The sequence below is a fragment of the Mchenga conophoros genome, linkage group LG4, assembly GCF_057382185.1.
Source record: "Mchenga conophoros isolate Kocher_MC1m ecotype Shallow Benthic linkage group LG4, M_conophoros_male_GT1.1, whole genome shotgun sequence".
Classification (NCBI taxonomy): domain Eukaryota; kingdom Metazoa; phylum Chordata; class Actinopteri; order Cichliformes; family Cichlidae; genus Mchenga; species Mchenga conophoros.
Window position 1 is genome coordinate 27,255,520 of NC_140529.1, and position 218,585 is coordinate 27,474,104.

A 218,585-nucleotide genomic window follows, 5' to 3' on the forward strand; every position below is an offset into this window, starting at 1 on the left:
TGCCTTGCTTAAGGACAGCTGTAGTGAGAATTGAGGCTGTTTAGAAAACAAATAAACAAATACCTGTTTTTTTTTATGTTGTTGCTGTTTGTTTATTTTAGTTAGGAGGGGCTAAAAACTGTCCATTGTATCACAAGAACTTGGGAGGCTGTGTGCAGTTTCGTCAGTCCCGTCATTCCCTGTTATTTATTTCACTGCTCTCTGTGATATATTCAGAGGCTATTCGGAGCAGTAAGAAGATGATGTCAATACTCTGTCTCGCACACTTGACAGCCGAGCAAATTCAATTGGACTGACTCCGCCTTGCTCATGCGGGACTTGTCCACAGGCTTTTCATACTACCGCGTGCCTATCTGATGCACGCCTGGTGCTCTCTGACGAAGTCTCCCCGTTCTCCTCCAGTCACTCAACCTCATCACCAGTGAGGAGCATTCTGACGCACAGGACCAACGGCAAACAGGACTCTTCCCGGGAGTGTGTGCCCACGGAGCAACATGTTCCCAGCGTGGAGACGGGGAAACCGCACCGGGAGCTCGACGGTACCACTGCGGACCATGACTACAGCTGGACGGACTGAACCGGTCGGACAGGTGTGGGTGTCCTGCTGGGTTCTGCTGCTGACGACTTGTGTCCTCGGCGCCAAGGCGCAAGGTAAGACGCGCAAGTCAGTGGTTTTTATTCACACCGGACTGCTGCTGTTAATAAAAGCAAAGAAGCGCGCAGGAAAGTCTGTGGGAGATGTAGGTATGTGACTAATGTCAGTCAAACAAAAACTGTGGCAAAACTGTGTGCGTTTTCAGTTGAAAAAGTCACATTTGTTACAGGACAACCACACTTCAATTCGTCACTCGTTAAATTAATTGCTTCAGACAACGCGTAAACTGTCGGGGTTTCTTCTCCACAACGTACCCCCACTGTGACCACGGGGCCACTCGACTGCTCCAAACGCTCAAGGAGAACCGCCTGGCTTCTCAAAAAGAAAAAGAAAGAATAAAAAAGTCGCTAATATTTAGAGTGTAATGTAGATATGTTTTGTCTTTGTGTCATAATAGCTGAAAAACACCAGGTGTCTGACTTAATATTCATGTCATAACGTGTTGTATTCCATGCTATAACTGCTTTACAATGTATTATTTATAAGATTAAGCCTCATAAAATCAATCGGTCCTGAAAACCTCAGAACATTTCACCGTTGCTGAAGCTTGATCTTCCCCATCCGCCTATAGGTAGTTCAGCAGATGCTGTTATTAACGTGCATGAATATGGCTTTGGGACAGTAATGCAAGGCCTTTGTTTGAAGGCTGTGCTGCTGTGCTGTGCCTCTTTTGGTCCTTTGTAGTCTCCCACTTAGAGAGTGTGTGAAAGTAACGGGCTTGACGCAAAATGAATCCATTACAAAATATGTGGTGTTCATTTCTTCCTTGCACAGTTAAAGATGTAAGGAGGCAGGGAGACTATATCTGCACTAATTAAACAATTACTGTGAACTGGTATGACTTCTCACTTTACATCTGTTCGTGGATGTCCTCTCGGCCAGTGAGAAGATAATGAGATCTATAGTAAAAACTAAATAAAGACAGAAAATCAGAGAGAGCATTTCCACCTTGCTTTCTAATTTCACAAATGGAAAAGCCAGTTATCACAAGAACGGAAGATAAGTTTCTAAATAATAAAATGTACTTTGTGGGCTCACTTGACTTTGAATTTCATTAGTAATCTGAGTATATTTGTATTGAATCGTGTTTAACCTTACTGTTGGAATTCAAACACAGGATCTTTTTTTGGACAGCAGGTCTCGCAGAAAGATTAATGTTTGACATACAGAGCCGTGAAGAATTTACTTCTATAGATCCCAAAGGATGAAGAAAGTCTTGTTTTGGAAGTTAGTTCATATGAGAAGTGGCTCTCCTATGCGCGCACCATCTTATAATCACAATGCTCAGTGAATCAAAGTGCTAAAAGCAGCATAATCCCTTTGCTTGTTTGTCTTTGAACAGGTCGCATTGCTCTAAAGTGCTTCCAACCTTATCTGAAAAGAGTCTCAGGCGTCTCTTATTATGCAGAGCACAGTTCCTCTAACAGTTATTAGCATCCTTTTCTCAAACTAACATGCCTGGAGTCTGTGAGGATCTGTTGAGCGCTTCTAGGCTACTTGACAGGGCCATACCTTTTCTCCCCAAATGGACCTTTTTCTCATCTTTGCTGTTGGTATTCTGGCACCTTGAATGTTCCCGGGTGTGCATTAGCATTGGTGAGAGATTCACTCTTCAGTCTGCCTACTCTTTCAATTGAGAAGGGCCTCCTCTATTGCGCACAATTGCTGCTTTTGGTTCTTTAGTGAAGATGCAGTCGCAGTCTTTGCAGGGGGTCATCTCAGCATCCAGAGAGGTCTTGTTTTTCTGAAGCTGGAAGCAGATCTCCTCCTCATGGGGAATCCTTGTTTGCAAATGAGTGGCAGTGCAACAGTGCCTCTGGATAAAGTTAGACATGCTGTAGTCATTCCCTGAGAGGGGAGAACCTCTGAGGATGTCATAAATTAGGTGACATAGATGCACGTGCTTTTCCCCAGGGAGCCATAGGTGGTGTGAACTTGTTTTTCAGCAAGTTCCTAGCAAGGCTCCAGCTGTGTTATAAAAGCTGGTTGCTTCAGTGCACAAGAGGATACATGATAGATCCATGGGGGAACCTTTCTACAGGCTGCTCTCAGCAAGCCATTTTAAGACTCATTTAGAGCCCCTCATCAAAATACCAAGTAAATTGATGTGAGTTTTTGTCTTCCCCTCTGTATCTCCTCATTTTCTCCTCAAAGCCCCTGCTGCTGAAATCTTTCTTGCAAGTGATTGTGTTTTTTATGTGCATCTTGTCGTGCATTTGTAAAAGTGTGTGTGTGCGTGTGTATGCTTAGTGGTGCTCATGTTCCTGTCTATTGAGCTTTAATCTAGATAGCAGCATTGACATTCTGCCAACCGGCAGCTGCTATAATTTTCTGGACGTACGTTATTATGCAGCTTGACAGCTGTCAGCCATTTCCAAATCTTTAAATCTTATAATAATCCACCATGCTTACAAAAAAGCGTTTGTTTAAAACACTCTGAATCCTTGTGTGATTAAAACTCCCTGCTCTAATGCGGGCACCAGATCATAATTCATCTACATCAGTGACACACAACTACGCATGCATGCATGCAAAGTGCATCCACAGAAAGATACAAAAATCAATATGTACAAGATTACACAACTCCATCAAGAGAAATATAATACAGTTTTAATGGAATCAAAGTCATCTTCCCACAAAGACGGATGACAGACCTGTTCGTCTGCACCCACACATACAACCCTCCATCACAAATAATAGAAAGCTCAATCTGTTTCGCATGTAGCTCCATAACAGTAGACCTGCATAGTCCCATTGTTTCGACATTGGCCTCTGGCATCTGATTTTGTGATATGACAATAGATCATGAGATCTATCGGTGACAAAATCACAGCATATTCCAAAACCTGAAGCTCTTTGGATTGTGTTGGGAGTCCTATATGTGGCTTGGTGATTTGGGAGTGCTGTAACTTCTCAGCTGCCATTGCATAATTGCACGGTGTACATATTTATGACATATGTATCTCCCTGTTTGGTGAAATGCAGTTAATTAAACATGTTGACTGCTCCTGAGAGCTAACAGCTGCTGAAATTTGGACTAAATGCTTGTTTACTTCTCAATTTGGCTCATGCCAGGAGAGACCTGCTAGTGGCTTGCACAGCCTCAGGTGAAATGTGGCGGCAGCCTTACGACTTCCAAATCAAACAGCTGCCTTTTTTTTCTTGCCTTCATCTCTGTTTTTTTGTTGGTTTTTTTTGGGTGGGGGTGCTTTTTGTTTCTGTTGCCACAGGAGGCTTTATCCTCCAAGATAGAACATATCACAGCTTAACGGGGGGGGGGGGGGGGGGGGGGGGGGGGGGGGGGAATGAAATGGTGCTTTCGAATGACTGAATGAAAAAGACAGACTTTTTTCCTTCTAAATTAAGGGTAATATTTTCCCCCAAAAAAGAAAAAAAGGAAATACAAATGCCTCAAATGGGTTTAAGTGTGACAAATGATTACAATCAAGTTTATTGTTGAAGAACAATGGGGCTGTTGTGCTGTCAACGCTTTTTAGCTTCAGGAAGCCTTTAATTGGCTCAGTCGAGCAGCAAAACTGTGTTTATAGTTCATAAAGGAAATGTAATCAAATTAACTTGTACTGCAGGGTTTTGGCATTCGCCCCTTGCCCAGTAATTGCCATTTGCCCAAAGGGCTATGGAAATGGCTATTTGCATGCAGGAAATAGTCTTATCTCCTTCCATGTGTGTGCTATGCTGATGTCTGCCTATCAGCATAGCAGAAATCAATACTTTCTATGAAGAATGAAGGTTTTTGGGTTTTTTTGCTTTTTTTTGCTTTGTGAATGTTTGGGACTTAGTGTGAGCCTGAGAATACAAGATGTGGAAGAACCTGTGGGATCTTCACTCAACAAAATTGTGTTATCCAGATTGATTCGTTACCCACAGAGAGTCCTTCTTGTCTTACTGAGTCAAAAATACAGTTTGGGCAAGGTATAGGGTACTCAAATTAAATTTTTCAATAATAACGGCATTGATCTGGAGGCAAGCTCTTCTTTTGGGGCCCATTTTAATCACATAGCTGAGAGTAGTTTCACTTCCATGTCTCCTTGTTTACAAATGAGACTTGGAGGGTGGAGTGCTGCAGGGGAAAACAGGCAAATTCTTCACATATTAATTCTCCTGGCTAAACGTCTAATCAATTTGACACAAGGCTGAAAGGCACCTCAACTATCAACAACAACAACAAAAAATGTCTCAAAAAAGGCCCTGAGCTGGGACGTAAGCTCAAAGAGGATGTGACCTTGAATGCTAAAGGGAGGGGAATGTGAAGGGGCACTTTTTGGTTAATTTGTGTAATATCATTTTGAAAAGGCAGCAGGATGTTGTGCATGCGTCTTCATCAAAGTATTATTGTAAGGAGCCATATGAAAGCCTTTAAAATTGTGTCAATACTTTTGTCCAGGGAAAAGAGAGATTGTACTTACCGACTATTCTTGGACCATACATCTGCCTTCAAGCCCCCAAGCTGTTCCATGTAAACATTTAAACAACACAAAGGCAACTCAAGGAAAACCATGGTGAGAAACAATGCTTTTTACAGCATAATGTGCTCACTGAATCTCTGCTCTCATCCAGCGTGCCCCTCCTGGGGACTGGTGAGTGTATTCTTGTGTTGTGAATAAAATGGCAAAAGAGACAAAGACATAGAGAAATGGAGGAAAAAAACTGTGGCGAGGCGGGGGTGGCGGGTACATTTTTTTCCTCCTGTCCTCATAAAAACAACTGGCGGTACAAGTATCTATTTTCTGTGTCCGTTCACATGAACGACTTCACATCTTGACATTCTGCTCCATTCTTGTCCTGACTTCAAACCAAGCCAATAACGGCGCTACTACCAGCTGTGAGTCCCTGCAGTAAGTGATGACATGAATAGGCACGCCGATATTGCTGTTAAACTTGGTACAGACACCCAGAGTCTGCTGAACAACAAGCTCCTCAACATATGAAGCTAAAGAGGTCCGAAAGAGTGTGTATATTCCTGTCTTTGCTTCCAGTGCATTTTTTTGTTTCCAATGAAAGCTGTGTTTTTCAGGTGATATAGGCACCTTTCCTTTTATTCTTCTTGCTTCGACCATGTATGAATGCAGGGTCAGTTGGTAGCTTTTAAGATTAGGCTTAAAACGTTTTTGTTTTTGATAAAGCGTATCCTCCCTAAGTTACACTACAGTAGGTCTAGATTATTGGGGGATTCCCATGATGCATTGAGTGTTTCTTTTTCACTCACCTTTTCCCACTCTCTGTGTTTATACACCACTTTGCATTTAATCATTAGTTATTATTAATCTCTGGCTCTTTTCCGGAGGGGCAAATGGCTTCCCCTCCCTGAGTCTGACTCTGCTGGAGGTTTTTCCTGTTAAAAGGGAGTTTTTCTTTCCCACTGTCGACAAGGAGTTGGGGGGTGTCATTTGATTGTTGGAATTTTCTTTGTATTATTGTAGGGTCTTTACTTTGCAATATGAAGTGCTTTGAGGCAGCTGCTTTTGTGACTTGGGGCTATATAAATAAAAGTGAATTGAACTGGTTGGGCAGACTAGTCCAAGGCAAGGTTTTGTCTGTAAAGAAGGAGTCTCAGTGTTCCCCAATCGCAGGGCTGAGTTTGCTGCTCTGCTTCGCAGCAGTCTTACCAGACCCACTGGTGGGCTGAGAAAATGTATCTTCATGCCTTGTGCTCATTATTGATTAGGGCCAGAGCTGCTCCTCATTCGCCATTGTCCCGTTCTTTGACACATGGGATTTCACTTTGTGGCTGATTTTTCTTTTTTCTTACACCTGCCATTTTGCACTTCTCCAAGATAGTAGGGAGCTCAACATCAGGTCCTCCCCCCTCCCCCCCCCTCTCATGTCATGGCTTGACAGTACTCCACCTTCACTAAAAAACAAATGGTGTGCTAGAGAGTATCTCTCTTGCATCAGGGGTATCATTGCAGATGTTAAAGCATGGAACAGCCAAAGGCATCAACTGAGATAAATCTACAGAAACTCATACCTACCATCACATCCAGCAGAGCTTTTGTGTTTGCTGATAAGGAATTCTGAGCTGGTAGGCATGGCAGAGTGGAGCAGGTTGTCATTGTAGTATGACGGCACTTTAATGTACATATATCTTTGATCGGCGTCCTTGCCTGTGACATCAGCAGAGTGTCTCATAAGAAGTGTGATGGTGACAGGCACTGACAGTGGTACTGCTGGCTTCTTCTCTATGGCTTGTGTCACATCTGGATTCTCTTTTCTTGGCCCCTCAGTACAAGCCACAAAAGCGCTTCAGGTGCAAGACTAAAAGCATAAGAAGGGGTTCAACTTCAGATGAAAGCTGAGACAAATGCTGTTTACTCCTTTTAAGGAAGGTTGCATGTAGGTAGATATAGTCACACCTAAAATACAAACTTCAACGTGATCAAGTCCTGGATAAATATGTTTTTTCTGCCATTTTTCCTGAATGTATTAAGTGATATTGTGTTTGACCATGTCCTTGATCATTGCTTTTTCATTTATCTGCCAAGGCAAGCAATGCCTGGTAAAACCTTACAGTACTTAATCAAAATACACACAATGAACAAAGCCTCCGGAAAAAAAGGTGGCCTGAGAGTTTGACTGTGTGAATGATACAAATTATGCAAGTGTACCGTACATACAAAATCAATACAGTCTGGCAGCTCCTATTGAAATTGGCAAATTGAGAAACTTGTGGTATTCATTCTTTTACATGCTTACAGGATTAATGGGCGCAGAGCCATGGAGAGCCAGTGTTTGACAATGAAGCATGAATCTGCCAATACGCAAATCGAGTTGGCCATGTGTTTCTGCCTGGAATGATTTAGGATCAGTTTGGGAGAGCTCCTCAGAGGTTAAGTGGGAAGTCTGTGGTGCACTGCACCTCTAAAAGCAACCAATACTGACAAGGATGAAAGAGATCCTGCGTAGATACATTTGCCTATTTATTTTAATTTCAAAGGCAGCTTGAAAGAGGAATCCAATAAAGTGTCTTTATTGCTTTAATGCATGTTAGCAGATGCACAAGCATGCACACGGCAAAAGTGTGCAAGTATGCTAATAACCAAACACATTTCCTTATTCAAACACATGCATTGACACAAATACATGTAGATTGTTTCATTATCGCTAAATAGAGCTTTCTCAAAAGACCAGTATTTGAATGCTACTTTCGGCACAACTAATGAAAGTGGGGCACAGCCATGGTGTCTCGTGTGAATAGACAAAATCAGAATCAGCTTTTTCAGTGTGAGGCGTCATGTTCTGATGGTCCTCTGTGCAAAATACTTTCCAATTTAACCTGTCTCATTGCCATGTCGCAGTCACTGCCAGCTGCAGTGAGGTGGAGGAGAGAGAGGAACAGAGAGAGAAATGAATATTACTAAGGATGTTGATGCTGGGTGGGGTATTGATGGAGGAAAGAAAGGAGAGCGCTGCATCAGTGGGGCAGAGATTGCTGTGGTGTACAGTAGCACAAATCCTAAATTCTGTGCAGATCCGACGGTAGCTAGGAAACAGCTGACAGTAAAATGGGGGGATCAAAGGGATTAGTGTGCCCAGTTTGAGCCCAAACAGTAACCCTTCCACTTCTCCTACTGCCAGCCTTTTTATACATTTACTGTTGTATTTCAGCACTTTACTCGGCTGATTAGACACAACCAATTTCTGGTTATCCCCCATGAGTCTAATTTTTTAATTTGGAATCACCCTTTTACACACTCTTTAGGTTTTGCGTACTCTCACAGACAGCTAATATTTATGAAAAGGTCACGGTTTCAATTTTAGATGAGGAGCAGGCTGAATGGACTCTTGCACACGCATGCACATGCACATCCGTAGACATAAACACACAAACAGAAAGAGGCTACACTAAAATACAAATGCCTACACGCAAGTAATCCAGACAAAACAAAGACATTGCATCTGAAGGAAAAGGATGCACATGTCAGACGCAATCAGTGCTGCCTTTTGTGATCTGAGTGAGATTTCCTGTCACTGGGGCTTGAGACGCAGCCTGTTTAATTCTGCAGGGGACTACCATATCCCAGATGCCTCGGTCACTGTCTCCTCTTGTCTCAAAGCCAGAGTGAAGTAGCTAAACAAATGGGCCCCAGTGTGCCCTATTGGGGACATGCACTGTACTGCACCAGCAGGTCTTCTGACAAAATTGGACGTCTGTCTCTACACTGGAGACTCTGCAACCTCTTGTATGCACTATGGGCTGAGACAGAGCTTCACTCAAGAGAGTAAAGCCAAATCAGATTTGCATCACATACGACACATATGATAGCTCAAAACTGATTTGTGATGCCCGAATTAACCGAAAGCATTACTGCAGCAACAAAAGAAGGGCTGGCTATTGTTGTCCCTCTTAGTGAGTAGATTGTACACGTGGAGGCCTCGGGCTACATTTCCACATCACTGTCCCCAAATCTTTTGTCAAACTGCTGGTCAAGCTGTTTGAATTTGTAAGTGGTGGTGGGGTGGGTGTGCTTTCAAAGAATAACTTCCTCATTCGGTGAAAAAAATGTTTGAGCACATATTTTATTGTAACAATACTGGACATGCTCCTTGCCTGTGGCACCTACAAAAATGGGGAAGTCAGCTGGATTGTATCAGTTAAATGAAGTTGCTCTGGCCAACATGGAATTCAGTAAGTAGTCTTGATTTCCATTTCTGTGATCACTCAAGGGGTTGTCATTATTAGATTACAGTGAGCAAATTGTGAGAAGAAATGACCAGTCAAAAATGTGTTCTCTTAGTCTTTGTTACACCAATCTCCAGATGCTTTAGAATGAATATGCTTGCTCTGTTAGGGGAGGAAAGCTGCAACTTAATTGTCAAGCAAAGAAACAGAAAGGAACAAAGGTATTGTAACAATAGGTTTGCATGATACATGAGTACAGGATGTAGAGCTGCTAGAACCGTATCCATCACTGTTGCACAGCAAGTACCTTTCTGCTTTTATGTTCCTTTGTGGGCTTTGCTCTTGATGTTCCAATTTTATTACTGAATGTTGCTTTATTACTGTGTATGTTAAAGTGGACCTAGTCTTGGCCTTACTGCATTAGTGAGAAATAGGGAAAAAGGAAAAAAAAGACATGATAAGGGAAACTACAGAGGGAACATTTACCCTACCAGCCTTCTTGCAAACAGACTGCAGAGCTGACATATGCAAACTCAAAGGGTGGCGGTGTTTAAAAGCTTTAATCACACCACTGCTCAGAGCCCAATGTGGCGTTCCTCGCTGCATCATTGAAAGCCTGTTTTATTTATGTTGTCCAGAGTGAAGTACAGTGGAGTAATGGGGGGTGTGGGGGGATGGGTGTGGGGGGGGGGGGTGCATTGTGCTGTTGATTTAAAGCAAGGTGGAGCAGAAACAATGGCCATGAAAAAAACATGGCAAGGCTGTGAGAAGCAGCCCACTTCCATCACTTAGGAATGCACAGTGCCCATAATGGTGCAAGAAAAAAATGCATGGGCGGCATACAGAAGAGCATCCGCAAATGAGTCTTCATGTAAACTTTATTTTATTTCAAAAAGTACAGTCGTGTCGGTCTAACCGGGAGAGCCGATTTTCCCAGCTAGTGCAGCGAAGGATCATGCGCTCATCATGTGCCCTATGTGGCGCATACAAGCCAATCAAGCCAAAGTGTGGAGTCTTTGAGCAAGCGTTTGAAGTTTTGTGCGAGCCTAATGCCTAATTGCTCTCATTAGCAGCCAGCGTTCACACAGTTATTCTGCACAATTAACCGGCTGCCACAAAGATGTCATGACGCAGAATATTGCGGTGGGTCAAGGGGAAAAAAAGGCTGTAATTAATTCTCACTTAAATTAATGATTTCATATTTCAAAGGCTTTTACAATAGCATTTTTTGGTGTGATTCCCTGAGGGAAAACCACTGAGTGGTTTTTTTTTTGTGTCATCTGGAAGTGAGGAAGTGTGCATAGGTGATGGAAATCAGTAGCCATTGTTGTTTGACAGTAGGCACCTTTGCAGTGATTGCCTGTGTTATTAATTTGTGCGATGAGAGGAGGCAGGCTCCTCCAGCCTCTGATGGTTACGCACCGCATAGAACTGCTGCTATGAATGACACTCAGGACTAATGAATATGAATACATTTATAAAAATAGGCACAGGCTCCCCTCTCATTGCAGATTGGGAGTGACAGTCACATTGGCTGGGCATGGTTGATGAGAGAGGGAACCGGTGCCCCTGGAGATGGAAGATGTTGCAGGGATCAGACAAACAGCCACACACACACACACACACACAGGTGAATGCCCCGGCATGATCATACTTAAAAAGGCTCCAACATTTAAGAAAGACACGCTTGTCATTTCATTGTTATTTCACGATAGTGTTTACTCACTGGATGCAAACAAACCCATGTATCAAGCATCTCTCTACCTCGCTGTTATATCACTGAAATTATAATTATCACAGCATCCATCATAGCTTATGCCTCCATTTGTGCACGATGTCACTGCACAAAAGATCGGTTAATATTATGTGTGAAATATTGAGCAGTTGGGAGGCTTGAAAGAGGATTTCTTTTACTTTTGAAAATCCACAGGTGTTGCATTGTTAGCTTGTGATTTATGCTGCACAAACAACACATTTACATTGCCTGTCAACCAACTTATAGATTATATCCTGTGGAAACAAAGTGCAGCAATTTATTGTCATTACTGCACGATTCATTTCTTTGAGATTGACTTTGGGGACATGAAGATATGTTAATTTATCTCTCTGTGGTTTGGCATTTAAGCACAGTCATTACCGTACATGCCCATTAATAATGAACCACTGTTAACTCAACATGAGCGTTCATATTGCATCCAGTATATAAAGCAAGGAGAAAGGCTTTCAGTTCTGCACTTGGCTTTTTTGCTGCAGCTGCTTGAAGCAGATTTTTTTTTAATTCTCAGTATGAAATGTATTTTATTTTTCTTTTCATCACTATCAAAAGCTCTGTCTGTCAGTCTTCCCATCCTAAACACATAAGAGAAACTGAATAGTGTGTGCTTCCCTTTACACAGATGAGAGGTATGACAAACAAGGATATGCAAATGCTTTCATCTGTTTCACTTGGTTGGCAACTATTTTAATTGATTAATTGAAGATGTTTATTTGATTGGTTGCGGCTTAATAATTCAAGATGTTATCTGTCAAGCTGTTCAATTTAGATGCAACAGCGTGACTGTTTCCCCCTCATCAATAAGAGTTAATGTCCTTATTTTTTTCCATTTTTGAAGCACAGGCAGAACCGATTCCTCAAAGATTTGTGAAGGACTTTGATTGAGATAAGTAGGATATTCATTGCCATTGACAGACGTAACCTTGGTGAGTGTTCTTTGGCAAGCACTTGAGGAGCATGGCAGGCTTTCAGTGTCGGACACTGGGCATGACTGACACCATGGTGCTAACCTTGGGCCAGGTTCCTGTAGAGAAGTGGTTCAGTATTTAAGGCCCAGAAAAAACTCATTGAGCAACTGACTTAACTGGGTTAGACTGCACCAATGGATGCAAGCCATCAAGTTGAACTAATTAACAGCCAAAACAACCTTGGGAGCTGCAAACAACAGTGTAATTGCAGCATTTGCTCACCCTTCTACATTCATTCCCCAAATATTTTCTGCTGTATGTTTTAGGTGTTGTGCTACTCAGTTCATTCCTTTTTGCTCTTGAGCAACAGTTACTTCTTTCTGTTTCTCTCTCATCAGCTGAAATAAGGTTAGAAGTTCTTTTTCATCACATTCTTTCTGCTGAAAATTGGAGGATCATAACAGAAAGAAGAAAAAAAACAATATCTGTTGTCCCAGAAAAAAAACCACACACATTGGTTTGCAGGGTTGTAAAGAGAGCGAAGAAAAGAGCAGATGCAAAACCAATCTTAGAGAAATGCTCATCACTTAGGATGCCTACAACGACTCTGCTTATTGGGGCGACTCACTTATTTACTTGTTATTTCTATGTCGGCATGTCTGTGTTGATGGTACTGCCCTAGAAAGTGAATGTTTGTGCTTCTGAAACATGTTCACATAAATCAAAAACAGCAAAAAAGGAATTACTCAAAAGGGAGACTCATCAAATTCTGTCAGATTTGAACTCTCATACCACTGAGCCCCAGGGATTCTGTTTGATTTCCTCTCGATTCAGCAATGCTGCGATTTTCTTCTGAGGGTAGTTTGGCGTGAGCTGCTACTGGGGGTCAGGGGCCAATTCAGCCTTATTGAATAATAAATAAATAGAAATGTGTTCCGGTCGTAGCTGATCCCTGTTGTTTCTTCTCCTCTCGCTTCCCTGGGCGGATAGACAGCAGCTGGAGCCTTGTATTCTCTGTAATGGCCTGTATATATGCAGGGTTTCATATTTCAATCACCAGCACGGCAGTAGAAATTGGTGCTTTAGGATGAAGTTGAAATTGGAAAGTGGCTATCGTGTCTGCATGAGGAAACACATTTGAATCCCAGTGGAGAAGGTGCTTGGCAGCTGCATCTGGAACACAAGCGGACAAGTTCTTAGCATGGGGAGTTTAAGGTGGAGCCACAAGTGCTTCGGTTCCTCGCAAGCCATAGAAAAATAATTTTTCAGTGGAGATTGCTTCAGGGACACGTGATTTGAGGAAGTCTTTCATAATAGCATCATAATCAGTGATTCATCATTCAAAATGTTATTAAGCCATAAGTGATGTATTAGATTCTGATGATGTAGATGTACAATCACACCGTTAAATGCTACAGAGCTGTCTGTTCATGGCAATAAGATACATGTATTAATTTGTGCTTTAAATTTATTGGCTATAAAGTCATGTATGGAATGCTATGTGCATTCAAGAGATTTTAGTAGTTGTGCTGTGGCACCATCTGAAGAGATTTACCTTTTGCTGTCACTTATTTCTGTTCCTCACACACTCTCCTCTCTGCTACATTAACTGAATATTCATTATGTGGCTAATAGTGGAGCCTTTGAAGAGGAATGATCATATTTAATTTTCTCGCCTGAGAAGGAACAAGTCAGTGAGGAGAGAGCGTAGGAGAAGAGTGTATGGGAAAGATAAAGGCGAGGGAGAAGGAGAATTAGATCAAGCGATGAATGGAGCAGCACTGGGGCATTGAGTTTGGGACATATGGAGGGAGGTGAGATGAGTCTACAGATTACAATATGATTATGTCACTCTACCTGCCTGCATTAAATTGACCTACACCTGCATCTCATAACTTTCCTAACTCTTAATGCAAGTAGAGTGTATCAGGGTGCATTATTCTCTCACCTACAAGAGTCCCCTTGGAAGAAGGGGATCTTTCTCCTTTACTTTTTTTCTTTTACTCTTTGCAAGAGACGGATCAGATTATGAGAGGGGGGAAAAAAACCTCAACCAGTGGCCGCAGTGGTATTTCTTCGCTCCAGCAGCTTCGGTCCCCGGCTGTGTTTATCGCTTTATCGATTACCATCACAAGGCAGTAATTTGCCAGGACTTGCAGGGACATGATTAAAGATCTGCTAGCGATGCATGGTGGCTCAAGTTGGTGCCAGGGTGTCATGTTGATGAACACATGCTGACATACATACACGCGTACACACACACACACACACACACACACTACTACATTGGTAAGCAGAGAGTACTTGAAGGAGGAGGTGTAGGGTGCATTGCTGTCATAGACATCAATGGCTTTAAATCTCCTGAGCTAACCTTTTAATGCTCTCAGATCCTTATGGCTGGCTGGATAATTGATTGTGTTTGGTCTAATGGGATTAAGAGGCAGTAGTGGCCTTGGGCTGGACATAGTGGCAGTGATGGCAGCGTTGGTAGTGGATTGGAAGATGCTAGATAGGGGCATATAAAGTGAATGAAGTGTGGATGGAATTGAGGGAGCGATATCCTTCGAAGAGTGAGCATGTGAGGAAGAGAGGGAGACAGAAAGAGAGTGAGACAAAGAGGGGCAGGATGGAGACAGAAAAGCATCACTTTTGAAAAGGATTGAGAGAACAGAGAATAAAAAAACAGGGTGTATAGATAGCTGCAGGTTTGCTTCTCAGTCATCCCTAATTAGCTGTACGAGAAAACCAGGGAGCTGATGGTATCCCCAAGTGAAAAGCTTGTTAGCGTAAGAGATGCTATCTGCTGGCTATTGGTTTTGGCTGTGTTTTGCTCACTGGGTGACTCACTGGGTCTACGCTGTTCAGCAAGATGAAAGCAATGGGAAAATAAGAGCCAAGGTGGTGAGACCCATCCCCCTCTTATCACCTGGGACAAAGCCTGTCCCATCCTAACATATCAACAGCACTGTGCTTTCGCTTCATCCTTTACACCAGAGCTTGTTGGAGTGTGTCAGTTTGCTAGCCCCCTCTTTCTACTCTGAATTATTTTTAACTTTCCTTCACACTTGGGATGAGATAAAAGCACAAGTTTGTGTGGGAGAGTAGTCAGGGATGAGGCTGCAGTTAGTAAATTTTTGCTGGAGTTCTCCCTGACTTGTCGCTCAGTATATTGCAGCTGTTGTACTGTGTGTGGCCATATCATGAGCGCACATTAAGCAGCACGAAGCTGTCATCAGTGGGTTCATTTTTTCTTAAATACCTACCCTGTCTCTAGTACAAAACACGTGCGTCACCTCTTTCAAACTATGGCACATATACGTCAAGGCAGAACCTCACAGTAAAAAGGTTAACGGGGTCTGCCATTGCTGGATTGTTGGATCTATTCATAAGTCCAGCCAGCCAGACCATGCAACAGATCCAGGTTTTGTCTCCAGTGAATAGAGAGGCCGCTGCAGCCCACCGGCCCTTTATAGTGGGCCAGATTTCCACTTGGGCTCGGAATATGCCAGGTCAGGATAAATGTTGCCATTTTTACCAGCTTCCTCTGGCACGAGTAGTAATGCTGAAATGTGTCATTGTGTGCACGTGTCTATGTGTATGTCGGTGACAGTACAAGTGTTAGTTAATGAGAGGCAAACAGAGAGTGGAGAGCACAGCAGAGAACAAAGGGAGGGTATGAGAAAAGACAGATGATAAATCTGGTGTGCATAGAGTAGGCTGTATGTGTCTGCTCATGTTCTGGTAGGAATAAGAGAGATTATGAGTAACTGCACAGCACATGAAAAATCACCCTGCATGTTTGTGAGTTAGAGAAAATGTGTCACTCTGACCTGGCTCTGTGCTTATTCTTGTCAAGGAGACGACAGGTGATGGGTTGCTATGGTTACCCTGAGTAGGGGTAGGGTTGGAATGAGTGTTTTTTTGTGCGATGCCCTCACAATTTCACGGTAAGAACTTTTTTTTACGCCTCACATGTTCTAGTTTTGTTTAGGTGATAAGGTGATATTGTAGCGCCATATGGGTGCAGCAGGTGTTACTAGTAGGTGTGTGCCAGTCTGTGCACATAGTGGGTGTTAGAAAGAGCTATCAGTCAGACCCTTTCTCACTCCATAGAGACTTCCCAGAGAGCTGTGTTGCCCCTACAAGGGCCAGATGCTGCCTTGGTGAGCTCTGCTGCCCTCTTTCCTCTCTTCCCTCATTCCGCAGCCTGTTTCCCCCACAGCTCTAAATCTCTTTAATTCCATCATCTGTTGCCCATTGAGGGCAGCAATTTAGTCTTTACGCAGCATTTTAGTGTGCTATTAAAAAATCTGTGAGGTTGGTGGCCAGGCCCTCAAGCAGAGAGGTGGGCAGTCTTCAGTGTGTGTTTCTGCGCTCTAACCTCTGCACTGCTGTCTCCGGGGACACATTTAACCATAAAGATAGTATTGCAACAGCTCAGTCCGGACACATAGAATACATTACATCTCCTGCATCACCACTGCAGCCATGCCATGACTACAGTATGATTGTCTCCACATCATTCATGCATCCCGGTAACCACAGAGGCACGGCAAAAGTAGTTTTCAGGTGTTATTTTTCTTCTCTTTTGCATTTAATTGTCTTACATGTGTGAAAGTTAGTCACTGGACACAGTCTTTGAGCTCTATTATATGACATCTGACCTTAAACAAAATATGGGCAGGAAGGTTATAAGTATTGCTGCATGGATGCTAGTTTTATGCAATTTCCAACAATTCAGTGATTGGAAACGGTCTGTTCAGAGTTAATGACTTCCCTATCTCCCAGATGGAATGCAACACCCACACTCAAAACAATGACAGAACAATAACTTGCAAAATAATTGTCTCACAGTATTACCACTATGAATTGTTTACATCATTACAGCAACAGCACTATTGTCTAACCTGAAACTGCCCAAGCTTAATAAGCTGGCAGTATTGAGTCAGGGGTCTCCAGAGGTCAAATTTCACTGATTTGCTACAACTAATGGGGAGTTGGATGAACTGGTGTTGGTGCTCTGGCAAGCCACTCATCTTCTATGAGGTGAGAGAAAGGCTGTGTCCTTAGCAGACCTGACACTAAGAGTGATTGGCTTCTCTTAATCAGTGGAGTGCCTTGCAGCAGCAGGGAGTCCCTGTCCTTGGCGCACACCTAACCTGCCCCACTGCCCTGCTGCCCAACTCAATTTGTGACTTCCCTTGAGTAAGAGGGTGTTTGCAATTTCTCAGTCAAGTTTAACTACTGGAAGAGACAGCTATAATCCGAAATGCTAAAAATAAATATTTTATAGTGTGGTGGTTAACACGTTACCTGGGCAAGTGAAAGATCGCAGGTTTGATTCCAGCTGGAGATAAAAGTTGTCTTTGGGGTTCTATCAGGAAGGGCTTCCAGTGTAACACTCTATCAAAACCAAGCATGTGAAGCTAAAAGCTGTGGTGAACAGTAGCGTTTTTTTATTCGCTAAGACTTGATGCCATTTAGGCAGTTCATTCCACAAAAAGTCACCATGTGGTATCACAGCAGGTTTTTTTTTTGTTTGTTTTTACAGCACAATAATGCTACAATTAAGGATGCTAAAGATTTTTTTTAAGTCACAAATCCCTATAAAAATAAATGCTGATGGAAAAACAAAATAATAATAATGAAACAGAATAACAGAAATTATTGATAATAAAATAATAATAACAATGATCTCATTCTATGTAATAGTACAATAGTCTTAGACATTTTTCAATATTTCATTGTTTATTTGAGCTTTCCAACATAATTTATGATCACTTATCCTGCTCAAGATGATCCTTTTTGTTGTACTTTTTATTCTATTGCTTCCTTTTCAGTATTTGTTTTTGCTGTAATTTGTTAATAATTTGGTAAATTTGATCATTTATGAAAGTCAAACCAGTCCCAAACTTTCAGTTTGGCTTTCAGTTTGACTTTATTCACAAGCTTTTCCAAGATTTTTCCAGCATCATCAGCAAACAAAGTGAATTTTAACAATTTAAACATGTTATTTCTAAACAATATGCTATAAACAGTTTAGGACCCAGCACTGAAACATGTGGGAATCCACAAGTAGCCCTCAGTATACAATAGTCAAGGTTATTTATTTGTACAAAGTCATATGTATTGTCCGCGTAACTATTTAGCCAAGGATACGTACATTTATTTACATTTTTACTTACACAAATGTTTTATTAGGATTCGAAAACTGGGAAGATAACGATCAATGTTCATGTTGTTTGCTGGAAGCTAATTTCAGTACTAGTGATACCCAAGTTAAATTAAATAAATAAATAAAAACATAAATCGTATGAGACAAACTTCCACACACTAAGAAAATAGATTGAAAAATGTTTCATAAAAAACACCTTTTGTTCATACATACATTCATTTGATTATGTTTGTATGTGAAGTGACAAGTTTGTCCAATATTTAACATGAAAAATAAGTGGCATGCATTTCTGCCTGGAACAAAAAACTATAGATACATTTGCATGATATCATCCTCTTAATTTCTCACACGGTTGTGTAGTGTGACACTGATATACTCCTGCAGCTCCACTTACCAACGCCCCTGCGACCAAATGAAGGATCAGTGTCAAGTGACAAGAGCTAAACAGACCAGGCACTTTTATTGTGCCTCCATTCAGCTTCATTACCATTAAATGTAAACATGAATCATTATTTTACCATTTAAGGAGCATTTTTTTGTTTTGTTTTGTTTTTTTTCAGGAGTCTATGAGGCTGCGCTCCGAGGATAGCTGCAGAATATATTATACCATGTCGTATCTCCACAAATCTAACACACAAAAGATGTTTACTCCTCAGAAAAGCTTCATTCATCTGTTTGATGAGATTATTATCAGTAAATATTTCCTGTCTACTTGTTTACTCTGGTACATCATTGGCAGTACATTGCTCCCATTTGGAAATGTTTTCGACCCAGTATTTCACAGACAAACAATGGTGTTGTTTGCTGGCGAGGCAATGTCAGCACGTGTGATGTCATTGATACCCATTGTAACAAAGGAGACCGCGAAAACATCGATACAGGATTAGCTTCCCCACAATCAGGGATAGCCCAAGGACAGCAGAGATACATAGGCCTCCATAGTGTTTTGGGTTTGCTGACAGCTGTCTGTCCAAATGTCAGCAAGAGCAACAAATCTAATCCAAGGCCACATGGCACCTCAAACATACATCGACAGTGACAGTAAGGGGAGCAACAACATGTCCCCCCTCCCTTTCACTCCTGAAATGCTAGGTCCTGGATTACTCTTGGTGCGGCAGATCCTCTGAAGCCCTCTCACCCACCCAGTCAGCCTCAGAGGTGGATTAGAGTCCTGATAATCTGGCTGTGTGTGGTGACACATGTCAGCCATGGGATGTCTGCTGAGAGCAGTGAGGGTAAGTTAGAAATGGCTGGCTAATCCAGGATATACCACCCTGGAGTTTTTTTTCTCCTGTATTCCCACACCCTGGATGCGCAAAAACACACACGTACACACAGGTACGGAGGCATTTGGGCACACATATGCAGAAATTCCTGTGCTGGGCCTGTGGGCTTTCTTGACATTACCACCCTGACATTACCTCCTCAGCACAAATCCAGCCTGGGATTCCTGTCACATCCTTCCTTGGGCAAGACTCACATTTTCATTACGGCGGAGCCAGTGGCGCTGCACAACCTTTTTCTCCTCTCTTCCTCGTCTCTTCATCACCGTGTCGATCATCTCAGCGCTGTCACTCTACATCTGTCTCTGAACTAAGCTGTCTCAGAGTTAAGATCCAGACACACTTGAGAGACTGAGGCAGACGACTCACCCAGATGCGTCTCTCTTGAACTTGTACTAGTACTTCACTGCTTTCTGCCCCTCGACACTTCCCTAAGTTTTTTCTTTACCCATCTTTTTTTTCTTTTTTTCTTTTTTTTTTTTTTTACTGATCTAATTTGCAATATTTCCACATATTAGATGAAGCCTGTACACGCGGAACAGAGTACACATGGCCAGGGAATTGAGAAGTGCAAATAATTCCCTCATGTGGAAAGGCTGCAATTAACTGGGGATGTCAGCCTTTGTAAAATATAATTGAGTTCAGGACGAAATGAACGTCTCTAATCCGGCCGACAGAGCTCTGTCAATCAGTGTTCTTCGCATCCCCAAAACCAACTGGCATGCTTGTTTATATCTGTCTCTTACTGAGTTTTTGGACACTTACACTCTGGCAGCTGCCTCTCTTTAATGGATGGGTGACTGGGTGACTTTGTGCATGCCCCGTGGGAGCTGGATACTGCACTATAGGGAGACAGTGGACATCTGTTTTCTCTGCTTGGCTAGGAGATAGCATTGTGCACTCAGGCATGGTCTCAAACACCTGAGTGATTGAAGAAACGTTTTCCCCATTATTAAGCATAAATCAACTGATGCTATCATCAGAGGATATATCTATTAGCGTGGCATAGCTTCACATTGGTTCAAACATTCTTGACCATTTTGCTGTCTCTCTAGGCAACGGGCCTTTTTCACTCCTGTAGATACTGCTTGTGAATTGCCTTTCCCATCATCGCAGTCCTCTGTAAGGTATCTTCAAGACACCCTCCTGAAAATGTCAGCCATTTATACTCAAATATTATCTGTCATGGCGAAAAGACCAGCTGACCTTAAAGTGTCTGGATAAATTAGCCTACTTAAGCCCCTTTCAGTCATGCACTCCTTTTTCTGTTAATCTGATGGCATCTGAATATGTTGGCTTCATGTCTGAATGAGCACCCCGGTAACAGCATTCAAGGTAGTTCAAACCTAGTAATATTAATGTATCACACGAGCGAACCACATGCAGTCACAATAATGGATAGATTCAAGGAACATTGTGATTATATTTCTCTTGTGCCTTTTTTGAGTTTTATGTGTTCATCAAAAAATCAAAAAAAAAAAGCTTAATTTTGTTTAGTAAGAGATGTGGGATTATAATTAAAGTGTGTTGAATGATGAAAAATGATGTTCTGCATTTGTCCTGCACGCAAGTCTTGGCACCCGCTTTTTGTCCAGTCTCACGCTTTTGGCAATTCTTTCTTGTGTACTATGGCTTTTTCCATCACTGTTGTGGGTATTTCTAAATAAAGCCTCGAGGAACATTCACAGCACTTTAATGTCACTTTAACACACTAATGAAGCTACCAGTGTAGCTGTTGCATATCTTGCCTTAAAATGGTTCTGACAACAATGCATTTTTTTTTCCATCTTCTGTATCACTTTCCCAACTGCCTCTTTTGTAGCAGCAGCTGCTTCAGGCTCTGATCTGTGGTCTTTTTCTAATCAAACCTCTTACTCAGAGTCAAAGGGTTAGGAACACGTCAGAGTCCAGTGTCACTCAAAACACGTCTGTATCTCTTTGTCGAGCATGTGTGTGTGTGTGTGTGTGTGTGTGTCTCAGAGCTGAGTTTTTGTGTGTCTAATAATTGCCTTTCAAGGGCCTCCTTAGTGATCCCTACAGATTCCCAACAGGCTCCCATGGAAATGGATTAATTACAGGGCATCTGACAAATGGCGGCCCACAGTTGTGGTGGCTTTGTAAACACTCTTGACTAATCAGCTGAAGACAGAGCATGGTCACTCTGGACAACCTCATCAACAGCTTGACACTGTAGTTGCTGCTAAAGGGCCCCAGGCAGAGATTAATTGTGCTGAACTCTCATTGCAGTTCTCTAACTGAGACTGTCATCTCAGCATTGTCGGTGAAAGATGGTTCTTCACCCCAGACACCTGTGAACTCTTTGTGATTGTGAAAAATCTATGTGGTCCTCTTCAAACCCTTTTATCTCTAGGGGTTCTAATCTCTAACAGATTTAGGATTGATTGTGTGCACCCGTTGTTTGACACGCCATGAATTTGCTTTGCTTATTAGAGTTGCTGTGTTAAACTTTAATTTTCTGCTTTGGGTTCGTTCACCATGTGAACGCTCTCGCTCTTTTAGCTTTCTTTGAGTAAGATTTTAGTTGATATTTTTATTCTAGCCCTTTTAAAACTCATGCCAAATGCATAATAATCTTCTTCTCTATGGTACATCCTGCAGTGTGTGTTATTATAAGAAACTAATGTTCACATACGCAACATAAATTGCTCTAAAATCTCTAATAACAAGCAGCCTTTGTGTTTGTTCCTGAAGACTATTCTGATTACTTTACAGTCTGTGATTGCACCTGCTCACTTACCATATGCTGGTTTTGAAACTGTTTACTTATCCAGTGCTTCAAAGTTAAGCAGTCAACTCTGAATATTCATTTAATGTATTCAATCAGCATTTTTTTTTCTTTTTTCTTTTTTCTTTTTTTTGCTCAAATGCAAGAAAATGCCTGAAGCATCTTTTATGAATTTGAAATCATAGAATATAGCAGGAATACAGAGCAGTGCTCTGGTGTACCTGTAAGAACACCTTTGTAAGTGAGAAAATGTGTGACAAATGTGTGTTTGTGGAGGAAAGAGGAAAATGGATGAGACAAGGTTTGGTGGGGTGTGGGCATGCGTGATCCCCTTGACTGGAATCCAGATCCAGAGGCAGAGAGCACTGAGCCCTCAGTCAGCACATCACATAAAAGCAGCAGGCTTTGCAGGATTGCAAACTGAGAGTTTATTTTTTTTCTCATTTGTTTTCCTTCCTCTCAGTGAGGACAGGTTTTCTACCATTGTGAGCACACAAAAGAGTCTGCCATTATCACAGCCATAATCGACCATTACGGTTTCTCTCCCGCTAGAGTGCTCGTTAACTGCAGGACAAAAAGCCTCCAAAACAGACAGCGTGTCCTGGTGCAAACAACGGGGTGGTTCTTCGTGCCAGCTTAAACCAGCAGCTTGTAAATTGAATCCTGTGGCATACAGTCAAGTTTACAGTGTTCAGTGGAGCTTTGCCACTATCAACCAGCCAGCAGAGCCCCAAACTGACCCTCAGGCTCTACAACACCTGGCTCTTCCCTTGTTAATCACAGGCAAGGATCCAATCCAAACACTAATGTCTGTGTACTCATTGCATTACATGTCTAACTTAAACCACGGTTCTACATATTTTAGGCTTCGGAAACAGTTCTTGTGGTTCATGTCTAAAGGTTTGCAGTCCGTGTCGGCTGTGCTGCAATGCGCCTTTTCACGGGTTAGTCTAATTCACTGTGCTTCTCACCGTGTCTGTATCCATTTTCAGGTTTTTGTTCCCTTTGTCAAACCATATTATTGATGCTAATGGGCTTAGATGCCATACACAATCCAGACTGTCACCATCAGGATAAAAATAAAGGCCAGTTGAAGATGGAGAATGTGTTTTCATGTGTGCTTCTGCAGGTGTGTATTTGGAAGCAAACGTCTATCTGTGAGTGTGCGTGCATGCAACTTTACCTAGGCTTCGGGTGGCTCATTTTGAGACCTCACTTGCAACAAATACAGTCACATCAGAAAAATAGTATGCGACAGCAATCACTTTGCATTCTCAGACCTTAACAGATGGAGCGTGCTATACAGTGAAATAATCTCACTGGTGAATAGCACTGGTAAAATCAAGCCACCTTTGTGGGGGGAAGAGCAGAAAAGTAATAGAGAAAACAACATTTGGCACGCTTTGTTCGGAACTGCTGATTATGTTGATGGAATTAAGGTAGAGAGTTAATCTGTTTATTAAAGTAACCGTGCGATCCACTCATATCAAACACATCTTTCCATCACTCACTCTGCTTTCTACTCTTTAGCTGTCTTCCTCTTTAAATGAATTGTGGTCAAATGGGATTATGAGGGACTGGACCACATACGGCCTGTGCTGGTCCCTATCTCTGTTGGGGAATGTAATCCCACCCCCCACCCCCTTCTGCCCTGCCTCATTATCAGATGGCCAGCATTTGTAGCAGTATTATGCCAAATACTGGCACTATCAGCAATACAGCGAGGGGAACCTGGTACTTCATAAAGGGTTTTTTCAGTTAACTGTCTCCTTTCTCTTTTTTTAGCTCCCTCAAATTGTGGCTGACCGAGATGTTTGATATACTATATTTGGTGGACAGAAAGGACTTGCAAGGAGATTACAGTGAGGGAAGCAGAACAACAACAATGTACGGATTACAGGCAGGATTTGTGTGAGGAACACATGATATCCTCTCTCATCCCTTTATCAGATTGGCCGTGATGGAGTGGCAGTCGTGGCTGCATGGGACCAGGGAAGAGTAGGTTTGAATTCATTTGGACAGCGCTAGGATAAGGACAGAGAGTGATGAGTGAGGCTTGGTATTTAGTAGAATATCATCTCACAGTCAAATGAGATGACTGCCTGCAAAGTCTAACCTCAAAAGCAATGTTAGAATAATCTTTTTTTATAAAGCGAGAATAAATTGCTTGTTGATCGGATAACCGCAGCAATTTATCTAATCTCACGTTACTGTGTTTTAGAACAAGCAAAGTGACTTTATGGGGGGGAGACAGTCCAGTCTTCAGAGTAATTGGTCATGTATAGCAAAGAAATGATTCAGGTGACATGTTCAAGCACACGGTATCAAATGCGCCCAGTCCTGAAAGCACAAAACACAGGAAACTCTTGTCTCCAGCGATTTGGTGAAACCCACTGTGAGTAATATAAGTATGTACATAAAAGCTCAGACTGAAAAAATGCCACAAAAGCAAACAGAAATATCATCTAAAAGGCATTGGATTTTTTAATATCAATCACATGTTTGTTGAATGTCTGACAATTCTCAACAAAGAGCATATTAGGATTTGAAGGAATTCATAATTGAATGGCCGGAAAATTCATTATATTCCAACCATGAAGCTGTATGCAAGTAAAGGCTAGTCAACAACATGCCCTTTTTCCAGCTGGCAATACTCACCAAGGGAGAATGAACAGATTTTGTAGAGCCCAGCTTTGACAGCATCCACCCATCACTAGTCAAGCTGACACACCTTCTCTCAGTGCTGTCCTCCCACACCTTTCTCTCCACTCCTTCCAGTTGTCTCATCTACATAGGGCCTTGCAATGCATGCAATTACTGTAAAGACACAACTTGCTAAGGTCGACTTTCTGCAGTATACTTCTGCTACAATGCAGAGAGGAGGATTCGGGAAAGTGATAGACAAATTAAAATGCATCGAAATGAAATACTGAGAAACAGAGAAGAGTGGAACTAAGACAGACAAAGAGTTTAGGAAAAATAGACTAAGCTGAATAGGAAAGGAATTAAAAAAAAGAAAACAGTCCTAACAAGAGGATGCCATGACAATTATAGGTAACAGAGCCCCTTACGTCAAAGTGGAACCCTATTTCTGGGAGCTGTCTATTCTCCTGAATATAAGACTGTAAATACCTTGTTTCTATCTTTCCCAGACGTCATTGTGACCACCAGTGTCACAATGAAAACCCTGATGAGGAGCACATGCAATTGCTCTCTCTTAATAAAATCTCACAGTTCCCATTACACTCCAGCACAATGGGCCTCTCGCCTGGCCGCTGATTGAGTTCCTGCTTTCTGGGAGCTATAATAGCAGCCGAGACATTCCCCCCCCCCCAACCCGTTTTACCCCACGTCCATGCTCCGTTTTCACCAGTCTTCATGGAGTTCTCTCTCATGCGAGGGTTTTACGTTTTAACACAAGTGAGATTTTATTCCTCAGTGATCACATCCTTCTTTTTCCCTCCCTGCCTATCTTCTCTTCCCCCTTCATGCATTATCTCTTCTCACAGTGTGGAAAATAAAAATTAAAAGCAAGCTGATTTCTTTGGTTCATTTTGATGTAATTGATAAGTGGCTACTTGTAGAGTGTAACCTGGCTTATTGAGGTGAGTCACACCTTTATCAGGACAGCCTTAGCAGCCGCAGGGACACTCTGTCAAGGAACACTTGATGATTATGAGAGATTTTGAGGAGGTTTGCTAGAAGAGTCACGAGGTGGAATGGATTCTTTTGCTGGGGAAAAGGACAAAATAATTCTCAGAAGTAGGGTAGGTTGTGGGAAAGGGGATTTATTCAGCCTAATTGCACTCCTCTCTCTTGCAGTACTTTCGTCCTTAGCATTGAAGGAGAATTAAGCCAAAATTAGAAACAGTTTGCATGTACCAGTGGATGCTGACACTTTTCTCTGATTTCATTTTGATTTTCATTGCTGGAATGACTGCTCAGTTCCAGTGGTTAAAAACAATAAAACTTCAGCAGCAAGTACAAACTTTCACAGCTAATTAATAGCAAGTCTCGCAAAGACGGTGTCAAATATTAAGATGGCTTTGCCTAATGAAAGCAGAACTGTAAATGAGATGTAGTTTTATTTAAAATTATTTAGTCCATGCTGAACAGACTGTGACCTTATCTGACCTTTGCAACTTTTTAATGAGTGGTTTTGTTGTTGAAATGCAAAAGTGCTGGGAACAGTCTTGGTAATCACAAATTAAAGGATGAGCGTGAAACTCAGATTTATTAAAGTCTACTGACTCACATTGACTTTGAGGGCCTTCACAGCACAGCCCACATCCACTTTCTAGTGGATCAAAAAAGGTAATTTTCTTTTCCTTCTTGACTTATAATCAAAAGATGACATGAGCATATGCATAGCAGAATTATGCATGCGGAGACATACTTCCACACATTATGACCTGGTATATAAATAGAGACACATCAGTAAATGGACAAACACACACAAACACACACAGGTGGTAGGTAACCCATTAGAGACCTTTTGATGAGCTGTTTTCAAGCTGTAAGCCAGGTAAACCAAGGCACCCCCTGCAGTTTTGTGATCCTAGGAAAGGTCAGCAGCTGGTGGCTTCACTCCTATTTACAACAGCCTTACTATGTATGTATATATATATATATATATATATATATATATATATATATATATATATATATATATATATATATATATATATATACACCTTCAGGGTCATACGTCACATGAAAACCAAAATAATTCCAAACGCCAGATCTGAATGAGGGTGGGGGAGGTTCAATTTGCCATGTTACAAGGAGACCTTAACTTCTGTCTCGCTGGCTTGCCCTGCGCTCTTCCTTCTGACGATGCTGTCTGTGTTGAGCGCTCAGTGGATCTGTGCTCGACAGTGCAGCCTAGGCGGAGTAGTCGAACGCAGATTCACTGAGCGCTCAACACAGACAGCATCGTCAGAAGGAAAGCTGATAAAATAAATTACAAATTTTGTATTGTTTGATACATATGCGTACCGAACCGAAAGCACTGTATCGAACGGTTCAATATCGATATTGCACCCCTAATGTATGTATATATATATATATATATATATATATATATATATATATATACACATACATACCTATGCAGAATGGTTAGCAGATTTTTTTTAGAAACTGCATTTTTATAGACGGTATGATTTCTTGAAACCCCCTTTTTCCTCCAGACAGTTTTACAGATTTCTAAACTTGGATCAATACTGAAAGCAATAGAGGAAAGTTTATTTCTGGTACTGTCCAGTCTACTATATAGCCGAAGCAGTTTCATGTAGGTCAGAGCTTTCTTTGCAGCAGGCTTTGTTTCTCTCTGATACTCCCTGACTTGGCATCAGCTGCTTATGTCATATTAATTTCATATGGACTAGTAGATGGGCAATCTTTGATGTACTTTATATTGATTTTGCGTGTGTATCTGTGTGCCTGTGTGTATTACTTACATTTGATTCAGCTGACTGACTTGTCTATGTCTGAGGGGACTGATACCATGAAGATAAGGGTGTCAGATCAGTGGGCCGCCATGCTTTATTTCCCCCTCGACAAATTTACCAAAGTTTTCACGTCTCATCTTCACACCGTGGTGACAGCCCGACAGGAGGGGTCCAGCCAGACGCATGACAACGATAGGCAGCTCACGCTGACAATAATGCCACCGTTGCTCACGCTGAAGAGAGCCCGTCCCCTTTCATTCCATTGAGAAGGAATGCAGAGAGGGAGAGGGGGAAAGAAATTGAGTATTGGGAAAGAAGGGGGAGACAGACTGGCATCCAGTCAAGGCAAAAGACAGTTTTTTGATCTCCAGACGGTCTGCCACCACTATGGTAATCCTTCAGCAACACCCTTCTTCGGCTGTCAGATTGAAAAACACATGCGTGGATTATATAAACCAGGCTTGTGCACACATAGTCGACTTGTATATATGATAACACTTTTAGTAATAGATAAACAAGTACCAATGGAAATTAATTAATTATTATAATAATCAAATCTAAACACTGCACAACAAAAAAACAGGCATTGTTAATGATGACCAACTAAGCTTGGAGGTCTTTTAATTTTTATGAAGGTTGGAGATTTTAATTTGCTTTGAACACTGAGCTGGTTCTAGTAGGAGCAGTCAATGCACTGTTCTCCCGGGATGTCACTTAATGCTGTTTTGTTAGACGCCACCTGCATCTCTTTGGTACCTTGATGCATCAGCCGCTGCAATATTAGACACCAAGAGATTATGTTTATGATTGTGATCATGTTTTATAGACCTCTGCTGTTGGTTTATCAACCAGGACTGGATGTCCACTTTGGATTCTTCTGTTTTGCACTTTGTCTCTTTTTTTATGCTTTGTTTCACCAGCAGATTTATTTCCTTTTCACTTAGTTTCACTGACTGTTTAAGTTTGGGCCATAGAAAGTATTCGGTTTAGGTATTTAAAAGTAATGGGTTCTTTTTTAGGGAGTTTACGGGACTCCTTCGTCACTAAAAACTAGGATTTGCTTAGAAAAAGACTGATCGCTGTTACAATGCGCTTCTTTATAATAGTAACCCTGCACAATGAAAAATGACACATTGGGAGTGACAGACCATAACCCAGTAGCCATAACCCAGTGCATCGGGCAACATAACAAAAGGACACCGTGTGTTTAACTGAGACACGCCAGCTGCTTTGACAAAAGGTCATTGTTTTCCCCAGGAAGAAGAATGAGCAGGAGATTTGTTGTGTCTAAAATCACCTCATTTGCACATATGTACATGGAAGTGTTTGATGTCAGCAAAATACTCCTCAAATGTCTTCAAATGTCAATGTGGTTACTATTTCAGCACAGCTGCTTGTTTGCACCTAAAATCATTAGACATTTGCTTTTTGCCTTGTGCGATATGTGCAGAAAATATGTCAAACTCACTCCACTGGAAACCTGTCAAAAAATCATGACTGATTTATGTTATATGCACTATACTGAGACACATGCACACATTCATCGCGTTCAAATGCGGGTGTGTGGTTCGTCCAGATTAATGCTATTGCGTTCTTTTTTTGTTTTATATTGCGACGTTTTAATCCTGTTTCAAAAGTGAGTTTAAATCTATGACTCTGGTGCGTATCACAATAACTCACAATTTTTTCAAAATTTAAACTTTAATTAAAACTGGAAATTAAATCTATTTCCAGCCTTCTGTAATACTTGAATTTGTTTTCAGAGTTTGAAATACATCCTGTGAAGTCTAGCTTACATTTATGGAATGTATTAGGCACGTTTGTATAAAAAAGGACCCAGTGAGTAAGCAATGAAAGGAATGACATATTACACTTTAATTAAATACAAGTATATAGAAAAAAGTAGTGAAAAACCTGCATTTTTTTCTGATGAGTGCGGATAGGAATAGACAGAATAGCATAGCAAAGCAGAACCTGCTACTCAGTATATAAACATGACACTGTTTGGCTGATATGCATTAGAGTATATCAGAGTGGATTAGAGGAATGTGGAGGCAGGTTGGTGAGAAGAGATCACCTAGATTGAAAAGGGATTTCTAACACTTCTAAATGAGATATGGGCATGCATTGAGAGATAAGAAGCTGCATATGAAAATGGGTCAATTGTTCTGCAGGTTTAGATTGTGATTAAGAAGATTACATTCCTCCAGTGAGTAACAATAGCAAAGTCAGACAGCAGCCCAGTTGTTAGCCACTCTAACAGCCTGGCTGATCCCTATTCTGTCCTTTCACCAGAATTCTGAGTTTCATTTTTATGAGTTATGGGACTTAAAGTCTTAGGTTCTGCTTGTCAGGCAGCAGATTTTCTGCTGAAACAGAACATAACAAAGCATGGTGTAATTTGACTCATTCCCAGACCAGAGGCTGTTTTGATGAAACAGTGCAGGAGTGTGTCTGATCACACCACCTCATCCTCCATTTTTCAGAAAGGAATGATTAGACCAGGGCCACTTAAGCTGAAGTTAGTGGACTGCTATTGATTGATCAAACCTGGCCGTTCAGTCCTGAATAAAAGGGAGGGTTTCTGTCACACCCTAATGAAAGGGAGGCAAGGTTTGCAGCTGCCTTTGATCCTGAAGGGATTAAAACAGTCTTGCTTATACAAGTAGAAAGATCATGCCTGTCTGTTTCTCTGTCTATCTGATGCATTGCTGGGAAAGCTATACAGCTCTCTGCTGTAGAGAAGGCTATGAGGCTGGGTCAAGTCACGGTGGGGTCAAAAGATTGGAATCCCTGTGTGGCCAACTAAAAGACCACCTGCTATTTCCAAGCTTTGATCACTGGCATCATTCCTTATTATTATGACTTGTGTGTCTGCAAACAGTTGTCTTTGTAATGCATCACAAGCCTTTGACTGAAGGCAGGAGATCTGAGGATTTTGACAGTCTGTCTGTTTGCAACAAAGAAAGGAGGTTAGAATCAATAGAATCGTTTTGATATGCTCGACATCTCCTTGGACGGCATTTTGAAGGAAGTCCTGAAAAACACTAATAAACTTGAAGCCACGCTTTTAATAATTAAAGCTGATTTTCTCTGAGAGAAAACATTTTTGAGCGAGCTGGTGAGGTGGAAGGCTTTGATACAGCCTAGAAGCATTCATAAAAGTTTCAGATGTAGAGAAAGTAATTGACATTTCTCACAAGTTGGCAGTCATAACCACATGTGCTTTGCCAAGTGGACCCTCAAGTTTGTGTGGTCAGTGTCTCTCTGCTTTCCTCTCTTACTCAAACAGACTGTGCACACACATACACGCGCTTTCTGTCCGGTGCATTTTCAGTTTGATCTGTTTTATGGATTTCTCTTGCAGCTCAGTTGAAAAATCCGATTAATTGAGCCATGCTGTGAAATATCTATCAGATGAGGATGCAGTCATTTTTCAGAGTGCGAACCATGCAGTATTCATATCTCCTTGACACACACAGTGCAAAATATAAACTGTTGGTAACATTTGATTTATGCACATATCTGCCTGATTTATCTGTACGGTAACTCGCATACACACGGTAAAGCATTCACTTTATGTGATGAAGCATTCAACCAGGTTTTCAAGCCCTGGGGCAGTGGGATGCTTTGTAATATGTACAGTCACATGCTGCTCCACTGTTATCCGTGCACTTGTTGTACAGTATGCCCTTGAGAAGCACTGTTTGTACAGCCTTCCAGCTGCTCTGAGAATGATCCATTTATGTTAAATCTGGCCACCAGAGGGTTTTTGTGTGGCTATTTAATGTACACTCACTTTCCCCACATGCATGTTACCGGAAAGGGAGGTTGGATTTGTTAAACAGATGCTGCTGGCCGCTGGCAGACGCCGTAGCTCCCTGTGAACCTCACTCCTTCTCTCGAGGATTGTTGTGTGCGAGAGAGTAAAAACAGAGTGGCATCAGAGGGAAACAGTCTCTTTATGATCAGTTCATCCTTTGCCTCCAACTACCTGATCGTTAGGCTGAAGATCAGGGAGCTGCATGAGACTTGATAACCGGATGCCTAGCAAAGGAAATCCTGACATTATTGCCTATTTTGTTGAAGTTGCTGAACTCGTCAGTGTATTAGCAGGCATCAATGCATCAATAAATCAGCAATCACCCTGGGGGTTTTGACTTCTATAGATTCCTGCCACCCTGCCACCCTTTTATATACTCCATTTTATTCACTTTTAATGTGCTGGGTTGATGTATTTTATCGAGCTAGTTACTACAGAACATAAAGTAGGGATTACAACCTTGTGCATAAAAAAATCTGCCCCCGGAGAGAAATGGAAGCAATCTGTTTTTAATATACCCTTCTTTCTCATTCTCTGCAGCGTTTCTGCACTTCTGTCACTCAGCCTGCCATCCTTGTTGGCTGTGAATGTATGCAGAAACCGAGCAACATTGTTTTTATATCCCATTATCCAGAGAATTCGCCTGGCCTTCTCACCCCTCCAATACATCCTGCCACCACCCTATAATTTACTTTCTACCTGTTAAGACTTCCGGAAGCAGATGCTGTTATCTTCCTGGCTTTCAACAGCCTGTCACATCCACTACCTGCTTCCTTCTTCAAAAGCTGTCTCCCAATACCTCACTGTGTGCACTCCCCGCGGCTCCCGCTACCTGCTGGGAGTCACACCCGCTGATGTCAAACTTGGACAACTTTGGAGGAATAAAGAAGAACCAACACAAGGGTCAGGATGATGAAAGGAAGAACAGGACCTAGGAGTGGAAGACTGAAGGGCACAGTCATAACTACAGGTGTTATTTCTTTATTTTTGTTTTCCTGTTTTTTATCCAAAGCTGACTTTATTGATTTCTCTAACCTGAAACATAGCCACGGAAGAACCTTCCATCGTTCTATAGATTGGAATTGATTGCCTTGAGGCTCTCTTGTCCTGTAAATATTTGCAAAGCTTTATTGATTCCATTAACAGCTGGCTGCTGTTTGTGACAGTGGTATGGATGGTTGCTGTTGGTGAGACTAAACTAATTGTGGAAGGCCAGTTGGTTTTTTCGCAGTGCATTAACATCTTGTTTCACACGTGTAATGTTGCATATAGCCGGTTTTTGCGGAAAAGTGTGACACAAATGGTCACCTGCTTAATTTGTGAGCTCATTTTTAAAACAAACGATTGGAAGACATACAAGCTTACATTTTCTTTGTGCATATTATTCATCTTAAAAGAATGCCATAGTACGCTAGTTACTATCAGAAAAAATGTATGTTGTTATAAGGCATAAACCTTGGATGTAACCTCTTGTAGCTCAGTCTGTTGTTGATGTGATGGAAAGGAAGTGGGGACCCTCATGAGTTAAGGCAATTGTACTCTCACACCACTAGAAACCTATATGCAGCGCTCATATAGGGGTCCGTGATGAACCATACATATAAACAGTGGGTGTTTCATCCAATCTGAGGAAATGAAGGGCCGGGAGAGTGCTGCTTAAGAGCACAAGGGAGAGCGAAGTGGCCCACGCACTGCTGCTCTGTTAACCCGCATCTACTCAACCCCCACCCCCTGCATATTCTACTGTTGTCTCAGGAACACAAAGACTATTTTCAGGCAGCCAATCCTCAGCAGAGTGGCAAAATACAGTCCTGCATGGCCCTAAAAGCCTTCATGACTTTTTAATTGGTGGCTCAGGGCTCTACGTCCAGCGGTTGGAGAGTGGACCCCACTGCCAGAGCTTCACTTCTGGAAGGGATCAAATCTCCCCCGCTTGAGTCTTAGGCCTGTCAAAGCAGTCAGGCATAGAGGCAGTGGATGGGTGGCATCTGAAGGTGAGAGGGAGGGTGAGAGACAGGGTTGGCAGTGGAAAAGAGCAGTTTGCGGTTGAGAAGGGTGGATGATAGAAAGAAGCCAGGAGCGAATGTTTGTAAAGGAAGAAAGAATTTATGTGAAACTGCTGAGGGAAGGAATAGCCCTGCACCAAAATAGCAATTTCTGAGGTGAGAAAGAGTTTGTTCAGTGGAGTTGTATGAGAAAAGTTATGTGCGTGTGTAAACGTGTGTTTGTGTGTGCATGCTACATCCGACAGGGGCAACAGAACATTTGGAAGTGATGGATTGTTACAGCATACCAAACAGAGTAGGAAAGGTGGGTGGTGGATTTTATTGGAGAGCTGGAAAGGTTTTGTGATGAATAATAGTCATGAGTGAATTGGTCATTGTCAGAACCCTCCAGAGCCTATTGAATCAGCAAGGCTAGGGTTTTACAATGAGCTTCAGCCATGAAGATCGGACTGTTGGGTCGTAATAGATGGAAAGTGAGTTGATGGAGGCAGGAGGTACAATAGATGAGGCTAGCTCTCACTGCTGGAGCGGCATTTGTCTGTGGGGAAATGGGCCCCAGGAGAGACCAGTGAACCTCCCACATGCTGTGCAGAGATCAGAGAGCAATATGGATGTTTGTGATGGGCATCTGAAGGCACATGAACACATGCACACGCATGTGCACACAAAGCAGAGTATGGGTAGCTTGCTCATTGATAATGACTTGTTGACCCGCAGCTAATGATCCCTTTCATCTCAAAGCGGAGCATGATAGGCTTTGATCTGTCTGTCATTAAAGAGCTGTCGACTACTTGCACATCCCTTTAGTCTGATCAGCAATTCAAATATACATTAGCACCTTATAGAAAGATATGTACATACACGCACTGTCACAGCTTCTATACACTTACTGGACACTTTATTAGGTGCACCTTGCTAAAAGTGGGTTGGACCCCCAACACAGCATACCTTTTTCTCTTTTTCACACTATTCTGTATAAACACTTCAGACGGCTGTGTGGGAAAATCCCAGTAGATCAGCAGTTTCTGAACTGCTCAGGCCAGCCCACTAACAGCTATCCGATATTGAAAGTAATTTAAATCACCTTTGTTCCTCATTATGATGCTCGGTCTGAACTTAAACAGGTCATCTTGAACATGTCTACAGTTTTCATGTCCAAATGCGTCCATGTGATTGGCTGAGCAGATATGATCTAAAACTCAAATGAAGGTGAACACTTCTAGTATTACTGCCACATCTCTCTCACACACACACAGACACACATGCAGTGAAGCACAAAAAGTCCTTGAATCCATGCTACTCATTAAAGCACTTCATTTACTCAATATGTTAAAAGAGCAATACTAAATAAAAAAACTGATGATTTATTAATATCCAGAGTTGTAATCCACAGCATTATATGTGTATTAAAGCGCATTACTTACCATGGCATGATAAGTTAAAGTGCTTCTAATAAAATTCTTAAGTCCCTACAGGCATTTCAAAGCAGCAGCAGATCTCTGTGCAGTATCTCCTCAGTGTCTCACTAATGGGACTGATGTAAATATGTTCATTTGCAAATCTTCTCTCCAATTTAGTGCTGCTCATATTGTAGATGAAGATTATCCAGGGATTATGAGGTTTGAAAAATGCACTATTTGATGTGTATTTATGCACGGCTTATAGATGTAGTAATATGGAATTAGGTCCCATCATGAGTGGAAAATATGAATGCAAAAAAAGTGTCACTCCTACCTCCCCCATCTGGCTCCCTGTCAGGTTGTCATTTAACGATATTCATTCCCAAAAGTGGAAATTTAACAGACGTTTATGATGCAAATCACAAGCTATAACTCTGTGTGGTGTGGAGGGCCACATTAAGCCTTCAAATCACTCATGCCTTTGCTTGGGCGCCAGTAACATTATGCCATATCTGCTTGATCGTCTGCACATATTTCAGTGTGCTATTGCAGCCAACAGCAGTCAATCCCTCCACTTTGTAGGTCCTTAGAGGCGGAGAAAGTTCAGAGAATTGCCAACATGATTTTTTTTACACTGGCGTGTTAAGAGCACTGGTGGGAACATTTCAATAACACAGCGTTGAAAAAAAAAAGCTCACTGAATACATTAACCTGATGAAAGATGGTGTTGCTATTTAAATTTATGTAATTTCTAACGATAACCTTCAGGATATACATGACATTGTGTGAAGACTAAAATTGCTGTGGTTGTAATTCCTTTTTGTACATAAAGTGCTACTTGCATATGTATAAGACTGTGCCACAAATAGAGCTAACCTTGGTTTTTACTTTCAGAAATTTAAAACTTCCTAGCACCTTTCCACTCAACATTCCTTTGCATGGGAACTGGATATGTTGCAGTGCAGAGAGTTAAAGGTTTAGGATGGGACAGGCTGGATTCTGGTTCTTAATCTTTGCTGTTTTCCAAAATGGAAGAAAACATCCTTGCCAATATCACTGCAGCACTTGGAGCGATGTTGTGAGTGCGGGTTTAAGTGTATAATTAGAAAAACATCATCAGCCTCATATATTAGATAGCATTGTTGGCACCGGGCTCAAAGCTGTAGTTATGTTGTGAGTGTTATAAAAAAGCTATTGATTAAGGGGTATGGTTTTCCTGTGAGGTAGATTGCAATTTATAGATCAAAATGACACAGTCTTTTCAAGTAGAAATGCTGGCTTGTTGCATTAATCATGAGGAGAAGCGATGACAGGCATTTTTGAAGGAGATGGGTGGTAAGGTACAAAGATATGTGTGTGTGTGTGTAACAAATGCTGTATGTAATCAAATTTAGAGGACAGATATTCCGCTTTCTTACCTTAAATTACCTCAATTAAAATCACACCTTTAATCTTCTTGTGCGGTCTGTAAAAATTAAGCGTTTAATCATTATTCATTATTTTCACTCGCAAGCACGCACACATTTATAGTATTCACATAGGACGTTGTTATGCGCAGCAGTTTTAAGAAGGATTGTTTAAAGGATTGTCAAGAAGAGCGCGAAACAATTAGTATTTCTGACTGCGAATTTTTCCTGCTTTGTTCAAGTTGCACGCTTCCCACTCAGCACCCGTTACTGTATCGGGTAATTGAGATGAGCAATGTGGTGTGAAGTCATGTAAGAACCAGCCAAACGCTACCATTAGCATAATGTCAGTGCGTTCAGATCTTTGTCTGCCTGCTGGCGTAGTGCTGGCTGCCTGTCTTCAGACAGTGCCACAGAGCTGTGTTTCTCCTCTGTGTTCGCTCCTGCTTGAGGTGCGCGTGCACTTCAGAGAAAAGAACCGGCGAAGAGAACTGTGTTGATGTCTCAAAGGTCAGATGAGTGACCTGCATGGAGGCTGGCAGTTTTGAGTGGCCATCTGAAGGAACTCAAAATTGGGGGGGAGGGGTTAGCTGTCACACCACACAGAGAAGTACTTGGTGGTCTACAGCAGCTTGGATGTTGGAAGAAAATAATGGTCGTGGGCCTCTCTTTAATGTGTTCTGGGCAGGGAGTGATGTGACAAGCTCCGTTCTGTCAGCTCTTACATTCCAGAGGTCTCAATTAGGAACAGGGGCTCTGTGCTCCCACAGACTGCCTAGTAGGAGCACAGGGCACCCCGTGGGAGCATCTGGTACACGTCAGACTTACCAAAATTAGAAAACATGAAAACAAGCATGTATTCCACCTTACATACACTCTCTGGCTCTTCTAATATAATATCTGTGACTCTTTCCCGTCAAAGACCCGTTATTGCTCACAAGTAATCGAGTCTGTTTGACCTATCGTAAGTGTGAGAAACTCCTAGTCCCTGAGTGGATTATGCATTCACACCAAAGAAGGTGTTTGTTCTCTGCAAAACAGGTAAATAAAGCATTGCCAACACTGATTGCTGTTCACTCCTAGGCTCAGCGGAAGGAAGGGAGACAGACAGGCAGGCCGTGTAAATGTAATGAAGGGAGATAATAATTCTTTTTTTCTGTCAGCTGCTCTCTGCCATTAACATTTACTGCCAGCCCCTGCCGTTCACTGCTTGGCGCCCATGCACTCTGCCACACTGATAAGAATCACAATCACCAGCTATTCCACGCGCATATATTATAATGGCAGGCACCGTGATACCTTGCACTTAGCAAAACACTATTAGCATGCCAGTTGCATCGCTCCCATTCAGAGGTTCAAAGGGTTTGGTTGGGGAGAAAAGCACGGATGGGACATGGCAGTTTGAGTCCACGCATTTAGCCTCATAAAAATTCTGGTGTCTTTATCTTAAAGACACACTGTCACAAGCGCGCGAGGTTGAAAATGTGAGCACACATTTTTATGCACAGGGACACACCTGTACACACGGGAGCGTGAGGGACAGAGGCGAACAAGTACCACACAGGTTTTCAGATTGTTAAGAGAGTGAGTCCAAAAGCGTACAAGTTTATCTGTATGTTAATGATGAGGGGAACTGGCCCAGATTTGTTTAACGCATCAAGCAATTAAATCAAGACTTGTCTAATAGCTGCATCTTTGCTGAGCTGCCCACGGGTCCCAAGATGGACAGGCAAGGCAGCATTGCAGGTGGATCTGATTATCTCTGTCTCAGTGCGTGTGAAATAATGTTTCCCCCACCATACCATCTACTAATTAGGATCTAATTATCCAGCCTAGTGTAAACAATCACAGCAGATGGCATTATGCACAGTATTAACTCTAATGACCCGGGGCCCTGTAGAATTCACATTTCAACGCACTTGCTTATTTTATTTATTTATTCCATTAGCCTACTTTCTTTTTTTCAATTCACTTAGGCCTGTTTTCAACCTTCTCATTCCCCGAGAAAAGACTACCCCTCTTCCTGTTCCCAATGATGCTCTTACAGTCCTTTTTTTTCTTCTTGTATTTGCTCCTTGTTTCACTTACTGGCATTTATCTATTTCTCTGGGTTTATTTTTGAAAAATATCAATTAGATCTCACAAAGATCAAGTAAAAATGTGTACCTATTTCTGCCACCTACAACCACCTGCCTTCTCTCTAGTGGGTAGGAAAAAAAAGGGAAAGTCATAACGATACGTGTATGTGATCTTGCGCACAAAGGCTCACTTCTTCCCCCAAACTGTAGAGGCTGTCTGTCACAGCTGGGAAATAATACTGTGATGTCAGTCACACTACACCAGGTGGGACGTCTGGATCATTTCCCATTGCACTGAACCCAAAAGAGTTCTCCAAACCTCACTTCCTTAAGACCAAAACAGTTTCATACATTTTGTCCTTTGAAAGGAAGAAATTGCCTTGTGTCTAGCGTACATTTCTATGATACATTGATTTGTTGGATGCAAGGCTATGTTCACAGCTCACTGCTGCAGTGCATAAATCTTGTTTGAGTGCCACAAAGTCAGGGAGGATTCCCAGCTTTATCTTGTACAGCGCTATGACTATCCCTTCATGATTAAAGACACAACTTTCTTAAATCTAGCTACAGTTGTTCATCTGCGGTTTCCTCTACTGCTCATCGGACAAGGTTGAGCTGACTAGAGACTCAATGCTGCAGAGGGTGTGTAATGGTGGTTGTGGGTGTGCGAGGTCTCATTAATTGATGCCGGGCCTTGTGCCTATGCTCCTCTGCGTGCCGTGTTCTCTGCCAGGAGCTGGACTTGCTAATTAGGCTCCTGGATATCACAGACATGTCCCTCGGTACGCCATACAATATACTGCTAGTGACTCAGTAACACTGGTAAGGAAAGTGAGAGAGAGTGGGACTAAAGGATAGAGGATACAGAGTGAGGAGGGGTGCAAAGAGACATAAAAAGATGGAGAGACATCTTGGCAGAGAGCTCAGAAGGAAGGGACATGGAGAGTAAGAGTGTGTGAGAGATGACAACTGATGAGAGGCCAGGGAAAGAAAGTAGGAAAACGACTGTACTGGGAGAGATCAAGGCTGCCGAGACGGAGAGATAGTCACAACATGCAGAAAGGAAACTGTTATTGTGGGGAAAGGGGGGAGAAAAAAAAGAAAAGAAACTTAAGATGGGAAGAGAAAAAAGGAGGAGGAAATCAAAAAGAGGAAGATAGTTTGAGACAGGCAGAGCATAGCAGAGAGGTAGAGGAAAGCACTCAGCGGAGCAGTGAGGCAAACAGGGAAGAATTCCAAACAGAAAGGGTGTGTGCGTTTGAGTGTGTGTGTGACTGTGAATTTGTCCATGCTGCCGGCTGGAGTGTGTGTCCAGATAATTCAATCTGCTGCCCATTGACTGGGCTCCCGCTCCGTCTTCACTCCTAATTAAATCTCCATTTGTTGGCTGGATGCTACTGCTTCTAATTGTGTTGCTCTAGCCTCCTGTAGACACACAGGCACACCTCAACACACACACACACACACGGGCCCTGCAGTGGGTAGGATCCCAGACACGTCACCGCGCTACATTACACCTCAATTAATCACATCAATTACACATCAATTAACCCATGGCAATCCACTAAACACAGCTGGGATGCAGGCAGCATTTCATCTGTAGCAACCTGAGGACTCTTTCTGCAACATCAAAGCAGGCGCTGCATCAAAAAGAAAAAAAAATTCAAAAATTCAGATCAACTTAACATGAAAAATCCATAGTCCCTTTTCATTTCCTCCTCCAAGCAGAGAGCATAATTATAGGAGTATATGAGCTTTAAATAGCATGTCACGGGTTCTATATTTCCACAGCATAAGATCTCATAGGGGGCTTGTTCATTCTGGATTGCAAACAAAAGAGCATAAGCAGGAGTTGTGGGTGGACATCAACCTATCAAATACCACATACAGATGTTGAACTATGGGCCATTTCCCTAAATGAAGGCTCTTCATCTCGTCTTCCTGTTTCAGGTCTGGCGTGCTTGCTTGACTTCTACTGTAATGGGTCACTTCACCTTGGTGCCTTGTGTTGGAGGACACACTCCTCAATCTTTTCATTGCTCTCCTCCCTACTATCACTTTCCTCATCTCATCATTTCTTTACACCAATTCTCAATGTGTCTTTGACATTATCATTAAGCACTGTGTTTCTTTTTACCATCTGTTTCAATGCCGCTCTCGCTTCCTTCTCTCTGTATTCTCCCACTCAATCGCTTGCTTAATTCTTCCTTTAGTGTCGGTCTGCTTTATGACTCGACTAGGTGATAGAGTGTAAATCGACAAGGTACCTGCTGTCACGGTGACGCAACCTCACCTTCAGAACCAACCATGTTCCGAAGGGCAGGTGGGCGGGGTGGTGGTGATGGTGGGGGTGGGACGCTGAGGGGTATATACACTTTTTAGTGTGCGCTTATGTGACTTCTAAAGAGCTCTGTATCCTCACTCCAGCATTCTTATCTCAACTCGTGAAGCACCATGTTAAGACGATCTATTATACATGTGTGTCAGTGTTCTTCTGTATGTGCGAATTCATAAGGGAAGAGCTTCATCAGCTTTCAAAATGCTTTTAACCCCTCTCCATCAACCCCGCAACCCACACCCTTACACCATCCCATTACTAGGCCAAGGTCATAGCCATGACAGTTGCATAACCCCCATCAGAGGGTAACCATGGCCCATTTCGTATCTTAAGGTCCAATTCAAGAGCCTAAATGACAGCTCTAAATTTTCCAGTATGACATGATGCACCATGGGTGGACTGAAGGTGGGAAGTTATACACACATATACAGTATGAGTGCATTTGTGTTGAGCTTCCAAGATAGAGTGAGAAATGAATACAAATGGACCTTCAAAGGAAACAGGCACCGCTAACCACTATAGCTAAATATCAGAGATGCATTTGAGCCAAGTGCCAGCTAGGATGCTGTTACGTCGGCTCAAATGCAGGTGGCTGAGGATTAAACAGAGGTCAGAAGAGCTCCCTGCTGCTGGTGTGGAGCTGGGGTAAGAAGGTTAGGCAAAAAAAAAAGCTAGAGAATGAATATAAGACAAAAGCTGAATGTGAACACCGTTTGTGTGATTGCATGCCAGCATGGTGCAATGGGGAGCACAATGGCCTTTGGTTTATAAAGCTACCCCAGTGCCTGTGGTCTTTGTCTCACTGCCATTAAAATTCTGTGTATGCAGCGGGGGACCCGGCTGGAGCCATGCCACCATTCAACCTCAGCTGTCAGGTTAGAATAAGGTGTTTTTATATCTGTGGTGAATGGGCTGTGGTGGTGCAGACTGACTGTTAGGGGCAGCTGCTCTGCACAGCAGCCACATTATAAAAGCCCTCCTGGTCCTTCCATGCCAGTTTTCGGTCATCCATAGACCTGCTTGCTTCAGTTAGCTTTTACCTCTGGTCATAGTGGTGTAAGAATTGTTCCTCTATAAGGAATTTCCCCTAGCTTTCCATCTAGACATGAAACCTGCAGGTAACAATGTTGTGCACCTGCCAAACACTGCACTATCACTTCATGCTTCATAGGAAGGGAACTGTTCTCTGGTTAATTCCAGTCTCTGGAAGAAAAGAACTTTTCAGCTTCCTTAAACACTTATATTCTGCGATCCTCTGGAACAGGTTTGCATAAAGGACACTGACTTGTTTTCCATAGCGTCTCATCAGCCATGACCAACACGATGCTGCCCCCATTATTCTTCACTGTTGGGATGGTATCAAGGAGGTAATGAGCCTAGCCGGTAATGTGTCTGGTGTCCTCAGAATGTAACGTTAGGAACTGAGGCTAAAAAAGTTCTGGTTTTATCTGACCAGAGAATCTTGTTTATCACGTCCTGAGACTCCCTTAGGTAATCTTTTGCAACATCAAAGCTTGCTGTTATGTTTTTCAACAAGAAGAGACTTCATCTGTCTCCTCACACTACCATAAAAAAAACCAAAACCCCAAAATCAGTGCAGTGTTGTTTCTCCCACCTTCACACTGGACCTAAGAAGTAGATGTTGGGGTTCTTTGTCACCTCTCCTCCGAGGTTTCTTCCTTGATTACTCAGTTTAGCTTGGCCAAGTTCTGGGAAATATCATATATTCTACTGATGTCTTATGTTTAGGTCTTTTGAAGGCCACTCCTGGAATTTTTCACTGAAGCACAGAGAATCAAGCAAAAAAAATGAGAGATTGAAGTTAAATTTTATGCACATGCCAAACCCAAACCTAATTCACATCCTTTGTCATAGCAAGGGGTCTATAATGGTTTCCTGTGCTTTTTCTTTTAATGTTTTAAGAACGCTTTTAAAGTTCTCGTTGTCTTTCTGGGTGATTTGTGTGGAGTGATAAAAAAACAGATTGGGCATGAAGAAATTTTAGCATTGAGCTATAAGAAAGCTGAACACTTTCTGAATGCAGTGGATATAATATGTGTGTGCAAGTTAGGGCTGCCACAAACGATTATTTTGATAGTCGACTAGTCAGCGATTACTTTTGCGATTAGTCGACTAATCAGATCATCATCCATTGAACATACAGCATACAGCTTATTGCACCAGCAGCATCTGCTCTTATATAACTATCATTAGCTTTCAGCTTTAAGTGTTTAAGGTATGTGCTAACTAAAAATAAAGACAAGATGATAGTTTATTAAATTTTAATGACATTTGCAGAGAGTTTCGGTGGAGTTTAATAAACTCCTTGCTATCTAAAATATAACAGGACACCGGAGTAAATTCTCCAGCATCTCACACTTCTGATGATCAGCTGTCTGCTTGACGTTTATTCAGCTGTGTAAAAACTATAACTTTAATCTCATCCAAACCGATTTACTCAGGAACAAATAAAACACTGAAAAAAGCCAAACAACATTTTGAAGTTATCTAAGTGACTCATATATCATGTTTAACCTGAGTAGCAAAAGACGGCGGTGGGTTTGAAAACGATCTGCCGGGAGTCCGTGTTCTCACGGCTCTAGTTAGCCTAGCCCCCGGCTAGCTATCGAGCTAGTGGGTAACAGATGTCTCAGAAAACGTCGGAGCGCTTTTGAAAATATGTGGTGTCTTGATAAACTGAGCAGATATTTGAGGTTTACACAGCTACATTCTCGCCTGAAAATATGTTAAACGTTTATTTTGTGACCCAGAAAGAATAATAAGAGTAATATTAAAACTAACCAGCTGCCGCCATTGTTGGAAACTAAGCAGGGCCGCGATGGGCCGCGCTATGAATTCTGGGACACAGTTTCTTCTTCTTCGGGGTTTAACGGCAGCTGGCATCCTTGGACATGCAGTGCTGCCATCTTCTGTTTCAGTCCATTATTACACTCTTAAATCCTACTACTGATTCCTGCGTCTTTTGTGATCTTACAAAACTTCAAACGACGCGTCGACTATTAAATTAGTCGTCGACGATTTTGATAGTCGACGTAATCGTGACTAGTCGACTAATCGTGGCAGCCCTAGTGCAAGTCTATTATACTGTAGAATTTGCTCCACAAGGCCACAGTGGTTTAAAAAGAGATGACCCCTAAGAGAAATATTACCTGTGACACCAGAGTGTTGTAAGATATAATACACAGGTGCGGTACACTGACCCCCAAATCTTAAAGCTCTATTGTGCCTATCAAATGTGAAAACAAACAGAAAACCCGCACTCGCTGCTAAGTATTCTTTTTAGTATTCATTGCTGGGCAAGACGAACCTATTTAGACTGATGATGAGAAGTAGATCATGCTGATATGTCAAAGCCAAAGCACATTTGTCTTGCTAAACAATAAAAATTAAGAAGAATACTTTTCATTGAGTCCTGACATGTGCACACTCTGTATTGACAGAACTTTGTGCTCCTGTAAGAGCATGCGTGTCAATTTTCGCATGCAAAGAAAAAGTTATCCTAACTTTGACTTATGCAATGACAGTGCATCTATTCACACTTGTGTATTTTTCTGCCATGAAAATGTAATCCTGCCATTGACACCACACATGCAGAGCCTACCACTGACACCAACATGGATCAGCAGCGTGTGTCCTCAGTGTTTCACTGTGAAGTTCAGAAAGCACAGTGAGGGAGAGAGAAATCCGCATCCGACAAGAGGTTCTCCACTGGAAACTCATTAGATCCCAGAGGCCAGTCTTCGGAGGAGCTGACCTTGTCTTCTGTCAGCATTAAGAACTGTTGGCGGTCACAGGTCATTTAAGTTCTTACAGAGTCTCAAAAAGAAGATCACTTCAGCTGGGTCTTGTGTGGATAGCAATCATTTCTTGGGGTACGCAGCAGAAATTCTGCACACTTATGTCATGCAAGACTTATTTCCTGTTCGTGCTGGCTTTGGTCCTGAAAATATACACTTTGCTCTAGATGTGAAATTGGTCACAAGTGCCACAGATAACCACTGTTCGGGGAGTCATTATTAGAGCTTGTGTGAATGTGTCATATGAGGCAGAAAAAATGTGAATGCATGAATGGTGCTGAAACAGGTAACTGCGGTGGTGATTACAGGGCACTCAATTCCGCAGTCCACAATTTCACAACAGTAAGTTGGTATTATGTATTGCCCCAGACGATCGATGTGTGAGTTTAGGTTTTTTCATGTGCATGTCTCTAATGGTGGCTTTTTGATAGAGCCATACCGCTAAGTGCACATAGCCACCAAAACCCCAAACCAGCTGGAAGTGGTTGGGTGTGTGTTTATTCAGCCATAAGTGTATGTTTTGGGATTTTCTGTGTGTGTATGTGCAGATATGTGTGTGTGTGTCAAGTACAAATGCATTTACTAGAGGACAGAATTATAGCAAAGCCACCACTCAGCAGCTAGTGTCTGGGGAAAAATAGGGACGGCTTCTCCATTTGGGCTCAGACAAAGATCAGTTTGAAGTGGCTGTTGGGTTTAACAGTGTTTGTTTTTGAAAAGTTCATGTAAGGGTGGTAGAAAGAATGGATTACCCAGGTAGTTTTATCAAAAAAAGAAGAAAAAAAATTGCAAGTTTTGATCTTTTTGTATGATAGAAAATGGACTAAGCTGCAGCTAAGCATAGTGTGTGATTTGTGGCAAGCATGATTGCCGACGTGAAACACAAAGGTGCATAGTCGTTCTTTTATTTTCTGTTTCAATCAGGTCCAATTTGCTGTATCCCCTTCTCTGCCCAGCGAAGGCTGCCCTCACGTTCACCCAGTTCCGCCACACCATCCTCTGCATTTACTGCCATAAATCTTGGCTGTGAACTTGCATATGGGTGCGGAGAGCAAGGGTGGCTCCAGTAATCAGCCATGAGAGTGACTCACCTAGTAGACACAGTACCAGGCATGCTCCAGGCCACAGCGGCATACTGCAGCTATTAATACAGACTTTAATTAGCCCGCCACAAACACTGGCACAATCAGCTCAGTGTCGCCCATGGCTCGTGAGGCAGACAGATCAATAGGTCTGATCATGCCTTTTTCATCAGCTCAAATGAAAGCACTTTGTCTCCAAGCTCAGCCCTGGACCTTGCATATCACCTTAAAGTCTTTTTGTGGCTGTACTGGCTGTGTGCAGTGTTGCGGATGAGGCCTGTATAATCTGGTTGCATTAGGGAACTATAAAGATAAATGAAGGGAGGCACAGAGTATAACTCATCCTGTCACAGAAAGGATTTTAAGACGGGGAAACTTTGTGTTTTCTAAAGCAGCCCCTATCACCCCTACCCCCCAACGCTTCCTAATTTCTCACTCTCTCCACCTCTAGCATGCTTGTTTTTCGCAGTATTTTTCTCCATCTGCTTTTGGCCTATTCCTCTTCCCCCTTCCCTCCATCTCCCTCTTCTTGCCTGTCTCCCTCCCCATCCTCTTTTACTGATGTAGAGGTATGGAAGTGTTCATTTACACTTCTTCTGCTGCACAAATTGCTCTTCTACCTCTATGCCAGCACATTTCAATTTGAAATAAAGGAGTAAGCTGCTTTCGCGGTAACAACTTATTCCGTGTGCTTTTTGGCAAGCTTTTCTGTTGACCTTCAAGTTCCCAATCAGTGCAGAAGAAAAATGGAAATAGCTTGTTCTGAGTCCTCTTTTTTTCCCTGTGAATTGCTCAAATTGTGTTGTGTCTCCTCGCAGAGGTTACTGAATCACTGCCATTTTTACTACCCTCACTCAGCTGCTTCGCTTTTTCCTTCTTTTTCTTCCTTTTTACTCATCTTTTCCTTTATGTTTTGTATGACTCAGTTTTCCTTCTTCTTCTTCTTCTCTTTCTTTTTCTAATAGATGATGTCCCACCTTATTTTAAGATGGAGCCTCCTCAAACCCAGGTTCACCTGGAGGGAAATCGCTTAGTACTTACTTGCATGGCTGAGGGCAGCTGGCCCCTGGAATTCAAATGGATCTACAATGGTACTGAGCTTACACGTTTCTCCTTGGAATACAGGTGAGGAATGCAACCTTGCTTGCCTGCAATAATTCTTTTTTTCCCTTATCTTAACCCTAAGTATCTTACTACATGAGGACATTTTAGAGGCATTTAATTGTAACTAATAGCACAATTGCTCATTTTTATTCATATTCCAAACTCATTTCTATGGATTTATTCAGGACTGATTTGGCTGCATATCTCCCTTGAAACATAGCATCTTGTGTTCAAGGGATTATCAAATTTATTCCGATTTGTATCTCACACTGCATTCAACATTCCGAGATGGTGTGTGCAGATAAATATTCTTTACTCTCCCCTCTCTTGCGGTTTGCTGAAACTATCACTGCCGTAATAAAATCAGACAATGCAAATTCTTTTTTATCAGCTTATATGGTGTGGATGGGCCACTTTGATCTGTGAGCTGTAGTATGCTTTTTCACTTATTTTGGAGATGTTCTGGACACCTCGTATTACATATTTCAGCCTCTAAACACAATGTTGAATTATTGGAACAACTCAGCGTGGTAAAAGAAGTGTTCACCCTGCGCTAACAAGTCCTCTGTGCATGTGTGCGTGTGTGCCCACTTCTACATGTACAGTATGCTTGTGTAGCATTATGCCTGCATGCGAGTTAACAGGTGACAGATGCAGTCCACAGTGGAAGTCACTTTCGATCCAATTTTAGCACAGTTTCCTAGACTCCACTCACAGTCATACCAAAACCCTAGACATGGACAGACACGCTAAGGTGGTAGTGTCTGATTGCTATCGCTGCCCCCCTCCCCACCATCCCTTCGCTGCCTGTTATACCTACCTTCTTTCACACATCCTCTCTCTCCCCTTCATCTTTTTCTTCTCTCCTTGTCTTTCCTAAGCATTTGGCTGCGCTCTCACGTGGCTTAGTCTCTGGGTCTGCCTTGCAGGCCAGCCCTCTGCTTGTTATTCTTCACCAGCCCTGATCAAAGAGGAGAACTGGAATCCATTTAATCAGACCCCCCACCCCCCCTTACCCCCCGAATTGCAGTGCAGGGGGGAACATGGCTGGGGTGGAAGCTACACTCCTAAGTGGCTGTAGCAAACGGGAGTAACTGCTTAGGTTATTTTGCTAGTATTTCACATGCACCATCTAACATGAATGCACATCAAGGGGGAGAGACGGAGCTGTGGATGGCCAGAACATGCGCTTGGTGCTTGTTTGATTCATCAGGCTGAAGATGGAGGAATCGCGTTTTGTGAGTCCTGCCAGTCAGGACCTGCGCTCTACATTAAAATTTCATTCTTCCTTCTCTGGTTTACTGTCCACTGTCCAGGATTACATCAGCAGCAAATAACACTTCAAAGATGCGCTGTTATTTTCCTTTTTTTAGACCATTTATGTCTTATTACAAAGAGGAATGTCATTAAGGCACCGTTTCAGGTGCCCACTGAAACATGTCAATTAATTTAGCATCTTGAGTGTGGGTGATAATAGCAGCAAGATGACAAATGTTGCTGTCTGTCATGCTGATGATGACTAATTGCAGTTGTGTTGCGTGTGCCCATTAGGTACCTGATCCCCTCGCTGGACCGATCGCACGCTGGCCATTACCGCTGTATTGTGAGAAACCGAGTTGGTGCTATAATGCAGTGCAGCACTGAAGTGCAGGTTGCCTGTGAGTAAAGGATTCTTTCTATACATCCTCCATTCTGGCAGATTAAGGGCAAGACACTGTTTTTGTGAAAAGCTCGTCATGCACACTATGTGGATGAGTCACTTTGTTTTAAGGCGCTTAGCTTTTGAAAAAGGTACATAACATTAATGCTAATAATGGCAATTGTTTATTTCCATCCTTTTTGCTGGCAGGCATTTTCAGCATTTTCTGTTCTAGTATCTTTTCTCTGTCTCCCTCTTGTTAACTCACTTTTTATGTCTCCTAGATATGGGGGGTTTTGTGGAAGGTGAGAGGTCTCAAACTGTGTCCCAGGGCGAGGGTGCTCTAATCCGTGCACCACGTATACACAGTTTCCCCAGGCCCCAGATTACCTGGTTCAGAGATGGGCGTAAGATTCCCTCCAGCAGTCGCATGTAAGCCTCCATTCACCCCAATTTGATTGCTTTAGTTTAGACAAAGCATTTATGCATCTTACTTGTGTTTTTCTGTGCCTGTCTCAGAAAGTTCTCTCATATATGAGCTGTAGATGAATGCAGAGCTGTTGAAATAGAATATCTTTCACTTCAGAGAACTCTAAGAGGTTCAATACTGCTCACAGATTTTTTTTTTCCAATCCCCCCACACACCATGAGTGAAGTTGAGCAGAATAGTTGATGAACAGATGTTGGCACAGGCCTTGTGTTCATCATTGAATCGCCTCTCAGTGATAAAGCGGGTTATTATATTGGCCCTATTGACTTTGCAGGCAGAATGATTGAAGGGTAGAGATAGAGCAGGCAGCAGAGGAACCAATTAGACAAAATTGGACAAAAGGCCTCAATTGATGATAGGTTTGACTGACAGCACTCACCCCTGGTTAGATTTCTGTCTTGAAGGGTCTATGTGTGTGTGTGTGTGTGTGTATGTGTGTGTTTGCATATCTTGCAGACATTTGTTATGTTTATGTATTTCAAACAGTTTTTAAATGATGATTTCATTTATTAAGGGGGAAAAGGCTATCCAAACATAACTGAAAAAGTATTTCCCCCCCTTGTTAAATCAATAATTCACTAACCACAAGCAGGCCTGATTACTGCCAGACCTACTAAATCAAGTAAAAGCTGTTTGACAAAGTGAAGTAGGTTAAAAGATCTCAAAAAACCACCATGCCACCAGTTCACCAACTGCCATCATTCTGGAAAGGGTTATAAAACCATTTCTAAGGCTTTGGGATTTCAGCAAACCACAGTGATCGCCATTATCCACAATTGGAGAACATTTGTAACAGTGGTCAACCTTCCTAGAAGTGGTAGGCCAACCAAAATTACTGCAAAAGCACATCAACAACTCATCCAGGAGGTCCCAAAAAAAAGACCGAGAACAACATCTAAAGAACTGCAGGCCTCACTCGCCTAATTTAAGGTTAGTGTTTATGATTCCACAGTAGAAAAAACAGTGGACAAAAATGGCATCATTAAGAGTTTCAAGATGAAAACCGTTGCTGACAAACACAAAGGCCCGTCTCACATTTGCAAAAAATGTCTTGATAATTTCCAGTACTTTTAGGAAAATACTCTGTGGACTATCAATACAGAACTATCTGGAAGGTTCGGGTTCTGATATGTCTAGTTTTAAACAAACATCATACCAGCAATCAAACATAGTGGTGGCAGCGTGGTGGTCTGAGGCTGCTTTGCAGCTTTAAGACCTGGACTTTAAGGCCTTTCCCTACTTGATGAAACTATGCATTCTGCTCTTTACCAGAAAATCTTGAAGGAGAACGTCTTAAGCTCTAGCGCACTTGGGTAGTGCAGCAGGACAAGAGGCCCACCTATGAATGTCTACAAAAAACAAAATAAATGTCAATCAAAGTCCAGACTTCAGTCAAATTTCGATGCTTTGGCATGACCTTAAACAGGCTGTTCATGCTTGAAAACCATCCACTGTTGTGGATTTAAAACAATTCTGCAAGGAAGAGTAGGACAAAAATCCTCCTCAGCGATCTCAAAGATTTATTGCCAGTTATCACAAATGCTTGACTGCAGTTCTTGCTGCCACAACCAGTTATTAGGTTCAGAGGACACATTTCACACAGGGACAGTTCCAATTGGAAACACATTTCCAAGTGCCGGTCTGTGTAGTGAATTTTTCTTTATTTATCTGTTTCTGTTTTTTGAATTATGTGGAAATATCCAATATTCCTTAATAAATACTGTGAAATTAATATCTGTTATCCAGAAAAGAGATGTAGGCTGTCTATAATGTCACAGAAAGCACCTCCTTATCTATGATCACCATCATGTCATAGCTGACATGAAGACATTTACCCTGGGCTGCATGTTGTTGGTTAAAGCATAGATTTGGTGAAAGTACTTTCTGAGTCCAGCTGTAAAAGTTGCAGTAGAAGCACTGAGGAATATTGTAAGAAAAATCTCAGTCCTTTCCATGAATGTCCAACCAATCCCAGAGCTAGTTATCGTGTTGTTTAGAGGTGAATCTTATTAGAAGCAAAGCAGTGAAACTTTGCACCGTGACAATGTGAGTCACTGACAGGATACTCTACATTTACCGCTTGTTTGCTCCCTTTGTGTCAGGCCACATTGATATTCACAGGTGTGTGTCTGTGTATCAATGTGCGTTTCTTTAAGTGTCTGTTGAATCTGTAAGAGCCTCAGCTCCTAATTGTCCAGGAGTCTGTCTGTTTATCCTGCACCGATCAGGTGGATGCTGGCAGATACAATGAGCCTAATCTGGCCCCATGCTTGGCGTCAGCTCTCATTTTCACCAAACCATCAGCCTAACCTACATTTAGTCATTCAAGAGGGTGCTGGGCCACAGCAGTGACAGAAAAGATTGGACTTGAAAACTGCACCTTTTACACATTCATGGTTTTTATATGTGTGTGTATTTTCTGAAAATTGTCATAAATACTACAAATGCAATTACTGTGAGAAAAATCCATTTTAAGTGCATAAATAACTACTCGAGCGGTTGTTAGATTTATTGTGAAATAGAGCCAATATTTGATATTTGCCTATATTTCAGTCCAAGAAATATACAAATTTAAAGAAATATACAAATTTAAAAAGTAAAGAAGAGAAACACCCATGACTGATGATGTTGCATAGTTTGTCAATCAGAAGGTATTCTCCCTCTTACGCTCGCTTCCCTCATTCAAAAAATAGGGAACGCCACAAATACAACAACCAGCCAAAATGGGACATCTAAAAATGAGTAATCCACTTGAAACAATAAAAACTCATTATTTTTTAAACTGCATTATCATATCATCTTATTTGAGTCCTTACTAAGCATAGATGTCACAACCAGCAAATGTTAAGGAAATATGTCTGAATCAACGGCTTTTTAACCAAATATCAACATCAGTATTGGTCGTGAGAGCCTAAACCTTACATACTACTTTACTGCTTTTTAACTTTCTTTTCAAATCTCCATCAACCAGGAAGAACTGCATAAAGATGAATCCTGATGTCTCTTGTATACCTCAAATATGTTGAAATCAAAGTTCATTAGTTGCACCAAACTGTCTTAAACTATTAAGAGAAATAGCCAACAGCGTCAATAGCCAGCCAAGCAACTGCTTCCATGGACAAAACTCAGACTGGCCGCAAGTGTGTTTCTGTAGAAACCCTCTGGGATCTATAACAATTAAAATGACAGTGAACCCTTTAATGAAGTACTTTATATATTAAGCAGATAATAAAAAGCAAGACATGTTCTGAGTTATTTCCTAAACACACTGTGTATATTGTAGAGAGAAGTGCTCATAAAATTGTCTCTCTCCGCTTCTTTTCAGTGGTAATTTATGTGATATGTATGCGTATGTGTGTCAGTTTACCCTTCAGATTTATTGACTGTGTGAAACAACTACTCACTGGTTTAATGATTTGAGTGTTTCTGTGTGCTTGTTAATGTGTTTATGTGTGCGAATGTACGGTTTTGAGTTTGTTTGAGGATGAATTTTGCAATGTACAGCAGTTGGCTGAAATGAAATGGACTGGAAATTTCTACCACTCTTTGCACCTTTTAATTGGAAGCCAAATTGGTGGCCTTAATTTGGTGCAGCTGCACACTACCTAAAGGCAGTTTGTAGCTTTCTGAGACTAGGGTGATTGTTGCAGGAATTATTATTCACTAATGCACTGTCCTTAAAACTAATGCGTGTTTTTATTTGCATGGATACTCAGTGCCATCGCCCTGGACAACACGCTCGTCATCCTGTCCACCGTGGCCCCTGACGCAGGACGTTATTATGCCCAGGCAGTTAATGATAAAAACGGGGAGAACAAAACCAGTCAGCCCATCACTCTCACAGTGGAGAGTAAGTACTCACACGTGCGCATACATGTGTACATGCGTATACACAGGAAACAGACTTCTTCGCCCACAGAGTAAAGACACAGCAGGTTGTTTGTGTCAACATGTTGTTGCAGATGAAAATGTAGTTTTGGGTTGTGTTTTTTTTTTTAAATTTGTGTATTTCCTCTTGGCGCATCACTTAGATACACATTTTATTTAACACAGTGGCAACACAACAGGTTGCTCAGCCAAAAACAGTAGAAACAGAGATAGCGCCCTCTACTGACAGGTGCTTTCTTTATTTCCCGATTTCTCTTTCTAAAAAATACATGCTTATCATACTCATTACCTGCAGCATAATAGATGTCCTCTTATTCTCCAAGGCCTACTCCAACCTCTGGCTTCAATAGCGAATTACAATGTTTTAGGTGGAACTCCAGCAGGACCTCTGTGAAAAGGCAGAAAGGCCCCATGGAGTACAACTTTGGTTGAAATCCTCCTAACAAAAAAACCAAAAATGAATTCTGAAAATGACGCTGAGCACACAGGGAATGATTAAGCATACACATGCCTACATCAACACACAAATCAAAGCAGAAGGTCGGCCTCAATTATAAAACCCACATGTGCACAATTTCAAATAAAGTTCGGCATTGGCGGCAGAAGCATGGTTTTAAGTCAAATGATTATGTAGTTTAACTGAACCTGCCGCTTCCTTATCCTCCCACTTACTGTCACCGTTTCTTATCTAAACAAAGTCACACAAATGCTCGCGCCTCTTATTTACTTTCATCTCAACAACATCAGTCTTTCTTCGCCTACCTCGACGACCCAATTAAAGGAGTCACTCAGTGTATTTTTCTAGCTATCTGGACAGAATTCCACATGATAGTATCCACATGATAAAAGTCACCATAGGGTTAACAGTGGGATGTTAACTGTAATATTGAAAATTAAAAACTCTTTGTTCTGCGCACTTTTAATGGCAGCTTCCTTCTCGCGCCAGCATCTGCTCATCATATCTTTAATGCAGCATTTGTAATTCAGTGCTCAACACGCACGGTACAGCAATCCCCGGGGATCAGATATCACTGGATATCACCCAGTCTGACCTTGCAGATAACACCGTTGTAGTTTGCATCTGAAAGCCAATAAGTTTATTTAATTTTACAACTGCATTTGTTCGTTGTAGCAATTCTCTGGATAAAAGACTAAACAATATGCAGTAGAGGGAGCACCATCTTCCTAAGGGAGCATACAAATGAGACAGAGCTGGGTGTAATAGTGAAAGGCGAACTGGAGTCGGATAAAGCTCCATGCACGCAGACATTCAGGCATCCTTTTTAATATTCCTTAGATTGTGAAGTGCTCTGTAGTTGACTTGGATTTACAGTTGTTTTTAGATACAGACAGATGTAAACAGGGTGGCACCCTTAGTAGTGAGAATTTGCTATGCAAGTCACCGCATAAATTTTTGCATTACACACTTGAGGTATCCTCAACACTGGGAGTTCATGAACTGCAATGCATTAATTACCGTGTGCCGAGGAACCAGTCGTGTCTACTGGAAAATTAAATGAGTTCTTTGATAAGTCAAATGGAATCCCACTTTTTGCTGCGTTGTTGGCAAACACGGGCTACATTTCCAGCCAAATATGTGGGGCATTTCACTTAATTAAACAAAACTGTTCAATTTCCGTGTTTACACAGATTTGTAAAACATTTAGTAAAACTCAAATCAAAATTAAAGTGTTAACAGCCACTCTGTGTAAAGGCGAGTACTTCACACAACATGCCAATCATCACATTTTCAGCAGCTTCAGCATGACTCTGTCAAGAGTTCTATTTAATAAATCATTCATAAATTATATGTGATCTTGGTGATTTTCAGCTTTAAATCTTCTTTGTAGAAGATTAATATTAATGCTGTTTGAGTGACTCTTTTCCATCAGTTTCTTTCTTCTCATTTTTCACTTTCACACTTACTTGTCGACTGAAACCTATGCCAATCAAACCTTACGCAAAGTCTTGCTTGTTAATTAGTCGCAAAATTTACACGGATCTGCCAAATTCTGTAATCTCACAGAAGTATAGCCAGTAACTGCAGAACCAAGTAACTACGATTTTTCCTCACTAAGCTCTTGGACAAAGGCAAATCATTGTAGCATGTTTATTTCTTTTTGTGTGGTTTTTTTTTTTTAGCTTTCTAGGGACTAAAAGGCAGCTATTATAGATGGATTGATTGGTCTTCATTATGCTGATTATTAATAATGTCAACAATGTACTCAAAATGATACTTGATACGTTGATGAAAGGATTTAATTAATAATACCAAGCCTTCAGACTGATGCAGTACCACCAATTCTATGTATTTACCAGTTAATCAATAGGTAATTTGTTGCCTAGAAATATAAAAGTAATTTTGAATAAGGTTCAAACGAGCAAAACATTTAACTGCTCATCTCGATCTCTCATCAAATTTCCGAGATGATGACTGCAAAACATTCCTATCTGTTCATTTCCGTCTGTCAAGCGTCCTACAAATGATTTTTGCTTTCTCTTTTGTGTGTGTGTGTGTGTGTGTGTGTGTGTGTGTGTGTGTGTGTGTGTGTGTGTGTGTGTGTGTGTGTGTGTGTGTGTGTGTGTGTGTGTGTTTTTAAATCTCTGTGCCGCCATGAAGAAAATCTTTGGATATTTGGGAATTCTTTGGCGTTAACTTTAATTGTTTATTTTTGAAATGTTTAATTCGTTCTGAAGAAATGTCAGCAGCATGTTAATTTCGTGTTGTTTGTTGTTTCCTTCCATGTTATGTTCTGGAAAGAATTTGAAGATACTTGGATACTGCATTTTAATTTGTTTTATATATATATATATATATATATATATATATATATATATATATATATATATATATATTTTTTTTTTTTTTTTTTTTTTTTTTTTTAGGTATTTATTTGACTGATGATCAGGAAACTATGCAGTAATCACATGGCGAGTAGAGTCAAAGTGGTAATAACTCACAGGTCTATTTTTAGTCAGTGTTTGTAGAGGAAGCATTGCTACAGTACTGTAGAGATTCTACAGGACTGAGCAAGAAAAGGTTGAGATTTATAATCAGGTGCTGCAAAATAACAACAACAATAATAAAAACTTAATTAGAGCCCTTATTAACCTGAGATGGTCTCACACGGACATCCGGAAACAAACTTCAAAGCGATGCATGCACACAGCACACTGTAAATGTCCAATCACTCAGACATATACAAGTTCACAGGCCCATACCCGTACTCCGGGGAGGTGGGGGGAAAATGAGATCAGATTCAGAGAGAGATCACTGATTGAGGGCAGTGAATCGATGGTTGGCTGGAGGCTCTGTGAAACCCGTGAGTGATGGTGCCGCATTTAATCGCCTTTTCTGTTTGTCTCAATTATGTTACATAATGGCTTCTTAACACCTGGGCTAACACCATGCTCAGTAAATGCCGTGTGCACTAGAAAGAGGATCTAAAGTAAAGACAGGGGCGTTAATAGTTGGTTGATAGCATGCTGGCTACTTGGTTGTGATGGTGACAAATTGTCAGTCTCTGTGGAAGGATCTAGTCATGCTCAGTTGGCTATATCAGGCAGAGGCACAGGCTTAATCTGAGACTGGCATGCAATTTAAAGATTTCTTTCACTTTTGTGCGTTTCTGTGTGTGTGATAGATGTGGGAGGACCCGCAGACCCCATTGCCCCCTCCATCATCATCCCCCCAAAGAACACCAGTGTAACAGTCGGGAGAAACGAAGCTATCATGGAGTGTGTTGCCAATGCAAGGTAAATGTTCACAAAGAGACATGCAGATCCTGAGGAGGAGACTGCAAATACACACAGTCAGGCATTCACACATTATCAAAACACCACCACCTTCTCCCACCCCCGCATCTGATATTTTGTGATTTAAATGAATCTTTTGTTTGAACATAATAAAAAGTGTTTTGCACATCTCTCATTTTGTACCTCTCCTCCATTCTTCCCTTTGATTCAGGGCTTCACTCTGTTCTTCCAATCTTGCACAATCCCGGTTCTGAAATCTGACTATTATCTCAAATTCAAAGACTTAATCAGAATGACAGATGTATCCCATTGCTCCCCCAGTGCTCTGTAACCTTGAAACAGAATATAAATCTATATTAAAAACCACGCTCTCGGTCTCTTGCTCTCTTTTTCTCTTTTTCATCTTTTTCTTTTTCAGGCCTCTTGTCAAAATGAGTATCACTTGGAGAAAAGACGGGGCAGTGGTCAATACAGGGATTCGCGATTTTGGCCGTAGATTGGTCATCAGCTTGCCTGCAGTTAGCGATAGTGGCTACTATGAGTGTGAAGCGTCACTTCGGAGCAGCAGTGTCCCCTCCGTCACGGCCGGGGCCTACCTGCATGTTCTTGGTAAACAACGTTACAACATACATTTTGACCCTACAGAAAGCAGCTTAGCCTAAATGATCAGTGCTAATCTTCAAGCTGAGATACTTTTCAGAGTCTCCATTCAAAGTTTATATTTCAGTATTAACGCTAATACTGTTATATAAAGTCGTGTAAATGCGCTATTGCCAGATGACGGTGATGATAAAAAGCACGCATTAGTTTTGTAGCTGTTTTTAAAGGCTATTAGCGAGCAATCACTTTTCTTCTTCGGAACAGAATATCCTCTGTTTGTAAAAGAGCCGCCGAGTCACATCAGCGCAGAAATGGAGAAGGTAGTGGATATCCCCTGTCAGGCTCGAGGTTTGTGGTGTTTTTTTTTCCACTATGCTCCTGCATGTGTGAAAGACTAAAAAAAGCAGTAAAAAAGAAAAGAAAATGGACTACAGGGTCACAGTGACCAGAGACAAAAAATAAGTAAATCCTTTCCTCCCTCTGCAGGCACACCACAGCCAGAGATAGTGTGGTATAAAGATGCAGTGCCCATCAGCCCGGTGAAGATCCCCAGGTACAGGGTGTTGGTAGGAGGCAGTCTACAGATCAACGGTCTCCTGCCAGATGACACAGGGATGTTTCAGTGCTTTGCTCGCAATCTAGCAGGAGAAATCCAGACAAACACCTACCTTGCCGTTACTAGTATGTCCCCCTTGAAATTTCTTTTCAAAGTTATCCACACGTCTGCTGATTCATTCTGTTTGTCTTTCAGCTCCTTCCTCTCTTCTCTTTCCTAATCCTCTCTTGTCCCACTCTCTGTCTTCCCTTTCTACACCCATCTATCTATATATCTCTTTGCAGTGACAGATTTGTCAGCCTTGGATGCTCGGGCAATTATTGCCTATTTTTGAATGAGAGAATGAGCAGGAGAAGCAGAGAGACAGAGGCGCCTTGTCAGATTCTCAGAGCTGTCTCTGAGAATGAGACTTGACAGCTGCCCCTTTTGTCAAGTCCATTAAGCTCTCAGCTGCTACCTGCTTTATTAGGGAGAAAGCTGTTTATGTCTCTCATTATCACCTCTGTCTTACCTGATTTTGCTTGAACCTATGCGTTTTTCTCTGTGTCTGTGCGTGTGTCTCATGTGCCTGACCCCTCCCCATCCAGGTATTGCTCCTAACATAACCGCTGGCCCCTCTGACAGTGCAGTGATTGACAGCATGTCAGTCATCCTACACTGTGAAACCTCGGGAGCCCCGCGGCCAGCCATCACCTGGCAGAAAGGTGCGTGGGCTAACAGCATGAGGTATTGGGGAGATTATTATGCTGCATTTTGACTCGTCAGTTAGACAAGAGCTATGAAAAAGATCCAGAATATATATTTTCTCCAAACAAGCTGTATTTCTTTACTGTTGCTGTGCTGCTTTCCCTTCTGTTTGTTTTCCCTGACATTTCTCCAATACTTTAATCTCTCTTGTTCTTTCCCCACACACCCCCCCCCTTTTTTTGTTCCCCGTCCTTTCTCCCATATCATCGATCACTTCCACCCTTCCCTGCAGGTGAACGTGTCTTGGCCAGTGGATCGGTCCAGCTGCCCAGGTTCACCCTGCTGGAATCGGGCAGCTTACTAATCAGCCCCTCCCACCTGTCTGACGCTGGAACATACACCTGCATGGCCAGTAACTCGAGGGGCATTGACGAGGCTTCAGCTGACCTGTTGGTCTGGGGTAAGCGTAACAGCAACTGGACACCCTCTGTAGAACAGAATAGAAGTTTTTTGGAGCACACCATAAGACTGTGTGATCTAAGCTATTTAAGCTATTCTATTTTAATCTCTCTCTTTATTTTTTACATTGTTCAACACTTGTATAACTTGCTGAAAATGATGAGACCTACTCTAGACCTTTGGAATATGAGAAAAAATAAAAGGAGAAAATGTCTTTTTTGGTATTGTTATTATTAAATACATGACGTGTTAAATTCTAGAAGAATTACATGCTTTTTTTTCTCCTAGAGGTCATTGTCAAGACAGTTGGACTTGCACGTGAACTCATTTTTGTGACTAAATTCACATTACAATACTTTGCCCACTGAAAATAGAATATAATTTATGCTATTTCAGAGAGATATTGAGTGAAAGATGAGACCAATTCCTGTAATCTCTGTTCGGTTCACTGATCAAACAGTCTCTGAATAACAGCCTTTGGGCATTTTCACAGCACGTACCCGCATCACTAAACCGCCACAAGACCAGAGTGTCATCAAAGGGACTAAGGCTGTTATGACCTGTGGTGTAACCCATGATCCCAGTGTCACTGTAAGGTAATTTTTTGGAATATGCTCTCTTTTCTTGTTGGTCTTACTCCTCATTCTTTTTATGTAAGTAAATGTTGTGCAATTAAGTAGCACTTTTCAAAAAGAGCAGTATACATTCACTTACCAGTAACGTGCCCTTAGGATCACCTTGGATTTTAGTTTCTTGCCCAAGGACACTTTGGCTTATGGAGTTGACAGACATCATGTCAACAATGGGAACTGTAGACAACCTGTTCTACTACCTGAGCCAAGGCCATCCCATATTTTTTAATCACTCCCAGCCTTGCGAACAAGCTTGGGCATCAGTGTTGTACTTAATTAGTTTATGAAATCTGCATGAGATCTCATAGTGTTTATCCACCCTTAGAAGACTTCCTATGGGAAGCATTCGAAATGCTTGGAGTCAGATTTAGGAATTAGTCCATTGCCTTCCCTCATTCTTTAGACAGTCTTGAGCATGACAGAGTGTGTGTACAGGCATCTGTCTCAGAGGGAGTGAAATGATGTCTATGGAGCCCAGTGATTAGAGAGCCTGTCACCTGTGGGCCTACGACATTGATCAGATTGCAGGGTAAACAGATGAATATGTAAACAGAGTAATAACTTCAGACAGCGCCTTTAATTAAACGCAACACAGAGGAGATTAGCTGCAGAGCGCGAATAGTCGCTATTAATCACGGGAGCTCCTAATATTTGCATGTCTGCATGCATGTGCGCATGTAATGGGGGGTGTCCATATGTGTGGGTGGGTTAAATAACGAGGAGCGAAATCCGCGGATGATAAGTTGTGACACAGAGAGAGATTTTTCTGATCCAAACACTTTGCTGCCAGCTTTGTTGCGCTTTTCGTTGTTGCTAGCACCTTCTGTGTTTGGCGCATGAACTCATAAAGGGCAAACAAATTTGCTGTAACTGTAAAGTGTTAAAGTTTGCGTATGCGTGTGTCTGTTTTTTCGTGGGTAACATAGTTACGTTGTCACGCACGTGCTTTCAGACATGTGTGGGAGAAGAGCGGCACTGTGATTGACGTGAACACGTCCCCGCGTTTGCGTCTGGATCCTGACGGGACCCTGCACATCTCCCAAACGTGGTCGGGTGACATTGGAACATATACCTGCAGGGTGACCTCGGTGGGTGGCAATGACTCTCGCAGCGCCCACCTCCGAGTCAGGTTTGCATATTTACCCAATGTCTCCCCAGTCTTATCGTGCTGTTTTTAGTTGGTTTTTTTCCTCTGTGTTTTTTTTTTCTTTTACATGCAACCAGGACATGATGGATGGATGTTTCCTCCACTGTTGTGGTTTATCACTGCTCTCCTCTCTAATCCATCAAACCCCTCGAATATTTACAATGCCTCGCTCTCACTCTAACTGTTCAGCTCTGTTATTTTCTGCCTTCTTGTCTGATTCTATTTCTCTTATCACTTGTTCCCTCTCACCCACATTTACACGTACAGGCAGTTACCTCATGCTCCAGAAAACCCAGTAGCAGTTCTGAGTACCACTGAGAAGAGGGCCATCAACCTAACGTGGGCCCAGGCCTTCGATGGCAACAGCCCCCTTATCCGCTACATCCTGGAGGTCTCAGAAAACAGTGAGTTTTTCCACCAAGCACCTCTATCACCTTTAACCATGCACACCTAATGCAAACTCACAAATGTAATAGTTTTATTAGTAATTTCAAAAGTGATATTGCTAGTTTGTTCTCAAAGGGAACACTAATTTGCAATCCCTCCTATTATATTACATTTCAATTGTGTATCTAAAATTGGCAGTTGCACACTCTCATACATTCCTCAATCTGTATAACTCAATTGCCTCACTTGTGCGTTTCCTTACAAATGAACAGGGAGACCAAATTGTTTTGCTGTCCAATACTCTTATCTTCCTTTCACTTGATAAAATCAAAGAAGTGGGAATGTTTTCACCCACTGAGACTAAATTGCTCAACCATTTCTCATCGAAGCTCAGGCTAACTGAGTAGATGACAGCTCATTATAAGGAAAATGAATCTGAGGATGCAGATGGGATCTGGGTTTTGGATAATTGAATTGCAATTTGATATTTAGAGGGACTTTATGCAAAATAAATTATTTGTCTCTTATCAGTAGCTGCACTATTATTACTGAAAAAATGAAACTGTGGTGTGCAGGGATAGTCAGAAATAACAATGAATTTAAATTTAAGTTCGCAAGTGGTGGAGAGAGGTTTTTTTTTTCTCAAGAGTCTTAATGACCTCACAAGGTCATTCATCATTCTCTAGCTACTGCTCACAGCTTTATCTTTATGTGTGTCCTCTCTATCTCAGATGCGCCTTGGACAGTGCTGCTGGCCAACATTGAGCCAGAGTCTACTGGGGTTACTGTTGGTGGCCTCATCCCGGCGCGTTCATACCAGTTCCGCCTGTGTGCCGTAAATGACGTGGGCAGAGGCCAGTTCAGCAAAGAGACTGACCGGTGGGTGCTGCACTTAGCTGTTATGCATCTGCTGAATGTTAAAAATATTGCTCGTAGACTGTGTTTTTTAATGTGTACACTGGCCGCGAGACAAGCGTTGCACTTTGGAGGGCTTTTACTGTTCTGGAACAAGCCGTTCTTCCCCGCTCGTCTTGGCAGTTCAATAGAAAATCCTGTGATTATTTCCTGTAAGTCCACTTTTTGGTCTTCATTCCTCTGGGAGTGAGGGAGAGATGAGCCGGCTTCAGGATGGGCCTTTTCAAGATAAAACTGTGAATGAGCTGAAATTGCGCTTTGTGAAGACTTGATGGGTGCGCTGACCCAGCTTCGTCTCGCTCCCTCCTATTAACTTCCTTTGCCATACTTCATGAGTAAAATACAGAGAGGCTTGAAAGTGGCAGAGCTCAACACAGACTCAAATCTCAAGTGAATTTTCTTGACTAGGAAGAAGAAGCTGTCATAAACATGCAGGCCCACCTCCGCGCACTCTCACACACATTCTTAGCTCATCACTATTCACCTATGCACACTACTGTCTGACCTTGCGCGCATCAACACAACCCATTGGATGTTTTTTTCTAACTGCAGAAAGACCCTCCTCAAACCACACACTTTCGCGGAGCCAAATTCCAGTGTGAATCTGCCCAGACAAGAATGCACCACAGGAGGGTGACTGAGCGTCAGTGAGTGCAGGGCTTTTCTGAGGCACACCTCTTTGATCCTAAACACTCTGCTTTATCTCCTCCAGAGCAGTGCTCCGGTGCACTGGGAAGAAATCAAGATGTCATCTTAAATTGACTTAAGGGAAAAGTCTGCCTGGATCTCTCTTTCTTGTTCTTTTATATCTTTCGCTCACTCGCCCTGTCTCTCCATTGTGCTGCTCCATTTTTTACCAAGGCCTCTTTGATCTTTTTTCATGCCACAGCAAGCTGTCCCTCTGCGGACAGTATTATAGAGAATATGTTTTGGACAAAGACACAGCAACACTTAACCCAACTTTCCTTTATGGTGTTCTGAAAAAAACACAAGAAGCTGTCTTTATTATGTTTTGATGTCTATGATGAAATGGAATAGAAATATGCAGAAACCCAGGATAATTAATGCACGGCTTCACTTTGTCTCTGCTTTTACCTCTCCTTTATTCTTTCTTTTCTCCTTGCTCCTCGCTGCAGACTAACTCTCCCCGAAGAACCTCCCAGCGCCCCCCCTCAGACAGTCATCGCAAGTGGCCGCACAAATCAGTCCATCATGATCCAATGGCAGCCACCCCCTGAGAGTCATCAAAATGGTCCACTCCAGGGCTACATCATCAGGTAAAAAGACCATGACAACCTGCCTGTTTCTCTCTCTCTCTTTTTTTTTATCCAGGGATAGGTGCCTGTCTGGCCCTGTGCCATTCAGATGCGATAATAACTGTTATGCCAGTCCCTTTTCTCCCTTTCCATTTTGCTTCATTCTTGCTCATTGTGTCTGTAGAATAATTGGTGCAAATTAAATACCTTCTTCTACATCCATCTGTTGTCACCTCTCTTTTTGTAGCCATTTTATAACTGCTCTGCATGATTTTTTTTTTCGTACTCTTACTGCTCTCAGTCCCTCGCTATTGGCAAAAAAATGCCAGTAAAATCCTAATATATGTTTATTGTGTTCTGTCTACTCCCCGAAAGCCTTCGGTTGATCCAGAATGCTGGAGCATGAGGACTGACAGGGCTAGAAAGAGAGACCATTTTTCTCCCATTTTAGCTTGTCTTCATGTTGTCCTTGCTAAATCCAGAATCTGATTTAAAAACCTTTTTTCACATATAAAGTCTTGAATAGTCAGGCCCCATCTTATTCTAAAAACTATATCGCCTTGAAAAACCACTTCCCTCTCAGACTGCTGGTTTACTTCATATTCCCTAACACACTTGTGGATATTTAAAAGTAAAATGGGAGAGAGCCTTCATGTTTCAGGCCCCTCTTCTGTGGAACCAGCTCCCAGTTTGGATATAGGAGACATCCTCTCTTTTTTTAAGATTAGACTTAGGACTGGATCAGATGAGCCTGAATGCTTCCAATAAGCCTAGGCTACTGTGGGGTTTCCATTATGGATTCAGTATTTCTTCTTCTTCTCACCTCTTTTCACTTTCTATTTGTTTATATAACACTTTGTGTTTAATTATTAGTTATTAATCTCCTTTTTTCCTCACCCCCAACTAGTCACAGCAGATGGCTGTCCCTCTCTGAGCATGGCTCTGCCAGAGGTTTCTTCCTTTTAAAAGGTTTTTTTTTTTTTCATTTCCACTGTCACCAAGTGCTTGGTCACAGGGTGGTCTGATTTTTTGGGTTTTCTCTCTATTATTGTAAGGTCTTTACAATGTAAAGTGCCTTGAGGCGACTGTTGTTGTGATTTGGTTGCTGTATAAATAAAACTGAACTGAATTGAATGGTCTGTGCGGTCCTTGTCTTTCTGTCTTTCTCTATCCTTCAATTACTCTGCTCTCAGGTACTGTCTGTCTGGGCTTCCAGTTGATTGTCAGATGAAAAACATCACAAACCCAGACCAAACAAGTTTGCTCCTGGAGGACCTCATCATCTGGACCAACTACGAGATTGAGGTGGCAGCGTACAATGGAGCAGGCCGGGGCACCTACAGCCACAAAGTCACTGAGTGGACTCTGCAAGGAGGTGAGAGTAGCAAACAGACAATATTATAGTAAAAGCAGGGCTCAAGTTAATCGTTGTCTGCAGGCATCACGCTGTGGGTTTCAAAGTTTCCCTTTTTACTTAAAATTAAGCTTGAAACGTGAAACTTGACACATTTATCTTTCTTTAATGTCAAATTAAGAGTTATCAATCATGCAATCATGTTTTCATTTTTTTATTTACCACTGAAATGGTGATGTGTACACATTTTAAAGAGTACAGCCACTACATTTTTTATTTCTGTTTCCTATCTTGAATCATAAATCAGCATTCAGCACAGAGCAGCAAAAAGGTCTGTAAAAGGCATGACAAGTCATAAGTAAGTGCTATTTTCCTTTCAACGCTGCTTATTTTTAGTCTTAATAAATGCTGCGATAAACACAGTATACAGCTATGAGCCCATAAGCGTCATCATATACTTCAGCCCAGGCTTTTACTTAACTTTTAGTTTGGGGTTTGAGATTTATCTAGATTCATTAATTTTGTCCTTGCTTATTTTTATCACATATCTCTGTATGGTTATGCATAACACATGCTTACTACCTTTTAAATATATATGTTTTTCTTTGAAAATGTGTCTTTTTTACTGAGTGCCCCATTAAAATGCATGCTGTTGTTCAGACTTTCATAGTTTCATAGTTTCCAGATTTTTGCATTTGTCCTTATTTTTTTTATTTTAGAATGTTTTTGTTTGTTTGTTTGTTGGTTGGCTGGTTGGTTGGTTGGTTTTTATTATAATAATAATATGTTATACAGTAGTGGCAGCAGGAACAGCGCTATGATTAGCACTGTTGCCTCACAACAAGGTCCAAAGAGGGTTGTAGTTTTGAATCGGCAACGTTTCTATGGGTAGTTTGCTTGTTCTCCTCATGTCTGCATAGGTTGTCTCCAGGGACTTAAACTTCCTCCTACAATCCAAAGACATGCAGTTAGTGAGATTAGGTTAACTGATTACAGACATCCCAGTCTCCATAAGTATAACCTTTATTTTGACAGCCCAAAGACTTTGGTTGTTTTTCTCAGCACAGATTTAATTGTTTCTGCATATAAACTATCAAGTGATGATGAGTGTCAGATATGTGACATATCTTTTGATTTTTGCAGAGAGAACCTGTCTCGGTTGGCTTCTTTTCTCATTGTACATGCTGAGTAGTGTAATTAGAACACATATTGTGAACTTTCCCCGGTGTCATACAGCTACATATTTCGACACGCCTACTGATTCCAACACCTTAGGCTTCTTGTTTCCCTGTCTGTTCAAAATCTTCAGAGGATAAAAGTCAAATTAGCAAAATCTGTTTTTGCCTTTGTGGCAGCAGATCTGAAGGGAACAAGCTTTTAGATATTTAGCTTTCGGAAATCTGGCTTCATATTTTTTTCCAACGTGACGTTGTAACACAGTAACATGCTGACTTTTTGTAGATTCCAGCTTTTGTGTTAGCGTGTTGAAAGGTTAATCTGAGTTTTTACTTTAAGATTTAAAGATGTCATCATTGCTGCCAGTCAAGGTCAATCCATAGATGACAGTATGTCTAGAAATCTTCCTTCTATACTTTACCAAATGCCTTCTGATTCAGATGCACTGTGCTGACGTTGAATGTGATTTTAAATTCCTTTAACTTGTATATAAAGCTCTGACAGGCTTAACACATATCTCTGGATGCCTGTCGTGGTAAATCCATTACATGAACAGAGATCTCTGCACCATACTCAATAAATATTCCCTTGAGCATCCATAAGAAAACTGGGAGGGTTCACATTTCATCATATGTTCCATTTCCTGCTAAGAAACAGTTATCCAAGGAAAATTCAGAAGTTATTTTTGACTTCTTTGGATTTTACAGGCGCTCGGGTTTTTGCATTACTAGTCTGTTACACTCTTTTCAAGTCTAAATGTCAGGTAGCGTAAAAGAGAGTGAGAGCAGGCTCTTAGTTTGTTCCTATAGTATGGAAATAAATACACAGAGCTCTTGTGTCTGTCTTAGTTATGATTATAATTGCGCAGCTTCAGCAGCACATGCCTTTTGTTTATTTTAAGAAACACTGCTCTTCGAGTGCTTTCTCATTTCTCCCTCAGTTTCCTCTTTGCATTCTTCCATACATAGCCCTTTGTATAAATATTGTTCATTTGTGTAATGAGCCCTACATGTGTCTTTGAGATGAATACAAGCTGTCTCTTTGAACGCTTTGTTTTGTCTAACGACAAACTTTTATTTTGAAATGAGGGAATCTGTCTGGCACAACTAATCTTAAAACCTTGGAAATTTGTGCACACATTTTGTGTAATGTCTGATCAATTAGCCAGTTAATGATCGATTCCAGCTCAGAATCCGTTGCATCTGCAATTAAACAAATGTGTGGAGAAGCACAACCGTGCTGTGGCGAATTAGCAAAACTATGAAACCTGGAAAGTATAGCATATGTCGCAATTTTATTTCCCTTTTCTCTTCACTTGCAAAAAATGTAAAAATGGTTTCATCATCTGTGTCATTGTTAGTGAACACGAGCAGTGAACATGTTTAGCTGAGCTCTCGTTAATTGGATGTTTCCATCATTCGTGCCATTAAAGACAGAAGAGCAGAAGAGCAGGTTATGCTCTGAATTTCAATACAAGAGAATTAAGAAATGCACAAGGACAGGAGGACCAGTACCGGCCAGTCAGCTTCATTAATGTGCAACTCCCTGACTGTTTTCCGGTGTTACATCAGAGTGGCATGCTCGCTTCAAACAAACTGCTGCAGGGTTCACCTGGAAGCTGCCTGAGGCAACTGCTTTCACACCCGGTGTGATTGGCATGTTCTTACCTCCCCAAATGAGCAAAAATAAAAAATTCCCTGAGCCTGATTCTCACGCTCTAAATGAGGTTGGTCTGAAAGCGCCTCTTGAAGGCTTTTCCTTCCATGTCTCATCACTATTCCCATTTTTCTCTCTTCCTTTGCTTATCTGTCTGCCCCTCTCTCCCTCTACCTTAATCTTTCACTCTGCCTGCACCTCATAATGTTTTTTTTTTTACTTCCTCTGGATCAGTGCCCACTGTGCCACCAGGAAATGTACAAGCCGAGGCTGTCAACTCCACTACTGTGCGCTTTACCTGGACTGCCCCGAGCCCGCAGTTTATCAATGGAATCAACCAGGGATATAAGGTGAGCAGCTCCTTTCTGTAAACTGGTGCACTCTGGTGGTCAAGAAGGGCATTGTTGTTACAGTATACAAGCACTATCAGTCAGATTTTTTTTTAACTCACTTGATAAATCCTAAAAAAATCTTTGGTACCCAAAATGTCCACAATAACATCTCCTGTTATTCAATTTCCAGCTTTTGGCCTGGGAACCAAGTCGGCCCAACGAAGTCGCTGTGGTTACAGTGCGCCCCAACTTTCAGGACAGCGTTCACATTGGCTATATAGCAGGCCTTAAAAGGTTCACAGAATACTACACTTCAGTATTATGCTTCACTACCCCGGGAGACGGTCCCCGCAGTCCGCCTCAGCGGTTACGCACACATGAGGATAGTATGTGTCCCTGTTCAGGAAGTTATGTTGGTATTTAAAGATCATTATGTGCCAGGCTGTTGTCCTACTCATACGCTATTTGTTTTTATTATGTTTTTATAGCCCCTGGTGCAGTGGGACACCTTAGTTTCACTGACATATTGGACACCTCTCTAAAAGTTAGTTGGAAGGAGCCACAAGAGAAAAATGGTATTCTCACAGGTAACCATTAAAGATGACTATATAACATGATTATGTCCCTTTGCGTTGTCCACTGTTTTAAGTCACCAAGACATAAAACTGAAATTACTGCGTAACTGTTTGGTAATTCCCCACCACTTTCAGGTTATCGCATCTCCTGGGAGGAGTTCAACAGGACAAATACCAGAGTAACCCATTATTTGCCCAACCTGACTCAGGAGTACAAGGTTACGGGGCTCACTCCTCTCACTACTTACACCATCCAGGTGGCAGCCATGACCTCCAAGGGCCAAGGCCAGCTCTCTGCTTCCACTATTTCCTCTGGTGTACCCCCAGGTCAGGCCTTTACTGAGTAGTTTAACGATTAGTACTCGGTAGACACTAGAATAGTAATTTTACTGAGCGGATTTCTGTTCAGCAACCTCTAAATTCTATGAACAATTCAATTACTACTATTCAAGTGTTCATTCAATTCTTCACTACAGAGCTACCTGGCCCTCCAACCAATTTAGCCATCTCCAACATCGGCCCCCGCTCTGTCACTCTCCAGTTCAAACCTGGTTATGATGGCAAAACATCCATTTCCCGTTGGCAGGTTGAAGCTCAGGTATGATTTAGTTAGACATTTTAAGATTATTGTATTTATCTTTATTTTCATGCTTAGGTTGAACTGTCATTTTTGTTTCATTTGTTCAGCTGCTGATACCACTCCATTTCCCTATGCATTTTAGATTGGTATAATTGGAGAGAATGAAGAGTGGCTAATGGTTCACCAGCTGGCTAATGAACCTGATGCTAGATCACTGGAGGTTCTGGACCTGAACCCTTATACTTACTACAGGTGAGTGCACACGCATCAAACCACTGCGCACCCTCCACACACAGAAACTGTCTCTCCTGTCTAATGTTAGATTAGGAATTATTTTAGCCTTTAACTCTGCTCATAAAAAGATCCTGTTCCCTTTTGCTACATTGACCGACTTTGTTTTTGGACATCATTAAAGCCCCATTTCATCAGACCTGTAACAGATCAGTTCTAATCCTCTGTATCATGATCAACACCAGTTTATCCACAATGTTATCCACAGTTATCTGGCTTCCTTTGTTGCAGGTTCCGAATGCGTCAGGTAAACATCGTGGGCACAAGTCCTCCAAGTCAGCCGTCCAGAAAGATCCAGACCCTGCAGGCCCCTCCAGACATCGCCCCAGCAAATGTCACCCTGCGCACAGCTAGTGAGACCAGCCTGTGGCTTCGCTGGGTGGTAAGCCACCCTTCATTTCACATTGGTCCCAATTCAGTTAGTCTGAAGTTTATTGAGTTTCATCAGATATTATTAGGTCAGGACTCAATTTTGGATATGTAGATTTTAGCATGTTTTTGCATGCACCATGTAAAGGCTATTTTTAAATTACTTTTTTTTCTTCTGGAAATGTTGGAAAGTATGGTTGGGATAAGACAGAATTGGGAAAATGCCCTTGGGTTGTTAAAATTATTAAGATAAGCTTTGTAAAAATCAGATTTTGGTGAAGGACATAAAAATTCATCCATCCATTTACATTTTACGGTCCCATAAAAATCGTGGGGAAAAAATCACATAATAAAAAGTTTGCAATAAAATGATTACTTTGACAGTTTAAAATAAATAAACCTGTTTTCAAAAGCCTTAGTTTAGAAACCTTTTTTATGTTGTTTTTTTTGCTTCTGCAAATTTGCTGCTCTTCTCTGGATTCTCTTATATGATGAATAAATAAAGGAGATGATATTTACGATGGTTCAGAAAGCCACATGCACTATGTCCTTGGTTATGGCTAATTTCTGTGTCAGCAAGGTTCTCTTTGCGTCACCGCGGTGTCAACTAAGCACCGAGACACAGAGACTCGTGGCATTCCTGCAGCTCCTTAAAAGGATTAAAAAAGGTAGATATACCAGCAAATAGGTGTCAGCTGGGTAATAGGCTCTACAAATTGATGACATAGCTCACTGATCGTGACCTCCTTTCACAAGCTGAGTGTTAAACTGTCGTAAAAATTTTGTGGCTCACTTCATGGCTGTGGCATAGAAGCATCTATGAATCAGGACTGCGCTAATTTAAAAACTACAGCTCCTTATGTTCAGTGCACTTAAGCACTTGCAAACATCAATTGTTTGCAAGTGCTGGTGATAGCTACTATTCTCAAATAATTGATCTATGTTAATCTTATTAGTACTGACAGACAAAGTTAAGTGAAAGTGAAAGTGCACAACTCTGTTGCTTGTGAAGCTTGCACACAAGAATTTCACTCACATGTGCTGTACCAATGTACCTGCACATGTGATGTGACAATAAAAGTGATTTGATTTGATTTGATTGGAAGAATATTGTTGCATTTCAGTAATAATATATTTTTAAAAATCCGAAAAGCTATATTTATGCCCTGCTAAGCAACTACATTTTAATTGCTTTTCAAGACTTGTAGCCTAAATATGAACCTGTAGTTCCTGATTTAAAGTTCTACAGTTTTCTTAAAACATTATCGCATTTTAAAATCTAAGCTAATCCCTGCAATTCAAACGAATTCTTCTTGTTCTGGCAACACTTTGTACCTACTGTCAATTATGATGAAATTTCTATTGATCTTGCTTGAACTGTGGATATAAAAACAGCAACAACAAAAAATCATCTTAGCCTCTTCCAGAGTGGGAGTACAATGGCAATCCAGATCTGGTTGGGTATCGCATCCAGTACGCCAAAGCCGGAACTAAAGGGGGGGTCCTTTCTCACGTCATAATGGACCGCCTAGAGAGGGAGTTCACCATAGAGGACTTGGAAGAATGGACAGAGTATGAGGTCAGAGTTCAGGCCATCAACGGTATTGGCTCTGGACCATGGAGTCAGCCAGTCCACTGCAGGACAAGGGAGTCTGGTGAGAAAATAAATATCCTATGGCAACATAAATCACATAAATGTCATTGAAGTCTTTTAAATGTCCTCCTTTATCTTCTGCTGCAGTCCCCTCCAGCGGCCCCACCAATGTCTCAGCATTCGCCACCACCTCCAGCAGCATATTGGTGCGGTGGGGAGAGGTCCAAGAGACTGACCGCAATGGACTCATCTTGGGCTATAAGGTAACAGCTCTGACTGTTTGTCTGAAATTGAAACAGATTTCAGAGTAAAATTCATATAAATAATGTGCTTCTAAGTGCTAATACTCCTAAAGTCATTATGTAAAATATTCTGCATCTTTCAGGTTGTTTATAAGGAGAAGGACTCAGACACAGCTCCAGATTTCTGGACAGTAGAGGGAAACACCAGTCATAGTGTCCAGCTAACTGGTCTGGGCAAGTATGTGCTCTATGAGATCCAGGTATTAGCCTTCACACGAATCGGAGACGGAAGGTGCAGCTCACCGTCCATTCTAGAGAGGACTTTGGATGATGGTAAATTAACTTTTCCAAGCAACTTTAACCTTTCTGCTGTAGCTGAAGCTCTTCATGTTTCATCTCTAAACAAATGTAATATCAATAATGTTCTTTTTTCAAATGTATACATTTGCTTTTCTTAAATCACTGGATTTCTGTTATGTATGATATTCTTGCCTAATGATTTTTCATTTGCTGTGACAGTACCAGGCCCTCCAGTTGGCATCTTGTTCCCAGAAGTCAGAACCACCTCTGTTAGGCTTATCTGGCAACCTCCTGCACAGCCTAATGGAATTATACTGGGTGAGTTTACAATAAGCAGAACTTCTACTATAGACTTTGATAGCATTGGGAGAGAAAGTCAAGGCTGGTCAAGGCAGTGGAATTTTATTTTTATAACAGCTTTCAATATGTAGGAGTTATAAAGGGCAGTGAATGATATATTAAAGACATTAAGCAAAGGTATAAAAGACATAGAAGGCAATAAAAAGACACAAATTAATGGGATGTAAAATGAGTAAAATATACGAGAAGATGAAAATCAGTTAAAATAAAAAAGACAAATTAAACAGAAAAATAAAAACTTACAGCTCAGCTTCAGTTCTGGAGTGTCCCAAATTAAATTTCATAAAAATGAGGGGGGAAAAAGAGCCTTAAGTCTTAAGCCATGATTAAAAAAAATTTTTATGACCAAGAGTGGAATTTCCCTTCAAATTTCCCCATCTCCTCTGGTTTGATTTTGCACTGGAGCCAATTTTGCACTGGAGCCAGTTCTTCTTGCTTATCCCTTTTTATGCACGACTTTATTTTGATATGAGTTTGTCTTCTTAGCTTATCAGATCACATTCAGAAGAAACTCTTCAAATAGCAATGCTGCCACCGTAGATGTGCTGAGCCCCAGTGCACGACAGTACACAGCAGCAGGACTGAAACCAGAGATGGTTTATGTATTCCGGCTCACTGCTCAAACACGCAAGGGTTGGGGGGAGGCTGCTGAGGCTCTGGTGGTCACAACAGAGAAGAGAGGTTAGTGTAAAATGCTGCAGCTAAAATGTATTATTTAAATGATCCACCTCTAAATATTAAGGCTGAGAGGGACCGTGTGTGTCTGTCTGTGCCCTTTAGCTCGACCCCAGCCCACGAGCCGTCCCACAGTGCCTCAAGAGGAAGTCCAGGCTCGTAGAGTGCTGTTGTCATGGGAACCAGGCAGCGATGGCTTGTCCCCAGTTCGTTACTATACAGTCCAGTACAGAGAGCTTCCAGACAGCAACTGGACTGTTCACTCTGCATCAGTCAGTCATGAAACAAACTCCTATATAGTGGACAGGTAAACATAAAAGTCTGCTTTAATAACTGCATTACCCTTATTATTGTTAGTAGCTCTGTGTGACATATACATGCCTTCTTCTCTCCCTCAAGGTTAAAGCCATTTACTTCTTACCAGTTCCGTGTTAAAGCCACCAATGACATTGGAGACAGTGAATACTGTGAGGAGAGTGAAGCCATCACTACGCTACAGGATGGTAAGAATTTGTGACTAACCCAGCACGCACCACAGAGACATTATCTATTGATTTTTCCATTGAGTTTCTAACTGCAAAAGCATGCCTTTACATTTAAGCTTTGACTTTGAATTATCGCAGTGAATACTTTACGTCAACAGTATGTGTATTTACTGTCGAGCTGTTCGCCACCACACTGTTTGAACGCCGTATCGCTTTCCACAGCTATGCTGAACTGGTAACACAATGTTGTTGGTTTTTTATCTTTTCTAGCTCCAGACAAAGCACCAACAATATTGTCTGTTACACCCCACACCACCACCTCTGTACTGGTCAGATGGCAGGTAGGTTGGTAGCTTGAAAATGCTTTTCCTTTCTTTTATTTTGCAAAGGATAATAGAATAGAAACTAATATTAATTGGCCATCATTAATGTTGGACATTAAGCAGACTTCCTCTCCTCCTAGCCTCCTCCTGAGGACCATATAAATGGAGTCTTGTTGGGGTTCAGAGTCAGGTACAGGGAGCTACACTATGACAGAGTACGCAGCTTCACTGTCCGCACAGTCAACAGTCCCTCAACCAACTGGGCTGATCTTACTGGTGAGTTAGCTACTTTTTGAAAGCTTTTGCCTGTTATTTAAATACCTTCACTTTAGCATCACCGAATGCTGCAGGCGATCCAAAAAATATAAACAGAAATGCGCTCTTTGCCATTTTTCTAAACCCGCTTTTATTCCTCCCTATTTTCCTATTTAAACTCCAGCTCCCTACAGCGTCAGGAACTTGAGTGAATCCTCGCTCACCCAGTATGAACTCGATAGTAAGTCGCGTATCTCTCTTTATGCCCCTCTCTTCCATTACCCTCCATCTGTTTGCATGTCATCTGTGAAAGTTTATTTGCACAAAATATGCCATTTGTATACTAATTTACAGCAAGTGTGCCTTCCATCCTCCCACTCATCTGTAGCCACTAAGGGACCACCGCGGTTTCTTACTGTGTGCAAATGACTTTAATCTCTCCAAGCTTCCCTGTCATTATTTCAGCATGCGTTCTGTCTTTTTAATCACTGACAAATCTTCCACGTCCCCACAAGAACCTCATCTTTTTATCAGTATGCTTCTTAATTCTCACACTCCATTGTTCTGCCACGGGCATCACTGTGACTGTCTCTCACCGGAGTAACTTCTTATTACTCTTTCATCCTAACTGTTCTATTAAAATACTGCTATGGGTTCTCTGCTTGCAGATTTGAGTAAACACAAACGCTATGAGATTCGTCTCAGTGTGTATAATGCAGTGGGGGAGGGTCCTAGCAGTGCACCACAGGAAGTGTTTGTTGGAGAGGCGGGTATGTTTCTTTTCTCTCTGTGCAGCAAGTTTGCAAGACTACTTACCCTTTATCTTTATTCAATTTTTAGCAGTTATATCACATAATAGCTCAATTACTTAAATCCTGCCCTTATCTAGTCCCAACAGCCCCTCCGCAAAATGTGGTGGTCCAGTCCTCAACAGCAACACAGCTGGATGTTACTTGGGACCCACCTCCTCTGGATGCCCAGAATGGAGACATACAGGGCTACAAGGTATCAATAATGTGTATTTATGTCCATGTTTATATTTTTTCATTGAAAACCTTATGAATCCCAAACTCTGTCATTTTCTTTCCAGATCTATTTTTGGGAGTTTCAGCTCCAAAATGAGACAGAGCGCCTGCGTACCCTGTTCCTGCCAGAGCTTGGGGTGAAGCTTAAAAATCTGACAGGATACACCACCTACATGATCAGTGTGGCAGCCTTCAACGCTGCAGGGGATGGGCCCCGCTCCCTGCCCACCAGAGGGCGCACTCAGCAAGCAGGTGAGTCACGCAAAATCCAGACGTGGACAGAATGATTACAGTGATCCTTCAAAAGACCAGAGGGATTTATCTTGCAGCATCGTGCTTTTTGCAGTCTTTGGATCTATATATCTTATTCCTCTTTATCTTTCGTTAATCCCCCCTCCCCCTGTCATCTGCACAACGAGACGGCTCATTATTTAACCACATCGCTCGGTGGATACATGGTTTTCAAAGCTTTTGAAGAGTAGAGCGATACAAAAGGTGTTTTCATATTGACTCATTGTGTTTCTATAGCTTTAAGACAAATAACATAAAAGCTTTCCCTCCTATTCAGCAGGAAACATTCTCACTGAACAGTTTAGTTTTGTCCTGTGAGATGTAGTATTAGAGATCTTTTTGGCACATCCTACTGGACAAGCCATGGGGGAAGCAGCCTAATGACAGCAGGGGAGAAAAGAATACAAAGTGCGGGGGGACATATGTAGATTAGTATTTTTTGGCTACAACTGCACAAAGATGTCTGTGTTTACGAGCTAGTGAAAGTCCCTCCTCTGCGATTTCTGCAGAGAATGGTTTACAGTGTATATTTCTCACGTCTCTCCCACCCCCTTGAAGGCTGTGACATTGGCAAGGGTTACAAAGTGCTGAGAACTTAAAAACACAGGCAGGAATTTTGGCTCCTCACACAACAGGGTACTGGGAAGTGAGCCAACACAAGCTTTTGTGATTTTTATGCAGAATTGTGTCTAAATCCTGACACTTAGCTGGATCTGGGTTGGTTCAGCACTCAAATTTCTCAAAGCTGTTGTTCAAGGTCACAGAATGAATTTTAGTGTCACTTCAGTGTCTTCTTTTGGGTTTGGGGGAATTAGTTGCCTATACTGCTGTGCAGGACTTTGTTTGGTCCTCTTTCACGGTACCCAAATTTTTGAATTACATGCAACATTTAATTTCTGCTGATTATTCTTTTTATTTTTATTTTTTCTGAACTGTCCTAGTATTCAATTTCTGTGTTAATTTGCATAGCTTGTCTTTTATGAATTTGGCAAATGTTCTTCTTGGCTGTAGACACTAAGCACTGCCCATGGATTTCACTGATTTGCTGATCCAAAAACCAAAACTTTTTGTTGCCAGTGTAGCTTTGAAGGAAAAAGCACAAGTAACTAATAAAAAATGTTTTTAAAGAAAACTATTCATATTTACTTCACCGACATCTCTTGGTCAGTACTTTGCAGTGTTGTGACCAAGTCTTCATTGTATACATGGTTTCATCTCACGACTGTTATATTAACATCTCAACTTTTCCCACTTTCTTTGACAAAAGCGCCAAGTGCTCCGAGCTACGTGCACTTCAGCGAGTTGACCACCACTTCGGTCAACGTGTCCTGGGGAGAGCCGAAGCAGGCCAACGGCATCATTGAGGGCTACCGCCTGGTTTATGAGCCCTGCACTCCAGTTGATGGTGAGAAACTCCTGGAACCTAACAACTCTGCCATTGCTTGACATTCCTCAGCTTGCTTTTCTCACGCAGTGATTTACGACCTCAAGCCTCTTAACCATACTCTTTTTTTTGACCTGCGCTGCTTAAGCTTATGCTCTAATTTGTTACAGATGAGTGTAGGCCCTGCAGTAACATATATGGCATGGCTGATAAAAGATGTTGGAGTGTTGTACAGTTTTTACCCTCAGTGAGAGCAACATGGTTAACAGCCAGCTAAATGCAGTTGCCTGAACCAGATTGTCGAGTAATTGGGAGCAGAGGTGGAACGCTGAGCTGCTGTGGTCCTGTGGCTATCTGCTAATCGACCAAGAGTTAAGCTAGATAAAGCAATAAATATATTTTCCTGGTCTCTGACAGTGAGTTTATCTGGTCTTGTGTGTGACTGTATGTCTGCGCTTATGCACAAAGCTTGGCTCTTTGTCGCTTGTAGAAAGCAGTATCTAGAGTCTTAGTGTTTCCTGTACAGACTCCTCTCCTCGCACTCCAGGTGTCAGTAAGATAGTGACAGTAGATGTGAAGGGCAGTGCTCCCCAGTGGATGAAGATCAAAGACCTGGCCGATGGTGTCACATACAACTTTCGCATCCGGGCCAAAACTCTCACTTACGGCCCCGAGGTTGAGGCCAACATCACCACTGGACCCGGAGAAGGTGGGATGCTATAGCTTTTCTTTATTACAGTGTCAGTAATCAAATCCTTTGAGGACTCCCTTGTCATTTTTTATCCACCGTTCTTGTTTTCTCAGGAGCTCCAGGCCCTCCAGGAGAACCCTTTATTTCTCGATATGGCACAGCTCTCACACTGCATTGGACAAGTGGCGATCAAGGCCGTGCACCCATCACGCGATACGTCATAGAGGCCAGACCATCTGGTGGGCCAATTACAAACATACATGTTGTTTGAGTTTTAATCTGTCCACCGTACACTTTAATTTTATTCACAGATTTTCTTATTTTGCCTTTAGATGAAGGATTGTGGGACATTCTCATCAAAGACATTCCCAGAGAAGTGACATCCTACACGCTTAATATGGACATGCTACGAGAAGGGGTCACCTACGACTTTCGAGTAATTGCCGTCAACGACTATGGCTACGGGTCCCCCAGTGCCCCGTCCCCTTCCATATCAGGTCGGTTGTAATATAAAATGAAGACTTACGCAGTGTTGTGCTAAATATCAGATATTAATATCTATTATTTTGGTTTCAGCCCAGAAAGTGTCTCCCTTCTATGAGGAGTGGTGGTTCTTGGTAGTCATTGCTCTTGTGGGACTCATCTTTATCCTCCTCCTTATTTTCATTCTCATCATCCGAGGCCAGAGTAAAAAGTATACCAAAAAAGCAGACTCAGGTATGAAACACACCTTAAACTCTGCTAATATCTCAGGCTCTCTCTCTGTTTGCAACCCAGGCAATCAAGTGGAATTTGTCTTCCTCTTAGACAGGTCTGCTGAGCGCTGCATTTTAATGACTGCAGCATCCAAAGTCTATCTTGTTAAACGGGAGCAAAAAGGCTCACACAGTTAGACAAATGGCCTTGATTTCCCTCCGTTGTTTGGCTGACAGGGGAAAGATGAGGGTTAATGTTATCAGTGAACAGCAGAAATTGGCAGATGAATAAATATTATTGTTCGTATTTTACTGCAGCAAGGATCAATACTGGAATAAATGGCTTGGCAGTGATTTAATGCTCAGGTCATTAGATAGACTGAGAGTAATTATTTAACAACAGCAAAGGTTGCTCCTGTATCACTGTATCAACAAGTCAATTATTTTCTTTAAACGCAAGGGTACGGTACAGGAAGTTAATCATTGTAAGTAGCCGTATTGTTGGTATTATTATTAATACATTATGACTGACACGCAAGAGTCGCATTAAACAGATGGGAGCAATGTTTGGGGGAGAAGTGAAAGTCAGGGCAAGCCTTCCTAATGCCTCCTACTACTGACTTTTTAGCTTAGCCAGTGTTCAGCATGGTGCCAAGGTTATCAGGGTTGGCCAGCTCAGACAAGGACTGTATGTGTGTGAGGACACAAAGATGACCTCTTAGTCCCTCCCAAACATTTCCCAGCTTTCCTAGCTGTGAACCTGTACTGCCAACTGGAGGAGGCTGTTTTATCTGGAATCAGTATTAAACATTGGGCCTGACTAAGTGGTATTTACCTCAGCTTGTCCTGTACTTAAACAGCATTTTGACCTTTAGCAAGGTTTTGCAAATATAAATTAAGGAGAAACCATTAACAGAATGACCGTGCAAGTCTTTTTTTGTGTGTCAAAAATTGTGTTTTCCGAATACAGTGATAAAATAATCCAAGGTATTGAAATGTATTTTAGATTTGATCCATTTATTCCATTCCACAACCCACACAGTGTCATCCTCATACCCCCGTCCAGGCAACCACTCCAACTGCACGTCGCTGCCTCTGACGCACGGAGAGATGGTGCGGCTCGATGAGGGACGCTTCCCAGCCCTGGAGCTGAACAACCGACGCCTCTCTGTGAAGAACTCTTTTTGCCGTAAAAACGGCATCTATACCCGGTCAGTCAGCATCACCGTAAATACCTCCTGTGTGCATTATGACCGACGGTATTCAGCTGGCCACTGCTTTTAAAGCTTGCAAGCAGATATTCCATTTCTCAGATATATTGCTCTGTCAGTTTTGTCACGTTTCCTTTTCAAGTGTTTTTGTATTACTTACAATATATACAAGAATTAGTATTTGTTGTTGTGTGTTCCCCTCTTCCCTTAACAACAGTTCAACAGTTGCGAGTGAAAACAACTGAACCTTGAGGGCACCAGCTGGTGATTTGAGCCTCCTTCATCTCCTCTCATTGACATTCAGTGTTTGAGTGGTGCAAAAATACATATTGGGGGACAGCACAATACTGGCTAATTAACATTCAAAACCTCTTTGTCTGTTCATCAAAGCTTCAGGCAAGGACTGTCATGGATCGCGGGCTGCAGACCCAAATGCAGAGTTCTGAAACAGACTTTGTAAACAAAAAATGTAATTGTTATTCCAGGTAATCCAAAAGACAGCAGGAAATAACATAAAGAGGACTTATGAGACAGAACCGACTATTTATTTTTGGGCATGAGTGCAGAGGTTCTCTTACACGCAGTGCTACGCAGGCTATCACGACGCAGAATAATGTCAGCAGGACTTTGGTAGGCTGTGTCTTTGGTAATGATTATGCAAACATGAGATAAATAGAATTTCCCAAACGCTGCAGCATGATAAGCACGTGTGTAGACATAGGTCAGGGCTGGAGGAATGGTCAGTTGGTTGTGTTTGGGGGATGGTGCTTCAGCGTCTGCTTCTTGTCACAGCACTAAAATAGATGTTGATTTTTTGCACATTAGTGTGCACATTGTGGTGGAATGTGTTAGGGGTGCACTAAAGGGCAGAGGAATCTGTTATTTTCTCCTTGACCAAGGAGGCCAAGGGGATCAAAGAGCCTTGAGTAGCTCCCTCTCTTTGAAGAGCTCCAAACTGGTACCGTACTGTTTGTTAATGATCTGTAGACTAAGGGAGGAAGAGCAGAAGAGCTCCCTGTGGGATATTTGAAAGGGTGAAGGAAAGAAGGATGAATTAGACAGATAAGGCGAGGGGGATAAATACAGTGCTCCTAAATAATTCAAAGCTCAGAATCTATTGCCCCTCCTCCCCTACACTCACATGGCTCCATCCTTTTTATGTCTGGTTCAACCTTGTCTTAATGTAGTTTTTTTTTTTCCACAGTCCACCCCCTCACGGCATCCCCTTTAACCCAGAGGAGATATCCCTTTGTTGTGTCAACCTTTTCATGGCCGTTGTCATGTTGTGTCTTCTAAGCCTGTTCTTGGCATTCCCGGTGATTTAGCGCCTGTGTGTACATATTAACTTTTTTTTTTTGGAGAGGTTGTCAAGGTTGTCTTCTTTATGCCTTAATATTCCACTTGACATCACAGCATTTTATGCTTGTCTATTCTGCCCCCACATACATTTTCCATTTCAGATCATTTAAACATTTACTTTCATGCAGTGTCTAGTTTATGCAATTCGTTAGTCTCTTTTTCTGAAACCAACTGAGCAAACCCTTCTTTTAATGTATTAGCCTGAGATGCATACTGAGCCCACTGATGTAGCGCAGTGATGCGAGGGTAGTGGTCCAGTTTTGGCTTTCAGACCATCCAATTCAATCTCAGCAGACCTTGAACGCAGCAGTAGTCATTACAGCAGAAGGAGAAAAATAATTGTCTGCACAGATGTTTCTCTCTGCTTCACTTCATGGACTTAATGACTGGAGCCGAAAGAAGTTAAGGAGTTCTTTTTTTACTTGACTTGCATTCATACTGTATGAGAACTTCTTAATGCTCACAAAGCTCAAGTCCACGCTTAGTTACCCAGCTTTTCTGCAGGAAGTCTAAAACTCTGATTGAGTCGCTCTGTGTATTAATTCAGCTCTAATCGCCACAGAGTGCTTTCATGATCTTCATGATCTTTTTTCTTTTTTGCATAAATTCTGTTCATGAGGTTGGCACAAGTCCACTGCCAAACTTCCACAAACACTTTGAAAGATTAGAAAAGAATAGCAAAAGTATAAGATCAATTCTAATCTCTGTCCTGCCTAATGTAGTGGCTTCCAGGAATGCACAAATAACCCATGCTGTGCTTGTCTGAATCATTTTTTTTCATAATCAATAAGTCTGTGCTGGATCTATTCATGTTGTTCCCACTGAACACCCTGTGGCTTCTGAAGCTTCATTTTTAGAACTGTTTTGGTGGCTTTCTTTAGTTGTCTCTGTGGTGTCAGTCACAGGATTGACACAGCTTTTTACTCCCGAATGAAAAAAAAAAGTGAGCTTAAGAAAATCAGTTCGGAGAATGCAATTATGATCAAAAGAAACTTCTTTTTTCTTATATAACATTAGCTCTTTATCATCTTCTTGCTTTTATAACTCTCCTTCTTAACTCTCTACTTTTCTTAATGTATTTTATTTCTTTTTTTTAAATTCAGCTCTCCTCCAAGACCAAGTCCTGGAAGTCTGCACTACTCAGATGAGGATGTCAGCACTAAGTATAATGACCTGATCCCAGCAGAAAGCAGCAGTCTGACTGAAAAACCCTCGGAGATATCTGACTCGCAGGTAAGCGCTGACCCAGGCTTACAGTCTATGCCCGACCCTGCGTCTGGAATAAGCAATGAACTTAAATTAAAAAGTCAAATTCAACTGTTTAAATTTCTCACGGAGAAAATCCTCAGGGCAAAGCTGTAACCTTTTTAAAGTTAAAAAAAAAAAACTTCTCTGGTTCAACTTTCTGTTCTTTTGTTACATTTGGCAACTATCCTCTTGATAAACTCAATTCAGCTTGTCACAGTCACCGCTTTGCTAGATGCAGAAGCAAGACAGCTGTCTAATTATGAAGCAGCATTTGTGATGATAAATTAATGACATTCTGCAGCAATATCTGCCTCAAGTGGATCACCTCAAAATTAAATACCCTCTGTTAGCGTCGTGCAGTGATGGCTGACGTTTCTGGATCTTTTAATACTGATTTCTTTCATGGCAGGGGAATACACAGCCGGTTCCCGTGCCTCGCGTGTGCTGAAATATCTTCACAACTAATTAATTTTTGTCAAATAGAAATTGTTAATCTTGGCTTCCATGTCTCAGCTCGCAATATGATGAGTGTGTGCATAGAATAGTTTGGCCCAGTGAGGAGATGGGAGGCTTGAAGTGATGAGGGATGGTACCTACAACTGGCAGAGAAGCCGATTGTAGCAGATTCTGAACATTTGTCTTCCCACACCCGCGCTGTGTCTCCCTGGCCAATTTGTCTGGTACCTGCACAGGCAAAACATTGTTCATCCCAGTTTGAGAAAAAACAGATCTCCCAGGAGACGCAGGCTGGTGTTATTCTTTTCCTCTGCGTAGCCTCCCACTGTTTACCTGACACTTGTGCAAATAAATGGTGCTTCAACATCTGTTGAGCTACAGTGTCTCAATAGAGCAGTAGATGAGCAAGTGCTCATCAGGCACACAAATGTGCCAAATGTGTAATGCTTTCTGTGGGAGGCTTTTACTATTTTTTTATTTTAAACAAATACATGTAGCAGAATAACAAGAGGATTCACTCAGACAAGCTTTTGCCTGATGGTTTTGTGTTACAAGAAAAGGAGATTAATTCTGTAAACATTATCTTTCTCTAATTCTAGGACACACTTGTTTACATGTATCATGTTTGTACTCCATACAGCTATCGGTGAGCTTATACATCTCAAAGATTCTCAATAGAAGTGATTATCTGGCCCATAGAAATGCACATGGATTCATAGATTTCCCATTGTCAATAGATATGTCCTGCTGTGCCGTGACTCAGTAGCTACTGTGTTGTTTGTCAACCAGCTGTACAATACTGGAAATAGAATTAGCCTTGATTTGAGACCATGAAAATGTAGCTGTCATTATACTCTGTAGTAAGCGTCGTAGCACGTGTTCTGCTTACTGTCCTCATTTTTTGCCAAAGTGACTTTGAACTGTTGACTGACAGGGCAGCGACAGCGAATACGAAATGGATCAGAGTCGGCAGAAGACCCACTCCTTTGTTAACCACTACATCAGCGACCCCACCTACTACAACTCCTGGCGGCGACAACAGAAGGGCGTCACTCGTCCACCGGCATACGGCTACTCCCAGCCCGAGCCCCTGGTGGAGCAAGAGTCACGACAACACCCACCACCCGTACCCCCCCTGCCCCCTCTTCCCCCTCTCCTCCCCCAGAGCGCCCAGTCACCACAGCCCCAGTGCCAAGGCCAGGGCACCCTCTTCAGGCCTAAGGGAAGCCGGACTCCCACCCCCTCCCTGCTGTCCTCCGACCCCCCCAGCCAGCACAGCACCCTGTACCGGCCCCCCAGCAGCCTCGGCTGTGCCGCTCAGGCACCTACCGCGGGCTTCTCCTCTTTTGTTTGACACACAGCTCTCCTTCCAATAACAACAGGACCCTGAGGACGAAACTTTGATTTTTGTTGTTGTTGGTTTATTTGTATTTTGCTCCTTTTCTTCTTCTTTTTTTTTATCTTTAGTTCTGTCTTACCGACAGAGTTGTTGCTCAATATTAAGCATTGCAGGCATCTTAAATAGTGCTTTCTCCTCTGTGAAGAGTGTATGTATGATTGTGCTGAGTGTGTATGGTTGGTCAATCTGTGTAATATGTATTTTATGAAAAGACAATCATTTGAAAGTTTTTGTGTTGCTTTAGCAAATTCATTTGAACGATCATCGATGTAAACAAGAGAGAACAGGACCTGAAGTTCTGAAAAAGAAATCCTTGTTTTCAAACCCCTGTATTATTGTTTAACATGAGAGCTTTATTGAAAACAACCACCTTAGAACCATATAGAGTATGGACCACTTGCATTGCTGAGACTGGACAATGGAAAAACTGACTCTTATGGAACAAGCGATGCCTAACAAAGGACAAAATGTTGTGAGAAAATGACTCTGAGTTGGAGAGAGGCACTTGCGGTCACTGTAGCCCTCAGCTGCCTTTAAGTTTCTCACTCTGCCTAATCATTGTTGGAAATGCATTGTGTATTTACTATATGTACTTGTCTCATCTTGTTTACCAGATATTTATATCAAGCAGCTTCAAGCTCAATATTTTCAGAGCATCACTAGTGAAAATGTTATGAATCACATTAAAGCATTGTGGCACCTTTATAGTAGTCTGAGGATGTTGATTGTGTGCTCATGTCAGTAGATATACAAGCAAAGGCAAGCTTTATAATGTGTATTTGTTTGCTTTAATGTTATTCACAGAAAATTACTAAGACCCAAAAGCACAAATCCCCTTGGTTCATTAGATACATACACTTATCGGCCGCTTTAGTAGGTACACTTGTTCAACTTCTCATTGAACTCGATCATCTAATCAGCCAGTCACATGGCAGCAACTCAGTGTATTTAGGCATGTAGATATGATCATGATTAAAGTTCAAAGAAAGCATCAGAATGAGGAAGAGAGGTGACATGTTTAAAATAGAAGGTTCCAATGGTAGGGTCGGGATTTGGTGTAAACAACAATAAATATGGATCTATCCTGCCTCCTGCCTTTGTCTTAGGCGGGTGCAAAATGGTCTGTATTTATATAGCGCTTTACTAGTCCCTAAGGACCCCAAAGCGCTTTACACATCCAGCCATCCACACACTGGTGATGGCAAGCTACATTGTAGCCACAGCCACCCTGGGGCGCACTGACAGAGGCAAGGCTGCCAGACACTGGCGCCACCGGGCCCTCTGACCACCACCAGTAGGCAACGGGTGAAGCGTCTTGCCCAAGGACACAACGACCGAGACTGTCCAAGCCGCGGCTCGAACCGGCAACCTTCCGATTACAAGGCAAACTCCCAACTCTTGAGCCCTGATCGCTCCATGGAATGAGGGGTACTTACTTGGCATATTTTGGGCCATTTTGTACCAATTGATCATTGTTTAAGGGCACAGCCAGGTTTACACACCATATCAGAAAGCTCATCTCAAACTGGTTTCTTGAACGCTACACTGCACTCAAATGACCTCCATAGTCACCAGATCTCAATCCAATACAGCAAATTTGGGATAGGTTAGAGTAGGAGATTCATATAATTGATGTACAGCTTAAAAATCTTCACCATCTGTGAGATGCTGTCAGGTTTGTATGGGCATCCAATGCATGTATTATTAACAAGCATATGAATCATTATATATTAATAGCTGTCAGTGAAAGAAAATAATAACTCATTTTGGTTAGTTTAAAAGAGAATGGAGAGTATCCATATCCACTAAGGGTTTCACAATGCAATAGATTTTACCTATAGCACAAAACCTTTACTTTTCAAAACTACCTCAAATTTTGGGGTGTTTCTTGATGTACTGGGAAGAAAACAGGAAATCAGTCACTTACAAAGATACAAAAGAGTAAATGATAATGTGCGGCAGGAGAAAAAAGTATGATGATGTGTGAAATCCGTCAGAATGGATTGTCACTTTTTTTGTTCATGTTACAAGGTGTGATTGCATTTATATAATTTCTGAATACATGATTCGTGTTACAGCTCATGGTACCATAGGCATATATTATAGTGAGAAATTTTCTAGGACATTTTTGCAAAGCTGTCTCTTTAGAAAAGGTGAATGGATATTGCTGTGCTGGAGTGTGACCTATAGTGTGCACACTAAAGCATTCAGTCTTCAAGGTCTAAAAATGTAATCTGTCCAATTTCCAGTGTGAACATCTCTGTGTACATCATTAAAAAAGAGAAAAAGGCAGAATAGCCATGTTAATGCTAACTCTTTAGAATAAAACATTCTATTTTGTAATGACCTTTTCCTCATAAATCATAATGAAATGGTGGAACACTGATGAAAATAATTACAGGATTTATGATTCTGACATAAAGAGAATTGGCAACAAACTCATTATAAAGGAAATCTAAACCATTTTAAAACCTGTAGAAATTAATTTTGCACAGACAGTCTTAAGTAGAGCATTTTGTATGATCTGGAATGCAAAGTCATTTTTAAGTGACACCTAATCCTACAGTGTACAAATGACCTGAATCTTAAACAAAACCATAATTGGGATGCAAAACAGCATGAGATACTGGGAAGAACTTGAAGAAGAACCTGATCCAGTGCAAGCATGCTGAAAATCTTAGGGATGGTTGGACAGGTAATCCCTTTATTTCAGGCCAGAAAACACTGATCTTAACCAAAGAACAGAAGGCTCAGGCTCAAAGGTTTAGGGGTAAGGTGAAATCAGAAAACATCTTTCCACCATGGATATATTATATATAAATATGTAATTCTTCCGACTTGACTGAGCTCTTCACTCTAAGGAGATCACAGACAAATCTTCTGCTCACACACATTCAAGCCAAAGAGAGTGAGACAGAGACAGAAAGCGAGGCGCTCACGCAGATGGGGACAGAGAGCAGGAAAGAGATAGATCTGCAAATCTGGCACAGTTTTACATTTCAGTGAAACGTCTCCTCATGGGACTGACTTAAACAAAATTTGTCCTATTTCTGACTGTGTTTGTTGGAGTTCATAAGACCGCATTGGCAGCACAGTTAACTTGTCTGGTTGACTGGCGGGGGCCAAGTTATGGTGTGTGATAAAGAGAAAAATGAGAAGTTACAGCTTTCAAACTGTTTTAATGTGGGGGAGAGTTATTGTTAAACCAGAAGTCTTCTAGTTTATTTTATTTCACTCATAGATACAGTACACATAGTGCATTTCCTCTACATACACTTAGCTCAAGCCTCTTCTGCCAGATCAGTTAAAAACCTGAGGAGATGCTCCCCCAACTGTTTTCTTTTCACAACATTTCTCTGCAGTATGCAGAAATTTTTATGCACTAGTTCAATCAAGCAGAACTGCATAAACATTTGCTATTATACTTGCCCTTATATGTAGTGAACAGCTAAATTGATCTCAAACTGGGCAAAGTTATGTATTTTGGGGAGCGGTGACATGGCTAAATGGTCATCTTGCATCCAGTAGCTTCACAGCCACCCTACTCCAGTCTGCTAACACTATAAAGTTTAAATTGAACGTTTGAGAATGAGAGCAAAAAGCCAGATGATTTTAATTAACGTCAAACGACAGAAACGAGAACAACCGAGAATACCTAAAGAATGGGGTGGAGTGCAGCCCAGACAATATTGGATAAAAAATCATTTTCTGATGTTCCATTAGACAAGGATCAAAGATAGGTTAACTGGTGATTCTAAACGCACCGCAGGTGTGGATGTGAGAGTGTTATTATCTGTCTCTCTGCGTTGGCCTTGTGCTGGCAATCTGTCCAATGTGACCCTTTAGCCCAGTATGAGCTGCGATCCTAAGTGCGATAAGAGGTTCAGAAAATGGATAGAAAAAAGGAAATCACCTCCATTATTAAAGAAAATATGATTTTTTCTCCTTTATATCCACCTGGCAGTTGCTTAAAAAAGCTCACTTCATACAACTCCAAATGAAAAGGAAGAGTAGTACAGCATGAAATGTTAATAAAACAGAATGTGATGATTTCTAAATCAGAAAAACCCATAATTTACAGCAGAAAACAGAACTCATATAAAATGTTTTAACTGAGACATATTACTGTTTTATCAATGATATTAGCTTCAAGTAATTAGATTAACTGGCAACAGTTTCACGGAAGTAAAGATGGGCTGAGGTTCAGCAGTTTACCCAATTCAAAACACTTTGAGAAATCACTGTCTTTGAACACAATTCAACGTGTCATCCACAAATGCAGGTTAGAGCTCTGTCACACAAAGAAGAAGCCATATGTGAGCATGATCCAGAAACACCATCTTCTCTGAGCCAAAGCTCGTGTAAATGGACTGAGGCAACGTGGAAAACTGTTCTGTGGTCAGGTAAATTGAAATTTGAAATTATTTTTTGAAAAACATGGACACTGTAACCTCTGGACAAAAGACAAGAATGAACATATGGCTTGTTAGTGGCACTCAATTCAAACCACGGGCTGCTGTTACAAGAAGATGGGATACTATAGAGTGTCTGTCCATGTTCTCAGCCATCCAGGTCACAGTAATGTAAGGAGCTTGGAAAGAAAAACAACTAGACTTCTTTAAGTTACTTGAAGATGTTTCACCTCTTATCTGAGAAGCTTCTTCAGTTTGGGTCACAGGTATGTGGCTCATGTGATGAGGCACATGATCAATAGTGGGTCAGCAACACTCCCACAAGGCTTAAATACCAAGGGAGTTTAAGTTTACTCTCATCATAAAAAGCCATATTCTCTCATCAGCTGGTGGGACAGATCGTCGGAAAAAAGCAAAGGCAGAAATAACTTTCAAATATTTGTAAAGGACGCCAGGACATGCAGTTAAATATGGAACATTGTGGTTTCAGAGAACAGCGTGGAGAGACAGACTTGCGTCACTACATACCTTGTGAAGTACGAAAGCGAATAGTCATGTCATTGGGTAGAATGACTTGTGTCCTTTAGTAATTATCAGCCATTTATGCATACCTTTCTCCTGAGGTAAAACCTGGGGTGCATATTTCTGCTTATTTGCATTACAGAAGGTACTAATGAGTGGACACTGACCGATGTCAGCTCATCAACCACAAGTTCAATACACAAGATCAAAGGGTTTGTTAACTCAATACAGTCTTTGCTGTTGTCAGAGAAAAATGTGTGGACGTGTAATAATTCTGACTAACATCCTTATTGGAACTGTAAAAGAAACGAAGGGCAAAGCTCACCTTTAAGCAGTTTGGCAATGTCACGCCTTCAAATCCCTCTGAAAACACCAGTCCCGTATAAATTTATCTTTGCCAATTTTTACTGATTTATTTAATACTTAAATCTTAAAACATGCAATGCTAGGCACTAAAACGATGACATCATTTCCCCTTTGACAAATGAACAAAGATATTCTCTACTCTTGCTCTCCGAAAATATCTAATAAGGCAAACGCAAATGAGTATTGTATAATACTAGAAAGGATATGAAGAATCATTTTAAAGAATGCACAACACTGCTTATTGATAAATGCTTATTACACCTTGGTATATAATAGCATCAATAAAAGGCTTAATATGTTCCTGGGTCTTTCAAGTACATTTTCTTGGTACATTAATTATTAAGTATTTAAACTGGCTAACCTATTTATATATTTATTATTAAAGATTTAATAAATTATCCTCGAGGTTTCCTTTGTGTCAGTGCGTCAAGGCAGTCTGAGTGGCCCCATGCTGGCACCCTGTGTCTTTAAGGACCCATGTAAAGAGGGCGTGTTCAAGCGCACTACCGCAGCAGGCGTTGTAGTGAGTTCATGCGCTTCAGAGTAGCAGCAGCGTTTGTAAGGATGTTGTGACAGCAGCTGTAATATTTCTCTAAAAAAAACCGCCACACTCACGGGTCCATGATCCGCGTTGTTTGGAGCAGAAAGAACTAATCTGAGCGCCTCACAGCTTGTTTCGTTTGATGAATGCACCCCCATTGTTGGTCTGCTGGGGGCCTAAAAGTGGAGCAGCACCCGGCTTTTATGAATGGGGATGCTCGGTAAGCGTGTGTACTTTAATATTTGTACTTGCACTTAACATAAAACTGATCTTCGGGGTTGTGTGTGCACTTCAAGGACGCGTTTTAAACCGACATTTTATCGGCCCGTTCACCTGCGCGCACGGGGCTGCTCATGCTTCTAGTCCGCTGGCCTATTATTGTTCTCCTGCTATTGACCCACCCAGAATCAGCGCTTTATTGTATATGATCGAATCTCGCTGATCGGCAGTGAGCGCAAGAGTGAATCAAATGCTGCGGAATTAGCGCTTATTTCTTTGTGTGTCTGTTGTCGAAAGAAACGAGCCATTTTGTCCTCTCAGAAACAAATTGAGTTTGTGTTTTTTTGTTTGTTAGTTTATTTGGGGATGTTTTCAGGTTTAAGCGGATACACCATGTTTCCTTTTGTTTTAACCCCTGACTTTACTACAAACGACAACTCCCATAGGCCTGACTTTTAGAACACATGATAAACTTCAAAAATTCTCATAATTAGGCCAGTAACGTGTTTGATGGCTGTGCGTATTGGGGGTCCTTCATATTTTCTTAAAACACTTTGACTTGCTTCTGGGAACTAATTCTAGAGTGAGTGGAAGGTGATAGAAGGGCGTGATTTGGCACATTTCCTCGAAGTTGGAGGTGGCTTTGACTTGATCAGATAAGGCTGGGAAAGAAAGATACGTTATACAGTTTCTGCCTCCTTGGAGTGCACATTCACTTTGTCCAGGTCTTTGTACAGTTTTCCTGGTAAGGCTGGCACTTGATGAGGTCACTGACTGGTAGTGTGAGGTAATGGGCCTCAGGTCAGCGGGCTATCTCTCCATCACCCTGCACTGATAAGAACTTACAGCAATTGTCTGAAGAGGTGATGTTATCAGAGGTCTGTGCTTGTGAGGACGTTACGGTGGCTTTTAGGAAATTTGACCTGCCTTTTTCAAAATGTGCAAGGGCCTTTTATGAGATGTGAGGTTGTCTTGAAGTGGTGTGATGGATTCAGGTTGATGACACTACAAGCATGCAAGCATAGTTGACCAGATTTACATGTTTTAGGCTTTCTTTAGCCTATTTACTTTGTATTTTATACAAAGTGACAGGATTTTAAACCAGCCCGCACAAGCACCACAAGCACAAGTTTCTTCTTCTTCTTCTTTTAAATTACAAAGTTGGTGTCTAATTGCCTGCAGGAGGTGGTTAGTGCCCGAAGGTGAAAGTTATCCTTCCCTCTTGTGTTGTTGGACACTGTGCCAAGCACCCTGTTATTATGCAAGGCACAGTGTAGACAGGATTTGTTGGCTCGTATCCTGGGAAGAGCAACCTGCTAATAAGTTTGTTTACAAGAGCAAGCAAAGTTGCTCACTTTTAATGTGGATATTCCAAAATACATCTGCGGTAATGCTGAAGGGAAACTCAGTTATTTGTGGCTACTGGCTAAATAGTCCTGCACCCATGTTTGCAGTTTGTGTGCTCATTTGAGGCTGTGTGTCCCCTGTCCAGCCCCTTCACATTCCAGGAAATACCAGTATAAACTTTTTTTTTTTGTGTTTTCTTTTCTTTTCCCAGAATTCCTCTGAGGATGGTAGTAGGGAATATCTGGGTTACTTTGGAGAAGAGCCTTGGATTTGAACTTGTCTTTCAACACTTACACAGTAAAGATGTATTTTAGCCAGTTTGGCTTCTGACATATGGCAACTGTCATTAGTTTTCTGCCACTTACCTTTTTATTACCTTGTCCAAATATCAAATACTGAGAGTTTATCATATGACAGTGTGTGAATGCTGTGTCTGTTTGGGGTTTTTTGCCTTTTGTTTGGCTGCATTGTGTTCTTGGCCTATCCTGCATGCTGCTTTGTTGCACTGTATGCTGGGGCCTGTTAGCAAGAGGTAAATGTTTGTTCTGTTTCCTTGTTACTGGATGCACGTATTGCATGGAGTTGATGTCATTGTACCAAAAGACAATGACAGGGACTTCTGTTTAAACTCCAAATGCTTTCAGAGATGTCCTCTTTCACTCTATTTGATTTGTTGTTTAGCATTTGTGTGACATTCATTGTCCATTACAATTGTGCCATAGATACACAAGCATATTTATTTTATTTAAAATAAGAAATAAAAAAAAATAAACCGAGTTCGTCCATGTCCCACCAGCCTGTGCTTTCCTTTGCTTGTCTGACCTCATAGTTATGGCACTGCAGCACTTTCAAACAGGAGTCTCCAAATCCTATTGCTTTTCTGATTTCTAAAATGTTTTCTGGTTTTCTTTCCATCAAGGAGAACAGATTTCTTCCCAAATGGTTCAAAATAGAACCTCATTCATCTTCTGCAGCTCTTAAAACACCAACCACACAGACAGCTGGGCCTGAGGCCAGAGCTGTCAACAGCTGTTGTGACTCAGCTACCTGGTGTTGTAAAGATCCGGTTGTGATCGTTTTCGAAAACGATTAAAGTCACCTGGACCTGACGCTCTCCATGTACTGATACATATTGCATTTGGAGTCTGCTTTTACACACACAATGTCCTACAGGCTTATTAAAACAGGGTGTCGATGGAGATATGAGCTGTTTGTTTGACTAGCTTGTCTGTAACACAGTATTATGAAGAAAAGCCTTGTTTACGTTATGAGTGATCAGGAAGGGCAGGCTGAGAAGATTTCCGGAGGGATGGGAGGGTTTACTGCCTAATTTTCTCCCTGCCCTTCCTGTGGATGTACCCTCCAACACGTGTCTTCATTAAACGGCTCCATCATGTGCAGCTATGTATGTCCAGCCTGTCCTTTTGGGAAGTTCTTGGCTAATTGCTTGTTTTGAAGAGACTGGTTTTCAGTGATGTGTCTCAGTGGTAATTAAGTTATGCTTTTGCAACTGTGTGCATCCACATTTTAAGAATGCTCAAATGTCTTCGTGCATACAGAAGGGGACAGTTGTTAATGACTTAAGACTGGTCGTTGATCTTGCAGATCCAGCTGGAACAGGATGGAAAAAGTTGGAAAGGTATTAGCTTAATGTTAAGTGTCTGTGAAGGTTCTCAGCCTGTCCTTTTGGGATGTTCTTGGCTTAATGTTAAGTGGTTGCCTCTGGCATGCTCACTCGTTGATATTGCCAGCGTGAACCTGCTTTCCGTCAATTCCCTGTAATTATTCCGAGACACTCTAAATGCCTCTAAATGCATGTTGTGCCTCCCACCCTCTGTTTGTATTTAGATAGCATGCCCAGTACACAAATGACGTTGGTGTCCAGCCATATTGGCTCCATTTTCAGTAGCGTAATAGTAACTTTTTATTCTGATCAGAGATGATAGCAGAGCTGGGATGGATAACATTGTTTGTCTATAAAAAGGCATTGTAGATCCATGAAAATAATGTTTATCAGCCTTGTTTAACCCAAAGAATACTTTTCATTCTTGAAGCGCAATGCAGCATTATTGTTTGCCATCCACTGATTGTGCCTGTAATAGAAGCTGTCAGTTTGATCACAGCAGAGGACGGAGAGAAAGAGATGCTGTGTCATGTCTGGAGGCTGTGTTGGCTGTAAATGTAAAAGAGACAAGTCATCCCCTCTTGGGTATCTGAGTTCAGCTGGTGCACGTCGAGCACGCCTGTTTTCTGCCACAAACCCTTTCAGTGACTGCCGAGGTGTCACCTTCTGTCCTGGTCTTCATCACTTTTCTTCCTTCCAGCTGGATGATTTGCTTTACTTGTAAATAGCTCCAACTTGAATAGTCTGCATGGTGAATACAGTGGCATTTTCAATTTTAAAGTGTTGCTTCGTGAATGTTGGTAGAGTTCCACGCTAGCTGCTTTCACCTCTTATGTTGAGAAAACGCCTACTAGCTTTGTCGTAAAATGAACAAATGTGTGTAAATAAGCAAAAACAAAACAGTTGTGCAGGAAACCGGCACACACTGGTGTCTGTCATGCAAACAGACCTAAGCCACAAGTCTGCAACCTAGCTAGCACATTCCCCACATGTCAAATATGAATATTTGTGGTAGAGCGTAACCCACTTCAGGCTAGTTTTAGTGATCATGGATTGTATATTGATCTGTCACCTCACTATATATCCTGATATTTCAAGAAAATTTGTGAGGATATTTATGATGATAAAGAAAAAAAGTATACATATAAATAAAAGATGTTTTCCATCCAATATTTTTCAATGGCACTACTGTCACACTTCCTAATTTTCAATCGAAACAAGGTGCCAGCAATGACAGCATCATTAGCATGCAACAGTCATGACACAGCATAAATTAAATATAAGCTAAACTTCTAAGTAAAAGTATAAAATAGCTGCTTAAAACTTTAGTATAACAAAACCTAAAGTCCATTGACCCAGAGCCTGCATAATATTGTCACATGAAAAAAAAAAAAAAAAAATGAATAGATATTTTCTACCTCTTGCTAAAAGCCCTGCTTTTCCATCATGTTACCGCATAATTTAATCCATCCAAGTAATTTCCATTCATCATTTGCTCTTCCTGTCGTACGGCGCGCAACCAGCGAGTGCTAGCGATGCTTGATTGATTAGTTTGTTTATTTTTGCACATCGCCAGCTACTAGTATCTCCTCCTCCTCCTGTGCCGTCCTAGTCTGTAACTCGTTTGTTGTTTCCACCTTTAGCAGGAAGAGTTTTCTCACATATTTTGCAAAGTGCTGCACTTTGCTGGAGGTTTTTGAGGTCGTTCTCTTTTTAGGTAACAAAATGTCATCGATTTGTAGCTCTTGTTCCCAAACGTGCTTCTCCTTGTTGTGCACATTAGGAAACGTAAACATATGATATTGCACTATATGACACTTTTATTTTATTTTTTACATGTACTGAATGATGTCATGACGAAGGTCTTTATCAATACAAAACAAAAGCTGTAAAACTTGTGAAAATACAATTAAGTCCAAAATCTATGCATTTATTCAGTTTGCAAAGCCTTCCAGTGGGCGGATTGTTGGGCGGATTCTGGCCCGTGAGCTTTGTTCGGTTTACACGATGGTTTATCAAAAGTTCTTGTCAGTTTGTTCTTGCTGCTTCTCTCAAATATTCCCCTCACTGTCTATCTAAGGATAGAAACGGATTTGGTACTCAGCAACATGAATACCAATTCCAAAACCTACAGGCACTTTTATTAGCAGGAAGGCTCTAAAAACCTCTTGTTCTTTGATCCCTACAGAACGGTGTGCCCCACTGGGTGAGGTGTGACACTAACACAGCATATCTCCTAACAGCAGCTTGTGAGGTATTTGTGGTCACAGAAAAAAGAACAAAAAACCCCCCAGAAACAATTTTTTCTTCTGGTCCCTGTGTTATTTTTCATCATTTTCTGGAAAATGGGTTGTCTTGGGGTGTGCGATTTCCTGATTTGACTGCATGTCCATTTGGGGCTGTCGTGCACTGAAGTTTCCCGGAGTGCTTGGTGATGTGCCCAATTGTCCTGTTTTGTTCAGCCATTGGTGTTTTTCTTTAAATATATAAACAAACAAACAAAACATATCAGGGCTTATTTAGTGTGATCGTGTCTGTTCTGAAATGTTTTAGCTTCCGTGCTATATAGGATCTGCATGGTGAAATGGGTGGCAGGGTGTAAACGTACCAAAGATACCCTCTCGGTCAACACGTCTGAAGCTGCAACACCACAAGCGAATGGCACGTCTAGTTGATTGCCCCAAATGGGCGATTTAAGCAACGGCTAAATTTGGCTTTAGCGTAAGAAAAAGGGCTTTATTTGTAATTTCTCATTAGAGCAGTGTGTTTTCTCATTGCTGTATTTATCTCAGAGGGCATCATCAGCTTGATGTCTGTTGTCCCCCGTTTGTTTGATTGAGAGATAATGTGATTTCCACTGTTTGTCCTTTGGCTGCTCCTTCCTAAATGAGATATTCAGGCCCACTAACTGAGCTGCATGGCAGATACCTATCTACTGGAGGCCATTTGTCTGCGTAATTAGTAGAGTATGTGTGTGAGAGTCTGTGCTAGCCTGTTACTGAGCAACTGTGTACCTCTTGGTGGTGTCGCACTTAAACATTTGGGAATAAATTAGGGTTTTCACAAGCAATCAGAATGTTTACAGATTGCTTGATAATTGGAGTATTTTTCAAGCAGAGCAGTTTTCACCCCTTTTTTTTAAATTTCCACACAGATTTAGGGTGCATCATGTGGCTTTTCCTCCCCCTAATGTCAGTTCACCCTCTGGTCATTCGATTGTCCGTCCAGGTCAGTGACTTCAAATGATGTGCACAGAGAGTCTGAACCCCTCCCGTCTTCCAGACAGCAGAATGCACAGAGCACAAAGAAGGCGCATCAATACTTAGTTCCGGAAATGGCCCATAAGTCATGGTTGAGACTCGGTTTATGTGTCTGCAAGTGATCTCTTGTGTTTCGGTATTGATTGGCTTGGTGCGAGAATATTGACAAGAAGTGAGAAGTTATGCTCGTCTAAGGTTTGCTGTAAAAAACTTACTGAATGCGGGTTAATTATCTCAGTGAATTTTGACTCGTAGGTTAAACTCGTAGCTATTTGTCTTTCCCCACTTCCTCCAGTGTGGCATTTGTTTATAGCTGTAAGAAATGACTGCAGGTTTAGTGAGGTTACTGTTTCATTTAGCGCGCTCCTTTTTGACCTCTTTAGTAGAAGTAAAACAGCAGATTTTTTTTTCTTTTCTTTTGTTCTTTTTTTCCTGACTGAGAGATTTCCTTTTTTTTTTTTTTTTTTTTTTCCCCTCCAGGTTTAGAACTACTCCATAGCCTAAATACATCTGGCAAAATGGGTTATAATACCGCTTATAAAAAAGAACAACATGAGATGACTGAAGAAGTGGAGTAGCACTCACAACTGTTTGGAAACATTCCAATGTACTCGTGGTTACTGCAGTATGTGTGCGTGCATGTACTGCTGCTTTTACCGAGCAGCTCACAAACACCACATCAAGGCAGGTCAGTCAACCTCATAATCTATACACATCAGTTTAGACAGCTCTAGCTTTCAAGAAGCTGTACTGTCAAACTGAAAAAATGCAGATGTGCTTCATTTGCTGTTCATCCCCGTTCCTGTCCCGCATTTTAGTGGGCTCTGTTGCAGTTAGATCATGAGTGTTGTGAAAGTTTGTTTATAAAGTCAATCCTCCCCCCTTCACCCCTGGTGCTGCGATCCAGCGGTTCCCACGCTAACTGCTGCCTTCTCAGGCCCTTTTCCACTCTCCATCTATATCTGCCACTCCCCCACCCCCTACTCGTGCGTGCATGCACTTCCGCAAATATGACAAAGCCATAAATATAGAAGGTCTTGGGTTGGATGTAAATGTGGAACTGCAGCAGTTTTTGTTTTTTGTTTTTTCTGGTACGATGTGGTTGGGAGCTGACAATGAGAAGTCTGTCTGGTGGTCTATAGCAAGTTTCTGTATCCATATCCCTGCGATGGGCACCATAGAGCTTTTCAGCTTGATCCTGGCCTAGAGGGTGATATAGAGGAGTGGGAGGGAGGTTTTCACCATCTCCGCTTTTTTGATCCAGTAGTTGTTTTGTTTTTTTCTTTCCTGTGTTTGTGCCACCCAGGAGCAACTATTCAGGAAAGAAAAGGCTGTTATTTTGGCTGGGTGTGAATATTTGGCCTTCCCTGAAACAAATCAGAACAGGCAGCTACAAAAATAAACACATTTCAGCAAAAAGTGACTTTGTTTATGTATCTTGTTGAAATCATTTGGAGTTCATGGAACGTTTTGTCATCACAACTCGGCCTCTGGTTTATCGAGCTTGCTTGCTTTATTTATTTATTTTTTTGTTGTTGTTTTTTTTCTACAGCACCGGAATATTTCTGAGTTTTAATCGATTTCCATTTTGGCCAATAGAAAGTAATAACACAAGGTGAGTGAGCACAGGCTATGGCTGACAGAAGGCCATACGTTGCATTTGAAGCCTGGAGCCGCCCGTAGCCTCTGACAGGAAACGCTGTCGCTTGCACGAGGGAGGGTGTTTCTATGGAAACCGAAGCAGGTGAAGGCATTAACAGGAAGCGGAGAAGAGACTCAGCTGGCAAAGACAGGGGGTGGAGACCGAAGAATGAGGTCAATGCATGCAAAAGCCTGCCACTTTAAACAGCTAAAATCTCTTCCAGCATAAACAGAAGTGACTTAAATATGTTTTAAAGGGCTTTCTTACAAGAAAGCTAAAGTCAAGGTTAAGTGTTCCTCTTCCTGTCTTAGGTTAAGTAAACAAAGAAAACGGCACTATGAGCAAGCTAGAGAGACGCACGCTCAAGCCGGCGAGGTAAACCTTTTCTTCAGACATGCTTATGCACAACCACAGAGATTTTCCATCCACAAGTCAGCTGTGCATGTGTTTTTGATGTCTTTGTGTGGAAACCGCTTGCACTTCACTTTGTGGGCCACCATGAGAGTGCTCTTTTCATGTGTATTTTATATAATTGGACTGATGGTTAATGAGACACCCTGCTCCTGCCCTCCAGTGCATCACCTGAGGAAACAGCGGTGTCTGGCTGGCTGCCTGTGGCGGGGTTTCCTCTGTCTGAGCTCTCAGTAACGTAGAAACACAATTTTGTCAGCTGTCATAAACCTCCGGGGGCTTAAACACCACTGCCTAAGATGGGGAATACATTGTGATTTCTTTGTTGCAATAATCCAGCTCTATAGTTAGATGACAGGGGTATCATTGTTTTTGATGCATGTATAATTGTCCTTTTGTCAGTAGAAGATAGTTTTCGGTCTTGCAGTGAAGTATACTTTGCAAAAAAAAAAGAAATCTGTGGCAGCTCTCAGTTATCTTGCCTTGATTCATGTTGGTCTGTGGTTGGTGTTTTCCTCTAAGTTATAGCGCTGTTTAAGTAAAATCCTGTGGTGGTCTACTTTTTTTTTTTTTTTTGGTTTTTTTCTGCAGCGTATTTTAGAGTTCATCTCACAGAGTTTGCTCGTCATTATAGACTCAATAATTGATAGCTTCAGCTCTTGCAATTAGTGGCAACATTTGGAATTCCTTCATATGTTTTTTTTTTTTTTTTTTCTTAGAATTAAAGGGCTGAATGTTGACTTTCTTGGCAACATAATTTAGAATCTATATGGTCCAGCTAAAGTATAGATTTTTTCTTTTTGCTTTCTGCTGGTTTTGAGTCAAGTTACAATTTATTGTTTGAAATCAATTTGTGTGAGTGGACACACTTTGAAGTTTTTTTTTGTTTTGTTTTTTTGACTAAACAAACAATTTTGATTCGATTATGTCTGTTTCTAACTTATTGTGTGTTTTTCCAGGTTCCCTGGCTGATTGGATTTAAGGACCATCAATATTCATTCCAAGATTTCAAAGAAGGACTTTCCCAAAGATTCAGGTGATCTTTTTGCCACCCAGCTACCTCTTAGTGCACAACAATACCCCTGATCAGCCACCATGCCGATCTTAAAACAGCTAGTGTCGTCCTCCTCCCAGACAAAGCGTCGCTCCCGTATGGACCTGACCAGGGAGATGATCAGTGCTCCCCTGGGTGACTTTCGCCACACCATGCATGTAGGCCGCAGCGGTGATGCTTTTGGTGACACCTCCTTTCTCAGCACACGCTCAGGGGAACCCCCTCCCGAGTCCACATCCTTTCCTCGCTCTCCTCGGCCTGGACTCCTGTCACGCACCTTTAGGAGCAGCAAGCGCTCTCAGTCGGTGAACCGAGTGGACCAACAGAAAGATAGCGCCCTGGTGGTCCCCGGAGGATCACCCACCTATGTAAAAAATGCCATGTCCCTTCCCTTTCTCAATGATGAAGACGGAGGCGACAGCATGGTGGCAAAGAGTTTGTCTTCAAGTCCGCTGAAGCTCCACAGCGACTTGGATGGGAGAGGTGCAGTTGCAGCTACTCGCGCTTTAGAGCTGGAAGAGCAAAGTTTTGGTGAGCTGACTGAGCTCCCAGAGAGCTCAATTCAGTACGGAGGTGGAATGAAGCATGCAGTGTCGGTTATGTCTTTCCACGTTGACCTGGGTCCGTCCATGCTGGGTGAAATCCTGGGTGTGATGGAGAAGGAGGATGATGATCTTGGCTACGAGGAGGGCAAGAGCAGCGAGGGCTGCACCTCGCCACTGCTTGGCGCCCATGGTGAGGAAGAGGTTTATGTAGAGGGTGAAAAAGATGAGGAGCATGTGGAGGCAAATGAAGAAGCAGAAGAGCTGCAGCACCAGGCATCTATGCATCTAGCCAGCTCTGTTGATCTGAGGCAGGAGGACGGAGGGCCTTACACTCCAGAGTACACTCCTGAGATACGCCCCAAACACTTGCAGCACCTAGACAGCTGCTCCATGTCCAGTTCTGGGTCTGCTGCTCTGGATGAGAAACCCAGCAGCCTGATCTTTGCAGGAGATACAGATAGCGCCACCTTCAGTGCCCCACCAGAGGAGGAGAGCAACTTTTCCTCTTTCTTGGAGGATGAAGATGATGAGATTCATGTATGAGAGTCTGGTGGAAGAAAAAAAAATAAGAATAAGCTGTGGAAGTGGTTTATGCGCAACTGGCAAGTCCTTTGACAGTGTGGATTTGCAGTTAAATGGGAAGACGATACTGTAGTCAGGAACTGTGCGAATGGCCCTTTGAAGAAGATGGAGGGTTCCTCCTTTAAAGGGCTACAAAGAAAGAGTGACTGCTCCTTTAGGATGTGCCCAAACTCTGTCTGTCAGAGAGCCTTACCCTCCACTCCCTTTCTGTCAATCTGTGACTCCCTTTTGAACACCGAGGGAACTGACATGGAAGGGAACACACTTTCTGAATATGGAACATTCCAGAAGTAAGCAGGGAGTAGTGGTTAGAAAGGAACTTTTGTAGGAAAAACACTTTCCACAAGTAAAACTCAGTTCAGCCTTTCTCTTTCCCTCTCTCTCCCCTCTCGCTTGATGTGTCACATGTGCTTTTTTCATTCGGTTCGCCTCTTTTCTTCACTCTGGCTGTGGGACGTCATGAGGCCTGAGCTAAACAGAAGGCCTCTGTCACAACAGGATCACTGGTGGGTGTCTTGTCACAATAAAGGGAGCTGTGGTTGTCACTGGTGTGTGAGGCCCTGCACTGAGCCTCTTTCATCTGAAGATATTATAGCAGTACCATAGATCTATCAGATTTCTTTCTCCCTTAGTATAACTTATGTATCTCAGGGTCTTTGTGACACTGTTTAAAGGGTACAATTTCCTGCTGTAAAGCTGGACCTCAAAGCCAACACCAAATTGTCTCCTTCACATAGACTCTGTGAATTGTAGAAAAGGAAGTAGAGCTAACGGAGATGCATTGGGCTGAACTAAATAGAAAGCAAGGTGTTACTACAGCAAACTGGAGGTGTGAGGAGTAGTGTAGCCCACTCTTAGTTGTCTTTTATATCTTTTCTGATGCAGTTTTCCTGATAATCTCCATTAATTAACACAAAGTGACTTTCCTTTAGTCGTGTCAAGTTCGAGTTGAAACCGAATAACCACTTCCTTCCTTTTTTTCGTTACATCCGAGCAACTGCAGCGGTGCAAGTGATCTGTGTAGAAGATTTTCATTACTCAAGGGGACTACCTATATGTGTAAACTATTTTCACCACTACGTACGAGTAGGGCTTTAGTGTATATGTGACGGATGAATTACGTGTACCAGGAGGCACAAGTAAATCAGACACTACTAGTATTTGGTGTTAAATACCTGCTGTTTTCTCTACGTTTGTTAGAAAGAAATCTTTACTGTGTTTGTTATGTCTGGAGAGTGGATTTAAAAAAAAATGAAAAATAAAAATAAACGTGGGGGGGAAGAAAAGAGACAGCCAGCAATGGATGCAAGAGCATTAAGAAAAGATTGCTATTTTTGTGCAAGTTGCATAGTCGTTGCAGCTCGACTGCCTTTCTTGCATCATTAAAAGCCATGGCCAGAAAGTATTGAGGCTTAGTTGGGCTGATTGACTTCACTGCCTTAACTGAAACTGACAGATGTGCCAAATTATGATTTATTTTTTTTTTCTTCTTCTTTTCTCTCTCTTTGCTTTTGGGAGAGTCTGCCACTTACATTTCACTTCCTTCTCTCTACCAGTATTCACTGTGTAAGTTTCAGCATGCAAATTAAGATAAGTGCTATAAGGTGTGATGTCCTGAAACTGAAGAGGTTGCATAACTGGATGTATATCACTCATGCACTACAAAATACACGCAAGTAAATCCAACTGTTAATTGGGTGCGAATGAGAAGTTGTTTGTGTTTTCTGTGTGATATTACACCATATTTTTGTCCCCACTGTATATTTACAGCCTCTTTTCTGTACTGCTCAAAATAACCTATATTTTTCAATAAAAGCTTGAATACTTTCACTGTTTCATATTTGATTGTTTGTTTTTATGTGAGTACATCAAAAAGCAGCGTGTGTTAAGTGCTATCCACTCAGCAGCATTAACAAAGGAATTCCTTGAGTGCCTCGTGTTTCCTGCCATTCACCATCTCTCCAAGCAGAGGAAGGAAGGAAGCAATTCAGACCTTATTGGCCTTAGTTGTACACTTTTCTTAAATATACAATAAAAAAAGAGTTTTGAGTAAAGCAGTGCATGTGGAGGAGAAAAGCATCTTAACTTAAAGGCTTAGTTTAAAAAATGTTTTGGTTAGTTTTTTTTAAAGATCGTGCAGGTGTGAGAGGGGTGAAAGATGGATTCAGGGGGGAAAGTTTATCACCGAGGAGTGCTGCATTGACAAATAGCGAAGACGGGCAATTTCTCTTACCTTGGTGATTGGAGGATGGATGAGCTTTTTACTCACCTGAGACCGGGATCCTGCTCATCATCGCTGACTCAAAGCTGCTCTGTCACTTTTGATTTTAAAGGCAGTGCTTTGGCTTTTCCTGCCCTGGTGAGCCCCCTCGCAGCACGGGCAAAGTCCGGCGCGCTGTTTTGTTAACGCTCGCTGCAGACTGTTCAAGGTCTTATCCTGCATCCCTCTGCATTAAAACTGCATTCAGAAAGCAGCGCTCTGCTTCTCTTTGGTGTCTCATTTCGATTCTACTCTTTCATCTCCACTTCAGGGAATGTTTAATCTCTTTCCACTTAGTTTTTCATAGTCACATTATGCCAGTGTCCAATCTGCCAGAGGGCTAGAAAAAGTCATTATTCTTACACTTGTGGTAAAGCAGCCCATTTATATTGATTGTTGTGGTCAATACAAACCAGTAGTGGTATTGATCCTTCTTTTCTCTGCCTTTATAAAGTCATTCTTCTTCTCTCAGATTGTTAGGATTTTTCTTTGAGAGAGACTAAATCTTCCCTGTGCACCACTTTGGCATTTGATTCTGAAAATCTCAATTTGAATTACTTCATATAACTGGGTTATATAAATGGGTGACAGTAAAGGGAAAATCGCATTGGAATGAAGTTTAGGGGTCACCAAGAACTACCTCAGTGTACCTTGCCACTGATTCCCCAAGACCCTGGAGCTCTACTGGACGTTGACGGATAATCGCTCATTTGACGTTTTCATGATGATGATAGTGACTCTATCTAGAGTCATTTCCAAAAAAGGAGTTGCAGCACACACCATCACATATGTTTAGCATAATTTTGATACTCATTGAGCCAGTAAGTAACTCTTTTATGGCTCGTGGATCAGAGCCTTTTTTTTTAAGCTTAAAATAGACAAATCACATTGGGATATAAATGTTCCATCATAGGTTAAAGGTGGATCTTTTTGAAGAGACCATTCTCTCACAGTGGACAGATGCACCTAAATGATGACAGGTTTAGGTCCGCACAGTATAATGGAGCCCCAGTTTCCCTTACTGTATGGGTCAAGGGCTCAGGTTTTTTTCCTTTAATTTGTTTCCCATCTGTTTTATTATTACGATACAGCTGCCTGCTGTAAGCCGAAAAGCTGTTATTTACTGCCATCTAATGGTTGTTCGAAACTCATGCAAAAATGGGTGTGTCAGGACAAGGGCTGGTTTGACTTTGAGGGTTGTAAATACCTGTGTGGCACTGTAAACCCAAGAACGTATTAGCTGATGTTGCTCTTGTTTTTAAAAATGCATTCAGAAACCAAAGTCCAAAAGGAAAACATTCAAATGAGTTTTCTTGTGGGTAATCTTTTGGACGTGAGCACAATTGTTTGTCCCACACTGGAGACTGCTGATTTGTTCAGGGGGCTCAAGCCACCTCCCTCCCCCATAGAAAATCATTGTAATTTGAGTCTTGCCTTGCAGCTGTTATCCTCTCTCAAGCGCCCATTATGCAGCTTTTCATCTGCTTTGGAGGCTGTCAAATGTCATTTCCCCTTCGCTTTCAACTTTCTTTGAAAGCTGTATTTTCTTACTTGGGCCACCAATGGGAGGCGCTCATTGCCTTTAGGTTTATTAGGTTAGGAGCCTCGGCCTGGACCCACAGCCCTTTTCCGCCAAATTCCATCAGCAGACTTGCAACTCTTCCAGGAGGCTGAAGGCATGCTGAAATCTGGAAAGTATTAAACAACCTGCTGGTGAAGGGGATTGAGGAAGGGAAGGTGGGGGGTGGCTAAAGGAGTAAGAGAGAGGGGAATCAAAAAAAAATGGGGAGGTGGGGGAAAATAGGAACAGAATAAAAAATTGCTCATATACCGTCCTTTGCCTGTCTCTGCTACATTCCCCTCCCCCCAAAAAATCCAGACCACTCCCCAAGAAGCTACATATGCAACATTTTTTTTCATATCTGCAGCAGTATTTTGCAATTCCTTTTTTTTTTTTTTTTAAATGGGTCATAAACAAACAGCCGTTTCTCCAGTATAGCTGTACTGTGGTGTGTGTGTGTGTGTGTGAGAGAGTGTGTGTGGAGATGTTTGCTGGAACACAAGTGGAAGGCTAGTGCCAGGGCTGAAAAGCCCCAACTGTGTGTTTGTGGTTGGTAGCGAGAATGAAAAAAAAAAAACTGGATGCTATCCAGACATCCTTTCCCATGCTTTGATACGAACATCTGTGAGCAAATATATACACAATGTACAGAAGGGTGTGCTAAACTCTGCTGAGAAGATCTGCTTTTAAAAAAATGTATAGAATCGCAATCTTATTTATTATCATAAATACTTTTTTTTTTTTTAAGCTGAGTTGTCCCTTCAGGAGAGCGAGATGGAGCACTAGGGATATTGGCATTAACAGGAGCTGCTAACATAAACACTCCAGTACCCAGTACTGACCTCTTGACCTCTAAAACCTGGCTCTCCACGACCAGCAGCAGGAGACCACACACACGTGCTGGGGGGAGGAGTACAGAGGATGCAAAAAGTCTCTGGTGTTCTTGCTGTAAAGAGCTTCACATGCCTTAACTGAGGACTGTGAAAAATTAAACCATACTCCAGACATCTGTGTGGCTTTCCCGCTCATGGATTTTTGCAGGTTTTTCAGAATGTAGGTATGGCTTCCCCATATGGAAAGGTTATTTGAAAGGAAGCCGCTTCTGTCTCTTTCGTTCTCCTCCTGTTGTTGTGCAATGAGCAGTTTCCGTTATAAATGTGGAGACTTTGTCACAGCCTCCTTGGACTGGGCTCAAATCTTCATGGTAAAAATGTGGTTTTTCCCCTTTAGCCGAACCACGTTTGCTGAAATCACTGTAGACGTAGCTCACTTGTTCACTATGTTTTATAACTGTTATAGCAATCAGTTGACAATCAAATAACTGGAACAATTTAACACAAGGATACGTGGTTAAATTTTTATTCTGCATCCAACATGTAGTACTTAAACTTCAACATGGAGGACTAATTTTTGCCATCAGGATGAAAAAAAAAATATGATTCAACCCTTCATTTTCCATGCTTTGCTTCTGTCTGTGTGGTACTGCCTTCACCCCATCTCATTCTGCTGCAGAGCACAGGTCCTGCAGCCGAGTGTGTCCCCAGGAGGTCTGGCCTAGTCTGCACTCATGCACCCATGACCACAATAGATAGAGCTGGAGGCTCTGCTGATCTCTACACTTATTTCTGCCAGAGGCCGCTTTCCTTCCAATGCCAGTCATCTACAGCTGGTTGAAACTGGAGGAAGGCGAGCACTCTGTATACCTCGGCTCCTGCACTCCTCCGGACACCCACACATTCGGTCTCTGTCAAATGTAAAGCTTTTGCACATAAAGTTTTGGACAGTTATTGGCAAAACAACACACATTTGCAATTCATCAGCTTCTTTAAATGTAAAGTTAATAGATTTAAATATATACATGTATATATACTGGGAACCTACGACTGATAAAACAAGCCTTCAGGTGTTGATCACACAGTGAGACTTGGCGCCATTTCTACTGAGGCACTGTGTCTACACAATGCACCCCTTGTTTGGTAGCGACAGCGTGTCCACAGTGGGGCAAAAACTGACCTGGAAATTGAACACAAAGGGTCACTTCCTGTTGTCCAACTTTAAACTTTGACCTTCCGGCCCTTCTTTTTTCTCCTGACAATATGAGTAATAATTGTCCAGCTTTCACAGCGAGGGCAGAGAGAGCTGAAGGGCCGACAGAGATTGATGCCTGACGCTAATCTGGAAATAAATGGATCCTTTCATGCACCACATTTCATTCATTAAACATCTCTTCTATTCAACAATCTAAAGTTATTTTGAATATTTATTAGCCCGCATAAAGCACATTTATAAGCATCTAAGTAATTCCAGTCCGTCACATCAATCTCTGTACTTCAAAATTAAAGTCTGCATGAGCAGATTTTGATGTTTAATGTTTTTTTTCTCCCTTTTCGGCCAATGAAGTGGAAAAAAAATATGCAGCTCAATAGCTGTGGTATTGCTTCAAAAAATGTTTGATTTCCCAGCTAAGATGAAAGATATTTAAACTAATTCTCATTCACATCACTCGGTCGGATGGATGGGGATGTGTTCAGGCTTCTGTAGTTAGAAAACACAGAGCCCACTGTTCATTTCATACTGCTCTTACTAATATCAGCACTGGCAGGGGCAACCAGACAGACTTTCCATTACAGTCACAGCAATCACCTTCCTGTTTTCATGCGACTTTATACGCAAGCTCTACTTTTGCTTGTGGAAATACTGCCGCAACCTAAAGCCTCATTCGCTTTCCTCAAATCTCAGCAGCATTATAAATCAAGGCGTGCCTGGAGATAGAAAACAACACTAGGGTGAAGAATCCCAGAGCTCCATGTGTAGAGATGATTTTTAAAACACACTGTACTGGGTGTTGGTCCTCCATTTAACAACTTCGTCATCCAGTTTATGCACTACTCCCTTTGGCCATGGTCCCCTCAGGATTGAGCTGGAGAGGAGAGGGGGAAAACTTCAACAGATGCTGGATCTTTTTATCGTCTTACTGGCCAGGATTTAACTCTCCTCCTCCAAGTTCACATGGCCAATCAGAGCTGACAGCCCATAAACAGATGTATTGTGTGTACTAGTGTGTTCTCTGTTGGGTTGGGTTGACTTGAGTTTATTTTATTTTTTTTTATGATTTGATCATTGAATTAGGCTTGGGTTACTTTTTACTTTGGTAAAGCAATTAAAGATGTGACTTTGAATTCAAAACAGGCATCATACTGACTCAGGAAGAGGATGTTATCTGAGTTCAGCATCCCGGAATAATGTGCATCATCTCTTGCACGCATTCAATTCACACATATACAATTTCTGCCTTATGCTGAATTACAGAAGTCACACAAAAACCTTAAGCAGCAGTGGCAAACATCCGCTACGATCCTACGGGCTTTCATGCTATAAATGTAAATGCTGGATAAAAACCACTGTGCAATTATTTGATCTTTTAAACAACCTTAACATTCTCACATCTGTCATGAGACTTTTTTTCTTTATTTTTCTGGGAAGATTTAGCCTTGAAATTTAAATCGGCAGTGTTTATTTTAAACATAAACACTCAGCGTGACGCTTTGCATGTGATGTAGAGGCGTGTCTGGCTCTCAGCTCAAAAGATCCAGCTGAGCATGAGGCCATCTCCTAAAATTCCTGTATCAAACAACTGCCTTCTGGCAGAGTAGCTAGCATGGTAAAGCCTGGTTTAAGCTCCCTCCGCCCTCTCCATCTGTAGCTGTTTACTTTGATTGGCACCGCTCTGCAGTGCTCAAAGGAAGTTGTTCAGGATTCATCTCAAGCGAAACACTGGCTTTCGCACACCGCCATCCCAGGAAAAATCTCGTGTTGACAGCAAACGCATCAATCTTTATGTGAGTGGGACTTGTATATCTCTGTGTATTTAGGAATGGAAGAATGCTTATGTGGGTGTTTGACCGACTTGGTGAGCTATATGGATGAGAGTCATAAAGCGAATCAGAGCAGGGTGGATCAGATAGGGAGGGAATGGATCATTAATCTCTCCCCCACTCCTTTAAAAAAAAAAATATATATATATATATATAAATATATATTTATGTATTCTCTTGGTGCATGATCCAGCTGTGTTGCAGCTTTAGGCCAGCAAGGAAGTGTTGGAGCAGGATACAGGGTGGAGGCAGGGTGAGGTCACACTGTTGTTGGACCTAGGCTGGACGGATGTCTGTGGGGAAAGAGGAGACACTTGGCTCAGTGTTGCAACTGTTTTCGATCGCACTGTTAATTGAACCGTTCATCAGAAATACTCAGACTCTTTCACACAGTACTCCACACAGAGCTGCCATTTTGAACACTATCAAACACTGACCCTCTCTTTCACATGTGGAGCCATGTACACACACATGTGCGTAGTGAAAGTGAGTCACCCACAGAGGCCCAGGCATATTTAGAGACCGCTATGTGAGCGCCTGGCCCTGCATGCTTGGAATGCCTTGGGTGTGACCAGAGTGGCCATGTGTGTTTGCGTGTATGTGTTTGTGTATGTGTAGTAACGTTGCTCCAGCTGCCTGTCGTCTCCAGCTTGTCCCATCGGTTCTCACTTAAGGAGCAGAGCCAGCCAGACAGTGACTCAAGCAGACACACACACGCACACAGAGGATGAATTAGTCAATGGAAAGAGCTGTACACATTGTTTGGAATTTCCTGGTCACCAGAAATTTTGCTTGAAAACGATCCATGGGTCATTTTTAAACTTTCACTGATCTTCTCACATTGAACTTCACTGAAGTTGTATTCATTAATGAAAATGAAGGATATTTAACTGTAATTACTGGAAGTGATCGTGCGAGCGGAACAGTTTTCCAGTTTTCCATGAAGTTTCAAGTTATGCATTGCACAACGGTGATCCTCAGAGGTTGGCTAGCACTGCCTACTCCCTCCTCCCACAACCATGTGTGTAGTTTTTACAGACTTGAGATCTACAAACCTAACCATGACCTCAGAGAATTAAATATTCTCAGTGGAAAACCCCCGTATCCCCAAAGTGGCATTTCGGGCTTGTCAGCTGCATTGTATGTGTAGTTTTTCCATGTGTGAGTGTAAGAAAGAGCAAAAAGAGCGAGAGAAAAAAGAGATTTTGTTTGCAACTTCAAATACAGAACTATTTTCCACGAGCCTGCATCTCTCTGCTGTTGTTTATATAGTGAACATATGTTTGTACTTGTGGTATTTGTACAGCACACAAGTTATTAAAAAGACTGTCTTGCAGGAGCAGAGCTTATTTAACAAGGCTGAAGCTGCATTGTGGGCTCAGTGTAATGGGAGCCCAGGTAATTGTTTTGAAAGGGTAACTTTATAATGGAAAAATATAAAAACAAGCCCTGGCTTCAATTAAGCCTTTCCACCCCATCCCCCACAACCCCGAAAAAGTGAGGAGTTCCGTCCAAGCTGCCATGTATATTTTCTTCTCTGCCGTTCACCATTTGCCTGCTCCGTATAACCAAGTATGGGATTTAATGTAATTTTTCCGGCTGCACATTCGGAACCACAGTTTTGGGGTCATGGAAACTGCCTGAGTTTGCATTTTCAGTCATTCATTTCCATTTTTTATTGAATAAAATAAATGTTTTTTTAAAAATGGAAAGCTGAATCACTTTTCTTCACAGCTCTGCATCATTTTTCTTGACCACACCCTACTTTTAGTCTTTAAAGGGTAAAATTCATTTCTTAGAGGAACTCGAAAGAACAGATGTTTTGAAACTCTCAAATGGGTGTGGGGTGGGGTGGGGCGGGGGGATAAGCTATGGTCTCATCTGGAATGCGTAAAGCACAACAATACATCCCACAGAGTGGGCGGGAACTGTTATGACTTAAATCCTCCCAGAGCAGTATAGGATGATGGTGTAGGCTGTATAGATCAAGATGTTCTTTCTGACTTTCTTCACATATTTGCAAGGCATACAGAGTTCAGGGAGAGGACATTATTTTTCTTTAAAGTAATCTTGTGGTTTCATTAAAACCTCATTAAAGGTTTGGCATATTGTGAATCTGTGTGTTGGCCATCAAAATAGTCCTGGAGAACAACACAGGGGCTATCCTGTGGATAGCCTGTAAGCTTTTCATGTCACATATTAATTCAATATTATGTTATGGTCTAAACTACTCACCACTAGTAAAACTATACTTTCAATTTCCAGCATAGATTGAATTGGTTGTGGAAAAACAGCACTGAAAATATCGATCCTACAGGGAGCCTATGTGGCAGCATAGGCTCAGGGCTGCTTTGAGATTATTGTAAGTTCCCAATACTCACCAAAGTCAAATTCAATATCTTGTACCCTGTTAAGATTTGGTCACAATTTCATTTCTTCCAACTTGTGGCCCCAAAGTAATAATTTTCCCACGCATAAACCAATATAGCAGTTTTATTTGATGTTAGAAAGATACAATAATCAGTAAACGACATAAACGCCTTCTTGATGTACTATTATAAAACAATTTATTATTATTGGCACAATTCACTCAAAGCTACAAATGTGAGCCTTCTGGTTAAAATGATAGGATTTGTCCATCCGGGACTTTAATTCAGAGAAAAATGACTAAAATATGTTTACATAAAATGACAGATGAACTGACCAGCAGACTGAGCGTTATCCTGGTAGCAAGTTCAAAGTGAGGCATATTGGGGTCAGGGAAGAAGTGAAAAAAATGCTAGACTGGCTGTGAGTTTGTTGATGTTTTTAAGTATGTGGATTGTATGTTTGTAGAACATGCTGATGCACTGAGGTGTCTGCCAGAGTTTATCAGGCCATCCTCACCTCCTCATTCACTCAACCACTGAGAGGAGCTGTCAGTGGGTTTGGCGCAGATATTCTATGAGTGGCTGCTCTGGGCTGCCGCCCAGACTGATGCAGACAGATGAACACACACATACACCATCTCCGCTTCAAGCCAGGCTTTACAGCAAGGCCACAGTTTCCTTTGGCCAGGCCACAGTCTCTAGGCTACCCAACACATATGTATGGGTATCACCGCATTCGCTAACATTCGATCAGACAGACTACTCTCTAAACCGAGACTGAACTGAGCACCATGTGCATTGTGGATTCCACTATCAAGTTTGGTTTCATGTTTCAGCAGGCATGACTCATAGCTTAGGCAGTGAATCTGATCTGGAGAGATACCTGTTTAACAGCATGCTGAGGATTGTATTCTTGAATTTTTTTCTTTTTCCTCATTTCTTCCACACAAGTTGATAGCTTGGCCTTTGTTAACTGTCCTATAAAGAGCTCTGCTGTTTTGTGTAAAGAATTCATTAAAAGTCACGGCCAAGAGTAAGGGTGTGTGAAACCTGTCTGATGAACTATGTAAACACATCTTCCTTCAGAAGTAAATGAACTCTAGTTTCTACACTGGTATATCACGGCATTTGACCTCAGAAGCAGTTCTGCGGATAATTCCTACAAAGCTGCAACAAATAGTGAGATAATAGCCAGTTAGATGCAACTTCTTCCAGGAAAACCCGATTTACAAAAGCTTCAAAAGTGCTGGCAGCATTTCAGGAAAGAAAATATTTCCTTCTAAGCACCTTTATTCTCATAAAATCTCAGTTGGCAGCTTGTGAAAGAAATGCTGCAATGTTAGCTGTCAAAGAAGGACAGCTACAGTTTCGAAAAGATAACACAGCAACTGGAATGAGTAAACTTCTGATAGCAAGTACACAGGAATTAGTTTCTTCTCTGAGAGTTGTAGTGGATTCTAGCTACAGATCTGCAGATCTCAGAGCAGTTGGATCATATGATCACGACTGCTTATTGCAACATATTTGATTGTAATTAAAAAAAATAGCAATAGAGCATGTCTGACGCAACTTAAATTCTTATCCACAGATATCAGAGCTGTGAGAACCGAGTAGAAAGGAGAGCAAAGCAATTCAAATTGAATTCTTTCATAGTTTTTATTGCTTCATTCTAAACCCCCGGAGGCCAGTCGCACTCTGATTCCAAGCAACAGTCTGTGTTACAGTCTTGCCTGTTGGGATGTGTGTCCTGATGACATCGACTCCAACAGGAAGCCAGGGGCTAATGATTACCACATGTTTAGGATCACTAGGGTGCCACAATCTGGATTTTGTCATGCCGTATGTCTCTCATTTATTTGGTTGTTGATTCTTGATAGGGAAGGACAGAGCCTTTTCTAAAGGGAAGGAAACAACAGCCCTAATCACTTTTAAACATGGCCTGTTTTATCTGATTTAACACCCGGCCAATGGATCTCTTCAGCTCAGTTATGGGTCTTCCTGGAGTTTTGAAATTTAAAACAAAAGAGACGACAAGGGGTGTGTATTATAGAGCCTGGCCATATTTTCAACGTGCGTATTTAGGATCATTGTCAACATGCATTCTGCTGTTGGTGTCACTGGGTGTCAACACATTACCATGCAAACCTTTAACACAGGTCAACTTGTCGTTCCGTTTCAGCTCTTTCTGTCTATGGGATGTCATTTGATAGTCACTCAGCGGTGTAAAACATAAACAGCGAACACAGGGTAAGACCAGTTCAGCCCTGAGGGTTAAGAAACACAAGAAAGTGTCATGAACATCCTGGAAAACATAAACAGCATCTGTAAGAGGAATGTCACTGTCAGCGGATTCACATAGTATCATATGTTTGGAAATGAATCTCGATTAAAGCAGGCAACAGAACGAGCAGTGAAAATGAACAAAACGTTCTGTGAATAGTGCAGAAAAGCATCCAATGATTTCCAGCTGTGATGAGCCAAAGATGTGATTTTTTTTTCCTTTTTCTTTTCCTCAACGTCCCATACAGTGGGGCAAAAAAGTATTTAGTCAGCCACCGATTGTGCAAGTTCCCCCACTTAAAATGATGACAGAGGTCAGTAATTTGCACCAGAGGTACACTTCAACTGTGAGAGACAGAATGTGAAAAAAAAATCCATGAATTCACATGGTAGGATTTGTAAAGAATTTATTCGTAAATTAGGGTGGAAAATAAGTATTTGGTCACCTCAAACAAGGAAGATCTCTGGCTCTCACAGACCTGTAACGTCTTCTGTAAGAAGCTTTTCTGTCCCCCACTCGTTACCTGTATGAATGGCACCTGTTTGAACTCATCATCTGTATAAAAGACACCTGTCCACAGCCTCAAACAGTCAGACTCCAAACTCCGCCATGGCCAAGACCAAAGAGCTTTCGAAGGACACCTGGAAAAGTATTGTAGACCTGCACCAGACTGGGAAGAGTGAATCTACAATAGGCAAGCAGCTTGGTGTGAAAAAATCAACTGTGAGAGCAATCATCAGAAAATGGAAGACACACAAGACCACTGATAATCTCCCTCGATCTGGGGCTCCACGCAAGATCTCATCCCGTGGGGTCAAAATGATCATGAGAACGGTGAGCAAAGATCCCAGAACCACACGGGGGGACCTGGTGAATGACCTGCAGAGAGCTGGGACCAAAGTAACAAAGGTCACCATCAGTAACACACTAAAACGGCAGGGAATCAAATCCCGCAGTGCCAGACGTGTTCCGCTGCTGAAGCCAGTGCATGTCCAGGCCCGTCTGAAGTTTGCCAGAGAGCACATGGATGATACAGCAGAGGATTGGGAGAATGTCATGTGGTCAGATGAAACCAAAGTAGAACTTTTTGGTATAAACTCAACTCGTCGTGTTTGGAGGAAGAAGAATACTGAGTTGCATCCCAAGAACACCATACCTACTGTGAAGCATGGGGGTGGAAACATCATGCTATGGGGCTGTTTTTCTGCCAAGGGGACAGGACGACTGATCCGTGTTAAGGACAGAATGAATGGGGCCATGTATCGTGAGATTTTGAGCCAAAACCTCCTTCCATCAGTGAGAACTTTGAAGATGAAACGAGGCTGGGTCTTCCAACATGACAATGATCCAAAACACACCGCCCGGGCAACAAAGGAGTGGCTCCGTAAGAAGCATTTGAAAGTCCTGGAGTGGCCTAGCCAGTCTCCAGACCTCAACCCCATAGAAAATCTGTGGCGGGAGTTGAAAGTCCGTGTTGCTCGGCGACAGCCCCAAAACATCACTGCTCTCGAGAAGATCTGCATGGAGGAATGGGCCAAAATACCAGCTACTGTGTGTGCAAACCTGGTAAAGACCTATAGTAAACGTTTGACCTCTGTTATTGCCAACAAAGGTTATGTTACAAAGTATTGAGTTGTATTTTTGTTATTGACCAAATACTTATTTTCCACCCTGATTTACGAATAAATTCTTTACAAATTCTACCATGTGGATTCATGGATTTTTTTTTTTCACATTCTGTCTCTCACAGTTGAAGTGTACCTCTGGTGCAAATTACTGACCTCTGTCATCATTTTAGGTGGGGGAACTTGCACAATCGGTGGCTGACTAAATACTTTTTTGCCCCACTGTAGGTGGAGAGGCTTCCTTCATTCCTTCATATTCCCACATGTAAAATTATTAGCTGTCCCACTAATGTGTCCTCAAGGCAGCCAATTCATGGTCACATCCAAAACCAAACCCTAATCCCCAGTTGTGTCACTGTTCCTTCACTCATATGTTTCCTGTTGGAGATGAAGCAGCCCCAAAAGCCCCTTGGCCACTCCTGCAGGTGGAGACCAGTGCTGTAAAACTGGGTTGGGCTTGAGCTGAGGCTGAGTCATTTTTATCACAAAATAGCAAACTGTTCCAGTTAATCCAGCTCATCACAAGTCTAAACTTGAGTCTCAATATGTCTGCTTTGAGAATATAAGAACGAAAATGAAAGTAACATCATGAAAGAAAACGCAGAATGTGCTCACCTAGCTCTGAGATTAACACTGGATCCAGAAAATGGTAGGTAGGTAGGTAGGTAGGGGAAATTGTTAAATACATGCAGATAAAGATGTCAGCAGCAATGCAAATAAAGTCATTCATACTGGGGATGCTGCATGTTGTGGTGAGGTTACTTTAATCTTGTATTAAAACTAAATACAAACCAAACAGTAGAGTCATTGTGACGCCTTTGTGGTTTGGTTTCAGGTCAGCTGTTTTGCCTGAAGTGAGTAGGTCTCACAAATAAGTGAGGTTTATTTAAGAGAATAAATCTGAGCATGCGCAGTAAATGGCCAAAAACCTTGCAATTTTGACATTTTAAACAGCCATCTAACATATCTCACTTTTAGTGAAAGTCTTAATTAAAAGGGTGTGCCAGTTTTAAACTCAGCTACGGCCGAGCCGCAATAACCTCGCACTGTTGTCGCTGGTTTTGAGCTGCTTCTGCCTGTTTGCTTTGTAATCACTCTCTACAAAAGGACGAGCCTTGTGTTTTGTTTTGGTTCTTTTTTGGGGTGGGGGTGGTGGGGGGTGGGGGGTGATGGCTTTGGGTTTGCTATCAGCCATGTAACAGAGATCACAACTCAACAGGGTTACAGTTGAGTCATCACTGAGCGAACCAAGTAATCAGTCAAAGCGAGCAGCAGTAGCTTTTACAGCATTCCAGAGTATGTGAGGATTTTTTCTTCTTCTGTTGTAGTCCAAGTGTGTGTTTCACACTAAAATATTCATCACTAAAACATCAAACAGCCACATAAAAATTTCATTAGAAAACCAATTTTTGTCCGTTTTTATAAATATGATTAAAAATCCGACAGCTTCATTAATGAAATGTTTATTGCATTCTTATTAGAGGTTATTAAATCAAAAGTAAAGGGTGGGGCACATTAAGGCTCACTGCAATAATGCTTCATTTGCTAAGGAATGCATCACCTATACTGCATTAGGAGATTTCACAACAGCAGCAGCAACAATCTAACTTTATAATTCATGTCCTATTATTGTTTGAAGTTTTCTCTATTTTTAGTCAGATCCAGCGTTATCCTTCCTGCTCTGTATCCTCTTTATAAGTAACAAAACTGCATTGCTTGTGAATTCTCCCTGACCACAGACTAGTGTTACACCAGTGAGATTTGTAAGCTTCTCTCACACCTGCTCCAGCTGCACTGCCAGGTTCATCTTTTCCTCCTGCTTCTCCTGCTGCTGGCAAAGCCTGCCCCCACTGACCACTGCACCAATTACATCTTCATAAACAGTGGCACGTCCATCCAGTGGTCTGGGCGGTTGTCAAAGAGCTGTCTCTTTTTTTTTTCTTTTCTTTTTTGCCTCTCCAGCTCTGCCAGGACACACAGTGCTGCCTCACTGGGCATCCCACAGGGAGGCTGTACAGCAGCCCACAGTTCATCCCTTTGCGTGTTTACAAACACAGACCACAGGAATCCACCTGATGGGCCAAGAACAGCAAGGGAGAGGAAAGAGGGCAGGCACGCGCTGTGTTCTCTGACTGCAGCAGGTGATGACTATCACGTTTGGACTGTGATGGTTTCAAAGCAGCAGTGTGCGCTTGTTCTTTTATCGCTGTTTTCACTGCCATTCTTAATTTGGGTTTACAGCTCTGTCACTGTGAGGAAATGGCACGAGACCGCAGTGTAATGAGCGATACAGAACTCTGACGGGCTTTGATCTGCAATCTTAGTAACCCATCGATGGACCTCGAGTCAAGCCGTTCCATCAGTGTAGCATGACCAAAACACTGCACTGTTTTAATTCCCTTTGGCACTGGACAAACCCCCCTGTTTCTTCATAGACTTGGAGAGACAACACATGAGGCTCAGTTCACACAAACACACACACACACACAGGCATTCTGGGCCCCCAGAGCACCTCGCTGGTTCACGTGCAAACACACACATACACACACGTGTACACGTGTGTTTTATGACGATCAATGAGTTTTGTTTGCAATCAAATGCAACAAAGTCAAGAATCATGACTGTCATTGTACAAATAAGAAAATGAATGAGCACTGTGGATGTAATGAATGACTCATTAGATCATAAACCAACTCTACATAGTTTTATATCAGCAGGTTATGTTAATGTTTTGGAAAGTGTGGAATTCTGTTTGTGTGTCTGTGGAAGTCTTTAGGTTTGCTCAGCAGTGCCACAGGTTATACTACAGTCCTGTAGATTTCACTTTCGTTGATGGGCCTCCACGGGAGGAATGAGAAAGAGAGAGACAGAGGGGGAAAAGAAAGGAGTAGGCCTCTGGTGACGTGCAGGGCCTGCAGGGCGGTGTTCAGGCGGAGAAAGACACAGACTGGGGTGTGTGAGCTACATCTGGAATAGTATCTAGAGAGAGTCGCGAAGCAGAAGCAAGGTGATACTTTCCCAGCTCTTCTCTTCAGCTCGATCCGTTAAACGGAGAAAAAACTCCAACAACTTTTGATTGGCCTTTTTTTTGTAAGTGGGATTAATATATTTGTTTTTTCCATGCTCTTGTTATAGTCAGTGATCTCATTTTTCCCCCATTGAGTTTTACCCTCATACAGCAGGACTCGACCATGGATTTTACTTTTATGACGCAAAACCCGTTAAACCGTTTGAAGCTGTGACTTTGCCTGAGAGTCTCGCTCGTCTCTCCCAGTTTTAAAGTTAGGTGCTTTGTACTTGACATTACCAAACAGGGAAAGTTGTGGCTCGCGCATGGCGGTACTTTTCTGGAATGTTTTTCATAGAGATGGGTTGAGTTTGTTTTCCAGCAGCCTGCTCCCGATTAGTCGACAGACAGCTGATTCATGGTCAGGTTTTTAGCCAACGACTTTTTTTATGCAAACCCGTATTGCTTTCATCAGTTAGTTACGTCGTTTGGATATTTAAATAGATCGAAAGTTCAATACTTTGATTCACTTTGACAAAAATAGATTAATTTGTGCAGCTCGACGTTAAACTCGACATTAATTATTAACTTCGGGAAATAGTCAATGGTCCTCCCTTCTTCGCCCTGTGTTTGAATGTAAGGGAATACTTTCACATTGAGGTAAACATTGCGGTCGATGCATAAGTGAGGTAATGCCGCCCTCTGGCGTGGAGATAGGCTAGTGAACACACCTAGAAGAGAGTTGGTGTAATGGCAAATTCACGTGAAATGTCTTCTCTTTTCTGCAGACCTACTTGAAAAAAAATGCTGCTCATCCTGCTTGGAGTGCTTATCTTGCACGTAATCATTCTCATTCTCCTCATCGTGTCGACAGCTGCCAGTGTAAGTTCTGTGAGACCTTTTGTCAACTTTTAAATTGCGAAAAATACAGAATGGAGCATGAGGATGTGATCTGAATAGACAAGGAGTTGTTTCAGTGATTGATTACTTTGTAATATTGCTACTGGACGTACAGCAGTAACAGGTTAAATGGTTCCGTGTTGTTGTGTTTATCAGGCCTGGTCTGTAGCTGACAACAGTGGCAAAGATCTATGGTACAAATGCTCAACAAACAATGGAGGTTACCATTGCCAACCATCCAGCAATGAAGGTTTGTTCATGTTTATAGAAAAACAAACAAAATGCAGCGTGCTTTGTTACTGAAAAGTGATGCACAAGTTAAATTTCATGCTATTCATCTCTTCTGTCTGCCTCCTAGACTGGATCCAAGCAGTGCAAGCTCTCATGATCCTGTCAGTGCTCTTCTGCTTCTTCTCCCTCATTGCGTTTTTATATCAGCTGTTCAGACTAGTTAAGGGCGGACGCTTCTTCTTCACTGCCATCTTCCAGATCTTAGCAAGTGAGTATGACTTCATCACATGCTGACAGTCACACCCTGAGAAGAAATGGGTGGAGTGGTGAGATCATCTACATTCATGCCAATTTCCTTCAGATTCCCCTCAACTCTCTTCTCATCTTTCCTAGGTGTGTTTGTGATGTGCGGGGCAATCATCTACACTGTGATGCGTCCAGATGATGGCACCCATACAAACTTCGGGTATGCGTATGTGCTGGCTTGGGTGGCTTTCCCTATGTGTCTCATGAGTGGCCTAATTTATATTGTCCTGAGGAAGAAAGAATGAAAGAATCAGGGGAGGAGAAATAAGGAAGGGTAGTTAGGAGGCCCTTTACTACAACAGCGCACTGTGCTTACTACCCACAGACCATAGACTGACATCCCAACAAAAGTGCATGTGTCACCAACACAAAATAATTTGTTTTTGTTGCTGTATTTCAGTATCCATTATTTCTCTGAAAACATCACATCAGGTTTTTTTTTCTTTCAACACCACAGCTGTGTTATCAGTGTGTGTTTGGAAATGCATTGGTGACATATTGATTTTTGATGCATGCTGGCACTTGATTTCAACAAATCCATCATCGGTGATGAGATGAATAACATTGCATTGCTTCAGTACAAAGATGTACATAGTGTCTGTGGTTTTTAGACATATTTATAACATTTTTTCATACATTGTGTACATAATGTTGTCAAGTTAACATTGTCATGCTCAATTATGTGATAGAGTTTGTGTCTTTCACAAGTCATGCAGCTGTGCCAAAGAGATGTCGCTTCAAAAGCCAGAATATCAAGCTTCTTATTTTTTTTAACATTGTTTTTATGTCTTAACTGTCAGATGCTTTGATCCATGTGCCTTACTTAATCTGTTTAATTCTTGAAGGAAGTAAGAAAACCCTCAAAATTGAAAATAAGTGTTAATACTCATGAAGTTTTGTTTCCTGACTTATCATTGTACTTGATATACCAAATAAAAATGTTTTGCATTTTGTAACCTAGTTTTAAAAATGGTGCTTTTTTTCTTTTCTTTTTTTTATTATTATGCTTGAACTGTATAGCCTACTTTGTGTTGCAAGTGTGTCATGTCCTGTGATTAATTTGCTTTTGTACAAACTCGAGTTTGCCTTTTTTTTGGTCAATATTCTAAATAAACCTTTTGAAAATAAATCTGCTTGTCGCTGAAAGGTTTAATCATGTGCACGCTTCACAGAAGTCCGTAGGATGGGCTATCTGCACTCTTTTAGTAGTATAGGGAATACTAGGAAATGGCACTATTGTGTCTTTACACCATATTTTTGTACCTCTTGGTGGCGCTATGACACACAAAACACGTAAATGCCTGCGAATAAGAGTGTTCACCATAGCCACAAACTACCGTGATAAATACTTTCACTATGTAAGCATGGTGCTACATTATATTTACATGGTGTGTGGCAAGAATGGTGCAGATTAAACGATCATGTAAATCAAAGGTTTTGAAAAGTTAGGAGTCTCTCTTGTTCATTCATAGAGTTGGAAGTAAACTCTATGGAGGTAAACTGCTGATCTGCAGTTTTTCATGTAGCTTTCATTTAATTTCCATTGATTGTCAAGTATGGGTGAAATGAGAACAAGCAATTTTATGAATGCAAATAGCTCCACCTGGCTACATTTCGAGGACGTGCTTATCAAATTCTGGAAACTTGGCACCATATGCAGACATTATTTCAGCAAAACAGCATAAATCAAAGATCCCACTAAAACGCGGTTAAGGAAAGAATGTCTCAACAGCATCTCTGAGGATAAACCAAAATAAAAAAAGGGGGAAAATACAAGAAAAATGTAATAGTGCAAAGTGCCTCAGAAAAAGACATTGATCTGTTTAGAATTTGCTTAGACAGTTTCTCCCCAGCATCATTTCTATTTAATGTGACATATTGAAAGCATACTAGTAGATTTACATATGCTATATCTTTTTTTAAAAATTCAATTTGGCTAAGAATAAGTTTAAGATTCTTTTTACTTATTAACATGATTTGACCATGTCAAATGATCAGTTATGATTTTATTTACTTTTGTTTGTTTGGGCAACACATTGCTTTATGATTAGTATTTTATTGTAGTCCTTATGAGCTGATAAGATAACATTACACTCTGATGATACTGAGGCACATAAAACAATTAAACAGCAATATATTTTTTGCTAATGATAAACAATTGTAATAAAGATTTTATTACTGATCAGTGATTCTGTTGTAGATTATTAAATACATACAGAGTTAATCTCATGAATGGATGTATTTTACCCCCAAGCCCACATTTTTTCCCTAAACCTAACCAAATAGCATTGCTTACTACATTAATTTAACGGTCTGAGTGCCATTTATTGATAAGCCAATTATTAACAAATTATGTGATTGATCATCATTTTTATTGCTTTTTTCGTCTTCTTTCACCTGGTTGCTTCAAGGGGTCGCCACACTAACTGCCTGCCTCTGTCTCACCTTGTCTTTACTATCCACTGCATGTCTCCCCTCACTTTTTTATAAATCTTTTCTGTGGTCTTCCTCTGTTCCTGGTGTCTGACAGCTCCATCTTTAGCATCCTTTGTCCGATATAGCCACCATCTCAGCCTTGCCTCTCTAATTTTGTCTCAACATTTGTTTTTAAATTGTATGCTAACACAAAACTAAAGAGTACCAAAGCTTAATGAATCATTTTACCATAAAAACAAGTCTGAAGGAGCAAAAATAAAGGACCCAACAAACAAAGTGTGTTGCAGTCACCACCTAGTGGAGTCATAAGCAGTGGTCAGAACATTTTTCTTTTTCCATGATCATTAATTGTCTGGGTGCTTAACTGCTTTGTGTAAAATAACACAAAAAAGTTGACTGTCTCAAGGGTGGTCAGAATTTTCCCAGGTTTTGTAAGATTGATCAGATTAAAAAAATACCACTACTTCTAAATAAATCTTGACATATTTAATGATTTTTGCTGGTGGAACTCAGTTATTTCATATCAGCGTATGATGCAAAAGTGCACTTAGACATGCATTGTCCATAGTTAGCAATAGAGCTGTGTATGACAGAACCTGTCACAAATGTAACATGGTCAAAAAAAGAGAAAGCTGTCAGCAGACAATGATGCCATGCCACTAGGTGGTGACTGCAACACACTTTTGTTGTCCATTAGGTCATGGGTGTTAAATGTGCAGAGGGTAAAAAGTGTCTCAGTGAACTCATAAATAGCTTCTAGCAGCCATTTCTGCTGTGAGGACACAGTAAGTGTAAATATGTGGAAATTCAAATCTTTTTTTTTCTATTCAAAGTTGTAACATATGGAGCTTTTGTGCTTTTGTAGCTTCACTGTGACATACTGTTGAAATTGCAAGTGTTGAGAGAACTCAGGGTGTTAATTGTCTGCTTTGCAAATGAGCGGTTCAATACACACATTTGGAACATTTTCAGTACATATATTTTCCAACAAATGGCAGACAATGAATTTGGAGGTGTTGGACTACAAAGAGTTTAATGTCCCTGGTGTAGGATAATCCAGATTTATTTTTACGGCTTTCAGAAAATAACAAAGCTGTAGCTGGAAGTTCGTATTTTGTTTTATACATACGGCGTAGGTTATATTACTGGCTTTTCGAATCATGAAGAAGACACTCTGTTTCCTGTTTAAAGCATATGTACTGGGGTAATATGACGCTAATCTTCTCTCGTGCTTGCTCTCAGAAGTTGCCACCGCAGTGTATTGAGACAGGCTCCTGTCTTTGATCTAGAAGAGTCTGTAGATATCTTGCACTTCACATCAGTTTATGGGTGAAAGCTCTAAATTGCATAAAACTACAGTGTGCAGATAGTGTTTATACAAAATGATTGCTGAACTTCCTGACAGCCACTTTCCCCCCGACTAATGTGGTTGATCGTCGCTGTCTATTTGTCTTTTTTTTTTTCCATCAGCATTTACAGGAGAAGTGACACTTTATGTCATGTTACTTCTGACATGAATCACAACATCTCCAGTCTCCAGACGTTTTCAAAGATAACTTCGGTAACCGAGAAAGATAAATGCAAAGCTGCTTTCAAGACATCAATTTGCAGTTATCATGAATTCATTACCCAGCACTATCTCTGCAGACACTTGTATGCACGTGTGCTCCTTCAGTAATAAATGCAGGTCAATTCACAACACACAAAACGTGTCACGTTCAACACACAATGCATGCGTTTTATACCAAGACTTATTATGCTTACAGAATGTGTAAAAACATCTAGACGGAAGATTGAAAACTTCTTCTCAGGTTTTTGGGTTAAAAGAGCTCTTCCAACTTCATCGGGACACAAAAGAGAGCTCAGTTAATGTTACTCTGGTAAAGGTCCCTGGGCATACAGATAACATATTGAGGATGTCAAGAAAACTCTGGAGGCCTATAATGGCCTCACTGCTCCATTTGAAACGTAGTTAACCTTAAGGGTTATTTATCACTGTTAGGGTCACTGGGGGCACTTAGTATTTACTGCAGGACATGGAGGATAGAGGAGAGGGGATTGAGAGGAAGCAACCCTTATCACTATACACTGGGTAATGTGGTTGAGGTATACATACATCAAAATTGTTTAACTGGTTGATAAAGACCAGGATGCTTCACTCTTCACTCTTTTTAGCATTAAACTGTTTAACAGCAGCCAAGGACCTTTACATGTTGGCAGCCAAATGTTTTCTTGGTATCCCAGGAACACATCAGAATAATTTCCCTAAGTCTTTAGTTGGGAATTTCTCTGGAAAGGCAGTAATAGTCGTGAAGCAGAACATACAATGGGCCTCAGCCAGCTGATGGGTCCCCGAATGGGACATGTGTGGACTTCAGAAGAAGCTGCAGCCCGCCTTTCTTCTTTCTCTTTAGATTTTCTGCCATTTTATCCAAAGTATTTGTCCCCCGTAACAAACCCTGGAGCCTTCAGATGTAGTTAAACGATAGAGAAAATGGCCAAACCCTGTTTATTCAAAGCTGATTTCATCACGCCTATAAATCTCTGAGAAATCAAAGCCCATCTTAAACCCGCCCCTCAACTCCCCCATTGTCTTGCTAATTCACATTAGATCGCGGCTGGCTGCCCACTTTGACAGCGGCCCTGACAGTCTGGGCAAAGTTGTAGATGTGGAACCTGAAATTCCCCTTTGGCCCATGACCTCTGACGCTACATCCTGCAACAAGACCCTCAAAATGCACAGCAATCTCCCAGCCATGTCTGTCCTTGGATGCATGAAGATACAATGAATAAAGATGAAAATAATAGTTTTCTGATTTCTTTACACTGTGCATCCAGAAAATATTCACAGGGCTTTAACTGTTCCACATTGTGCCATGTGCCATGTTACAGCCATATTCCAAAATAGATTTCCCCCCTCAAAGTTCTATCAAAGTTCTATATACAATCCCTTTAATGAAAAAGTGAAAGAAGTTTGCTTGAAATTCTGTCAAATTTATTAAAAATAAAAAACAAAAATATAATATGTACACAAGTATTCACTGAGTATTGCTCAATATTTTGCTGGCACAACTTGAGCAGCAATTACCGCCTCAAGTTTTTGTTTTGTTTTGTTTTGTTTGCTTTATGAATATAATGCAACAAGCTAGGCATACCTATTTTGGGATGTTTCTTTCATTCTTCTTTACAAAACCTCTCACGCTCCATCAGGTTGGGTGGAGAGTGTCAGTGCAGAGCCCTTGCTCCAGTCTGAGGTCGAGAGTGTTCTGAAACAAGTTATCATCAAGGATGTCTCTGCAGATTGCTGAATTGACTTCAGTCTCACAGTTCCTGCTGCCAAAAATATTCACAATGCATGATGCTGCCCCGACCTTGCTTGACTGTAGGGATGACATTGGCCAGGTATGGTTAGCATTCAGGCCAAAGAGTTCAATCTTTGTTTCATCAGAACAGAGAATTTTGTTTTCTGTGATATTTTCATAGTTTTCATGGACAAGCGGGCTGTCATGTGTCTTTTGCTGAGGACTGGTTTCTGTCTGGCCACTCTACCGTACATGATTGGTGGGGCGTTACAGAAATGGTTGGACAGTCTTCTTCTTTCCAAAGAGCAATGCTAGAGCTCTGTCAAAGGGAGTGCTGGGTTCTTGGTTACCTCCCTGGCTGAGGCCCTTCTAACCTGATAGCTCAAGGAAGAGTCCTGATACTTCCAAACGTCTTCCATCTACAGATGATGGAGCCCACTGTGTGCATTCAGGCCTTCAGTACTGCAGAGATTTTCTGCACTCTTCCCTCGACCTGTGCCTCAATACCTCCTATCTCAAATTCCTTGGATTTCATGACTTGGTTTATGCTCTGACCTGCATAGTCAGGTATGGGACCTTTATAGGTGTGACCCTTTCCAAATCATATCCTATTAACTTAATTTACTACAAGTGGACTCCAATGCTCTCCATCCAACCTGATGGAACACCAATTTAAGGTGTGCTATACACTGTACGCTGTAATTGCTGCCAAAGGCACTTCAAGTATTAAACAAAGGCTGTGAATACGTACGTATATTATATTTTTGCTTTTTATTTGTATAAATAAATAAATCTAAAAGACACAATTTTTTTTCACTTGATCTGCATGGTGTATTGTGTGTATAATTTTGTAATAAGCCTGTAACATGACAAAATGTAGAAAAAGTGAAGTGCTGTGAATATTTTCCAGATGCACTGTAAAAAGCTCATTGCCACAAATGCTCATGGCTACAAATACTATGTGGATGCACACGCCCACACAAACACTTACAGTGAAGCATACAAACACATCCGTAAAGTACATTAAACATTAACATATTCTATCTAAACTGTGAGCTTGAACACAAAATTGCCCATCATTCAAGCTCTTTATAGGTTTGTTTCCAATAGCAGTCAGCTGTGTGGAAGCAAAAGGGTCGGAGGTACTAAATGCAACACTATAACATCATGAATTTAATAAAAAAATCCATTTTAAGTGCTGTTTTGTATTTAAGCCTCAAAAAATTGTCACAGTGTGCGTTCACCAATCTCAAGTGACATAGAATAGTATTTGATTCAAAACATTGCTTCTGCAACTCGAGACTTAATTAAACCAGCATCTTGTTAATAACTTAGTCCCAGAAGCAAGATTCATAATCATTGAGTAAGAAGAGATGTGATTACATGTGGTGGGGGGAAAAAAATCAATTATCGAATGCTATTTTTATGCACATTGGAATTGTCTCCATAAATAGAATTTGGGGGGGTGATGTTACATTTGGTTCCTATACGTCAAATTTCCCTTCATATTTCTGCGTGTGTGTCCTTCTCTCACAGATACAACTCATACACTTAATTCAGTTTCAAATGTTATATGGCCAGCTACAAAGACCTTGTAATTCAGTGCTGGTGGCTAACAAGGGTTTCTATACTGGTGTGACAAGACTAGTGAGGCAAACATGTCTTCTTTAATTATACGGCAGCAAGTTGGAGAGTGTTTGCTGCTTTCTGGTGTTTCAGGCCTGAGCAGAGATCCTCCAAATTAAAGAGCGGTGTGACAGTGCCGAGATGCATCGCTGTTGGGAAACATGGTACAGCGGTTAGACGGCTGCTGATCCATTTATGTGCTTCAAATGCGCTTCCCACATTTGAGTCGTAGATGAAAATATGTGGATAATTTGAGAGCGCTTGTGAGTGCTTGCACATGTGAAGATAATTACGCACAAAGTGGCACAAAAATTGATTTGAAACCATGATACAGTTGAGACCAAAGAGATTCAAATCTCTTCATACAGAAACAAATGGGTGATCTTCATCATGAAGACAGAATTTGTCACATTTGATCATTTCACCCATGAAATGTTTGGCTGTGACAGTCAGAGGGTGGTTATACACAAAGAAACAAAACCCATAATTGATGCCTACATGTATTTCACTGCTGGTGACCTGTTGTACACCAGTCATTCATTATCAAGCCTTACTGAAGCAAACAATGAATTACACATAACAGTCTTCCGTAGTATTGCCACTTAGGTTATAGTTATTTTCACAACTGACCTTGCACCTTTTGAAAATACCCAAAAGCCACTAATAGACAGACAGACACAGATAGTAAGCATACATAGGTAGATCCAGTTACAACCATTAATCGGTCAGTGGACTAAATAAGCCCATAGATGTGATATCTGCTGGCAGATCAAATGAAGGATGGCGGTCATGGCCTGATCTGGTGGGTCAAACTGAAGTAGCTGTGTTATTTCAACCTCAGTGACCCTGGCCAGTGGCTTAAGCCTTCCCAGCGGATTTGAGAGTGGATGAGGAGTTGAGACCAGAGCAGCTAGAGGTGTTTGGAGTGGGCGTCTTTGTTTGTCTCCCCAATCTGAACGCTTTTCTCTATAGTGACTGATCACCTGAGCCTCAATGTCTGATGAGGTCTCGAGCAAGGAAAGCTTGAATTACACCTTTAGCAAACACTTCACCTCTCAGAGTTCATAGAAGGGTGGATAGCACGGTCGCTTACACCAGATAAAAGCGCCACATACTCAGACCTATTCACTCAGGTGAGTTCAGAGGTTGCTGGTTCCGAAATGATGATGCTCATACAGATAGTAGTAAAATCCCAGTCATAGTCGGCATGCTCTGAATAGAAGTAAGATAATCTCCCTCTTGTTCTTCTGTCACAGGCTGGGTCTCCGACCCAGCACTCTGAGTTTTCTTTGTATTTTTTGATATGTTATTAGTTTGTGTTATTTCCTATTTGCCTTTAGTTTAGGCAGTTATTGTTCCTGGGTTTTCTATGTTTTGGGGTTTTCTATTTATTTCATCACGTATTAGGTCTGTTAAGTTGTGTTGTCATTTCCTGTTTTATTCTGACAATGTCATGTGTTCTTTGTTCATTGTATTTAGCTTTCCTCTCCTGGTCCTGTCATTAGGTTTATGTCTGTCAGCTGTTTTCCCCCATGTGTCGCCACTTCCCCTGATCACCTCATGTCTGTATTTAAGCCTTTTGTTTTCTTCATGCCATTGTCAGTTCGTCTGTTTATTCTCACCAGAGTTACAGTCATAGTCATAGTCTTAGCCTGTTTATTTTCCACCTCGGTCATAGTTATAGTTTTTGGTCTTAGTACCTTTAGTGTTTTGTTTCTTAGTGTTTTGCCAGTTCAGTGTTTTGTTTCTTAGTGTTTTGCCTGTTTGCTTTGGTCTCTTGGTTCATTTCCTGCCGTCATCGCAATAAAGGTTCACTTTTCTGTTAATCATTACTATTCCTCGTCATCATCTGCTTTTGGGTCCTGTTTCCGCACACATCGGCGCACCCCGCCGTGACAGAACGAACTGACCAGTCATGGACCCAGCGGATTCTGCTCTCACCGAGTGTCTGGAGGAGACTGCTCGGATCCAAGCGATCCTCGACCGCTTCTTTACAGCGCCCGATTTGAAGAGCAAGCTGCAGTGTCACCACCTCTCAGCTCACTGGTTTCCATGCCCTCATCACAGTCTCGCCATACTCCTGTCACAGTTCAGCGCGAGGAAGCGCCGCACACCATAGACTTGGACGACGACGAGCGCCAGTCTATATTCTGCGCTCTCTTGGAGGAGGAGCTCCGGTGGAAGCCGTGGCTCATTCCAGAGCACGAGCACTCTTTCCGGGGAACTCGACTGGCTCTCGGGGGACCTCGGAGTTACCAGGGACTTCCACCCATCGCTCCGCCGTCTTCCACTCCTAAGAAAAAGCGGCGTGCGCGCCACCGACGCTCCGTATCACAAACGCAAGTGAGTGATTACATTTTGGCTCCTCATGTTTTCTCTCAGGAAGTTGTTGAAATTGACACTACTTTTCCGGTTAATGAGCCCGGCTATACAGAGACTGTTTGCCCTGGAAAAGCTAGCCATCAGGCTCAGCTAAGCTGCTGTGGGACTGCTATCCAGGCCGGTTTGGAGCCGGAGACGGAGGTACAGCTGGTGCAGCCAATTTCAGTGTCAGCCGGAGGGCCCGAGGAGCCCGTCCGGCCTCACGCCACGTCTGCTGGGGGGCCCGAGGAGCCCTTCCGGCCTCACGCCACGTCTGCTGGGGGGCCCGAGGAGCCCTTCCGGCCTCATGCCACGTCTGCTGGGGGGCCCGAGGAGCCCTTCCGGCCTCATGCCACGTCTGCTGGGGGGCCCGAGGAGCCCTTCCGGCCTCAAGCCACGTCTGCTGGGGGGCCCGAGGAGCCCGTCCAGCACCACGCCACGTCAGCTGGGGGGCCCGAGGAGCCCGTCCAGCACCACGCCACGTCAGCTGGCGGGCCCGAGGAGCCCGTTCAGCCTCATGCTTCGTCAGCTGGAGGGCCTGAGGAGCCCGTCTGGCCACCTTCTGCTTCACCACCTGTGGCTGCCTCACTGTCACCTGGTTCTGCCTCTGCTACGCCAGGACCAGCTCCGGTCTGTGCTTCGCCAGGACCAGCTCCAGCCTGTGCTTCGTCAGCCGCAGCTCCAGCCTGTGCTTCGTCAGCCGCAGCTCCAGCCTGTGCTTCGTCAGCTGCAGCCTCAGGGCCTTCATCCTCGTCTGGCCCGGCCTCGTCAGAGTCTTCAGCCTCGTCTGGCCCAGCCTCGTCAGAGTCTTCGTCCTCGTCTGGTCCGGCCTCGTCAGAGTCTTCAGCCTCGTCTGGCCCGGCCTCGTCAGAGTCTTCAGCCTCGTCTGGTCCGGCCTCGTCTGGTCCGGCCTCGTCTGGTCCGGCCTCGTCAGAGTCTTCAGCCTCGTCGGGTCCGGCCTCTGCCTGTGCTTCTGCTACGCCGGGTCCGGCCTCTGCCTGTGCTTCTTCTACGCCGGGTCCGGCCTCTGCCTGTGCTTCTGCTACGCCTGGTCCGGCCTCTGCCTGTGCTTCTGCTACGCCGGGTCCGGCCTCTGCCTGTGCTTCTGCTACGCCGGGTCCGGCCTCTGCCTGTGCTTCTGCTACGCCTGGTCCGGCCTCTGCCTGTGCTCCTGCTACGCCTGGTCCTGTGCCCTCCAAGCCTCGGCCGGTACGCCTGACACTTGGGCGCCGCCGCCGCCTTCCGCACGGCCGGCCCCCTGAACGGTTCCCACCCCGTCGCCTTCCGCACGGCCGGCCCCCTGAACTGTTTCCACGTCACCGCCGTCGAGGTCGGCCCCCTGAACCGTTTCCGTGTCGCCGCCGTTGCCGTCCGCACGGACGGCCCCCTGATCACATGAACTATGACTTTCTGGACCGTCACCCTCCGGGTCGGCCCCCTGAGGAGTCATGAACTGTTCCCTGCGCTCCTGTGATTTTGATGGACGTTTTGTTTTTGGGTTTTTTTGGCCTTGTTTCTCCGACCCAGCACTCTGAGTTTTCTTTGTATTTTTTGATATGTTATTAGTTTGTGTTATTTCCTATTTGCCTTTAGTTTAGGCAGTTATTGTTCCTGGGTTTTCTATGTTTTGGGGTTTTCTATTTATTTCATCACATATTAGGTCTGTTAAGTTGTGTTGTCATTTCCTGTTTTATTCTGACAATGTCATGTGTTCTTTGTTCATTGTATTTAGCTTTCCTCTCCTGGTCCTGTCATTAGGTTTATGTCTGTCAGCTGTTTTCCCCCATGTGTCGCCACGTCCCCTGATCACCTCATGTCTGTATTTAAGCCTTTTGTTTTCTTCATGCCATTGTCAGTTCGTCTGTTTATTCTCACCAGAGTTACAGTCATAGTCATAGTCTTAGCCTGTTTATTTTCCACCTCGGTCATAGTTATAGTTTTTGGTCTTAGTACCTTTAGTGTTTTGTTTCTTAGTGTTTTGCCAGTTCAGTGTTTTGTTTCTTAGTGTTTTGCCTGTTTGCTTTGGTCTCTTGGTTCATTTCCTGCCGTCATCGCAATAAAGGTTCACTTTTCTGTTAATCATTACTATTCCTCGTCATCATCTGCTTTTGGGTCCTGTTTCCGCACACATCGGCGCACCCCGCCGTGACAGAACGAACTGACCAGTCATGGACCCAGCGGATTCTGCTCTCACCGAGTGTCTGGAGGAGACTGCTCGGATCCAAGCGATCCTCGACCGCTTCTTTACAGCGCCCGATTTGAAGAGCAAGCTGCAGTGTCACCACCTCTCAGCTCACTGGTTTCCATGCCCTCATCACAGTCTCGCCATACTCCTGTCACAGTTCAGCGCGAGGAAGCGCCGCACACCATAGACTTGGACGACGACGAGCGCCAGTCTATATTCTGCGCTCTCTTGGAGGAGGAGCTCCGGTGGAAGCCGTGGCTCATTCCAGAGCACGAGCACTCTTTCCGGGGAACTCGACTGGCTCTCGGGGGACCTCGGAGTTACCAGGGACTTCCACCCATCGCTCCGCCGTCTTCCACTCCTAAGAAAAAGCGGCGTGCGCGCCACCGACGCTCCGTATCACAAACGCAAGTGAGTGATTACATTTTGGCTCCTCATGTTTTCTCTCAGGAAGTTGTTGAAATTGACACTACTTTTCCGGTTAATGAGCCCGGCTATACAGAGACTGTTTGCCCTGGAAAAGCTAGCCATCAGGCTCAGCTAAGCTGCTGTGGGACTGCTATCCAGGCCGGTTTGGAGCCGGAGACGGAGGTACAGCTGGTGCAGCCAATTTCAGTGTCAGCTGGAGGGCCCGGGGAGCCCGTCCGGCCTCATGTTTCATCTGCTGGAGGTTCAGGAGAACCCAGCCAGCTTCATGCTTCATTTGCTGGAGGTTCAGGAGAACCCAGCCAGCTTCATGCTTCATCTGCTGGAGGTTCAGGAGAATCCAGCCAGCCTCATGTTTCGTCTGCTGGAGGTTCAGGAGAACCCAGCCAGCCTCATGTTTAGTTTGCTGGAGGTTCAGGAGAACCCAGCCAGCTTCATGCTTCGTCTGCTGAAGGTTCAGGAGAACCACATCAGCCTCGCCATGTCCGGCCTCAAGCCACGTCTGCTGGGGGGCCCGAGGAGCCCGTCCAGCACCACGCCACGTCAGCTGGGGGGCCCGAGGAGCCCGTCCGGCCTCACGCCACGTCTGCTGGGGGGCCCGAGGAGCCCTTCCGGCCTCAAGCCACGTCTGCTGGGGGGCCCGAGGAGCCCTTCCGGCCTCAAGCCACGTCTGCTGGGGGGCCCGAGGAGCCCGTCCAGCACCACGCCACGTCAGCTGGCGGGCCCGAGGAGCCCGTCTGGCCACCTTCTGCTTCACCACCTGTGGCTGCCTCACTGTCACCTGGTTCTGCCTCTGCTACGCCAGGACCAGCTCCGGTCTGTGCTTCGCCAGGACCAGCTCCAGCCTGTGCTTCGTCAGCCGCAGCTCCAGCCTGTGCTTCGTCAGCTGCAGCCTCAGGGCCTTCATCCTCGCCCGGTCCGGCCTCTGCATCAGCTGCTCCTGCTCCACCTGGTCCGGCTCCGGCTTCAGCCTCAGAGTCTTCGTCCGGCCCGGCCTCAGAGTCTTCGTCCTCGTCCGGCCCGGCCTCAGAGTCTTCGTCCTCGTCCGGCCCGGCCTCAGAGTCTTCGTCCTCGTCCGGCCCGGCCTCAGAGTCTTCGTCCTCGTCCGGCCCGGCCTCGTCAGAGTCTTCGTCCTCGTCCGGCCCGGCCTCGTCAGAGTCTTCAGCCTCGTCTGGTCCGGCCTCGTCAGAGTCTTCAGCCTCGTCTGGTCCGGCCTCGTCAGAGTCTTCAGCCTCGTCAGAGTCTTCGTCCTCGTCTGGCCCGGCCTCGTCAGAGTCTTCAGCCTCGTCTGGTCCGGCCTCGTCAGCGTCTTCAGCCTCGTCAGAGTCTTCGTCCTCGTCTGGCCCGGCCTCGTCAGAGTCTTCAGCCTCGTCTGGTCCGGCCTCGTCAGAGTCTTCAGCCTCGTCTGGTCCGGCCTCGTCAGAGTCTTCAGCCTCGTCGGGTCCGGCCTCTGCCTGTGCTTCTGCTACGCCGGGTCCGGCCTCTGCCTGTGCTTCTGCTACGCCGGGTCCTGTGCCCTCCAAGCCTCGGCCGGTACGCCTGACACTTGGGCGCCGCCGCCGCCTTCCGCACGGCTGGCCCCCTGAACTGTTTCCACGTCACCGCCGTCGAGGTCGGCCCCCTGAACCGTTTCCGTGTCGCCGCCGTTGCCGTCCGCACGGACGGCCCCCTGATCACATGAACTATGACTTTCTGGACCGTCACCCTCCGGGTCGGCCCCCTGAGGAGTCATGAACTGTTCCCTGCGCTCCTGTGATTTTGATGGACGTTTTGTTTTTGGTTTTTTTTTGGCCTTGTTTCGCCGTGACATCTTCAACTTCAAGTTACGTTATGTTTGTGTGAATTCACCTACATTTGTTACAACTGTATTTTTACAAGCTTGGGTCAAGTCTGTTGTTGCTATGCTACAGCTGCAAGTATGTTAATGATCAGGCCTATAAGCTACCAGCTTTGTACACTCTGTTTCAATAGCCTCTGTCTGATGACTGATTATGATTGACTGGTTTAACATTTTTAACATCCACAGTCGTAGAAGGAATTTATCCTTATTTATAAATCCAAGACAAGGATGTATGAGTAAGAAAGCCCAATTAGGGTTGTAAAGAGTGTTGATATGATGGAGACCAGACGATGTAAGCAGCAGAGAGACCAGAAAACCTTTTTAAAGATGTCTGTAAACACGAAGGAACCCCAGTCGTAAGAGATTAGTCTAAATATTGTCATCCCACAGTTAACCCTGCCAGTGAGAATCTTCACATACCTAAACAGTGAGAGAGAGAACCCGAACTGAACCTCTGGTTCAGATGGGGTTAATAGGTTCCCCTAAATGTCTGTGTAGTGCAAATATTGACAGTGACTCCATGTTCTCATGTAATGACCTGCTTCATGGAAGATCTCTCCTCTTTTCTTGTTGCTTGCAGCCGCAGAGCACAAACAGCTGTTCTGTGATTGCTTACTTGGACAATGAGAAAATCCAGGTCTCAGTGTACAAAGAGCCATATCACTAATGATTACCCAGGCTGCCCACAGCTGAAACATAAGCCTAAGCAGTATTCCAGACTCATGCCAGTAGTTCACTCCCAATAGCAAAAGTAAAGATATAATCATTTATCATGCATCATTTGATATGTGTAGTAATATGCCCTCCTATTAAATCCCTTTGAAAGGTAATGAAATTACATCCAGGGAGGGATATTATAAATAATTTCAATAATGCAATCTCAGTTTGACCACAGCCTAATTGGGTAGCAGGTATAAACATGTGAGCAAATGAACAATAAATATAAGATGTGAAATGCTGTTATGTCTCTCAATCAGGCTCACATTTCAGGTAGCAATTAAACCTGTTTATATTTAAGCTTCACTTGTAAATAATTTGGTAAGGGAGTGATGTATTGGCTCACTATCCCTTTCAGATTCCACCACAGGCAGGTAGAGAGAAGTTTATATGTAATATAGCTATATAGATACACACAGCTATTCAATGGTGCATTCACATTAATCCAGAGGAGATGAACCCAAGACATCAGCATCAAACAATCAGGCCTCTCAGTGTTTATTCAGTCTGTTCAGTCAAGTATACTGCAGTGTAGCTAACTGAAAGGCAGGTCTTCCAAAGAAAGGTGGTTCTTTGTTGTTAGCAGCTCATACTGAGCTGTAACAGTATTTGTATATCTGTTGCTTTGTTAATTTTGACAATTTTGAATCCAAAGTCCATCCCAACATGCTGACTACAAGTGACCTGGAGACTGGACCTTGAATACACAGGAGGATAAATATATACAGTGTCTCATGTAATGTTATCTGACGATAATGTAAATCAATTCTATTGAATAAACTGATGTTTTGGTCTTACAGAACATGTTAGAGGCCAGTCTTATGCAGACTGCTAGTCTATGATATTTTCCCTCTTTATCTCGGATAAATGTTGTATGTTTGAAAATTGAGAATGAATATGTTATTAAAATAATCAAAAGTTATTTAGGCTTATAATCCACCCTGGTTCAAGGCTTCCAATAAATGAATAAAAAATGTTCTTTGCCCTGGAGAAGTGTCTTTCTGTTGTCTTTCTTGTATGAAAGCACCAGTTATCTATGATAAGCCTGGTTGAGTGAAATGTCTATGAAAGTGCCCCTGATTTAATTCCTCATTTATGGTGTCAGGCAAACAAAAGTGCCCCAGGCACACACAAGGCTGTGAACCCTTTAAATGTGTTTTGGAAAAGTCTGAACTGATGAGTGAGTTGTGCTTAAGCAAGGAAAAAATTTCCAGCAACACGTTGCTTTCACAAACACAGGGGCACACTTTGCACAGCTGTGATTCACCACTGGCTTAAAGTTAAATCTGCATCGTTGTTTATAAATCCATCAAAGAAAAGGCATAAAAAATTAAATTCTATAAATGAAATCCATAAAGTCAAAAACATGCTAAGCTTGAATGTTCATTCCCTGGATCTCTCACAAAGCCTCGAGTGGTAAAGGCAAACAATGGTGATCATTAGCTGTATCATAAAGAGCATCAGCTAATGATCCCGGTAACCTTTCAGCCTGTATACAGAGGTCCTCTGCTTAGCGGGGGAAGTCAAGCGTGAAAATTTGAGGTGCCTCCATCAAACCAGATTTCCAAAGCTGTGTGGAGAGATGTGTGATTTGTTTTGATGCTGTTACTAAGTATTCATTTAGGAAGCACAAATACAATATGTGTATACTTTCAGTGTGTGCATGGCATTACACAATATCGTAGAAACCTGCGTTATTTCTTCAATAGCAGTGCTATTGAAGCACTATTCAGGTATTGTTTTGGATTTTCTGATGGCTGGACCACAGACAAACCTCTAGCTTTTGAAATTCTTCCCTCTCAGCCTTTACTACACTACGCATCTTGAGCTCTCTGTGGTTGTATGGAAAACTGTCCAGTGGTAAACTTGGTAATTGTTTCTTTCTGAGCTAGTAGCAGAAAATAATTGCTGTCAGAGCCTTGACCTTTTTCGCTAGCTGCATTTGAAGGAAGAATAGTCTGCATACCTTCTATTGATTTATCCAAGAAAAATGCTACCTTTCTGTGCTCTTTGTGCAGTGCAGATGCAGTATGACTCAGCGCCACGTTATATGGCATTAATGTCTTCAATTAACCATCAGTATACAACACCTCCATGCATTTATCCATGCTCTAAATAAAAAAGATTATATAGAAAAGCTCAAAGGGAAAAGAAAAACAAATATGCTAAACTTGCTGTCAGAAAAGGCTCTATTCTAGTAGATATCATATTGTCTTCGACAGAAGTAACAAGTGTTTTTTACAGCTACATTGACACCTCAAGTGTGTTTATGCACTCTAACAAGACTTTTCCGTCTGGGCCTGTCAGCGTGTCAAGAAGCCTTTCGACAGTGCTGAAGTTCACACCATGTTCATTTTGTCAAGTTTATCCCCCACCCTCGACATATGACCAGCAGCAGAGCAAACGTCAACACTAAACCTCTGGATCATAAAACGCAGGATTCATGAGGAGAAGTTCTGGGTTAGCCAGGGGTAAGATGAGGATTTGTTCAATGCAAAGCTGGAGGTGGAGCACAGCACTGCCTTGACATGGAACCCAAAGCTGTACATCATCACAGTGAGCTATTACAAGCACTAGGAGCTTGGCGCATATCAAAGTTCTGATTTTGTTCAAAAGGTGCACGTTGCCATTATTCATGTCACTGTAGCGTGACATGAATAATCGCCACAGTAATGCTACCATTATGTATAAACGTATAAACACTGAACAATTGAGTTTTTTTTAAAAAAAAGGACAAAAAGTAGAACAACATGTTGATGTTATTGATTAGCAGTCATTTCTCTTTCAATATCGATCAGAAAGGTCTCTTAATCCTCAGTGTGTGATACAGTCCTGTGCAAGGAAGGGACTGTATGTCACATGCTCATACCTCTGATCCTATTTCCCACAGGACAGAGGCGTCATATATCTAATCTGGCTGTAAAACGTCACCTCAACTGAGAAAGGAGTTTTGAGCCCTTTGCACTAGTTTGCCTTTTCAATTTTATCTGTATTTGTTTGTACGGTTCCACCGTGACATGCTGAGATGACTATAAATTAAACGACTCATACAACTGCTTATAAATGTTCGTCATAACTTTCTAATTAAAAACAAGCGTGGAGCTGTACAATAACTTGTGAAGTGAACAGAAATACTCCCAAGTCAGCTGCTTCGCTCACGTCTAGTGCTTGCGGCTATTTCCTAGCCAGGCAACCAGATCATAGCAGCCTCATCTTAAGCTTGCGAGAGTTCACAGGTCCCATTCAGACACTGTTAAACTTGAGTCGTGAGTGGAGCTGACTAACCCTGACAACTGTGGCTCACCAAATTCTGTTTGATCAGGGATCAGCCTGCTGAAAACACTGCAAGGCATGATGTCGCAGCATGTCTCTTGTGGGTGATGTGAAATAAGTGTTGACAATTTAAAACATGGTAAATTAGCAAATCGGAAATGTTCTCATCAAGTTTGCACGCCTGGAAGGTGCCAGTTGAGTCCCTTTAGTTCATCCCAATGGTAAGGAATGAGTTCATCAGCCAAAATGATGTGCACATATCTAAAGTTTTTTATTGTCTTGCAAAGAGTTTGACTTACTTTTATGAGGAACATTTCTCTGTGGCCACCTTAAATCTGTTTTTAGCGTTTATAAAGCTTAAAACTGTCCTTATCCATTCTGGAAACAAGTAGCATTTAATGTGGAAACTCCAGTGCGTGTACCCGGGGAAGGACCTCACAATGAAGTAGGAGTGATTTCGTGTCAGGCTTTTAAATATCTGGAATGAATCGTGTCTTATAGTTAAGGTTTTAGGATTGAGATTAAGTAGAGGGTAGAGAGAATTTTAGTGTTGGAAAGTTAGTAAGAAACATGACATTCAATGTTTTTTAGAGCTATTATATCAAAGTATTATAAAGATTTCACAAATAAAATAATTGTAGATAAAAATGTGTCATTAGAAAACAAAGTGCTTTTCATTCTTTTCATTCTTTCTGTCCAAAGAAGCTTCTTTAAAAAAAAAAAAAAAAAAAAGATGAATTGCTTCACACCAGGCTCTTATAATGTAGGTCAGATATCAGGCTTTATTTTAGTTTGTTCGTTATTTGTATGAGGATAAAAGACATGGAGCAGGAGAGAGGAGAAGAGGAGATAGGGTGAAAAGAGAGAAAGCTCTTTGAAAGGAGTAAAGTACTGAACGGTCTGAGCCATAGGCATGCTGTTTCTGGGTGGAAGCGGAGTTCCTGATGAGCTAAAAGCAATTTTTCAAAGTTTGTAGGGCATGAAGCCATCTTTAAAGCTGACAGGTCTTTGATCCTGTGGTTTGCCATGATTCGTTTCTGATTAATGTGGAATTTGGTCCTTCATTCATGCGGATACGTCCCACGCACACACAAACACACAGATGCGCACACGCATACATGTGCACTGATCCTGAATTCGTATTCTGCCTCTACACAGTCACACAGCGCTGACAGACCAAATGTGAGAGACGTCAACATGCAGCCGATTCCAAAAGAAAAAAAAATGCATCCCAGTGCAGTAGGGAACACGACTTGTTTTCCTCTAGTTTCATGTGTTTGAAGACCAAGTAAAGAAAAATTACCACCGAAGGCAAAATTTTAGAGATTAAAATAAAATAAAATAAAGAAATAGGGAAAGAATTTGTTAAATAAGTGATTTGTGACTATCATACTCCTGGGAAGTGTTTTCCATAAGAATTTACTGCAGTGTACAAAATACCTTGCAGTTCAAACCAGGCCACAGTAAACAGAGGAAGTTCCAGGTGAAATGGGGAAACATTATCTTTAATTTTATTTGCTTTTAGAAATAAAATCCATGCCTGCAGGGCAAAGAAAATAAAACTGTCAACACTTTTGTGAGCGCCCTCTGTATCTTTAACTGCAGCAGACAGCTGAACTTCATACCCTCTTTGTCTCAGTTTGAAGGAAGTCGACAAATGTTGTAAGACAGCACTTCTAATCCTGACCTGAAAGTGGCATCCGTCCATTATCCAACTGTTGGTGCTAGCCAGGCTGATGATGGCAAAAACAGAAAACAATACACTCTAAACATCGTAAAGTCAATTTATAGCTATAGCACAATTCATATACAGGTTTGAAAGGCACTAAAGCACCCACACAGAAACACACACACACACATAAACATATAGTTTAAAAATATCATGTCCTTATCCTGACTACTACACTATCATACTGAGGCAAATTCTGCACTGGCAGCTAGCAAAGCGCTCAGTAGAGTTATAATATGCTTTATTATACTCGACCCATCCAGCTGAAGATGAATTGGACCCTAAATATAATCTTCAAGGGGAGCAAAAAGTGCATTACAGTAATCTAATTGTGAGGTGAATACATGGATCACTTTTTGTGAGTCAGGAAACTCTTATGTTTAGATTCTTTTTTTTTTTTAAAGATTACTGAGCCCTGCCATAATAGCAGTGGTGGAGTGCTGTGAGTACAGTTGGACATCAATAAAAACACTCAGGTTTCTGCCTTTGTACTTTTTCGGCATGAGTTTTTTTATTTATTTATTTATTTCTTGGAGTTGGAAAAAGTTTTGAAATATTGAGTGCTTGAGATCATCAGTGCATCTTTCAAGCTTTTCAGGTTGTCTAAGCAAAGTAACACATGCAGCTGTATGTCAGATTGATAGTGGGATTTATTGTGTTTCAGTATGATGGTTCCAAGAAAGCGAAAAGACTGAATAACAGTGGACAAAGGGATGACTCCCATGAAACACCTCAGAAAATGTGGAATTCTTCAGACTTGAAGTTGTTGAGAGATGCAGTTGAAGTCCATCCATCTATCCAGCCTGTTTCAGCTGTCATGGAGTAACAGGCATAGTATAGCCTTTCTTGCGCCACGGTAACAGCACTAATCAGTGCACCACATCTACCTTAGTGCTACACTACTGTGATACCTGCAGTTAAAGGTCGTCCTTTTAAACCCTTTGGAAACATGATCAGTATAACACCTGGAACGTCACATATGCACTGTCACTGACTGAGTGGAAGCTTTCTAAATATATTAAGAACGAGCGAGGAAATTGTCTAAATAATAAAATGCAGCACCAGTTTAGCATCTGTTTAGTGTAATCATTGTTCAAAAGTTGTGAGTCCTTTAACAAGAGCCATTTCAGTGCTTTTTCAGTGTTTCCAGCAGTGACTGAAATAATAATAGGAAGGTGAGCTTCCTCAATCCTGGGTCTGGTGTTACTGATAAGTGAACATGAGCAGATTGTTTGAAATAAAACTGAGAAAAAAAAGTCTAGAAATGTAAATATGGTCTGTGATCTGAAAGGAGAATTATACCACGTTCAGATTTTCCATCTTCAAATCAATCCAGGCAAGCGCTGAATGTACTCAAAGGAAAGATGTTTGCCTATGATGGTGAAGGAAATTAGGTCCTGGCTAAACACGTCAAGGTGTTTTCCTTAAATTTTTCAGCTCCATTCGCCATCATGTAGAGTGAGGGCAATCATGCTGAGGAAAACCTTCTTCTCTTCCCTCTTTTCTTTATGTTTCCGGAGTCTGGCTGTATCACACCACATCGAAAAGCCTCAGCAATTATTCGGTTATTCATCCAAACCTTACTCTCCTCTGTGTTTCTCTTTGATGACTTTCATTAAATCACTATGTGAGACAACGGGCTGAACCCCAAAGGCCAGTTGTTCCATTCTGTGGGTGTGCACCAGCTGGTCCAAGTTATGTTGGGAAACTATTATAGAAGCTCTTCAAATCTGCTTTCTTTTTCCTCCAATGCAGCACAGAGAAGAAATTCTGCTACAGTTTTACAGCCATTGGACTACAACACATCTCTCTTTCAGCCAATGCCTTACAAATGGGGCAAAAGACCTGTCACAGTGTGGATTTAAATGTGTTAATTTCAGCTTTTAGTTGCAGGACAAATCTTTATCTAGGTCATCCATCTTACGTAAAGGATAGAGACGATCTATTTTTCCTGTGTTGTGTTCCTTCACGTGTCACTTCCTATTTAGATTTCGGGTTAGTGAGTGTCTTTGGAGCACATTTACACCAGGCTGCTGTGCAAGTCTTAGAAGGTGAGCCTGCAGACCCATCAAGATTTGTTTAAGTCAAATACCCCCAGCCTGGTATTTCTTTTATTCAGAGATATTACAATCCCATAAGTGATTCATAAACATCTTAGTGCTCAGTATGAATGTTGCAGCTGACAATCAGATGTGTGCGTGGGTTCACACATGTATGGATCGCAAGTGGTCAGTATCCATTATAGACAGAGTATATTTCAGTGTCTGAAGCACTGACTGTTAATATAAGAAGACTACGAATCAGAAGTGCCCAATTTTGGATGAAAGGGTGGCAAACCACCCAAGCGAGGATGCAGCTATAACCTGCATACATGGATTGCCTGACTAATTATAACATATAAATAAATAAAAAAATATGTTATTTACTCAAATTAAAATGCACGTTTCTTGGATAGTTTGTGGCACACAGCAAGCTATATTAATTGTCAGAAATGAGTGTATTAATTAATTCTATATAGTCAACACTACACACACAATTAACAGATTTAGGTTCAGTGACTCAGATTGGTGCAGATCAAGTTTAGCAGGCAACTGGGGAAACCTACCCGTCATTAAAAGCAGCCGGGTAAGATGAAGAGGTGATTTCTTTAAAGAAAGAAAAAGAAAAAAAGCTTCACCACTACCATTTTGTTATAAATGCAAATATTAGACGTAGAGACCGAATTTCTTTTTTCATATCAAGCTGTTGGTCTGCTTATTTCACATGAGAGTTGTGGAGTCTTCCTAGCTTTGTTTTTTATTCATTGAATTTGCCGCTTGATCTGAATATGCGACTTTATTTGTACCCTGTTTCTGCTTGACATGCATTTCTATTTAACCTGGAGTTTGGTATTGTGAAATAATTCATTTGAAAGGACGTGGGAAAAAAAGTTGAATAAACAAAACAAAGGGCCGCTAATGCTGCTGGTTTATGAGAAGAACTAAAGTGTGCTGCATGGTTAAAGTGGGCATATTAAAAGCATCATAAAACAACAATCAGGATTTAAAACAAACAAGCAGAGTAGTCGGATATGTTTGAGAAATATTACATTTAATGGAAACCTTCAACAGAAGGCCAAAAAACATTTCCTAACCTCAAGTACAGAGAGTTTTATGTGAGCTTGCAGGCGACCACCCACTCAATGCTTCTCTCTGTTCGGCTCTTTCTCTCCTGACTTAGCCACCGCTTCAACCTTCTATAGCACACGGAAGAAAGAAAAAAAAATCTAGGTGATGATGATGTGGGTGGGTGAATGGCTCATCTTCGTGACTGCTTAAATACTGACACGCAAGACTGTCTAGCTAATGTCACGTAAAATTTACAGTACAGAGATATTAACCCTGCAACATGAAATTATTAAGTTCACGCCATTAAACACTTTGCATTCCTTTTCAGTAAAGCCTTTCCACCAGCCAGTGACCCATAGCTCAGAGGACTAGGACACGCTCTGTATTAGGAGAGACAAGGCAGACTAATTTAATTATTTCTGCTGTGATACAATTGTTATGATTGTAATGACAATTATGTTCAGAAAAATGCCTGTTTTCTGTGAGTTGGTGCTTTCCATTCCCACATTAGCAAGTCCCAGGAAACCTTAAACAGACAGCAAAGTCTGTTTAAGGTTTCCTGGGACTTGCTGAAATTATTTCAATATTATATATGTGACAAAAGTTCATTTGTAGGTCAGACATTTAGCTTCATCCGTCTACCATTGTAGACTATTTCACAGGCTACATCTCAAGTGGGAGGGGCAGTAAAACCATGGCTGAATACAAAATCTTTAAAGGTGCAAACCCTGACATCAGGAATAATTTGGTCCTAAAAATAAATAACAGGGTTGTTTTTTTTTTTTTTTAGACCATCTACACCACACTAGGAATAGTTTGGTGTTGGAAAACTGGAGTTATGAATGACTCCTCCGCAATTTACATATTTTTTCTCAGTCATGCAGTTGGCTACATTGGACCTGTGTTGAGTAATAAGTAAGGAGAGTAGTTGGTATCAATGTGGCAAATACATGATGCACAGGTCTTGCATCTCCATGAAGGCAATAAGCGACGCACAATCCAAGGCGAGCAGCTGTCTCAGGGGACAGATTCAGCATTAAGGTGTTTGACACCTAGAATGTGCTAATTGCTGCAAAGATGCTGATGTTGTGTAATTCTCCTACGCTTACAATCACAACCATATGAAAAGAAAGAATGGGATCCAGAGGGTACGGGGAAGTTTGGTAGATCTGTTTACAAACAAGTTTGATAGCCACATTTGGCTAATTAATGATTACCATTTGATTGGTAGCAGAAATCTGTGCTCCTCTCATGTTATAGTTTGCATTTTTGCTTGAAGTTGAAGCACCAATGTCTCAAAAGGGCAAATGTGGCAACAGGAAAAAGAAATGAGAGCTTGTCATCTTATTGACAATGACCGACAGCGCTCCCCTGATACCATGGCAACATAAGCAGTTCTGCTCAATAGAACCCATGACGAATCAGGACCTTGATGTTCACTGCTTACCAAGTGAGGACAACAGGGGGAGGGAGATCAAGGGCAGAACTCATTCAGATCAGGAATAGGTCACCAGCTTTATAGAGGCAATGAAATATGATCGCCGGAGTGGATTTCCTCCTCACTGGGAATCAATTAAATGCTCAGTATCATGAATTATGAACATCTAAAAAAGTACATCAAGAAAAGTTATTATACACATGGCGTGGGTGTTGTATATTATTTCTGTAAATACAGAAAATGACCATTTAGTTTGTATTGCCTCATAATGACTATGTTGAGTTTGTGATGTGTTACCCTCTGTTCAAACTGTTGATACTTCTCTCTCACGTTCTTGGATCCACCAGAGGTATAAATGATCAAAAAATATGATCCAACGACTAAAGTATTGTTTTCATTTAATTAGGCATTCAATGTGATCAGAATATGAGAAATAAAAAAACAATCGAGATTTCAGATTCGCAGTGCTTAGCCTGCTTCAGGGACTTACCAAGAAGAAACACATGGCCTGCTGAAAATAAGCACCAAAAACACTTATTGACTGATTGCAATTGTGTGGATGGAAGATTACCAGAGTGCGTTGGAGAGACCGTCTTGGGAAATTCCCTGTTCTATTCCCGAATTACTTTAATTTCTGTTTAATCCCAGGAGCAGGAGTTTAACAAACCAGTTAATTGCTAAATCAGATTAAATCCCTAAAAGCCTTAAAATGATCTCTGTGTGAAGTGCTTCTCAGATGCTCAAGGCAGACATATTATTGTCCCTAGGCAATTTTTATTGTGGCTTCTCTGGTAGAAGCCAACAAGTCTTTAAATCATGAATTCCCACTGCTTATCCTTGTCCAGGACGATACTGAAATATGTTTTGCAATATAACTTTATTGAATATAGTGCCTCATGGACTTGTCTCTGCTGCTGCCAGAAGGAACATTTCTATATTTAAGAGCTCTGTTTTAAAAATTATTCCTATCCATTACACACTTATGTACAGATAAGTACATCCAGCCAATTCTCAGACAATGCCTCTCACTCCAGATTAGCAATAAGATAAATATCCTCCTGCTCTTTCTTCAAATTTCAGACAGACAACAGACCATGCAACAGACAGTCCAGTTTGTAATCCCACTGAGGGTCCTATATATCCCTCTGGGTCCAAATCTTGGATTATGAAGGTGACATTGGTGCATGGAGAGTAGAGCTATACACACCTCATTACAGAGAAAGCAGGATAAGACTGAAAAAACATAGACATGTCTGAGCTGGGCGAGGTCACAGGTGGTGAAGTCTGAACAAGCGAGGGGGGAAAAAGCTCTTTCTTTAAAGACGTGGGGTTGAATTAGATTAGCCAAGCATGCTAAGGGTTGTTCTAGTACATTGCTGTACATTGTATAGTACATTGCCTTTCAGAAAATTTAGGGTACAATTCCAATATCAAAATGGTATTCCAGTCAGGACTGGTTTTGCTGAGATACACTCTCAGAAAAAAGGGTACGGTAAAAGTCCAGAGCCATCCGTGAAGACACAAATGTACCCCCAGGTTTAAATGCTGAACATAAAGGTAACTATGTGTAGATTTTTGAGACTTTTACAAGGTAAACACATTCCCATGCACTAAAAACTGTATCTGCATTATTTCCGTTATATTTAATTAATATAATAATATAATTAATAAACGGTATTGGGAGGATAAAAAAAAAGAGAAATGAGGTTCAATATAGATTTTTAATCTTAGATTTTAAGGTTTTACTCTGTACTGCACCATGGTCAGCACAACAAAGAGGTCCTGGGTTTAAACCTACTTTTGTTTTCACAGGTGCAGATGTCATCGAGAAAAAGGTTTTGCGAATTTTAAATAAATTCATAGTTTCCCTGTACCTAATTATAACGTTCTGTTACATTAAGACATAATCTGTTGTGACACTCTGTTGTACCTCCAAAGGTTTAATGAGGTATTTTATTTTCTGAGAGTGTAGAGTGATAAAGTCATTACAGTGGCATACAACTGGGATTTGGTAGGTCTGGCCTAATGGAGAGTCCAAAGTGGTACCAGGCAGGCGGGCGACTGCAACAAATAGTGCTGGGAGACCACAGAATGAGCATTAACGCTAGAAGTGCCTGCACTGGTTAGAGGGCACTTCTCCCTTCATACCTTTCCTCGAGGGAATCTCTGGTTACAACAAGTGGATTTCACTGACGGTGACGCAACTCCCTGTATTCAGAACATCAGAGTATCTGTTATTGTCCTCTGAGAAGTCTTTTACAATAACGCCACAAAATCTGATCAACGTTAAGCTCATAAGAAAATATCTATTTATAATGATTAGGATGATGATAAAACCTTGGGTATCTTTTAAATAAAACCTAATGGGCTTGCACATTGTGAATTTAGTAATAGCACTGGACACACCCTGCAGCTTGAGCTTTTCACGAGTACCGATAATGACACAAACGACTGACAGCGTTTAAGGGAAAGAGTAAAATATTTTCGGAACAACTGAAAAAATTGTTTTCAGTTGTTCAGTTGTTTGCAGAAGAATTACGTGCAAACAAAAATTTTATGGGGATTAGATGAGAATATTTTCAAGTGCTACAGTTTGAAACAAGCACCTGAAGTACAGCTATGCTAGTGCATGAGGGCTAATTAAAGTCAAATCAATTGCTAAGCTAAAAATGTGATTAAAACGAGGCCCGAGGACTCTTTGCACATCTGTTTCAGCTACTGATGAAGCTAAATATAAGTCAAAGATCGAGAACACTGTCAACATGAACAGCACTGAAAAAGTGTTAGTGAGCTGATTACAGCCACAGCTGTAAGGTTAAAGGACAGGGTTTTAAGTTGTTTGATGTAACTGTTTACTGTTTGAAAATAAATTTCTTAAGAAAAATATCATTTTTACTAACACTAACTATGCTGTTCACTTTCACAGATGTTAAACAAATGAGTTTAAGCTAAAGCAGCTAATAATGGGCTTTTTTTATGTTGCAGTAAACTAATTTGGATGTGAATAGCTCTGCTGCATTTGAACAAATAAGTAATCTGCATTATTATTTTCAGAATAACATGCTGAGAGATGTTTAGCTTTGCCGGATGTTATGAAAAACTGTGTTCACAAGTCTAGATCCTGCCACCGAGGAGATCGCGAGCAGTAGCAACACATCAGAATCTGACAGCAGTGAATGCAGTAATTAGACTTGACCCGACAACTCCGAGGTGTGAGTGTGAGGCACAAATCAGTACTTTAGAGGAGCATCTGCTTCATCGTCAAATATAAACGATCCGTTGAATTTATGTAAATCAAGTTGGTCCAACTCAAAGCTAAAAAAGCCCTTTTGGAAAAGGGATTAGAGCTGGATTAGCTATGTCAGCACATACATGCCAACTCCAAGTCCACTGTCTGAGATTAATGCTTGCCCTTCCTATCGGATTAGGATTAGGGTTTGGACAATGTATAATAAATGATTAAGGGCAAGAGAGGAAGGCAACTGTTTTATTAAGCTCTAAAACAAAGTTCAGATTGTTGCTCTAGAAATTGTTGTGATTTGGGAGCTTGTTTTTTTGTCTTTCACTTTCTCCCAGTTATAAATCATGTCTTAAGATAAAAAAACAACTACAAACAAAATTATGTGATCATATGCTAAACTTTGTGAAAATAATATTCAGAACAAAAATTAAAACATAAAGGGGCAGAGTAAGTTTTTTATAATGACCTTATATCCTGTTTGTAAATGCTGCTTGATGGTGCAAGGATATTTCATCAGATAGTGAAGATGTCAGCAATCCAAATAGTAACTATTCAGTACAACGTGAAACTAAAATGATTACTGCAACATTTACTGATTTATGAATACTTTTCAGTTTCCACTCACCCTGTTTGAACCTTTTGTTAGCAAAAAAAAAGAAAAAAAGAGCAAAATAGAGAGAACACGTCCTGTTAAAATAGAAGATATGATATTAGACTTTAATACTTGGCTAACTTGGTGCAGCGGTGCTGTAGTTATTACTGTCACTTCTCTTTAAACCACCCGGGACTTTTCTGTGCTCAGCTTGCATGTTTTATCATGATCCCTGTATGGATTGTCTCCAGGTGCTCCAGCTGTCTACAAGAGAAGTGAATATGAGCGTAAATAGTTGTCTGACTTGTGGACCTACCAGGGTGTGCCGTGTTGTTTTACCTCATGTCAACTGGAATACACCCCAGTCTCCTCAAGGACCTCTAAAAGAGTAAACAGGTAGCTTACTCCAGTCTATAGAGGCAGCTGTCTCTGTAGATTGAGGCATCCACCAAGTACCTGAATTATTTTTAGTTCAAAGTCAGCCTGGTTTCTCTGTACATGCCTTTTTCTCTCAGTTCCTTCTGTCAGATGTTGTTTCTAAGGCCACTTAAATGCACAATTTAGAATCTCGCAGGTGCAGAACTGAAAGACTCAGCCAACAAGTCAGATGTTGACTGAATTAATCATCTGCAATGATTTCTGCATGTGTATGTTAAACATGTTAATCGACTCCTGCATGATTAACATCTTGGCACAATACGAAGACGTCTCATTGACATCCTAATGAGGGTACAGTTCATCCTACCGCCTCCACCCAAATTACAAATGTCTGTTCATATGTCCTCTAAACCAAACCTTCTGGTGTTGTGTAACACTTTTATTTCCATTCGCTTTTGTTCAGCTTCTCTGATTCTATTCCCCAGTGGAAGCTGCCAAGTTGATATTTGAAGTCACTTAATTCTCATGGATGCCAGGTGTCTATTTTCCTTCATCCTAACCTTCAAACAACATCAGCCTTCCTTACAACAGCCTGTAGGGATGTATGCTAACAGCAATTCCCCAGCTGGGAGCCTAGCAATTACAGCACCCCTCATCTATTCCTTTAATTGCAAAGGGAGCTGCTTCCTGGGCGATCAGACTCCTAGCCTGCCACCAGGGAGACTGGCTTCATCACTGCTGGCAGCCTCAGGTAAATGAGGGTGTTTTGCTGGAGAGTTAAATAAAGGTTGTTTGTTAATAGAGGGAGGTGATTCATACCTCTCTTGAACCTTAGCTCAGCGATTAGTTGTTCTGCTTGATGGATGGGTCACATTGTTTGAGACTAGTTCAAGGACAACACACAATGCCTCAACAGGATATCTAAGTACGATAAAGCATATTAACAGAAGGCTCTAAATATTTTCTGGAATAAAAAGAAATGTGAAAAACAGACTGAATGCTATGCAATCGACAGCAGTATCATCTTTATGAACACTACAACGTGCATGAGGGGGATCGCTCATATATATAAATGGACTCCTGAAGGCTCATCCAGGAACAAAAAAAACAATCCGGTGCATTTCCTAATAAGTCACTTCTGGCCTGATGAGAAACCTGACACTTAATGTGTTTGTGGGGGTCATGGCAACGAAATCCTCTTAGTGGTGGCAGTGGGAAGCCAAGACAGCTAACATGCTAATTAGCCTGTTAGCGCAACAATGTGTAAAATGGTGATTAGACACAAGATTACACTTTTGCCTGCATAAACCTGAAGCATTGATAACCCACGCTGCTACCCAACAAATAAAACACATTTATAGCACTATCCTATTTTTTTTCTAACCATACCGAAAATCCAAGGATGCCAGAGACTGCATTGTTTGACTTTGATAAAACACACTTTCTTTATTTCTTTATTAAAGATGACAAGACTGCACCTTTTAATCAACATCTCATTTAAACCCAACTAATTTCAATGTTTTTAAAGCAAAGCATACAGTGAAATAGTGCCTCTACAACAACAATGTTGTAGCAAATCATTTTAGAATGACCCTGGATGATGTCGGAAGTGCTGAATTGTAGAGGCTGAATAAAACTCAACCACAAATGAAACTTAGATGAGGAATTCTAAAAGGCTATATTGGTTTAGTTTCTTCTGAAAGTAAAGAAAATAAGTCCTCCTTTTCACTCCAGCAGCTGATGTACTGTGGGAAAGGGCATAATTAACACATCCACTATCAGATGCAGTAAGAAGCTGCACAGAGTGATCAATGAGAGCAATTTCAGTACAGATCAATAAATGTGAATGGCTCATATGACTTTTCATATAAATCATTTTCTATAGGCGTTATGAAATCTGGGAGGCAGCTCTTTGGAAAATGGATAAAAACATACAAAACAGATTTGACACGACTCTATTGGAACCCGATCAACATTCTTCTGTAGAGACAAAATAAATAGTGGTTAAGTCAGAATATTGCAGTGGAAATTTATATTCTCATATTAACTTGAATTTGGCTCAAAGGTTGACCATAAACTTGCTACCATTAATGGATCAATGTTTTATTGAGACGCTTGAGAGATCAAGACAATGCCATCACTCAGGTCTAATTGACATGATGAGGAGCTATTACTTTATTGATCTACCTGGCAAGTTGCGCTGGATCAGCTGAGGCCTGTATCGACCTGACTAAGTGGGTCCACAGACCTCTGAGGGTCAGGCAAATGTTAAGGGGATATTACCAGTTTTGTTGTCAGCTGGGTCTGAATTGGGTAAAAAGAAAGAAAAAGAAAGAAAAAGAAAACATAGTGACCCTGATTGTAATACCTGTAAAACTGTGTGCTTTTAGGTCAAAAAAAAGAGAGATTTTGTAGCTCGCGACAAATAAAAACATGAATAAACCTAGTTAGGCAGCTTAGTGAGTTAATATCATAACAATAAATTATCATAAAATAGACTTCTGATCTTTTTACACACCACCAAATACTGTACATAGACTGTAAAACAATAACTCCAGAGTGATATAATTATAACAAAAAGAAATTCCAGATAACCAGCGTGAGCCTGTCATCATTTTTTTTTCTTAGTCCCAACCAAAGTCATGACCAGTCATCTGGTAAAACTTGAAATTAAAGGGTTTATAAAAGTCTCTTAGCCTCTGAACCACCTCTGGGTCAATATTAGGATGGGTCCTGCCTTTGGTTTTACCCAAGCAATGTGGCCTACTGTTCCCCTCAGGTCTCTTAAGGCAGGGGAAGCCTTTTGCTGGGTTAAAGTGGAAATGCTTCTCTGTGACCACCCTCCTCAGCCCAAGAAAGTCCTGGACACGAGCCATCTCACCTGCAGGGTCGGTAATGAGACGCTCTCCGCTAACGAACAGCAGCTGCTCCATGGGAAAGTACTGGAGCCAGCGCTCAAGGTGCTTGGCGTACATGCCAATTTGTACAGCGCTCCATGTGGTGTCAATCAGACCTGCCGAGGTGTTCTTCAGGGTCAGGCTCTCAAAAGAAGGGATGTCTGGCTTCTTGGAGCGGGTCTGAGTGTAGTCTGAGATGGCTCGCGTGACAGGATCCCGGACAACTACAATTAGCTTTGTGTCTTTAGACATGGCGTAGATTCGAGCAGGGACCTCCTTAGTAACGTAGTAGCTGGGGGTCTTTTCCATGGTCAGCTGGCCTTCTGATGACTTAGGCATTAATTCCCTGTAAAGAACAAACACAAAGAATTACATTTGCACTGCAGATGACATATTTTGCAAAAACCTACTCTACCATTTCCGCTGTATACTCTGTTTTCCTTTGTAGAGTTAACAGCTTACAAAAGTGCCAATCAAGGACGATGAGATTAGCGATGACATAATATCACTTCATGGCAGCTTTATAAACACTGTCAAAGAGAAGCTAGTCAGTCATCACCAAGAAGACAGTAGTAGAAATCTTGAGCTGCATTAACAAAGCCTGTGACAGTGCATGACGTGACAAGGGCTGGCAGGTAAAGCAGAAGTCCTATCAATCTTCAGTAAATGTGTGGGGGAAAAAAATACACAGTTCCACATTCCGAGTACAAGCTGTAAAGGAAGACATCCACCCTCGTGTCCCTCTTGTACCTGCATTAAACATCTAATGACCTAAATCATCTCACAATCATCACACTGAAATATTCCTCAGACTCATTACGTTATACTTAAAAATGCTGGTTTAGCTATGAATAGGCAGCTTTATGCACTTTAATGTCATGCACCTTTCTCCTAATATCAGTATTTTTGTGACAAATGTGACAATTTGATGAAGCTTTGCATTCCTTTGGAAATATGCTTGGAACCTGTCTGTTCCCATTACTGCATATTCTTCTTAACCCTGGATGGCTCGGGTTGATCATAATATAGCCTGTTAACTGCAGCCCTCACTGGATAATGGCTCAAGTGAGCCAAGGGGGATTAGGACTAAGCCAAACACGCAGCAGCATTAGAGGCTGGTTGGCTGCCTGTTGGCGAACTGGGTGGTTGGCTTGTCTCTAGAGAGAGGGGGAGAGAGATATGTGGCTATTATGATGAGAATCACTGGTGAGCATTTTAAATCCATGAAAAAACAAACAGTTACACAAAGTTTGGATACAACACCACATATTCCTATACAGCTGAGTGCAAGTAGGGAATGCAATTTTCATGCTGGGATCGAGTCAGGGAGTTGCTGATTCGACTCTTTTCCTCATCTGGTCCTCATCCATCATCAAAAACATGTAAATAAAAACAGAATGCAATGATTTAGAAATTATAGCATTCCAGTTTTACTTTACACAGCATCTCATTTTTTTTTCTTTTTTTAGAAATTGCATTGCATGTTGAACTAACGTTTTGGTGCCCCGCAGCTCTTAATCAGAGTCTGAGATCTCACGCTGATGTGACAAATGACTTGAATCAAGAGCAGTGTGCACATATCTCTTCTTCTGACAAAGAAATGTTAAGCCATGGTATATTGCCTTGCGTTAACAAGCATCCCTTTCAATCAAACCTCATGTGGGTTTGCATTAGTCACAATGTAAATCTTCAGTTGCTACACTGCATGGTAATATTCTTAGGTTTTGATAGTGAACGGCTGATCTAAATCAAACAACAGGAAAGCAGGGAGTCATGTCATGTCATTAAAACAATTACCACAATTTCCAACCATCTGTTGGTTTAACAACAGCTTTCTTCGTGCAATTCTGCATCAGCAAACCAACAGAATATGGCAAGATTTTGCTCTTCACAGCACTGCGAGAAGAGAAGACTTTAGCTACAAACATCACCCAAACGCTACAGTGGGGCAAAAAAGTATTTAGTCAGCCACCGATTGTGCAAGTTCCCCCACTTAAAATGATGACAGAGGTCAGTAATTTGCACCAGAGGTACACTTCAACTGTGAGAGACAGAATGTGAAAAAAAATCCATGAATTCACATGGTAGGATTTGTAAAGAATTTATTCGTAAATTAGGGTGGAAAATAAGTATTTGGTCACCTCAAACAAGGAAAATCTCTGGCTCTCACAGACCTGTAACGTCTTCTGTAAGAAGCTTTTCTGTCCCCCACTCGTTACCTGTATGAATGGCACCTGTTTGAACTCATCATCTGTATAAAAGACACCTGTCCACAGCCTCAAACAGTCAGACTCCAAACTCCGCCATGGCCAAGACCAAAGAGCTTTCGAAGGACACCAGGAAAAGTATTGTAGACCTGCACCAGACTGGGAAGAGTGAATCTACAATAGGCAAGCAGCTTGGTGTGAAAAAATCAACTGTGGGAGCAATCATCAGAAAATGGAAGACATACAAGACCACTGATAATCTCCCTCGATCTGGGGCTCCACGCAAGATCTCATCCCGTGGGGTCAAAATGATCATGAGAACGGTGAGCAAAGATCCCAGAACCACACGGGGGGACCTGGTGAATGACCTGCAGAGAGCTGGGACCAAAGTAACAAAGGTCACCATCAGTAACACACTACAACGGCAGGGAATCAAATCCCGCAGTGCCAGACGTGTTCCGCTGCTGAAGCCAGTGCATGTCCAGGCCCGTCTGAAGTTTGCCAGAGAGCACATGGATGATACAGCAGAGGATTGGGAGAATGTCATGTGGTCAGATGAAACCAAAGTAGAACTTTTTGGTATAAACTCAACTCGTCGTGTTTGGAGGAAGAAGAATACTGAGTTGCATCCCAAGAACACCATACCTACTGTGAAGCATGGGGGTGGAAACATCATGCTATGGGGCTGTTTTTCTGCCAAGGGGACAGGACGACTGATCCGTGTTAAGGACAGAATGAATGGGGCCATGTATCGTGAGATTTTGAGCCAAAACCTCCTTCCATCAGTGAGAACTTTGAAGATGAAACGAGGCTGGGTCTTCCAACATGACAATGATCCAAAACACACCGCCCGGGCAACAAAGGAGTGGCTCCGTAAGAAGCATTTGAAAGTCCTGGAGTGGCCTAGCCAGTCTCCAGACCTCAACCCCATAGAAAATCTGTGGCGGGAGTTGAAAGTCCGTGTTGCTCGGCGACAGCCCCAAAACATCACTGCTCTCGAGAAGATCTGCATGGAGGAATGGGCCAAAATACCAGCTACTGTGTGTGCAAACCTGGTAAAGACCTATAGTAAATGTTTGACCTCTGTTATTGCCAACAAAGGTTATGTTACAAAGTATTGAGTTGTATTTTTATTATTGACCAAATACTTATTTTCCACCCTGATTTACGAATAAATTCTTTACAAATCCTACCATGTGGATTCATGGATTTTTTTTTCACATTCTGTCTCTCACAGTTGAAGTGTACCTCTGGTGCAAATTACTGACCTCTGTCATCATTTTAGGTGGGGGAACTTGCACAATCGGTGGCTGACTAAATACTTTTTTGCCCCACTGTATTAGTGCAATTTATACAGAAGAGGGGTTCTCTTCCTTATACAGTTTCTTCGCCTAATGTCACCTGCTCTTTCTTTTGTCTATAGAAGCTGTGGGTCTTACATATTTATAGTGTTTTTCCTCTCCCTGAGAACCTTAGCTACAGTTGAAGGTGATGGAAAACAACAGAGGAGAGAGATACAAAAAAACTATACTGGAGCCCACTGCAATTATCTTCTCCATCTCTTGAATAAACACAAGTGCAGTGCCGTAGGCCCTTTGTCGAGGCCCGAATAGGCACAAAACCTCACTACCTATCAAACTTTCCACTTAGTCAATGAGAAAAACAACCTGCGTGATGAGGGCATGCATTATTCATCTTAGCACCGATAGAGAACAGGAGAACATCTCCAACTGAACGAGGTCTGAGAGCGAGTTGCCTTAGGGGGGGGCAGATGTAGCAAGCTTTTGCAATTTGTTCTGCTTAATAAACAATGTTGCCTGGAACCAATAGGTTTCAGTGCATCTATCAGTCAGCTATGCAAATGCATTGTCGTTTAGCATTGAGGCACACTGAGCCATAAGGTGCTGACTTTGACCCCTTCATGAATTTTTCATGGTTTTATTTGGCTATACAAAGCTAATAGCCAAATATATAACCATGGTGGCACGGTGTTTAGTTAGAATCCTGGGTTTGATTCCACCAACTGGCTAAGTTTGCACCTGTGGCTGTGTGGGTTTTCTCCAGGTATTCTAGCTTCCTCCCACAGTCCAAAGACAGGAAGTTAGTGGGATTAACTGGTTATTCTAAATTGAATGTGTCTCTACTCTGAGTTGGCTTTTCCAAAGTGTGCCTTGCTTCCTGGCCTATGCAACAGGCATAGTTTCCAGCTTACCTATGACCCTGGTTGTATGTGTGAAACAAAATGGATTGTGTTTTCTGAGTCATGAAGCAAAAAATAAAAAACGCTTATAATTGTCATGTTACAAACTAAATTGCATTTCAGACAAACCTCACTCAGAGCAATAGCAATGGGGAGATAAGGAGAGAGGAAGAGAGTAAATACAAGGATTATATGGAATCAGGTGCATTGTCGGAGGATGGAGACTGCATGCCCCCACCCCTCTGTTCTGACGCCAAAGTTGTCGGCGGGCATTTTTAGATGCAGCGTCTGCATTTTCTTGCCTCAATAGCACAACCTACAGACAGACATTAATCTGGGATTGGTGGGTTGTGTAATGGGCCTCTGTTTTGTCTGCCGGGCAGTCAGGTGTGTCCATTTAACTGGCTGCCGGGGAGACAGGGCTTGTTTCTGGTGCCTTGTTTACATTCATTGCTATCAGGAAGCAGGTTCAAAGGTAGGAATTTACAACATCACTGCATGTAGCTTGGTGCTCAGCTGCTGGGTGATGTCCTCAGTAATGAGTTCAGTAAGGAGCAAGTAAGGTGCAAAAAAACTCCAGGAGGAGGCTTTTTTTTTGTATTCTGCAGTATTCTGCTTGACTGACTCTAATTGGCATCTACATTTCAGCTTTCTTAGATCCTAGTGACAAGGGACAGTGCTTGAAAAAAAACCCTCAACGTTATCTAATGGCATGATGAGTTCTAATCTTACCCTGCAGTTCCAAGAGCAGTTGAGCTTCTGTGGGAAACATCCCTCTCCTCGAAGACAGGATGAGAGGTGTGGTATGCAGCCACTCGGAATAATCAGACTAGTGTACTAACATGCAAGGATTTCTCTAGCCATTGTGCGCCTTCCTTTTAAGTATCAAAAACATCGTCATTACACTTTAAATTTCCTTCTTATGGAGCCACAAATAACAGCTTTTGCATGTCCTTCATTATTACTGTCAGTATATGCAGAACTCAAGGCCACCTGGTTGCCTGGTGGAACCAGGCCTGTTTTAAAGAGAGGAGGAGGAGAAACAGGAGGAACAGCCATTCTGGTTTCTCTCACACAACTGCCAGCCTTCCTTTAACATCTAAGAATTCAGGCAATCCATTCTTTACAGAGCTTTTAATCTAAGTCTTGGTGCTCAAAAATGCAATCCAATAACATTCAGCTAATCGCTTAGCGTGCACTGTTTTTTTGTAATTATGACAACAGCTATAAAAACCTTTGTTGCTATCAGTGCATAGTAAGCCTGTATGAGTTACTCGCTACTTTCTTTACACACAGTAGATGAAAAGAGACAACAGTGTGAGCCATCAAATTTAAGGGGGGTTCACAGGAATGTGTTTGTGTCTGAATCTATGGATCAAAGTTCAGGGGTGAACAGTCCTGCAACAGCAGCCAAGCTGAAGTGAACTAGTAGTCACTCAAATGCAAAAAGCACTGACAAACACTTGCATAGTTGTGGATGTAAAAACTGTGACACAGATATAACAGGGCCAGGAAAAACGAACTAATATGATCAAGCTTTAGTGTGCTGACTGAATAAGCACAAAGTTGTCGAGAGCTTAATAGCATTAATATATCGGAGCCTCGTCAGCTTAGCTTTGTATTGTTTTGAGCAGTAATGGAATAGAAATAGTGTACATTAAAAAGCTTAAATTGTGTTTTAGAGTTATTATAAAATAGAAAAGAAATCCAACATCTATGTTTCTGGCATATGTGATGTTTGGAACAATTAGACTATTCCTCACAGATGCAAGGTGGTTTGAGAGGATCAGAAAACGAAAACAAGACTTCAAAGAAGAAAAACAAAGATGGCTGAGGCAGACTGGTTGTTTCTAAAGTTGCCCTGACTTTCTGTCAGGGAGTCTCTGCAGCAGAGTGAAAGACAGCTTCAGGAAACAACACATTTTCCCTGAAGAAACTACAAAAGAGAGAGATGAGGAAGTCAACAACTCATGGGGATATAATGGAGTGAACTTGTTTTGTTTCAGTGTTTCCAAAGTGCTGTAATAAGTGCTGTGGTTTGACAAATTGCCTCAAGCAAAAGCCCAGGGGGTTGTTGCAGCAAATTAAGCCTCCAATCTCTGGAATAGGGAGAGGATGCGCACATTACTAGTATCGACGATTTATAGGATTTATTCTAGGAATTGCTAGCAAACAAAAAGGTCTTTGTAGGAAATGAAGTTCTTAAAGTGCAAGGTTTCATGGTTTGCTGGGAAAAAAAACCCCCAAAACTTCTTTTCTTGTGAGTGTGCTGACACATTAGTTTAAGCCGAGTGATACCTTCATCGAGAGCTGTCTCACTTACACCAGTTCTCATGTGTCCTTGCAGCTAAAAGTGTTGAGTGCGCAAAAAGATACCAGTGGATTTAAATAAACCCGCTCCTGGGAAATGCAACTTTTCGCACAGAAAATCTGAAAGTCAACTTTCGGGCTAAAAAAGCTTAAGCGTAGTGTTTGAGTCTTTTCTTGGGCGGGTTCCAGTGAATGCTCTTCCTGATGAACTCCTGCTGGGCTTCGTCAAAGGGCACTTTCACCCTTTTGAGCACATTTGCATACAAAGTGAAGGCAGAGAAAACATGTTTCACACTAATTGTCTGCTCTTTTATTGTCAGGGTTAATGCAATCCTCAGGGGTTCTCCAACATCCCTTTTCATGGAGCTCCATCACGCAAAAGTAAGAAAGGACTCACTTTAAATTTACTGCCCTCTATCTGCCGCTGGGCTGCAGTAAGCTCCCCCGGGGCTCCAAGGAGGATTAGGCCCTGTTCTCCGACACCCTCCATGAGTTAGTAAGAAAGCTCTTCATTGTTCTATATTTGGAACCTCAAGAGGAAAAACATGATTACAGCAATTAAGTCACATCTACTGCACAGAGCCCAAAAGACCTTGATCAGAGCGTTGAACAGAAGATAACCTGTCCAAAAAGATATAGAGGAGGAAGTTAGAATTGTGCTAAAAAAGCCATTCCCACGGCTTTTGGAAGTTGCCTCCTGCGCTTTGTTCGAGTAAGCATGTGGTATTGTATGTCTGCTTCGCTTTTTTTGCCTTAGAGTGAAAACATGCTATATTGTGGTTGGCCTCCTGCTGGGCGAGGGCCCCTCCTCTATGTGGGGCTCCAGAGGGATGGACACAACAGACCTCCAACAGAATGGAACACACCAATCACAGCAGATAAATGGTGCGGGCACAACTCAATGCCACCCCAGGAGCTGATAAGCCCACCCAGCAGAACGCACCTCTCCCCAAGCCACTGCTCACCATTAGTCGGGGGGCAATGAAGTGAAAGATATGGGCCAACAAGTCAGTGGATGCCTCTTTCTGGCTTGGTTAGTGTGGACACAGGATTGTCTGATGACTTTTTTTTTCAGCAAAAGCTCAAATGTATTACAGAGTATACTTTTAAAGATCATCCAGCAACAATGCACTCTTCCTTAAAGGCAGCCGGAGGTTTTCTGAGCACCACTAAATGATCATTAAGGGCTGACTAGATGTCACAGGGCTGTGCTGCAAGGGGGTCAATTTGTGGCACAGCGATCTCACTGTGACAACTCAAGCCGAGTTGTTTTAATTAGCTGGATCACCTCTCTGAAAAAAGAAGAAGTCTTCATTACGCATTAAACATTCTCAAGATCAAACTGCTTCTCACAGCCACTAACTGTGTGTTTAGTGTGCATGTGTCACTGTGAACAAGAAGTAAGTATGCCTCACTTATCTGTAAAAGGTTTTTTTCTTGGACTTTTACTTAATGAACATTAAATTCTATCCATCTTTAATGATGGTATTTCCTTTTCTTTAAGCCATCATTCATTCCAGACATGTGTTACTTGTAGATTAAAACAGCATGAAGACTAATAAGTGTTCAAGCGCAGGACGGTTTCATGTTATTTTTGAGTCTACAGTGATGGACAAAAGAATTTCTCCGTAGACTTATCATCCAAAAATGCCCTAAACCTGTCCGGAAATTCTCAAAGGAGCTTAGGCAAGAAGTCCTTTGAACAATGCTTCGCTTCCCCTATTGTAGCTCTATGAAGCCAGCTTTGAAACAGTGTCTACATCCTTTGACATTGCCTGTTAATCCCTGGGCTCAGTCAAATGGACACCTGAAGCAGCAGTATCTCCTATTATCTCTTGTTAACAATGTGGCTGCTCTGATGTAAAGCACTCAGTTCCAATCTACAGTATTTTCTTTTTCCACTAAGAGTAGTGCATTGTTATTGTGCAGCTGAGGTGATAGTAAAGAGCTTGCATACAAGGACAACAGTTGCCATGACAGAGAATACAGTAAAAAATGTTGCCTTATTCAGTGTTTAAGCAACCAAAGATCTGTGATGAGAGCCTCTGATCGACTGAGCTTCTGAAACAAATTACTCCAAATGAATCAACAGAAAGTTGAATCTCACTTCAGGAAGTTAGACGACAGTTTTATGTAACTTGCTGACTCCTAGCTATAAACCAAAGGCTATTACTCTGAACCGCATCCAGAATTCAGGTCAAGTCTAAATGGAAGCTCTGCATTATCATTTTCTCCCTGGTGCCTGCTCTCCTTTTTGGAAAGCCAGCGAAAGTCAAGATCCAAGGATAGATGTAGAAAAATTCCGGGAACTGTCAGTCAGGGTCAAGCAAACACGCACAAAATAACTGTCCTTTGTGTAAATCGACACAACTTGGAAAAGCGGCCAAACAAAACTGCGCAAATGATAACAATTTCCCTTTATTAAAATGTGTCACTTATTCAAGTGCTTAGAGTGCATTAAAGGTTTGACTTCACTGACAGTTGTTAAAACTGTAAAAGTTTGTCATTTATATGCTAAAAGCCTGAACCTGCTCTTCATGCTGGTAGATATAGAGATTATACAGTGCTGCAGATATCTCTATGACAGGAGGAAACAAATAACATCTCACCAGCAGTATTTATTTTGTGGATAAACCCCATGGTTGAGCTTCAGTTAGAGGCAATGAACCTGCATGGTGTTTCCTCCTTTCCACAATGGATATTTTACATTATATATTCCTCCTTCATGATTGGTAATCAGCATGACAAACTGTGAATCTGTTTAACTAGAGCCCATAATACATGACACACTCTACACTACATAATCTCAGTATGAGTGTTTGTATTTATTTATTTATTTAATTCATTATTGTTAATATTCATAAAATAGAAATCGAGTGTTACATGGTTTTCGCTGTGACAAATACACCGCGTAAAATTATTTTTCTTTTTTTTAATGTAATCTCTTGGTTTCTTCTTCTTATCAACTTTCACACATAGCTCGATCATCAGAGCTGATGTTATGAGGCTACCTGTCAAAATGATTTACAGGCGTAACTTTTGGTTAAGTGAGGCTAGACTTTCAGGACATGAAAGGCTTTAGTAGAAATGTAAATATAACTGTGTCTTTAATAAGCCAGGGGAGAAGGTGGTTGTTGGGTTTTATGAAGATTGAAAATATGACGATCAATCACAGCAATGTAAACCTCAATTATTGCGATACATTTGCAGACAACTGGAGATTTATGTCCACATAAGTAGCCCACGTTTCAATGAGCAAACAGCTTTTTGGAAAATGAGGCATGGCGTGTTTTTGTAGCGCTCGTGTGCGTGACTCGTGGGTTTTTAATACTGCACTGTGAGGATGAGTGAGCTAGTCTACCTGTACCACTCCAGTCCTTTATCGTAGTTGCGGTCGAAGAAGTGCGGCTCCGCTCCCACCGCTCGGATGTCCGGATGCAGGCGCAGAAACTCCAGCAGCGCCCGGGTGCCTCCTTTCTTCACTCCGATGATGATTGCCTGGGGCAACTTTTTACTTTCCGACTCATTGAGGGAACCTGACATGGCATTATCATCCAACGCTTTCGCCTCGCCTCTAATTTCATCCCACTCGTCTCCTCTGCTGTCCAACTCGTTCTCGTTATTTAGTAAGTCCCTGGACGCTCCTAAAGAGGACCCCTGGTTGTCAACTTCTGCGTGGTTTTCGCGTCTGTTCACCGATCCGTACGTCAGGTTTGGAACAGTGGAGCAGTAGCCAACACAGCAATATATCATATACACCCAAAGGGACAGCATTATGCAAAATACAAAGAGTTTGTTTTTCACGTGGGATGATGGCACAACATGTAGACTGTGTATAATCGGACTATATTCCATAGGACCGCCGTGACAAAGTTGTATTCCAGTTACTTTGCATTTTGACAAAGCTGCCTCACTCCTCTGCCATAGTTCTGCTCCTGGACAACCGCTGCGCAATTTCCCAAAACATAAATTAGCGTTTAACCAACATGGGAAGTAAAACTGAACTGCATATGCTCATCTAGTTCCACTTTAATACCTGTAAAAATACTTTAATTTAAAATAAAAACAAAAAAACTGAGCGGCAAAAAGCAATTCGAACAGATCACCAGTTGAGCGATATGCGCGTCAGGAACCAGCTTGCCTCCCATCACTGCCTCTGAGCGTCTGAGCGATCACTCTGAGGCACCAAGTTATTTTCAGGCGAGAGCGTCAAGCAGAGAAATTATCACTTCCGATAAGCTTTTCAAAGTAAGCGTTGTCAAGTGGTAAAAGAAATCTATACATACGGTCTACACTCGCATATTCACATTTTATCCATGATTTGTCTTTATTTAATACATTTTTCCTTATATAGATTTTTTGCATACGCTACTTTAATACAACTGCAATCTATAGACAGTGGATCAGATTATAACTTTAAATCTATGGCAGGATATTATCCATAGACAAATAATAATAATGATGATGATAATAAGTAGAAGAAGAAGAAGAAAAACCTATGTACTCACATTACAGCACACACTGATCATAATTTAGGCTGAAATTTACATTCATATGATAATATGTGCCACCCTTTGGTACTTAATGTGATTTGTTCATTTTTATTACTAGAACAACATCGATTCAGGTTGTGCTTAAAAAATATTACACACAATAATATTATTTTTTTAAAAACACACATTTCAAATTTTGGAAGATTTTTGACATTTTCTTTTTCTTTTCCTGTTTTTTCCCCTCCGTGCACATTAGAAGTCGGCCAGAAACCTCTTTTCTCTACCATATCACTTGACTTTTATTTTGAAAGTTCAGGGATTTTTCTTTCAGCCTTGGTCTACTTTGATGCAGGTGAAGCGCTGAATGTAGACTAAGCAAAAAAACAAAACAAAACAAAAAAAAACTCACCAAAACACACACGAACTTCAGCCTGGAGCGGAACTTTAATAAAATCAAAATATGCCTTTTTAAAAATAAATAAATACATAAATAAAAATAATTAGTTATGAAAGAATGAAGTTGAAGTATTTATGATTATAATAACAGAGGAGGTCTCTCTTTGGTGTAAGGCACAATTTAATTTACAGGTGGCTTACTATAGCACAGGGAACCACCAAGGAAAGCAGTAGGTAATTTTTATTTTAACTAAATAGAAATAGATCAAAAATGTGTTTATTTATTTATTTAAAAACAAAGGAATACTAATTACGCTATTATCTCATTTGCACATTTGACCCGTGTGATTTTTAAATACCTACTGATCAAATGGAAGCACGTTACTACATACGTGTTTCTGTCAAGGGAGATCAAGCCATCACAGATTTTATAACTTTATAACTTACTGACACAAACATACATCCAACTAACACATGTGTCAAAGATCAGCTGTTTGTTGACAGCCTCCCACATTTCTGTGCTATAACCGGTTCACGTGAGTCACCTTTAATTGCCTCATAATGATTCCGAACGGCCTTGCTAACGCCACAAAAATGTGAACGTGTAGTTCCACACAAACAAACGGTATCACGAACCATAAAAGTTAATCATTTACCCCTTAAGGCTGTGGGGGTGGGGCCACGGCAATCACGACAACGATGAAGATGCGTGATTGTGAATTTGGAAGCACAAAAGTTTGTTTCAGTGTGTTTGTGTTAGCACCTCCTTCTGGTGCAGGGTCAAAGGCCTCCAGTCCCACTGCACCCCTGAGCTAGCAGAGGATTAGCAAGATTACCCCAGAGCTGCCATGTCAGTCAGAGTTTTGCCAGAGACCACCCTGCCCCCTTCATCTAAGCCCCTTATCTCATCTCTCAGACACTGCTATATATGATATGCGTGTGGTGTGCGGCTAAGTGTGTGTGTGTTTTCTAATCCTAATAGTTGCACTTCCACAGGACACAGGCACAAGATAACCTGTTTGGGAAACTGTGTGCACCAAGGGGTTTGGTTGGAGCTATGCACTTGTGGTTTGCCCTTTCCACTTTGTGTACAGATCATGTTTATCTTTGCTCTGTGTACTTGTACCTCTGAGTGGAAGTTGAACTGTTGAGTTCAAGTATCGAAGCATCAGCAGTAAAGTTAAAGTCCAAAAAGCTTGTTCATTTGACGTGCAAATGAGTAATGCCGTTTTCATGTGGATGTGTCACTGAGACATTTTCCACATTCAGAGCTCACAAAATGGGAAAACTATCTAAGTAAGTATCACAATGAACAAACTACTACACTGCTGTTTTGAAAGAGATACAATGTGTTTATCTAACTTGGCTGAAGCCAAGGTTCTACTGACAAATTCAGTCTGTTTTTGCCAAGTGTAAACACACTGGAACACTCATATGGAGGAGCGTCAGATAAACAGAATAAAAAGGGGAAATATTAGTTTTCTTATGTAATGTTCCCTGTCACAAATTGGCTCAAGGAGAGTGAGAAGCAGGAGTTCACAGATGAAATGTACTTATAAAAAAGTGGAATTTATTAAAACTTTACCAAAACTTCAAAACATCAAATGTCAGTGGATGTGTGTCGTATGTGCTGTTGGAGGTACAAACACACAAGAAGGCCGATGCCAGGTGGATGGCAGAGAGAGGCCAGGGGCACGTTCAAACCTGAACACGATGCACAGTGTTTTGTTTTGTTCCATTTTTTGGGGATGAATGAAATGCTTCCTTGAAAGGATGTGTGGAGTCACCGGTGGGCTTGGAAGCATGTGCGCTCTCATTTGGTGGGTGTGCAAGAAGAGTTGTCCTATCACACAGCAATGCCTACATAAATCACACCACTCTGGTTAAACAAAATAATAATAATGTTTTGAATGCAAACCAGGTGAATCAAAGGGTTGACTTTAATAGGCTGGGAGACCCAGGTGTGCTACTTTAGTTCATGAACCTTTTATATTAGCCTCCAATCTATAAGCTAGGATCATAGGGGCACTGCAGTCCATACCAGATCGAGTATTGTTATTTATGCAGGTGACAAAAGTTTGAATTAGTCCAAAAATTAACAGAAATTTCAGAAGTCATAGAATTTCGCCTTGTGTAATGCAGCCGCTTAAAGTTCACACACAGTAGAAGAATCAGACTTGAGCCACATTTCAAGCCACTGGGAAAAATACTTAGCAACTAATAATGAAAACGCCCACAGATTTAGTATATATCCTGTTTAGTATTTTATTTGATATTAATGTGATCTTAAGAGAGGATCTCTTATGTCCTCTTTTACAAACTCTAGCCACTTTGTTTTATGATGTTTATGTATAAATGAATGTAGGCTGTACGTGTATTTATAAGTGTGAAGGACCCGTGGGAGAAAAGCCAAGACTGAAGCTTGTGCCAAAGAGCCAAAGAAAAAAGGAAAGAAAGATCAGCATTAATATATAATGTATCAAGGCACTAGCTGCTCAAGAACACTCATATGTTTTAATATGATCAATACTACAGCATCTGTATAGATGTGTAGTCAGCTCGCTGGTAATTTGACTGAAAGAGCTATAAAGATAAACTATTATCACATTGATCATTTATTTGCTTGTGATTGAGAAACACTGTAGAGCAGTTATCAAAGAGGGCATAAGCCCTATTGTTAGCTTTTTCTAAGGCCTCCTTTTTGTCTCCGTGCTGGGGGATTGACAAACTTCAAAGTGGTGCACAGTTTTGGGAGGATGAAACCTAGAGTTAGAACAAAAGACACCTGAGGGAGGATACACACAGATGCACACAAATACACACACGCACACGAGCACAGAAGGTGCCCAAGCACGTTTTTTTGTTGTTGTTTTTTTCAGATTTCTATAAAAGTGTGTGTTAATTTGTTCCATCTGTCATCCTTTACAATAAACAATATCCAGCAGACACACACACACGCACTCTGCACTCTGTGTCACTTCACAAGGGCCGATGAAAAGCAAAGTGGACACACTAAAGGGAGCGCTTGACTTGTTCTACACATCCTGGACTGTGTTAACAGACTTCTATTCTGCAGCCTAAACAGATGACATAAACAGCACCCAGCTCATACATGAAAACCAGACAGTCAAATAAAGACCTGTGTCTCAGCACACACTCCTACTCCAATCATGGGATTCAGTGTGTGTGTTAACCACTAAAATGTGTACTCTTGTTATAAACAAATACAACCTTATCTTCCTTTTGTGTATTTGGGTTGCCAGTCTGCAATTATAATGCAATTAAGAAATGCAGAAAGTTCAAATATAGAACCGTTTAACATCGTGACTGTTCGCATTAGTGAAGAGTGCTGTTACTTTACTGCCAGGTAAAAAAAAGAACCCTAAAGCTGAGTCTTATTAAACATCTGCCTGCACAATAGAACTTCAATGGCACTGCTTTATCCTGTGCTCACTTATCACCTTGTCCTGTCAACGTCTTTTCAGAAACCTCTTTTCACCATCCTCGCATTTGTGTGAAGAAAGAGGGAAGCAGGTGGAAATGTAAACCATCTGTGCTCTTGCGTGCGTGTTCACTTGTGCATCCTGTGTGCCGTCTATGGTCATATCTAATGTGTACATATAGACAAATACAAACATAAACATAAACACATGGCATAGCACAAGAGTCTCAGCAACCTGCAGATGTCAGAGATCTGAGCCAATTAGAGGGTAAAGTCGACTGATGGATGATCTCATCCGGCACTCTGTCCTAGAAAAAGCAAATAACAGCGGGGATGACCGAGATCCTACACACGCAAAGCCTTCAATCTAATGGCAGGGTTATTAGGTAAGCTGAGAGGCCGATCAAGACACTTCTCTGACTCCATTAGTCTTCCTTCAAGGTCTTTGACTCTAGCTAAGGCCATTTAAAATGTCTATAAATTCTCTGGAGCCGTGCTAAAGACCATCTTATCTTCTCTTAAGGAAAAGCCACCGTAGCCTGAGCGGATTTCCTCACTTGATCCTGTAGAAAAAGTCTTATCCCATACTGATGTCCTCCTGGACATGGAAACAAAACCTTGTGACAGGTTGGAAAGCTCAGGCAGGCTTAGATGTTCTGGCCTTGCCAAGTCCTGCACAAGCTAAAATTCCCATTATAATTTTAGCTTTTTTAATATTGGTCAGTGTGGCTATAATAACAGCAAAAAGATGCAGATGCATTTATGCTTTTTGCAATTTTTGGAGAGTATATACAGAGTTAGCGGTGTATCTGGATGCAGTCGCTGTCTAATTTCTCCTCTTAGACAAATAAAAAACTAAAACATACATGGTGTATTTGTTCTGACCTCCCTTTCACTCTATAAGGATGCTTCTTGTATTTTGCTGCACATAGACCACAGCCTTTTGTTTCACTGCTTTCTCCCAGTGGCACAAAAGGTAGATTATTCAGTGTAAGAAACAAGTCATCAACAATGAACTCACAAAGAAAAGGGTACTGAGAATATTTGAGTTCCTCTGGCAGCTGTTTCGCATGTATCAAAAAAGGCTGTGAATTCCTGGCATCATCTGTGTTGTTTGATTTTTTTTTTTCTTTAATTTTTATTTTTCGGCAATATCCAGACGGTTACAAGTTCATTATCAAGTTTGCAGTATCTGTTATGATACAGTTTTAGCACCTCACTTTCAGATTTATTTTAAATAATATCAGATACATTTGCTTTCGCCTACCAGCTCGACATATCTTTGCTTCATGTTCATAAAAGTTAGAAATCTAAGCTGAGCTCGGGTTTTAACAGCCACTGAGAAAATGACTGTCATAGCCTGGAAAAGCCCACACAAACTATCCATCAGATAGTGTGTTCCAAAGTCTCTTAATGGTATATAAAGTGTGTTATTGACAGGCCTTTTAAGTGGAACTAAAGAGGTAAATTTCAAAATAGGGCTCACAGCACCTGAGTAAGTGAAAGGCTTGCTGTAGGTTATGATCTCTTACTGTCAGTTTTCTACTTGAGCCACATTAGCTGTGATCACCCATGATTCATCCATCAGACTGAATTCTACCAGTCTTGGTTGGCATTTTCTTTTTAGTTCTTTTTTTAAAACCTTTATTTTCTTGTTTTAATTTTTGTTTTTATTAACACATTTTAAACAAAACCCCAGACAGTTCCAGACAGTAAGGTTCTCATTTGATTATTTTAAACAAGGTGTAGGGACAGCACAGCGGTACAGTGTTTGTCACGTTTACCTTTATGTACGTAAGCATAATATGCTCAATCATTTAATGTCCAAAGTGACTGGAACTGAGGTTAACATTTGCAGCTTCATAGTGTCAAGGCTTAGGACAGCAGCGAAAACAACTTTTCAGCTGTTATGTTATAGTCCGCTCAGTTGCCTGTATTATTTTTCCATCTTCGTGAGCAAAACAGGTTTGATTAAAAACAAAAACACAAATTTTTTGACAGTAATTGATGTTCCAGTGAGGACTGAATCAGGTGACCCTGAGCCATCTCTTAGGTATGCTGGGGGACTTCCCATGAAGCACTTCTTCCCCACTCCCATCTTTTAACTCCCCATGAGTTTATGCAACACTCCAGTATGTCATTACATTTTTGTCATTTTTGCCTCTCTTTCACAGTTTGCGATTTATCCTCTTTTCCTATGTTCTCTCTTTTGTTTGTGTGTGTTGTCTCCGACCTCGCAACCGTAACAGCAGATGGCTGCCCCTCCCTCTTCCTGTTTAAAGGGAGTTCTTCATTTGCACTGTTGCCAGGTGATTGCTAAAGGAGAAAAGTCTGAACTTGGGGGATTTTTTTTAATCTACTATTGTAGGCTTTTACCATATGACCCCCATATAAATACAGGTGAATTGAATTGAAATGTTATATATCAAATGTTTAGATATTTAGAAAAATATATCCATGTCTTCATTTCGTAGTTAATGTCATGGTACAATATTTTGGGTAAGAAGTGTGAGCTTTAATGTCGAACATTAGAAGAAGATTTCTAAACTAGACTTCTAAACAAAAGCTCTTATTTGCAGGAGACTGATACGGCGTATGATAAACTGAATGTTTACTAGTTAACAAGCTGGCTTATCGGCTGACTACCTTTGATATCTGAGTTTAAATAAAATGTAATTTATCTTGTTTAGGAATGCTTTCATTCAGAAATCTTATCATATTTTCACCTGCTGCTTCAGAGTGACTGTACTTGCATAACTTTAAAGAAAACAAAAAGTGACACATGGCAAGGAGAGACTGTGGAATGTACATGGCTCTGAAGTAAATCCCTGAGACATTCATGCTGAGTATATTTGACCCTGATGACTGCTTTATCATAATGTACACAGATAAAAAAAAACTTCAAAAGATAACACGACCTTGCTATTTGACCACTTCCATAAACAGATCCTACCAGCCAGAGAGCACAACTGACTGGTAGCGTTCAAAAGGTTGCAGTGAACGCTCATTGGCAATCGTGGCAACTAGATACCCTCAAGTCTAAGGTTTGCAGTGTCCCTTAGGGAGTATATCCTGGATGGAAATGTAGCCCATTATCTGAGCAGAGAACAGGTGCTTTCAACAAAGAAGCCTGCATCATTACAGTCCTGTGGGAAATTAGGGAAAATATCAAGGTCTAGGAATTTACGATGTGGCCTTTTGAAAGCAAAGCAGATCAGATGCCAGGGTTGTGAGTCAAAGTGGTGAAGCCAGTTATAAATAAAGGAGGAAAAACAAGGGAGGCTTTCTGTAAATTAAACTGGAAGTTCAGAGAGTTTTCTTAACCTGCACATCTCAGGTTTATGCATGCAGACATTATGAGTTATACTCAAAAACTTATGTTGATTCTGCCATTTATGCTCTGTGAAGAATTGTGTTTATTACTGTACTGAATAAACTTTATATGATAATGGAAAATGTGCAATTTTATTCTTTTTTAACTCAACATCCAAATTTTATTGATAAATAATATGTTATACTTGAGTTTTCATTAATCTCTCTAAATCATATGCACTTTTTAAAATTTTACTTCAAAGCACAGATTCCATAAAACTGAACATACTGTCACGCAGCTTCATAAGTCGTTTATTTTATTCCTGTGACTTCATTTTTTTATCTTTATTCTCAGCCAGTGTTTATTTTCCAATAAGGAAACATGGCATGTCAGCAGCGCTCTGAGGTCACAAGAAATTCAGGCTGGGGCCAAGACAAATTTCTCACTGAAGCTCCGTCTGGGTGGAGGTTCTCTAAAGACGCATTATGCTCAGCACCACATGTCCTTCTCTGTGCTTTTGTTTCAACATTCCAGTCATACTTCATCTTTAGATCTTCTTTTATCTCCCTCATCATTTTCTGATTAGGACTTCATATGGATCTCACTTCACATTTGTGGAGCATCTCTAAGAACTACTGTATCCAAAATTTCCTCTTGCAGCCTCATGCCACCCGTGGTGCTGACTAAGTTCTGGTTTCCAACTGCAAGCTCATCAGAGCCTTCATCGAGGGCCTTGGCTCCTGTCAGACTGGACAGGTTCGCTTTGATCTGGGCTAAGATGACAAAGCTGTGTGGCTCCAGGGCTAAGCATTTGCAGTACTAAGCTATACATTTTGGGGGTATTCAAAAACATCTTCCCCTCATAAAATTGATCGGATTTCAAATAATAGCTGTGCAAGAAAATTATACAAGTATGTCGGATTTAACCACTGAAGCAATGTGCATAAGTAAAATAATATCCCACAATCAATGAAAATCAATCACTGTCAAAAATGTTGCTTAAAATATTTTTTTTTAAAATACCCTCTTGGATCCGTCTAGTTTCATAAAGTAAAGTTTAGCGTGCGTGCAATCACTCCATTGAAAACGTAACTCAGACATTCCCAGGGAAAGAATTAAATGCTACTTTTCTCTGAAATGCTGTGATTAGAGATGTACAAAGTAAATATCGAATCTTCCAGTTGAACTTTTTATCCAGTCACGGATGTCTCTGTGGAGAGCCAGCTGAAATGAAGTAAAGCTTGTCTGTGGGCAAGCAGTCAACCCCCTGAGGAAGAGACAAGACAAACATGATAAGAGGCTGTCGGTAAAATTACAGACTTGAGGCAGCCCTTAATGGAGTTCAGCTCAGGGTTGAGAGAAATAAGGTCGGTCTGTCACCTAAGCTCTTCACCAAGGATGATGCTTTCTACATTCCTGAAATCTCAGCAGGACAAAGAGGTTGGTTTTTACATTAGGTTCAGTCTTTTGAAAACAAACCCGGGGAAAAAAGACAAACACGCAACCTTGATTCTGTTCAGCCATATGTCTGCAAAAACATTAATTTTAATAATATACTGATCCCGTCTTAACAGAGCATGAAGGAGTAGTGTGAGGCCAATACAAATACGGCATTAACAATCATGAACTCTCTCAGCGAGGCTAACCGCGCTCATTAGCATTAAATAAACACACCAGTGCCCTACAAATCTGTGCAGTGTATGTATATTTCATTGGGATTTGACAGCCTGTTGAAAATTCAACCTCTTCCAGATTTACTGTACATACTACAGTACGAAGTGTGGACAAACACCAAAAACATCTTTATTATAATATCTTTGTTAGATCGAGGTTTTTGAGCTGTTTTGTCAAACATATACTCCAAACGTCCAACACTTCAGCTCAGCTTCAGGCTCTGCAAAAGAACACGAAATTTGTTTGCTCGCTGTACATTTTACTTTTCCCATGCTTTATGAGCAATCAGCTGTAATATCCCGACTGTAAATCTCTCTATCACTAGTGGCTGCCAGCACAGGGAGGAGTTGGCTTGTCCCTCAGGTTGCTCGCCTTGCATCATAAATCCTGAACCATCTGAGCTCAATCTGTCTTTCAGATCCATAAAATGCCAAGGCTGCCTCAAGGCCTTGGTTTCCGTGTGTTGGTCTCATATCAAAAGTCTTCTGTGTCTGTGTGGGTGAGCGTATGTGAGTGATCTGCTGGGATAAATCTTTGTGTAAACGATGAACCAGCCCCACCTGCAACAATATCCAAGTGTGGCGTTACAGCTGCAGTCTCTCTCATAATAATGAGTAGGAAAATGCTCAAATTCTCTAAAACAGATCACTCTGTTAATGTTAAAATTTTGATTTATGACCTGTTCATATCTAAGCTGATAACAAGCTGCACACATAAACTTCACATGCCCCTCTGAAACTTTTCCTAACCTGCATTTTAAACATCTACTGCACATTTGAACCTGGACTGCTCCTTCACACACAAGTAATAAGAAAATATAATGAGGGAGGGTAACAGTGGCCTCATGTTTCAGTTTACAGGCCTATAATGTGACATCTGCTCCTAAAACACCAGCATCACACAGGTACAGTTGTACAGCAGTACCACCTCACCCATGATTTCCAGTTCAGCTTTATCCATTTCTAGAGGTATACAATCCTGTTTACAACCCTTCATTTCTTTATATTTTGCATAGTTTGCGAAAGCAATATTTCAAACCTTTATTCTTCAACACAGCCTGAGCTGTCTTAGGCAGCTTTCTTGTAATTTCTTTAAGTCGTCTTTAGGATTTGAAGTCCAGGCTTCTTGAAAGACATTCAAAGCTCTTCTCTGGATGTTTGCTGCTTTTTGGTTTGCTCTCTGGAGGAACCAATCCATGACTAACAATGCTCCATTTTGTGTTTTTCTGTCCTGCACCCAGTCACCCTTTCACTGAGACCATTTTTGATAAGGCTTCATTGAACAGTAGACTGATCAAATGAAAGGCCAGATTCATCTCTCAGGTCCTGTGTCAGGCTTTTGCTGGGTTTTTTCTCTCACTTTCCAATGCTGTTCATCTGCTGTGGATAGATTTTTAGGCCTGACACTTCTTCTTTCATCCTCCACTTGTTCAGTATCCTCAATTTTTTAGAGGACACACTGCACAGCATGTGTCCTTAGCTGTTTGCGAATCACCTTGTTGGTACAAAAATACTATTTTCCGCTTGTCAAATTGTTTTATCTTTAGCACTTTTCAAAGATTCAGCTAAAGAATTGGAACAAATTGTGTGTGTGTGTGTGTGTGTGTGTGTGTGTGTGTGTGTGTGTGTGTGTTTTAACAGGCTGCAGATAACAAAGTGCCAAAAGGTGCAGTTTAAAATTGGTTCTTTGTGAATTTGTCTGTTTTGAGTAGACGCAACACTGGTTCATCCCTTCAGCTGAATTATGCTAAAATGACTGATGGGAGCCTAAATGCATTTTTTCATATTTAATAGTGTGTTTGTGTTAATTTCATTTTCTGTATTTCACAAGAACACCATAATGAGTTAAACTGATTTCCTAATTCATTATTCTGAGCAGTATTTAGTGTTCATGTACAACTTAGTTATTTTTCAACAAGGTGGGATAATTATTATAATAAAATGTCATTTATTTGAGAGAGCCTCACAGTTTCCTTTTACCCGTCTGTCTCTCATCACCTCGCATCATTAATCGTTTTGTAAGCATTCAGGGTGAAACATAGCACTGCCACGATGTTCGTAAATAGCTTGGTGTCAAAGTAAAGAGCCTCTGTGAAGTTTAACAAATAGTCTGGTGAGGCTGTTTGTTCGGAAGTGCGGATTTATTTGAGGAGGAGCCGTCAAGAACGTCAAGCTAAGGCTTAATTCATTAGGATTTACAAGTGGCTTGCAGAACTATTACTCAAGACCAGTTTTTAAAAATTGACCAGAACGTTGGACTCTTTGGAAACATAGAAAAATGTTAAAATGAGGGATGACTCAAGACTTTTGCACAGTATTGTATTTAAAAAGTTCCACATATTAACCTCTAAACAGAAAAGACAGACCAACATTTAGTGCATATTCAGGCTCTCTTTCAAGCAAAACCCAGCTTGCATTTCGTGTGCTTGCATGTGTATACATGCAGACTCCAATCACAAATACATTCACAATACACCGCAGCTGCAACTCACCACACCCGAGCACAGTTATTGAGTTGGTATTAAAAAAAGGTTGACCAAGTGTACCATGCCAAAAACTTCCTGTAAAACACATCACTGAGCTTGCCACAGGCAAAGACCTGTCACTCTGGTGAACCACTACCTGTTTAAATGATAAAAGATGGTTTAAGTCCTTTTATATAATATTAGGTTGTTATAACTGGCAATTGGTTATGAAACTTACGTAATGATCAGTTTAGTAAAACAAAACGATAAGAGGGTAATGACTCAACAATTTTACAACTGCCAGGTGGCTTTAAATATTTTCTTTAAGAACAAACTTTCTGTTGTAGCCAAGATTTATTTTTATGTTAACTCACTCCGACAGCGTCCTTTACATCTTTAATTATTGTCGGTCTTCTATGTTTAACTTCTCATTTCGCATTATTTTTGTATCAAAGTGGAAATGCAATTCTCTGGAGAGGTTTTCTGCACAGATGAAAACCTCGAGTGCAACAGTTTTCATTAGCGCGCATGTGACTGTTTATTTCCAACCGAGATGATGAAAATTTGTATGCTTTTAGCTCATTTGCTGCTCTCGGGTTTAATTTTCCTCGATACGGCGCGGGTTCCATGCTAGAAGATCTAGGTGATGTGCTGTGAAAGATAACACCTTCGTAGCTGATATGATAGCGCCATCTTCTTAGTCCGCACCTTACTGTATAAATAGAACCATGTGTTTTTCTGCTAAAGTGTTATCTTCTGCTTTGTCCAGAGCAAAATAAACGAAAAAGTATTTTTATGTTTTCTCATATGTTGCATGTCCAACACACCATCAGTGTTTAACGCTCTGCTTGTTTCTCTCGACTCGAGGCCCACTGGCTAGCAGACCTGCATTTAGTGTGTCTGAAAGGTGTTTGTGATAACCATCATTTTCTGTCATTTGCATGTTAAAACAACCCCTGTAGTTTAGACCCGTAATGCCTTTTCGCCCTCAGATGTCACAGTGTTTTCATTAGGCCTGGCGCTTGGCTTGCTGAGACTCATTATGGCCCAAGGTAACCCTTTAAAGACACACCACAAAGTCAGGCCTCAGCTCTCGGGCTTACCTGAAATGCTGACGTTAATGCCTGTGCAGAACTTTTTGTTTCCACACCCGAGAGGCAAGAACTAAAGTATATTAACTCCAAAGAATGGCCTTTAAAAGTAATTTGACACAGATCTGTATATTGGTTATCAACAGGGTCATAATGATTACCAAATAGGTAAATTCTTCTTGTTTAAAAGGGGGGCCACTGTGTCTATCTCTTGCCTTGCCCACACTTCCTTGATGAATATATTAGTTCTCTTTAATGAAAGACCAAAGGCTTGTAGCACCCCACTCCTCACGCCTGGACTAATTGATGTGGGTAATATGATGCTAACTGTCTGAAGATAAAAACACAAGCGTGACGATCCCACCAATCGTGCCTTTGTTGACTGGGCAGCTTTTAACCTGATCTCGTAACATGCCATTAAAGCTTTCCTAAGGCCCTACCTTTGTTTGTTTTGAACAAAGCAAACACATGCCACCAGTTCATTTCCAGCAAGACCTAACACCTCCACTGGCTGCATGCGAAGGTCCTGTTGCTTTGCAGTAGTGACTATGATACCACGCCTTAGTGAACGAACCACAAGGCACCCGTCTTACCGGGTCACTGTCGAAGTGCAGAGGACACATCAGTAGCAGCAGTGGGTCATCAGGTGGACAGGTCATGACCTGAGAGACGGCTTCATTAGACAAACTGGGAGCCAATTACTCCCCAACTGCCAAGCTAAAGGAGCATTAGAGTGAGAGGAAGAACACTCAGTCATCTCGTTCAGTGGCACGAACAGCAGGAGACCAGATGAAGGGTTCATTTTTTTCTTCCCGTTGTGCCATAATGTGAAATATGCTGCAAAAATACTGTAAACCCAGGAGATCTTTAATAGTTTTCTTTAACATTGAAATGCACCACACAGTTCCCGTGTGGTTTAAGTTTATGTTCACCCTTCCTGTTTCTCTGAAAAAGGGCATACTGTTCATTGTGCAGGGATTACCGGTGAAAGCGTTTCTGAAACAGGCTAAGCGGATGTGAGAAATCATCCACGCTGATTTAGAAGTGTCCAGAGACTCTAGAGCAGTACGTTTTGGGGGTTGGGGGCTCTAGAGTTAAGAAGACCCCTGGAGATACTTTTAGGAATCCTCCCTTCTTTAAGGGGGCAGGGTAGGTGTCTGAACTGGAACTGGCCAGTTCATCTGAGTGCGGACTAATGAAAACAAATGATCTGACAAGGTCAAAAGGTTGAGATCAAGGCTGAAGGTTCCCCCGCCCTTCTCAATTTCCAACATGTGAGATTAATGAGGGCAGAAAACAGCTATTTCTCTGTATCATTTACTCCCCGAGGCCTCTGAACCTTATGGCAGCAGCGTGTACCCCACCTGTTGGCCCATTAAGGCATATGACACTAAGCCAGAGGGCGTCACTCCTAGTCAGAGGTTTTAACTGCTTTGTGCTGTGAACTGACATGCAGGTATATATTTTGTTATGATAGCTCTATCCATAGGCTTCCTATAGCTTAATTTATAAGTATTCGCTTAGCATTAAGAAGAAAAGAAAAACGCAAAATGATGTGTCGTAGGTTGTAGTCACAATTGTTAGCAGTGTTTCCCTTGAATAAAGGTTTGCACAGTGCTTTCAGGCAATAAATAAAAAAGCAGCAATGACACTGTGACTAATAAATATGCATTTTACATTTGCAAGTTTTGGATTTATGTGATAAACTCAGCAGACGAGCATGCACAAAAGACAAGTACAGCTAGTCCAAACATTTGAGCTCACACATCATTTTTGTTTGAATGTGGGAACATACCAGACGTTATGATGCTAACACTGTTATTTCACACTGCAGCTGTGAAAATTTTAAGTGGTTTATAAAGCAAGACTGCTCCCTTCTGGACAGTTACCCTAAAAGCAGCAAAGAGCCCATAACACAGATGCAACAAAGCCTATGCCCTTACTTTTAACTTTCACAAAGGAGACAAATAGAAAGACCCCTTCATAGTTGATATTTTCAGTTCTGCACTCCAACCAGTTATAGGACAGAAAATATATTTCAGAAATATGTGTGTTATTCTTAGTGTCATTAAAAATTACATTATGAGCACAAGAACTTCAGTCAAAGTTTCGTATTTTTCACGTAATAATTAACTTTTCCCCCTTAATATTATAACTTAATACTACATGTGCCATGTAGTTACATTGCACTGGCAAACAAATGACACTAGATGGGGATGTTGTGCAAATGCAACAAAAGGGTGAATTGGCAATGTATTGGCACATAATGGACATTAGATGGGGTTGTGGCCAAGGCTGACTTACAGTAATTGAGCTATTAGTGGAGGTTTGAGTGCACGTTTCCTTATTGAAACTCCTGTAGCAGCTTAATTTGCCATAAGGGTAAAAATAAAAATACAAATGAATAGTAAAATTTTCTCAATCAATCAACCAATCAATCAGTAATTAACTGGGCTTCCCTTCACGCTTTCAGTGGACCAGTATAGGCAACCACTGATATCTACAGAAACACACACACACACACACACACACACACACACACACACACATAAGAAATAAATACAAAAATGCAAAAATGAATACACATTTGATCCGTTTAAGCCTAATAGCTCACAGGAACCGGCAAGAATAGAGTCTTTATTCAAGAGTCAGCCATAGATACACTACATTTCCCACACTGCATTGCTGCGCAGCCGCTACTTGTCACTGCTGTCGCTCCCTGCCTGTGTGTACGCGCGGTGGACTGGTCCAGCATCCCTGCGCAGGCAATGGAGCAAATATAGATGTGCAAAAAATATACATATATCTATCAATTGAAAATATGTAATCGTGGAATACTTCTTCGGCGCTGGCAGCTTGCGATGAGGGAAAGGGGGGGAATGGGAGATTGGAATTTGTGCTGCACCTCTGTGGAGGATGGAGATATGTATTGTGAGAAGTAATGCGGAATATTTCCCCTCGTAGGTGCTAACAGAGAAAATACAAGATGAAGAAGCAATTCAATCGGATGCGACAGCTCGCCAACCAAACGGTGGGAAGGTAAGGAAACCGTTTCCGTGCGCTATTGTCGCGACTGGCCAAGTCAAAGAGAGGAGAACCCCCCTGCATGGCCCCAGAAGGATGCGAATCGGATGAATGCAAACAGACTTTCATTCTTTAATTTGCCCCTTTTTTCCCCTTTTTGCGCTTTTTGCTTATTTACTGAAGTATATTGTATACCTCATGTTCAAAACGCCCTAAGTGTTCTATGCGTAATACCAACTGGAATAGGCTACCGCATAGGCAGCGTGTAGGCGCATTGCCACAGTAGCTCCAACCTGCCCACGGAAATATGTTAAATATAGAAAATCACAGCGACATGGACCATTCAAATAGTGACGACCCAATTTTTATGACAGAGTATCATCGGTGGAGTTTGACAAATATGGCATTGCCAAGTTATGTCGTGATTAAAATAGACTCCTGTCACCGAACCTGTCGATAGGTAAACGTGATGCAGACGGATGCAGTGTGGGCTGCGACGTGAGGGGAAAATGAGAAAAAGGCGCAATGTTTTTATTACGCAGTGATATCAGCTGTGAGGAGGGAAGCACCTCTTAGGCGTGAGTTATCCACTCCGTGAATTCCTGAAGGTCGTGATCACGCCTCCCTGATGCGCTTCTGGAATGATATGTGTCAGTTTAAATGGACGGTTTTCCATTCCACTGAACGTGCTAAAACTAAATTAGGGGTTTCTGAAGACAGATTTCCACCTCTGTCCTCACCGTCCAATCTTTTCATGTTCTTGCTCTGCTTCTGAATGGTTCTGAAATCCGGTGACATTTTACACCGATCCAGTGGGCTTATCAGTCTTCCCCCACCCTCTGTGTTCAGGGAAAGCAGCTTGTCAAGCAGCGCTGGGCCAGAAGGTGTTCTCTGCCCAGCAGGGGGGTGGGAGGGGAGGTGGGGGATTAGGACCAGGAGGTGTGTCTGTCATTATTATTATTATTATTATGCGGAGGGGCACACATTGCAGGCTGTGTTGGTGCTATCATTTTTGTTTTCCCCATAGGTCATACTGCTTTTTCTAGCCTCAGTCTTTTTTATCATCATTTCTTCTAGTGACTCATTAGAGTGTTTGTGTGTGTGGGTGTGATTCTGGATATGTGTGTGGGCAAGCAGGTTGGAGGACTTCAGATGGCCACAGAAGATATGGCACTTTTCCTTTTATGCATGTGTACGTGCACATATACAGCTTATTTAATGCAGATGGTCCAAGTGGTGCTAGTGTAAGTAGAAAATTAGCTCATTTCTGGGGCTGTCTAAGTTGGTCTGTTTGTACCACAGTGATAATGAGGAACATAACTCTCCCCGGACAGCCCTGCTGGGCTCTTAATAATAACAGTGGTCCATAACAAGAACTGCCACTCTCAAACCATAGTCAGAGATTTGATCTTTGGATCAAGAAGTAATGGATCTGACCCTGTGGTGACCTTGAACAGTGTCAAACACTGGCTATGCCAATGGAGATAGATCACTATCTATCTGGAAAAACCAAATCTAGCAACTAATGACCCGATCATGCTGGTTTGACGATCATGTTTTGTTTGTTTTGAGGTTTCTTTCGCTAGAAAAGAGCAGGTGTCTCCATTCAGTAACTATGTCTGTATTTCTCCACCACTTATAATTTGAAGGATTTTAAGAGGTGTATAGAGGTGCTGAAGCATGGTTCATTTGGAGAGCTAAATTTAAACAGCTCTTATTAAGATTAAACCGCGTAACATAAATGTTTCTTGATATTACCACCAATAAAGTAAACACGTATGCTGTATGCATACACTATGTGTGGATCCAGGTGTTCTGCACCTACATGCCTTAGAGTGTTAGTGTCGGACAGTGGGAAAAATGTGTACATATCACAAATGTGCAGATTTATTGGACTTTTACAAGCATTTATACAAGAAACAGTCTTATCATGCCAATGTCATTTTGCTGCTCTTCCTTGCACACTGCTCTTGCAGAAGATATACTATTATATAGTGCATTAAGTAAAATGGACTTGATTTAGCTTTACCCCTGAGCTGTCTTTTAATTCCGCTGGTTTTGTCCTGTGAGTAATGCAGGGCTCCTATAGGAAAGAATAAAGTGCCAAAACAGTGAAAACAGGCTTCATATTAACTGTTCTGCTGACTCAAGCTTTAACCATCCTCAGACTGGAGCAGGGTTTCTCTGTGGGTATGGCCTTTGGTCCCCCTGAAACTCAGTGCTCTCTTTAGATTTGATAATACCAGTGACAGGTCCTGTTACTAAGAATATGTAGAGTTACATTTTATCATTTAGAAACAAGATTTAATAATAAAATTATGCTTTAGTTTATTTATTGTAGGTTTCTTTATTAAGAATAGACTCATAACTCATATCTTTTTAATAACTGTTTTTTACTATATCTGCTCGTCTTTTTGTCTTGTATTGGCATTTGTAATGGCAAGTCTATAATGAAGGTCTTCTTTTAGCTGGGGGTTGGTGTTCAGGTGTGCTGTGTCAGCATCCCTCTGGCTCTCCAAGGCGGCTGCTGCTGCTGCTTCTGCTTCTGCTGCAGCTTGCCTGGGTGAGACCCATGTCATGTGATCACCAGCTTGACCAATTACCTCTGTGGAGCAAAAGGGTGTGCAGCCATGCATACTTTAGTGCTAACAGAAATGTGTTTTGGTACAGCAGGAGAGACCAGTATTATAAATATTATTTTTGGACATTAACCTTTAATTGAGATTTTAGTCTCCGTGAAAACTCTCCTGTACTTTAGTGTTTGCGTTTGTCTAAAAAAAGACATTCTAATTTTTTGGTGTCCTTACAGGAAGCAAGCAAAAGATTATATTGGTTCATCCAGCTCCCACCCTTCATTTCTCTTGACCTATTTCTCTATTCCCAACTCACTGTCCTATGTAGGTCTAGGACAGACTGTTAAAAAGATTCTATGATTCAAGACTGTAAGAATATGATTTCCTGCACAGTAACATTTACATATAGATACAAAAAAAAAACCCAGGACTATCTCATTCCCTAACACACCCACATTCCATCTTTGCACTCTGCTTCTGCCACCTTTGTGGTGTTCGCAAATACCTCTATGATAGATGCATTCTTCTTACTTGTGCCTTCTAGCTCACCAATCCACAATGCAATTATCTGAAAATGGCAGTCATTTGTGGGCTGCTTTCTCTTTCATGCATTGTCTCTTACTCGGTTTCTATCTCTTTTCTGACGCAGTAGGCGAATGAATTATTGTTAAGCACGCAGGTGGCCGATTTACAGATTGTGGATGTGGAAAATGTCCACATTTTTTGAAGGTTTCAGTCCCGTTATATCTGGTGTAACACTAACACAGAATTTCATAAAAAATAACATCATATCAACAGTCAAACATGGTGGTGGTCAAACAGTGTGATGCTCTGGGGCTGCTTTGCTGCTTTAGGAAATGGTCGACTTGATGTAATTGATGGAACCATGAATTCTGCTGTCGACCAGAATATCCTGAAGTTAAATGTCTGGTCATTAGTTCATACCCTGAAGCTCAAGCACACTCGGCTTATGTAGCAGGACAATCTAAAACACACCAGGAAGTCCACATTTGAAAGGTTTTTGAGTGACCTAATCGAAGTTTAGTACTAATATTAGGTTGAGATATAAGCTTAAACAAGCTGTCCACGCTTAAAATCCCTCCAATGTGGCTGAGTTAAAACAATTCTGCAAAGAAGAGTGGGCCATCATTCCTCCACAGTGATGTGAAAGACTCATTGCCAGTTATTAGAAACGCGTGATTGCAGTTCTTGCTGCCAAGAGTGGTGCAACAAGTTATTATGATTAGGGCTCATATTATTGTTTTACACAGGATCAGGTAGGTATGGATAAGTTGTTGTCGTTTTTTCCTTAATAAATGAAATCATCATATAAAACAATGCATTTTGTATTTACTTGAGTTATGTTGGGTTTTTCTACTATTGAAATTTGTTTGATTATCTAAAACATCTAAGTGTGACAAATATGCACAAAATAAATAAGCAATGAAGCAAATACTTTCTCACTGCACTGTATAAAGTAGAGAGAGGAAGGGGCAGAAACAGCATTGAGCACTAATATGTAGCTGACCATATTAACACTGAAAACAAATTACTGTTAGAATAAGAAGTAGGTGTCTGTGCTTGTTTTTAAATTCAGTGCAAGATTAACACATTCACACCTCTTGGTGAGAATGTGTGCCAGGCTCTAAAAGGGCATATGGTCGCTGACAGGTAACTTGTTGCATGAAAATGCAGCGTCCCCCACCTCTCAGCTCTCTGTTCCTCCTCTTAGCCTTGATTCTCTGGGTTGGAACCATAGAAATCTTGGAGCAAGTTGCATTCACAATCTGATTCACTGCTGTTATTGTCTTTTTTGTAATCATTTCTAGCTGAACATGGAACGACATTATGGTGTTATGAATTATTATGAAGCCATCAACAGTCAGAAGTGAATCATTATGTGTGCGCTAGATCATGCGAGAGCCGTTGCTAAATAAGTGTAACCCTCCCATATCCCCATCAGTGCCTTTCAGAGACAGCATACTACAGGGTATGGTAGAGATAAAGAGCCTTTGTCAAGGGGCCATTTTGGCCATCAAAAGAGAGATGATGTAATATCAGAGAGAAGCGCTGTTTCTCCCTCTCCATGTCACTCGTGTTGATTCATTCAAAAGACTAACCTCTTAAAGAGCCCCTGTACTAAAGATCAACTAAAAAACTCGGTACTGATTTTTTATTTTTTTTTTGTTTTTTTTTTAAAGAACAAACAACAAAACTTGCAACATTTTGAAGGAGATTGATTAATCCCATCAGATCCAGATTCTCCTGTGGAGTTTTATTTTCGTTTTGTCCCTATTGACCTGGCTCCTGTACAAGTGATCATGTACACAGCAGGGTGGCAAATAGAAGAACTCACATGATAATAATGGTGTCACAGAAATTCTGCAATATATCACAAGACAATCTTCTCTGATACATAATGAGATCTGTGTAACTGAAGTAATTTGCCCTAAATTGGTAAAAAGAAAAAAAAAGAAAAAAAAAAGAAAAAAAAAGAAATAGGGATTGTGTATTTATTCACTGCGCTTTAATGTCAGTGTGAGCGTGTGTGTGTGTGTGTGTAATGTCATTATTGTTCATTCCAGTAATGTGTCAGTTGAGCTAATTAGAGATCTGATTCGCTTTCCACCACCATCCACCATTTTCCTCTTGTGAATATCTTCTTCTTCATTTAAGTTTCCATTCGCATTACCCTCATTTATCTGAGAGGCCTCCCCCCACAAAAACCCGTAAAATAGCAAGTCAAAATGTCAGGGAAGCTGTTTAACTGTTTAACAGCGACTCAATAACTGGATTGCAAGAGAAAGCAGTAGAATAGCATTGCTGCATCAATATTTTGACGTGACATGTCAAAGTATTAGGGTTGACCCAGGCTGTTGCTCATGATATCATCTCCAACAGGGATGCAGAGAATGAATCACTAAAGGCTAAATTTATGATGATACCACTGTACATAAAGTTCTCTGGTATATAATTCTTAGTACTAAACTGCTATAAATGAACTGGACAAGCTTGGCATTGTTAAAAAGAAAAACGAGACGGGTGACTCCCTTTAAGCATGCTCACTTCCGTCCATTCAAGAATGTCAATAGGCTCAGAACAGGAAGCACTGATCTACTAATAACAACTTCCTGTTTTATTTACCTCTTTTTCCCCTTTGCTTTTTCCCCTTTGCTGTTTAATCATTCTCCAGCTCCTTTTTTTTTGTGCACAGCAAATATAGTCGTTCCTTTGCTTTGGTTGCCTAGAAACGTTCATTTAGTATTAGCTGTTTCATCACATTCGTTTGACTCTGCCAGCGCACATGTTACATTTCCCAGAATGGTGAAGAAATTTATAGCTTTAACAAAAAAGGTGGCAAAAAAAAGGTTTCATTTCTAAGTAAAGGATTGTTTTGACCTTTGCTGCTTTGTCGTAGTTTATTGTTTGCTTGCATTTGAAGTCATTTAGCTGCTGTGTGTGTGTGTGTGTGTGTGTGTGTGTGTGTGTGTGTGTGTGTGTGTGTGTGTGTGTGTGTGTGTGTGTGTGTGTCTTTCGGAAGATGACAAGTGTAAAAACACAGTTAAGCCACATTGTTGCGCGCCTTTTTGTCGAAATTATTCAGCGCACCATGAATAAAGTTATTAGAGATAACTCAGTGCTTGTGTTTCCAGTGAAACATTAGCTACTGAACACTGCAGGCTCTCACTCTCTCTTTCATTCACTCCTTCTCTGGACGCATGTGTGTGTGTATATGTGCATGCCTGTGTGCATGTATGTGCTCACAGTTGCATACCTGACAGAACTGTGACCTAGTTTAGTGGACAACTACAGTAAGTGGGTTTTTCTGTTTTAGTAACCCCGTATCCCATCGCCTGCCCCGCCTCATCGTTTGGGTAGAAACCAACTGGGCCTTTAGATGCACGATGCAGGTCTAGAGAAAACAAAAAGCAATCAGTGGAGAAATATTCACGGAGCATCTCAAGCATAAACACCATTGTGGGTTTTTGTGTGTGTCATTGCTTGTGTGTATGTATATAACTGACTGTGGATCTCATGCCAGCGCTCCAGGGTGTGCAATGCCCCGCTGAGGCCCAGGGCCACCATTCTGCTCCACTACCCTCCCCTAGCAGTACAAGACCTAGCATCCAGTGTAGCTCTTCCAGGCCTCAGAGTAGGGGCCTTTGTTAGCCATGCTAGCAGTGTGAGCAAACCAGATAATGACCTTTTTTTTCCTTTTTGTCCTGCTGAATCTCAGACAAACTGAAAGTCAGCAACAGCCAGCAATTGGCTCGCTACCAATACAATATGTTCTAGACAGCGGCTGCTTCTTTATTCGCATTTTGATTATGTCAGCATGGATTATTTATGCTTTCATAAACCATGCTCAGTGCTGGGGGGCTAACGATGCAGCTGTCCAACATTGACACAGCTTGAGATAAAAATATATAGATGCAAGCTAACATTTTAACTGCAACTTAACAGAAATACAACGAATTATAATCTCTGAAACCTTACAAATATGTCCTAAACAGACCTTACCTAGACTTTTATTCAGGTCAGCTCTTTGCTAATGTTCCTCCCAGATGTAGAAAAAGTTTGTCATTCTGGCAGCTGATCATCTTGCGCAAATATTGTGTCAACTCATTTATCTTCCTCCGCTCTCTGGGATCGTTCATGTTTGCATTGCTCCGATTTGAAGTCCTTTTCACCAGTGTTACATTTTGCATGCAAGACTGTAATAAATGTCTGCAATTTGAACATTACTTCATTAACCTGCATATTTTTAGATGACTGTGCACGTGTTTGTATTGAGTCATCACCAGTTCCAGGTAAAGGAATGCCTGCATAGTGGCAGATGGTTGGCATAAACCTGGCAACGTCTCCCTTTCCCTCCATGAGCATACCACCTGCGAGGTTGCCAACTCTCCCACGTCTTTATTTTCCTCCCAGGTCTCACTTTGCACGATATTTGCTGAGAAGAACATCTCTCCTCACCTCTAAGCTGTCCCTGAAGCTAGACTTACATCAGGTTCGGTAGGGCCAAGAAACTTCAGTACCCCCCAGTTTTCATGCCTCGACAATGCTGCTTTTTCTCTGCATCTTCGCAGCAAGATTATGTGCGATGCTGCTTTCCTAAGAGGAAATGCCACTCTCTGAAAACAAACAAACTCATAGAACAAGACAGCGCTGCCTTTGAAGATAGGCTCCAATCTGTTTGATGTCTAGGTCATAATAGCCACACCGCTTGCGGTCCTTGAGGATGCTAGATGTCTATGATTTAAATTGTTATTGCCTCCTTTTAAACAACAAATCCAGTCAGCTGATCAGCCTGCAATAGACAGTGGCAGTGACAATGCAGAGCAACTACCTACTTTCAGTACATAATACAGTCTTGCATGGGAGGTTGTTTCATAAACCATGGCATTTCAGAGTTTTTTTGTCTGGTGGAGTGTTCAGCAGAACGGTGCCAAACTTTAGTGTGCTGCTTGGGTTATTTTTGTCCTCCCTTTGTCATGTAATCTGCAATCTGCGATCGCAGTTATCCTTATAAATCACGCCAGAAATCTCTTGCTTTGCTATCTTTCTGTCGCTCTCTCTTAGACATGCACACACACATTTCCTGTATTTTGCCTCCTAGCTCATTGAGTAGAGCAGTTTTCCGAGAGGCTGGCTGTGATTAGATCCACTGGTACATGATTTGACCCAGTTCCCATGGCTCCATGCTCACTTTTTTTTTCTCTGAGGCTGGAGATGCTAATGTCTCAATAGTTCAGCTTTCTGTTATTGGTAATGTGTAAACAACTGTGTGTCAACATTAGACACTTTTTAGTCATTTCATACTTTGCCTCTTTTTAGCAACAGTTTTAGAGAGCTGTTATGTTGCCTGTTTGATAACATACATGAAAACAGCATTTTGGTAATATGCTTCTGAATTATTTCCCCTGGCTCGTGACAATTATTGCACAAACCAAGGTCCTTTATATAATTTGCTTTGCCAAGATAAATTCAGATTCATTATTTGCGGTTGGCATGGGCATAGTCTGGGCACAATCACAGGAAGAGGCTGTGTGTACAGGAAGGGAAGTCCCAAGTAACTGTGTTCTGCTGGGGATCTGAAAATGCCTCATTTTAGGAGGTCAGATGGTCTGCCCGATCCCTGTTTCTTGGCAGAAAGCATATGTTAACCTCCACATTAGGTATTCCTTATATATTGCATGCATTAAAGTTTGGTTGGTGTCAGATTCTGTAATAGTTTACCACAAAAAAGAAAATGTACAATAAAATTGTTCTTAGGAGACAAGTGGCTATTCTGTCTTTTCTTATAGGATCATAAACGGCATGTTAAGCTATATGGAAAATGTCCTTGCTGACTAAAGTCATAAAATGAAAGCTGATTGAACTGAGCTGACACCATGTATTTGTAAAATCCAGTGGTTTGCTCTTTTCTGAACTAATGGCTCTTTCACTTCTCCGGATGAGTAGCTTTATCTGCTTCATCTGCTCTGCAGCCCTTTCCTTCAGTCTTTGGCTCAATCCCCATCTGCTGGATTTTTAGTAGGATGTGATGCAGTGGGAATTAACACATTTGAATCGGCGGCTTTAATGTGCTGTTGTTATGCATTGTTGAAGATGATAACTTAAAGAGACACTTGCATTCTTACACAAACTCACCCACTTACACCAAAGAGGCAGGTGTGCATGCGGCCTATAAATTTTGGAGCATTGCCACATTGGTAAATGAGCCTTCTATACCCACAGCATTTTGAGAACGACACGCAAGAATTGTAAAATGTGTTAAATTATTCAAAACTAAACTGGCATGTCATCAAGAACTTAAAAAGGTAGCATGTCTGATGTTATTTCTCCTGTGTGAATCAGAAACTGTGTGATTGTGGCAGCTGTTCTGTGTGTATATGGAAGCACCAAGATGCCGCCTACCCAATGAAGAGCATACCAAAGCTTCGTAATTCTTTGTGCGCATTGTGCAATAATTCCTTTCATTTGTTTTCATCAGAAAACAAAAAATAACATAAAATAATACAAGGAAGAGAGAAGCCGAATACTTTAAACCATGGGTTAGTTTCCCAATGAGAAAGTTTGCTTCTCTTTCTTGAATGCAGTGTTTAATATATGAAATTTAATAAGCTCTGCATAGGAAAGATGATGAATGAACATTTTCCAAGAATTTCTGCTATCTTGCAGTAATGTTTTATTGGTCTAGAATTGATTCCCATATCTTTCCCTACATACTGATAAAATTGCCACATGCAATCATGTTTCTGTGGATTTAAGAATATGAAAGAAAACGTATTAATATATATGTTTGTTTGTTTTTTTATCTTTACAGAGCAGAAAAAACAGAGGTGTTGAGCGAAGACCTTCTACAGGTGAGCTGTAGATGTGTATGGGAGCTGTGATGTCAGATGTGTATATATGTGCACCTGTGAACAGCAGTGAATTATTAGTAGTCTGTAATAAATTGATAATGATTATTAAACATCAAAAATAATGTCCGTCAAAATCACCACATGGTACATTGGGAACAATGTACTTTAATTGCTATATATTCTGTACTTTTTTTAAAGTGCACTTGAGTCACAGTTCTGCCAGCTTTCCAAAGTGTTTTTTATTTGTATTTTTTCTTTGGACATTGGCTGCTTTTTCAATTATTTTCAGTCAAATCCTCAAACATGACCATTTTCAGAGGATTTCTTTTTTTGCTTCTTTGTTTTCCTCCCATCATGCCCAATCGGTCAGGGCTGAGGGCTGCCCTTTTATTATTTTGACACAGAACAGAACAAAAACCAGCCAAAATTCAAAGAAGAGCTCTAAATGTCCTTCAAGAAGCCCAGAGAACTATTCCTGAAGACTAATTGAAGAAATGGCAAGAAAGCTTGCCTTTTTTCAATCCTTTTTTAAAATATCACAGGTTTACTGTCAGTATGTACCGTGAAGAGAGAGCAGGTGCTGATTCATGATGCTGCGTTAGAGCTGACAGTTATGTTGCATCTGTGAGGATACATGTGTGCATGTAAGCACATTCACCTGCTCTGCGTGTGCTTTCCCAGGTGGAGAAACGCCTAGATCTGGTCAAGCAGGTGTCACACAGCACTCACAAAAAACTGAATGCCTGCCTGCAGGGTCAGCAGGGGACTGATATGGAGAAGAGATCTGTAAAGTCACCTTCTGTGAGTACGGGCGTCAGTCCTGCTGGCAACTGTTGAAGTTTACAGAAGTGCGTGTAACATTTTTTCTATGTACCGTCAGAAAAAATTACCGCTTACCATCCTGGCACAATGCATGGAAGAAGGGGCTGCAGTGTTGGGGGAAGACTCTCTCCTGGGGTTAGTGACTACTAATACGCCTGTGCTTAACTCACACACACACAGAGTCATCTTTAATTACAGATTTGGCAGCTGAATTCTTCTCTGTCCTTATTATCCTTGTGTTTAATTGTATTTGATTGCTTATGACTTTGTGCTTGGCTTTTACCAACAGAAAAATGCTGAAGCTCTGTGGGGAGACAGAGGAGAAGCTCGCCCAGGAACTCATTCAGTTTGAGTACCAGATAGAGAGAGATGTGGTGGAGCCTCTTTATATCCTTGCGGAGGTGAGCAGATAGTGTTATTTTAATGTACCAGTTAAAAGTTGCATTTTGGTGTTTTTATTTCCATTGCTATTAGCAGAAACAAAGTATAATGAGTTGACTGTTTTCATATTAACTCCTTGGATTTTTTTTTCAGGTGGACATTCCTAATATCCAGAAACAGAGGAAGCACTTAGCTAAACTTGTCCTGGACATGGACTCAGCACGAACAAGGTGAACAGTGTTCAAACAGTGAGGCTAAAACCTGCTGTGGTTAGTGTATTGCTAAAATAAAAACTTGGAATGTCTAAAGCAGGGGCGACTGCTTCATTTACCCACAGATATCAACAGTCATCCAAGTCATCCAGTCACCCCAGCACTCTGCAGCCCGGTGCCAAGTCTGAGTCCCTAAGAGAGGAGATGGAGGAGACAGCCAATCGGATGGAAATTTGCAGAGTGAGTCAACGATCAGAGCTACGTGTATATCATGCCTTCATCCAGCTACTTTTGCCCTCCTCTTTGATTTATAACACTTGCACATGAATCAGACACAAATAGGCCACAGTCATGGAATGATATTAAAGTTCTATCTATGATGTTAGTGAGATTATTTCCTTAAGACGATTTTTCTTTTTCAGGATCAGTTGTCAGCAGATATGTACAATTTCATGGCCAAAGAAATAGACTATGCAAACTACTTCCAGACGGTAAGTCAAATATGTCATCAAATTGGCAAATTGTTTTGTTTTTTGTCTTTTGGTGTAAGAGTTCATTTACACCAACAACATTAAATATGGGAGCTACACAACTGCTTCATATCATGTAGGTCCCACTCATGTTGTCACTTCTAACCTGTTGGGGTATGGACAGGACATGTGGCATTAAAACTTGATATTTTGGCTCCTTTGTGATCAGGCCTTCTCTGGCATATCCAGATTAGGATTCTAAGAGGCTCGGTTAGGTCAACGCCTTGGTGTCTTTGTTGTGTCAATTAAAACCATGTCCGAGCGGGTTTGTTATTTGGCGGTGAGCATTGCCCTACTGGTTGAAGCCACTGCCTTCAGGGCATGTCATTGCCTGAATTGGTGGGTGTGGTTGGTGCGCAGCGATGAGTACTATGTGTCAGTGAATGAATGAATAAGACGATGAGTGTTGCTGTCTTAACCTGCCGGACATTTTAACGTTGCGGCTGATAAGAATCAGATTTTTTTTGCGTTTAAGCACAAGCTGTAGTAAACACTGAAGATGACTTTAAAATCATAATTGTTTGGTGCATTATCTTATATTTTATTTCCCCCTGCTCTCCTCTGTAGCTGATAGAAACGCAGGCAGAATATCACAGGAAGTCATTAGAGATTCTTCATAGTGTCCTACCCCAGATTAAAGCTCACCAAGGTGAGTCATGCATTGTGTCAAGAGCTATGTGTGTGTTTGTGTTGAGATCTGCTCCATTTCTGTACCCGAAGGAATACCAAGATGATCAGTAAAGAATACACTAATAGGCCTGGCATGTTACATAACAACATAATTAAGGAACAGTTATGCACCTTGATATTTAATTAATGGTTAATTTACAATTGCTAGACAAAAGACATGATGCATAGGGTTGTTTTTATCCACGTGTGATTCTGGGCACTGTTTGGTATTGCAGAGGCGTGGGTGGAGAAGCCGTCGTATGGCAAGTCCCTGGAGGAACACCTGACTATAAGTGGGAGAGAGATTGCCTTCCCCATCGAAGCCTGTGTCACCATGTTGCTAGAGTGCGGCATGCAAGAGGAGGTAGAAGAAACGCTCATATACATGAATCACTTGTCCATAATTAACATTTAATGGAAATATTCAAAATCTGCGTTGTGTTCCTGCTTAGATGTGTTAGATATGATAATTACACATCACGTGTTTCCTGTGTGGGGGCTGTAGGGCCTCTTTAGAGTGGCTCCATCAGCCTCCAAGCTGAAGAAGCTGAAAGCGTCCCTGGACTGTGGAGTTCTTGATGTGCAGGAGTACTCCTCCGATCCACACGCCATCGCAGGTGATCTACGCCCACATAAATGCATTGTTCAAAGCACATTTCCATAACAACAATCCCAACTCTCTGTAATTGTTAGAGGCTAAATTGTAAACAGCCAATTATTTTCACTCCATGATCAAAAGTTCATTTGTAAAAAGCTGAAGTGTTTGCAGTCTTTTTTTGGACATAATGCACTTTGCAAATGTGGTTCTTTGGAAAATGTCTTCCTCTGCGTTATCTTCCCAAGAGCTTTCTCTTCAGATATTGCTGTTCATTTCACAGATTAGCATGAAATCTGTGTTGAGCTGTCTGACTTTGGCAGATGCACTAGCTATGAGGGCCTGCTAGAGGGGAGTAGAGATATGGAGCATGGGCTCGCCAGTAGAGAGAAAACAACCCTCCACTTCTTTCAAAGAGCTGACCAGTTTTTACGCTGTCCTTGTTTTTTTAATCCCACAGGGGCCCTGAAATCATACCTTCGTGAGCTCCCAGATCCACTGATGACCACTGAACTTTATGATGAATGGATTCAAGCCTCCAAGTGAGTTGCTGTACTCTTAAGAGTATTTTCTCAAATTGTGCCATTGGCAGTGATTAAAAATAGAAACCAGTTCAGCGTGTTAGTACAGGGCCCCTAACTGTCAAAAAGAAAAATGATGAAATTTATAAAGAAGTAGAGCAACAGTAAACCGTAATAACTTTATATTTCCTCAGCATTCAAGACATTGACAAGAGACTACAGGCGTTGATGGCAACATGTGAAAAACTCCCCACAGACAACTTAAACAATTTCAGGTCAGTTTCTTTCCCTGATTTTCTGCCCATTGATTTGCAGGATTGCACATGTTTCAGTGTAGCCTTACTATCATAAACAAAACATTAGGAGATCAAAAACCGGGAAAGTATGTAGAAACAAAACTGGACCACATCCAAGTGAAAATCCGGGTGAAATCCTTTCAATCCTACAAATATCTACTCAACTTGTGCCACCTACAGGAAATAATATTAACAGCAGGATCAGCAACTTTAGAAGTACAAGAATCACTGACAAGAAAATTACTGTAATGTCTTTGCAGTACTCGTAGTTGTACCTCCTGCAGGCAATAACTCATGCTGTTTTACAGTCTTATTTACTGCCTGCAGGTGGCACGTCTAATATTGCTGCTATTATTTTTTTTTTACTTTATAATCAGTAAATGGTACAAGCAGACATGTCACATCTAACCAAAAACAGTGGGTTATACTTTTAAAATGCACAGTTAATTTTATCCAATCCTACAGATATTTGATCAAATTCTTAGCCAAGCTGAGTGAGTATCAGGATGCTAACAAGATGACTCCTGGTAACATGGCTATTGTCCTTGGACCAAACTTGCTCTGGACACACAATGAACCGTATGTATTCTTAAAGCAACTAATAATTTTATTCTTTGGATTTAAACCAACGATTGAGTGACTCTGCTATAGCTCACTTGTCTGCTCTATCCAGGAACATGACAGAGATGATGACGACCGTGTCCCTACAGATTGTTGGCATCATCGAGCCAATCATTCAGCATGCTGACTGGTTCTTCCCTGGAGGTGGGGATTACACACTATGTATGTAAAATTGTAACTGCGCTGGGCATCTTATCTGTTTTCTTGTTTAAATTATATCATTGTAAGTAACAATTAGGGGATTTGAGATGATAAAAACATTGCCCAGAACAAAAAAGTGTTTAGCTTTATTCAAATGGACATAGTTTTGCATGTCATAATCATGCAAACATCTCAAAAATCATATGGTTGCATGGCTATTCTCCCCAGCCTGATAATACAAGACAATAATGATACAAACAAACACCATACAGCAATACAGCAAACTGACTAACCCAATAAAAAACATACATAAACATACTTAACAATGGACAAGACACTATGAACCCTTAACAAAGGTAATGCCTGTTTTTTGTCACGCTTCAGAAATAAAAGAACCACTGATGTTTCATATTTCTGTATGTTGAAGGGACTGCAAGAAACTCACTCTGGTGATATTTAAATGTATACATCTTTTTTTTTTTTTCATTTTTGTGGATTTGAACAGCAGCACCTGGTTGGTGTATCAACTACTATTATACATTGATTCACAGCACAGTGCAATGCTGATGTTGCAGCATGTGACTTAAATTGAAGATTAACTGTTATTGATTGGATGTTCTCTGTAGACTTTCATATGCTAAAAAAGCATTAAAATGTCATTTTAGTACTGTATTTGTTGCATAGCTTAATCTTAATTTTATTATAGTTATTTCAGTTCTTCATACTAACTGTGGGTTTTTTTGGAGTAATTGTGTGCACTCAAAACGCACACAATTCTAAACATTACTGTAAGTATAATAGACTACATGCTGATGGTGTGTCTGCTTCTGCCTCAGAGATTGAGTTCAACTTGACAGGCAGCTATGGAAGCCCGATCCACACCAACCACAACTCCAACTACAGCTCTATGCCCTCACCAGACATGGACCAATCCGATCGCAAGCAGCAGCACGATCAGAGCCGACGCCCACTGAGTGTCGCCACTGACAACATGATGCTGGAGTTTTACAAGAAAGATGGGTATGATGCCAAGTGCTCACTTCTGCTACCCACCTCTCACTCTCCTTCAGTCTCTCTCTTTCCACCCACGCCTCTTCTCAGGCAACAGATACTGAATTCTTATATTTGAGGAGAGCAGCGTTTGCACATTAAGATCCTCCGATCTAAAGTTTTCATTCGGATGAGTCAGAAGCCTTCATAAGCAGCACAGAAATCAGTTTCTTGTTAAATATCTTATCTCACCGTAATATATACAGGTGTATCTTTAATTATCAGGATTCATCAAGAGAAGCCTGAAAACTGCCCTCATTTAAATACGTAGGGCTGAATAAGTTTGAATGGCATGGTCTCTATGGCAACAGGTTTCTGATGGAGAGCTGCTAGGTTTTTTTCTTCAAGAGGAAATATTTCTCCAATCCCATCCTCCCACACCCAACTCCTCGTTCACAGTCTGGATTGCACGTCACCTGGCATGACTCATTCACTGAGACGGTGGAATATCACTGGAGAAATTAGAACCAACACCTTGAACAAAACACCCCAATCAAGTGAATACAAAGGATGTAACACTAAAGGCATCAATCTAAATTTGTTTAAGCAACTATTCAATGTGGGGGAGAAGCCTGAGCTTTTCTTAGACTATAAAGGTTTAATTGGAAGAAATAACCCTCTAAATGGCATTCAGCAGATTAGCACATACTGGTTATATGACCTGACTTTCTCTCTGAATCCCTTTACTGTTCCCTCTACTCATCTCCCTGCCATAATCATTGCTTCATATCAAATATTAAACATTTTGTGACCCTTGTCTGCATTACTTATGACCTCATGTCACTTTTGCCTCTCTTCTCCCTTACTAACGCAGCATTAGGAAGATACAAAGGTATTGTATCATTCCTTCTTCCCACGACTTCTTTCCTTACTATCCCCACTTGCCTCACATGAGTTTTGCTGATGTCACACATGAGTCTGTACATGTTTTTGTCTCCAGTATGGGCGTCAGGGTTATGGATACCTCCTGGGTGTCTCGTAAGGGTTCATCCACCCTGGCGCGTAAGGCTTCCTCCACTCCTCCAGGCATGCAAGGCCCCGGCTCCCCTGCAGACACACTCATCCCCGAGCAGCCCGGAGAGCTTGCCATCTCTCCGTCTGCCACACCTCCACTTGGAGAAAGGGTTTGGTAAGTCACCGTGGAGACCCTGGCCCTCGCTTCTCCATGCATCCACCCGTGTTCGTTTTTATTGTCATCACCATCATTACCATCATCTTGCACTGGTTCTTGGCCGTGTTAACCATGCTTCCATTCATATGCAATGCTTCCATCTTTTTTTTGGAGTATCTCCCTCAACATGTTCATGTCGCATTCTGTTCTGAATTTGTTTTCAGACATCACACATTCTTAGAGTTGTCCTTGTGTCCATTTGTCAGGTCACTGTGGGTAAAATTTGCCAAAAAAAAAGCCCATTTCTTTTCAAATCTGAAGGATTTTAGTCCTAATACTGTATAAACAAGTTTTGTTTATCTACGTGACGCAAAGCTTCAACCTGCTAGTTGTTGCGTGCATGCTAATCTATCCAATATCCCATTGTTGTGGCTTGGCTTTCTCAGCTTTGGTCGTGAATTAGTTATTTTTCTGTTGACACGCAGACTGATTTCACAATTTCTTTGGTATCATTATCACAATTAAACACATGAGTAATCACCTCATGGTCACTGGCTCTGCCTATGTGGCAGACAAGAAATATTATGGCTTCTGGCTTGGCTGTCTTTCTCCCCCCCACCCCCATTTCCTGTGGCTCTTTCAGCCTTTGAAAGGGTTTTGTGTCTGTTTCACACTGCCCTGGGCTGACTGCAGGACCTGCGATACAAACAAGTCATATAGGATTAAGGCGGGTAGGGCTTCCATATCCAGCAGTGAGGAGAGTTTCAGTCATCAACTCAACTTGGTATTACTGAAAGCTGCAGACCAGCACTTTGGTTCCAGAGAAGGATCCTCACAGCTCTATGCAGTGTGCAGACACAAGGTGATCACAGAGGGAGTCCTACACACTGTATCATTTTTTCTTTCACAATGAAACTTAATTTTCTTTGCTATTTCTTTGTGCTTGTCTTTGTATTTGCAATAAGCTGACTGTGTACCCACTGCCCACCGCAAGATGCAGCACTTTTTTTTTGCCAACTGGTTTCGGCTTCGAACTGACTAACACACTAACACACCTTAATCATCCAAACAGCTTATCCTATATCGCTCCAGTGCGTTTCCCTGTTCAGTCAATAGAGCTGTTTCTTTTGTGCTGTCTATTCTCTTAATATCTACAGCTCAGACAACGTGTCGCTCAATCGGCCGGACACCTCTCATGCCCACCCGCCCCCAGGGGAGGACCGTCCACCCCCCCCTTACCCCACTTCTATGTGCCACACTGCCCCCCACCACTTCTATCCCAAACCCCCGCCCTGCGCTCGCCCTGTGGCACCAGGTCCAGAGTCCCAGCCGCCTGGCTCACCCCCACCCCCAATGCGCTGGTCTGGCTTCACTCCCCCTGTTCCTCCCCCTTCCTCCTCTTCTTCCTCCTCCTCCTCGTCACTTGACATCAATTCGAACCCCAAACCTAGCTGTCTTCACTTCCCCAAACACAGCCCGCCTGGTGACATGTCGCATGCCCCCCCACAAGACACTAATGCTTTGCCCCTCTACGTCAAAACCCCCTTGGTACTAACCCGTCATGACCAGAGCCTTGGCAACCCCCCTAGCCTCCCTTCATCCGTGCCCCCGCCCCCGCCGTGGGCTGCCTGCCCCTGTGCCAGAGAGAGAGGACCCCCCAGGCTGACTAGGTAAATACAACACACGCCTGGCCACTATGGATGCATCACAGAGTGGCAGCTGTATTTCTCCTTTAGCTCGCTGGCTCATATTTTTTCTTTTTTTCTTTTTTTATTACCTCTCCCATCAAATTGCATAGCTGAGATTCTGTAACACACAGGTTGTCTCAGGATGCCTGTCAGCTGGGTTGCCTAGCAACCAAGGATGTTACTGGCTTATATAGCGCTCAGTTTGTTGCTGTTATTGAGTAGATGATAAATACACAAGGAATGGCTTCGAACTAGAATAGAAATGTATTTATTGTCAAGTCTGCTGCAGTTTTTCTACTAACCAGCACACAGTACATGAAAAACCTCTTCGTTTTTTTTGAAGAATTTTAAGGATTTATGAGATTAGCAAAATGGGAACCCTAACAGTGCAGTACCTCCAGCTGGACCCAAAGTGCTGAGTTTTACAGTTTTGCCTCTGATAGTTTCTTGAGTCAGAAGTCTTTGGTGCTACTACCAAACAGGACGGTGTGAATCATTACACCAAATCTCTGTCTGTGGTCAGAACTTGTTTTTTTAACACTTTTCCTGTGATTTGGAAAGCTGATGACCTGTGGTTCCGAAGTCTGCTGAAGATGTACAACTAAAACGAATACCATTTAATTAGATGGCAACTTTAAATGGCACTTCTATAAGTGTGTTATTTTTTGTTTGTTTGTCTGTTTTTTTCTTACTTGTGGTGGTGGTGATGGTGGAGGGGGTGGGGGGGTATTCAAATGGGTCATGTAAAACAAAGTTTCTAAACCGTTTTTAAGCAATTATTTGTTATTGTTGTTCATGCAGTTTATTTAGAGTCACTCGACTTCGGTTCATTTATGTACTCAGTTAATACTTTGTCAGTCATATCTAGTTGCATGAAGTGTCTCTCATCTATTTTGAGTGTATTGTCACTGTCCAAAGACACATTCAATCCGTATTCACACCCTGTTGTTTACTAAATCTGGCAAACGTTCTGCAAGCCCAGGTGGAATTTTTCTGTTTGTTAATCACTCGTGAAAATGAATGTCACATCCCAGTAATTGAGTTTCTTAGCACATATATAGTCAATATACTGGTATTGCTCAATTATTTTTTGAAGTGTTTGTCTTATTTTTTTCTATAGTGTAGTGGTTTACACATTTGCCAAGCAACAGAGCCATGATTCCTTTTAAGAGGGAGACAGAAATCCTCCAGGGATGCATCAGGAAGGGCATCTGCTGTAAAAATCTGCCCAATCAAATATGTAGAGCTACCTGCTGTGGCAACCCCTTGTGAATAAGGAAACACCCAGAAGTAGCTTTTGTTGCAGGGGGATTGAAAGCATCTGCATCCATACAGAATATTGTGCACCAACTTTTTGTAAATCTATTAAAAAAATAACAAACAGGTGTTGAGATTTTGAACTGCTTTCCTTGAGATTAGAAAAATGTTATTAACAGTGGAAGCAGCCATGTATATGATGGTGATGATGGTGTAGTGACTGTAAATGTAGACTGCGATGAGTCCAAAACACTGTTTATATGTTTATATGTTCACATAATAATATATATCCATCCTTTTCAGTTCATTGAAGAGTAAAGAGCTTTCCCCTGTAATTGGACACAAAGCCATCCAGGTCGCAGGTCCAACAGTACCCCCCAGCAGTAGCCCTCAAAGCAGCAGCCAGTCTCCCCACTCCACAGAGCACAGTCCACACACCCTGCGCAAAGGTCAGGGCCTCAGTAATATGTGCTTTCATTGACATTGACATTGAAGTTTTAAACATGTCTTATTCGTATTTCCACAGGTAACTTTAATATGACTATGGTGTGTTAACAGGTTCCAAGAAGTTGGCTCCCGTGCCTCCTAAGGTCCCATACGGCCAGTCTGGAGGGATGTCTGACCAGTCCACAGGTCAGCCGTCACCAGTCAGCCTGTCCCCTACACCTCCTAGCACCCCTTCCCCTTATGGACTGGCATGTCCTCCAGGTCAAGTACCACCGTCCTCCCCTGGGCAGACCCCACTGGGTACACCCCACTCTCTTTCGTCCCCGCCTTCCCTGACGGGGACACTCACCAAGTCGCGGCCTGCCCCTAAGCCCAGGCAGAGACCCAGCCTGCCCCCTCCTCAGCCACCCATAGCCCCTCCGGGGCTAACTGGCCCACCTGTGGCCCCAGTCCCTCAGCCCATGGAGCAGGGCCTCCTGGATGGACTGTCTCCTGGGGAGAGCATGTCTACAGGTAAACATCAACCCTTGGCAACAACACCCCCACCGCCACCCCCACAGGTGGGGCTGCAGCGGCCCTCTCTCAGACTCGCTGTGGCTCTGTCCAATGGAGACGGTGGACGAGTGTAGGACTCTGTAGAACCTGTCACTGTAGACAAACCTTTCCCCTTTACTGACTGCTCCCAAACAAATGTCCGAATGAATACAAGTTGCCTTTTAGACACAGATGCCTGAGAATGATAAGAAAATGTAAATATTAGCATTTCTTGTGCTACTGTAGTAAGGAAATCTCTTGAACAATGTATTCATTGCTTGTGTTATGTGATGATGTTTCTGGGTAATGTGTGGAAACATCAGAGAAGCATAGCTCGTCCTGCTTGTATGAAAGTTGCCATTAGATTCATCATGTGCTCTCTGTTTATCTGTGTTACCCAGACCCCCACTTGGCAGAGGTAGGTCAGAGGCTTACACAGTTCACACCAGTCTAGCATCTCTTACTGGGTAGCAGGAGTGGAAACCTAGCCAGACAAACCCAACGATAAAGCTACAATATGATGTTCTCAAACTGAGGTGCTCTGTCAATATATATACACCAGTGATTTTGTCACTTTGTTATATTTATCATTCTCTTGTTCCCCCTGCTACTATTGTGTACTTTGCAGCTGTGTGAGGCCAGGGATTCAGTGTGGGCTAAGTGTGAGGGGGACTTTTAGGGTAAGCCAGACCGCCCCCGCCCCATATACTCCATCTCACTGCCTGGCCTCGTACCGTGGATGCCTCTGGGGTCTCCTGCAGCCTGCCTCAAACATACCTACCCTGTAATGCCCAATCATAATCCCCGTCCTTTTTTAGCAGGTTGGCTGTACTTTCCTTGCACTGTCTTCAACGAATAATGCATGGCTTAAGGACTTCCCAGAGTGCATCACACTGCGCTCACATTGCAGATGCCATTGCTTACAACGGTTTCATCTTAAAGCCCCTTTCCTTTTGTTCCCCATTCCCAGCCCTATGCTGGCAGACATCTCCAACGCCCCTGCCACTCGTATCAGGGGGGTCACAGGTAACCCCCACTCCTCCTTTGGCAGGTTCATCGCTTTTTATAACCTCTGCTTCCTCTTACTACACTGCCACACTCCATCTCATTCCGACACAGGAGTAGCCATCCGTCTCTGTTTGGATCTGCCGCTTCCATTAAATGGAGCAGCACGTAAGAGTATCTATATTCACAGCAAATACTAATTTCAGTCCTCTAGAGATCTCCATTCTTACTTTAAGCCCACTTGGTGTCTTGGTGCCATTTTCTTTCCAGAGAGTTCCACACACATCCTGTTGCCTCCTTGATGTTTATCTGTCCACTGTTGTAAACATGTAATTTGTCACTGTGCAGTCATTTTGACTTGTTATTGTATTTTATCTGACAGAATATCTGTTCTTCCTGTCTCAAAAGACACAAAAGGCAGCGACTCGCTACACTAGCCTCTACCAAGTTTATTGACATAATCAGCACCACACTGTAAAATGTGAAGCACACGTAATCTACTGATTCCTTCGATCATATGCCACTTACCATGAGTTCAGACTCAAAACAATTAATATTATTTCTGCTCTCTTTCATTTTTACACTCCATTTTCATTGTCATATTGCCCTCTCCTCCTCCTCTTCCTTTTCCCGGTGCTCATTATCACCATCCACACTATTCTGCTCACCATACTCACCTTTCCCATCCTCACCATTAGATATCTTCAATTATGAAATCCCTTCCATCAATGTCAATCTGGACAGCCTCATCGATGAGTTCAGCGGTGCCCCCTGCAGGAGGTCCATGGCAGTGACAGATCCAGAGGGGGATGGTGTGCCTGAGGAGGAGCCCCAGAGCACCACTCTATGACCTATCACCCATAGGCATCATTTCCAGAACCCCTATGGCTGTACATACTCTTTAACTGTCTTCGCCAAGGCCCGATGGAAAAACACTGGCCGCACCATTGCCAACCAGAAAATGAACCCTCCCTCACATCTGCTACAGGCTGCAAACAAACTGAACTTTTCCAACTGCTTGCTAGTAAATTAGTGTGACTACAACTACCAAAAGAAAAAAGAAAAAAAAAACACACCAAAATGCCATAGTGGAGGAACAGTTGCCTTTAGGAGGAAAGACTGGAATTTAGATGAGTATTGCATTAAAAAGATTTTTTTTTCTAATTTCTTTTTATAGCTTTGCTTTGTCGTTTAATGCAGTGGTCTGTATTTCTGTGTTTTCAAGTTTCTTTTTGCCTTATTAGAACATGCAATCAAATTGCAATATGATATTTGCAAGTTGTACAATATTTGGTTAGGGAAACTCAGAGCCTGACATGGTTTGGAGCAAAGCCCATCCTCAGGGTGAAACGGAAACACGGAGCGAGAGCGTAGTCTGATTTTATTGCTCACAGGGTATTCAAGCTTTGTGCACATTAGGAATATGCGGAGCCCCAGAGACAGGCTTTGCATGCCAGAGTAACATTTAACGTTGTTTTTCTTAGTGCCACTCCCCATTTTAAATTCCCCTCTTCTGTCGCAAGTACAGCTACAGTGCTCTGTCTGAAATTTACCTTTAGGTGAACTCACTTTAACTCACTTTATACCAGCACAGTAAGAGAAGAATGTTATTATGATTCAAGTTTTTGTACTTCTTGCATCCATTATTTATTTAGAAAGCACCACGACGTGTTTGCATGACAAGCCAATATCGATCGACCTGCTTCTTACCAAGGGCCTGAGAATGGCAGTGCTTTATTTTGTGCGAGTGTTACTGTTGTTGTTCACACCGAAAAGTAACTTTAGTTCCCACCCCAGTGCTGTAACAGTGAGTGATAACGGATGGATGACTACACTGCCTTTAGGTTCGTATGTCTTTCTCTTTTAACTTTGTTTCAAGTGCTTCAGGTTCAGTGACCTTTGACCCCTTGTGTAAATACAAAGACTGTACATAAACTGATGTATATAAGCTGAGAGGAAAACTATATGTAAAATGCATATCTTGAATATATAATAATGATATATGTGCTGATATTTATTGTGTAGAAAATGTAATGATTAAAAATTTGATGTTATTTTTGTCCCGACACACAATGAACAGGTTTACTGTAGAGTCATAATTTTTTCACTTTAACACCAGGTAACTATGATGCTGCAGCAGAAATGCAGAATGTTTTTTTCTGCTTAAAGAAAAAAAAATCAAATGTGGTCTTTCTAATTCTTCCTCTTAAGCTTTGACTTCAGGCATGCTAAAGGCCGAAGGAGTTGCACACAGATGCCATCTTCTCTTCTTTTTTGTTCGACTCAATGATTTGTTTGCACGGGCCATCTAATGAATTCATAATGAGGACACATTTATCCCCTAAACTGCTGTTGTTAGTAGTAAAATTGGCGCACGTTTAAATTTGAAATAATTGCCCTTTGCTGTTATTTTCAGACAATTAATGATACAAATTTATCATGTAACAGATGCTGCAGTGGTAGTATAATTTCCTTCAAATATTCCGAGTACAATAACGTTGTCAGTTAAAGTGCAATTACAGTGTTTACTCATCCACGAGAGTCCAAAAAGTGGTCAAAGTCACCTTTCCCGAACCTGCAGAAATAAGCCATTAATTTCATTTGAAAGCCTTTTTGATTATAATTATTATTATTTTATGTGTGAATTAATCTCTGCCAAAATTAATTATAGATTATTCTCACTCCAGAAGTAATCAACTGTATGCCTCAGTGTGTGTTCTCAATGGACTTTGTTTATGAAGATTTTAGTGATGTTGATTATATTGATAGTTGTGGTAATTGTATGACAATTGCAAGTGCCCTCACACCGGTTGTTATTTTGGAACTATAGACATAATTAATGTGTGCTAGAGGATTTAATTTTCTGTGCTGGATCCATACATTTATACAAGGAGGCAGGTTTGTTTCTGAATGTGACTGACTCAGATCTCATATAGCAGGCTACCTGATTTTGTAATACCTAACAGGACAAGTAAGAGTTAGCATTGGACAGAAGGTTGATTAGGGCCTTATGGCATGTATTGTTACCAGTACCGAGCAGCATAAATGTAACGTTTTTGTGAATCATTACTGGAACTTGGAGCCACTTAAAAGCATGCATATATAGGTGTAATTATTATGTCGCCAAACAAGGGAAAAAATCTGTACCCTTCCCCATAACACAAATCATAATTGTTTAAAAGAATTACGACAGTAAAGTAACAGCAGATTTCAAGTGCATATCCATCGGTTGCAACAAAGTTGCATAGGTTTATCATTTAACTTAAGTTGGCCTATATTTCCTAACTCACCTCATCATCAAGTATGTTGAAAAAGTAAAGCCCAGTTTGTTTGCATTATTTTGTGTGTGTGCATGTGTGTGCGTGCGTGCATGGGTGAGAGGGTGGCGTGAAAGAAAAGCAAAAAAAAAAAAAGTAAAATGTGAAAATGTGTTTCATGCATGCGCTTAGATAGTGTTTTGATAATCCATGTTTTCTGTCGATCACAATTTTCTTTATGGATTGTAAGAAGGACCATGAATAAACTCTAAGCCTGTAGATGGACTCTAGAGAATGTGGATCGTTAAGACAAATGGTCCTTTGTGGGTTTCAGAGCAATACGGTGGAGGAGTAGACGTTGTCTGTGGATGTACTGCCTCCTTCTGCTTTCACTACTAATGTACAAAAAAAACCTGCTGCTTGTCAAGCCCACCCGTCCCACCCCTTCCTCTGCTTAGCATATCAAGTGGAACACAGTATGTACTGTGAAGCCTACCTGCAATCCTTATCAGAATGTCAGAAAGAAATATATATATTAAACTCTACATTTTTAATAATCTCACCTGGTTAACGTGGGTTTTATTTGATATACGTCTTGTTATTTATAAAGTGAATATTTATAAAAGTTCCTTACCTAGTTACAATTTTAAGGTTCCTATTCAAGTTGTAATTGCAATTTGAGACACGTCCATGTTAGTTTTTCTACTTTTCAAGAGCATATTTCTCTACTACATTATTCTATTAGACCCCATGCAAAATTTTACATATGACAGAAACCATCTTTATTTCAGTAACAGCACATAAGAAAAAGCTGATGGTTAGCTTTTGCATTCTTTTAGCGTGCTAGCTATGCTAACATGTCGACTGCCACTCTCCAAGCTTCAATGTTATGGTCACTGATGTGCTAGCTAAGTTAACTAGTGCTAAATTTCAAACAAAGTAAACAATGTGATGCTAGTGGAAGTTATATTTTGGTTAAGTTCACTTTGTAATATTTTTTGTTGTTGTTCACATGATTGGGGTGATACTGATGGCTAATATTAGGCACCTGTTTGCCCGATGTTGGAGAGAGGAATAATGGGTTCTTATGTGTTTTTGTTCACATCAATGTCCCTTTTTCTGGTAAATGGACCGGTACTTGCATAGCACTTCTCTACTCAAACTGATCAGTCAAAGTGTTTTTTACTACAAGTTACATTTACCCAATTACACACATATACAAGCAATGTTCCCTCTAAGCTGCGCACGAGTGCAATTGCGCACAGAAAATCTGCGTTGCGCACACAAAAAAAAAAATCTAACCTGAATTTAAAGTAAAATTAATACTTTAACAATTCTGTTTTGCAGTGTTAGTCAGTAAGTGACTAGCTGCTCCTGTATGGGATTAGAACAATGCCACCTTATCCCATAGTCCAGCTAATAATGAGATTCACATTCGTATATATGCAGCTAATCAACGTCGTTGACAGGCTATGACAGCGTCCTTGTGTGCAGACACCGGGGTTTTAGCTAGCAAAGCGGCGTGGCTGATGTGGAGTGAAGCCACGTTAATCACAACGTGTACAACCATTGGAGATGTGAGCAGGACAGACGGAACAATTGACGGGAAAAGTGTGGACTTTATACCAGATTTTATATTGCGTTGATAGGCCACGTAAAACCGGAGTTATGATAAAAATATATGCAACGTTTGGTTTTCTTCCTGAATACTATCGTTGTTTATATTTACTGTGGGAAGAAACGGTAAAAACGGTGTTTTATAAGGAAAACCTCGAAAGCGCTCTCCGCCTTTGAGCAAAAACAAAACCAAAAAAACCCCAACCTTTCCTATTGGTCGAAAAATATACCATGTCGACCAATCAAAAAACGATATGGCAACATGGCATTTAGTTGTTTAGGAAGGGGGAAGTTTTAGGAGCGACGGCAGTGTCTTGAGATTGAGTGAGAGATTTTCGACGTTTAACGCAAATCTCGTGCAGTTAGTGTGTAGTGTAGTCAATAGTTTTGTTGTGTGTGTCAGAACAATGAGGCCACTACTGAATGTTACAGGTGTTACAGGAGTGATACATCTCCTGTTGTCAGGCCTGCAGGTATCAGGCTGTTGTTCTTCTTTATCTCATAGTGGACAGAAATTATTTTTTGGAGTGGCACAAATAATTTGTGTGGCATCAAATTTGATGCAGAACACCTGATTGTTCTATAAATAGTTTGAAATGTTTAAAAAAAAAACGCCTTGGCTGCATTTTTAGGTAAACAGCTGCAAAAAACTTTGTTGTTTACATAACTCAGTTACTTTTTTAAAGAAGTAACTATATAATTAATTGCCAAACATTGGTCATTATATTCTGTATTTTGCAGACAGAGAGTTACAGGACTCTTTCCCAGACCACAGACTCATACCTATAACACAAGTCACAGCTTTTTTTTTTCTTTTTCTTTTTTAAAAAAAAAAAAAAAGAAAGTTGTGTTTTCAAATTTGGAGTTCAAGTTTTTACTTCCAATAGTGTTAACATACTACACAGGTCATGAACAAGATTTTTTTAATTTTCATTGTAAATGGGCTAAAGCAGTTAATTAAAAGTAGTCTAACATAAATGTAAATGCTGTAATTTGATTATTTTAATAAACCATGTAACTTGGATGGATTCGATGCTGGCGTGACCACAGTGCACATGTCTACTGTTGCTCACAGTGGTCCAAGTTTGTGTGTTCAGTCAGACACATGAAAAATTAGAGGGAACATTGTATACAAGCACTTTTTTCTATACCTCACATTCACGTGCACATTCATGGATGCATCAGGGGGATCTCAGGCTTCAGTATCCCAAGGATACTTCAACGATGTATAACGACCTCCTGACCGATAGACAACCCACTCTGCCCTGTTTTGTTTTTAACTCAAATTCATGCTCACATTTGAGTGAAGCCAGATTGAAGCCCTTGGGGAGGTCATCTCTCTCCTTTTCAGTGCACACCAAATCCAGCATGTCCAAATTAACACTGTCAGATTTGATTTCAACACTATTAAAGTGTCTATATGGGTCCACACCAGAGAGTGTTAATTTAACTCTTTTTGGAGAGTTGGTATGTTAACTCTGATTTAGTGTTAAACACCAAATCTATCTGGAGTTGATAATTTAACACTTGCTAATGCTAACTAGGTGTTAAGAGTTTATATATTAACTCTCAAGGAGTATTTTAGTTTAACTACATAAGAGTTATCTTCTAATTAATTCTAAAAAGTGGAAATTTTACTGTTCTGAACTTCTAGAAATTCCTTTGGAAATAAACATATATTAAAAAGATGCAATGGTTTTTGAAAAACATTTATTCTGAACTGTGCACCACAATTTCAAAACATTTTCTGAAAGATGTAACAGTATACATGTTCTCACTTTCATTAGAATTTTGTTTATCAAAAGGTCTGACATGGCAAATGCAAATAACAGCATTCTCATCACTTATTTCTTCAATACAATATGCATGTCCTTCATTCATCCCTTTGTGGAACTTCAACGCACTTCTGCTGTCCCCCATATTCCACCTTCATATTCACAGCATATTCTGTGTGGAGATTGATTAAAAATTTATTAAAAATTAGTTGACACTAATTAATTGCACAAATAATCTGGTAATCAATTGCAGCACAGTAAAAAAAAGGAATCATTTTTGAGCCATTACTTGTGTAAAGTATTTTCCCAAAAGACAAGGACACAGGCAACAGGTAATACTGAACTAAATTTAAAACTTCAACCTTTTTCATTTTTACCTAAACCATGTGCACAAAACTCTGGAGGGATCTAAATGCTAACGTAGAACCCAGTCAAGACATCTGCTACTGCTGTTTGCTCGTTTTTTTTATGGGAGATCGTTTTCAGGCTTCAAGTAGCACCATTATACCAACATTTCACATTCTAGACATTGTTTTAGGTGTACTTAAGTTAACCAAAAATTTGACTGAAAATTCACATGTAAGCTTTTTTTCAAGGCTGTAGTATTTGGCTAGCTAAAACAGATTATTATGCTATCAGCGAGCAACATGGCTAATGCCTTTCACACAGCTTTGTCTCAACTCCAAAGAGCCACAGAAGTAAAAGCTAATAATAATAATTGAAACAATCTTTGAAAAAATGACTTACCAAGCATGGCAGACAACTCAAATATGTAGAGCAAAATGTTCTGAAACTGCTTCACTTCAGCTTCGATTGGAGCCTATGGTGCTGGGGGCGGAGTCTGTGAATTTACTCTATTAGTGTCATAAATATCAGCACAAGCAGGATTCCCTGCACTGTTAATTTTAGCTATTTTATATTGCTGCCTCTGTTAGGTGGTGTCGAGCTGAACGGACTTTTAACGTGTGTTTGAACGAGCTGATGGTTCACTCGTTAAGCTGAAAGAAAGATGCTTTAATCACAGGAGTCACACATGTGTCCACTGTACCATCTGGGAACTCTTCTTGTTTAGCACTCGTAATAACACAAACACTAAATCCTCCTTCTCTGGTGCTGATTTGTAGCAGTGTATACACCTGAGACTGTCACCTGTCTGTCTGTCCTGCACTCTCTCTCGTTTTCTTTCTCTCTGATTGTGTAATAAAAGTATGAACATGTATTTATAAGTAGGGGTGGGCGATAGAAACGATATAAATTTGGCCAACGATAGAGATTTTGACTTATATTATATCGCTCTATCGCGATAGCGCATGTTGATGATGTCATCAAGCTGTGCCTGTTTTGGTCGAAAGCATCGCAGCGGCTCCAACCATTATCATCATGTATGATTAGAAAGAGAGAAATGTTGTAATGACATGAACAAAGTGCAGTATTCCAAGATGGCATCAGAGTTTTAGCACCTTTTATACTCGTGTTTTTATAATTATGTTAAGTGTAAAAGGTCAAAGATGATGACATAGATGCATCTGTTTCTGTTATTATCACAATAATCACAACATAAATGAATATTGTGACATTTTTTCTGTGCTGTATTAAGGTTACCAGAGTCAGCTGGGGATTCATGAACATCATCAGTGATGTTTCTCCACAGCGGGCTCATCAGTACCTGGTGACAGAAGGTCAATCCAGCTCTGACTTGAGGCTGTTCAAGAATCAGCGCCACTTGATCTGGTTCCACCTCTACCACAGGCAGAGAAACACAGGGTGAGATCTCCTCCTGCCAGTCATCACGCTATAACTGTGTCCAGGTGTTAAATTCATCCATGTGATTCAGCAACACTGTAAAATAATATTCATTTCTTTGGTAAGAAGTGTGTGTTTCTGTTCTTAAATATATCATCACCAGCCTGGACTCTTTGTTGGCGAGACAAAATCAGGAACGGAAATCATTGGTTTTCACAACTGGGTCCAGTTCCACCTGCAAAGGATATAAGGCCAGGGAGCATGATTTGGTAAGTATAACATTTCACCAGACAGAAGAGTTTGATTTCAGTATTCTCAGCCGGTCGGCCTCACGTGTAAAATGGTAAATGGCCTGTATTTGTATAGCGCTTTACTAGTCCCTAAGGACGCCAAAGCGCTTTACATATCCAGTCATCCACCCATTCACACACTGGTGATGGCAGCTACATTGTAGCCACAGCCACCCTGGGGCGCACTGACAGAGGCGAGGCTGCCGGACACTGGCGCCACCGGGCCCTCTGACCAGTAGGCAACGGGTGAAGTGTCTTGCCCAAGGACACAACGACCGAGACTGTCCAAGCCGGGGCTCAAACTGGCAACCTTCCGATTACAAGGTGAACTCCCAACGCTTGAGCCACGATCGCCCTCACGTGTGCCTGATCACAAGTCGGTCCACTTCATACATGCACAGTAGCGCAGGCGCAGTTGTTTATACAGGATTAACCTGAGTGACCTGTTCCTGGACTGTTTTTTTAACAACTGTAATAGATTACAGGGAGTCTCTGGCTGTGTTGCTGAATCTGCCGATGCAAGATCAGACATGGATGGATGAGGTGCTGCAACTGAGACCCGCCGTTTGTCTTTTCTGGTCGGCGAGTGGAGAATCACACAAGCTGGTCTGCAAAGAGAGCTTTAGGATGCTTCCTCCCACTGTCCACTGTATCGTTCATCCACAGGGTTTGCAGGGCTGGCTCAACCCATGGCTGCCACACCACTAAGACGTTTTCAGAAATATGCAAGAATGCAACAGTCATGTTTTACAGTCCTGTGGTCTCAGCCTCAGATACTTAATAAATCACACAAAGCTCATGTAGAAACAAACAAACAAACAAAATATGTTCTCCTTAATTTCTGTCAACCACACGTTTCCAGCTATCATGGTTGCTAGGCAACCTGGGCAGCGCAACGGAGGCTAGACCGTCCCATTTCACAAGCCTCGCACTTCCGGCCTTAGCGGTCTTTGAGTACGTGGCCCTTGAGGACCATTGAGGCTGCGTACTTTAAGGCTGCAGACCCTGAATTGGGATACAGCCATAAAAACCATGAAAAAATATTGCCGTAATATGAAGCGATAGACTTTTTCATATTGTCATCCATATGTGTCGTTATATCGAACAGCCCTATTTTGAACTCTCCTCGTCCTTTGAATGCACAGTCGCCTTTGTTATATAGCAAGGTATTTAAAATGAATAAATAAATATCCCGTTCATTTCAATACGCATGATCTGAGCATGCGCGGAATGACACGGAGCTATTCTTTGATCCTTTGATCTTCTCAAAGGGGAGACTGTGACGTGACGGTCGACCGCACGTCACAGTCTCCCGTGACGGTCGACGTCACCATCTCTGCCACATGAGTCCTTAAATAGAGGTGCTTTAACACAGTTTACCTTGGTGCGTCTTCAGTAACAGCGAGTTGTTTTTGCAAAGCAGGAGCCTTTGACAAAGGTAATACCTTTACATTTAAATAATTCAGGGAACATTTTTTTTCTTTTGACACTTGTCCCTGCAGCAGTTCCAAAGTGAGTCAATGGAGAGAATAGCTCAGCGTTTAGAGTTTTTCATAGAGCAAAATAGAATGATTGATACTAGGATGGACAACATTGAATGGGAGTTGAGTGTACTAAAGGAAGAGACTGAGAATGTGAGGCGTGAAAGGAGGCGTGAGAAAGTACCACAGAGTGCTGTTGCCAACTTCGCAAGTAACGTAGGTCTAGATCTAGGTCTTGCCATAACGGGCGCTATTTTTGGTGCAGTTTACCTGTCCACCTTGATTGGTTAATTATAACATAATAACTATACTGTGCTCTCATTTATGTTCAGTTTTATTTTGCCCTCACCTCCCAACCAGTCATGACAGAAGACTGCCCCACACTGAGCCTGGTTCTGTCACAGGTTTCTTCCTGTTAAAAGGGAGTTTTTCCTGTCCACCGTTGCTCATAGGGAATCACTTGATTGTTGGGGTTGAATTTTTGGATTGAATTTAATTGCCTTAAACTGAAAATCAAAAATTCAAGTGAGGGGTTGACCAGGGCTCGTTAGGTGGGTTGTTTTTTTTATTTGTAATTTGATAAGTGTGTGTTTCTGTTCTTAAATATATCATCACCAGCCTGGACTCTTTGTTGGCGAGACAAAATCAGGAACGGAAATCATTGGTTTTCACAACTGGGTCCAGTTCCACCTGCAAAGGATATAAGGCCAGGGAGCATGATTTGGTAAGTATAACATTTCACCAGACAGAAGAGTTTGATTTCCTTTGAATCCTTCAGTATTCTCAGCCGGTCGGCCTCATGTGTGCCTGATCACAAGTCGGTCCACTTCATACATGCACAGTAGCGCAGGCGCAGTTGTTTATACAGGATTAACCTGAGTGACCTGTTCCTGGACTGTTTTTTTAACAACTGTAATAGATTACAGGGAGTCTCTGGCTGTGTTGCTGAATCTGCCGATGCAAGATCAGACATGGATGGATGAGGTGCTGCAACTGAGACCCGCCGTTTGTCTTTTCTGGTCGGCGAGTGGAGAATCACACAAGCTGGTCTGCAAAGAGAGCTTTAGGATGCTTCCTCCCACTGTCCACTGTATCGTCCATCCACAGGGTTTGCAGGGCTGGCTGCAAGCAGGAGATGGTGGATGCTATATTACTACTAGTACAATACTTTTAACTCTGTAGCAGACAACAGTTTGATAAAAGGCTATGAAAAAAAAAGAAACCAAAAGATTAGATTTTCTATAAGTTTCAAAGAGATTTAATTTATATATTTTATATAATAAAGTAAATGTACGAATGACCGGCAATAATTCAGTCACTGAAATTACGATTCTCTGGATACGATTGTCTCTGATGAGCCTGAGGTACAAAGCATGCTGGCGATGACGATAAAGTTTTCAAACACTGTTTGAATAATCAAAGAGACATTTATAAAGCACAGTCTACAACAGACATACTTACTGTGTGAAAGGGAGCAGAGAAACACGCTGTATTGTTGCAATTCTCTTTTGCATAAGCCACACCAGAAACGCTCTGTGCAGATAGCAAAGTCACTGCAAAACTTGTAAGCCCTAGTTCGGCTCCCTAAAAAGATGCTCGAGTTTTTCTTGCGTCCAACAAAATTCTAATATGTTTTATTTTTAATGTTACTAGGGGCTGTGTTGAACAAAGTGATTTAGCACAATTTCAATTCAAAAAAAGTATTAGTCTCTTAAATGACTGGCATCTGACATAGCTAGACCGTCACCGGGGACTCTGTGAGTGGTAAGAGGTTTAAAAACAAACCATCTATACTGTCAACAAACAACTCTTCATCTGCATTTTTTCAGAATAAATTGTTTTCAAGTACACCAATTTAGCAATGAAACTCGAAAAGTGGGATAAATACACACAAATATACACACACAAAAATCATTCTGACTCCTTCTTGACCCGTGGTGTGCGTAAAACAAGGCCGTTTCTCTTAATCTCACTGTAATTTTCTTTTGGGGTTTCTGTTCTTCTGTCTATTGAGCATTTCTGCTAATGAGAAAACCCGCCTCCTTGTTGTAAAAGCATTTCTGCTAATGAGAAAACCTGCTTCCCTGTTGTAAAAGTAGCACCTAAGTACACCAATTTAGCGATGAAACTCGAAAAGTGGGATAAAGAATGTGGATGTTTAGGTTTTATGACTGTGGAAGGGGGGCTGAAGGTATAAGAATGTGGGAAACGCTGAGACACGTCGAGATCAGGCGGACACCCTCCCGCGCTCATCTCCCCTACCAATGGTTTATGCTCAAAAGTGTTGCATGGAATAATGAGAATTGTATGGAATAAAATGAGAATTTAACAGTATCCATGTAAAATTGTTCAAAGTGACCATTATGTTCATAGATGTTAAAAATACCTGAAAATAAAATGAGTTCAGTGACAGTAAGTGTTTGTTGTAATCAATTTATTAATAACAAAAAAAACTTTCAAACTAATGCAACACATATAACAATGTCACAAAATATTCAAATAAATACATTTCTTAATGCATAACTGATATTGGAACTGATTTTTCAAGAAGTGAAAACAGTCTGTCCATCCTCTCCCTGATCGAATCGATCGATTTGGGACCTTGTGAATCTGAATCGAATCGATTCTAGAAATCCGTGACAATAAGCAAGTAAATAAAATTTTATTTATATAGCACCTTTCAAGATAAAAATCACAAAGTGCTTCACAGAAGCTAAAACCTAAAAATAAAAATCAACCAAAAGCAAGTTTAAAAAGATGAGTTTTTAGCTGTTTTTTTAAAAGCGACCACGGAGTCCACAGATCTCAGGCTCAAAGGGAGAGAGTTCCACAATCTGGGGGCCACAGTTACAAAAGCTTTGTTGCCTTTTGTTTTCAGCCTCGTGTGTTGGACAACCAGCAAGCCCTGGTCACATGACCTCAGGGACATGCTGGGAATGTATGGATGTAAAAGTTCACTTATATATGTTGGTGCTTGTACATGCAGAGCCCTGAAAGTCAAGGTCAAAACCTTAAAGTGGATTCTGAATTTACCGGGGAGCCAGTGTGGCTGAATCAGCAGGGGTGTGACATGGGAGTACTTGGAGGACTGAGAGAATGGGGAGAGAATGAGATGAGAAGAGGCAGCTGTGCAGCGTAACGACAGAATAACTCCAGCTTTGTGTCTTTTTTTCATTCTAGCTGAAGTACGGGACAAACTGTGTTCCTTTTCACCTTAATACGACCGTGGCTCAGGGGGTTGGGAAGCGCATCTGTAACCAGAAGGTCGCCGGTTCGATCTCCGTACTCTGTCCTGGTCATTGTGTCCTTGGGCAAGACACTGCCCTACCGTGATATGGCAGCCTCACTTCTGTCAGTCTGCCTCCCTCACAGAGAGAATTATGACCTTGTTTTCTGCTTAGCCATCACCTAAGGATTTACATCCCTGATAAGCAGAAGGAACCTCACTATCTGTTTAACATCTCCCATTACAATGGCCTGACTGTGTTAACTTTCCACATGCATGTAAAGTACTGACAGGAGTGCTCTTACTATAGTAAAGTGAGAAAGAGATATTACTATAACTAATGTGACATGATTAATAGGGGTGCAACAATACTCGTATCGATATTGAACCGTTTGATACAGTGCTTTCGGTTCGGTACGCATATGTATCGAACAATACAAAATTTTTAATTAATTTTTTTCTTCTGACGATGCTGTCTGTGTTGAGCACTCAGTGGATCTGCGCTCGACAGTGAAGCCTAGGCGGAGTAGTCAAACGCAGATTCACTGAGCGCAGGGCAAGCTAGCGAGACAGAAGTTAAGCTCCTTGCAACATGGCAAATTGAACCTCCCCCACCCTCATTCAGATCTGGCGTTTGGAACTATTTTGGTTTTCATGTGAAGTATGACCCTGAAGGTAAGCGCGTCATGGACAAAAGTAAAACAGTATGTCGAATGTGCCACGCAATGCTCAATTACATTGATGGGAACTAGTGCGTTAGCGCAGTTAGCTTGTTAACGTGTTGGCCGTCCAGTCCCATGCACGGGCGATCCGCGGTAGCTCGTTAACGTCATTTCAACGAGATTAACGCTGACAGCACTAGTAGGAACACAATGAATATGACTGCACATTTACGCCGACATCATCCTAGTGAAAAGAGAAGTGGAAGCAGACAAAAACAACAAGCACGCATGCTACAAACTTTACCCGAGTCATTTAGGCAGCCGTTAGCACATGATTCTCCTTATGGGGACCTGATATGTTTAATATGCTGCTGAGAATATACCCCAGAAGAAGCGTATAGTATAGCTTTTATTTTGGAAAGAGCCATTTCTCTGTAATAAACAGTCTTTTCCAAAGATGAGTGATTTCTCGATCAGATAGATTTAGTTTTTTTATTACTTTGTTGTTTCAGCAACATTAAATTTAAAAACTGTACTTTTGAGTTAATATATATATTTATAATTTTAATAAATGACAAATTAAAAAGGCATGAACATTTTTTTTGTATCGAAAAAATATCGAACCGTGACACCAAAGTATCGAACTGAACCGTGAATTTTGTGTATCGTTGCACCCCTAATGATTAAATATGTGATTAATCCATGAGAAAAGAAATCTGCCACCACACTTGAAAAGCGCTATATAAATCCAATCTATTATTATTATTATTATTATTATTATTATTATTATTATTATTATTAATACAAAATGCGTAATGTTTTCTCTAAATGAGGGATGATTCCGTCTTTTTACAGGCAACTCTACCAACTAACCTTATGAATAAAATACAGTTCACTATGGTATCACTAACATCAAAGCACCCACCCAACTCTATAGAAACTCCGTCATGCTAGCTAGCACGCAGTACGAGTTATTGTAACTGACTGTAAAAAGTCAGCACAACGAAAATAAACTCCACCTAAACTTGGTTTATATCTGACCCAGATAGACTGCAGGTCATAACTTCTTACCTGAAGTTCAGTTCACCTGACACTCGGACTGGCGGCTGCCTTGGGTCTCTCCTCCTCCTGCCTCCCCTTTCACTCATCCACCTGCTGGCCTCCATCACTTACTGAATCTGAGGAAGCTCCGCCATAGCCACCACCAAACAACTGAGTTATTTTTACTAGGGCTGGGCAATATGACCCAAAATTCATATCTCGATATTATTTAGCTGGGTGGCAATATAAGATATATATCTCGATATTTTTTAAAGCCATAAGTTAAGAACAAAAAGAGAGTTCTTAGTCACACTGTCCCAGATGTCACACAGGCATTTTTATTTACATACAGCATAGATTTACATGAAGAAATTACTCAAAAATAAATTATCAGCATTTATTAAATAATCATGCTCCATAAATAAAAGAAAACAATGTTGTTTTTGTGCATAACAAAAAGCTCATAATTGTGCAGTCAAAATGTAAACTAACAGACGCTGAGCATAATAACAAAGACAGATTTCACAGCTGCTCTGTTCCCAACTTCTACTGCGTGACTGACAGCCTTGAGTTTGAAATCCGCTTCGTAACCATGTCTCTTAACAGGTGCCATTTATGGTCCTTATACACACACAATACGGTAATATTACATCAAAGCACAGTACGTATCACTCCGCGAGGCTCCAGACTACGGTAGCCGTAATGCTCCGACAATTCATCAAGCGCTGCAGCTCCGTAGCTTACCAAAGTCGTAAAACATTTTTTGACAGATTGCTGAGCGCCGTGTACCACCTAAAATCGGTTTGCGGTCAGTAAGCACAACCAGAATTCATACATAAGGCGCGCTGTCAACTTTTGAGAAAATGAAAGGATTTTAGGCCGTGCAGCCCCTGTGGGCTGCATGTCGTTAGCGTGGTTAGCGCGGTTAGCTCGCTAACACGTTGACGCCGTCCAGCCCCACAACTCGCTAACGGAGATTTGCCGTGTCCATCTGGTCGCTGCCTGCAGGTGAAGCTATGGGGGAGGGGGAGTTGTATTCAGTCAAGGAGAGGCGAGGCCGAGTAACGTTGCTTAGAGACAAAAGTGGACGAAAGAGAGGCAAACTTGTGGCTTCACAAGTATAATTATAACGTAACATAGACTATGTCGATATAAAGGATATTGTCACATCTTATATCTCGTATGAAAAAATATCGATATTTTTTAAAAACTCGATATATCGCCCAGCCCTAATTTTTACACACCGACCAGCATCTGGCCAATCCACCACCTTTCATTGTTTATACCGTTACAAAGGAAAACCGAGCAAATGCCCGATGGCCAGTCCAGCTATGGTCGTGCCATCAGTTAACCCTTTGCGTGCCAACTGTGGTAGGGTTGCCGACCCCTGCTTTACATAAGTAAACAAAGAATTACAATTATCCAGACGAGATGAAACAAATGCATGAATGACAATTTCTAATTCGAAGCGTGATACAATGGGACTCAGCGTAGCAATGTTTCTCAAGTGATAAAAACAGGAGCGAACCAGAGATTTTACATGGGCATCCAAAGTCAGAGCTGAGTCAATAGCAACACCAAGGTTCCTGATAGACAGTTTGGCAAATGTAGCAAGTGGACCCAAGTTTTCCATAACACTAGGTACAAAATTTTTAGGAGCACAAACAAGGACTTCATATCACGGCCGAGGCCGCCTCAAAAGAGAAAGGACTCAAATGCTGGACGCCGAACAGCACATAAGTAGTTTTAGAGACAACGTTTATTTTCTCAGTTAGTGTTCATAAACAGGAAACTGGAATGTGTGTTTAACAAGTGCAAAATGCCACAACTAAACCAAAAGGGTTTTAAGCAGCCTGGGCTAAGTAAGCAATCTGGTGTTGGTCAGTGGAAACAGCAGTTCCTGTAAATAGAGTACAGACGTTCAGGTATGGTTCAGGAGGAATATGGGCAAGCTGTTCGTTCTGAATTTTCCTTAGCACTGCGTACTTGCCGCGGGTGGTCTGTAGTGGCGTGGAGGGGTGGGTGGTCTGGGTGAGTGGTCCGAAATTCCTGGCGTTGAGGCAGGGAGGCAGGCAGGTGAGTCGGGTGAACAGCCCGTGGGACTGTCAGGTGGTCCAGCGTCCGGATTGGAGCTCTTCGGCGGAGATTTGTGTCTGGCAACTAGTGATGTGCGGATCGATCCTGAAATATCGATTCCTCCGATACCAGTCATTTATGTTTTAGAATCGATTCTCACATTAAAATATCGATATTTTAGTAATTTAGGGTAAATTTGTAGTTTACCATTAACATGAACACAGTGGAAAGTAACTATATCATTCAGATTGTCTACATTCGAAGGAACTACTTCCTCTTCCGCCTTTCATAGTCATGTGTGAAATACGGCTGCATAAATGTCTGCAGCCCCTTGGCGTGCGCACTCACAACAATGGCTGAGCGTAATTGGAGTCATGTGCGGACGTATTTTACCTCCACAAACAGCTGAGCTGGTTTGCGATACATGTGGCAAAAAAGTGAGGTGTTGTGGCAACACCACTAACCTTGTCAAACACCTCAGAGTAAATCATATCACAGAATATGACGAGCGTATGTTGAGGCGAACTGAAGAGGAGGAGAGGGACAGGTGCTGCTAGGGCGAGACAGACGTCTGTCATGGAGTCCTTTAGTGCTGCAGGCAGGCAAGGTGTTCAAATAGCGCACAACTTCAGTTTTTTTATTTCTATATGATGAACTCTGCATTATTAAGTGATAAGAACAAGTAATCTGTTGTCCTTTAATCATTATGACACTTAAATTTGAGATACAATAAATAAAATAAGTTTTTGTACAAAGTATCGGTATCGGATCAGTATCGTCGATACCACCCTGAATTTTACTTGGTATCGGATCGGAAAGGAAATCAGTGGTATCGCACATCACTACTGGCAACTTGGTGCGTGGCTGTGAGAGAAACACACAATGAGACAAGGTAGTTTACAAAGTGTGTGCAACATCACAGTGGTGGCCTGCACTAACTAGGGTTAGCTGAGAATCTGGCAAAGAGAGGTTGAGTGCGCTGGCCTTATGAGTCCCCGGCTTAATTACCCACAGGTGTGAGCAATCAGCAGAACACTGAGGCCCCTCCCAGGGGTGGAGATGCCAACTCGGAGGGAGACACCCTGGCATGACACTTCAGTCTTCTCCTCATTTAGTTGAAGAAAGTTTCCAGCCATCCAACCTCTAATGGAGTCTATGTACTTATGCAAAATCTGTAGCTTGGAAACATCATGGAGCTTAAAGGAGATATATAACTGAATATCATCTGCATAGCAGTGATACGAAATGTCCTTAAAAGTGCTCAATAAGTGTTGAAGAGGAAGTAAATACACCAAGAACAATAAAGGCCCCAAAACTGAACCTTGTGGCACACCATAGGCAAGAAAAGTAGAAGAGGAACTGTACTTAGAGGTAGCCACAGAAAAGGATCGTTCATGCAAATAGGATTCAAACCAGTCCAAAGCAGCCCCTGATATACCCACCCAGTGTCTCAGCCTATCTAGCAGAATATGATGGTCCACAGTATCAAAGGCAGAGGTCAGGTCCAACATCAACAGAACGGAGCATTCTCCTCCATCACATCTCATCAAAATGTCGTTGGAGACTCTAAGAAGTGTAGTTTCAGTAGAGTGAGCTCTACGAAAGCCAGATTGGAATTTATCCAGAATGCTGTATTCATCTAGAACAGCTATAAGCTGCTTAGCCACAACCTTTTCTAAAATCTTAGCAATGAACGGTAATTTTGAAATCGGTCTGTAGCTACTGAGAAGAGAAGCATCAAACTTAGGTTTTTTTTTAACAGTGGGTGAATAACAGCATTCTTACAATAAACAGGGACCTGACCAGAAACCAGTGAGGTATTGATGATTGTGAGCACACAGGGACCAATAGACTGAAAGACATTTTTAAACAAAGATCCAGGTAAACTATCCGCCAGTAGCAGCAAGCTCCAGCGCTTGGTGCTTTTTAGACACTGATCTGAAAGATAAATGTTTGTGTTAGAAGCAGCTTTGCAGGATTTGTTTTTAATTTGGTGAAACATAGTGCAAAACTCTTAATTCAGTATTTTTACAGGTTTTAACTGTGTGGTCTTTCTGGAAAATGTAGGCCAACTTGTGAAATGAGAGCATGCACCGTGCTCTTCAGAACTGTCAGCTTTGCTCGTTTCATGGGTCCTCTGTTGATAAAACTGATTGTTTTTTTTAATGGATCTCAATGTTTAGAGACAATGGCGAAGGTACTGACCTGTGTGTCTCTTTATACTGTAAATGTTAAATTCTAAGGCTACACATTATTTATCTCGCACTAAGTCTGCTTGGCATATGCTATGTATAAAGGCTCTGGACCTATCCAAAAAGGCGTAGAGGTGACTTTAGCGTGATTAATTTATTACAATGTCAGTTTCTGGGAAGTTTTCAGTTTTCCCTCCTGTGTCTATGGCTGGTGCAAGTTTTTTGTTTATTTGTGAAACTGAGCGTGGTTGTGGACAATTCCGACTGCGCTGTTTGATTTGAGTTTCGTGTTGGATCACTTTCTTTAATTGTTAATTCTTTGCGAGCAGTGAAGAGTCAGACTAGGACTTGCAAGTTTTGCCGTGCCCCAGTGGCCAGTGCGAAGTTGTGCTGCAGATCCCAGCATGAAAGCTGAGGGACCAGCCAGCCGGCAGAAAGGCCAGTTGATGCCTCGACGTGCGTTGGAACCAGCTTTGCCCGCACAGAGCGTTTGTGACAGGCTGGCGTTGCTTATGCATAAGAGAGAAGGAACAATACAGCGTGCTTCTCTGCTCCAAGACATCCGCGGTCCTTTCACACGGTAAGTATGTCTGTCTGTCAGCGCTAATTATTCAAACCCTGTTTTAAAGGCGACTCATTTGTTGTCCAAAAACATTTCCTCTAAATTTGCAAAGTTACTGATTTAAAAATATATATTTTCGATTTTTAGCTGGATGTCACACATATGATAGACTCTTGAGCATATTTATATAGCAAAATTCACAATGGTATAACCATGTTAAATAAAAGATGCCTAAGTGTGCACCAATGCACTGTAATGCAAGCCTTTAAACTGTAAGCTGATAAGTGCATGAAGTATACCTTTACCTCTA

The 218,585-nt window shown here is 41.6% G+C and overlaps 5 protein-coding genes and 1 long non-coding RNA gene across 16 annotated transcripts; 5 read left to right on the forward strand and 1 right to left on the reverse strand.

Moving 5' to 3' along the window:
* The first annotated feature begins 206 nt into the window (after window positions 1-206).
* Window positions 207-84,123, forward strand: LOC146576266 (protein sidekick-2-like). Of its 5 annotated transcripts, XM_085271402.1 has the most exons (46): window positions 207-651; window positions 46,552-46,711; window positions 48,242-48,348; window positions 48,614-48,761; window positions 52,536-52,669; window positions 56,352-56,463; window positions 56,882-57,072; window positions 57,328-57,411; window positions 57,550-57,744; window positions 58,207-58,323; window positions 58,599-58,766; window positions 59,259-59,361; window positions 60,350-60,526; window positions 60,812-60,948; window positions 61,663-61,810; window positions 62,983-63,123; window positions 64,296-64,477; window positions 67,523-67,638; window positions 67,811-68,006; window positions 68,109-68,207; window positions 68,331-68,522; window positions 68,672-68,793; window positions 68,918-69,027; window positions 69,298-69,448; window positions 70,853-71,090; window positions 71,177-71,292; window positions 71,415-71,604; window positions 71,791-71,889; window positions 72,418-72,612; window positions 72,712-72,913; window positions 73,006-73,109; window positions 73,362-73,432; window positions 73,555-73,690; window positions 73,854-73,910; window positions 74,338-74,439; window positions 74,559-74,674; window positions 74,760-74,946; window positions 76,253-76,390; window positions 76,896-77,078; window positions 77,174-77,299; window positions 77,393-77,557; window positions 77,637-77,777; window positions 78,798-78,966; window positions 81,429-81,558; window positions 82,629-82,675; window positions 82,964-84,123. In XM_085271402.1, exons 1-46 carry the CDS (start codon window positions 495-497, stop codon window positions 83,403-83,405), a joined length of 6,801 nt encoding a protein of 2,266 aa, XP_085127528.1. In that variant the 5' UTR covers window positions 207-494; the 3' UTR covers window positions 83,406-84,123. The 5 variants fall into 5 exon arrangements, with proteins under 5 accessions (XP_085127528.1, XP_085127524.1, XP_085127525.1 ...); XM_085271398.1 differs by lacking the exon at window positions 82,629-82,675; XM_085271399.1 differs by lacking the exon at window positions 82,629-82,675 and having other exon boundaries at window positions 76,917-77,078.
* Window positions 84,124-89,241: 5,118 nt separating this feature from the next.
* cdc42ep4a (CDC42 effector protein (Rho GTPase binding) 4a) lies at window positions 89,242-101,780 on the forward strand. 3 transcript variants are annotated; one of them, XM_085271403.1, is made up of 2 exons: window positions 89,242-89,489; window positions 98,732-101,780. In XM_085271403.1, the coding sequence occupies exon 2, from the start codon at window positions 98,868-98,870 to the stop codon at window positions 99,912-99,914; it is 1,047 nt and encodes a 348-aa protein (XP_085127529.1). In that variant the 5' UTR covers window positions 89,242-89,489; window positions 98,732-98,867; the 3' UTR covers window positions 99,915-101,780. The 3 variants fall into 3 exon arrangements, with proteins under 3 accessions (XP_085127529.1, XP_085127532.1, XP_085127531.1); XM_085271406.1 differs by lacking the exon at window positions 89,242-89,489 and adding an exon at window positions 94,434-94,713; XM_085271405.1 differs by lacking the exon at window positions 89,242-89,489 and adding an exon at window positions 97,717-97,736.
* A 15,074-nt stretch (window positions 101,781-116,854) lies between these two features.
* On the forward strand, window positions 116,855-119,497 carry pmp22a (peripheral myelin protein 22a). Its single transcript, XM_085271407.1, has 5 exons — window positions 116,855-117,014; window positions 117,720-117,813; window positions 117,988-118,081; window positions 118,190-118,330; window positions 118,456-119,497. The coding sequence occupies exons 2-5, from the start codon at window positions 117,736-117,738 to the stop codon at window positions 118,611-118,613; spliced, it is 471 nt and encodes a 156-aa protein (XP_085127533.1). The 5' UTR covers window positions 116,855-117,014; window positions 117,720-117,735; the 3' UTR covers window positions 118,614-119,497.
* Window positions 119,498-148,445: 28,948 nt separating this feature from the next.
* On the reverse strand, window positions 148,446-160,807 carry hs3st3b1a (heparan sulfate (glucosamine) 3-O-sulfotransferase 3B1a). The gene is made up of 2 exons (XM_085271408.1): window positions 159,995-160,807; window positions 148,446-150,262 (listed from the first exon to the last, which is right to left on the reverse strand). Exons 1-2 carry the CDS (start codon window positions 160,486-160,488, stop codon window positions 149,644-149,646), a joined length of 1,113 nt encoding a protein of 370 aa, XP_085127534.1. The 5' UTR covers window positions 160,489-160,807; the 3' UTR covers window positions 148,446-149,643.
* Window positions 160,808-176,220: 15,413 nt separating this feature from the next.
* arhgap44a (Rho GTPase activating protein 44a) lies at window positions 176,221-202,167 on the forward strand. 5 transcript variants are annotated; one of them, XM_085271412.1, is made up of 23 exons: window positions 176,221-176,545; window positions 186,434-186,473; window positions 187,155-187,274; window positions 187,354-187,430; window positions 187,585-187,696; window positions 187,830-187,906; window positions 188,014-188,128; window positions 188,311-188,379; window positions 188,986-189,067; window positions 189,324-189,451; window positions 189,593-189,704; window positions 190,143-190,224; window positions 190,398-190,478; window positions 190,965-191,078; window positions 191,173-191,264; window positions 192,098-192,281; window positions 193,126-193,143; window positions 193,252-193,440; window positions 194,580-195,092; window positions 196,671-196,816; window positions 196,926-197,327; window positions 197,977-198,028; window positions 199,052-199,191. In XM_085271412.1, exons 1-22 carry the CDS (start codon window positions 176,493-176,495, stop codon window positions 197,982-197,984), a joined length of 2,814 nt encoding a protein of 937 aa, XP_085127538.1. In that variant the 5' UTR covers window positions 176,221-176,492; the 3' UTR covers window positions 197,985-198,028; window positions 199,052-199,191. The 5 variants fall into 5 exon arrangements, with proteins under 5 accessions (XP_085127538.1, XP_085127535.1, XP_085127537.1 ...); XM_085271409.1 differs by lacking the exon at window positions 197,977-198,028 and having other exon boundaries at window positions 199,052-202,167; XM_085271411.1 differs by having other exon boundaries at window positions 197,977-199,192.
* A 4,587-nt stretch (window positions 202,168-206,754) lies between these two features.
* LOC146576271 (uncharacterized) lies at window positions 206,755-209,630 on the forward strand. Its single transcript, XR_014892343.1, has 3 exons — window positions 206,755-206,766; window positions 206,909-207,014; window positions 209,135-209,630. It is a non-coding gene; the product is annotated as an uncharacterized LOC146576271 (long non-coding RNA).
* The last annotated feature ends 8,955 nt before the right edge of the window (window positions 209,631-218,585 follow it).

What these genes read in the sequence shown, in the direction of transcription:
- LOC146576266 (XM_085271402.1), top strand. Translation starts at nt 495, where the DNA reads ATGTTCCCAGCGTGGAGACGGGGAAACCGCACCGGGAGCTCGACGGTA. An exon ending in AGCGCCCACCTCCGAGTCAG is followed by an intron (nt 60,527 to 60,811) that starts GTTTGCATATTT and finishes TTACACGTACAG; the next exon opens with GCAGTTACCTCATGCTCCAG. An exon ending in CACCCAGTATGAACTCGATA is followed by an intron (nt 73,911 to 74,337) that starts GTAAGTCGCGTA and finishes CTCTGCTTGCAG; the next exon opens with ATTTGAGTAAACACAAACGC.
- cdc42ep4a (XM_085271403.1), top strand. Translation starts at nt 98,868, where the DNA reads ATGCCGATCTTAAAACAGCTAGTGTCGTCCTCCTCCCAGACAAAGCGT.
- pmp22a (XM_085271407.1), top strand. Translation starts at nt 117,736, where the DNA reads ATGCTGCTCATCCTGCTTGGAGTGCTTATCTTGCACGTAATCATTCTC. An exon ending in TCGTGTCGACAGCTGCCAGT is followed by an intron (nt 117,814 to 117,987) that starts GTAAGTTCTGTG and finishes TGTGTTTATCAG; the next exon opens with GCCTGGTCTGTAGCTGACAA. An exon ending in CCAACCATCCAGCAATGAAG is followed by an intron (nt 118,082 to 118,189) that starts GTTTGTTCATGT and finishes TCTGCCTCCTAG; the next exon opens with ACTGGATCCAAGCAGTGCAA.
- hs3st3b1a (XM_085271408.1), bottom strand. Translation starts at nt 160,488, where the DNA reads ATGGAATATAGTCCGATTATACACAGTCTACATGTTGTGCCATCATCC. An exon ending in AAAGGACTGGAGTGGTACAG is followed by an intron (nt 150,263 to 159,994) that starts GTAGACTAGCTC and finishes TGTTCTTTACAG; the next exon opens with GGAATTAATGCCTAAGTCAT.
- arhgap44a (XM_085271409.1), top strand. Translation starts at nt 176,493, where the DNA reads ATGAAGAAGCAATTCAATCGGATGCGACAGCTCGCCAACCAAACGGTG. An exon ending in GGACCCCCCAGGCTGACTAG is followed by an intron (nt 195,093 to 196,670) that starts GTAAATACAACA and finishes CATCCTTTTCAG; the next exon opens with TTCATTGAAGAGTAAAGAGC. An exon ending in TGGGGAGAGCATGTCTACAG is followed by an intron (nt 197,328 to 199,051) that starts GTAAACATCAAC and finishes CCTCACCATTAG; the next exon opens with ATATCTTCAATTATGAAATC.